The 288,358-nt window shown below is 30.9% G+C and overlaps 10 protein-coding genes and 1 pseudogene across 17 annotated transcripts in view; 7 read left to right on the top strand and 4 right to left on the bottom strand.

Moving 5' to 3' along the window:
- LOC126734698 (cell adhesion molecule DSCAM-like) overlaps nucleotides 1-39,055 on the top strand; it is a 466,019-nt gene extending 426,964 nt beyond the window's left edge. For 3 of the 5 annotated variants that reach the window (XM_050438411.1, XM_050438410.1, XM_050438409.1), the window contains 15 exons: nucleotides 1,650-1,924; nucleotides 10,973-11,155; nucleotides 20,545-20,727; nucleotides 25,294-25,475; nucleotides 26,544-26,833; nucleotides 29,832-30,150; nucleotides 30,208-30,388; nucleotides 30,448-30,701; nucleotides 30,759-31,073; nucleotides 31,551-31,781; nucleotides 31,858-32,050; nucleotides 32,111-32,331; nucleotides 32,680-32,851; nucleotides 35,877-36,037; nucleotides 36,727-39,055. In XM_050438411.1, coding sequence (XP_050294368.1) covers nucleotides 1,650-1,924; nucleotides 10,973-11,155; nucleotides 20,545-20,727; nucleotides 25,294-25,475; nucleotides 26,544-26,833; nucleotides 29,832-30,150; nucleotides 30,208-30,388; nucleotides 30,448-30,701; nucleotides 30,759-31,073; nucleotides 31,551-31,781; nucleotides 31,858-32,050; nucleotides 32,111-32,331; nucleotides 32,680-32,851; nucleotides 35,877-36,037; nucleotides 36,727-36,933 — 3,367 coding nt within the window. In that variant the 3' untranslated portion in view covers nucleotides 36,934-39,055. Of the gene's footprint in view, nucleotides 1-1,649; nucleotides 1,925-10,972; nucleotides 11,156-20,544; nucleotides 20,728-25,293; nucleotides 25,476-26,543; nucleotides 26,834-29,831; nucleotides 30,151-30,207; nucleotides 30,389-30,447; nucleotides 30,702-30,758; nucleotides 31,074-31,550; nucleotides 31,782-31,857; nucleotides 32,051-32,110; nucleotides 32,332-32,536; nucleotides 32,573-32,679; nucleotides 32,852-35,876; nucleotides 36,038-36,726 lie in introns of those variants that run through there. The other 2 variants (XM_050438412.1, XM_050438414.1) reach the window with 2 other exon arrangements.
- Nucleotides 39,056-52,768: 13,713 nt separating this feature from the next.
- LOC126733922 (formin-2-like) lies at nucleotides 52,769-99,688 on the bottom strand. Of its 3 annotated transcripts, none has more exons than XM_050437391.1 (18): nucleotides 99,502-99,688; nucleotides 80,255-80,518; nucleotides 79,449-79,698; nucleotides 74,274-74,475; nucleotides 72,990-73,166; nucleotides 58,294-58,469; nucleotides 58,099-58,240; nucleotides 57,925-58,043; nucleotides 57,571-57,816; nucleotides 56,992-57,517; nucleotides 56,831-56,863; nucleotides 56,179-56,351; nucleotides 55,800-56,003; nucleotides 55,580-55,723; nucleotides 55,413-55,520; nucleotides 55,076-55,358; nucleotides 53,162-53,459; nucleotides 52,769-53,104 (listed from the first exon to the last, which is right to left on the bottom strand). In XM_050437391.1, exons 2-18 carry the CDS (start codon nucleotides 80,479-80,481, stop codon nucleotides 52,960-52,962), a joined length of 3,453 nt encoding a protein of 1,150 aa, XP_050293348.1. In that variant the 5' UTR covers nucleotides 80,482-80,518; nucleotides 99,502-99,688; the 3' UTR covers nucleotides 52,769-52,959. The 3 variants fall into 3 exon arrangements, with proteins under 3 accessions (XP_050293348.1, XP_050293346.1, XP_050293349.1); XM_050437389.1 differs by lacking the exon at nucleotides 99,502-99,688 and adding an exon at nucleotides 91,605-91,872; XM_050437392.1 differs by lacking the exons at nucleotides 56,831-56,863; nucleotides 99,502-99,688 and adding an exon at nucleotides 91,605-91,871.
- LOC126733923 (ER membrane protein complex subunit 3-like) lies at nucleotides 70,096-71,018 on the top strand (annotated as a pseudogene).
- Nucleotides 95,717-96,781, top strand: LOC126734287 (tigger transposable element-derived protein 2-like). Its single transcript, XM_050437844.1, has one exon. It carries the CDS (start codon nucleotides 95,717-95,719, stop codon nucleotides 96,779-96,781), a length of 1,065 nt encoding a protein of 354 aa, XP_050293801.1.
- A 4,223-nt stretch (nucleotides 99,689-103,911) lies between the features above and the next one.
- LOC126734529 (protein MIX23) lies at nucleotides 103,912-110,372 on the top strand. The gene is made up of 3 exons (XM_050438204.1): nucleotides 103,912-104,091; nucleotides 104,166-104,432; nucleotides 110,088-110,372. Exons 1-3 carry the CDS (start codon nucleotides 104,047-104,049, stop codon nucleotides 110,190-110,192), a joined length of 417 nt encoding a protein of 138 aa, XP_050294161.1. The 5' UTR covers nucleotides 103,912-104,046; the 3' UTR covers nucleotides 110,193-110,372.
- Nucleotides 110,373-119,131: 8,759 nt separating this feature from the next.
- LOC126734386 (60S ribosomal protein L15) lies at nucleotides 119,132-122,404 on the bottom strand. Its single transcript, XM_050437989.1, has 5 exons — nucleotides 122,288-122,404; nucleotides 121,882-122,062; nucleotides 121,508-121,644; nucleotides 121,288-121,398; nucleotides 119,132-119,373 (listed from the first exon to the last, which is right to left on the bottom strand). Exons 2-5 carry the CDS (start codon nucleotides 122,051-122,053, stop codon nucleotides 119,179-119,181), a joined length of 615 nt encoding a protein of 204 aa, XP_050293946.1. The 5' UTR covers nucleotides 122,054-122,062; nucleotides 122,288-122,404; the 3' UTR covers nucleotides 119,132-119,178.
- A 6,598-nt stretch (nucleotides 122,405-129,002) lies between these two features.
- Nucleotides 129,003-133,901, top strand: LOC126733880 (uncharacterized). The gene is made up of 3 exons (XM_050437310.1): nucleotides 129,003-129,210; nucleotides 129,262-129,468; nucleotides 132,331-133,901. Exons 1-3 carry the CDS (start codon nucleotides 129,170-129,172, stop codon nucleotides 133,775-133,777), a joined length of 1,695 nt encoding a protein of 564 aa, XP_050293267.1. The 5' UTR covers nucleotides 129,003-129,169; the 3' UTR covers nucleotides 133,778-133,901.
- Nucleotides 133,902-135,291: 1,390 nt separating this feature from the next.
- Nucleotides 135,292-204,612, bottom strand: LOC126733881 (paired mesoderm homeobox protein 1-like). Of its 2 annotated transcripts, XM_050437312.1 has the most exons (6): nucleotides 204,460-204,612; nucleotides 201,015-201,129; nucleotides 200,823-200,946; nucleotides 152,320-152,653; nucleotides 136,550-136,719; nucleotides 135,292-135,952 (listed from the first exon to the last, which is right to left on the bottom strand). In XM_050437312.1, the coding sequence occupies exons 4-6, from the start codon at nucleotides 152,501-152,503 to the stop codon at nucleotides 135,587-135,589; spliced, it is 720 nt and encodes a 239-aa protein (XP_050293269.1). In that variant the 5' UTR covers nucleotides 152,504-152,653; nucleotides 200,823-200,946; nucleotides 201,015-201,129; nucleotides 204,460-204,612; the 3' UTR covers nucleotides 135,292-135,586. The 2 variants fall into 2 exon arrangements, with proteins under 2 accessions (XP_050293269.1, XP_050293268.1); XM_050437311.1 differs by lacking the exons at nucleotides 200,823-200,946; nucleotides 201,015-201,129; nucleotides 204,460-204,612 and adding an exon at nucleotides 168,532-168,808 and having other exon boundaries at nucleotides 135,293-135,952.
- LOC126734285 (uncharacterized) lies at nucleotides 184,915-190,146 on the bottom strand. Its single transcript, XM_050437838.1, has one exon. It carries the CDS (start codon nucleotides 190,144-190,146, stop codon nucleotides 184,915-184,917), a length of 5,232 nt encoding a protein of 1,743 aa, XP_050293795.1.
- Nucleotides 204,613-240,207: 35,595 nt separating the features above from the next.
- On the top strand, nucleotides 240,208-245,931 carry LOC126734362 (uncharacterized). Its single transcript, XM_050437950.1, has 2 exons — nucleotides 240,208-240,306; nucleotides 245,564-245,931. Exons 1-2 carry the CDS (start codon nucleotides 240,258-240,260, stop codon nucleotides 245,890-245,892), a joined length of 378 nt encoding a protein of 125 aa, XP_050293907.1. The 5' UTR covers nucleotides 240,208-240,257; the 3' UTR covers nucleotides 245,893-245,931.
- A 6,114-nt stretch (nucleotides 245,932-252,045) lies between these two features.
- The window catches only part of LOC126734076 (uncharacterized), a 97,477-nt gene continuing 61,164 nt past the window's right edge, over nucleotides 252,046-288,358 (top strand). The window contains exons 1-4 of the mRNA XM_050437585.1: nucleotides 252,046-252,389; nucleotides 274,466-276,202; nucleotides 276,263-276,321; nucleotides 280,536-280,723. Coding sequence (XP_050293542.1) covers nucleotides 274,477-276,202; nucleotides 276,263-276,321; nucleotides 280,536-280,723 — 1,973 coding nt within the window. The 5' untranslated portion in view covers nucleotides 252,046-252,389; nucleotides 274,466-274,476. The remainder of the gene's footprint in view (nucleotides 252,390-274,465; nucleotides 276,203-276,262; nucleotides 276,322-280,535; nucleotides 280,724-288,358) is intronic.

Here is a 288,358-nt window from a genome sequence, read left to right as displayed (position 1 = left end):
TCAAAATTCATCAGTTTTATTTCCACTTAATGAATTTACTCTTTCAAGGAGTGCATCACACTGCAAGAACCAAATAAAAATTATGAACACAGCGTGAGTTTTGATTTTGATGCGATTTTTTATTACGCCTGAGTTAACAGGTGCTATGTATTTTATGAATTTGGGTATAGATTTAATTTATTCTAATATTTCTTCAGCGACCTTTAAGCAACTTAAGAGTTTTAAAAAAAAAAATTGGCTTTTTTGGCTTACATTTCGTATAAACTGATTCGTGAGATAGATGATATCCCTCTTGCGACGATTTTGCATCACCATTTCTATTATTTTATCGATGTTAACTCTAGTTGAAGATGATGATGGATAAGGCAAATCTTCCACCACATCTTAATCGCTTTTAAATTTATTGTACTACTCATACGCACGTGTTTTTGATAAAATACTTTTACTGCAAATGTAATTCAAAATTTTCAGCACTCTCAGCATTTTCGACTTGAAGATTCATTCCATACTTTTATTCATTGTAAAACTTGCAAAACACGTTTAAGGTTAATACCTCAAAAACGTGTTTTTTTGGCAATTAACAAATGAATTAATTGCTATTTAACAAATTCTATACTGGAAACGCCATTCAGCATTTAGCTGAATGGCATTCAAACTCCGCGTGAGTATATAACACAGTTGTACCAACTTAACTACAAAAATAAATTTAACAGTCCTTAAACGCGGGCTTTATAATTAATTAATCCCCGGAAGTTTCTTAACAAAGTGTATAATACATTTTTAACTTTTTTAAAAAATTGATAAAGCATAATCTCTAACCAAAAACTTTAATTTTGGTTGAGTTAAAGTTTAAAAATTAAAAATAATTTTCGAATATTTGGAATAGTTTTCGTATGAGTAGAATATTTTTACAGAATCTTATTTTAGTTTTTTTTACACTTAACTGAATATATATACACCATATCGAAACACACGTAAATTAGCGAATAATACAATTTAATCTTTTGCTTTTTATTGAACACGAACGAAATGTATTTAACACAATTTATTCCATTCTCGGATGACCATCTGGGTACCTGTAAATTAAAACGAATTATCGAAGATACTCGTGCAAAGTGGAAAATCGTAAATTTAGCTCGAGCCAAAACTCTGTCGCCGTAAATAATCAGAAACAGGGTAAAATCTTAATTGCCTTTGAGCTTAGGGTACTAATTAGCGCCAACTCGAGTTCAGGATGACTGAGTAATGGACATCGATTCTATTTCTTGTTATATTTTCTAATAAATCAAACGGAATTGGCGAATTTTTGCTTGACTTAACTAATCGACTAGTCTAGTAGTTATTTTAAATGCCAAGTACCATTAATTAAAAACTTGTTACTCTCATAAAAAACCTGATTTGTATTCACAACTTATAAATAAGAGAAACATCCGTTGTAGTTTAAAACAATACGACCAGAATCTTATACCAAATTTTTATTAAAATTCTGTCGAGACTTTTCATGTTTTCGTAATACACTGTCACGTTTCTTCGTCCATTGTGGCGTTATACGTGCGAATACTGAAAATTATATTCGGCAGGAAATAAGATAGGAGTATTGTATGTCGAGGCAAAAAAAAACATATTAACTCTTCCCATTTTCTTTTCAGATTGAATTACCATGTGGAGGAGGGCATATATGATCTTTTAATTTCTAATGCTTCCTACGATCGAGACGATGGTCATTTTGAATGTAAAGTGAAAGCTGGTGGTTCTGGTCAAAATATTCACACTCAAAGCTATGCGGTTACTGTCTTGGCACTTCCTCAGCCTCCTCAGATTGCACCTGGAACTTTAGTTACAGCTACGGAGGGCAAGAAGCAAGAACTTACTTGTAGCTCAGTTGGTGGCTCACCTGATCCTCAAGTGAAATGGTATAGAGAAGGTAAGTGTTAAATAATTAGTAACAAATAAATAAAATAATCAAAAACAAATGTTTGTGACCTTTAAAATTATATATGACTCAATGATTTTACGTTTCGTACAAAAAAAGAGCTATCATGGTTTTGTTTTGTCAACATCAGGGTTTTTATCTAGCCTGTAGTACTAACGTGGTTTTTTAGGCAATGAAATATTCCTGTATAAGTATATTTAAAAATTTTAATATCCAACTTTTTAAATGACAAAAAAACGTATTTGTAATTTAAATGTCTAAATTGAATTTATTATGCCAGAAAAATAAATACTTCGATATCAAAGCATACATGTATATCCAAGATTGCATTTTTTTGTTTAAATATGAAATTTAAATAAATAGTTCCGTACATGGAAAAAAAACTTTCATTGTGGCTAATTTATATGAAACGTTAGTAAAAATACTCGATATATATCACTTTAATAATAATAAAAATTCATATTACGTAATTAAAAAAATTAAACTTGTTGCAGTATTTAAATTAAAGAATTGATGACATTACTAACTTTTTTTTATTATATAATCACCATCAAATATATTACCATTGCCGAGATAGCTTTCATTTTCTCTTAAATATTAATTCTGGCTTTAAAACCAGTTTTTGTAAAGTATTATTTATTTGTAATAGTTCTATTTTTAAACTAATGTGAGTTTTTTTCACATAAAAATATTAACAATTTAATTGAAGTTTGAGAAAAAATATGGATAGAAGATTTAGTGCTTACCGAATTTCATCATTTCTCTAGTCTGCTGCTTAGGTATTTTCTTGAGTTCCGAATAAAAAATATGTGAAGTTTAGATCAGATATTTTTGAAGAACCTATAATGTCTCATGAAGCAACAAGTCATGAAAATTTTGAAATACGATCAGTATGAACCGTAAAGATGTTGCGTATAAATTTTCGTCATTCAATTTCAATCACTCAATTTTGACCACGGTAAAAGTTTTCAACGTAAAATATTCCAGTCTATCTAAAATTCGATTCATCTGTCTATAAAAGAAATCATTAAATATGTTTTTCTTATAATATTTTCTAGCAAACCACTCTTAATGGTTAAAAGTTTATGATTCAAGAAGACATCAATAAGTTGTATGAGAGCATACCACAAAGGTTTGATCATACAATACTGCTCTGACCCTATGGCTGCTCAGGATACATCTTGCAATAAATAATGAATTTCAGAATATTATTTTTTTTTTATTATATACAATCACTTACGTTAGAGCACACTATTTATTTATATAAAATTTATAAGTTCAAATTTAAAATAACCATAAACTATGCAATGTTGTTTAATTTTAAAGGAATATAGACAAGCAAGAAAAGCGGGAGTATCAGTTTGCTTTCGTGGAATACTTGAGTGCCTAACTTCGGCGCTCAGCATATATTTCTCGTACAGTTTCTTTGTTTATTTTAGAGAATTCTCGTTTAAAGGCAAATTGTGCGCTTTTTGCGGAGGCAACACCAGTAAGATACGACGAACAATTAATTATTTGTCTGACAATAGTGTACTTTATGCTATTTAGAAGCGTATATATAACTTCAAAGGCTTTTTGATAATTAGATATTTGTCTTTTAATGAAAAAATATTAAATAGAATAAAATAGCCTTAAAGAAAGATATGTGTTTGCAATTATTTGCTTGTTCTATTAAAATTACTTTATATCAAGTAACAGCTTCAGCTATTTCGCTAATACGTCTTATTAGCACTCCACTTTATCCCCTATAAACACCATTAGGCTTCAGACATCTTCCAAAACATCGGTGATGCTGCAAAATCCGCTTAGCAAGGATTACAGTTTTGACCCACCTTTTAAGAGATTTGCCAGATTTACTTTTGCTTCGATGTTTAAACGAATCCTTCTTAGATTTGGCTAAGCGGTTTTGTTTAGTATAGATGTTATAGTAAGTAGTTACTAAAATAAAATAATTATTTTAGATTTGACTGAATTATAAAAAAATAAAAACAATAAAATAGCATGTTTTAAGGAATAAATTTGTCACAAAAACAAATTATGTATTAAAAAAAAAATAGAAACGCACTAGACATAAACTACGCAATCATTCTAAGTACAGCTCTTCCACACCTTCTAAAGTAGCACTGAAGGCTTAAGTTACGAAACAATCAAAAACGCTTATCAAAATTAAACTAATGGAACTACTTGGTGCTAGATATGCATAACTTATTTAGACATGAAGACACTACTTCTTAGCCTGAGCGTAGCTATTTCTTTAGCTTAAATTAATGATAAAAATAAATTTCATCAGATAAAGCTAAGATAAAAAGATAATATTTAGGATCTATACGTTACTTAAAAGATTTTATATTTAACTGTGATTTAGGTAAAAAAGAAAGAAAAATCTTGAAAGCCGAATATACGTTGAACGAGACTAAACGACATAACTCGTGCTTGAAAGCTAATAGCAAGCCGCAGTTTCCTCGTTTTGTTTTCTTATCCGTAGCTGAATTATGCAACTTAGCTTTTCTGCTCTTCGCATTTCTCGAAATAGTAAAAACGCCTCTTTACGTAAAGTGGCTACTTCCTAATGGTTTTAAGTGTTTTGCCATTCCAAGCCAAACGCTTGGAATGGTTGAACTTTAAAACCTATTGGTATTATTTATTTTATAACTAGTTTTATTACTTTTTTCTGGACAATAAGATTAAATGGCTTATGCTATACTGTCTTAAATATGAAAGTTTTTAATTTCCTAAATTATTATTTTTTTAAAGTATAATTTACAACCTTAATACCATAAAAAATGTAACAAAAATCGAATTGCGCTAGCAATAGGATTAGCTTTTCAATTAAAAGGTAAATGGTTTTTTTATTCACTAATATATTTTTAAATTGCTGCACTCACGATAGCGTGCAGCTAATACTGGCCCGTAACTAGAATGCTAAACCTTAGCGTAATACATGTCAGTTTTATGAAAGGTGTAATAGACATGGTATTTTTATTTAATGCACTAGCGTAATGTCTTTCATATTTATTGATCAATAATACCTAATAATAATACTTATAAAATTGATTGTTTAGGATATAGCCACAAAAAATATTACATTAGAAAAACCTCTCAATATCTTAGAAGACGAATATTAGTAACAATATAACATCAGTCGTGATTAGCTTATCGCATTCTTTTAATTATAGCCCTATTAAAATACTTCACAAAGAATGAAAGTAAAACCAGTTATCTATACTAGAATATTAATACCAAAACTAATTTTTGAGTTGAAAATATTATTTCTTTTTTAGCTTTCTGTTTTAACTGGAAAATAATATCTGTTAAAATATACACGATTTCTTTAATTTTTAACGTAATTTTTTTGGATACGTTCCTTTCTCATATATATTTAAAATAAATATTATAAATAATTTGCATCCTACAGGCTCCATCTTTTTTACGTTTTTTTTACGTATTCCAAAAACGTGATAATAATCTGAGCATCTTGATAAAATATTATACGAAAAAGTTATTGTTTTTTAAAAACTACTGTTAAATATTAGTCACACATAATGAGAATATTAAACACAATAGGTTATATTATACTGCTTTAAAAAAAATGCTTTTAATAATTTTTTGGAACCTATCCCTGAATCATTTTTTTTTTTAAGTTATTGAGACATACATAAGTTCTCAACAAGAAAATATTCTCTAAAAATTATCATAAAAAGTTTCCATTACTCGGGTCACAAGAGAACTTTTTAAATACTAATGTTCTAATCAGAGGATGGCGTATCTTTTTTACCTTTTTACGATTTCCCTTGAGTTTTAGATCCATTAAGGATTTTTTCAGGAAAATGTTTTTTACTACCAAATTGCCCTTACAATATCTCCCCAAATGCGAAAATGGGAATTTTACGCGTAATTTGGCATGTCAATATTATGGATTTTCTATAAGTAGTATTTGTCTTGTATGTATGTACTCTGCATATTATGTATATGGGATAAATATTTACTAGTAATTTACTTCTTTGTGATTTCTGCCTAATAGCCATAAATATAGGATAATATAAACCCATCTGTCTTTTGTGTAATATAAATTATTGTTCTTGATACTTACTCTAAAACCCTTTCTAGTTTTCCCAAAAACGAGTACCATCTGCCTATATTTTTTTTTCAATCGGTAAAAAAATACTTTTTGTATCACTTTTTAGTTTAGTTCATTCAATAATTTGACATTTTCTTACAAATTTAGAATCCAAATCATCCTAAAGTGAAATAATATACAATATATTCCTCCTAACTGTTTTTTTATTGAAAAAAATAGGGCTTGACCAGTCAATTTCTTTTAACCCATGTCAAAAACTGGAAAGGAACAAATCAGTAATTTTTTTAGGTAACTTAATTGCACGTTTTTTAGTTTATTTTGTTGTTGTTTAATCCTACATACAAAATTGATTTTTATAGATTTAAAATGTATGTTCTACGATGAAAAACCTAATTAATTATAGAAATAAAAACCAATGTATTATTAGCAAAACAAACAGTACATAGTTTAAGTTGTCTGCAATACACTTATTTAATTAAATTTACAGATAATAGTAATATTTATTTATCGAAAGATATTTTAGATTTCTTAGTCATGAATTATTTGTTCAAAATTAATATTGCAAGTGACTTTGGTTTATCGAATGAACCAAAAAAACCTAATAATCCTATTTAAATAATTTTGTAAATTTTAATCTTTTTTGCAGTAAAAATTATGCATATTACGTCGATGTAATTTAGCTAATGCTTAAAACCATTAAGACTGTTCCGCTCAAACTTTCTAAATGGCTTAAACTCCTTCCTTGTCCTAAATTAGCAATGCACGTGTATTTGGTAAGCTCCGTCTTGAAAGCTGAGTTTCTTACATTTCGAGTGAACTTTAAAGCAAATTGGTATAACTTTACAGAAAATTAAAAAAGCAGAGGCGAAAAGCTACAGCAGATTTAACTAACTCCTAATACGGTGAAACGTTTGTGCAAAAATAATCCTGCAGATCTTTTAGGAACAGGTTTTTTTTAAATGCTCGTTTTATGTTGGAAAATGGTTGACTTTCTCTGATGGCTTAAACTAAAAGCCGGAAGTCCTGGATGAAAGGTGGGGAGGATAATACCTTTTCTTCAAAGCTTTAAGGAATTAAAGTTTTATTTAAAAGCCGAAGCGGGTACAGTTATTTTTTCGCATTTCTCTTAATTAATCCGTCGTTTCTATATCATGTGTGATGGTTTAAAGTTATAAACTTAGAAGATCGATTCTCAACATTAAAAACGTTTTACAAATATACTATATTTCATAGTTCTTATATATAAGAAAGCATGCGAAAATTAAATTTTTATGAGAATAGTTAGGTGTTTTTTTTAATTTAGAGTGTGTTAGTTAAACTTTATTTTTGCGATTGTGGCTCTTGATAATGTTGAACTAGAGAAGACCTCTTTTATAACTTTAAACAAATGTTTTAAGATATTGCGAGTATAAATGCATAACTTATATGAATACGATTTAACTTTTAATTAAAAATTTATTATAAAGGGAAATATTAGTTTATAATATTAATTATTTTAAACTTATGATGGTGCTTTACGTTTATTCTTTGTATTCTTATAGCTACGTAAACATTGTTATAGGAAATTACAATTAATATGAGCTAAAAGCAAGTCTCTTGGAATAACTATTGCCGTAAACCTTTTTTCTTATTGCGTTAATAAGATGTGGCTTTCAAGTAGGTTTTTAAGGATTAAATTTTTAAGTGCTTGAAATGCTCCATTGGCTATAGTTTCGAATGCATGACCACCATTTTCTATTTAGTGGTGCAAGTCAAATGCTGTGGCTTCAAGATAGCGAAATTTTCCGTTATCTGAGAAAAGCAAACACCTCCTAAATGTTTATAATATTTTATTAACTTTTTTCCTACCTAAAATTAAAATTATTTTGAAACTTCACTAAAACCGTTAAGTGAAAGATGAGTTACGGTGTCAAAACGAAAATTCATTTAAGCAGCGATATTTAATTTGGTATGCTAAATTGCAACACGACATTATCATACCTATTTTCATACAACTGTTTTAATGTCACCCGACTAAGTTACTTTAACTAAAAATATCAGAGCGTCGCTGTCGGCACAATTTTAACCCGATTAATAATATAAAACAAAAAGTCCAATCTAAATGCAAATCCGTGTCAATATTTACATTTATAACGAGTTAGGTAGTTCGCTTTGAATCTCTCAAATTGGCCGATTGTGATTTAAATTAATTTTTCCATACCAAAAACTGGTTTTCGGACAGACCTTCCTCCGGGTAATATACACTTTTCAAAAATAATCAAAGGCTTGGGATATTGTTTGCCAAAGGCTAATGGAGGATGAATTCTAAATAGATAATTATTCCAGTGGGTTAAGTGACTAATGAGTTGCTTTAGTTTTAATTTGTTGTAATATTTCTTTCAATTATATATTCGGATTAAGCCTTCCGACGACCCAAATATGTTTTGAAATATAAAGCTTGAGTTAATGCTAAACTGGAAAGGCTTAAATAACTTTTTCATTAGAAAAATTACAAATTTTGAAATTCTATAAAGTTGTTTTTCTTTATCATCGAAATTTCCTTTAATGTTTCCTGTTTACTTTGCGTATGTTTGTTTCGTGGTGTTAGAAAAATTTATTTTTTTGAAAACAGACAGAGGTTTTTTTTATTTAATGCTTATGTAAGTTTCCAAATATAAAAACAGCTTTTTATATTCATATTTAATTTATAGAGTTGACTTTCCAATTTTCAATGCAAAAGAATAAGTTGCATGCAACTTTTTGACGTATTTGCTCCTAAAATAGAAGCGCTCTGATGTAATAAAGCGATACCGCTATGAATAAATCAGACAACCTTAAAATATTGAATAAAATTATGAATGAAGAAAATAACTAAAATTATGCTAATAGATTTGAAATTAAATATTTTTATTGGTCATTTAAACGAATCCTGTATGTTTTTTTTATTTTTAACATTTTCATTGGTTAGCTTGCTTTACTACTAAAATTGTTATATTTAAATTGTAATTTTAGGTCAAATGCAAAACCACATTAAAAAATTGTCATTTAGCTGAACCTTATTTTTGCGATTATGACTCATAGTTAGGTTAATCTTTTATGAACCTTCTGTCTTTAAGTATTTATAGTGACAAACTATTAATTTAACTTTTGACTATTATTTTAAAGTAGCCTCTTTAGTTTTTATACCGGCTTTAAGGCTTTAACCCAGTAGAAATGCATAACTTAAATGAATACGTTTTGCCTTTTATTTGAAAATCAATGATGAGTTACAGTTTATTATAAGCTTAAATAATAATGTGATGACCGGTAATATTACAACTTTATATACATGGTTTGAGTGTGAGCCTTGTGTTCTTTATACACTTGTGTTCTTTATACGGCAGATAATACACGACTATTGAAAAAAATAGTTATGAGCTATAAAAAATCAGTTATGAGCCAAAGGCAAGTCTGTCGGCATAAGAAAGAAACAAAGAAAGAAAGAAAATGTGCTATATTACGTAAGAATAATCTTGTGTACAAGCATCCTACAAGCTAAAAAAACAAAACAAAAATACAATTTCAAAAATTGACAAAACAATGAACAAATTTAAACACAAGAAGACAAAACTTTTTGAACATACTTGAATTAAAGATAACTAAATAAAACAATCAATTACTAAATAAAGGTAAACTTGTTGACAAAAGTAGAGAAGAAAAAAGGAAAAAACAACTTTCCAACGTGTCCAAGGTTAAAACCTATCATTAAAAAAGTCATCCAGGTTATAATATGCCTTAGCCAATAAAAGTGACTTTAACATCCGATATATGTCTAACACATAGAGGAACATGATTGTAAATTTTTTTACTTATGTAAATTAATGAGTTTTTGGTAAGGGCAGACGTATTTGGTAAATTTTTTTTGGCTAGTTTATATAAAATTTACTGTTTTATTTAAATTAATATCAAGATTAAATAAAATAATTATATTTACGATAATTATGATTTCTGTTAATAACATTGAAAGCCTGCTTACTAATGCATTTTAGGATTTTTTTCTATCTTTTTTCCATGATGCAATTTCATATTAAAGCATAATAGTTAATTATTTGAATGACATATCTCTAGTATTTAACTATATTTAAAGTGGAAATTGCAATATATTTAATCTTCCGTTTTTAAGATTCTGAATATATTGAGTAAAAAAATAGGTGCTAACAAACTGTTTCCTAAACAAAGTATTATATCTCAGCCAATAAAAAAAGCTCCAGCAGGGCGTAAAAAAATAATAAAAAAACCTATTACGATGAACGTAAAATCAAAGTAATATACTGGGAAAATAGGCATTTAAAATGTCTCGAAAGGCAATTAAAAAGCAGTTCAGTCGCGTTATAAACTGAAACGCAATTAACTGTTCCTAATTTCATGGTCCGGGATAAGGTTTTCCATGTCGGGTCATATACGCTTTACTTCATGTAGTTAAAATGTTCATTTTCTAATCTGACCAGGCCAGTTTACGTTCTTTTCGTTACAAAATAACATTAGATGAATGCTCGAGAATGTCATTACGAGAGGCCGATAAGCGAAACTGAATTCAATTTCCATATAAATTCTGTAGGAAATAAATTCTGCCTTTGACGTTGAGGAACTGAAATAATATACGGTACTCATAATAATGTAATTGGTACTCAAATGTTTCAAAAATGTTGGATGTACGCATTATTTATATTTTGTGTACTATCAACAAATGCAAATTGATGTGCTCACATTTTTACAGTATTTAAAGTAAATATAAAAGCAAAATGATTTACTATATACGCTATCTGAATATTTTTAAGCAATTTTCACCTGAAATATTTTTATTAAATTTTAATGTTCTGGTACTTATGGATTGCTTGCAGTTGCCAAATGTATCAGTGTGTCCTATTACTATTATCATATTACTATTATATAAAAAAAGGTTTGATAAAATAACTAATTAATTAAAATAAATTAATTTTTAGGTTCCGTGTATCCGTTAGAAGCTGCTCTTAAAAATGGCGGTTCAAAGGACCAACCAACCACAGCCACCCTCACACTTACTCCTACCAAAGATGATGACGACGCAATATTCCGATGTGAAGTATGGAATCGAGCTTTATCGCCCGACAAAGTACTTACTTCATCAGTATCCCTTAGTGTACAATGTAAGTATCCATTATAAAACTTTAATCCCGAAATTACTAATTTCAATAATTATTAAAATTCAATTATTCCCGAGTTTTCTGGAACAATGCGGAGTCACGCCACTTTACTTTCTGTCGAGTCAAGTGCGAATCATTTCCAAACTTTCCGTTAAATGAAGTTTCCTGGATTAAAAATAATCTGTTAATCCCGAAAGCGAATCTCTACTCTATAGATGCCTAAAGTATAATGCCAGGACGACTTGAATTAATCACATCCGTTACCGATCGTGTAATTTTAAATTTAAATGGGTGGCTTTAACGATGGTTTTCATGAAATTGTTAACTGAAATTATTACTTTTGGCAGAAATATTTGTTTCTATAATGAAACACGCCAAGGAAAAATAAATTGAAATAAAGTTTAAGAAGAAAAAAAAAGTAACTGCTTGAAAGGAAGAAATTAATGAATAATTGAATTATTATTGTCAGCAGGACGTACCAAAAGCAAAGCCATCAGGGACTTTATTAAGACAAATAATTTCATATTTAGGAAAACTGAGATTCGCTTGTTTAGTGACGGTTTAAAGACTGATCCAGAACTACCGGCATCTACAATTTAAAATCAAAAAGAAACTCTTAATTTATACGTCAAGCGATTTATTGAATGATAGGGACAAAATAGCAATTCACAAAAAAAAAAACAAAAATATTAATATTAATTGGAATTGCAAAGATACATAGACATAAAGAAACGAACAAACCTAACGAAAAATCCATGCAATGCAGATTTCCTGGCCTTAACCATATCAGGAATTTATACTGAACCCTACAAATAAGGTAGCAGATGCTATTATGCGCCTATTTCTTATATGACCAATATAATAAATAGTCATATAACTCCATATATTATATGGACTTCCTATCTAAATATCCCACTGTATAAAAAATTAGTTGGGCTATGTGAGCTTTACTGAGAGAGTGGTTTTTTTTTATATATTTTGTTTTAATATCTCATTTATTTTAGATCGACAAATATCGTTTTTTGACTTTTTTTGTACGATACATGACCTTTGCATAAAAAAAACTAAAAATTTTTTTAAATTGTTAAACTCTTAAATGTTTCATGGCAATTTGGTGAATATGTGTAATAGAAAGGCCGATCTCTATCTTCAGAGATATTCTCTCTTCTGTAAAAAAAATCGTTTTCTATTTCGTCGTGTAATTCGTCTATAAATGCATGATATTAAATATTTAAATAAATAAAAAGGTTCAGCACTATTATTTGTATTCCTAGATACCTATTTAATATTTACAAAATATCTAAAGCAGTCTGAATAAAAATAAGGAAAATCTATAGTCATTTATTAATTTGACATATCATAAAAATCTTCTGAATTTTTTTATGCGAAAATCATGTACAAAAGAAAGTAGCATATTTATTATTTCTAAAAATATATATATACTGTACTGATCAATACTTTAAAAAATCTTCTACATTAAAAAAATGCGATTGATGATTAAAAGTTGTATGCTACATTTGAAAAAATTTATAAGAGAACTTTTTTTTTTAATTTCAAATATAAAAGCATAATATTTTTAACGAATTTCAATTAAATAGGATTACATAAGAGTTTTATATCGAAGTACGTATAAAATAAAGCTATTTAAATATACTTCATATTACAAAATTTACATCAAGTTATAAACACTAAATAGGATTACTGAATATTGTATGAAAACATATTGTGCAAAATTGACGCAAGCGGTCTTGTCTGAAATCTACAATCCAAACGAATAAACAACGTTACTTAATTAGTGGCAAAGCTGAAAAGCTCTAATCAGCAAAATAACTAGGTCCAATACTATTTCGTCCTAGAACACTGGCGTCCAATTAAATGCACTGACGATGCCTTCGTTAGGTGCAACTATTAATCAATTTTGGCCAGGAAAAATACTTGTAATGCTTAAATTGGAAAACAGATAGATGGGCTTAAGGGTGATTTTAATAATTTTTTTTTTACTTGATTGACATGATTTACTACAAATCATTTAAGGTCAATATTTATATGAAAATTAGTTAGATCAAAAGTTTTGATGACTTTTTACCTTTTACAGTGGAAAAACAAAATCTTTACGATATTCCTTGACATATATTTCACAGATATTGAGAGTACTCAACTCGCTATTATGTCAATATTTAATATTTTTACGAAGATTTTTATAATCAAAGAAAAATAAGCAGTTGACAATTTCTGTCCTGAAACCTTGACCAAAATAAACTTTTTATGTAGAAAGATATAAAATACAATATAGTATTTCAAATTATAATAACTGGCAGTGCGGCTCGAAGTGAAAGAAGTTGTTAGAAGCAACTTGAAGCCCTTTAATTTAATACCGTAAAAGTACAAATTACTGTTTAGAAGTTACTGCTTTTGTTAAACTCGGCTGATCATTAGAGATTCATATCACGAGACTATATTTATGATATTCGTTTTCGAGGCATTTTGAAGTAAATTTTATATATTTCTTACTAAATATATACTTATAGTGATTTCTTATATGTTCCAAAGTTTTGAACAAATTTTTGACTTTGTTCCAGACATTGCAAATCATTAAACTTATAAAAACATTTCTTATTGTGTTCCAAGTAATACGCATATTTTATTTATTCGACGTACTTTTTAAGGTCCTTAAAGCTGTTTTTGTTGTAGACTTTTAAAGATATAATTTATTTTGCTCCCCTTGCGGTTCTTATGACTATTTTTTTATTTCTTGCAGACATTTGCTGTAGTTTTTAGAGTTCTTAAAGTCATAATTGTTCCAAACTTTTTAAAATATTTTTTATTTTGCTCCCAGAATTTATTATTTTCTACTGAAATAGTCATTTATATCTTTTCAAAATTTGACTTCCAAGCATTTGACTTAGTTAATGGTAGTAACTGCCAGGACTTAGAAGTAGTTTTTTGCGTTTTCCAGGATTTTTTTATTTATTCCAGGCATTTGAGATATATATTTTTTGAGATTCTGAAGATCGTAATTATTTTATGCTTTTAAAGATATTTTTTATTTTTCTTACGGTATTTCAGGTTTTTGACGAATCTTTTATATTTTTTTAGACATATTTTTTTTATTTTGTTTTGTTTTTTAGCAAATATAAATAGTCTTACATATTTTTCTGTTTCTAGAATAATTTTCTATATCTTCCAGGCATTTGACATAATCTATCTTCTTCCTAGGATTGCAAAAATTTTTTCGCGTTTCCAGAATTTTGCAATATATACAGTGTGTCCAAGATAAGGATGTCTATCATGGAGATCTCGGCAGCTATAGGAGATACGAGATTGATTAAATTAGAGAAAAGTTGCGCTTTTTTGGGCCTAACAATACGTCGTTTAGAAAGTTTTAAAATTTTGAGTAGATCCGCTCGACTTTTTTCTCTGGGGCTATTGCAAAAATTATGTTTACAGTCGTGTTTTTGAATCTGCGGATCAGCTGAGGACAATAGTTCTTGAAGCATTTAAGAGCATTACACCTGATATGTTAAGAAGTGTTTTAAGCTCGACTGTTAAAAAAAGTTATCTGTGTTTGGAGAATAATAGTAATTTGTTTGAACATTTATTACTATGATTTAAATTAGTATTTTTGGGTTTCTAGTAGGTAGTTTTTTAATTTAATAATGTGTTTAATTCTTTAAAATAATCACGTGACCTAGCTACGTAACGGTATATGAATAAAGTTTTTAAGTTCTCAGTAACGTGATTTTTATTTAGTATTTCTAAATATGAGTAATAGTAGCCTACCACACCACACTCAGCGTCATCATTTCACCGCCTACTACATCAAAACCATCGGAATTTAATAAAAATCCAATTTTTAACATTTAAATATTGTAGGAACATATTGTGTCATACATCGTTATAATCGTAATAAAATATGCTATTTTATACAGGGTGTACTTTTTTTACGCGCTATATAAAAAAATTAAGTTGATGATGGTTTCTGCGAAACGAAACGTCGAACGAAAAATCTCGCAATGTTATTTTTTAGAGCTCAAAAAGTGGTCATAAGAAAGTGTCTTTTGTTTTTCCATATCTCTTTAAATAACGCCAGAAAAAAATAAAAACGAAATCGACAAATTTCGGTTTTTCTCGGATATCTCCGGAACTACTCAAAATTTTAAAACTTTCTACACGGCGTATTGTTAGGCTCTAAAATGCGCAACTTTCCACTAATTTAATCAACCTTGTATCTCCTATAGCTGCCGAGATCCCCATGATAGACGTCCTTATCTTGGACACACTGTATATAATAAATAATTTTTTATGCTTTTTGGTATTGAAAATACTTTCAAGATTTTTTTTTTAATAAAATGTCAAATCTTCAATTATTATGAATTAGAGTAAAATAAAAGTGATTAAAATTTAAAATTGAACAGACTTTTTAGCCTTAAAGTAAACATTATTAATTAAAGTTCAGATCGCTTAGCGACGTCGAATTATTAGCATTTTATGCTTTCGAAATCACCAGTGGATAAACGAGTGTCGCATTTTCCCTTTAAACCGCTTGAGAAAATAAGTTGATTAAATAAAAAATTATTTTTTCTTTTACTTTGCACTTTTATAGTCGCTTTAACAGTAACGCTTAAAGAGTCGTTTGTTAATATATTAAAATAGTAATCATCGGCATCTTTTCTATATATATTTCAAATTTCTTTATGCGTCAGACGAACTTCAATAACTCAATTCACCTAGAAATGTTATACGTGAGAGGAGTTCGTCCTTCAGGCGGTATTGATGATTCCCGACACGTGAGCCCGGTTTAATGTCTGAAAACTGAAAATGACGTGCTGTTTTTTCAAATATATTTTTTTTCTTTATTGAAATCGTGTTTACCGGAATATAAACTTAGAGATAGGGTGAATTACGTTATCCTTATTATTTTCTGACCTTAGCGTGTTTTGGAGAAACATACTTTTGTCTCAGAGTAAAAAAAAAATATTTCTTTAGATATCATTATTTAGTGAACTTTTCGTCTATTAAAGATTATATTTATTTTAAAGAATTAGTTTCTAAGATTCCTCTTGTTGCTTCATTTTCCGTAACAAATAATCTTAAATATATATAAAAAACATTTTTTCATCTAATATGATTGTTTTACATTCCCTAATGATAAAAATCCTTATTGTCATTCAATTATTTGCTATTAAATGGTACTAATAAATATAATACAAGTTAAGTACAGATATATTATTTCAATGGGCAATTGTGGCCGTGTAATGCATGTTGGTCAAAAATAGGATTTTAAATAATAATGAAAATATTTACAAATGTAACTACTTTTACTTTTTTTTAAAGAGTACTTTTAGTTTACTAAACTTAAGTACTAATACTTTTAGTTTAGAATGTTAACATTTTAATTTGGAAAAACATTTGAAAAAGCATTGTGGTATTTTATGTTATAAGCCTTTGATATTCACTTCAAGGCGCTGAATATTAGAGCCCAGACAGAAGCTGATGTCACACCAGTAGTTAAGTATTTGACTGAGCTTAATTTTCCACCAGCTACCAGCTGCTTCCTTTTAGAAAGATAAGAACTAAAAAAGCTTGATAAATCTATAATAGGGGAACCTATTGAAAGCTTTAGAGAAGTCAAGCGGTATGAATGCTGTAGCATCAAGTTTATCTGCATGTTTAAGACTCTTTATTAGGTTCTAATCATGAACCTAGATGATATCTTATGAAGATCTGGAAAACCAGTGCATAATATCTGCATTTTGGGCAAATGATTATTATGTAACAAAAGTTTAAATCATCAGTAACGACAAAGCTCTAAAAACGGAAAACGGAGACACATAATCAGAGACAGATTTACAACAAAATACCCATAAAAATGGCAAATACCAAGCAGACGACTAAGCAAGGGCAATTAAGATAAATTGTTATGACGTGCAATCTCAAAAGAGCCTTTAAATTAGTAAGTACTATAAAAAAATCTTTACCGAGAACCAAGCTAAATTTTTTTTGGACTGAAATAAAGATTTTATGAAAAGAATAATACTCGAAAAAGAGGAAGTAATGTATACTAAAAGTAGTATACATTACCCTAGCTCAAACATGAGCGTGTGTGGGGATAATCCCAACATTTGGAAATCTCTGCTAACAAGATGCTGTGAAGTCTAATCAAGCCATCTATATAGTTTAAATATAGTTTAAATAAATAAAAAATAATTAATAAATTCATAGTCGAACTTAACATACAATTACAAGAGCAAGAAATATACCAAGTTATGGATAGCAATTATAAAAATAAATCAATAATTTGGAAACCGTGAGATTCATGAAATTTGTTTTGAGTGGGAAAACAAGCAACAGCAAGCAAAAAAAAAACACAGCAATGGACATGCGAATTCGGAAGTATATTATACACTGAAACAGCGTGAAAAAGAAAACTTCTGTAAATTTTGGCTGAACGATAACGAAGAGCCTTTAATTTATTTATACATCTGATATCAACATCGTGCACATCTTTTCGAAAACTCAATCTTCAGTACTGATTTTGAAGCTTCTGCAAACGATACTGAGTGTTCTTATCTATACGTGGTAAAGAGAGAATGTTGCAGTAGTTCATAATGAGCAGTACTAAAGACTCGCATAATTTCTTTCTTACTTTGTAGTTAATAATACTCCTATTAGCGTACAATGGATAAAGCGCAAAATAGTATTTCTTAATTACGCCAGAAATATGCACTTCAAATCTCAAGTCATACTCAAAATTATACCAAGAGTTTTTATGTTATTAACTGTTTTTAACTAGGTTGCCCCACAATATATAAATTATGCAAGACATGTTTTTTGTTATTTTTTGATTTTTTTTTATATTTTGACAATGTTGCAATACTTTTTAACATGAATCTTTGGTTAGTCTACTGCAACCCCCCAATGCGTCATGAGATTTAAAGGAATAATAAAGTTGCGTATAATCCACCAATATTTAGGAATCTTACACATTAAAAATAAGGTAGGGCCCGGAGGGATCCTTGTGGTATACCAGAAGTTATATAAGAGGTATTTGACTGTGTTTTGTATATTTTAAGACCACCAGCTGCTTACTTTCAGAAAGATAACAAATAAAGAAGTTTAATGAATTATTATCGAATCGATAATAGGCCAATTCTGCAAAATGTCGAAAGTTTTAGCGAAGTCAAGCAATACAAGTGCTGTAGCATCACTCCTATTAGAAACTTTAATGATTCCTTGAGTGACTTGTAACAAGACGGATATTGTAGTTTTGGAGTCTCCGGAATTATGTTACTTGTATTTAAAAAAAAAAATTAAATTTGTGGTTAAATGAACTTTTTTAAAACTTTAAACTTACTGAAATAATTGATATCGATCCAATTCCCTTGGGCCACTGATTTTAGCTAAAGGCATTATAAGAGAAGTCTTCCATACGTCAGAAAAATAACACCTTTCCAAACAACAGTTTATAATATCACTCTTAAATGAGGAGCATAGTGTTGAATGTAGTATTGAAGCATATTTGCTGAAATACAGTCATTACCAATGGCATTAGATTTGAGGTTCAAAACTATTTTTGAAATTTTGTTACAGTAGCTAAATGAAATGAAAACTGCAGATCGGATTTAAATTTATTACTAAGAAAATATTTAATTGTTTCTCGGCAGCTATCTGAAGGATTATAAACTGATGAAAAGTAATGATTAATTCTGTCAGGATTTTAAAGGCTTATATGGAATAGTTAGAAACATTTTTGAGGTTAAGGTAATTCATTGCTTTCTACCATTTTTGGTATTGCTGCTATTTTGTTCAGGATTCAGATATGCTTTCTTTTCCTGCTTAATCATCCCCATAACCAAATTACGTAATTGCTGGTAGATCAAGTCAGTTAAACTTTTAGATTTTTTAAATCTTCATAGCACTTTATTTTTTTCTTTTATAAATAGTGTAACGCTTTCAATAATTCATAGTGTATAAGGTTTATAAATTCTTGATATAGTTAATGTTAGCGTGTGTGTCAAATAATGAATAAATGTTGCTGAACAAAAACTCGATTTTTTCCTCCAAACTATAAATATACTAAATATTATCCTAACTTGTCTCTCCTAGATCAGCAAAAAATCGATCTTATCAAAAAACCTAAAACTGCGGTAAGACCCATAGATTTACGTTGGAATCGTCGAGAATTATAATATTATTATATTGTGAATTTGCAAGAGATAATATATCGTCAAAACAAGAACACGATAACGTAAATCTCTCATTGGAGGCTAATAGAACCAGTCGACCAGAAAAAGTTCTTTTGCCAAACGTATTTTAATGAAATCGCGAACATATTTACCAACTCCACCTCCCCTATTCTTTACAAATGACTTTACAAATAATTTGGAATTAAAAAACTATAAGATCACGTAGCGCCAAGTCTCAGAAATGCACAAAACGTCAACTCCAGCTGATGTAATTTAATCCGAGAGGTGATCAAAACCTGTAGACACTAAATGCACATTAAGTTAACCAAACTTATGCCACCCACTTATTTTTCAAAATTCGTCAAAAAATATATAATAATAATAATAATAATAATAATAATAAAAATTATAAAAAAACCAAAATAACCGTTTATTTTATTTATGTAAATGTTGGTTCCCTTTTCCACTACATTACGCAATGTATAAAATCCAAAAATGTATAAAGTTTTTTGAAAACCATTAATAATCCTAAACGCCAAGAGCCAGAAATTAATAAGATATACTAAATTACCTTTAATTAGTATTTAAATCGTCCTCATTTTATACATGGTGCACAACACCTTAATTTTTGATGTAAATGCCAAGTAAACACCACACATTTTGTTAGGTTTCATATCTGGGGACATCACTGTAGGACAAGAATAAACTGTAATCTTCCCCAGATTTACATATTAAATAGGGGAACTTAATATTAAGAAATAAAGATATTCTAAGTTTAATATATTCTACTAATTTCGAAATCAATTCTTGTTGAGTCCTACGTTATCGAACTAAAACACACTTGCACGTACTCTGTACTATACTAAAGTATGAATAAATATGGAATCAAATTATTTTGCACATTTTACCATTTACACATAATATTAATTTATTTGCAAATAAAGCCAAAATTCACTTTTTTGCCCAATATTTGTATGATTTGGTGATTATAATTAAGAACTTATAAATTGAAATAAATTTAGTATATTTTTAACATAATAGAAAAATAATTAAATAATTAATTAAAAAAAAATAGAACTTCTTCGATAATAAACCATTAAAATAATAAACCTTACTTACTGCATTCCGAGTGAATTTTCCGACCGCTCTCCGCCGTCCTATTTCCGACTGTACCAATTGACGCCGAACTATTCCGTTATTTTCCAGACTTTCCTCGAGTTAGTGTTGGCCCCGAAAACCCACTCCGGGTGGAGAGGGACTCTTCAGCGACCCTGGAGTGTTCGGTCGACGCCAAACCAAAAGTGACCGGGGTCAGGTGGATGCGAAATAGCAGATTTATCAGCCCAAACTACAATCATTTGATCCACCGAGTTTCCATTCAGGACGCCGGTAAGTTTAATTAATTTTGTTATTATTCCTTTGTTCTTTTACGGTTTTAACTAGACGATAAGGAAACGATCTCCATAAATAGGATATTTTATTTCAGTTTTAGCTATAAATCATAAAATAATGTGAATTATTTATGGTGATCTCAGTTTGTTGGCTTGCTTAATTTTTTTTTCCGTTATACCTAGGTCCAAAAAAAATTACTTCATACGCTCGATTTAAAATTCATCTTCCAAGGTAGATGGTTAAAAAAATTAAAAAACTAGACCTCGAAAATTTGTAGACTTATTATTGTTTCACAGTTGTAAATATTAACGAAGACGATCTATGATATACAGCGTTTTTCAAAGTTGAGTTATTTATTTTAACTGCATATAAGACTTTTTAAAAGGAGTTGATATACCAAAAATACATAAAAGGTGCATAAATAAAGCGACAGTAAAACATAAAAAAATTTAAAAAATAAAACTTTTAAAATAAAACCAAAGACGACGCTTCAGCTTCTCAACCTGAAATGCTAGAAATTCAGGAAGACATGTTAGAAATACTCGAAGAGGATTTAAGAATAGCCATGGCATCTGAAACTGAAATTTCTTAAAGTAAAGTGTGGAACAGAATATGATAAGAACAGCATTTATTCTTATCATTATCAACGGGTTTAAGATATTCAACCTGAAGATCATTCTACAAGAGTTATATTTTGACAGTGGCTTTTAGACCAGCTCGATATAAATTAGGTGAATAAACTTCTTTTGACGAGTTCTACAAGGTGTTTAAATAAATGAGTCAACTTTGAAAATATCCTGTGCATTCCTAAAGATGATCTAATGGAGATCTAAACGTTGACCAAAATATATAAATCTATCGTCTGAAGTAGTTTAATATTTTGTTACCTAAATCCATCAAAAAAAATTAAGCAAACTCATAAAATGATACTGTTGTAGAATGTCATTTAGTCTTACGTTCGTGCACTTGATTCGTTCTTGACTTAAAGTAATAACGACGTTTTGAATTACGAGAATTTGCACTAGTTTCTGCAAGCGTAACGTGTAATGTTAAATAATCATCAACACAAAATAATAAACAGTAATTGTTTGAGATCTACGCAAGTATAGTTAAAGATCATAGAGATACTGGAGACTTCTCTAAGGGTTTTCGAGAAACTTGCAATAGTTTTTACAAAAAAATTACGTTACAGGATGTCTTTAAAAAAGCTCAATAAATTTTTTTTAGATCAAAATTAGCAACCTTGTTTTGAGAGTTGCTTAGTTTAGGCACTACACAGTGCTGAAGTATGAATCTTTGTGTTCTTTAATCTAATTTCAGCATCTTATTATTATCATTTACATGAAGTTTGCATGATAAAATAGGTCTAGGGATGCCACCATCAAATTCTGATATATCATTTAGTAACAACCTGTACATCTTTATTCCGGAAAGATATACAATTCAAAAATCAAATAAAAAAATATATGATTTATTTCCGAAACCCGTTTTTTATTACTTTAAGGGAAGAAAAACCTTCTTTAAAAAAATGATATACATTCATATATAAAAGAAAATTGACTGCTATAAGGGAGGTTACCGTAAAACAAGTTTATCAGTCTAAAGTCATACATACATTTACAATATTTATCGTGTTTCTAATTTAAATATTGAAAAACCATTATCCATTGTGTTTCAAATTCGGCTTTGTTTTGACCAAACAGTCGAAGGATACCTTTTTTTATTTGTGTTTTGTTTTAACCTTGTGTTTTTTTGTGGTAATATTTTTTTGTTTTTGTTATGTATTTTGCTGCGTACTATTTTTCTATTTACATGGATTTATCAGGTTGATTTTGTTAGCAATAAAGCAAATTAAAATTGTTTACGGAAATCACTATTATTTTGTCCATTGCTATAACAGTAAATAATGCAAGCTCGGTTAAATTAGAAAAAAAAAAATTTAGCTCCTATACTCTTGACAACATATCTTAAGAACTATTAATTTTGAAGGCATTTTTTAAAATTTGAAAGCTCTAAGGTAAATAATCAATTATTGACAGTACAATTGACAGTAATCAATTATTGACAGTATCATGAAAATCATGATAAATATTTTTTATATAACATTTTGCAGTAAAATTTTGCTACAACATATAGTTTAATGTTTCCTTTAAGCAATTAATACAACGAAACGCTTTAACAATATAAATATGCGTTGCAAAAAATATTAAAAATCAGTTTTGTCAAAATACCTGACGTCATCATATCCAAAAAAACCCATGATTGACAGCCAGTAGTAGACACTAATAAAAGACCAGTTAAAAGTACTGTGATATTGTATATTTTGGAAATATACTACAAAAGCTTCATTTAAACATACTGAAATACAAACATCTATGCACATGCATATGCATAGGCCAATCCATAGGCCACATGCATTGACCTTGATATATTATTTTGTTTTAGTACTTAAGCTTCAAAAACATCCACAAGTGATTTGAATTCATATTTAATTCGCTCACCAGAAGATAATAAATCAGGGGTAAGCAACACACCAATAACACTATTTTTATTTATATGTGATACATCATTTTCATCACACACAAACATTTTTTTGTCTCCACCCAAAGATTTCATTGATATTACCCTAATGTCATCATTATCAACTAGTTCCTGCACAATACAAACATATCGGTATGTAGTGCTCTTTTGCCGCCAAGAAACTTTACTAAAATAAAATTTCCTATTTGAATGTCTCCGTTAGAAAATCTTATTCAAACAAAATAATTTGTTTAAATCTTCAAAGGGTCTACATCATCCGAACTATTTCCACTCTCTATCCATTCGTCTTCCTCACCAGAACTCTCTTCTTGTGGCTTCTCTTTCTTTAAAAGTTTTTGTTCCCTTTCAAATTTCCTTTTTTCTTTTTCTTCTACTTTCTTTATTTTCTCGTTTTATTTTTTGGCGTGATACCTTTGCCATGCGTCAGAGGTGACAACAGATGGAATTTTTTCTTTCATTTTCCTTTTTTTTGTTTGAGGTTTTGGGTCGGGCCAAAATAACGCCTTCTTAAAAGGAGTTGGAACATTTGATGCATCAAGGGTTTGAAAGGAGGTGCTTGGCTGGTCATGAGTGTTATTATAAGATGTGCTCGGCTGATTATCAGTTATTTTTGTTGGAGTGCAAAGATCTTCGGCAACAGAAGCAGGAGCAAGACTAGTGGGAGAATGGCTAAATCGATTATCTGCAACGCAAAGTATGCGAGTGTATCAATCTTAAATTTTTTTGCACCTGAATTAACAGATAATCCTTATTTAATATGCAACAACTTAACTTTAGATGATCTAAATAAGCATTTGTGTTTGTATATGTGCCAAATTAGTAACGAATTGGAAAAGTTGAAGGGTTTTAATTTCGTGGCGATGATGATATTTTTGAAATACGTACAAAAAGCAAATTTTAAAACCTGCAAAGTTATAAAAATTTTATTGATTTAAATTTCTTATGAAAGCTGATCTTACTTATTTGAAAGCAATAAGTTTCTCCATCAAAAAGATCCCTTAAAGTTTTCTTACCAATACAGCTATTTTTGAGTGATTAAATAGTTATTTATAGGAATGAAAAAATTTTGATATTTAAATAATTTATAATGTTTTGAAGAATTAAAAATTTATTCAATAATTATTTTGAGTATTTTTGATAAGACTCTACTTGAGAGATGGGTAGATACTTTCTATTTTTAAAATAATGTTAACCCCAAAATATTTCAGATATGTAAGTAAGTAGGATATAACGTTAAAATGATAATTATAGGTACCGTCGGTGAAGGTTGTCAAAAAAACGACACGTCAGATCATCAATTTTAAATCACTATAAAGCGGAATAAGTTTTCTCTCTGGTTCTAAATAATATATTTAAAAAAAAAAGGTTTTTTTTTCATATTTCGCGGGCGTATTCAGATTTTTTTAAATTTATAAATAGAATTGTAATAGCCATAAAATGACGCAACTTTACTATAATTTAACCAATCTTGCTTCTTTTTTACGCTTTACGAGATCCCAATTTGGGATATTCCTCACCCTCGAATTTGGTATTTAAATCACCCATTGATAGATTGAATTTATATAATTTTTTTTTAATTTGTAAAATTTTTCTAAAAAACTTTTAAAATTTATTTTATGTTTATGTTGAATAACATTCGGTATAATTTAAGTAGACTAAAAACACGCAAATAGTAAATTAGGGCTAAAATAATAAAAGTTAAAAACCAGCAAACAAAACGTCTTGCTGCTCTCTAAAAGAGTTATGAATAAAGAATTCTTTATTTAGGATTTCCTATATCTTATATACCATTCATTTTAGTCGATAAAGATTCTAGGAATGGCTGTATATTACTCATTTGTAAATTAAGTATTTATTCGATAACATCTATGTCTTTAAAGTGCTGGAGGCTTTAATGGTGAACTGATTTTCTAAAGCAAAGTAATTAATAACTCTGTTAAATGAAACTTTACGTGACCGGCATAAATCCTGATAAATTAAAACCTTTATATTTTTAACAACATTGGTTATCTCGTTTTTAAGGAAAGTACACCTGCAGTGCCGATAATGGACTAGGTAAAGTAGGCGAAAGAGAAATTACGCTGGACGTTCTCTTTGCACCGATTGTAAGCTTAGAATCGAAAACAAAGGAAGCCGAAGAGGGAGAATCCGTTTTCATAAAGTGTAATGTTACTGCTAATCCAAGCCCTATTACTATTGAATGGGTAAGTTTAATATTCTAATATAAAAAAATCACATTTTTGCACCGAAGTAAAAACAGCGCTCCTAATGTAAAAACATTGTAATATTTAACATGGAAATGAAACATCAGTTCTTCAGTTAAAAGTCAATAAATCTTGTTTAGGGCATGATAAAAGTCACTTGGGCAATTATATCTGTATAATAAACATGTCATAAAAATGGTGCAAAATGCATTAGCGCAAAACACAAATAAACTTTTAAAGTATAAAAGTGGAAAATCCAGGAGCATTAATTAAAGTTTATGAATATGCAGATTTTTTTTTTATAATTGTAGGTAGATTTTAAAAAAATATATGTTAAACCATAGAATCTCTCCAGCCGTATTTAGCATATTATGTAGTGAAATTTCTAATTTATAGAAGAGATTTAACATATAAAAGTGCTTAGAGCATTATAAAATATATATTTAAAAAAAATTGATCATTAAAATAGAAACAGGGCTGTTATTGATATATTCTTCTGATACCTTGTCATTTTCTTTAACTAAATAATAGTAATAAGACTAACAGCTTCAAGTTCGGCTCTTGCAATACATGATTATCAATAAATATAATCTAAAAAGGTACAATAGAGTTTCGTTAAGCTAAAGTAATAAAACATTTACCAACTCAGATGATTTCATTACATCGACGTAATTTGATGTTTACTTTAATAATTGGATAAATTGGCATGTAATTGTAATTAGTTGACGTATACGAGTATATTGACATTAAATAACTTATAACAACTTTTGGATATTAACTACATTTTCCTTTACATAAATCTACTTTAAAGAATTTTAATTATTGTTTTGATTTTTGAGAATTCAAAAACATTTTTATGCCTAAAGATGGAGTATCTGAAGTAACGATGTTATTTCAGTTAATCTCAGTTAAGTATTTTTCCAAGATAATGCAATAAGTGAATAAAGATTAGGGCTGTCTGATAAAAAAATCTTTTTTATCAGAGATTTTTTCTTTTCATATGATAAGTTACGTTTTGAAAAAAAAATTATGTCTCAGCTGCTTCACAATTTTATATTTTCGTTTTAGCTAAAGGATGGCAAACCAGACTTCCGACAAGCAGGAGACACTCTTCGCATATCTCATGTAACTGCTGAAAACTCTGGAACGTACGTCTGCAGGGCAGTCAATGTCCTATCGCCATCTGGTCAAGGAGCCCGTAGATCAGAAAGAGTTGGAAATGCATCAGTAGCTTTGTTAGTGAGACATCGTCCAGGACGTGCAAGAATTTCACCGAGTAGACCGATTGTATCCGAAGGTGGAGCTGTGACGCTCAGCTGCGCAGCTACTCCCCCTGGATGGCCAGCACCACAATATAAGTACGTATTAGAAATATCAAGATTAAGTTTTTATAAGATGAAAAATATGCATTTACGCATCATAGGACATTATTTGCAAATCAACTTACAAGATTGATTGATTGAATTTAAACATGAAAATCTCATGTCTTAATGATTTATTAAAAAAAGTATGGCCCAATGTATGTAATAAATGTTTGGCCTAAGACCACTTATTAATTTAACCCTTGTGGGCTTATTTACCGACATATAAATTATACTTATATATGACAACTCTATTGCAGTATGAAAAAATATACAGTTCAGTTTACCTACTGCTAGTATATTTAGATAATTGCTGCACTAATAAAAGGTTTCTGTTCCAAATAATAACGATCATGGTTCACGCCTATCGTGGCGCTTATTTGACATTGCGAAACAAATTATTGGTTAGCGTGAGCTCTTTTATTAGAAATTTCCTAATAAAAAGGAATATTTGGCTTCAACTTTCCACTAAAACGAAATTACAGGTTCGAAGAAAACAACTATACAATTTTTGTGGGATCTGGTCATAGGCCTGGCTTTAAATTTATTATTATGGCGGTAGCTGTAATAATTGTTTTTTTAATGTTTAAAATGAAAATAAATTAGAAGTTTAATGATCATCATTTGATCACTGTATTTTATTGGCCCCTACTGATAAAGCTATGCTGCATCATCCTTATTTTTAAAATAACAAGACGTTTTCTAGGTATTAGGAAATCTTTTTATTTCTTTTCATATAGTTTGTCTTTAGTGATATTTTTCTTTCTAACCCATTTTCTTGTTTGCAGCCACTTTTTTTGTCATGTTTAAAATCTATATCTCTTTTTCTTTCAGCTCTACTCATTCTTTTGAGCTCTGGCTCTTTCGAGGAATTATACTTTGAAGTATTCCCGTTGCATTTCTGCATCAGGTATTTTTATTCCTTTCGGTATCTTTAGTTTATTCAGTCGGGTCTAATGTTTTTTTTAATAGGGTGGTGGATGAAATCATTGGAAGTAAATTTAAATATTACCACAGATATAACTAGCTAACGCATGCGTTAGCTAGTTATATCTGTGATATTACATGTAAGTTCTAATTAAAAATCATGTGTCTTGGGCATTTTGAAGTATTTTTTGTCATCATCGTTTTAAATCATTTCTTATATATTTCAGATTAATTTTTAGTATCGTTCGGTCATTTTAACTTTCTTCTGTGTATTAATGTGATTTGCGTCCAGGTTTTTAAAGTTATCTTTAATTTTTTCTTCTATAGATGTGAAATACTTTATAATATGTAATTATGTTTGCTCCAGACCTTCCCTGTATTCTAATTGGACTAAATTTTCATTTCTTTTAGGTATTAAAGGAATTTTTCTTTTTATTTTAGGGACCTGGCGTAATTTCAGGGTTTTGATATAAATTTTGGTCAGGAATTGGATATAATATTTCATATTTTTTAATAATTTAGAGCGGTTTTCCAAGGCATTTTACAATATGCTGTTCGAAGTATTTGTTTATGTTACATTAATTATACTTTCATCTATTTTAAGCATATGTTGTGTGTTATATAATTTTTATATTTTTTAAGTCATTTAAAGTAATTTTATGTTTGTCTTTTCAAAACACTACAAAGATTTTTGCAAATTTTGACATTAAGATATTTAAATTGTTTCTTGGAAAAAAACTCCTAACAGATCTGCTTTGATTCCGAAAACGAGAATATTTTATTTAATTTTTGCTTTTCACATATTTTTGTTAGCATATACGTAATGGGTAAGGGCTTTTATCGTTCGAAAGTTTTAATTAAAACACTCGATGCACAAAAGTAGTCTACCGATTTATTTTACACTAAACACGATAACTTATAAAACTACTTGAAATTATTTATTTACATTGTATTTATTTACTACTATAATAATAATAATAATAAGTTTATTCAACAAAATACAGTAAAATAAAGTTTAAAATTAAAATGTGTGAATAAACAAATGATCCACAAAAGATTAGTATTAGTAACTGTACTTATGCTATTCAAGTTTTTACTCCTAAGTAATGCTAAAATTCATTCAAAGAACAATTTTTCAGTTGATAAGATTATACAATAAACAATTGATGAAGTCTTGGAACTATAACAGCCAAGTTAGTAGTGATTTGAGTTAAAATAGGCATCTAATTATTTTTATACATAGTCTATGATATATTCAATATACTCTCTAGATTTCTCACTCCTTTAATTTTACTTTAAACAAATATATAGAATTTATCCCAAAAAGATAAGCAGGAAGTACTGAGTAAATTCTTGGGCTCACATATAAGTAGAAACGCTGTCCTAATGTGGTGTTTATTTTTGGTAGGTAACCAGTTAGGCGTTTTGAATGAGTAGTGCATCTTTCTTCTCAAATTGTCTTACAGATTGGAAAAAGTAGCTGCCTTAGGTCCAATATACTGGCTTCCTTGTAGAGAGCGTCCGAAGGAAAAAGTACGTTTTTGTCTAAGATTATCCTCAATAATTATTTTTGCATAATCTCTGGTGGTCTGATATGTATTTTTAAAGAGCCACCCCAAACCAAAATACCGAATGGTAAATGTGGTTGTACGAGTGTGATAAATTTATCTATACATGATCTAACCTTATTCTTGCCGCCAATATTCCGAAAAATTCGCTAACTCTTCATGTTTCACCAGAGATGTCGTGCGGTCTGGCCACTTACGTCGCCGCAATTATTCCGGAATGACATAGAACAGCTGATATTTGCGGCGTTGCCAATATCGTTACAGTATATTTGGGTCAACTTGTTAGCTCGATACCAACTGCCAAAATTCTTGTTTATTCCTTTTTCATATCTATGTGAAACTTAGACAAGCAATTCTGCTTTAGTTTAATCCTAAATTAAAAAAAATAATCGATATGTGAATGGAGAAAGTTTAATACCTCATAATAAATCCTTATAACGTTCACAGTCTTGATCATTTATAATTTTTTAGCACATTTTAAAAAACATCCTTTCTTACAGATGGCTTCGCACTGGATCCGATGGCCAAACTGTCATCTTAGTAACTGGGACCAAGTATACCATTGCTAACGCAAACTTAGCCGCAGAAGGAACCTATAACTGTCAAGCCACCAACGAATTAGGACCTGGAGAAATGGCTTCGGTAGATCTGGAAGTTCATCAACCACCTACTTTTAAACATAAGCTGAAACCGCTTGAGACTAAAAGAGTTGGAGATCCAAACTTTTCAGTTTCTTGTAGTGCCAGAGGCAAACCCAGACCAATCGTAAAATGGCTTAAGGATGGTGATGAGTTAACTGCTGATGCCAATATGTTTGAGGTAAAACCAAATGAAGCTAGATGTAAATTTCAAATACGTTTATTAAATAATTTCTAGGTTAAAACTGAGTACTCAGAATCAAATAACGGAGCCGTTAATATACACAGTACACTTAAGTTTAGCGGAAAAGCCCGGCCAAACGGTAATGAACTGCTACCATCTGACAGAGGAGTCTATACATGTAGTTTTGAAAATGAAGTGCGGCGCACGGAGTCTACGATGCATTTAAAAATTGAGCGTAAGTATTCTAGTTGTATATTCAATTATTAAAAATATAAAATGTATCTCCTTTTTTAGATGAGCCAATTGCACTCCATCAATACAATAAAGTAGCTTATGATCTGTCAGAGACAGCTGAGGTAGTCTGTAGGGTTCAAGCATACCCCAAGCCGGAATTTAAATGGTTCTTTGGGAACAATATTAACCCCCTACACTCTTCTTCTGAAGGACACTATGTGGTACAAATTACTGCTGAAGAGGATGATATGTACACAAGTGTTTTAAAGGTGTCTCATATTAAAAAACATGACTATGGAGATTACACTTGTCAGGTAAAATCTATATTTATATATAGGATTTTTGCATTTAGTCATGCAATATTTCTTTAGGTGGTAAACAGCTTAGGTAGAATAGATCCGAAAATTCGTCTGCAGCCAAAAGGTCCTCCAGAAAAGCCAACCAAACTTGTAGCACTGTACACTGGACCTACATATGTAACCCTTGGTTGGGAACCAGGTTTTAATGGTGGCATTCATAACACAAAATATTTTGTATCTTTCAAAAAGGTTCCTGGAGAAAATGACTTTATGATTGAGGGATGCGGACCAGTGTCGAAAAATCTAGACTGGGCAGAGGTGGATTGTCAGCAAAATGTGCCTTGTAACGTTACCCATTTGGACCAACATCAAACTTACTTATTTAAGGTAAATTAACTGTTGAGTATAAGATGAAGTGATAGTTATATCAGAAAGTGCCGAATCATGTGCAAGATGATTTTTTGAATTAGTGGCATAAGGTGTTCAATATTCATCCGTAACACTGTTGTTACATTTGTTTTCTGTTCTTTTTTTACTTTGAGGCCACATTCAATGAGATATGGCCACATGAAAATGTACTTCAACCTTTCAAAATGCGTTTTTTCCTGTGTGTATAGGAAAACTATCAACCCTACACTCCCAAATTATTACCAACTTGGTAAAATTTTTGTCTTTGAAATTGTACGCTTTTTATCTTTGTTGGTTTAATCTTATATAAAAATTACCTATACCGTTTAGAAAAATCACATAATCCCTATTTTCTATATAATGCATTGATTTCCGCACCAAACACCTGATTTGGTCAGACTGTATATTCATTTTGAAATAATACAAGTGATTTTTTTCTTATCTGAATTGTTTTAGGTTAAGGCACTAAATACTAAAGGAATTGGAGAAAATTCTCAAGAAATCCGTGCTACAACTAGAGTAGACCGAATTCCAGTCCCTCAAAGAGTAGCATATGATAAAGCAGCCAATACACTTTCGATTAATGTACCTGTCACCTGTTTGCCGTTGGTGGCTGTAGTGGAAAGCATTAGCAACGATAATCACCCCATAACTGCTTGGCAAGTTATCGACACCCTTCCACTACAGGTAAAAATTTCTGCCAGTATCATTTGGCATATTGTGACCTTGCTTACTTGACCTTACATAAATATTTTAAATTAAGGTTTCTGGTTTGGTACCAACAATGAAGGAAAAAAGCTTAGACAAAATGATGACTAGAAGTTTTGGCACGCCAATGGGACGATCTCTGGCTGACGAACCAATTGGCATGGAGGAATACAGCACTCCAAGGGTTAGAGTGAAACTTTGTCTGAGGACCCACCATGACCATTGTGGAGAGTTTGTGGAAGCTGAACGTAAGAAAAGCAGTTTTCTTATATTTATGTAGTATTTATCCTTTTTTTTAACATTTCTAGTGGGATATGCAAATTCACTTCGAGAAGCTTCTGCACTATCAACCCCAACTCTTATTGCCATTATTGTAACTTGTGCGCTGTTCTTAATTAGCGCTGGCCTGTTAGCAGTATTTTGCAGATGTAAAAGGGCACAACACAGTAAGAAAGCTCAACAAACCAAAGATCCGGAGATGGATTCGGTTAGACCTACTATTATTCCTTCCAATGGCAGCGGTCAACAGGTAAGGGCAAAGTTTTATCACTATTAGATTTGTAGAGTAAACTTTTTCTTCTTATGGGTTTTTCCTTATTCTCCTTCCTATTTTTTATTTTCCTCTTTTTAACATAAATCTTTTAAATCTCTCTTTTACTCTTTAATCTCTCTTCTTTTTAAACTAACAAAAACTATTTTTTCTCATTGCTTACATTATGGTTACCCATAAGAAGGAAATTACACCACTTAAACAGGAGTGACCAATAATAGTGAGTACCCGTATAAAATTAGAAAACTTAGATGAGGTGTTTAGGTAGACTTTGTGACGCGACAAATTTTTGTTTGTTAAATTCTTTCATGATAAATTTATTTACAGCTCAATTCACCTTTGTTCCAGAACCAGGCCCCGCCACCATACTATGCACCGGGTCTGGACAATCAAGCTCTGGATCTGCAATTGGTTCTGGACGACCAGAAGGCCGTTTACGCTGCTACACAAAATGGTTATGGGCATTATGGAGAACCTAGAAATGACTGGAACTATCTCGGTAAAAAAAAATTATTAAAACATTAGCTAGGCAATATGGATCTCACAAAATAAAATTACTTCGGGTAGAGACAAAAAATCGGTGTACCTCGAGAATTCCTTATAAACTAAAAATTTTTTTAACAGGTATTTAATTTGGCTTATTTATATTACATTTTATAACAATATTGGATACCTACAGGGCTTATCGAGAGCAAACTTAAAAGCAAAAACAAGCCTGTGTCCAGGAAAAGCTCGTTACTTTAATTAAGTAAATGGAATATTACTCTCTTGCCATTTGATACTTGACAAGCTTATCAACTAAACTATCACGAGTAAGGAAATTTAAAAGAGAGTGATAGCGTTTCTCCTACTCCTCTCTTTTGCTAACTATAAAGATGGCCGAAAAGCGAGAGAGGACTGGCGGGAATCTACGATCGATCCCGAGTTGTGTCGCATGCGAGATTCTTTCGCAAAAATAAATTTCTATTCTTAGTGGCCAGCTTTCTTTAACTTATGGCTTTGCCTATGATTTCACGTTGCGTCGTAATGTATTCTAACATATATAGGTATTTTGCAATTTAAAAAGATTACCAGATTGATTACCAGTGATGTATAGATTCTTAAAGGACAACCACAAAATCATCTAGAACTAGAGTGTGTATAGAACGGACACAGAATAGGAGTATAAGGTGGTTCTTGGGAGCGGGAAGTTTTCTTTACTTTAAGATTTCAACGCTAATGTAATTTTAATAAAATACAGTACAATATACAACAATCAAAACCCCGTTATATACCATTTTGATTTCTCAAAATTAATGAAGTCTTTCGTGAAAATTTTCCATAACTCTATGTAACATATTACCGAGAATATTAGCAATTTCTTCAATAATAAGCCGTTAGATCTGGCGATCTTGCAGGCCAATCAATATCTCTTTGTCTAGAAATAACGTGGGTCGGAAATAATCTGTGCAAAGAGTTTAAGCCGCTCTTATGGTATGAAAGGAGCACTATCTTGCTAAAATTAGGATTGGTTGTTCTGTGCAAATATACTGACTCAAAAAATAAATAACCATAATGATATAGCACTCGAACGGAATCGCCGGAACAGTGATATCATTCTCATTTTCAAAGAAGTAGGGACCGATAATTCTCATGGATGATCTCGCACACCGCACTGTTACTTTCGGGCTGTTGGTTTTAATGCTTGGCCTATTTAAATTTTTCATGCATGAAAATTGAAACCTTGGTCCAATATTCGAAGTAAAGTAGTCTTACATATATGTCTAATGCCTAACCTACCTTTCGGGTAGAACGTTTTGGACTTTGTTCTACAGATTCCTGTAACGCGATCGACGTTGTCAGGCGTTCTTACACTTTTTCTTGGTCATATTTGACTTTGATAGTTGATTCTGTGTTTTCAAATATATGTATGTAAACCCATTCCTTTACAACAAATATTTATAAATCAATATAAAAATAAATTCGGATTTCTATCTCTCTCTCTCTCTCTGTAGCTTTTACAACTAAGGGTGGGTCTTAGCTGAATTTACGATTTGTCTCCATTAGTTCTTGTCCTTCATAATGTTTTTGGCATTTGCGATCTTTTGCCGGTTAGATTTTGTTCCATAATAATGCCACTACTTGTCATTTTGTCTTTTAATGTCTTCAGTTCATTTTAGTCTTAAGCTTTAACCGTTTTAATGATATCTAGTTGATGTTATATGTTTTCTAGTTCACTGTTGTTTCTGACTGTTTTGATTTTTGGGCTTTTACTGGCCCATTTCTGCTCCTAAGGATTTTTTCTGCTATTCTTAGTCGGTTTTCATTTTTTTTATCATGATCCGCGTTTCGCACGCATATATTATAAAGGGTCTAATAATAGTATAAAGAATACTTATTTTTGTCCTTCGAGAAACTATTTTGGACTTCATTATGTTCTGTATTGCGTAGTAACAGCGATTCCCACTTTGTAAAATAATATTTTAGGTTAAAACTCTTCCCCCAATCCTGACACTATTATAGGACTTTGCCACACATACTTTAGTCACGATTATCAACTTTCTAGCTATTCCTAGTTCTGCCATAGCGTTCCATAGCTCCATTCTTGAAATGTTATCATATGTTTATTGGAAATCAATAAATAGCTGGAGCAAATTTCTTGCTGCATTCCCAGAAAGTCCTTCTTTTACAGTTGAGACTTTTTCCTAAACTTACACTCATAGTCACCCAGTTCGTGTTTGATATGAGGAGTTATTTTATCTAACAGGATGAGAGCCAGCACTTTATATCTTGTAAAAAATGTAGTTATGTCCCCTACATTACTACATTTTATACTATTTTCCTTCCAACTAGATGGTATTCTTTCTTCTTTCCATATTTAGTAGATAAGCACATGAAAATGCTGTAACAAATCTTTCCCCCCATACTATAGACATTCGGGCGGTACTTTGTCGCTTCCTAGAGTCTTGATATTTTTAACTCTGCCTATGACTTTTGAGATTGTTTCTACCATTGGCTCTGATATTAGTGGCTCTACTGGGTAGAATATTTATTCCTGGAGTAATTGTAGTCTCAAGATAGGTGTGATAATAGCTACCTCGTAGGTTCAGAATCACGACCCACTCTAAGGAATCATCATATTTTTCAGGAACTAAATAACTGATGAAAACTGGAGATGATATTTAAATAATACATGTGTTAAGGTTACCTTAGAGAACGCCAAATACTAGTTGTGTCAACCTGATGGTGGGCTTAGTGATAAGAATCCTCTAGGTCTATTTGCCCGGTTTGAACCTTTATTTTACTACTGTCTTTAACTGTTTAAAAGCCAGTAATATAAAATTAAAATTCTTTCACCTGTCAAACATGTCTATCTCAATAAAATAATACAATAATCTTAAGAGCCGTTTCTCAATATCTATTTCAATTACTTTAACATTTATAGCGTGTACTTAAGAATTGATAAGAAAAATAAAGTATAATAAAAATAAAATCAATATTTCTACAAAAATTATTGTTAGCATAATTTTTTTTTGTTATTGCAGATGCCGGATATACAACAGCAATTCCCGGAAATGGCAGTGTCGATTCTCAAGACTCGATATGGCAACTTAAAATGGCAGCTAACGGCGGACCACAATACGACCAATATGGCGGACATGACGACTATGCGCATTTCCCACAGACTCAAGATCCCTATGCTCAGGTAAGATATCAAAGAATATTATACTAGCTACAGAGAGTTCATTACACAAATAATTAAAGTAATTAAAGAAATTTGCGTCTTAAGTAAAGGACGACTATACAAGTCACTAGGTAGGTTAGTCATAAGGTAGTGACTAGTCATTGCTTATTGATTTCTCGGACTAGTCCAATGTTGAATGAAGGAAATTTTGTAATTTTTTTTTAAGAATTCATGAAATGAATCAATGTGAAGCTTTAACTTTAAGCTGTTTGAAAATATATAATTAATATTTTAGAGATAAGAAGAAAAATCACGTTAAAAATTTCTTTTTATTTTTTTACCTTAAATTAAAACATTTTTGGTGCTGTTACTAAACAGTCAATTAATTCGAGCTTCAATAACTTTGCAGGTTTACCAAAAAAGAAAAGCTATACGATGCATATTTACGCAAAGATCACACAATAAGATTTTGGCTTAATCTTGAAAATACTCTCAGCATCTTCTTATATGTGATTAACAGTAAAAGTAGCTTTATCTGAAAATAATACCCAGTCTAAAAGAATTTGACTGTCAACAAAACATATATGACTGGCTTATTTTTTGGGTTTTCTTTCACTACGATGCTTTAAATACACTGGAAATATTTAAATTTTAAGGCTACTCACTTCTGATAGATATAAATTTTGCTATCATCTATTATCTTTTTTCAGGTCCATAAGCCGAAAAAACGACTCGAATCGCCAGCCGTATACAGAGACGCCCCTGGCCTACCAGACCCATATATGGAACAGATCGACGAGGATAAACCCGTACCACCCCCGCAGCATATGTCTTTAGCCTACGAAGAATCTCTAGAAAGTGGCTACTCTACCCCGAACTCGCGCACGCGTAGAGTTATACGTGAAATAATAGTGTAGGACAGGGTGTATGCTACAGATATGAGAGCGGCTCCATATATCTGTACACCATGTTTATTAGAAGGGCGCTACTGAATTTACTAAAGTACCTTAGAGAAAGGTTTGCTTGCTCAATGTTTTTTCAGTTAAATCGAGTCGGATTAGACCTGCCAGTTTGATGGATATCCTCCGTTTCGACTTGATAACACGACCTTTCCTGTTAAACATTACGGTTTATGATGAAAGGCCGCGTTTCTTCTTAAAATCAGCGTCTATATTGACCAGCAACAACGATGATGTGTAGTTTTTTTCTAAGAAATGCACCAAAATCTTTTCGTTATATGCCCAGCTTAACAGACTCAATATTGTAAATACAGAAAGCTTATATTATGATCTTGGACAACTTAGGGTACTACTTTCGCAATTAAAATATATTTTTTGTAATTCTATGTGTCAAGTACCTACATGTGTATTAAAATTCTAATTTTTTTCACTTTGAATTTAGGCCTCTAGGTAAATATCAGAAATATACAGGTTGCCATGTGTAAAAACCATAATTTAGCATATAAGGGATTTGACAAATTTTATCGAATTTTTTAAATACTCGTATGTAATTTTAATGTAAGAATGGCTATGATGAGCTCATAATAACGTATATGTATGTATATTAAGTATTCAATTGCCATTTTATCAGAAAACAAGCCACAAAACTAAGCCTAAGCCTAATAAAAAAGGACATTATATTGGCCCAAAATACTTAACGGATCGAATTTTATTAAGAAAATATATATGTGATTTATATTGCAATACTTATTGTTGTGAATTCTTTGTTTGAGTAATTATTTAGTTCATATCACTACATTAAAAGCAAGTTAAATTTGGTAAATATACAAACTATTTTCATTTAAGGAACATATAGCACTTAAGGTTTATATTTATGTAATGCCAATAATTTGATTGTTAGTTGACTGATTTATGTTATAGATATTTTTATGCTTTAAATTAAAGAAAATTTGATATTTATTTCAATTAATTCATTTTATGAAAATAAATATTAAATAAATGAAAACAGTTGGTCGTCAACATCAAAGAGTGCCAAGGAATTAATTATTGACATTTAGCAATATTCATTAGCGATTTACTTAATTGGATAACAATTTGGTTGAGATTATACTCTGAAGCATCTGGATAAACAATTATTGTTTGCTTTTTCTTGAAAGGCTTCAGTCGGAAAATAACTGTATTAGATCAACTTGCATTTCTAAGTAATTTTAATATATGGATTAATGAAATTGTATTTTTAATGAATTTTTGAAATTGAAATTGCATTTATATTTACTAATTTAACTCGATAAGAACTAAAAAAAAATATATATAAATCTTATTTTCTTGCAATGAAATGCGAATGAAATTTTTTTTGATGTCATCGGAATCGTCAATATTGATTCCTGTTCATTATTTGGGATTTCATTTTAATAATATTTTATAAGTATTATTAATGCAATATTAATTACAAGACTTGATAATTGTGTAATGAATTTCTCTTTGCTTATTAGAACTACTACCCACTTATTTCCCATTTTTATCTGAAATGTTTGATTCTCTTGACTATGCTTTTATTTGTTTAAACCAATCCTGGCAGCTGCAAAATCATTATGCTACAGCTGCTAATGCAAGTGATCGCTTTACGATTAGTGAATATAATTCATTTAGTTATATCAGTTATACTAGTGATATTTGTACTTACAATCAGACGAAGAAAAGTTATGAAGTTTTTAGATGTTGGTCCCTTTTCACCTTTATTTTAGGACATAATCTCTTTTGTGATACTCAATTTGGTCTACATAATTTTCACTATGATCATATATAAATCTAATCGTTATTTTTCCTATTTGAAGCACTAAACAATTGTAACAATTTAGAACTCGATTTTTATTATATGCAGTAATAATTTAAAGCATAATTAATATAATAACAAATTCGATATGAACTTTTATTTTTTAGGGCTTTACAACAGAATATTTGGCAACATTTTTTCTACTTACTAATATAATGAATATTTATTTATTTATTTATTTGCCCCTTTAAATGTTATTGGTATTAAATACTACAGTCTCAATATTCTGTTGTAACAATATTATTATATATTTTAATATTGTCGTGCCAAACACATTGTCACTTGTAGATTTTGTACTTATATTTAACTTTTTATTTGTTTGTCATTTTTTATTTTGCCAATAGACCAAATTTGACAAAATAATAAATAGAAAATTTTTGATCTCATTTCAGAATCGTTAATATTTATGTATTTTTTAATCTTAAAATATGATGCTAATATCGACATGATATAATAAAATTTCATTCATAAATCGGTTATAAAATACATGAAAAAAATAGAATAAGTATAAAATTTTATATTTTTTTATACTGTATAAAATATTGCGCAAATTGATACGATAATGAGAGTTTTATTTATTAATTAAACTTTTTATTTTTGTATATTACAAATGTTGTAAATAGGACACTTTTAAAGACTATTGTAATTGCTGAAGCATCATAAGTAGTTAGAAATATAATGTTTTAATTTTAAACTTGTAAATAGTAATGTTTAAGGGTCACTTATTGTAAGCACTTTTGTTTTTAGTTTTTGTAAATAAATGTCTATATTTACGAGGAACTTGCACTTTTATTTATATTCCTTTGTTGTTATATTTTTACATGGGATTGAATCTTTAACAAAGTATAAAATCTCTAAAATTTCATATAAATAATGTTTAGTAACTTAACGTCTATACAGGCTACATTTTACAAATAATATAATAATTACACAAAAAATGAACATAAGATTATATAACATTGTCATATTATTTCATTTTTATTATTAGAAATTAAATAAATTTCTACCAATAATTTAAACTAGATAATTATAAAATAAATACTTCTAACGACTAGACCAAATAATTTAAGTCTGTTTTGATAATGATATCTTGGATACTTCCGGAAACAAACTAATGCTTTATTTAAAACTGGAGCACTACTGCAGCTTTTTGCAAATATGTTATTTACCTAGACATATACGCATGCAATCTTATAAAACACACAGTTGTTCTACTGCTCTCCATTAAAATTTTTAAAATATCAAGAAAATCAGAGTCGATTAAGTTTAGGCCAAACTTACATAGTTACCCTTAGAATATTGAAAGGCTAGAATTAGCATTGCCATGGAACTATGGGTACTTTGTTTGCTTGCAACATCTCTGATGCAATGATGCCAAATGCTTATATAGAAATGGAAAAAAACTATTTATAGACTTTACAATATTATAAAAATTTGTCGCTTATTTTGACAGGCGAAAAGCAATACTATTCCTCTTTTATAAGATATAAAACATTTTTTTTTCATAAAATATTTTAAGATATTCTATAAAGAAGCCAACATTTCACAACAATTTTTATTATACAAGGTATAATAGAGAAAAAGGTAACAACATCGCAACGCCACACAGTGCTTCGAGTATATAGGACCTTGGGACAAAAATCAGTTACTTCTATTTGGCTAAGCGTAACGCTCCGAAACTTATGCAACTTTGTACTAATAAAAGGCCCTTTCATTGAAACAATTTAGAGAATTTAATATCTAATGTTACAGGGAAATATGCGGCCAATACAGCTGGACAAATAAAAAGGTTGCTTTTTAGTTTTCTTATAAAAAAAAATTACAGTAACTTGCCGATTTACCCCTATGAAAATTAAATTATTTACTTAACTTTTAATAACATCAATACAATTACATAACAAATTTAAAGTACACGATATATATAACAAAAATCTAACTTCCATAAGTGTAAAAGTTGATTTCTTTTTCGTAATCTTTAGTATGCTGGTATTTCTTACGAGAGAAATTTAGTCCAAAAAAAAACTATCACTATACATAAAATGTATTTAAAATATTAATAAAAAGGTATATACACACAACTACAAATTTTTCTTTAAAGGAAATACGGCAAAAAATATTATAGATACAAACAATAAATGTAAAAAGTGGGAAAAAATAACTCCTAAATTTAGCAAAAAATAAACAGTACTAATACTAAGTATGAAAATGCTTTTAAGTTTTATGTGAAAATTAATCTAATCAAAACTAAAATTTTGTTTGTATTTTGAATATAACTGAAAACTATAACAAAAAAATCTTAACTTAAAAAAGATATGGAAAATATATACACATATTATGTATAGGTTTAAGGAAAATTTTTCTGAATCAGAATTATCGCTAAAATCACTGCTGACAGAATCTTCTAAATTTTTGTCTAAATCATCAATTAATGAACTTTCCTCTCGTATAATATATTTTTCGACTTCCCGGTTTCGATTCTCATTTTTCTTTGAAGTGACTGTCCTTTGCGATGAGATAATGGGCTCTGATGTTAAAAGTAGTCTTTTTAATAAATCCATATTACATTTTGTTCTAGAATACTTGCGGGTGTGAAATAATCGATAATTTCTTGCCTCTTTATGTCTTGCTTCTAAAGCATCCGCGGAAAGTTTTCCTATAGGTAAAGAAAATGAATCAAGTATTTCAGATCCGTGTACCAGAACCTTATGCAAGCTACTTGGCATGTAATACCAATTATATAAATCTAAATATAATTGTTTAATCTCATCTAAAAGTTTCTTAAACTCTAATACCTGAATGTGACAGCCACTAGAAAGAGTTCCAAGAATAGTCGAAAAATTTATTATAAGACGCTTGTCTATTCTTGTTATTTTAGAGCTTAAGTCTGGATTGTAAAAAAAGCGTCTAGCTGTATTGCCATCGTTGCTTGACCCGTATCCTTGCTTTGGTTTGTCCACAATCAGGCCCATTTTTGATTTAAAATCTGACTGTATTTTCTTTTTGTTGTTTTCCACTATTTTCTTATTTTCTGCTCCTTTAACTTGCCAAGATTTTATTTGCAATCGATAACTAATGTGAAGTAAGCACTCAAAAAATCTTATCCAGCAGTGTAATGTAGACAAACCAGCTGTAGTTTTCTACTTTTGAAGGACGGTTGGTATTTGGCAAATTCTAATTCAATATTTGCTATACTACCATCCATCATAGTAAACAATATTTTAAATGATACTATACAAGTAGTTAATTTCTTGTTCTTCATTGTGCACTAGCTCTTTATTCTCTTTTTTAAATATGAATTTAAAAGGTCGGCAGAAAAGTGTAGATGATGAACTTTTACTTTGTACATCATGTAGTCGTAAGGGAACGAAAGCCTCTAAAAACATATATTTATCTGTCAAAGATATATCGGAAAATTTTTGCTTATATTGGCTATGACCAGAACTACCATCAAAACCATATTTGCATGTCAGCTCCACTTTTCTATTCTCCTGTATATTTGCTATTTTAATAATGCTTTGAGCTGTTGAATTTAATAAATCTTGTAAATTAACTTCTGCTGAAATTTCGATGGCGCAAATTTTAAAGGGCGACAAAGCATTTTGACATTGTCTTCATAAACTTGGAAAAATATGTATTCCCGTTTTATTGACTACCGAGCGCAATAAATGGTATTTTCTTTCTGATAAGTCAAGATCTAAATAGAGAGCTAGTGCCTGATAGGAAGTAAGAGATGTATGTGGCGGCGATGAACTACTTACATGTTTTGCAGCATATAAAATTTCATTCAGACATTCGGTTCTGTTCCAGCAGTGATTTTTTTAGCGCGCCAAAGTTTCGTCCGTTTTGAGGACACTGTAAATGGTTTTAGCGGCCTACCACGAATACGGGATGGACCAGCGACTTCTAAGTTTAAATTGACTTTCTTCCGCCTATTAACCATTCTGATAATGGTAACTCAGTTTGTAACCAAATTTTATTTTTTTCCATAAATCTGACACGATTTCGCGATGCTATACTCCATTTTTTATTAAAATGCAGGCAAAAAATTCTGCTTTGCTTAGTAAGTTTCAACTTGAGGCGAGGGATTGCTGAAATTTAAAAGGGAATGGATTTTTTCATAAATAAATAGTTTTGGATTTCGATTCCGATGTTCTAGCCATGTCTCAAAAAGATCCGCTCTCTTTATTGATTTGAAATCCTCTGAAAAAAAAATATTTAAAGCTTCGTCGCAGACTGACTCAGATAAATTATATACGAAATGATAATATATGAATGTATTAACAATAAAATGTAAAAACTACAAATGGTTTTAAGAGGCTTTTTTTATATGCCTTTTCAAAGTTTTAACTGAGAGAGAAATATAAAATAATTGCTTTAACTACTTTTACATTTATTATGGTTAAATGATAAACGACTTTTAAATTTTTTAACGCATGATATTAAAGTACATACCTTGTTGTGCACTGTCCATGTTTAAAAAAGATTTCAACTTTTAACCCCTTGTCTTGAAACACCAACAAAGTATACTTAAGTTTTAATAACAAAAAGGTACTGGGCAACACAGGAGATTTTATTATTTTTGGCGCAAATATTTATAAACAAAAAATGCTATTTGCTATAACATTTTTGTGGAATAGTGGCTATTTGTTTGTGGTCTTTAAGATAAGGTATTTAAATAATTTTGAAAAATAAGTCACTTTTTCGATTTTTGTCCATTGGTCGAAGCACTGTGCGCCGCTTGATCGCATTGTTGATTCCACCGACACAAGTAATCTTTACCAGTGACGTCAAAAAATATTTACATGATAAATATTTATTATTAATAGATTATGCTTAAAATTAGAAGCAATATTACCATTTGTGAACTTTTGATGCGTTTTTTTAACGTACTTTCTTAGAGTAAAAGTACTTTTAATCTAATAAAAACATTTTTATAGAAATTAAGTATATATTTTTTATAAATTTCTTAATAAGTGTTTATTATTCTACGTTTATGACGAAGTTGTCCCTTGATATGATGTTATGACAATATCGCTATTTACTTGTGAAAAGATCGGCTTAGATCGCCTTTTTCCCATGGTGCGGCACAAATTTTTTCTATCGTACCAGTCCACAAAAACACTGAAATGACTTAATCTTTTTCCTTTTTCAACCAACAGCTAAAGAAAAAACACAAAAATTCATAAATGCCGAATGTAAACACAAAGCCATTTTGCAAGATGAACTCAGCTTTTGCCTGCGGTGTTGCCATTTTAAATTTTTTAGAAGCGGTTTTAAGTATAAGAATGTTAATAATTTTTTTTGCTTTAAAGATGTTATTTTTGTGCTTAGAATAACACATATCTATTTCTACTTTTTATTTTTAATCCAAAATCTAACATCAATCAAGTTAAATTAACATTATTATATGTGTTGATATATAGCTGAAAATGTCCTCTTTTAAAAATCCGTATCAACTTGACAACAGAGAATCGAAGAATATGTTGTTGAACAAAACACCCCCCTTGCCCCTGTGCACATGTTGAACTCAAACAAAGTCGTTCTTTACTAATTCTAACCTTTCAATGTTCTAAGTTTAAACCTAATTAAAATTTCTATTACTTCCAGAGATATTATATAAAAAGCCAACAATCTGCCAAGTGGGTTATCATTCATAGGCGAATTGGAAAAGCTAAAAAGTTAATAAATTCTGATTTTTCTGTTGTATACCGGGTACCGCAAGTATTTACCTTATTTACCCTTCACAATATTTTTATTTTTTGGCAGAAAATTTTGAAATTTGGCACAAATGCATGTTTATAAGATAAGTCCGAAAATGTAATTTTCCTACTTTTAATATTTTAATAGAAGTGGCATATTACCCCTAAAACCCCTCTTAAACCTAGTGCTCCTAGTAGAGATATAATTGGATCAATAATTTCAAAACATACAATCAACTTAAAAAAAAACTTTAAACTACTTAAAGCTCTAAATTATTTTATAATTCTTGTTAAAATTATTCAACAAAAATAATTCATTGTGCCAGTATCCAGGGTGGGCCAATGAAAACTTTCCGCCCTAGTTTTTTATGGATTTTATAATATTAAAAAAACGCCCTTATACATTAATTTTTGATTCTAGCGGCAACAAAATTTATATTCCGATTTAAGATTTTGCGGTTGATTCTTACCCCCGCGTAAGGGGTGAAGTTAGAGTGTTAAAAATTGGAAAGTTTTCCCCATTCTGTACATAATACAGACAAGAAAAATCTACTTAATAATTATATGCCTAGCTCTTTAGCCATTACTGTATAAAACTTAAACTTGATTTGCTGGATAGGAGTAAGAGGCACTTTAGTTCGGATCTTGGAAATAGATTACAAAAAGTGAAAAGGAGGGATAAACCAAGTGGCATCGAAGTTATTAACGCCGGATTCTAATAAAGGTAATACCAAAATAACCGAAAAACATCTACGTCTAAAAAGTGATTGATCCCATTATGGTGCTATTTGAAGAAGAACGCCAAAATATATTTACATATTTTGATTATTTTTATGGAGCAAATTTATGCTTATGTTTTATCTAAAACATAATCAAAATTATTTTTCTGTGACTGCTTTATGCACATTTTTAACTTTTAATATTTTTAACCTGTTCGTAGAACTCTATTTCAAAAATTAAAATATTTTATATAAAAAAAGGCATAAAGTACCAAAACAAACCACCTAAGGTACCATGACCTACAAAAGTAATGAACAGCTAATTAGATGAAAACTCGAAAAATTCATCCATTATCCCAAAGATGCTGGTCATACACTTTTATAAAAGGTAAACACACAAAATCTACAGTATCACAAATACATTTATTAAAACGACAAAGGTTACATGTTTCGCTCGACTAGAGCATCATCAGACCTAAATAATAATTAAAATGATGTAACCCGAAAAAAGGAAAATTCAACAAAATTATATGTTAAATGTATTTGTGATGTTGTAGATTTTGTGTGTTTACCTTTTATAAAAGTAATTAGATAAAGACTCTTTGATTCCGAATATCGAGAAAACAAACTTGATTTTATGTTTAATTACTAATTAACTAGAAGTAACGAACCTAATTATTCGCAACAGAGATGGTAACTTGATAGGAATTTGTAACTGTCTCTGTATAATGTACACACATATAAGGTATTGGTCTTGATTAGCATCCTTTTTATAATGTACTTACATTACATATTTATTAAGTAATTAGAAAAATTTATGAAATTCGTTTTTTTCGAAAGGTGAATGAATGGAATGTACTCACTTTTCAGTTAAGCCCAGGAGTTTTCCATAGTGGGAACACATTTAATAGTATTAAAATTATACATATAAAATTAACATTTAGACACACTTAAGACTATACAGAATACTAAACAGGACGAGCAGTATTTAATAAGGGGAGCACATCGAAGAAAGACTTCTTGAGAGACTTGTGATACACGGAAGCGTGGAAGGAAAAAGAGGATCGGAATCAATCAATCGGAATGTGCAAGATGGATGGAAAACCAAGAAAAACGGAGAGGCATCGGCAAGACGAATTCATAGATATCTGTATCGCGATAGCTGTGTCATGTTAGCAACTAAGAAGAAAATTACAAAAAAATTTAGATATAATGTAATCCAAGTATAAAACCTGTTATAAAAAAAAAGTTGGTTAAGAGGGATACATTATTAATAATATGATTTAACTAAATTAAATTAATTAAAAAATGAAATTGTTCTCTTGTCTCTTTTAGCAATATTAATACATAATCAAAATTCATCCTGTGTACATACGCATATTTATGTATACCAGGTTTCAAGCAAACAATAAAAATCTTTGTGGCGAACCACTTGCTTGGGACACTGGGTGTTGTTGTCTTCAGATATAATATTGAATATTTTAATCTTTTTATACTGAATTTTGCTTAACTTGTTAGGTTTATTATTGTAGTAATTTATCTAAGCCTGTATATCTTACAGTTTCCCATATAGGTACCACTGGTGAGTTGCGAATTTGAGAAAAAAGTTTTGGAATTGTTTTAATTTCTTTTTGTGTCTTGCTTAAGAACTTGCTGCTTTAAACAGCAATTAGCAGGCTAATAAATAGTAAAAAGCAAACTCAGTTTGTAGATTCATAAAAAAATCCTTGAACGGCCTGTCATTAGAGCAGCATATTCAAAAGGCTCGATACTAGTTGTTACTCATTAACAATATATTGATAGTCATTAGCAATAACAGGCATATATATTAAAATCAATCTCTTGTGGAAGTCTTTGTAATATATTTGAGATTTTGGAAAAGATATGAAGGCTAAATCAATAAAATAAATACATTTAAAATGATATGACAGGATCATGAAAAATACTTAACTATAATATTTGAGAGATCAAAATTTTGTTGCAGCTTCAGAATAAGAGCTTCAACAACTCATATTCCAGATTCTAAAGAATTTGCCTAATTTTCCTAACTGCCAAATTATGCGAACAAGAAAAGCATTTTACCAAATTTTCTGTAGGATATTGCTTTCGAATCACAGAAGAAGATGGAGTTAATCGGGTCCGTTACAGTAGCCCCCCCCCAGTTGTTTAAGAGTATTAATTTTTTAGCACCCTATAGCTCTCACCTAGCACTACCTAGCACCCAACTTACAGAGCTAGCACCACACCCCCCAGCGAATTATAGAATATTTTCACCAGGGGGGGGCTAATGTAACGCGAACCCCCCCCGTTTGTGTTATTTCCCCAGAATTTTAGCACCCGATAGCCCTTACCTAGCACTACCTAGCACCCAACTTAGAACGCTAGCACCACCTCCCCTAGCGAATTACAGAACATTTTTACCGGGAGGGGCTAATGTAACGCGAGCCCCCCCCCGTTTGTGTTATTTCCCCAAAATTTTAGCACCCGATAGCTCTCAGCTAGCACTACCTAGCACCCAACTTAGAAAGCTAGCACCACCTTCCTTAGAAAATTATAGAATATTTCAACATTTTTAGCGGTAGGGGGGAGGGGGTTCGGGTAGGGTTAATTGGCTATATCGATCGACGCTGTTCATCTTGAGATATGATTGAGACGTGTATGTTTTATTTTGTGTATTTATTGTAGAAGATAAATTCAGAGAAGAAGGCAGGCGCGTCATATAAAAAAGGACAGAAAAGTGTATATTTCTTGAGATGGAAAAAGCTTGGGTGGTGTAAAAGCGAGATGGGGAATCAACGAGCTCGTTGCCGCTGATGACGCGGTGGCTTATACTCAGTTGAATTTAAATCAACAGAGGTTTTTTTAAATTTTGCCTTCATTATTTGATTTATAACCTAAATACTTTTTTGACAATATTGTTTTTCTTACTCGATGACCTTGGTTAATTTATTATTTTACAAATTATGTACAGGATGGCCCAAATTCTAATTAATAATAATTTGATGCTTAAGAAAATGACGCTAAGAAATAAAAAAAAAACATATATTAGCATTTTAATTCGCAGATATAGGCAGGTTGACCAAAAACGAATATCTGTTAAAAATATAACCTTGCAAACAAAACTATCTATATTATTGTTCAGAATTTTCACTTTAAAGAAAATTTAATTAAAATAGTTTCCTCTGAAAAAATCAAGGAAAAAATCAATCCAGAATCAAAAATATAATTAACAGTATAATTTGTTGATTATTAAGTATATACGTTGGTATATAAGCCGCCAATTTGCTAATTTTTGTTAATTCTTATAAATTATTGCTTAATTTTATTATATTTATCTTTTTCAATCTTATCATTCTCATCACCTCTCAATCTCAATCCTCAATTTGAACTAACAATAGTCAGTTTGGCTTGCTTTATTAAACTTTATTTACATTTACACGCATTAACTGAAAAAGTGAAGTTGTACTTACATACCTACGTAATTTTTGTTGTGTTTAGTTGAGTCATTGGTTAAGTTGGTCATTTTTCTTTTGATTCTGTTTATCTAAGAGGTAACCGTATTAATACCAAACTAGCTGGTATCCGCTGATAGGACAAACATGTGAAGTAGTCAAAGGCAGTAAGGCTGAGCCAGTAGGTATTGATTTGTTGGGGTAATTAAAAAATTCGAAAATAAAATAGTCAAATCAAAAAACATATAGTGTTAAAAACACTTATGTATATGGTGCTTGTGCTTACTTGCTTATTTTATAAATTAACCAATAATATTAGCTATTTGTTCGAATTATTAACTCAATTATTATTTTATCGGTGTAATTTAAAGAGACCAGAAGAAATTCAGGCTAAGCAATCGAAAGGTCCGCGGCGAGACACTCAGTTTATTTTTCTTTCTTGATGAATGATCGTTATGTATTATCTAAGAACTGTTGTGTAGGCAAAAGGATACCGCGGTCGATTTTGTCACGAAGAACCATTTTGTGTGTTTGTTTTAATATTTTTAATATTTAATATTTTTTAAATAAAATTTCGTAGAGTTACTAAGCTTTTTATGCTCTATTTAACGAACTAAAACTTAGTATTTGATTGTCTTCATAATTTGTAATGAAATTTTCAAACTTACTTAGAGATCATCGTCGGTAATAAATTTGTTACATTTGTCCTACACATGATCAAAAAAGGTGCATGCAGAAGTACGTATAACAAAAGAGCAGAGTGCTTTTTAACATAACCTAGGACAGAGCTTGCTCAAGGTCTGACTAAAATAAATGGCGAGGCTACAATCTCTGAGGTCCTAGATCATTTTTTTGGTGGAAGTATGTTTTCGGCAGAATATATAAAAAACTGCAAAAATTGTAGCTTTATGTCAATAACGAAAAAATCTTATATACCTTGTAGTCTAAACTTTAATGATTTAGAGCAGGAAATTAGCAATACTATTCCTAAAGAAAAAACTTGTATACAGTGCAAAACTGATACCATGTGTAATAAAATATCCATAAATCCACACCTTCTAATTTTGGAACCGTTTGATGTCTTGAATAAAACAGCAGAATGTTCATTAAATAGTATTAATCAAACATTGTATATTTTTAACAAAATTTATCAACTTGGTGGAATAGTATCACATATTGGTTCAAACGTAGGGCATTTTAGAGCTTACTATGTCCGACATAACAAGCGTTTTGAACTTTATGATGACCTACAAAAAAAGAAAATTGATATATCGCCCACCACTATCATTAATATTCAAGTTTTAATTTATACTTCGTAGCTTCAGTTGCAGTGAACTAGATTAAATTCAAATTAATGCATTCTTCATTAAAATTTGATACAATACAAAAAATGTAAATATGGTTCTTATTTCTATTTTTTTTTGTTAAATAAGGATATTTAAATTTATATTAAATTTCTCAAATAACCTGTATAACTACATCATTTGTACCATTTATTTTAGTTACCAAGAATGTTAAGTTTTTTTTGTACCTACATTTGTTATTTGTTAGAATATTTCAATTCTTTTATTTTTAGCCAATTAGAAGGCTACTTTTTTTGATGTTTTACTAGTAAAGTAACTTAAATAAACGAAATTAAAAAGTGATAATTTTTCTGTCAAACATAATGTGCATTAAATAACTACTGAAACCAACTTGTTATTTTAACACATTTTTGTAATATTAAAACTTTGTCTTTAGTTGAATGTGAAATAAGAATATTTATATTTCACTCTGAAAAATAAAATATTTTTATGCATTAACGTGTTATTTTTTTCCATTTTTAGCACGAAAATTCATCCCTTCTTTTTTTCGCAAGCATTACATTACCTACATTGTCTACCCCCCACTCTCCATGCAGTAAATTTGTTCGCTAAAATTCGGTAGGGGATGAGGTGCTAACTTTGTAAGTTGGGTGCTAATTAGTGCTAGTAGTATGTTAAACCGTGTTAAAGTTTTGGAGAAATATAGAAACGGAGGGCTCGCGTTATATTAGCTCTCCCCGGTAAAAATATTCTGTAATTCCCTAGGGAAGGTGGTGCTAGCTTTCTAAGTTGGGTGCTAGGTAGTGCTAGGTAAGGGATATCGAGTGCTAGAATTTTGGGGAAATAACACAAACGGGGGGGGTTCACGTTACATTAGCCCCCCCCCGGTGAAAATATTTTATAATTCGCTGGGGGTGCTAGCTCTGTAAGTTGGGTGCTAGGTAGTGCTAGGTGAGAGCTATAGGGTGCTAAAAAATTAATGCTCTTAAGCAACTGGGGGGGGGGGCTACTGTAACGGACCCGAGTTAATCTAGAGTTCATTTAGGCTTTTTAACATCAATAGGCATAACACCGCGCCTCTATAGATTAACTCTTCTGTACCACAGTATTAGGAGAGTGCTTAAATAATCTTTATATCAAAATTTGAAAGAGAATAGAGATTAAATTATTAATATTGTCTTTTCATCATAATAAAAATATAAATTAGGAAAAGCCATCATCCTCAGATAAATCTTGAGAATTATGTTTACAAGAACCAAGAAAATACACGGATTAAAAGAGATCATAAATTTTTCTAGAGATAGCAGAAATTTTTAACATAACAACGAATTTGCTAACGAAGACTAAAAAGAACCTTGACAGAAAAGTTCAAACATTAAACAATGACAGAAGCACATTGACATACTTGAGATAGACTCTCTTAATACCCTCTTAGTATCGGACAAGTTCGTAAAAGAAATCTAAGAGAGGCTAAACAGATAGGCATTAAATATTCAGTAGCACATTAATCAACAAGAGTTGTCATAAAGTTTACGTAAAAACTGAAAAAATAACGTTAATGATCACCAGTAAAAGCTATTTTTGGAGAAAATCGATGGTATTATCTTTTAGCAATATAATAGATAATTTTTATAGTGCAGAATATTGAATCTAAGTTTGCTTATAAAATCATTAGTTGGATAACTACTAATTTTTTTAAGACGTAAACTACCAGTGATTGCCAACACAAAGTTAATATTTTGTCTCTTTAGTGATATTAACTTATTACTATTGGATTGTTGTTTTTTCCTTCTTGGGATGCGTAATATCATGCTTCATAGATGCCAAAAGAGTTAAATAATATTTAATTCTAATTCCATTACTTGCTTTAAATTTTTCTCTTTCCTGTCTCATTTAATTTTTTTGCACTTAATGAAAATGTAATATATAACAGCGAAATTAAACATATACTGATATCATTAGATAAGATAAGATAATAATTGATAAACGTAGTGCAAATTTCTTAAAGTATAAAAATTTGGTAGTTAATTATTTGCACTTTTTAGGCCAAAGTTCGATTTACTATCAGTGAGATATCTTTATAATTTCGTCATAACTAACATTAATGATTACTACTAATAAAACAAGTAATTAATGAATAAACACAATTTTCTAATAACCTAACTAATAAAATTTCAAAACTTTTTAATCACAATGAATTCACCTCGTTTAATTTTATTATTTTAACTGTAATTATATTATAATTACCAAAATAAGATTTGCGACAAAAAATTTAAAAAAAGAAAATTAATAAATTCTAAAATTTGGAGCGAGCCTTTAATTATAGCAAAAATATTTAACAATAGAAGAAATATGGATTGCAAATAAATAATGCGTATCAGATCAGATTTAAGAACAAACCATTCATCATCAAAGAACATTCACATATGAGGATTATATATACTATACTTCTGATTAACAACCAATAAAATTCATATTAACATAAATATAATGTAAGAAAAAAAATAGGGTACCAATAAAACTAAAAAGGCTTAGTAAGAAAACTTCAGTATCTGATATAATAAAAAGTAAAAAAAATACAACATACATAAATAAAACAGATTCTACTAACAGCGTTATAAATAAATATACAAATCAACAAAAAAAGGAATTGTTTAAAATTCAATTAGCTAATGTGCTAACTGAAAATAATAAGCAATTTAAATAAATAATTGATATAGGCTATAATGCAACGTAGAAAATATATAAATCACTTATTGCCAATTTTTATAGTGCACAGACCTGATGTGTTCCATAGGAAGACATATTTATTTCAATATTATACTCTTAAATGGATTTGTTCTCAACAAGTTAAGCTCTAATATTAAACTTTTAAATTTAATTAAAAGCAATATTTTAATAGGTGCATTACTAATAAATATCTATAAACAAAAACAGCATTTCTACCTACTATGTACAAGACAAAAATACAAAATTTTACAAAGTATCGTGACTTCCTTCTTGTGGTTTCTTCGAATCCACCAACCTTGCTTTGGCTTTCTTAAATTTCGCCTTTAGTCCACTTTCCCTTTCTTTTATTGCATTGGCTTTCAGATATTCTTTACGTTTTAGCTCTTGAGCTCTAAAATGTTTAAATAAATAGAACAATATTAAAAAAAAGACAAACGAAATTTCCTACTTTTCAATCTGTATCCTCATGATCTCCTTTTTATATATGTCTTTGAAATCAATACAAAATGGTAACCACAGTTCAAAAAATGCAGATGGGGCGAAATTTTCTAATGATCCACTTTTTGGTTTAAACAGGTACACTTTCATCGTAGCTATAAACTGCTTGTGACACTCTTCAAGATTTTGACATTCATTTTCAAGTTGGGATCGGGACTTTTCAAGAAAAGTTTCCATTTTATCCTTAAACGGTTGTAAATTATCCGGGGACGAATTTCCTATGATTATTTCAGTCTTTCTCTCGCATTCTAAAAAGATTATAAAATGTAGTTAGTATATATACAAAGAAATACATTAATTTTTAGAAATCAAACTTTTAGTTAAAAATACCTTTAAGTAAGTTTGGCGAGGAATAGGCTAACTGCGTTTCTGGAAAACTATATAATAATTATCGAACAGAAAACTAGCAACATAATTTAATTTAATAATAATTGATACGATCTTAATTCGTCGAAAATGTTCGACCATTAAAAGAAGTTTAATAGTGAGAACATGAATGAAAGCAATACACGATGCCAATAGTGAACTGCTCGGTGGTGGTCAAAACTGCATTGGCTCGAGACAAAGCTAGACGGATAGTAGTAAAATACCAGAATTCTACTGTGATTACCTATTCTAGGGAGAAGTAGTATTCCAAATAGAGAAGATTGCGGTACGCAGGAGAACAAGAGTGGCTTCAATATAGTAGCATATATAGATGAATACATTGAAAAAGAGATTAAATAAGAAACGACCTTAGAATATTGAAAGGCCTTTCAATGTTCTAAGGAAACGACTTAATACTTATTCTTGGTATTCGAGGTTACTTTAGTATTTCATAAGGTAATCAAGCCTATAAGAAACCATAGAACCATAGAACCATAGAACCAACCATAGAAGATCCCCATCAGATGTTGCAATTGCTTTAGAATACTGTAGATAAATCTGTAGCTCAGTAACGCGATAAGCGGACTTGAAAAAAATGTCAACAAGTCTTTAAATTTTTAGGTGCTCAATTAAAAAAATATTTCCCAATCAAAATTATCTCTAATTCAAGTGCCTTCATCATCATCAAGCGTCAATTTGATGCTAAAACATTAAGTTTATCTTGTAATTTGTCAACCTAGTTTTGACATCCATAAGGTATCCACTAATAAATGCAACTAAAATGGCAATCATCACATACCATAAAAGACTTCCTAATAAGCATCTTTCGAACTCTTCTTTTTCGAGTCTTTTTTTAAAAGCCTAGTAGCTAAACAATTTTCAATCTATCTGTACGACTGACTGGAATTAATTAATATAATTAATACTTCAATATACCTGCCATGACATAAAAAAGACCCACTACAAGGTACAAGAACTATGGAACACTGTCATTAATATCTCACACCATCAAAGTCCTCTTAAAGATCTTAAAAACTAAACTGAAGGCCTATTTAGATCTGCAAATAACCCAAGAAGAAGCAGGCTTTGTAAAAGGAAAAGGAACTAGAAAACAAATACTAAATCTGGGAACGCTTACTGAAAAATCTAGAGAATATGAAGTACCCATGATATTCAAATGGCGTTTGATTGTGTCAACTGGGTTAAACTTTGGACGACCCTGAAAAATAAGGGAGCTCTTGTTCATCTGGTATCCTTTATAAAGAAGTTGTATGAATCAAATATAGCAATTTTTTAATGTTCCTTTTTTAAAATATTTTTCCACTTACTAAATATTGATAAATCTATATGATATACGAGTATACTTCAACGAAAATATTAATAGTAGAATGTGTCAATAGAGTCAAATAAACTAATTTATTGGCTTAAATAGACTAAAACTTCTATCATAGTATTTGTTTAGATTAATATACAAAATCAATATTAGCATGAAACTTACCGTATAATTTATTTCTAAGCCTACCCAACTCTTCTGACATCGAGGCAAAATCCAGGGCCATCGCTCTTCGAACATCACCAGGTTCAGGTACTGGTAATGGAAGAGGAGTATTACCTTCAGAATTAAATTTTCTTGCATATGTACTAACAACAAAATGTAACAGAGTTACACCAGCTTGTGCAGCTTTTACGTCCTTTAATTTAGATAAGACGTCTAATCCAAATCCGTCTGCTTGTCCGCGCGCAATATTTCCACCGTTCATGTAATTTCCTAAAGTAAGTACCTAAAATATAGGTTTTATTAACAAAACAATTCTATTATTTAATTAAAATTTTACCAATGCTAGTACTCGTCTTAACTCTGGACTTTTTGTAAGAAAATCGCATGTACAACGAAAATTATCCAACGTATGACCAATTGTTGTGATAGCATCTTCAAACTCTACCTTAAGATTAAATAACCATTTTTTTTTAAAGAGAAAATATTTTTGGATTGTGTTTTTACCTGGAATGATAAGCATGCTATTCTTTCAGCAAAATCCGATATTTGGGATAGTTCGTACAAAAATTGCTCTGGTTTATCAAGAGGTACATCAGGTTGAGACTTCAGATGTTCATTTATAAGAGATAGTTCTTCATCTGTCGCTCTCTAAAAAGGTACCTTTTTAAATCGAAAACAATACTAAAGGCTTTAAAATGATATGGGTATAAAAAGAACTATTTACCACTTCGTAAATCTGCTGTAGAGCTTCTAAATTAACGACTGATGTATCAAAACTGTAAATTGCGTTCTCTATTTCTTGAAAATCTATTCTAAGACTTTGAGCTAAGATTCCAACATTCTGGGATCGCTTATTATCTAATAATTTTACTACTTGTACTTTGGGTTTTTGTACTTGCTTTTTTATAGTTGAAGTTCGGTTTGTTAACTAAAAATAATTATACACATATATAAATGGACTCAGGTCAATTCTCTGCCTAAAGAATAAAATGAAAGAACGAGAGATATGTGTATATTAATGAAGCCACAAAATTAAGTTTAAATGTAGAGGTTTTCATGTTTCATTACAGTCCTTAAGCATGATAGAAAATATTTTCGATTACCTGTCTAGAAAAAAGTTTCGTAAAATCATCTGGAAGTAAATCCAATGGTACTTCTTCAATTTCATCCCAAACTGCTGATCCTTCTTCGGGCTTATCAGCTTGAGCAACAAGAATTCTAGTCCAGTATAATGGTTTCATTGGCACAGGTGGATTTATTGGAGCTTTTTTCATAGCTAAAATAGAATATTAGGTGGAAACATCGATATCTGACCAAATAATTTTAAAATTCCAATATTATATAATATTAGTTTTTATGCAAATCATAGCCTAATCATATATACCTTTAATTAATAAAAACATTATAAGTTTTCATAAAATGCATAATACACCTTGTGCCAAGAATTTTCATCAAATAAGCTAGGATGGTAAGCATAGGTGCTAACTGTCTGTATAATTATAAATTAAATATAATAGTGAGAATATTATAAGATACTTGTAAAAGTAGAACGTTAGAATGCGCTTGTTAGTATGGTGCAACAATATGCTTATATTTATAAAAAAGAAAATATTATTTTATATTATACATAAATAATTTAAAATAAAATAAAGTTAGTTTTGTATTTTGTTAAAAAAATATGCATTTCATTAACCAAGAGCCAACACCAATGCATGTTACCAAGATGAAGCAGATCTGGATATTATATTGGCTTACCTAAATAATGATATAACGGGAATATTTGACGTCCTAAATATAAAAGTATTTTAGAACTCTATTCGACATCTTTTTACTTATGCACTTAGTAACAAAAGTACAAAATATTTTATTCAATAGAACCTTTCTACATCTCAATAAGTAATATAATTGCTACCAACCTGCTTTCTGCGGATTAAACCCTCCAGGAGGTGGTGCAGGCATCGGCATTGGACCTCCTGGTGGTGGCGGAGGTCTTGGTGCTCCATCCATTCCGGGCAACGGTGGTGGAGGCGGCATACTGCCACTGGACATTGGTGGAGGAGGTGGAATACTGCCTGGCATTGGCGGAGGGGGTGGCATACTGCCGGGCATGGGTGGAGGAGGTGGCATGCCTCCATTAGGCATTGGTGGTGGTGGAGGCATCCCAGGACAAGTTCGAGGAGGAGGTGCTACATCTTTAATAAAAGGTAATGGAAGTGGTGGTGGCGGAGGAGGAGGAGGAGGAAGTTCATATCCTCCAGGTAATGGCGGAGGGGGTGGTGGTAAGTTTGGTAGTGGTGGAGGAGGTGGAGCTTGACTAGTTATTAGGGAAGGAGGTGTCGGTGAAGAAATGAAGGATTCTTCTGGTAAAGGAGGAGGGCGAGGAGGAGCTGCTGTTAAGGTTGTAATGTCGTTTATATGATGGTCAGATTCTTTATGCGATGTCTACAAAAAATTATAAATATAGTGTAATTAAAGACTTCAACAGTTTATTTTACCTTAGGATCCTTATCTGTTTGAGTAAGTTTATCTGCAGTTTTATATTTATCGGTCTGTGAACCAAATTCCTTAAATTCTACGTTATGTTGAGTGAAGTTTTCTTGCTTAAAGCTGACAGTATTTACTGAAACATTAACGTAATTTTTTAATGTTTTAGTTTCTAATATTCCAAAATGTTTGTCTTTTTCTTCAACAGGAGATTCAAAGTCTTTTACTGCAGAAGAGGTTAAATTTTGTATTTGGATCTAAAAGCAGAACAAAACTAGATAAAAACAAAAAACACTTTGCAAATTCTAACTATAAACTTAATGTGTATATTTCATAAAGTAATGTAGTTTATAAAAAGACAGTACCAACGTTTTATATTTTTCCACTTCCTGCCTCAAACTTCTGATTTCTTCTTCTAAAGATAATATTTCGACATCTCTAGCAGAATTTTTCATTTCTTGTGGCCTTATGGACAAGTCTATTCCTAAGAAAAACGTATATTAATTATTTTAAACCAATTTATAATATTGACACAATACCAGCGTCGTCTGTGACATCGATAGGTGAGGCCAATGCCTCGCATGGTGAGGCAGGAGGCCAATAAAGACTAGTCAGTCTGCCAGGCGTTTGGGGTTGTGACTGAAGAACTTCTGCATGGCTCCAAAAGTAAATACAGTCGGGCTAAATATTAATTCAAATTAAATATAGAAAAATATATCTTGTAATAAGATTACCCTAAAAATTGTTGTTGGTTGTACACCAGGATCCGGCAGTTGTCGTAATACTCCAGCTGCAAGCAGATGGGTACAAAACTGGGAAGCCAGCAACTTGAGCTCAGATACTCCGAGCTGCAGTTTAGCGGGGCTATCAGTGCTTAGCTCTGAGATATACCAGTTGATTAACATGTGTCCTAAAAAATATTTTTGGTAAAGCACTTTAGTACTTGCTGACTTATACTTTATCTTAATTTGGTAGTAATAATTATAGTACTTGTTATAATTAAAATTTTTGAGTCCCAATAACTTTAAACTTTTTTTATTTATCAAATTTAAAGCATAACTTAAATGGCTACGATGCTAATTTCTTTATTTTTTATGATGCAGTTGTGATTTTTATATGGGTAAATTTTATTATTTTAAGACATCTTAAATTAACCATAATAAGCCCTAATTATTTGTACATTTTAAGCGTCTTGGTAACTTTATGATCTTATGTATTGTTTCTGTTTAATTAATTTACAGCTTTTATTTATAAATAGAAGTTAACCTGAAAGCAACTAATGTAAACAATTACTTTAACTTTGTTTCTTTTTTTTATGTGCACCTAAGTATAGTATTCACAAACTCGTCGCATGTGAATCTTTCTATCCAGAAAATTGGCAACATACATCTGCATAGGGGCAATTTAAAGGCTTTTGCTCTTTTTTCCATTTATTCTAGTGGACCAAATTAATGTAAAATACATAAATATTAATGTATTAGTGTATCAAATTATTAATATATTTTTAAAATATTCAATTTTAAAATAAACATGATTACATGCATAACTCTTTTTTTATTTCTTGCTTTAAATTTATGTATTTTTTTTTAACATGTTGAATAGAAAACCAAGACTTTCGGTTCCGAAGATCAAAATTAAAAACAATTAAAAAAATACATATTTAGTACACCAATTTTAATTTCAATTACTAAATCGAGAAATATATATGAAGTTAAAAATATTTTAGTTGAGTTTTATGAAGTAAGTAATAACTAATATTGGAATTAGAAATAATTGAAATGAAGCTCTATAATGAAAACCTTAACCATTTTATTTAAATGCCTTACCTTAATTGATTTGATGGCAATTTGAGTAGGTATCATAAACATAAAAAATTAATATTAAACATTTCTGGGTATTTAATATTTTATATTACTTTTAACGTGTGAAGCATGTATTGGGATCAAAACAGTGAAAAGAGCAACATTTTATAGAACTTTTTAGACAATAGTTGTATTAATTATATTTTAATAGAAAGAAATAGTAAAACTCCTTGAGGTATAGACAATCTAATATTAGAAAGAACTATTACCTTAAAAGTTTTCTATTTTCATTTATTACTATAAAAAAAATAGTTAAAAAACAGTAAAAAAATATTAAAAAAATAATATAAGATTAAAACTTTACAAACAACATATATTTTTTATTACATTCGTATTGCTGTAAAACAAGAAGTTAAAGCCTTAAAATCCAAACCAGTCTAGGTAATACCTAATATTAAATAAATACCTTTAAATAAGATCTTTAAACACAATAAATCTGAGTAAATAAAAAATTGTTTGGCACTTCATAGAAATCAGGTAGCAAAACAATCATAAATAAAACCGAGCAGATCTTGTCTGTCATTTACTATCAATGCAAAACTCCATGACTCATTTTTATTTCGGTAATTAAATAAATAAATTAGTCACTCACACCCGCACCACCGATTCAACAACAAAAAATCGAAATCCATCGAAACGCTCAGATAACTACCAAAACCTATGTATATGCGAGCGCTCTTCTGTAAAATAATTAAAAATAAAAAATTATCCTTGATAGGTGATTCATATCTGCATAATAAGTATTTTGCTCCACTAATTGTGCTAGATTAACATTTGCCAGTTATTTCATCGAAAAATGAGAGCGGTTACGTAAAAAAGTGAAATTTTCTTTTATTACATCTCGACACAACAAATTTTTTCAACCGCAGATTTTAAACTGAATTAGGAAAATAAAATTGCAGTTGCTTGTCGAAAATAACTTTTTAATTGGGTGATTTTTTATACTAATTACAAATTGCTTTTCGCAATAATTAATATTTATGCATGTTTAATTGGTCGCTGGATATAAATTCCAGATTTTAGTGGACCTGAGTGATTAAATATTCATGTTAGTTGAAATTTAAAAAATCTTAGAATGTTACAAAATTGTACTATTTTGCATTGCAATTTTTTAAGGAATTATTGTAGTCAGTTTTTTAAATATTTTTTTAAAGACAATGTACTGAAATTTTTTAAATTAAATAATCTTATTGCTTTTATTCTTCTCCGAGAATAATCCTTTTAATTAAGTGCTAAATAATCTTAAAAATCAAGCAATGATTTGTTTTTATAAGGATATCTTAATCTATATATTCATATAGCACTTGTGGTTTAAAGGTGATAAAAATATTGGTATTCGGGTCGTATATAGACCGACCATATTCCCTAGTGCAAGTGCAAACTTATTAAATAATTTTTACAACCAACTCACATTGCTCCCTCTTGATTAGTTATGCTCTTATAACCGACCGCGACTCGGTGATAGCTAGTGGTGCAGTCCCGTGTGGTGACATAAGTGATCATGATCATATTTATATAGTTACTCATTTTAATTCAGTAGACATAGGTCCTACTATTAAGATAATACGCCGCTTTAAAATATAAATGTACACTAATTTCAGTCAGATCTACGCTCTTTACCTTGGAATAATATATTATGCATATATCACATTACAGACGTAGACAAAAAATGTTTTTTATAATGGGAAACATTATTGCCTTACTCAATATTCCTGCTTCGATTAAAAAATATCATATCACAAAATCATATTCTCGATGAACTTTACGAGCAATGATGCAAGGATAGGGATAAACTACTGGCGAAATATAAAAAATATAAAAATATTGAAGATTGGAACAATTATAAGCAATTAAGAAAAGTCACTACACTTGCAATTCATAATGAAAAAAACGCATATTTTATTTCACAACTAAGCGCTAAAAGAGATGTTTTGTCATCTCTAAAGCTGCTTAAATTAACTATTAAAAAATAATAAAGTAGAATTCCACACAATCTTGAGAATGCAAAGACAACAAATGATATTTTAATTAATTCAGTGGCAAAAATTAGACCGAATATAAATATTTATCAGTTTTATTAGAACTTATACTAAAAAACTCATTACAGAACAGTTTAAGATATTTAAAAGTATCAGAGAATGGTGTTTTGAGGAATATAGGTAAAATTAAATCAAGGGCTAAGGATTTGGATGAAATTAACATTAATACAAATAAACTATGTCTGCCTTTCTTGTTACCTTATGTTACACACGTATCGTGTAACGTACTCCATATTTCTTCCTACGTTGTGAAAAAAAAGCCTAAGTAAGGCCTCTCCCAAAAAATACTGTATCAAAGATTTTAGAGAAAGGTATAGAAATTCAATCATAAATATGTACATATTACAAAAATTGTATTTTATCAGCTACACAGCTAGCGTTCAGAGCGGGTCATAACTGGTGTATAGCACTGGCTTGTGTGTGAAGTGATTATATTTTGTCAGCTGTAGATTCAAATTAACTTACTTTGCTAGTAATAGTTAATTACAATAAAGCCTTTGATACTCCGAGTCTTTTAATAAAAATCCGATCCTCCGATCTTTTAATAAAAATTTTGTCTTGTGGCCGTGGAAGAAGGAGCATGCACATTGTTCGAGAACTATTTCAAAACTAAGTATCAGACTGTATCCTACCATGAAAAAAGTTCTAGTTTATTAAAAGTTAGCTCAGATGAGCTCCAGTGTTCAATACTTGGGCCTCTATTTGTTTTTAGTAGATGTATAAAATCTCCAAATAATGTTCTTAACACTATTATATCGATTTAAGTTCTCAGGCAGTGGTCACTATTAATATTATGATATGGCTAATGTATACGAGTTTTCTAAAAAAAATTTCTTACAACTTTATGCTAACATGGTCTTTGCAAGTAACGGCAATCGAGCAAATGTTTAGCAGTAGACAAAACTGTTTTTTTTATTAGTCAATATCGTTTGTCGAGCAATACGAAATTTTGATAGTGGTTATTGATCAGGACCTACGTTTTACACGGTATGTTAGTGCTGCTATCCAAAAAGGTTCTATGAATCTTAAGAATATATATCCCCAATTTTTTCAATCAAAAACACAAAAATATTTCTATGTGATTCGTTGGTTCTTTCGTATTTAAATCGCGGTATATGACCCATGCTTGAGAAATACTGAGATAAATAAAATAAAAAAAACTTCAAAGCGCATGCCTTAGACTATAAGGCACCCAATATTATATAATCAAATTAGAAACCGTACATCCGTAGATATTTATAATATGAACACTCGTAATAGGAACATTCTAACACCTCCCCAACATTACACCTAAATATGTAAACGTTATTAACGAAATTAAGAACTTCATTCATTTAAAGTTACAATTAGAATAAAAAAAATTAGGATATTATAAATACTTTCACAAAATACTAAATATTAAAGAACAAATTTTAAAATGATTAATTAAAATTTAATGTAAAATAAGTTATTTCAGAATAAAAAAATGTTATGTTTTTAAATGTCCTGTCGCTGGAATTGTAATCCTGGAGGTAAGTCAGTTAAAAATAAGAAATATAATAAACTCAAAAGGAATAGCCCAGTACAACTCCTCAATGATATGAAAATCTGTTTATAGTAATTTTTATAACGTAGATCCAAAAGAACTACGTTGAACAGCAAAAATCCTACATGGTAGGTTACTACAATGCTAACATTACACAGAGTAAATAGGAATATAAAATAACAAAATAGATTGTTCTTACTAACTTATTTTACTCAATATAATGTTTTGTTCTCAAGTGACCTCATCAACACATATTGATGTGGATATAATGTCTTTGAAAATGCTGAATAAATTGTCAAAACTATTCGTATGCATGGAAAATAAAACTATTTTATTAGTGTTCCTTACTAAGGAGCAAGTCATTTGGTATAAATTATGTAATCTTTTTTGTACAGTCGTGAATGAATTAAACGAGAATCTAAGAGAGCCAGATTATAGTTACATCAGCGAAGAGTATGTACATACTACTACAAACTTATCAATTAACACAAGGTATTATCTTATCATTATTTAACTAATCATGTCTCCTATCTCTGAATACAGCCTTATTTAAAATTACCGTTTAACTCATTACAGGCTCAAAAATAGAGCCCTAGTCACTTGGAGTGCTTATTAATGTGTTCTACAGATATGTGCATGATTTCATCGATTCTACCTCCTCGATCATAAAACTAGACTATAAATTTACAGTCTTTTGGCATTAAGTAATCTTTGTTATTGATATTTTGTCAGTTTTGTTAATAATTACTAATTAAAACTTTATCGACTTCTAAAACATCTGTATTTTATTAAGTTATTTAGTGGTTACTATGAATAAATGGTAAATCCATAGAATATTTAAAGTGTAACTTAAATTTTTGTTTTCCTCTCTATGAAGATGTAAATTAAATATTTTGATGTATATTGAAATTTTTACTACACTGAAATTATAATTTACTCGACTTAAAATAATCAGTATACTTGCTTAGCTTTTTAATTATGAATAAAAAAACAAAAGCCCAAAAATATTAACAAAACATAGCATTTAAAAAATAAATTAAATATTATTTTTAGAAATATTAGTTGAAGTAATAAAAATGCATTTTAAATAATAACACGTAATAAGACCTAAAAATTTATAATAATATTAAAATTAAATATTTATACACATAATTAAATTTTTTATTTTTATCTTTTTAAGCAAAGTACTTATAGTAAGATATAAAAATTATTAGATGGAAAACTTAAACAATATATGTATATATTTAAAAAATTACACAATCGCTTTGTTCAGAAATTAACTTCAGTTATTACCTTCATAAATTATATATCATAATCTTTACCTTTTTATATCTTATTTATGATACAAATAAATTAAAAAACATACCAAATTTTTTTAATATCCTCGCATCATTTCTGCATGCACCTATGATAGTATTTTGATCACATTTAACCAGGCACATTTTCCTAATAATTTTTTTATTTAAATAAAACTGTTTGCCGAGCAAAATCGTCATTTTAAAATTCTTCTATTCTCTATTCTTTACTGCTGCGTAGCACCACAAACACATCCTAACCAACCGACATGATTAAATTTAATACGTGAGAGGACCAGCGTATTCACTATCGATTCACTATTTTGATAAAGAAAAACTACAGGCAGCATTTAAAAAATGGCAAGCACTGATAACAAAGTTCGAAAATATCCGTTCAAATTCCAACAAATTTTAATCCATTTTATTATCTTAATCCATTGATACGAAATTAAAATGTCAATAAAAAGCCGATCTGTGATATTTGAGCATAAATAAACTGACAAAGAAGTTGCAGTAAAAAAAGAAAGTAAAATGGTAAACAAAAATAAAATATGGTATGGATAAATATTCACGTGCACCGTGGTTCATTCACCGATTTAAATGAATATTTAAATGTTTTATTAATTAACAATAACCGTAAATTATAATAAGAAATTATTAATGTATTCTTCAATAAACTCATTTAGCATGACCGGCGTATTCTCACATAAACAATGATTCGTGGATTGATAAAAAAAAACTTTAAGCTTATCATAAATTACGTTTTATCATTAAAAAGCCTGTAAACGAACTTTTAAAATCCTTTAGGAAGGTAATTTAGGAGACATCACTTTAATGCAAAAAAAAACCGTTATATATATATATATATTATATATATATAACCGTTATATATATATATATATATATATATATATATATATATATATATATATATATATATATATGTATTAAGTACCAATTATATTTTTTTTAAATTTAATATGATCCCCATCATAATATAATAAGATTAATAAAGACCCCTTTCTACTGGGTTTTGCCTTACCGTATTTCCACATTTTGACTTTTTACAGATATCGCATAAATATGGTTTTGAGATTTACTAGTTTGTATACACTTCTCCTTTACCATTAATGGCTTCTTTCTTAGAACATTGAAAAACTAGGATCAGTAAACAACAACACAACTTTATTTGAGTTCAAATGTGCTGTCTGTTTAAGACAGCAGGAAGAGTTTTTCCTTTATTCTGGGCCACCCGGTATATGTCCAGACTGAAATTATAACATGTTTCCAATCATGTCATCTCCCATAGTATATTAAAATAACACGTAAAAAGTTAATTAATTTCGAACCAAAACAAGTTTCTAATGCATGTATAATGGATATCTCAAAGTTCATATCTATAGCAAAAACAGTAACGTCAATCATCCAATTTATGCATTTATCTTACTAATAATAGAAATTAACTGCTAGTTGATAATAAGCAATTAGCAGAGTTAGTTTAATATTTCTTTAAGTTAGACACATTTTTTATGAAAACGTCTGGTATGACAAGTTTCATTTTGATATTTTTTTACGAATTTAAAAAAAATATATTATAATAATAATCATAGACTTATACAAATAGGCAATATTTAGCTATATAGCTTCTCTCACATATAACCTACCTGCAAAGAAAGAAAGAAAGAATATAAGAATTAAGTTCAAATAAAGAAAAAATTTAAAGCCAATAACAATCCAAAATAGTAACAAATATGGATTTTCTTAACGAAATTATACTTGATAGTGACTTCTCCGTCCTGAAAGTTCCATCAATCGTGAATGTCAATAACTATACTCACAATATTATATGCCCATCTAAGCAATTAAGAACTTTATTCACTCATTGTCACAAACAAAAAAAACCCATACACCAAATAAGAAAACATAAAAAATAACATAATGATCCAAAATACCTAGAGGTCCAGACATATGAAATTTTCATCACAATCACAATTAAGGAGGACAAGGATAAGGAGATGAAGGCTTTTATTTTACCTAATTTTTTATTTTCTCTTAATATGATAGTAAGGGGATAAAAAATCATGTAAATGTTGTTGTTTCGTTTGAAAGTTCTAGCCAAACACATTTTTCGTCAGACTTTTAGAGTCACGTATTAAAAACATCTTTTGAAAAAAAATTCAAATGTATGAAGCCCAAGTGAGGTATTCAGTCAAACAGGTATCTGGTGACTGTCAGAACGTAAACAATTTTTTTTCTGCAGCACATCTGTTAGGAGTAAACAATGAGTAAAGACTAGAAATTGTATTTCCCAACATAGAGCATGGATCCCGACATGGGCAACCATCGTAAAACTTTTAATTTTTCCGACACTGGTATATATATTTAATAATTGAATACAAATCTGCTGCAAATTATTTACAATCGCTGAATTCGGTTTATTGTAGAAACGTCCATACATGGTCATAAATAGGACAGCCGTAATTAAATATCGAAAATACCAGAGACTCATACAGAGGTTTTCCTAACCTAAGTTTAGAAACCCAATCAAAAATATTTATGAGAAACAACAGAGGTCCCAATATTGAGCCCTGTGGTACACCAGTATAAATAAAGACTTGGTTGATAACTTGTCATTAAAAACGACACTTAGTTTTTATTTAAAAGATAAGTTTCAAAAAACTTAATTAAAATATCATCAAATGCAGGAAATTTTAATTTGGTTAAGTCAAGTCAAAAAAGCTTTATTATCATAAGACATGGATCTTCTTGATAAAGCGAATATAAATTATCCTTGTTCAAAAGCTTAATTTTACAAAAAACATGAAATTAAAATATAATATAAAAAACATAAATAGTAATAACATTAAAAACTATCACAATAAAATTCATTTAAGCTATAATAGGGTCTACCAGCTAACTAGGGTCTATCTTCTAACTTTATTTCTAAACATTTTTAGGGAAGAAACGGCGCACAAGTTATTTGATAGATGATTGTAGTTCTTAATGCTTTCGTTATCAATTTACCTTTTTACCAATGTTGAGGTATGGGTAACTGTAGTTTTGAGGAATTTCTAGTCATATAAGTGACATTGTTAGGCTAAAACCTGTGTCGATATTTATGGATCCTTGTCACGGTTTGGAGAACAATTAATCCATATAGAGTTAAAATGCATTGGTTTTTAAACAAGGGCTTACAGTGTTCCCTACTGGCTGCGCCGCAAATGTATCGTATAACTCATTTCTGCAACACCAAAAAAATAACTCCATGAGGCCCTGACCAGAGAACCTTCAAAAACAAAGACCATATCTCAACCTTGACTCTATTAAGGCATAGTACACTGATTTTGCCATTAGACGTCCTAACTCAATGGCTGTCAGCGAAACATCCGGAATCTAATAGCGAAACATCCGGATGATACCTTCTTTGAAAGATTTATAATATGAAGTTTAAAACTCGATTCAGTATCAACCAAAACTCCTAAGAATTTAGTCTTAAGCCGAGATGCAACAAAAAGAAATATTATGAAGAATAGGGAGCCCCACCTGACACTTGAATGACAAAATATTTGTTTTGGAGAAGTTTAGCAATAGAAGATTGGAATCACACCAGGACTTAACCTTTTGAAGATCTGTGAGAATAGCATCTTTAAAGCTTAGTTGATCACAGCAATGCCATAAAATTGTGGTGTCGTCTGCGAATAAAGTGAACTTCCCAATTATATCAAGAGATGTAATATCATTTATAAAAAGTGAAAATAGTATGGGGCCGAAAACTGACCCCTGAGGAACACCCCAATTATTTTCTGATATCTCAGATGTAGAAGATCCAATCAAAACCTTCTGGCTACGGCCAGTCAAGTACGACTCTAACCAAGAATGGCACCCCTCTAAAGCCATAGTGGTAGAGTTTTTGCATGAAAATGTGATGATTCACACAGTCAAAAGTCACAGAAAGCCGCTGCATTCACTCCATCAGTATTAATGCTTGAATATATTCCCTCCAAAAACTAAAAAATCGCGTCGTTTGTACAGAGCTGCGTTCGGAACCCAAATTGAAGAGAACCTATAATATTGTTTGCATCAAGAAAAGAAATCACCCTAATTTTAACTAGCCTTTCCATAATTTTGGATAAATTGGAAAGTAAAGAGATGTGTCTATCGTTTTAAGGATCCTCCAAGTGTCCACCTTTGTGAAAAGGAATAATCTTAGCCAATTTTAAACATGTGGAAAAAATACCAGACTGCCAAGAAATATTAAATGATTGGGCTAAGATATTCAAAACGTGGTCAGACAAACCCGTAAACATTTTTATCGATAGGCCATCCATAGACCTGAGCTGCGTTTATTTTTAATGTCCAATATGGCTTGTTTTAGTTCTGTCAAGTGTGTGGGAATGAAGAAAAATGAATTTTTAACGCTTGTAAAATTTAGAAATTAAGAAGGTTGGGTTATATTCTAAGTAAGATTTTCAGCTATAGAACAATAGAATTTATTTAATAAGTTCGGAGATAATTAACTTTCATTATTGCATATGGAAAATTGGTTTTTGTTATGAATATCGTTTAATATTGACCAACTCTTGTTTTGCTTGTTACATGCATTTGTTAGACGATTTCTATAATAGAAATCCTTTGCAAGTTTTATGAATCTTCTATAGATGAAACGATAATTATTAAAATAAGTATGAAAGTAGTGGTTATCAGTGAATTTCCTAATGTAATAAAGAATTCTAAGGTTTTTAGAGGACGACTTTAATCCTTTTGTATAGCATGGTTTCTTATTTCTTATTTTAATTTTTCTAACAGGAAACGCCTGGTTAAAAAACTATATTAAGTTAGTGTGAAGTTTTCCTATAGGATCTGTAGACATCAAAACATCTTCCCAAGAAGCATTATTACATCGCTGATAAAACCTATCAAAGTTTGTTGTACTAAATATTCTACCATACTTAAATCTTGCTGGTTTTTCTACAGAAGCCATGTCAAATTCACATAGAATAGCATAATGATCCGACAAGGCTGCATTAATGACAGAAAACTTCAGAACATACATAGGCTATTAATGTAGACGAAAACTGTGTTACACGACTTTTAACATGCATTACTAAATTAAAAGTATTAAACAAATTAGTCAGTCTTATGGTTGTGGCTACATTCGAGTCATAAAAATTTATGTTTAAATGACCCGCTAATATCATCGTCGAAGATGTTGGAAATATTGATAGCAGTGTTTCTAGTTTATTAAAAAACAGGTCAAAATCTGAGTTAGGGGATCGGTATATACAAATGACATAAATATTTAACAATTTTGAGGAGATGACACAGAATTCAAAGATTTTTTTTCTCTAACAGATAATCATGCATTAGCACAAGTTAAAAACAACTTACATTTCAAAAACTTTCATTCGCGAAAATCATACAGCCGCCATAGGCAGATCTAGCTCTGCAGAATGAAGACAGTGTGGTGTAGCCAGGAATACTGATTAACTCGCCCTCTTTAAGCCAGTGCTTAGTTATTAATTGGAGGTTTGGGTATTTACATTTATCAATAAAAAGGTGCAGTTTACTGGTTTTATTTCTAAGCGATTGGATATTTAAAAGTAAAAGGGAGAGATAGTTTTTACAAGCTTACAAGATATTTTCAGAGTACGAGTTGTTCTTGGAAAATTTAATTGAACTATACTACTTAATTCACTATTAATTATTATTATCTACATTAAATACGTCAAGGTTATTATCATTCTTATCTTCAAGTCTCAATTTTTTTTTATTTACTTGTCTTGGGGTAGAATATTTGTCTGGATTTCACCAAAAAATGAGTACAGATTTAATAGTAGATACCCAAATTCGGGTCCGGGTATTTTTGCCCCTAGTTATTATAACCTTCCTAGTAGGAATCATTAGGCACTATGTTTTAATACTTTTAGCCAGTCAGAAAAAGGTGGAGACCCAACAGTTTCAAGACAGCCAATTAATTCTTGGAGCAAGAATCTTAAGGGAGAATGCCAAGTATATCCCAAAAGCGGCATTTCTCTCTAGCATACAGGTATTCAACAAAGAACAGGATGGCTACCTAACTCAAAAGAGACCTGCAGTCACTCAGAATATGATGACAGACCCATCAATGATGACTGATGTAGTCAAAGGTAATTTAACCAATGTATTACCAATGATTATAGTTAGAGGTTGGATTAACTGGATGTTTTCCGGCTTCATTACAACCAAAATACCATTTCCGTTGACATTAAGGTTTAAATCTATGCTTCAAAGAGGAATTAAATTGTCTCACGTGGATGCTTCATAGGTCTCTTCTGCCTCAAGGTATTTTCTATTTTTTTTTTGTTTAAGGAGCATTTATGCCTTAGTTCTTGGAGAGAATAATGCTGCTGATCAGTCTAGGCAAATGCAGGACCAGATGTCAGGAGCAACAATGGCAAGATCCTAAGGTAGCATTTAAATCAGAGTGGGAAGCATTAGAAATTGTAGATTATCAATGGGCATTAAGTGATATTGAGAGTAAATTAATAGGAGGTGAAAAAGTAGTTTAATAAGGTTTCATGTTGTAAGTAAATTAAGGTAAATTTGCCCACATTATTTTATGTTGAGTTTTTTTGTTACCAAATTTGAATGTTATAAAAAGGAATTATGTATAACTAATGCACATTTAACTTGAGATTTAAATAACAATATTCAAAAGAATTTTGTAAAGATAAAATACAGTATCTAAAAAAATGCATAGCTCAGAAATAATGGTAATTTATTAATACTTATAAGGTTTAATGTTAAGTTCAACAAATAAAGTTTGGTTTGTGAGTACACCCTGATCCAAAGAATATATTTTAATATTAAAAAGAAATATCTTCAGACAAGTTACTATATAATGCTACAAAAAATGTTGGTGGCTACATTTGATCTATCGGAAAAGAGATGATCAACAAATTTTATATTTATCCAGTAATTTTAATCGTGTCTCTAAATAATCGTGTATATCGTGAATATAAACTTTTTTTTACATATTAACATGATTTATTAGGACAAAACGCGTCAGCCTATAAGAAATTTTATTTGATTATTATGCACCATAATGAAAACAGTTCATCCTGAGCAGAAGTCATCAAAAAAATAAATAAAGCATTTGAATTGTTTCTGATACTAAAATTCTTTAAAAAAAAATAGGATCTGCTGCATCTCTTTAAATGAAAAAATCAAGTTTTTCATAAAGGCTTAGCCTTTACATTAGATGCTATCGAAGACGATAAGAAGGTTTGGGGTAATCAATATGAAGAAAAAGAGAATAAGGTGCAGGAAGAGTATAAATGGTCAAGTATCGTTATTTACTAGATGCTCCAACAACTTCAATATTTAAAGTAGTAGACTAAGCTCCACGGAATTCATAATACCAACACAAGTAACATATATTATAAGACAAATTTTGTAAGAAGTTTTGGCAAGAAATGTGAAAAATTTTAATTCTTTGGAATAAGTGGTATTGGATCTACGATTTAATTATACAAATAAATTTTAGTAACAGTTTTTAATATTTCCGGATATTTAAGACGTTATTAACGTTAACATTATATCATCCTAACTTCTTATTTGAAATAAAGGCTATCAAGAATGATCACAGATTATGGAACTTGATGGAGCAAGATTTGAACCTGTTGACTTATTATTAGTGGTTATGGAGTTCTCCAATGTAGTTAATGGTTATAATGCATTTTAATGTATGCAGCAAATTAATGAGGACTTAGACATATGATCAGGACGTACGTAATGATCAGGGCGGCATGGGATAATTTTGCCGATAAGAGCACATACTCAGAGGTTCTAATACAATTAAAAAAAAATTATTCAAAAAAGTGTTCTTTCTTATTCAGCATTAGCAAATTTTGGTGTTATTTTTTATGAGGTCTTAAACTTTTAAGTACATGTTAATTAAATCTTAACTTGCATTTATGCTTTGTTTGAAAGTTCGTATCAATTTAAATATGATGTGCCCAATAATATAAAATTAATGCTTGTAGAAGCTCGCGTTTAGTTACAGCTAGATTACTGCAACATTGTTTTTTAGAATTTCCTTACTCTTAAAATCAAAAACGATTAGCTCAAAATGCCTCTTGGAGATATATGGAGATATGGAACATAACACTAACATATGTTCAAAAAAAAATACTAACATAGGAACAGAGAGCAGCTTTAAGTTTTGGTCAGTTTGTTTATAGAATTTACAAGTGTAGGTACCTTAAATATTGTTAAGATTATTTCACAGTAAGACAAGATCGACATAGTCATAGTCTAAGAAACATCATAAGATTTCGAATACTATTGCATAGAACTAAATGTTTAAAAAACTCATTTACCTATGAAGTATTTTTCAGGTAGCATGGAAGAGCACATTATGTGAATGTTCTCTTTTATGTAATATTTCGTTAGTGTATAATAGACGATTATTTATTATTATTATTATTTATCATATTTAACATATCTTTTTCTAAAATTTATATAAGTACAATTTAAATCACAAAGAGCAGATAAAATTTTATAATAAGAGACTACTGTAACGCTTTTTTTAAATTAAGACTTGTTAGAAATCAATGTAACATGAAGATTATCACTCTGTAACACTGACGTTTTACCACATGATTATTTATTTAAAAAATATATATATACCAAAATAGAGGTTTTTCAAATTAAAGGCACTAAACATACCTTCAAATTTCTCATACAATCGAAAATCCAATTTTTCAGGCACAAATTTTGGTCGTTGTACCCGAGCCTCAAGCTCTGCTCTACTCAAAGATGTTGATTTTTGCAATGCAGCGCCATCTGAAATAGTACCTACATCCAATGGTACTGACATTATTCTTCTATAGGTAGGTAAACCACCTGAAAAAAACTCTCCTTAAAAACTAATTATTCAACTTTTGACCACTAAACTTTTAATCCACTAAGAATTTTAAGACTGCACGGAAATTTTTACTATTTATTTTTTGCTCTTACCCAATCAGAAATGTGTATTTGAATAATGCGGGATCACGTTGCAACAAAAAAAACCCAAATAAAATCAATGTTTAATGTCGGTATTTAAATGACGCCCCCATATTGATAGGTTTAATTCCATATGTTTTTGTTCATGACATATACATTTAACAGACTATTAACAGCAGATATACATGTTTATGTTTAAACATTGTATATATCCGATTTCATTTTAGGTTTTAGGATAGTTAATACAAAATTATATTATTCTTTGAAAATTATACAAAATATACAAAAATTTATTTGGTATATTATGCAAAACTTTCTGCTTATTGGCTTTATCAGAGCAGAATATTTACTTAAAATGGAAACTATCGAAAAAAAAATCCATGGAAGTATTTTTTAGGAAAATTTTAAGCGTATTATGTTTTTTTAAAATTCTTTATAAATATTATTTATTAATTTTCTACGGAATAAAATATGGTTGTAGACATAATGTGATAAAATTTATTTACATAATGTAAATAAATTTTATTAATCAATTGTGAAGAATTAAATCATTAAAATGTAAAAAAAAATCATATGTCATTAAAACGTTATAAAGAAACGTCATTAAAAATTTGTCTGGCATTTCTATAATATTATTTGGTTAGCCTGGACATCAATAAAATATATTATATAATTTTTTTTTAAATTCTAATTCCCAAATAATTTATGAAGGAATTTATGAAGGATTAACTTATAAGTTATAAAATAAAAACAAACCAAATTTATTTTTATCAAAGATCTTAAGTTTAAGATTGTCAATAAAAAAATAATCTATTTTAATAAAAGACACAATAGGTCTAACGACGTCACAGATACAAAACATGGGAATTCCTAATCAGGTTTAAGATCCTAATCTGAGCTTAAAATTGAAGTATTTTACTTTTTTTAATAGCTGCATAATTAGTTTTTATTATTTATTTAAGAATTAGTTCATTTACACTTTACTTTTAATACTTATATATTTACCAATATTATTTGTTTCAGAAGTGCCATTCTTGTGAAAATTTTCATCTACTGCTGTACTGTTTAATAAACCCTCTTCACTTTTACTTGGACTTTTGTCATCTGTCATTTCCATTACCCCAGTAGAAAAGCCGGTTCCATCACTCTCTAAGCTTATTTGTGAAGTTTTTGTTACGTCTAGCTTGCTTAGCTTAGTTACTTTTTCCTGCAAATATAAAAGATATGATTAACGGTAAAAGAAAAGTGAGTGTGTTTTTTTGATAAGGTAGCACGAAAAAATGCAAAATAGCATTTTCTTCTTATTATTAAAGTTATACTAAAGTTTTAGGTATAAATTAGACTAAACTTTGATATTTATTATAGCTCCCTTGGTCCTAGACATGTAAGATGACAGTACACCATAAAAAGAGATACAGAAGGAAGGACTAGAAATGAACCCCCAAAAACGAAGGACAAAAACATCAATATTATTAATAATAACAGTCGATAACCGCACCCTTCAACTAGTGGACACAGCATCAAGCTAAGCAAAGGCAACCAGACCGCCGAAATAATGAGCAGAATCAGTTTGGCATGGTCAGCAATTGAAAAACTGGCATATATCCTCAAAGAACCGTAGAGACCAAATAATCTGAAATGGAAAATATACGATGTTTGCTTAGTACCCGTTACGATGTTTGCTTACTACAGGCTCGAGACAGTCACTATGACATAGAAAAGTGCAACTAAGTTTGTCAAGGTGTGATGGAGGAATCAGCTTGAGAAATAGACAAAGAAACAAGGATATCAGGGCAAGAACCAAAGTAAGTGATGTCATAGAACAAACTGCAAAAAACAAGTGACGCTGGGCAGGACACGTTGAAATGATGAGAAATGGAGGAAAATCATTATCGAGACCACGAAGAACAAAGAGAAGCAGTTCCATGCTAAGAGAGCGAGATGACATCCAAAAAAGAGCGAGAGAAAACCGAATGCCCCAGGCACAAAACAGGTCAATATAAAATGAAATAGAAGAGGCCTATATCCAGGAGTGGATTAAGACAGGCTGATAGTGATTAAATCAGTTATAAAAATGTCAACCCTTTTTTATTACTTTATAATTTTTTTATTATATGACTTTATTTCTTGCTTGCTTCTTAATAACGCAGTAGCTGTAATTAGGATTAAGTTATGAGACTTAGGTAAATTCTGAAATCAAGAATGAGTAAATTGTATACAAATTTCTGTTTTCCTGATTTATGTAATAGTTTCTTTGAATCTGTTACAGGAATCCTATTCAATGATCTTTATATTAATATTGATGTGACTCTCAGAAATATACCTGAATAATAAAATGTGTTCTAAATTCAGTCCTAGCAATATTCACAACATAAAGGACATTGTCTGCAATATAAAGAGTAATATTATTGTTTTGCTAAGAATTTCTCTGTGAGCCACTGACAAAACAAAAAGCGTGGTAGTTCCTACGGAACAGGTTAAAGAAGTTATGAATATACGAAATTATCATTATAACTGATAGCCGATTTAGTTTAAGAAATGATCCATATTTGTTTAAAACATCGTTTGAAGTTGTTGGAAATACTATTGGAGGCCTTGCAGGGAAAAAAACGGGATCCTGCAGTTACACTCTGCAACATCGGCAAGATCTTGTACTACATTTTTTAAGATCAGCTTATAATAAAGTTAAATCATTATGATATAAGAGCGTATCCTTTTAATTTGTTTGCCACCCATTTGTCAAGATAACTATATGTTATGGCCCTTGAAATTGAAAATTAATTTCAATATATAGCAATATGTCTAGTGATGTAACTACTACTATTAATTGTTTATTTGAGCGATTTAAATATATACAAATTATTGTATCGTATTAATTGTTTATTTAAGCGATTTAAATTTTAAATATTTGTCAAAAAAAAAATTAAAACCTATTCCTTTTCTTCCAAGTACTCCAGATGCATTTGTAGTGTTAGTGCCTAGTTAATTGACGACGAGAAATTAACCGAAATTTTGACCAAAGTATCAATCAGCTCCAAATCGGCCCAACATTTAATGTCCCAAGTAGAAAACAGATGTGGACACATCTATATGCATCTTATGATAATTAAAAAACCAAGTAAAAGCCCAAATTGACACTTAAAGTAGTGTTTCGATCATAAGCAATGGTTGGTCAAACATTAGAAATAAAAGAAGTATTAACTAAATGGATTACACGCCTAAAGGAGATCTATTTTATTACTTTTCATTTCCGAAGGCACAGAAACACGCTGGAATATACAGGGTGTGTACAATTAAGTCGGCAATTTGATTTTATCTTTGTTAATATTTAAGATACAGGGTCTGTTAAGTTAGCAAACTAGTAGGATTTTTTCCGTTGATTTTCTTTTGATTTGTGTAAAAATATTCAGGGAATTCTATTTAGCAAAAGTATATTTTTTATATTTTCTTGAAAACGCAATGTTCAATTTTTTCCAATTTCTGTTTTTATCATATTAATTAGCAGAAAAAATTCTACTAGTTTGCTAATTTACCCGATCCTATATCGTAAAGAATAACAAAGATTTAATAAATATATTGCTCCTGAGCAGACCACCGTCATTCTGATAGACCAATTGGTTAGTATTAGAGCTGCTTTGGCTAAATTGACGATAAGGTACCCAGGTATTTAGTGGATTGGATGTGCTTCTCATGGAATAAATTTGCTTATGAAGGATACGTAGTACATACATAGAAACGCTTCTTTAAATTAAATCATGTGCCAAACACAGTTTAAAAAAAACAATATGGCTATAGTAAAGTGCAGTGGCTTGCATTGTCAGTATTCAGGCTAACAAACATTGACTCAGAGAGTCTATCATATTGATGAGGAATGTTTTGTTCCTGCTAAAATCAAGAGTTTAGTCTTATCTGATGTGTTTTGGGACCGGAATGATAAATTTCTATTTGTAACAATAAAAATTGGATTGGATTGGAGAAATGTCACTAAGTCTATTTTTGAGTGCAGAAGACGCACCTGTTTAGAAAAATTTAAGACGGTGGATTGAAATTATTTGTACCGATACTTATAATGCATCCTATTTGCTAGATCCGAGGTATAAAGCGAAAAATTGACGAACATAAAAGAGATGTTGTTCTCTCAGTGGATCTTTCTTTAGAAGCCAACACAGGTAATAGAGGAAATTTATAAATAATTTATATTATCTTTAACTACTAAAAAGGACAAAAAAGCGTTACTTCTATATGTGGAATTTCATCTGATGTAATGCCCGTTACTTTGTGGAGTGTATTGAGTGGTCAGTATAGGAAAATCGGACATTGAACACCAAATTTCAGCAATAAGTTTGAAGAGGCTAAATCAGAAGATTTGGTCGAGGATGGATTTAGTGATTTCATTTTCATTCATTTGCCAGAAATCATTGGTATTGTTTCATTTGTTTTTGTCACAAGAAGTATTGAAATGATTATTTATAGTCTAAGAGCTGATGCCAAAATTCGTTCCAATTTGGTGACAAGTAATCTAGGAGAGAGGTATGCAGAGATTATTTGCCGATAAATCTTTTAGCCACGGTTCTTTGCATCAGCAGCATTTGAAGGAACACAGAAATATATTATCTAAATATATATTTTTGACATCCATAGAGTGGATATGCTTTATTCTATCAATATTACTAAATGCATCTTATCATTTATAACTGGTCTCAACGTCATGTTTAAGGCTAAGGCCCTGGACTGTGGAGCCACGAGTTTCTGATGATTAAATGTTTTCGTCATTTGCTAGTTCCTCGTGTGTCGTCGCTGCAAATTAATTCAAATTATGCCTTGCACACGGACGTATCAGCAGTGAACTTATAATTAGTTATTAAGAGATCGCCAAGTGATTTTTGGTTTCTGTTGATTTTTTTAATAAAATAGATTAATGAACAGAAATAAAATGTAAAATTTATTTAAAAAATAAACAAATTTTCTTGGATAAAGGCAACAATAGGGCAGATCAACAATGGAAATCATTTAAAAGAAAAACGGCTTTTAATGATCAGGAACTTAGAACATTGAAAGGCCTTTTAATGTTCTAAGATCAGGAACGTCTATAAATCAGTTTAGTGAGAGTTGGCGGACATCAGGAAATCATTTCACGAAATCTAGGTATGTGAAATAGTTCTTTTTTAAGTAGTTCCTAGCTTTTTCTTGACACCAACATCAATCAAACTTATAGACATTTCAAAATTGAAATTACTATTTTATCATTGCAAACTACTTATACTCGACAAAATATTTTTTTCTCTTAATTCAAAATTTTAATTCTCCGTTCTATGAATTTTTGCATAATTGCAGGATCAGGGCCCCGTTCGTTCTGTAAAATATTTTTGCATTATCCAGGTAAAAGTAATACAGGTTATATTTCCTCTAAGTTGATGTGGATCCTATATTTCTTCCTTCCGCCTCCATACTTGGTATTGTAGTAGTAGAAAATATCCATTTTATTCAGATGGTTCATAATTTTTCACAAAACAATTGGATATAGTGAAAATAAACAGGGTCAAAAAAGGTTAAATGTTTTTAATACACGCCTTTATTTACAATAAAAAATTAAATAATTAGAAATTAAGTCCTTAAAAAGTCATTTCTTAAAACGTTATTTCTATTTTTAGTCTTACAATTATGAAATTTCGAAAATATTTTTTTTTTAATTATTAAAAGTATTTATATTATAGATTATAAATATTTTTTATAAATATAAAAAAATAAGATAAGAAGATGGCGTTAATCTAATCAGTTACGTCAACCGATAAACACAAAATCGACATTAATAACGTGCCAATAAAAAAATTATTAATTAAGACCATAAATCAATAATATTAAGGCTTATAATTATCTTAGACAAAAGTTAAAACTGCAGTATTGGTTTATGAGGTCAAGTAATAATTTTTTATTAGGTTTGCAAAGCAAATAATACGTAGGATTAATGACATATGCAAAGCTGTATTTATATTATTAATAGTTTAAGGTAAAAAAATCTGAAAATAAAAATAATCTTAGAATAAAATTCAAAAAATTTATTAAATAATTATGTAAAAATCCCTGGCTAAATTTAATTTGTGCACCCTGACGGTTTTAAAGTACGTTTTTCATAAGTTGCCTAAAAACATTTAATTATAAGCACCGGGTGCTAACATTTACCTGATCGATCCTAGCTCTATATTCATTTAATTTAAATATATTGAGCGGCTGAAACACATCGGAAAGTGAATGAAAATCTTCATTTCCGCCATTCTCGATGGATGGTGTCACATCCGCCTGTCGCTCCTCGAATCCATCTAGAGTTTGTTCAATTAACGGTGGCATATCGGAAATAACTGTCGAAATGGAATCGTGATTTAAACCATTTAAACCTGCTGGGGTAAGCGCTAGGGTAAAATTTGATTCCGAGCTAAAATATTAAAATCAGTCATGTATAAAGTTTGTTATCTCTTCTTTTGTTTTGATAAAAATCAAAAATTCATTTGCGTTTAATGGTATTAAGTTAATACCTAATTGTTTAATAAAAAAGTAAGGATCATGCACATTTAAGTTATGCTGTAGTTTTTATTAAAATATTCTTCATATTCTTAACCTCAGACTGTATATGAAGCTTTAGGAAGATTAATATTAAACATAATTTCTAATTATATTATTAGAATAGCTCGTTTTTAAGAATTTATAACCTAACTAGCATTACTGGATGGATTTTCAGAGAGATAGTTATTCTAGCTGAATTGCTTTAATTAATTAAATTATTCATTTTTCAATTTTTCTTTTAATACCGATTTATAATTGATGATTAAATTCATTTTGAGAAAAAGTAACCATAATAATCTCTAAAATAATATGTTATCAAATAAGCTAGCATTTAAACTTACTTCTTGTTTTGCTAAAATCATTTAAATATCTTGGAATGTATTAAAAAATAAATTTATATGTACTAATTTAAACTATAAAAACCTTACCTTGAAGTAGTTTTACAAATATCTTTATCTTCATCTTCAATAATCCGACTGCTACTTAAAATAGGTGATGAAATTTTATCGGGATCAGTAGTGGCATCGACGTCTTCAGGTACCACACTAACCCACTCTTCAGTTTTGGACTGCTTTCCTCCTAGCAATCGTTTTTTTAATTTGCCACCTTTTTGCCCTTTTCCTGGCTTACCACCCTCGGATTGTAGATTACCCATCTTAGAAGAGGGTGAAGTTGATAAAGTATATCATGATCTAAAAGAAAATTAAAATTAGGTCATTTAGCACCGCAAGTAATAAAGATTTGTTTAAAAGAAAATTCAGCTGTATCCCAATGCGTTGGTTTAATGAAAAGTATGTAGCATCTAGATAGAGCTTTTGAGCCAAGGTAAATTCTATGACTCTATTTATAATTAAGTGATAAGTATTTACAGTCTATGTCTTGCTTGTAAAAAAAAACATTATACTCTATCACATTATATTAAAACTCTCTCTCTTTAATATCGAAGAAAATATTTACGTATTAGTTAAAACATCAGTATATTATCTACAATACCCTACAATGTCTATATCAGTATTGGACTTTTGCCGAGAAACTTAAAAACTTTGTTGCAATTTGCATTAACTAACCTAAAAGATTATACTTTAAACATCGTAAGTGTATTTATTTAAATTAAAGTAATTTTCTAGAATTATATTAGAATTATTACAAAAGCAGCTAATTTACATAACTTAAATGCATGCTTATTAAAGATAGGTATAACTACAAAAACCATAAAAAAACAAGTAAAATATCGCACCAGAAAAGAATTTAAATGTTTAAAATTTTATCTATTCTTTCTATTTATTTTATTTTTACTTGATTCCCTTTTTTAAAACTGAATTCTATTATTAAAAATTACTCTTTTTTAGTATTCATTAAGATCACTGTAATTCCAATTACTCACAATTCAAAAGTAACAAATAAAAATAAATTGAATTTTTGTAATTAGGTATTAAGAAATCGCAAATTAAAAATCACAATTTTATCAATCATTTCAAGTTACTAATATTTTATTTCTTGCTATTAACATGTCGAAATATGAAATTTGGTACCTGAGGTTTTTTGACACGAGAAATTTGAATTTGTCTTTAATTTAACTATTACTTGTAAAGGGTGCTATCTACGTGTCTTTTATGAGTTTTAACGACTCATGACTTTTTGTACAACCTTGTGTTATATTTTAGGTCAATGAAATGACTTAAAAATAATTTTTACGCAAAATAGGTACTCCATTAGATGTCGCTAGGAGCAACTATTATGCGTTTTGTTTGTGTTGTTTGTTTGGAGAAAGCTAGTCATGAACGGTAAGAACGCTAGATATCGAAGAGGCAGTCCTTAATCTGGTCGAAGAATACCCGGAAAGGGCATCAGCAAGTACTAGCGAGCTTGGAATATTTTAGTTCACAATTTGTTGTATCAGTATCATGTTTAAAGAGTGCAGGCATTGCTGCCTCATCACTTTCCCTTAAATATAAACTTCTGCCGTTGGTTTCTTCAAACCCATTTTTCAAAATGCTTTGTTTGAAAATGTAATCCTGCATACCGGCGAAGCAAATTTCACTGTATGTAATTTTCATAACAGTCATATGTGGTCGAATGAAAATCCACATGCAATAGAGGAATGACATTTTCAAAAATAGTTTTCTGTTAACGTGTGGGCTGGAATCCTGGGCGATTATTTAATTCGTACATTTTTCATTCCGGGAAGATTAATTCGCGAAATATATCGTAAGTTTCTTTAATAAGATGTGCATATTTTACTAGAAAATGAAGAAAACCACGGAATACAATGTGGTTTATTCATGATGGTTTCCAGGCGCATTCTAGCAGCCAAGCGTGAGAGTTTTTAAATCAAAATTTTAATAATCGTTGGGGAGAGCCTAAGTAGTAACCATGGCCTCCGAGGTCGCCAGACCCTAATAGTTTGAATTATATTCTTTGGGGATATCTAAAAACTATTCAAACTATTCAAAATTAAGAAGAACTAAGACATCGAATACTAGACTCTTGTTGAACGATTCAAAACACTCCAGAAATGTTCCCAAGACTATTCAATGTGCAGAAGATTGAACGCCTATTGTGATGTTGATCTGGTGTTTCGCCTCATTTCTATTTAGCGTTCGTGTGTTCAATTTTCTTTAAAAATATTTCATTTTGATTAAAAAAGTTATTTTACAGAATTGTTTCACTTTTTTAAAACACATTCATCGATTATTTCAAACTCAAATATTTTGAAAACGTTTGCTCCTAAAAAAGTACTTTTTTCTTATAAAACTAATTAAAGAATTCATGTTAGGTACAAAGGACTTAAGTCACTTTTTGTCGAAATCCCGAAACATGTTGGTCTTAAGTCAACATTTTTTGCTCGTTCTGGTGATATTAGAGACTTAAGTCGTACCGTTTTTATTTAGGCCCCATAAATTGGTACAAAAGACTTAAGTAAAAAAAAAATTTCTGGTCTGGTAATAGAGTCTTAAGTTTACATAAGACCTTCGTACCAAAACATTGTATAAGTAAAGTGTTGTCATAATGACTTAAGTCAATTTAAGTCCTTTATATCAAAACATTATTTTTAAATTTAAAATTGCATTGCTGACTTAAGACTTTCGTATCAATTTATCATTATTATGTATGTGGAATTTACACGTGGATAGAAATTTATGTGTAGTCGTTGTTTATCGTAGAAAATCGTTGAGTATACATGAGTGCAAGAAGTAAAATTATTTTGCAATTGGCAAGAAAATGTGAAGAAACAGGTAAATATAATTGTTATAATTTTTAAAATTGTCTTATGTTTATTATTAGTAAAGTATTTTAATACGACATAACATAACCCCATTATAAATTTACAAAAATATAAATTATTAATTCCAGTTATTTCACACTCCCATACACCGGATAATGATCACGAAGAAATGCCTAATACTGATCACCCAAGTTACAAAATCTTAATGCCTTCCAACTGTTAATTCGGATTTTTCAAATATTTTGGACTTTGATGAGAGTTTTTGGGTGAAAATTATATACAGTTGGATACAGCAAAAAATAAAGGTGAATGCTTTTAAAACGGTATAGTAAAAGAACCATTTTTGCTTGTAATTTTATCGTGTATGTTACTGACTAATTTTACATTTCTAGTTATCGGCGATACAATAAATAAAAGTTTAGCTGTGTCGCTAACAGAAGATCCGATCCCAGATATAGAGTCTGTAACATCATCGCCAGCCCCTTCACTGTCGGCAGATTTGACAGCTATCTTAAATTCAGATGACAGTTATGCAGATAAGGACTATTTACCTGGACAATCTGAAAGTGAAAGCAGTGACGACAACATTGATTTATTGTCCATTCAGAGAAATATAAGTCGTTCAAAGGCTAATATTTCCTCTACTAATATTCAAAGTATTCAATCAAGCTGGACCTAGTGCTTCCTCAACAATAATTGGAGCAGAAAAGGCAAAAGTTCATAAAGATAAACCATTAAAAAAGTAGTCCTGAGTTGTAAGAAAAGAGAGAACTGAAAAAATTCATTCTGGACAAAGTTACGTAAATATAAGCGGTAAAATGGTAAATGCAAGACATATGAAGCCTTTAAAAGATTGTAGAGAAAAATGCTCACAAACACTAAATGAAGACGTTCGAAAAAAATTTTTTGATGAATATTGGTTCTTAGGATCCCATAACAAATCCCATAGCAAAAGGGTAACATTTATTGCAAATCTAATTAATTCCAAAGATACCCAAGTAAGTCGTAGAAGAAAACGCGACTCTTCAAAAAACAGAGAAGTAACTTACGAATATTTTTTTGAAATAAATGGAAAAAGAATATCTGTATGCAAAGATTATTTTTGTAAGACTTTGGATGAAAAGGAAAAGTTTATAAAATTGGTTTTAAAAAACAAAATGCAAAGCACTTCTGGCATTACTGTTGAAGATCAAAGAGGTATAACACCTTCCGTAAATAAAAAATCTAAACAGGAATTAAATGAAGTGCGTACTATATTAAATCGTTCCCTTCTCACGAGAGTCATTATACAAGACGTACAAATGATTAAAGGTACCTACCATCGCACCTAAATCTGCGAATTATGTACGATCTGTACAAAGAAGGAAGGCAAAATCCCGTGGGAAGAACGATATATGAAAAAGAATTTCACAAATTAAAAATATCGTTTAAAAAGCCATACGTTGATACCTGCTATAAATGCGACACTCTTAGTATGCAAATACAGGTTGCTTCTAAATCAGGAAATAAAGAAGATGAAATTCGTTTACAAAAGGAACTGGAATTGCATCACAACTAAGCTAATGCTGCATTCGAAGCAAAAACTAAAGATAAGACGGAAGCTAAAATAAATCCCCATAAAAAATGTTTTAGTTTTGATCTCCAGCAGTGCCTTCCAACACCCTTTATAACTTCTTCAGTAGCATTCTATAAACGTCAGCTCTGGACATATAATTTAACAGTGCATGATAGCAATGGGAATCGACGCATTACATGTGGCATGAAGCATTGGCTGCTCGGGGAGGTAATGAAATTGCTTCCTGCTTGTACACTCACAATAAAAATTTGCCCAATGATTTAAATAACATAACTTTTTACTCCGACACATGTGGTGGACAAAATCGAAACAGTCATGTCGCTGCTATGTTTATAAAGGCTCATTACTAAAATCCCAATTTAACGATAAACCACAAGTTCTTAATATCTGGGCATACACATATGGAATGTGATGTTGATCATTCCATAATAGCAAAGCGAAAAAAGAAAATGGAAGTTCCAGTATATCATCCACACGATTGGTACCAGTTGGTAAGAACAACTGGAAGAAAAAGACAATTTAAAGTCCATGAAATGGAGCAAAATGAATTTTTGGATTTTTCCGGGTTATTAAAATCAGTAATCGTCAACAGAAAGAAAAATATATTATGCGAACAGTTTTATTGGCATAATGTGCAATGGCTACAATATAATAATGGCGGTATGGTACGTTACAAAAGTTCTATATCTGATACTAAAGATTTTAAAATTATAAACTTTTTGAGATGGGGCAAAAGTCAAAACCTAAAAGATTTGGTAGTTAAGGAACTGTATACTAAAGGGTTACTTCCAATATCAAAGGAGAAAAAGAAAGACTTGTGTTCGCTTCTTTCTTTGGTGCCACCAGTGTTTCACCAATTTTATCAAAATTTACCTACCGAAGTTATTGATAATGACCCAGATCTAGTGGATGAAGCAGTAGAACAAGAAGAAAATTAAATACTTACTTAGGCTAAATGAATCAATTAGTTTCTAAGGGAAAAAAGTTGGTTTGTGTTTTTTAAAACATGTATTTTGATATTATTTGTCTTATTAAAAGCTACTCCATTCTGACATAAGTCCTTTTTTAAAAATCAGTAAGCTAAAAAAAACTTTTTTTTTGTTCATAAAGACTTAAGTCACTCAAATTTTGGAAAATACACTTTTGTAGATAATGAATAGTATTTGATCTAAAAAAGAATTAAATACTCTAATATCAAAAACTTCAAGCTTTAAACTAATAATCGAATTTACAGCAATTTTTAAAATTTTCAAATTCGTTTTTTGAAAAACTATATTTTTTGACTTAAGCCCCTATTACCCAACTTCAAAGAAATATAATACCAGGTTATACAAAAAGTCACGAATCTTTGAAAGTGATAAAAGACACGTTCTTCTTCTATAAATAAGAGCTCAATTAAGGCCAAATTCAAGTTTCTAACGTCAAAAAATCTCCAATTTTCGTTCGGAAAGTAGAAAAATAAAAATATATCGTTGACGCCTTTGGCATAGTTAAAAAATAACCCTGTAAAATATTAGACACTAACTAAATAACACCCTGTATATGGTGTTATTTATGGTATAAGTCATGCTTTATTAATATGAAAAACACTAAATGCAAATATTGAGGACTGTTTTTCTTTTATATTGGAAAAAAAACATTTACGTGTTAGTTAAAACTTTAGTATTTTATCAATAATCTCTACAATAGCATTGGATTTATGCCTAGATCTTTAAAATTTGGTTGTTTTGGTGATAATTTATCGTCGGGTTACAAGCAAAATACACTAAGTCAATTTTTTTCAGTTTTAAGTTATTTACACCACCTGGTTACATTTCATAAAATTTGTTAATGGTAAAATCCATTAAGTCGATTGAGAATTTCTTATTACACTATTCTGCAGAAATCATAGATTCACTAAGTCAGTAATAACGTATTTCGCTCTGGCAAAATACACTAACTGACTTAATGGATATTTCTTGTAAGCGTTTTGTACGGACATCGCGAAAAATTCTGACTTAATGTATTTTACCGCATAATAACGGACATATGGCTCGTATGGACCTGCAAAATATCGTTGATTTAGATCGAATTTGCTACAAAACAGTTTAGTTTATCTTGTTTAGAGTTTGAGTGATGTGCATAATGAAGCGTGTGGACAAAATATTTCAACAATTAAGGGCTCAGCAGAGTGTCAGGGGTAAGTAGTTTGTTATTTTTACTACTGTTTTAAATACATTGTTTAAGTTTTTTTTGGCCTTTGGTATAATCTAACCACGGCATCACATAAACTTTTTCGATATAATTTAAATATCTACAGTGCTGTCAGTTGTTTGAGTTATTAATAAATAATCGCATTTTTTTATTTTTGAATATTTCTTTTGCAGACTCCACTACGCAAATAAATTGTACAGACTCGAGAAACCGAACTTATACCACATTATCTCCTGTGAAGGCAGACGACCCTTTCCCGGGTAAGAAATGGACAATTATTATAATATAGCATTAGAGTAATCAGTACATTTCCACTTGGTTTATTTAATATTTCTCGTACCTAATTAATATGCTCTAAAGTTAAAATTGCCTAGTTTAAGATAACTTTTAAAAACATTTTAAAGTAGATACCTACCTAATTTTTAAAAAAATAATGTTAAATATTTTTTGAAAAGAACTTTGGCTTAGATGTGGACGGCTTTAATACTCAGTGTCTTCCAAACCAAAGCAACTTTCCCTCTGTGCCAAATCCGGATGTACCTGGACCTAGTAATTACCAAGTAACGAAATATAGCTCGAATATAGAGGACTCGGACGATTATTTAAAAGATAAGGACTATGTACCAGAAGAAAACGATGATAGTTCAGCAACTAGTGAAGAAGGCAAAGATGGTGAAGAGTTTAAAACTCAAGTTATACATGAAACTAGGTTAAAGAAAACTAGATGGAGCACTGCAAGGCCTTCAAGCTGGAAGAGAAATGTAGAAAAGAAGGTCAACCGTATAAAAGTGTAACAGGAAAGATTCAAACTCCCAAAATTCCCAAGCCAGTGAATTGTGAGAAGTCCCGTTATAAATGTTCGACATATTTTTCTGACAATGAACGTAAGGTATTATGCCAGACATTTTGGAATCTGGAATACCTACGGCAAAAAGATTTTATACTTATGAATGTTTTAATAAAAGAAATAAAATATCGGCGGCCTCGAAAAGGAGAGGAAAGAAAACAAAGGAGTAATGCAAAGTCATACTTTTTTTCTAAAAAGGAAGTTAGGCATCAAGTTTGTCAGTCTTTTTTCTGCAAAACCTTATGCATTTCAAATATTCCAATCCTAAATGCATTTAAAAATAGAAGTGAAACTGGTGAGTACAGTGGTACAGACAAGAGAGGTCAAAAAGCTCCAGCTAATAAGACTCTAGAAGACGTAATAATAGGAGTGAAAGAACACATTGAAAGTTTTCCTGTTGTCGAGAGCCATTACACAAGAAAATCCACTAAACGGCTTTATTTAGATCCTAATCTAAATATTAAGAAAATATTTGATTTATTTATGGAAAAATGTAAAAAAAATCAATCGCCGGGAGTAAGTCTTATTACATATAGAAAAATATTTTGCACCCAATACAATCTATCATTCTTTAATCCAAAAAAAGACCAATGTCCCACTTGCAACGAATATCAACAGGCAACAGCTATAGATAAAGAAAAGTTAGAGTTAAAGTATCAGGATTTAAGAAGAAAAGAAGAGTCTATGAAAGAAAAGGATAAAGATAAAAAAATAGCAACTGGTGATAAAAGTTGTAAATCTATAACATGTGATATGCAAAGCGTGCTCCAAATCCCAACATCACAAGTCAGTTTACTGTATTATCTTTGCAAACTTAACTTATATAATTTTACAATTTATGAATCTGCTCGACCAAACGAAGCCTTTTGCTACTTTTGGACCGAAATAAATGGAAAGCGTGGAAGCTGTGAAATTGGTACCTGTTTATCCTTATACATAAATTAATTATCTCCCGAGGTGAAATATTTAACTATTTTTTCCGACACATGTGGAGGTCAAAATAGAAATGTACAGGTCACAGTTCTCCTTTTACATATTGTGAGAGTTCACCCAACACTTATCGAACAAAAGTTTATGGAAAGCGGACATTCTTATATGGAGGTGGACTCAATGCACAGCTCCATTGAGTCAGCTAAACGTCATATTGATATTTACAGTGTCCATGAATATGAAAATGTATTTAAAATGGTAGAAGCTGGAAGGAAACGTAATATGTATGACGCTTATAATGAAGCACGAGAATTGCAATTCAACGAATTTTTGGATTTGAAAAAATTGGTTCAAATTACTATAAATACCAAAAGGGAGTTATTGTTAACTGGTTAAAAGTAAAATGTTTTAAATATGATAAGCAGTTCCCAAATATAGTTCAGTATAAGTATGATTTTGTCGATGAGTATGAACAAATTAATATTGGATTGACCAAACGAGCTTCGAATCGAATGACTAAGGAGAGAAGCTTCGAAGATATAATAATTCCGCCGTTATATCAAAGACAATTACCGATATCGGTGGCTAAAAAAAAGATCTTCTAAAGCTTTGCGACAGAAACATTATTTCGCCGACACTACGTGACTGGTATCACAATTTGCCTTGTTCATCTTCGGTTTTAGATGTAACAGCCGAACCAGCTGAAAATGATACTGACCAAGAAGACCAAAACATAGATTAGATAGTTTAATGTATAAAATAGTTTTACAGTTTTTGACTTAAAGTTTGTTTTTAATACCATACTAACACTAGTGCTTATCTTCCCATGTAAAGTGTTAATTTTAGGTATTCATTTTGCTAAAATAAAAGTTAAAAGAAGTACAATAAGTCTATTATTTAAAAAAAAAATACAAGTAAAATACACTAAGTCAACCCTTACATGCAAAATACACTAAGTTAATGCATTGTTTATTATTAACCTCAAATAAATGTATTTTAAAAAGTTTAATTAATCTGTTTATTAAGTCTTATTACTCCATATACATGCAAAAAAAAATTAAAATTTTTAAAAAACCAAATTTTATTTAAGACATGTAAATATTTAAAAAACTGTAAAACTAAAAACTATGCAACGAAATTACTCGAAAGTACATTTTTTGACTTAATGTATTTTTAACCCGACGTTATATTAACTAACTTTAAAACATTATAAATTTTACTATTTTACTTTAAGCAATTCTATAAAATTATATTAGAATTGTTAACAAATCAGCTGATTTACATAACCTAAATACATGCTTATTACAGATAAGTATACTATTAAAACCATAAGCAAATAGGTGAGTATAATATTATCGCACTAGAAAATAATTTTAATATTTAAAATATTATCTTTTTAGAGTACAAGAAAGCTAATTTGTAGACCTTGTGGTTTTTGGATAAGTTAAAGGTCGTTGCTCTTTAAATTATTTAAACTTTTCATCATTTCTATATTTTGATAGTTTTTAAATTATTTTGTTTACAAGAAATATAAGTATGATTAATGGTAATGTCTAATTAAAATCACTTTAACTTCTATTACTAACAATTCAAAAATTCGTAATTAAAAAATCCCAATATTTGTGATTAAATTGCAAATAAAAATTAAAAACCCTATTGCTCATTTGTCAAGTTTTCTTTGGTTAATATTACATTCCTTTTAGTTAAGGAATCTAATTCTTATTGATTTGTATATATATGTTTTAATTAACACTAAATACTCGATGTCAGATATTAAAAAAATTCTTTTTAAATGTAAGGCCAAGTCAAAGTATATAGATTTTGTGTTAGACTGTGGCCAAGTAGTAGTTATAAGTCTTTGTTTCTCTATGTATAAGACCTATTTTAATATTTTATGTACTTTCTTATTTATCAAATTTTGTGGATTTTTTATTTACAAGTTGTTCAAATTTAAACGGAAATAATAAAAAACTAAATTGATTAATTTTAAAATATAAGTTCTGTATTGAGAAAGATTAAATATTCTCCTACTTTCGAATTGTTTCGTGATTTAAAAGCTTTTCTTAGTTTTTTCATTTAATAACGGAAACTCGATCTTTTTCCAAACAGATGCAATTAAGCCTATTTTTTAATTTATTAAAAACATATATTTAAACATCACTATAAAATAAATATGTTATATACCTCATATTTTTTTCTAAATTATTTATTCTGGTCATATTAATTTCTATTTATGTTTCTTTCAAAAAATTATCCTATATATGTACAAGGTGTCGCAAATTCGAGGGTGACCATTAAGATTTATCTCGAAAACCTCAAAAAAAATCTTAAAAGTTACAAGGTCGGTTAAATTTGACTAAAGTTAAACAATTTGATGCTTATGAAAATGTCGTTTAGAAATTTAAACATAATTTAAAAATGTTTAAAGATATTTGAAAAAAACCGAAATTTCGAAAAATCTGTTTAATTTTTTTCAGGCGTTATTTAAAGTCATAGACCAAAATACATACACATAGTGTATATAAACCCTTTTCTTTAGACAGAATGCGACAACCGCATCAAACTTCATTATGCAGCATCGTGCAATATTCCAAGAATCTCTAACTACGTACTATTTGGATCACAAGAAATATGATTGTACACTCTGTTATCTATCTGTGCGACGCACCTTGTATTCTTAAAATTATAACCTAATATATACCAAAATATGAATTATAATAAAGAGATTTATTTTGATCACGATGTACATATTGCGAGTCATTCAGTATCTTTAAATCCGAGAAATTTTCGAAATGCGGTATAACGACTTAAAATTAATTTTTATAAAACTACATCATTAAAAAAACTAATATTTGTTAAAAAACATATAATATGCAGATGCGCCTTTAAAATTGTCGCTAATCTGACAGCCTGTCACAATCCAAAAAATAACCATGTTTAGCGAACTGCCCTCCAAATAAAAAAAAACTAAAACCTTAAACTACATATTATATGTAAGCAAATTACCTGTTAATTAATAAATGCCGCTGGTTTAAACAATTTAATTAACCCACACACAACGACTGTTCCTTCAATCAACATAATTTAAATAAACACAAAACACTTTGGCCCTTTGGGACGGAAACAATTTACAAATGTCAACGTACTACTATTGACTGCTTTTTGTTTTTGTTGAATATCAACAATGCGTAAAATTTGTTGTTCCATTGCAACAAAACAGCGTTTTTTTTAATATGCTTCGGTCTGTTCTGCTCCAAGAAACATTTCCTTCCGTCGTTTGGTGGATTTATTGGGCGGCGGTGGCCCTGACAATGTTGCCTACCAGTGAAAGAAAAACTAGTTCAGCGGACTAGTTTTTTTAAACTTAATATTTTACATATTATATTAATCAATTTATTTTTATATGTGACATTTCTTCTAATAATAAAAACGGAATATTTTTGCATGTATATCTTATTTGTATATTCAACCTTTGCATATTTATAGGTTTCAGAGCCTAGTAGTTTTACGAAAAGTTAAACCTTACAGCATTTTGCGTTGATATTTTTTAAGTTTTTCTCTGAATCTGAATTTTGATTTATAAAAAATTTTGGAACTAATTAACGTACTGCTCTTGCCAAAATAGCAGAAAAATACTACAAAATTACAAAATAATGGAAAACGTTTCGAGTAAAATAACTCAGATCTCGACAAAAATTCCTAAGATACCTAATCAGGCTAAAACCTGTGTCATTAAAATAGACTGTTTCCAGAATATATTTTTAATTCAGAAGGTCTAAGTATTCAACTATAGATTTTTTTATTACTCTTCAATATATGTACTAATTTTTTTTTATTTGAAAAAAAAATTTCTTGTCGGTACAACAAGAAAAAACTGCCCATTTAATATTAATTATGAAATATTATACGTTCTCACTATCAATCCGAATATTTATTATCCTCCTAGCACCTAGTTCACAAGTCAATTTTTATATATATTTCTTTAATAATATTTTTTTCTTTACATTTCCCGTAATTTAAAGTAGTAACGAAATATTCGAGATTATCAACTTTAATTTGATTTTTATTTAGATTGAAGTCCTGGTATAAGTAGTATCACATTAAAATAATAAAGAAATGCAACGCAAAGAAAAAAAAAACAACTTTATTTGAACACCAGCTTTTTAGGCATAAATGATTTTTATTATTATCTTTCATTGCTCCAAATTATGAAAATTAGAGTAAAAATACTCCAATTTAATTACAAAAACTGTCAATATAAAAAAATTAAATAAACATTATTCAAATGACGCTAAAATTAAATGTACCCAAATAAAAAGAAATTCAGCAGAATTATATCGGCAACAACGCTAAGCCAAATCGATTTCCAGAAGTTAGCTGTAGAGTTGATTTTCCTTCATTTGGAATAAGGAAACGGCGATAATATTGGACTGAATAGTTTATTGAAAGAAATCATTCAAGGAAACCTTTCGGCATTATTAGTTTCCTTCAACCTCAATTAATATTGATCAACACTCATCTTCAATAATAAAAAAGAAAGACTATCAATATGTTTACAATATTTTTATACAATAATTATTTTTTGCCCATCCAGTGTGGGATAGAGAGGGAATTCAAACTTTGTTTTATTTTTTTTTATAATATATTTTATTTTGTTAAGTTTAAGTTATGTTTTTCTTTGCTTTACACACTGTGTTTACTGCATTTTTTAAAAGATTCAAATGTATTAGAATATTTTTAATTTTTAGTTTTTATTGTAATGACTGTACTTATATGTAGCTCTGATGCTAAAATAAATGCTTTATTTTCAAAAATTTTTAGTGTTATTAAGAATGGGTGTCGTTTCCTTCATGTTGGTCCACGAACCAACTGAATGCAAATAAATAGTTCCACGTCTTAAATGAACTTGCATCAAACTTACATGTTCTGCTGCACAGCAATTGCTGAGTAATTAATAAAAATAAATTATAATTTTTTGAAAATACCTGGATAAAAAAACAATAAGTTTTAGGTTTTCATTTACAGTTTATTGAATATTTTTTATAACTATGCGTACTTTTGGGACATACATTTTCTTATGCCTAAAAGAATAAGTTTACTTTCATATATGAGGTTGTCATGTTTAAATTTCAAATTATTAACTAAATTTTGTTGAATACTAAGTTAATATAGAGATTTATTTTCTTAAAAAAGAATTACTTTCGCGTCTTCTTAAGAGGCTTTTCACATAACTAAAATCATAATTCGCACATTTTATTTATTTATATACTTCAACAAATCGAACATGGATTCTCTTAAATTATTTATTTCTAAAGACATTCTGACAAAAGGAGGTACGTTTTCTAGGTATTAATGATGATTTAAAGTGGCATGGGACAATTATTGAGCGAGAAAATAAATAATGCCTACTATATGACTTAGTTATAATCAATTTATGAGAGTTATTTAATAAAAGTGTTTGATAGTTTAGGGTACCTATGTTATAATGCAAAGACCTTATGTAAAACAAAAGTGCATTATAAGGTTAATATATTTAACATGCCATATATGCAATCATGTAAGCCAATTTCCATTGAATTTAGTATATTAGTAGCCTTGCCTTCTATCTATAAATTCAAGTTAGTTTTATATATAAAGGAACATAAAAGTCACATTTCATTTTAGAGAAACATAAATCCAAAATGTTTTTTCTCCATGTTTTATACGACTCATGATTTACAAACATATGCCTACCCACGTTAAAATACTTAAATTTAATAGAATTCTGCCATGAAGTTAAAAGAATACTTATAAGAAAACGATATTATTTTTTATATAATGATTCTATTGATTCTTAGTTAGTCTTTCTTATTGCTTGTACGTGCGTTTACGATTTATCAACCATATCTAGTATTTTCACCTATAGTGTAATTAATATATATGTATAGGTATAAAAAGATACCTAGTTGCAGGACATGTTTTATTTAGATTCTATGACTTAACAAAAAAAGAGGACAACACAGAAACTACGTAAAAAAATTAAAGTAAAAATAGAACGTATCCACTACGAAATATTAGGATACATCCGAAAAAAAAAACAAATAATTACATTTTGGCAAATTAATTTTGTTTTTAAAACCGATAAGGTATGATAAATACTTTTTTATTTTCTTTTGTAAAGTAATATTAGTATTTTTAATTAAAATAAATCTACATTTCTAAGTATAACCAAAAATTTAAATAGATCTAAAGGTTACTATATTTAGCGCATATTAGGCTACTACATTTAAAAAATGATGTCTTATCATGACGAATAAAAAAGACTTTTTTACGTCTTTGGAAGACTTATGAATTTAGATTTTTAATAATACCTCTTATTACTTAATTTTATGTAACCTAAGTTCAATAATTTAAAATATTATTATATTAATTAACAAAAGAGAAATACTAGAGAGGCACAACAAGATGAGATACATGCATGCCTTCATGTTTTCTTGCTTATTGGCTTCTTCAGGCATTCGTGACATCTTGTATCTAGAATAGATATTTTTTTACTCTCTGGTTGCCCTTCCATAAAGAAGGCAGCTACTAAGTAAAGACACCTCTCAGTAAGTACCATAACCTTCCTTAATTCTTATATATAATCATTTACTTGAAGTATAGAGTAAAGCGGGGGAATATGCCGCATCGGGTAATATGCCTCAGTTCGCTCATAGCTCACTCTGGCGGTTACGCCATCGCACTACCATAGTAACCTGTCGACATTAACGTAGTCAACAACCTCTTTACTGATTTCCAATAATTTTCATCATTTAGTGCACGATAAACCCCAAAAACTGGTAAGTACCCACCAAATATTATTTTTATACGATATATGGTAGGAGTTTTTAAAAGTTTTTGTGATCCGATTGAAATAATCCACGTTGTTGTGGCGAGGTGAGTTCATAACCTTTAACATTTAACACCTTCGCCGCTGACTGTATTTACACCGAGTTTTTGCTTTTCAGTTGAAACGTTGGTGTTGCACCGTGGGGTAATATGCCGCATGAAAATGCAAGTGCGGCATATTACCCCAAGTACTTTTTTGATAGGTATAGCTCATGGTGATTCGTATTTTTTTATCATTCCAGATAAACACAATGCCACGTTCTTATATTCGGAAAAATAGAAGGGTCCAATGGTCAGAAGTAGATCTTCGAAATGCAGTAAATGATATTCGTGCAGGCAAAGGGTCGGTTCGGGAAATAAGTCGTACTTATAATGTTCCAGTTAGAACCTTAATGAGAAGAATGCGTTCCGGAAATTTGGATAAGATGGCATTAGGTCGCAAAGGCTCACTTACTATGGAACAAGAAGCAAGTTTAGCCAAATATATACAAAACATGGCATTTCACGGCTTTGCTTTAACTGCTCATGATATAAGAAAGCTTGCTTATTCTTTTGTGGTCCAACAAAATATTCCACATAAATTCAATACTGAACGGAAAATGGCAGGACAAGACTGGTTTCTAGCCTTTATGAGAAGACACCCTGTACTGGCCGTTCGTAAGGCTCAAGGTATGTCTACTGCCACGGCCAAGGCCATGACAAAACAAGAATGTTCACAATATTTTGAATTACTCGGAAACGTTTTTAGAGAAAATAATTCATTGAATACCCCACAAAAGATTTTTAATCTCGATGAAACAGGATTGCAATTGAATAACAATCCAGGCAAAGTTGTGGTATCAAAAGGCGCTAAAATCGTAAATTGTATCACAAGCGCTGAAAAAGGAGAAACTATTTCCGTTTTAACCTGTGTAAATGCAGAAGGAACTTTTTTCCCACCCTGCTGCATATTTAAGGGTAAAAATACAAAACGGGAATTCGAAGATGGCCTACCACCTGGCGGTAAGGTTGTTATGGGCGAAAAGTCAGCTTATGTCACATCTGAAATTTTCTTTCAATGGTTTAAAGACTTTTTTATTCCGCGGAAAGGTACCGGTAAGGTTCTATTAATTATGGATGGACGTTCCTCGCACTGTTCCAATGTCGAACTCTTAGATTTTGCTGTAGCGAATGACGTGATCCTGTTTTGTTTGCCCAGCCACACCACTCATTGGCTCCAACCGCCTGATCGCGTATTCTTTAAGCCCTTGAAAGCTTATTGGGCTCAAACTTGTCAAAACTGGGTACATAACAATCCTGGTCGAAAACTAAGCTGATTGCAATTTGCCCAACTATTAAATATTCCCTGGTGTAAGGCTGCAACAATTCAAAACGGGACTTCCGGTTTAGAACCTGTGGGATTTACCGTTTTAATCCCGATTATGCTTTTATGGTCAACGACGAACCATCGGTTAAGATAGTCTTAACCCAAAAGAGATTTTCAGTGAGGAGGAGAATGATCCCAGACCAGGTAATGTCACTGCAGTTGAGGAACCTGAAGATACGAATCCCTTTGAAGCAATTTTACCGGTTCCACGCGTCGAACCAGGACCAAGTGGCTATAAACGGAACCAACATGCCGAGATACTAACTTCACCAGAAACAATTTCTGCAAAAAACGGACAAAGAAAGAAGAAAAGAACAGAAAATTAAAACAAAAAGAAGAACGGAAAAAAATACAAAATATTAAGAAAACGAAGAAAACCGGGATACCAAAGAACTACCAAGCCCTTCTTCGTCAGATACCGAGACAGAAGTAGTAACGCAGGAAAGCAACGAATCCGAAGTCGCTATTGATGAATCAGAATTTTGCGCACAATGTCATGGATCATTTTGCGACAAAACGGTCCCAAATGCGACTAGCTTCAGTGCGTGACATGTATGAAATGGATCCATGAGATATGTACGAGATCTGACAGATTTTGCGATGAATGTACGCCATTATCCGAATTTGCTTAAAGAAGCACTTAACTTAGAGGATATCTACTAGTAGCCACTAGGAATTATATTAATAAGTTTTCATGTTTTGTATTTGATTTCTTTCATTAGAAATAAATTTATGTTTTTGGGATCATTAGCATTTTTTATTAAAAAAAACTCATAATTCCTAATTTTCACATAACGAAAACATGTTGCCATATTACCCTGAGCTAGATGCCATATTACCCATGGGTGCGGGTAATATGGCAATACCGTATCATTGGACATTTATGATTATACTCTTTCTGACGACGAGAATATGGCAACAAGAGTTTTCACGTCGCAAACCTACATGGGTACGCTCTAAGGTTCAGTGTTCGTATTGCGAGTAGGTCCGATGGAGGTCCGAATGTGAGCGATTGACATTTATGTTGCCATCTTTCCCCGCTTTACTCTAATAGATTTATTATTATTATTATTATTATTATTATTATTATTATTATTATTATTATTATTATTAGTTTGTCTTAGGAATCTAAATTTAAAAACAAAATAATCCAAAGATAGATAAGTTATCCCGTTTGTATCACCTACTAAAAATGAAATCCAGTTTTCTATCTAACAAAATTAATTAACTAAACAGCCAAACGCTACTTCCATGCTCTTCCTCGTCTTTTCTCTGTTCTTCTTTTTCTTTTTAATTTTTAAACTAAACATGCATATGGATGATGTTATTCAACCAAAGAAATGTGGTAGAAGCAAGAAAATAAATCCGACAAAAATCAACAACCAACATCCGACAACCGTTAAATGTAACACCGTTTGTTATTATTTTTGGAAATATTCATACATAATTATGATTTAATTAAAATTATTTGAGCCAAGCCCAACAAGAAAAAAGCAAATCGTGTAAGTATAAGCAATCTGCATATCTGCATATTACGTTTGAATCACATAGATAAGAAACACTGGAGAAGATTTCACTTGCAGTTTTCATTTGATGCGTGTAGGTGGATGAGCTAGTGAAGTGTATTATACTTAATACACTTCAATGTTAGAAAATCGAGGCCAATAAAAGAAAACGTGAAAGTCTGGAGTATTGTTAACAAGTTTGAATAATGGAAGATTCTTATTTTGTTAAGTGAATGAAAACAGAAATTCATTAGCATTATTAAGACCTGGTAACTCTATCCAAATGTCCAAAAAACTCTATTTATTTCTTTAAAAAAATTCCAGAAAAATATTGTTATTAAAATTTGTCGATTTATAAACCACGAATGTAATTCTCAATCGTAAAATTGTTAATAAAAATGATCTCAAAGCGTACTAGGATGAACACTACAGGGTGATAAAGAATTTAATTTTGGAGTAATCTAAAAGTATAAAATCTTTTGTAATATGTGGTTTCTTAATATTTTCTTTATTTCATAGTCTTTATATCATTAAAACACATTTATTATTTATGTTACTACAAAATGGTTTTCAAAACAGTTATGTTCATACTAACAAATCTATGTCTATCGTAAGACTGAAAGTTACCGTTTTTTTTTTCGTAAACATAAGCACAGCTGACATAAACGCCTCCGATTTTAGTGCCTTGGAAAATAGTTTTATACATGAAATTTATATTATTTAATTATACATTTGTGTGTACCAAAACTTATTTCAAAATCTAGTGGCTATTTCACATTTGTATATTAATGCAGAACTTAACAAATAGAAATTATCTATTATCTATATGAAATAAGTAATGTGTCACTATATGATATTGTAAGTGATTGACAGAACTTGGTCAAAAACAAAATGAAACGCCCCCCTGTATATCTAAATTGACGTGTTTTTTTAAGACGTTATTAAGGATAGTTCCTTTTGAAATTAAAGTATGTATGTATGTATAGAAATTTCCGATCTAGTATCTGTCACCTAAAATTTATCTCTTAAATTTTGTAAAAATACTGTACCTTAAATGCACAAAATATTACCAAAACTTTTTTAGTGGTTTATGAGTTTCACTTTATTTCATCTGTAGGACTTTTCGAGTAAGAGATAACCTAATAAGGTTGAATAAGAAACTTACCAAACTCCAAATATAGTAAGAATCACTAACTCGCAGTTATTTCATTGAGAGTTACTGTGAATAATTAATATTAGTCCCACACACACACACTTTATTTTTTCATGCTGGTAAATCACAAGTCCGGTTGATTATTTCATTATTATTTAGAAGAATTATTGATAAGTGTCATGACGAGATACTAGGCTAAGCTTAGTATGTAATAATTATTAATAAATGGATCACACTGTGGTCGCAATATTATGATCCTATTTTATGGGTCAACGAGGAAGTGTCACGATAATAGAATGATAACATGAATGGGGTGACCTATTTGTAGAGTAGGTAATATGTCCAATATCATCAGCTCTATATTTAGAATATAAGAATATTTACATGTGCTTGTTGATATTAAGAAATTATTTATACACTGATAAAAAAGGAAAGATGGGCTATTTATACAAATATTCGTAATTCAAAACTTAACATTTTATAACTAGTATACTTTTGATATATTTGTATATTGCAGAACATTTTTCTCTATAATTACAGAATACGCTTGCTTTGGAGTTTCATTGCTTGTATATTTTTTGTGAAAAATAAATGTCAAAAATGCATTGCATTAAATGACGATTTAAAATGGGATTTAATGGTCATTGCATGCAATGCGTAATTTATGTTTCATAGACTCCTTCCAAAAATAACAAAAACCTCTTCAGAATTTACAGTTGAAAAAGTCATGGACACTTTTTATAATTTTTGCCAATATCAGGAAAAATAATTTATTAATGTAAATTATAGTCAATGAAGAACTTTGGATCTTTTTTGTGTAATAAACCTTACAATTTCCTTTTTAAAAAACCAATTTCAAACCTGGAAGATACTCAAAAAGTTATTAAATTTAAAAATGGTGACACTTATCTTATATGTTGAAGCCATGACATCTTCTTTTGCCCAATTTCTCTTCTGCCTTCAATCTTTTCTTCCATACAAAATTATGAGAAATGGTATTTTTTATTGTGAATAACAAGGCCGAGGTAAGCTGTTTTTCTATTTCTAATAGTATCGAAGAGTTGACGGTCTTCGTTTATCATTCTTAATACTTCTTCATTAAAAAAAAAAAAAAACAATTTCAAGTTCAAAATCTTCCACGCCACTAATATTTGACATATAATGTGTTATATTGATTTTCTTAGATCACACATCATCAATTTTATTTTTGAGAAAGACATATATTAAAATAGTGCGCCCATACCATGAAATAAAATTACTCTTAAAAAACTCGTAAAAAGGGAAGAGAGTTCAAGTGATAAGTTATTTAAAAGTTTTTTTTTAAATGACAAGCTTGAAGTGATGAATAATATTCCTATATAAATAATAGCTTCCTAAAATTCTGGAAAATGTTAGAAGTAGCTATTTTGAACTTCCTAAGGAAATGATAGCTTCAAATAAATATTAGTTTCTTTAAAGTTTAAACCAGATTGAATGTATAGATTACTTCGATTCAAAAATAATGCTACTAAAAAGTTCTGCTACAAAAACGTCTGATCTTCTCTAAAATTTCAGGTATTATTAGCTAGCATTAATTTAAAGTTTTATGGCTTTTTTATGTACCTATCCTACCTTGTTTGAGTTATGTCCAACACTGTTTTCAGAAAATTTTGTTGCTTGGGAAAAATGTAAGGGTTATAAAGCAGTTAATCTATCTGGCCATTTAATAATGAAACTTTATCCCAACCCAGCGATCGATATATATCTGATTAAGATATTGTCTTATGCTTCATTAGTGATTCCTGCCTTCAATTGTTAAAAACCTTGTTTGTCAAAAAATCTCGAAATATATCCCTATCTTACATTCGGAGCCGAAAAAACAGCACCACAAAAATTCCCACCCACATATTTGACTTAAGATGAATTATAGGAAACTGTTCAAACCAGTGTCAAGACTACGACAACTACGATTAGTTACATTGTATCCCGTAAACATTACTTTTGATTACTCTCGTACTTATCCCTACATTCTGATATTTATTTCTGGTTTGGCATAAAATTATTCTAAATCAGTTACTTGTACCGCTTCATCGTTACCAAAATATACAGATACAGGTTCTGCTAATTGGCTTCTCTAGGTCAAACCAATTATGGAATTAAACGAAAAAAAAAAAAATATGCAAAGTATGACAACCAGGAACGAATGATAAATTTTTATATTTAGGTCTAATATCTCCAGTTTTGGAAAAAAAATTGAATATTTACATTAAGCAAAAATAAGCTACCTGGGTGATGCAAATTTTACACGAGTCAATGAGCATTTAAAAAAAAGTTGTTATAGAGAGTTAAATAAAAATTGTTCTATATTTTCTTTTTTCTTTTATTTGGTTTTCTGGTTTAGTGGAAAGAAACCAATAAGCCGAAACGCGTATCAACAAGTCGCACCATTGTTTTGCATTCCTATTTATAGAGTATTCCCGAGACCCTATATTTTTTTGGTTATTAACTAATTTCACTTTTCTATTGGTGTATTTGTTATGCTTCAATTTTTTTAGAATAATTTTAACTTTCTCCTCACTAAAATAAGCATTGGTTTCTAATATTAGAATTAACACGTAACACTAATATTAAAAAGTATTTTAATTATTGCCATTAATCAATAAGAAATGAAAAATACATGTTGTTTGATGAGGACCTCGTCATTGACAAATTACCTTACCCCACCAACTACCTAAAGACTATTATGATATGAACGAGTTGAGCCCTGTTATCACGACAGAAGAAGTGAGACGTGCTATAAAACTGCGGAAAGATGACTAGACAATATTCACGCAATATTAACACTGAAATTAATCGTCGGTGCAGATTATAGAGGCCTAAATAGATTTTTTCACGTCGTTGTTCAACTCAATACATATATTAAACTGGGAAAATACCAACAGACCAAAGCTTCTCGATCCGACGACCACCGAATAATAAGCCTTATATCACGTCCTGTCACACTGTTCTTAAATCCCTTGGATTGGAGAACTATGTGGGCACCCACGAGGCTCTCTTCTCTCTCAACGTTTTCCTACAGCGATACAGAGATCTGAATGTTGGTATATACGCCTATTTTATTGGCTACCGCTTTCGATTGTATCTCGCACCAGCAGTTCATTGAGATCTTAAAGTACACCGGAATCTATGCGGGACATCTGAACATCATCACGAAGCTGTATTAGCATCAAACTGCAGAGATTAGGTTAGAGGGTATAACATCCCAAAAAACAGAAATCAGAAGGCGTGTTAAATAGGGGTGTGGACAGAACACATCTCCTCAATAGCACTGGAAAATGTAAAAGAGGGCAATAAAAGCAACAGCATCTTTATAAATATAATACGATTCACCGACAATACGGTCGTAATCGCCCACAGCCTCCCACATCTCCAGAATATTAAGGATTTCATCGTTGAATGAAGCACATAGTATGGTCTACGCATAAACGTTGCTAAGACCAAGGTGGTTGTATTCTCTAAGGCACCAAGACGAACGATCCTTAAAATTAGCAACAAGGCTATGGAACAAGTGCCGTCTGCTAATTATCTTGGAACCCCCGTCTCTACAGCTCTGCCTACATACATTGGGCTATTATATCTTTCCATTGCTATTCTATGGCTCCGAGACCTGGACATTTTTCCAACCAACCACATTTACGCCTTTAAGATGTACTTGTATCGCCGTATACTGCGTATATCCCGGGTAGACAGGATAATCAACGAGGAAGTACAAAGGAGAATAGGTAAAGATAAAGAACCGCTGACAACTATCAAAGAATAAAAGCTTCAATATATCCGGCTCGTGGGAGTAGCGATACGAGCTCCTCCGACTTTTCATCGAGGATAGACGGCAGAACTCATAACTGAGGGATTTGCGTCGATCATTCGGACAAACATCTATGAAGATTTTCAGAAATGCAGTATCACGCACCATTAAAGCCACTTGGTTGGATGACGTTCGAAGAAGAAAACGAAAGATATCTCGTGTAGAATTTTGCCGAGCTGTAATATGATTCTAATACTAATGAGCTACTATCAATCATTCCCGGTACTTATTTAATATTTTAGGAGTGAGGCACGTCTTCGAGTCTCGTTACAGGAGGTAGAGTATCTTTTTGTTTAAAAAATTCTTATACGAAAACAAAATTGATTTTTTTTTTAAATTCTTCTAGAGTTTTCGTGTTCTTTGTTTCATATTCGTCGGGTCATATCCATACCATATATATGCCTCGTTATTATATCGTCTGTGATATGGTTTTACATTTGTCTAAAGATATGTATTTCTTGACTTCGGAAAAATCCGCTCTATGCCTTTTTTAAATTGCTTCAGGTGAACAGCCCTTAAACATAAAACTTTAGTCACTCCCTCATTTATTTTTGACGTTTGACACTTGGGTGTGCACGCCGCAAAATCGATGACCCGGGCAATTTTGTAGGTTATGTTATCTTTTGTTCATATTTTTGAGATTTTAGAATTTTTTAAATAATACTTAACGTAACGCGTTTTTTCTTTTTGCATGTAATTTAGCACTAACAATAATGTCAGCGGCTGTCATGGAATGCCCCGATTTTAGTGAATTTCAGGTATTTTACTGAAAAAAAACTTTACCTAAACTTGGCATTCCAAATATTTATTTTTAATTTTCTGGCTATTTTAGGAAACCCTGAAAACAATGCGAAAGGCAGATGATATTATAGTGAACACAATTAATTCAACAGTTCCTACCACTTCGTTTCATGCAGATGAATCAACTGCCTGCAAGTCAATTTATGAGCAAATTCAAGAGGGACACATTAAGCGGGAAAACTATATCAAAAATTGCATTTCTTATACTAGTAGTAATGTTCAGAGACTAAAGAATGAAAGAGAGAAAAAGTCTGATGATATCCAATTATCAAAACTTCTTAGGGGTGAACAAACCAAGGTGCATAATTTTATATTATTAATAGAGGATTACATAATTTTCAAATCCAAGAGGTAGATAGTAAAGGCTTTACAAAATGAATTTTTAAAGCCTGGATAGTAATAGGTAGAGTACATTCTGTTACATTATTAGTCCCAACACAACACTCAATCCCAAAACCAGTAAAAAAACTTTCCTTTTTTGTTCTAATTCCTACAAATGTATAGGTATAGTCAAGTATAAAATACATATGAGCCGCTCAGGGGAAAAGTGGTATATGTCAGTATTTTTTAATTTTTTAGTTATACCATTAATAAAAACTGGGATAAGTCAAAATTTTAACTTAGCTAAGATAAGAGCTTCCTAACATTATTCCTCTCAACATAATGGATTTGTTCACTGGAATAGTGGTATAAGTCAAGGCACCACTCTGTTCAGATGTCGCGCCAGGTCCTATTAAACTCACTTTTTCTTGTTTAGTCAAGTTTTTTTAGTGTTATGGTACATAGTGTGTAGATCAGTTACTGTAGCTAAGAAAAAAGATATGATAGAACTTCTTCAGTGGATTCCCTGATTCAGCATCAGTTCTTCCTGGACTTACTGACAAAAGAAGATGCTGTTGACAGTGGTCCATTATCTGATTCTGATGAAGAATAAATTTGTTTAATAACTTGTTCTTACTCTCCTTACTGTAAGTTTAGTATGTAAGATAAGTAGTAGTAATGTTTTGCTCTTCAAGCTCTATATTTTTTGTAGTAATAGTAACACTTTTATCAGTAATAGATATCATAGTAAACATACTACAGCTATTATTTTTCTTTGGTTCATCACTTTTGTGATATTTGGTTAACTTTTATGAGGAAAAGTGATATGACTCTCCAAGTTATAACACTTTTCCGCTATGTTTTTGAAAAAACTTACTGGAAGAATGACATTGGGCAGCAAAAATGTAATTATGTCATATGAAATTTTAGTACAGGGTTATTAAATATGTACAAAAAAGTAAAGAATATGTTACTGTGATTTTTTAATTCATCCAGATGCAAAATATCAATTTTCTAAATTTCTACTTTAAGGGAGTTAGACCACTTTTCTGCTGAACAGCTCATATTATGTGTAAACACCACAAAAGTGTTTTGTATTAGTTTGATTGTGTAGATAGTTGTCTATAGATAGATATCTTCAAAATTCTTTCATATAAAAGCCACTAAATGTAAATTATTGACACTTACATATTAATACACCATCTAAGACAAAGTTATGTTTTCTACCAGTTCCAGGGATTGGATTGAGCTAGACTATGTGAGAAAGTTTTTTGAATTAAAAATTTGAATATTTATTGAGCGGATCAACACCCAAAGGTTTTTACAACCAATCACAAATCTGAAAACCTGATTCCTTCAGTCTGCATTTATCAAACCTAATTATATCTTAAAAAAACAATGATAAACAAAAAAATATAACAAAACAATTTGCAGCAACTTAATTTACATGCTACTATCATTAAGGCCTAAACACATATAGGGTGACTTTGCTAGTAATCGGCCGTTTTTGATCACAATCAATTTGATTTATACATTACTCAGGTGATTTCCAACTTAGGGTGATAATTTTAAATTAGTAAATAAGCAGAAATCATGTTGTAAGTGTTTATTTTAAAAATCTGCTTTTTTCTAGTAGTCGGCCGCCTATAAATTAAGGCAATTTACTTCAAGTTCGGACTTCTAAGATTAGTGCAACAATTCCAAACCACTTTAATTAGATGCTTTTCGTAAAAAATAGAACAATAACACAAACATTTTTATGAGAAACAAATACAAAATTAAACTTAAATTAATATAAAATATTTATACTCATTTTTTATAGAAAACAAATAAAATAAAATAAGTATTATAAATTTATATTTGATATAAATTTAAATAAAACAAAAACAAATAAAATGCTAATTAAAAAAAAAACAAGTAGAATTCTTATATAGAAATAGGAAGGTTCTTATGTGAAAAAAAAATTAATCATGAGAATTACTTTTGACTAATCGGGTAAAAAATTAATAACAAAATTATTAGAAACAATTCATCACAAAAATCACAAAAAAAATCCATATCAGTCACCAAATCGTATTTCTCCCCAGACAGTTTGGTACAATTAAGATGAAACCACCTAGGGCAATTATCACATCCTACATTCTTCTCCCCTTCTTCTTCCGCATCGCTTACTAGTTCATCCAAACAGAGTGCACATTTGACTTTTCTTTTAATTAAATTTTTCTGTTTCCCATTTTCATCTTTTGACTTTACCTTCTTTGTATTTTTTGTCACTTTTTCCAATTTTCGTTTTTCTATTTCTTCTCTTTTTCTTTTTCTTATGTTTTCTTTCTCTATCTTTCGTTATCTTTGGCAATATAATAATCTCTCCAAGCCTTTGATGATATTGCACTTGTTGAAGGTCCAGCTTTTGCACTTATGGTTTTTTCTCTATGTCTATTGGCTTTGGAATTTCCAATTATTAATATTTATTAATTGTACTTGTAGATAACGTTTTTGTTTTCTCGCTGACGGCGTCAATACTTTTTAAAACTTTATCAGTTTCCTCTTTTACATCTTTAGTATAATTATTTTGATCAACAGATACATCCTGAATTGTTTCAATATTGGATTTTTTGTTAAAGCTAATTGTCTCATTGTCTTTTTCTATTGCACTAATTTCAGTTAATATTGTTGTATTTGGTTCGATAGTATCTTCTACTTCAATAATTATAGGTTTTTCTATATTTCCACCTTTCTCTGTCTCCTGAATATCCAAAACAGAAACATTTTCAATATCATTTATGCTGTCATAATTTGGTCTATTATCTTCACAGGGATCTTCAAATATTATTTGAGCTTGTTCGACTTCTGATTGCAGAATAATATCAACGCTTATAATATTAATTTTATTTGTTCTAACTAATGACAGGGTTCCATCAGCATTAACTTCATAATAATCAATTTCATTTTCGTTCAAATTATTGTCTACATCAAACTTTTTCTTCTCATACATTTTTAAATCCTGTACTAATAAATCTATATCATTAGCCTTGTGGACCATTTCATTTTTTAGACTGCTTAAAACTTTGTAAGCAGTCTAGGAAGATAAAATTTGTGTTGTATTAATCTCTGGATCAGTCGGCTGGATATTTTCTAAAGCGTTCTGAACACATTTGGTATAATCTACGGCATTACAGTCAAAAGGAAATAGTCCACAGCGCCGAAATCCTTTTCTTATATGTTCAGGTAGATTTGGGTTTTCCACAGCAATTTTAAAAACTGGTGCAAAATCAAACTTAGTTAAACATTTGTTTACATTTTCATTTTGCCAATGTCTTATAGCTTGCCGCCAGTATTCTTTTAAGGGTTTAAATACTGCGACATCGGCTGGCTGCATTAAATGCATTAATGGGTTGCATTTGGGGGTAATGAATATAATATAATATCGTTATCGTCACAAAATTTGCTCAGTTCGATTGACATGTGAGATCGATGTTCATCTACGAGAAATAAAATAGGTTTTTGATTTTTTCATTTGACAACCATTCATTAAGTCCATTTTTTACGTAATCAATGAATACCTCGGATCTCATCCACCCAGATTCCGATTTGCCGAGAATCCAGTCATCCGGCAAACTTTCCACAATAGCTCTTGGAGGCTTTTTATAGGGATAAACTACGCACACAGGACAAATACGGCCATCCGCAGAGATAGTCACAAGGACAGTAAGGTTTTCTTTCTCATTCCTCCTTTTTACTTCGTACAAATTTTTGAACCCTTTTGGTCCAAGCACCCTACCAGTTTTTGGACATAAACTAAACCCGCTCTCATCCGCGTTAAAAATTCTTGATGCAGAAGATAAAATATTAGCAGCACCAATACTTTCCAAAAATTCTTCTAACTTAAGAAACCAGGATTTGATATATTCTTCAGTTAATTTTGCCCGTGATTTATCGATTGACTCAGCAGCTCGGGCCGAAATTTGAGGATACCTTTGAAGAAATGTTGAGTACCATCTTTGCCCTGGCCTGCCATCTTTAAATGGAGTCTTGATGTTTTCTTCGAGAACTGTTTTTTGCACAGTATCAAGAAGTTCCTGCTTTTTAAGAGGAAAGCCATACTTAGCCAACTGAATTAACCAGTCAACTATTTGTTTCTCATTTTCTACAGATAAATAGGGGTCGGGTCCCATCTTCCTAGTTTTCTCAGCAACGCGTCCCTTAATCCGGTCCGGTTCTGTTGCCCGCGGAACTCCATATTCACGGGATGCTTGCCTTATTTTAGCGCCATTTTTTACTGCATCCACTGCTTTTTTTAGGCTTTCCTCTGAGTAAGCGTGTATCTTTCTCTTTGGGTGATTAGGCATGGTCTGGAATAGCAAAAAAGGCAATTTTTAGTATAAAATGGGAAGAAAAACTGAAAAAAATGTTGGTGGCCGACTACTAGCAAAACCTTTATTTAGATACTCTTCTAGTAGTCGGCCAACAAATTAAAGTGTTATATAATACCTTTTTTGTACCTTAATTTAACCCCGGCCGACTACTAGTGCAATATATCACTTGAGATTAATCTAAACATAGCCAACAAAGAAAAATGTATACTAATTTCCATAAAAACAAAAAAGAGAAAAATAGAAAAAGGGTTTAGCGCTAGTCGTCGGCCGCCACGGGATATGGATATGGACCAGTTATTATTCCAATACTCGGCCACCTTAAAATAACCTCAAAAAAATATAAAATGTGCTTTTTGCATAAAAAATAAGATGTTTTAAAGTCTGCACTTACCTTTATAGTATTAAAACAGCTTCTAAACACTCACAAATGAATAAAATACAATTTTTAAACTCTGACCTTGCAACTCCCACTAGTTTCAATAACCGGTAAGGGAGCTGAACTCGTAAACACGGGAATTTTTGGCGGGAATTATAATTCTAAAACTTGATACAAGAGGGAGCGTTTTGACTTTTTAAGGTCAAAGAAGGATAGAAATTGTTTGGTAAAGAAGAGTTCTGTTTTTATTTATCGGCAAACTTAAGTTATTATTAAAAAACCACTTAAGTGGCCGACTATTAGTGGGGGCCCGCTTACTAGCTAAACCACCCTATAATAAGTCAAAAAAATGGTTGGCATGAAATAGGTCAAAATTCATGTTAGTAAAAAATAAGAAGGCAAACTCAATTAACCAGACTAATTCTCTAAATTTATGCAGATAGTTAAAAATCCAGTTAATTGAATTTAGGAATAAAGATGTTTTTGTACATATGTATTATAATTATATATCATGCCTTATTATGATAAAAAAACAAATATTTTTTTGTTTTCTTAAATCATTGAAATATACAACAAAATGGAATGGGATAAAAGTATAAGTTTGTACATAAACTTTGTTTGAATTTGTGTTTTGTTTTATTTGGTTATGAATAAGTACTTTTATTTTAACTAGTTATCTTATTAGTTACTATCTAAAAGCTGCCACTATTATGCATAATTACATACCTAACAGTTTATGATATAATTTACAATCCAAAAGTTGTTTAAAAAAAAAAGTTAAGACTGGAAGTTTACTTCTTAATATCCCCTGGATTTTAATGAACAAGCATTGTCATATAATTAAATCTTTTTAAATGTTTATGAGTTATTATTGTTTTAGTTGAGGATGTTACAAGTTGAACTCTCAGTAGAGGATTTGATCAAGGAGAGGTCCCTTAAAGTGTTCAATGATAAGTGCAGAAAATACTTCAAGCCTCCATCATGATACTTAATAATCTTTTAGATTGAGCTGTAGTGAAACAATAATGTATATGGTAAAAAAGATTTATATATATGTTCAATTTATAATAGTGGTTTTAAAATAAATTGTTAAAATGAATAACATATATGTATATGTATTCTTTATTGACTGGCATTTTTGTAATTAAATAAACTAGTTTTCTTGGGTGTTTGATTGTAGAGTGATGAATATTCTTAAGATTAATTCTTTTGGCTTTGGATTATCTAGAGACTACTCTTAACTGTTAGAAAAATATGTTTAACATTATATTATTATGCCCTTGCCAGATTAAAAATGGAATATGATGCAGTATTCTAGGATCCGAAGCAATTTAGTGAAAAAATGTAAGGGTAATAGATTGATCAGGGTTGTTTTGTTTTAACCAGTTGTTTTAAATACATGTTGCCGAACCGCTTAGGTAGTTTTGAATGGACTAGACAATATTATGATAAGAAAAGTATTTTTTGTTGGCTGATGTGCAGAGATAGTTTCCAGAGTATAATGTACTCATAACAACGGATCGGTCGGTGATTGCGATAGTATAGTCCAGATTCGGACTTAAATATTATTTAGCAGAATAATAGATCAAACATTCTCAATTATTATCGTGTTTATAATTCACACAAAATATGATTTAAACAATGGTTTATTTTAGGGTCTATTTGTTAAAAACAAAAAAACATGTTTTGAGTATAACCCTCTGAGATTGATGAAAAAGAATTTCTAGTTAAAGCATACAAATGCTAAGTCTTATTTGGATTTGTTTTATATGTCCAGAAACTTATTAAGTCGATTAATTAGGTATCTTTTAGCGTGTAAAATTAAGTGTATTTTAAAATTTCTTCAGGTTAAAAGGCAAAATATGCAACTACCTTTGTAAGAGTATTAAAAAAAATAAATATATGATAGCTTTTAGTTTTATAAGTGTCCAATAAAAATCTTCAAATTTATTAGTAAAATGGAAGAAAAACATAATTAGTTGGCTATATTGAGTAAATTCAATGGCTCTTGCCGGCTATAGATATTTGGATGATGAGACCCATAAGGGACGTTTTGAACCACTCCATAATTCCTAGACACCTTCGGAATTCCAGCTCTTCACTTTCCTGAAGTTGCATGTAGATGAAAACAGATGAGGACATTTAGTCTATTACTTCCCTCTAAATATAGTTTCAAATTTTCGTTTATTATAATTTTTATTTTTATTCTTAGCTTATAAACTGATTAACTTAATAAAAGAAGATATTTTCACACGCCTTGAAAATATTTTTATTGTAAACTTATTAGACTTCTAATAAATCTAGATAAATGCTATTGTATCTCTTTTATAAGAACTAGAAACAAAATTAATTATAATTACTTTATCATTAACTTAATTATAAAAAAAAGTGCAGGAAGTGAGAGTCCTTGATAGATTTTTTGATGATAACTTGTTATTTGATAAACATGTTAATTAATTGGTTCCAAAATGCTTACAAATGCTCGAATTTATTAATAGACAATCTAGGTATTTGAAAAATGTCTCTCAATTATACATTTGTCTATAGACTAGAGGATTAAATTTCGTCTCAATTATATAGAGTCTGTTTTCTCTACTTATAAAGATAGAATTGAAAGATCAAATGCAATTTTTAAAAGGTACACCTTGCCAGCAAAATTTAAATATAGTTACTGACAACATAGAAGATAAATTCATTTTAAAATATTAAGTCTCGAAAACAGGAGGAGAAACTAGCGGATATTGTGTATTTCCAAAAAATAATAAGTACTTAATAGCAAAGTATATAGATTTCAATGTTAGACTGTGTTAATAGGGTTGATTCTCCTGAGTTGACAACATATGTATATGTCGGTAGAATTATAGTATTTACTTTGTTTTATTAATTTAACGCATCTAGTTATAAGAAATTTATATATTATATTATATATAAGAATTTTAGTCCCGAAATTTATAAACTCCTAAATCAAAAACTTGTCCAAATAAAATAGAAGAAAAGCATGTAAACCTTGCAGACATTTCTAGCGATTGGCTTCTTGCTGAGCAACGACGTGATGATGAGATCTTCGACTATCATGAAAAAACTTCTTGAAAATGAACTTCCAGATGATATCGTTAAAACATATGAGTCACGAGCAGGTACCCTGTATCGAAAATTCCAAAGAAATGGTAGAACTCGGAGCTTACCTGTGGTTCCTCGCGCTTTTGGGTGGTCGATAATAAATCAAGTTCACGAATCTGTTATGCATTTGGGGTATGATAAAACACTGGATAAGCTCTATGATTATTACTGGTTTGAGGGAATGTCAAAATATGTTCGTAAGTTCGTTGATAATTGCATTACTTGTAAATTGTCAAAATCTTATTCAGGTAAAATTCAAGCCGAACTTCATCCTATTCCAAAAATCAGCATACCTTGGCATACCATTCACGTTGATATAACAGGGAAATTAAGTGGAAAAAGCGACCGCAAGGAGTATATTATAGTTATGATCGATGCTTTTACAAAGTTTGTGTCCTTGTATCGTACTTTTAATATCGATACTATTAGTTGTCTTAAAGCATTGAAATCGATTATTTCATTATTTGGCAATCCATCTCGTTTAATTTGTGATCAAGGAAGGTGCTTTGCAAGTAAAGATTTTCGTGAATTCTGTATGTAGATATAGCTTATAAAATATAGCTTTACACTTAATAGCTACGGGTTCATGTCGGGCAAATGGTCAAGTTGAACGTGTCATGAGTACTTTGAAAAATATGTTAACCGCAGTAGAAAGTAGGCAAAGATCATGGCAAGATGCTATTGGCGAGGTCCAGCTGGCATTGAATTGCACGACCAATCGCGTTACTTAGTTTAGTCTATTAGAATTAGGGTGGCACGTCCGCTAGGGTTAGTATCTGTTAATAATGATGATGAAGTTATAATAGATATTCAGGGAGCTCGAGACCGTGCTTCGGAAAACATGAAAAAAGTATCAATTTATGAGAAGGTTAGATTAGAAGGTTAGATTTGATAATTTAAGAAGTATACCGGGAAGTCAAGTTCCCGTGGAATTAGATATGTGTGATGATATTGAGGATGAGAATAATGAGTTGAAGGGTTCTCCTAAGATAGTTGACGTAATTGGAAATGTAGAGTAATGGCAGAAGTAAATCAGGGCTAGTGGTTGCACCACATACGTTGTGCTGAAGTCGCAAATGCACAATGTGTGATCATGGTGCGATGTGCGGTACAAGTTGTGGCGGGGACCTGGTCACCCGATGGTGATAGTGTTGCTCTAGAGCTAAAACGAGCATGTAATCGCTGTGGTATACAGCAAGAGCCTTGTGTATTTTTATAATTTGGGCCTGATAACTTCCTCATACGTCTACTATATATTTTTATTGTTGATTTCGAGCTATATACTTCTTGACTTCATTATTCGAATGCACCTGTTGATGCTAAAGTTGATGTAATATAACAGAATCTCTTCATTCTAGGATCACCCGAGGACGTGTGTAAGTCAGGATAGCCGTGTCGGTAGAATTATAGTATTTACTTTGTTTTATTAATTTAACGCATCTAGTTATAAGAAGTTTAAGAATTTTGAATAAGTAATGCATAAATCCCTTTTTTTATGCAAACGTAGTCACAAGCCCGGCATTTTTGACCTGAGAGAAGAACACGACAAGTGTAGTTTTGGTTGGTACGATCGAGGCGTTCGGAGAATGGGCTTGTGAATTCGTTCTGCTCATTACGGATTTGTTTATTAAATTTAATTTGTTCTTTCTTGTGAATTTATTTAATAGAAATAAATCATAATGTCTGAAAGTGAAAGTGAGTTTATGCCGACATATATATTGTTCAACGTTTTCTTCTGGGCAGCAAAGGCAGATATCTTTTATGTTTACGATTCCAACAATTATGCAATTTATACAATGCTGACGTTTGGTAATACTTTACGGCACCGAACACATATATACACACGCAAAAGGACAAACCCTATGGTACTCGAGTAGCGCGAAGGTATCTGTGGATATTAAGTAATATAAGTTCTGCAAATTCTAGTGTTCGGGAAAAACGTGCTTTGAGAGTTGATTCCATCAGATTTGCACTTCTTCATAAAAACGAGTCCCGATATAGCGACGTTCTATTAGTAGGCTGCAGATGCACTCGATATTCATGAATGGCGTGTGCCTGTCGAGTAGATCTTGCGTGTCTAGCTTTATAGATAGAATGATATGGGCCAGTGCAGAAGACAATTGTTGAGTATCCTGTTTTATATACCTATATGTATCGTATATGGTATCGATAAAACAGGATAGGTAAGGTGAGTACCTCAAAATTATGTTTTAGAAGGTTCGTTCGAATGTTCTCGAGGAAGGTTCTAAGCCAATCAACAAAAGTTGATGGTAAACCATAATACGCAGTTTGTTTAAGAGATTTTCATGCCATACTCTATGGAATACCTTTGAAATATCATATATTTCTCGATACCCTCGTTCCAAACATACGTGACATAAGCCAACAAATCGCCAGTAGATCTGTGTTTTCGAAAACCATACTGACGGTCGCTAATGATGTTGCTGAACTCTAGATGTTTAAAAATTTGCTGGTTGATAAGTTGCTCAATTATCTTGGCGATTGCCAGGACTAAAACCAATCGGTTGGTGGTAATTGATAAGCACCGATTTCATTTTTGATCCTCAGAATGCCTTGAAGAGTATATTGAGGAGGTGTATTTTAGAATTGTTTCTTTTTAGTTGATTGTTCCCAAGGCAGCCGTAAATTTAGTAGTTTTCGTCGTGTTTTTGTTTGTTTTCAGTTTTTTTTTGTAGATTGAGTGAGCTGATATGAGTCTGAGTTTCTAGCAGTGTTGTGATTGTAAATAATAAAAGCGGGTACTTTTTTTTTTAGATCTGGAGGAAATGTGCAGAAATAAATGCTACGTTATTTTTTATACTGTTTTTAAAGTGTTATGCTTATTCGGCTTAGATCTGTAAGTACGTTTCATTTTTAAACTGTTGAACTGTCATAAAGAGGTGAGCTGTATGTCGACAAAGATAAAGCATAGATATTTGGGAAAAAAATACTTTTTTTTGCCCGAGGTCGGTTTCACTGGCGAACAGCTGCTATACAATTCGTGGACTCGGTGACTGAGACCATACTGCGGACTTCGTCCGGCAGTGAGGCACAGTCACTGCAATTCTATCTACCGCGGCTGATCAGGAACCACATTCTGTTAACGGCCGCGAACCAGGAAAGTCTGGAGTGGCTCCGTCGGGCACTCCCAAGTCTTTCCCCTTGGGAGGGGGTCACGCTGACAACAGTGGATCCCTCCACGCTCCGCTTACGCCGGGCCATCTTAAAGATCCCGGGTATAAGACATAAGTCTGACAAGGACACCCTGAAGCTTCTGGAGCTTCAAAATCCTGGCCTCCCGTGCTCTCAGTGGAGAGTGTGGGAGCGCAAGGAAGAGGCTAAGAACAAGAACCTCAGGCTGGTGGTGAGGGTGAATGAGGAATCGGCCAAAACGATAAGGGACAGACAGGGTTCGCTATTTTATAGCATCACCAGGGCCTCTGTCTCCCTTATCGAGAGCAAGAAAGCGGCTGATGACACCAGGGTAGCTACTACCATGCACAGTGGCCCCTGGGCCCTCGGCCGCCGACTTAGAAAAGGCCACTACTGCTGACACCGCAGCTTCCGAGGGGCTAGGGCAATCCGTAGACGATGGCCCTTCCAGCTCCAAAGACTAAGCGTACTGGCAGTCAGCCAGCCCCACACCATACAGCATGCCTTTAACATTTCTGACATTTCTGCAGGCGAATTTATAGCATGGAAGAGCGTCCACCGCTGTTCTGTGCAAAAGGCTCACTGAGCTCTATATCGACGTCACCTTATTACAGGAGCCCTGGACTTACCGGGGCTCTGTTAAAGGCCTGGGTTCAACTGGCGGCACACGAATCTCCCCCCCGGCCGTCACTGGGGTGGTCAAATACTGTGAAGACTTGGGACTCCCTCTTCTCATGGGCTGCGATTCGAATTCACATCACGGCCTTTGGGGATGCGGAGATGAGAACTCAAGGGGCTGCTCCCTGGTTGATTTCCTGTGCTTAAAGGGCCTAGAACTACTCAACCGAGGCAGTATCCCAACTTTCTGCTGCAATAGGGGTCAATCAATTATTGACCTTACTATCTGTTGACCTAGTACTGTGAACCTTTTCAGCTCATGGAGAGGGTCCCTTGAGGTCACCATGTCGGACCACAGGCACATTCTTTTTGAATTAAAGAAGCAGGCTCGGTGCGATACCCCAGTCTACAGAAATCCAAGGTGCACTGACTGGGACCACTTTCGAGAGGAACTAGTCGGTGGTCTTGCGGACATGCCGGCAAGGTACACACTTCCGGCCGACACAGAGATCGGGACTGTCAACCTGACTCGTGCGTTAGTCGCGGCATTCGAGGGCAGCTGTCCCCTCAGACGGAGACCCGCCAATGCCAAGAATGCCTGGTGGAACAAGAACACGGAAAAGCACCGTGACACTACGCGTCGGTTCCTTCGCAGGGCTGAGCGCACTAAGCTTGCCACTGACTGGGATGCGTTCCACGCAGCTCAAAGGTAATACAAAAAGACACTCAGGGACTCCAAAAGACAGTGCTGGAGGCGGTTCTGCGATGACGTGGAAAACACACCCTTCGCAGTACGACTGTGCAATAAGTACTGTCCAAGGAACCTGGAACTAAATTGGGGTCGCTGTCACTTCCAGATGGCGGATTTACTACCAATGAGCGGGAGTCACTGGAGGTCATACTGCGCACTCACTTCCCAGACTCCAACTCATCTCGCGATCCTCCTAGCTGTTCTCGGGCTTCGATTCGCTTAGAGTTCGAGACTGCTAGAAAAATAATTAATTACCTACGAGAGGGTGAAATGGGCAATCAAGACATTCCCCCCCTTCAAATCTCCGGGCATGGATGGATTATATCCATGCCTTTTGCAAAACGGGTTAGAAGTACTAACCCCACACATAGTCAGACTATCATGTCGTCCCTTGCTCAGGGCTACGTCCCCCGTAGCTTTTTTCGTCAAGTGAAAAGACGAATTTCACTTGACATCCCGTAGTTATGGCGTCAAGTGAAATTCGTCTTCATTCCGAACCCCGGAAAAAGCGATTTTACAGATCCCAAATCGTACCGACCTATCAGCCTTACCAGCTTTATGCTAAAGGCGATGGAGAGGCTGATTGATGAGCACGCCACTGTCTTCCAGGCCGAAGTATTCGCTGTATTAAAATGCGGACAGAAAATCCTAAGCTGCGGACACCGCAATACAGTCGTATCAAAATGCTCGGACAGCAAAGCTGCCATTAAGGCTATCACGGCCGCAGAGGTAGGTAAGCTGTAAGCTCCAAGCTTATACTAGAGTGCATAAAAGTCCTGAAAAAACTGGTACAGGTTGGCTGCAGGGTCCAGCTCGTCTGGATACTTGGCCACGCAGGCCATGCAGGTAATGAGGAAGCGGACTCTCTTGCCAGACTGGGATCCGCGATCCGGATGTGCCGATGGGGCCGGAACCCATAGTTGGTATCGCCAAATGCGTTGCGGTCGCGTCAATGAAGGGTCTGCTGGACAAGTGGACGCACCGAAGATGGACCGAGTCCCCTGGTATGAGACAGGCCAAAGCACACATAGGTGGGCTCTCTGCCTGTCTCACCAAAAATCTACTACGCCTAAAAAGACGCGAAATTCGGCTAGTGACAGATCTTTTAACCGGTCACTGGCACTCCTCACAAGAAGCCATCTCCATACTATCGGTATTGTGGACAACCCGGCATGCCGATGGTGCTGTGAGGATGAAACCGTTGACCATGTAGTCGGGGAGTGCCCAGCACTCACGCGCGCCAGGTTCAAATACTTGGATAACACTTTCAGTGTACCGAGTGACTTTAAGTCCTTCAGACCAGAGAGCCTTATCGGTTTCTCTAAGGCCGTTGGGCTCTGGTCAACTCCGGTGGGGCATGACGGGTCCATCAGGAGACCTATATGCACAACTGCCTCGGCAGCCCACTGTTTTGACAATTCAATACTTTTTTTTTAATCAAGTCTAACTTATTTGCAATGTAACATATTAAGATTTTTTAGAATGATTTATTAACATTTTTAGAATGAGAATTTGATGTGCTTTCTTTATATCTGGCCTAAAAAATAAATATGATTGCGTTTTTTCTTGGTGTTGCTGGCTAGGTTTTTGTGATGCAAATTAATATTTAAAAAATTGCATCTGCAATGGTTGAATATGTAAGATTTTTTTAAGACTTTAAAAATCATCAATGTGAAGAAATTTGGGTTTAAAACCGCTGTCCGATAACTTAAAATCTGGCAGACTAGTAAAGATTAAGAAATAAATCTATATTCTCGCAAAAATATATATTAATGGTAGAACAGGAGTAATTTTAAACTAAACTGAATTAATCTGTTTTTAAATTTGCTGTACTTGATTAGTCGACTTATCATTAATTATAAAACCTGTGGGTGTTGTTGCACCTCTGGCATTTTTTCTTCAAAGATGTCCAACTTAAGCCGCCACTGCATAAATTTTTTTTTCTAAATTACTTGGGTTTGTTACAAGGAATTGCAAATGATTTTCCCTTGAAGGCACTAAATTAGCTTATTATCGTTCTAGAGTATCGTGCTGTAATATGGTTGCCACTTACTACACAGGTAATGGATTTTCCGTCAATTGGATAAAATATTAAGTAATCACCATTTTTGTATAAACCTTATCTTATTAATACCTCAATTCCTTATTTCAACAGAGTACTGTCAAAAGCAAATTATAGAAAACTAAATTTATATTTTGTAGGCAAAAGGACACTAAAACAAAACAAGAATATATAATTCATATAAAAATTGGGAAGAACACAAAATAAAACTGTCTGAAAGTATTTTTTAGCTCTTTTTTAATCCTTAAAATCAAATTATAAAAAAACTTAACGCTTTCTGCGTAATTGCAGAGAGTTCCTCCTGAGCCATGCAGCCCTCCTGGAACCACCCTTGGTTTGCGAGAACCTGTGTCCTTTGCCCAAACCACGAGATGATCTGCCCGAGGATGTCTTTCCCCTGAGTTCACGGTGTTTGTGAACAGCGTTTACGATCCAGTTAACCTTAGGATCTTTCCTGATAGCCTGGAAATAAATAATTAAATGAATATTCCTAAAGCACCTAGTAAATAACAAAAAAAGTTTATTAAGAAACTTTAGAATTTTGTTAACTTCTTAAATAATAAATATTATATTTTAACATTGGATATTAGTGTCAAGTTAAAGAAAAAAAGCTGATAGTGAATGTAGAATATCAAGCAAACATTTTATTTTTTTTGTTTTGATGATTTATAGAAGCAAAACTTGATGCAATAAACTTAATGTTAAAAAAATTTCAAATCAGTGTTCTAAAAACTGGCCTCAAGAATAACAAAACAGAAAATTCTTGAAGTTATTACATAGCTCTAAAACTAGTAACTAATATTAAATTGATTTTAATTTTCTAACAAAACCATTATAATTATTTATTTCTTATATAGTTTACGAAATGTTTTAATTGCATCCATACTTGGATTACTTAAACCTATATTAGTCCTTATACTAACTTGATCAGTACAACCATGAGATCTTGTATGGTAATTATGCACATTATAGTTAGGCTTTTAATTACATTATTTAAGTTACTTTTTTGTTGAACATGAAGCATTTTATTTATATACTATTTTACATTATTCAATTTCTAACATTTCCTGTAACCTTTTTAAATGTAGTTCAGTATAAATTATCTGTGATAGTAAGCAAATTATAATTAAAAATTGTTTTAAGAATTTTGTTTTGTAATATTTGTGCTTTATGAAAATTTGATTCAGCACACATACCCCAGCAGAGTGGCAAAAGATATCTGAAGTGTTAAAAGAAATACATTATAACTTTAAATTTAGTTTCTTCTGACAAATGGTGCTCTTAAATTGAAGCAGTATTTTCATATTTTTTTATTATGTGATGTCACCAACTCAAATTTCATAAACATTTAATCCTAAATATTTTTTACTTCATATTTTCTCTAACAATATGCCATTAATATTAATACATATTCAAATAATTTATTTTAATTGTTTGCTTAAAAGTTGTGCTGGAAAGCCAGACTCTTTATTTATTTTAATTGAATATACTGTCTTCTATTAAGTAAATACATTTTTTACTAAGTTGACATGACACCTATATACCATTGTTTAGCTTTTACGTCAATGACTACTTACTTTTTATGGCACTTTTTCTTTACCTCCTTTTGCTTAAATTAAGGCATTTTCCTTTGTTTTGTTTTAAAATGACAGTTTCATTAAAAAAAAATTGTATGCTAAACAAAAGATTTTAAGAGTGAACTGATATACTGAGTTGTCATTTTTTTTCAATAAAGGTGATGCCATTGCAGGCTAACATTGATATACAATAGTGGTATGTATACTAGACTGTACTATTATAATTGTAATAATCTTTTGAAAACATACAATATGAAAATGTTATTAGATGATTAATATAATCATAAATTTTAGTTTTTTCGAGACAAAAACTAAAAAACTATAACAGTATTATGAGAAGCAAAAAAAAATCTGCTGCTTTGAAATGAAGGAGCTATGCCAGTTACCTTAACAGTAATTTAAAATATAAGAAATTATCATTTAATTATTGCACACCCGTCACATAAATATTATTATTTAATATGTAATTAGGAACAACCTAAAAAAATAATTCCAATATAATCAACCAACATAAATAATATTGATTCTAGATTATGAACTTGATAAAACTATCAGAAGTTTATTAGTAGAGTTAACAAGAAACTGCATTAGATGCATCATAGATTGCAAAAATTACCACAGTTAACACTCAAAGATTTATTCTATTTTAGTCTGAGATTTTTAAATACCAACATTTTCAATATATCAGCCCCATCAATTAGAAACATAAATTATTTGCAATATTATTAAGTATTCACAAGATAAACTATGCATTAATTGCTTTCCACTAAATGCTAATCACCTTTGATACAATACTTACATTATGTGAGGGGTCTACAAGAATAATTTCAAAGTATTTGTAGGAAGAGTCCTGCCCAACCCAATATGAGTTAAGTACTCTAAGACCACCACACCTTCTGCCTACTCTTTCCTGAAAATAAAAAACCAATTTTAACACTCATTTACATTAGAATAATATATTATCAAATAGTTAAAAATATGAACTTTAAAAAAAAGTAGGAACTAAGATTACAACTTACCTCAGCAATAGATTGCAGATTGCGCACAGGTTTCAACTCATTGACTCCATGGCTTTTTGGTTTACCATAGGTTGCACCTTTTGGTACTGGACGCTTGCGACCACCACGGCGGACTCTAATTCTAAAGATTACAAAACCTAAAAAAGAATATTTACATTTAGTTTCCAGCAATATTTTCCTAAAGTAACAATTGATTAATCTATAGAATGTTGCAGAGTTCTAGATAGTTTTTAACAAAGTTGGTTAAAAACATGCTGGCCAATGCATAATTATGGTCTTGCACTGATGCAAAAGTTACTGAGTTATGATAACTAACTAGAAACTGATCGGCAGTGCTTTTTCTGGTTTTATAACTTATTTAAACTTGAGCTTACCTTGCTTAGCTCTGTATCCTAATCTTCTTGCCTTGTCTGGACGACTTGGCCTGGGAGCCCTATGAAGTTTAGTCAGCTGGCGGTATTGCCATACGCGAACTCTCAACAAAAACCTGAGAACATCACTTTGTTTCTTTCTATAGAGCTCCTGGATATATTTGTAAGCTCCCATTTTGGAAACCTAAAGCCAAAGGTAGAACAAAAATCAAGATCTGTGTTATAACCTAGCCTAGGCGATTGTTTTTCTAAGTTTTATTTTCTATTTTCCCGCAAATTACGTCTAAAATATCGAGAGCATCGCACAGAACGGACTTTAAGTGGTTAGTTAGGGACCATTTAAGTCGGTTTTCATTGAAGATGGCCACAATTTTTTAAGATAAATTAGAAAAGAAAATTCAAAACATACCTACAAAACTAAAGAAATGTCTGAAAAGAATCTTGACAATGTTGACATTGACAGCAAAGATGCTAGCAAGTTGAATAGCATTGACATTGTTGACGCGTTGACATTTTACTTAAGCCGCTCCCAGACGATGTGGCAAACGTTTGGTCCAACGTTCGACCCAACGTTTGGTACAACGTTCGACACACAGCGTTTTGCCAGTGTACCTCCCACACGATGCTACGAACTTTTCAGTTGAAACATTGGACACATATTGGTTCCAACGTTTGCTCTGGCGCATCAAATTTATATTTGTAAAATTTATATTATTTGTTTTAAAATTTATATAAGTTTAAACCTAGGTGAAATAAAATGGAAGCTAAAACTTTAGCCGCCGGTGTTGCTGCAGGCATTATTGTATTGACTTGTGCTCAAAATTTACGAAAGAAAAAAAATAAATTAAGATGTCAAAGGCGTTGGTGGATGAAAGAAAGAAAGAAAGAAAGAAAATGTGCTATATTACGTAAGAATAATCTTGTGTACAAGCATCCTACAAGCTAAAAAAACAAAACACAAATACAATTTCAAAAATTGACAAAACAATGAACAAAATTAAACACAAGAAGACAAAACTTTTTGAACATACTTGAATTAAAGATAACTAAGTAAAACAATCAATTACCAAATAAAGGTAAACTTGTTGACAAAACTAGAGAAAAAAAAAGGAAAAAAAGAAAACTTTCCAACATGTCCAAGGTTAAAACCTATCATTAAAAAAGTCATCCAGGTTATAATATGCCTTAGCCAATAAAAGCGACTTTAATTCTCTTTTAAATTTCTTAACATTCGATATATGTCTAACATACAGAGGAACATGAATGTAAATTTTTTTACTTATGTAAATTAATGAGTTTTTGGTAAGGGAAGACGTAGGAATAGGTAGGGGAACATCATTTACACGACGAGTCAAATGGCCAGTGTCAGAGGGTAGTTTGGAAATTTTATGAATAAGAGCAGCTGTTTCTAAGATAAAGAGTGAAAAAAGAGTTAGGATTTTTTCAGAAATGAAGAGGGGTTTGCAAGAATCTCTTAACTTAGCAGAACACAGGTATCTAACTGCTTTTTTTTGAATAACAAAGATAATGTTAAGTAGCCCCTTATTGGTTAAACCCCAAAAAGGCAAGCCATACCGAATATGAGATTCAATAAGTGAAAAGTACACTGAACGTGCAACCACTCCTCCCAGCTCTTGTTTTGCCATTCTTACTGCAAAACATCCAGAAGATAATTTCCTAGCTAAATGTAAAATATGATCTTCAAACCGAAGGCGACCATCAATGGTAATTCCTAGGAACTTGCAGCACTCTTTATTCTGCAAGAAGGAATTTTCGTCAAACATCAGACCCTGAACATCGCACTTAAACCCCATAATAGACGTCTTTCTTACATTAAACACGAGCCTGTTGGAAGCACACCACCCTGATAAAATCTGAAGGTCTTCAAGGATACAAGTCTTAATATAATCAGAATTTTTATGGCTCCATAGTATGGTGGTATCATCAGCAAACTGAACCACCTTGCCCTGCAGTTTCAATGAACTCAAGTCATCCACATACAGTAAAAATAACAGTGGTCCCAACACTGAACCCTGGGGAACGCCGCATTTTAGGGATCTAGAAGCAGACAAACGCCCAGACACTGTAACCTTCTGAGTACGATTTGATAGATAGGACTCAAGCCATCGCAACGCTACGCCTCTAAAACCATATTTATCGAGCTTAGATAACAGTATTCCATGATCCACACAGTCAAATGCTTTGGATAGATCACAAAACACTGCCGCCGATGACTCTCCAGAATTCAAGGACACATAGACGCTCTCCAAAAAGCTAAAAACAGCATCATGAGTCCCTTTACCGGCTTAAAATCCAAACTGATTTGCAGACAAAATGCCATTATGATGTAAAAAGGACAAAATTTTGCTTTTTGCAAGTTTTTCAACTATCTTAGAGAGGGTAGACAAAATAGAAATGGGACGAAAATTACAAGGCTGATCCAAATCTCCACCCTTATGAAGAGGGATAACCACTGCCTCTTTTAAACATGAAGGAAAAATGCCATTATGTAAAGAATTGTTTATGGCAGAAACTAAAGCATTTAAGGCTGAATCAGGCAAAAAGAGTAACAACCTCGAAGATATCCCATCAGCTCCAGATGATTTATGGTTTTTCAGGCGTTTGATTTCATTTTTTACTTCGGTAAGTTCGACAGGATAAAAGAAAAATGAATGCTCAACCGACACTTGTTGAAGATAGTGTAAGGGATCAATGTTACTACGAATGCCCTTGAGCAAGATATTAGGTATATCACAATAATAGTCGTTTAAAATGTCAGGTCTTAACTCCGGTTCCGATACTTTTCTATGGCAATGTCTAAAATCATTAATAATCGACCAACACTCTCTTTGCCTATTTGATGACATATTTAAGCGATCCCTATAATAATTAGATTTTGCTGCTTTAATTGTCTTTCTGTACAGACTACGAAAGATTAATTTAAATTGTTACCTAGCTATTTGAATATTTCTTAAATTTTATTTTGAATAACAAATTATGAAATTTTATTATGACCTCAAATTTTCTGTGTTAATAATTCCAATGTCTAGGAATTTTGGTTTTGTTTTGTAGAGTCGGAATATTATGAGAAAATGCCAGAGACATCAACAGGCGTCAACATTCGCGCATCCAAGTGTCGATTTATATGGTACGAAATGGATTTTGGTGCATCTCAGGTTACTGGCATTTTCTCATAATATTCCGACTCTAAGATTGTCGCCTCATTTCCGTGATACATACATTTTTTTAACTAAGTTATAAGTTGTAAGTTGTATGTTGTATATTACTCGAACTTTGGGCACTCTTATTAACCAAACTAATTAAAAAGGTCTGTGCTATTTTAGATTTATCCATAAATAAAATTTCCGAAATTCAACATCTGATACAAATGACCCTAACGCAATACTACAAGTGGCACACAAGTGGTTGCGTAAAAGTGCGTCTTACGCGCAAAACCATAATAATTACCTTTTAACTACATTTATTTAATTTAAGATTTTTTTTGCAAAGTGCAAGATGCAAGGGCATAGGGGTAATATTTTTTCGCACCCTGGCACGTTACTTGAAGTTCTACTAAAACATAACAACCAAGAGGAAATCTAAGGAGGAAAAATAAATTTGGAAATCAACTGAAAAGTCAAATCAAAACAGGAAAACAAAACACAAAAATACAAAAAACGTTTATTTTTCCATCGGTTGATGTTACATCACAAATCAGCTGTTTTACGTCATCTGTCAAACAGCTGTCAATCTGTCAACCATTTGATGGAATCCATCAAAAAATCCTGCTGAATTTAAAAACGCACCCAATAAAAAAATTAAATTTAGTTCATGACAGATTACAACACAGGTCAAATGTCAGCCTCGTCAACGTTATTACCTTTTTTTCATATATTTATTGTTGGCAACACTGAAAATGTTTAGAGTGACCAACATCAAAAAGACCCAACCACGATAAAAATGGCGGCCACCAGTCAGGGGTCATTTTTGGTTAAGGGCGTCATATGCATTAGCAGTCCAGCTTTTAAAAGTAAAAAAACAGGTACAGTATAAGCTCGGTGGCGTAAACACTCATATACGAACAACTCGGTTTTGTGAATAAAATATTTTTTGTATTAGGTACTCTATAGTGTGAACAGAAGTCTGCTCGATAATGTGAACAATTAAACAATACATTTTTAAACGATTTTTGAGCCAATATGCCAGTAATATTTTGACTGTCTCGCTGGTTTTTGACTTGTCGTAGCATGTGTGCATGGTTCACGGCGTTTATATGGCTTTGATTCTTCAGTTTTCAGTTAACTTTAAACGCTTGAGTAATAAATTCGGTAACAACCTTTCTTTGCACGATTCTCAAAATGGGCAAAACTGTCAAAAACAAGGCCCTTACTCTACAACAAAAAGCAAATATTATTCAAGAACATCGAAAAGGTGTGTCAGTTACTATACTGGCTAGAAAATACGGAGTTGCTAAATCAACAATTTGTTCGATCAAGAAGAAAAGGGAGAAGATTCTTGAAAGGGTAACCAACTCATTAGGACCAAACAAAAAGTGTACGTTAATATCTTGTGAGTACCCAGAAATGGAAAAACAGTTGTACAAATGGTTCCTTACTCAAAGAGAAAAAAATCTTTCAATAAGCAGCGATATATTAAAACAAAAAGCAGTCAGAATTTTTGGAAATGTATATCCTGCGACAATGAAGTTTAGTGCAAGTGATGGATGGCTGCAACGTTTTAAAGTCCGTCATGGAATACGATTTCTAAAAATATCCGGTGAGAAATTATCATCTCAGCCGGAACTGGTTGGGCCGTTAAGAACAATTAAAAAAAGTTATTGATGAGCTTGGAATTACGGAAAATCAACTTTTTAATGCCGATGAAACGGGGTTGTATTGGAAACTTCTCCCAGATAAAACATATGTTTCGATTGCTGAAAAAACGGCTCCAGGAATGAAAATTGCAAAACAACGGGTGACCTTCTTAGGATGTGCAAATGCTACAGGTTGTTTCAAATTAAAACCGCTGGTGCTTGGAAAATCAAAAAATCTCCGCTGTTTTAAGCACTTTAGAAATCCGGTCATTTATAAAAATTCCAAAAACTCATGGATGACTGCAGAGATATTTAAGGATTGGTTTTTTTACCACTTTGTTCCAGAAGTAAGTGATTTTAATCATAACCATTAAATCCATTTTCCATTTCTGAATGATTTTAGGTGAAGCAGTATCTAAAAGAACAACATCTTCCACTGAAAGCTATTCTACTCTTAGATAATGCTCCTTCCCATCCTCCAGCAGACACATTAAAAACAGATGACGAAAACATATTTGCTATGTTTATGCCTCCTAATGTGACCCCGCTAATCCAGCCGATGGATCAAAACGCTCTGAGACTCACAAAACTATATTACAGGAAGAGTTTGTTAACTTCAATTGTGGCAACTGATGAACATGTAATCGATTCATTAAAAAAACTTACACTTAAAGACGCCATGTTGCATTTACATAGTGCTTGGCAAAAAATTACACCGAGAACCTTATCTAAATGTTGGTATCCTGTACTGTCAAAAAATACAGATGAAGATTCCATACCATTAAGCGAACTTACAAAAATTTGGAAAGACGAAGAGGCTGATCAAGTTATTTCGGAGACTCTAAGTTTACTAAGGGAGGTTCACGAGGTATTTTTTTTACAATAGGCTACTGTATTCTTTACTATAAATACAATTTTGTTATAGGCTGAAACGATATCACTGAATGGAATAAGGATGATGCTGGCATTAACCTTAATGATGATCCAAATGATAATGCTGTTTCGGAAGAAGAAGACGACTGTCAGGTCATTGAAGATCCAAAGCGTAAAATAAGATATTCTGAAGCCATTGGAGCATTAAAGCTATGCATTCAATGGGCACAAGAAAACTTTGTTAATATTGACGACATTTTATGCATTAAAAACTTTAAGAAAAAACTGTAATTTTAAATACAATATCTAAAAGCAATTAAAAATTACTTCTTTTTTTAAATAAATTTTGTAGGTATTTTTTAATACATAGGTATTATAAATAATACATACTAAGTAAATAAACAAAGGCTTGAAACTTATAATTTAGTCTCTTTACAAAAAAAAAACATAATAATCATCCTCATCCCATAATGTGAACAATCGGTAGTATGAGCTAGGGTTGGTTTTTTTGTGTTCATGTTACCGAGCTTGTACTGTATATTTATTTTTAAAACATTTAAAGGTATATTATCAAGTTCGTGGGTTATAGTCAGAAGTCGGTTAAGTGCACATATAGCATCTGCTACGTAGCAACATATCAGACCAGCGACTGATTTAACTTTTTAAAAGTGTGCTGCAGAGAGTATCTTAAACCGATACTACGCAGTAAAATTAATTTCTTCGAACGAAGCTCTCAGCATATTAATCGAACTTCACACAGATAAGTTCGTTTGATCGATAATTATTTCAGTTTCTCAATGTGCGTTTTAACGTATGAAAGCGATATAACGGGATATGATAAATTTTGAGTCTATTGCGCCGAATGTGTACTTGCACTTAAGATCACGACAACTACTACTTTATTTTTTAATACTGACAGTTTATATCACAGAACACAAATATATAGGTTTATATTATAAGCGGTTAGGCAACACGACATACTGAATACGGCACTTTACTCAAACTACCACTAGATGGTGTTAATAGGTTTAGATATCTAATATTAACAGGTAGCAATCTTGCTAAACCATTTGCGATGCAACCTATAATTTTCAAGTGGGAACTTGAAACGTGCTTTATATTCGCAAATTAGCAGCAAAGGTGTATCAATAGCTTTAGATATTTATGTTGCGTGATATGGTGCATTTGCACTAATGGGGCCCTATTCCTGAAAACTATGACACGGTAGGTACTTTAAGTGAATATTGTTAATTAATTCCTAATATATTAGCATATATAATTAGATATCAATATATAATCCGATAATAAATGAATTCACTCGATTTTCATAAATAACAAATAGTTTTATAGAAAATGAAAAAGTGCCTTTGAACAACCGTTAGCGAAAAATCGATCAGCCAAAATACTTCTGTGTTGTCGACTGTCAAAACTCAGTCATCTGTCAGTTTTGTCAGAAATGCCAATAGGCATATATACAACAAACCCAACAAAATTTGTAAACAAAAATAGGAGCCATACAATCTATTTTAACACTACCATTGAACTGATAAATTATAATTAAATTAAATAAGTTATTAAAAAAATATAGTTTTTTGTGCATACAAAATGTTCGATACAGATGATGAAGATTTTACTCTTTCTCCTAGGTGTGTACAATTGCTTTCTATAATCATGTCACTTCTTTTTCCTCTTTTTAGTTCAAAATTGGCCTCAATATTCGGTTTATCAACGGGATCTGAGGATAGTAACACCAGTCTAACATATAAAGCCCCTAAACAACCAAAACCCACAAGCAATAATGCAGTTGATCTTAACCAGACAGTTATGAAAAATAAGCTTGATGAAGGACAAACTCAGCCTCTGTCATCTGTGATATTTGCAAAAGTGATTACATTATGGAAGGCGTAAGTGAAAAAAGATTTAAAATAAAAATATGATTATTTATGTTTGCATCTTAATCTTTTTCATAAAGAAATGGTTAGACAAGGGTAAACCACAAGTATAACAAACAAGTTATTATTTAAATTGATTTAATGATAATTGTAGGTGAATTACCAATAAACATAATGTGTGAGACAAATTGGTATATTTGAATTGGTCAATTCTTACAAAAAATGGATACTCTAATTTACAATCTATTAGTGCACATGTTTTTAAGAACATGATCTTCAGAAACTGTATATCAACAGTTTCTGAAGATCATTTTGTTGATTAGTCTAATACCTTTAGGGGCAAAACATATGTAACCTGCTTTCAATTGAAATATAAGTTGGAGACTGTTGATCAAACTTGCCGCTTTTTTGAAAAAAGTAGGTCTCTTTAAGAAAAAATTTATTTAATTCCTAGATGACTACTTGTCTGTTGATAAATTCTTGTTTGTCACTTTCTTTTTAATGGCTGCTAAAACAAAGCAATAACCGATTCCAAGAGATCTATCGGTTTTAACCGCGATTAAGCCCTTGGTTCACCTTGAACAGTCTTTTGGTTGAAGTAACTTCGTAATTTGTCAGCTGTCACTATCATCATTTTGTTTGTTTTTAAATAATACCCCAGACGACAGTAATATTATATGTAATTACCTAGTTCTTAAACATAATTATCAAAAAACAAAACTTATTAGCAATAATAAATTTTGTATCATTTTTAAAAAGGAAATAATTTGTTGTTTGTTTTATTTTTTTCTGCACTTATTTCAATATCTTTGACATTTGACGTTTAACAGCTCCGAGTGTGGGTAATTGCTGTTCCAAATTTATGATGTATAAAGGGCTAATTGGTGACGTCACGTATCTCAAGCACTTATAACTAGTCAAAGTCAAAGTCAAAATATACTTTATTTGCTAAAAGCTTCCTAATCCTAGAATTTATAATACAAGTATTTATTTCGTTATACAGGATACAAACAGACAGAAAAGACAAAAACAGAATACAGAATCGATTTTGATTGTACATAGAAGCATATTTTATATAATCAAAGAAAAAACCAAAAAAGAAGAAAAGAAAAGGCGAGAACCAACATAAAACAAGAATAATAAAAAAAAAAATAAATAAAATAAATCTGATCAACAGATATATTATAATTAATTTTAAATATTAAAATGAGGAGGTGTGGATTGGAAGAGATAAGTTGCCCATTTGATGAGTATTATGACTCGTGCAGGATGGTGGACTTACGGACTTATGTATGAGTGTTGCAGTTTCCAATATAAAGAGTGAGAAAACTGTTAAAATTCTTTCAGCTACAAAAAGAGGTTTACAAGAGACTCTCAGACCAACATCACACAGATACCTTAATGCTTTTTTCTGAATAGTAAAAATTATGTTAAGGAGTCCCTTGGAGCACAAACCCCAAAATGGCAACCCATAACAGATATTAGAGTCTATTAAGGCGAAATAAACTGAACGAGCCAACAACCCCCCCAACTCATGCCTGGCAACTCTGACTGCAAAACAACCAGAAGAAAGTTTAGCAGAGAGGCCCAAAACATGGTTGTCAAACCTTAAACTCTCATCAATGAAAAGGCCGAGAAATCGACAATAATCCCTACCATGTAGTGGGCTCTGCTCATCAAACAAAAAACCCTCTACATTACACTTAAAGCCCAGAACAAAACTCTTATCAACATTGAATACAAGCTGATTGCAGATGCACCACTCTTTAATTTTGGGAAGGTCCTCTACTATGAGAGATTTGACTACTTTTTGATCTTTGTTATGCCACAGAATTGTAGTATCATCGGCAAACTGAACCACTAGTCCATGCAGTTATAGAGAGCTTAAGTCATTAACGTATAATAAAAATAGAATAGGACCCAACACTGACCCTTGAGGTACACCACATTTAAGATGTGCTATCCGTGACGAGAATCCAGATGCAACCACCCTCTGGGTGTGGCAAGACAGGTATGACTTCAACCACCCCGAAGCCACTCCCCTAAATCCGTAAAAATCAAGCTTTGACAGCAGTATTCCATGATCCACACAATCGAAAGCCTTGGACAGATCACAGAACACCGCTGCTGCAGCCTGCTTGGAATTCATAGATAGATACACACTCTACAAGAATCTGAAAATGGCATCCTGCTATAACTAACTATAACCGCTTGGACGTGTTTGGTTAATACCATTTAGGAACGGTAATTACTGATAGACCGCTTGGAATCGGTTTTAGTATTTATTATTTATTATAAAAAAGTTGGTTAAAGGGTTAGTCAATCATCTGGCAAAATTGGCAACAGCCCATACAGTAATTTAAAAAATGTCTGAGACAAATTCAATTAATTTATTATATTTTGACTAAAAGTGTTTTAGAAGATCATAGAAATCATTTATGTAGAAACAAGAAAAAACTCTGCGCTATTTACATTAAAAAGCTAGACATAAACAAACCTGCATTAGTCTTATGGTTGGAACCTTTGGTGTGACACTCAAATCCTCAGTTTTAATATTCTCCCGAAGATGTTAGCATCATTGACAAAACATGTATTGAGATTAAAATAAAGAGTTTCGGATAGTGGTAAAACTGTCTTGTGATTTAAACCTACATTGCTTCTAATTAGTCAACATTCTATAAAATTCCAAGAGAAAGTGAAACCTACAGCTAAGTATACATTTGTTTATGTCTGGCCTCTTAGTTGTGAATGAACTGTAGTAATATTGGTGTGAAAAATTTTGTGAAACCTTTTGTAATAACTATTCTATAGTCTACTTTAACACACCATTAATTCAGTAATTCAGATTTGACACCTAATTTAAATATTTTTTAGTGACAATGGTAAAAACAAACTTATGGGCAAGTACATGGTGGCTCTCACATCAAATCCTATAAAATCTGTTACAGAACTAATGATCTACCAGGATAAAACCAAGATCCTCATTAGAGAAACATTAGACAAATCACTGATATTTGTAAAATATCAAAATAATTTTATTGCATTTTGTGATAGTCAGAAGAAGCTCTGGAATTTAAGTTTTGATACTGTTGAAAACAAGGAAATATTTTTACAACATATTGAAAATTGTCACTGCATATTACAAGAACAAAATAATAATGGCAATAAAGATGAGACTGATGATACCAATCCAACACAGGTTTCTACAAAACCTGAGATTTCTTCTGATATTAAGAGTTCAGATGCAACAAAAGAACAGATTTTATCCAGGGTTACCAAAATGGGACAACCAATTTTACCAAGAATGGTGGAATTACATAAAAGTAGTGAAGTGTCTGATTATGAGTCTGAATCAAGTTGCACTGAAACAGTCAAACCTGTTACTGTTCCAAGGAAGCTCAGGAAAACTCCAGGAAGTACTGAAAAAGCTTTAACTGTAGCCCCAATTGTTCCAGAAGTAAATAACAGAACTTATTCAATGCCTTTTGCAAATAATAATTATTATGTACCTCAGAATCAAATGATGCATGCTCAGAATCCTACTGGTCTTGTATACTCACAATCAATGCCAGATTATGGTTTAAGCCATTTTCTGATTAACCAAAATGCAGAGCTTAAAGCTAGCTTAGCAGAAATTAATGCAAAACTAAATAATGCTTTTATATCTTCTGATAAAAATGGTAACAGTTGTGAGGAAACCAGTGTGTTAAAGTCAAAGATAAAATGCCAAAGTTTAAAAATTGATAATTTGAATTCCGAGTTACAAAAAATGCATAAGAAGTTTCAAGATTTAAGCATCAAATATGAGGATAAATGTAAAGAACTCATGGAAGCCAAAGCTACAAAGGAACAGTCTGGCCTTCTTGAATCTGAATTAATTTTTTTGAGAGATAAAGTAAAGCAGGCAGACATTCTCCAGGAGAGGCTAGAAAAACTAGAAAATGATGTAAAAATAAAAGATGATAAAATGAATTTATTAAATGTTGATCTAAATAGCATAGAACAACAATTGCTTGAGGCAAAGACTCAAAATGAAATATTATTAACTAAAAACTCTGAATTAAATGAACGATTGCAACAAACACTATTAGAGTTAGATGAGCAGAGGAAGCAGACATGTGTAAATGAGGGAGAAAATAATATGAATCCTTTAAATAAGGAAAAAGTTAGTAAAATTATTAAAGACAGCATGAATGAAGCATTTAGAGGAATTATGGGTAGTTTTAGTGATGATAAGAGCTATGAAACTAGGGAGATCCAAGCAGTGTTAATGCAAAACTTGTTAGATACTAGTTTTAAATTAATTAATTCTTTTTTATAATTGAAGTGCATTACAATTTTTATTTTTGTTTTAGTTAGATATATATATTGTGATATATTTTATTATTAGGGTTAATATCATGTTATAACTATTTTTATGAATAGAATAAAGTGATCAACAACCACTTGATAGTTTAACTACTTCCTGATAAATTTTAAAAATGTTCAAGACCTGCTGGTTTGTAAAGCCTATTACACTCTTGATGTTTTTGCTGTGCTTTTTGCTAGATATTTTATATTCATGTTTGTTTTACTTTATTCAGTTTATTTTGATTATTAATTATATGTAAGTATTTTAATTTATTATATTCTTAGATTTGCATTGTAATTTTAGACTTGCAAATGTATTATAGTGACTTTGGTGTCTATTATAGCGATTGTGGATGTTTTTTGATATTAGAAATCCCAGATTTTTATTTATATTTAGTATATGTGCTTAGCAACGTTCTTGGTGTTGTCGTTTCCGTTGTTTGTGGCAAAATATCGGGAAAAAGTTTATGAATACTTTGCCATAAGGTATCTTTCCGGTGGTTTGTTTCAAGAGGCTTCAATATAATGTGCAACAGTATCATTTTGCAAATACAGATTTTCTTGTAATCAATGACTAAACTGATTTTTTGGATTGGTGTATTTTAAGCGAACAATACGAATGATTCTGAAAACCAGATTAGCATTTGATAAGAATATACAGTAACTCAGTAAATGTAAAATCGGTCAATAATTCCAAAGATTCTTGATGAATTGGTGACTTCACAGTTTGAGAGTTGGAAGACTGCACAGTTTGTTGTATTTATCGTTCCGATAATACGGATGTCGTTACTCCACTTGCTTTAATATGCTGGCGTATCAAAACTACTTAATCTTTGCTGCGAAAACTAGCTCGTAATAGCTTTAAAGCACTTGATAAGATAATTCACCAATTACTTTCAAGCATATTAAAGGAGCTGATTTGGATTGATTTCTTGGTTATTGGTCGATTGCAGTGGATTAAAAATGGGAACTTTTCCAGGCAGTTCTGTTCTCTTACGTATTCTTCAAGGGTCACACAGCAATCCAGTCCTTTTTAAGCCCTTTTCAAATTATGTAGACCAAAAGTTAACATTTGATATTTGTACATAACATAATTTGTACATTATATATAATGTGATTTGATTTCTAGAGCATGTTACAATGGCTAGATCATATTATGTAAAGGATTTGAGAGTCATATTTGCTCAGCAGCAAAATTTGTATATTTTATATCCATATAAATAAAATGTCTACAAAAACTTTTATACAACCGGCTACTTATAGTAAAAGCAAACACTTTTGTCATAGAACTGAAATGCATTTTGGCCCTTCGGAATTAACCTATAACCTTTATCGTTATAAAATGTATTTTCTTGGATATTCATTTATTAGAATCAAGATCTTATAATTTCATATAACTGAATCAGTAGTTTAATTGATTTTTTATATGCGACCAAGATACACATTATAATTTATTACATTTTCGTAGAATCAATTATAATTTTCAAAAAGACCATTTGATTCGATGAATAATTTAGTCTGCCTTTTACATCGTTGAAGAGTAGGGTAAATAAGAGCTGATTTGAATCGGGCTTTTTTGAACTAATTAGAACCGTTAGTTGAATATTACTGTGATTTATAAAAATACTTTTTAATAAATTCCTAGAAACAATTTTTTTTGCCATAAAAATTTCCTATGTCTATGAAATATACTAATCGATAAAATTTTTTTTTTTTTTACAAAATAATATATATTTCTTACGTTAAATATTAATACATATAGTAAAATATATTTACAACACTATAAATTAAATTCTTGTCTATATCTAATACCACTCATATCCGCTAATCTATTGCACATATTAGTTCCATAATTGAACGGATTGGGAGAAAATAGCGTACATCCAGTACCATTTAAATTATTAGTATAAATATTTTCGGCTCCATATTGTGTATAGGAGCATTTCCAAGGCATAACATATTGAAGATCAGGAGTGGGATGACTAGGAGAGTTTTGGTAAGTAAATACTTTTTCTACTGTAAGTCCATCGGGTTTAAGTGGTACTCCTACAGGGGAGGAAGATTTCGGCTTAGCACTTGGGGAGTTTTGGAGGGTGAGGCTTCGTTCGTTACGCCGAAATTTCGCTCGGCGATTTTGAAACCATACCTGCAATTGAATATAATAACTAGCTTTAAGTTTATAAACTTGATTAACGAGACAGTAAATTGTTGCGACTTAAAAACGGAATTTAAGAATAAAATATCAACAAGTTAAGGCGTGCTATAAGATTCTGTGGTTATTTTAAAAATCCACTTAGGCGCTGAATAAAAATATAACTTTAAAACCTCACAAAAATCATAATGTGATACACAAAAGGGTATTAAAGCGGATAATTTAATTAGACTTCCGGCACTACACAGTATTTCAAACTATAAAATAAATAATTAGATACATTTAGTGCTTAAAATTCCATTTAAACTCCAGCAAAATGCTAGCTTTATTATTGAAATTTCATTCAAGAGAATTTTGATGTTGGCAATCAAATTAAACCTATTATCCTCTACAGAACATTAACTATTCATATTTACCGTATACATAAAATGTTCATAATATCCACATATAAACGCCGAAAGCTTTAAATTAATTAAATGAACATTTAAAATTTAATGAGCTCTGCCAACAAATAATCCCAATTAAAATATCCTCGTCCAAGTTTTAGTTAAATACTTTCAATAATACAATTCTAAATTTAATGTTACTTACTTGAACTCTGGCTTCACTAAGATTTACTTTAGAAGCCAAGTCTTCTCTGACGAACGCGTCAGGGTAGTGAGTTTTCTCAAAAACTTTTTCCAACGCTGCTAATTGGGCTGTTGTAAAGGTTGTACGATTTCGTCGAGGTTTTTTTGCTGATTTTTCCTCAAAACCGTAACCTGAAAGTGACAATTATAAAGTTGATAATCTACAAATTCATTGAGAAGATTAGCTATGTATGAAAATAAATAAATGAAACATACAAATATAATTGATCTTCCCATTATGTGACTATATCTTACAAGAAATGGCGACCAGCAAGTACATCAAAATTTGAAGAATCCATCATTCACAGACCATCAAATTCTTTAGATCATTAATAATGCTTACATATAGGTATTTATTCAAATAATTACAAACTCGGGTGAAGTATTATAGCTACTCTAATCCTAAATTCTTTAAGAATTATAAATAAACAACAAAAATATCAGAAAAATAATGACCAGTTATTAATGGAGGCTAAAGCTTCTTACAACAAAGACAAACTATATGATCGGTCTTTATTATTTAATTCGATCTGTTGTACAAGATCTTTACAAGGAGGAGCTGTGTCAACGTGGAATCAGCTGCTATTAATAAGAAACTATAGATGTTTTGAATTATTATTATTGGGTCGTATTTTGCTTTACAGTACCTGAAAACTTTTTTTAAGACATAATTTCGCTTTTAATTTTGGGTCATAAATTTAAGTGTGGATTTTAAAGAATCATTACAGGCTCTCGCAGCCATTATTTTTTTAGAAAATAAACTGTGAATATAATTTAGACTTATTTACAGATTAATCAGGATAATGAGTATATCTTTAAAAAATTAACTAAATTGTAAGTTGTTTCTCCATGACTCTCCATGTTAAGATTACTCCTCACTCCACTGAGGTTGCTCCATCTATAGCGGCACTTCTAGAATCCTACGATATCCTTATCAGCTATTTGGTGTGGTCTCCATTGTTCATCAAAGTCTTCTGACCAAGTATAGAGAAATTTTCCAATGAATATTGTCAACTTTTTGTAACTCAAACTGCTTATGCAGTCCTCCTATACATTACTGCCGATAAATAGTAAACCTTTCATTTCAATCGACAAATATTGCAAAAGCCTTCCTTGACCATCCTTGTATAGTACGGAAACAAAGAGGAAACAAGCTGAATCAATTAATGATTTATTCAAATACTTGTAAAATTTTAGTTATTATTATGGAAAGGGACAAAAATTAATTAATAACATTTTAAGCCATTGCAGATCTCCAAAGATGCTTTTTGCTTTAAAAAGTACAGTTTCTATCTATATTCTATGAATGAATCTATATTCATCTTTGTTAAACTAAGTCATGAATACTGTAAAGAATTCATGAACAAGTGAAGATGATATCAAAAGTTGCAAGCATTTATATTCTACTCGAATTGAAAATGAGATCTTCTTTTGTATTTTTTAAAGAAGTAGTTTGAATTCATTTTAATTTTAGAAACCAATCATCAATGACTTCTTCATTTTTCGATTTTTACAAACAATATATTATTACATATATCCCTTTTTTGTTATACTCATTGCAAAGAATACTAAATATTAGTTTGAATTCGTTGATACCTTGAATTATTATTTTCTAAATATAAGCTTTAATTGAAGAGTAATCCAACTCCTTGAAGCAACTGAATTTTAGGGTGACTCTGAAGGACCACTGCGAGTTTTTTTTTAATTTCTAGCTGCTATCAGGTGATAAGTGGCAATTTTCAGGTAGCAATTATTTTTATTCCCATAAGCTTGAATGATAAAATTTAAAATTTGGCACACATCATTTGCAACCTAAATACTACTTTTTGGTTCCTAGCTCATTTCGCAAAACTTCAAAATAGCGGCACGACGTCATATTGAAAAATAAAGTTAAATAGAAAGGGGGGTCATGCGATACACCGTTTGAAAGCTCCCACTGAATGCTTTATGGCCTTGGAATATTAAGTCTTTAATAATATTTAACGGTAGGCCCTCGACGACCAATCCACCGATTATGGTAAGTATTAGTCAAATATTTTTTAACATTTCTGCTCAAGTGAACCGATGCCCTATCTTGTTGAAAAACTGAAAAAAACTTCAATAACCTCAAGGATCAGTGGTTCTACTGTATTTTCCAACATGTTTTAATAAAGGTCCTCTGTCAAATTTTGGTCTAAAAAGAGAGGCTCAACAATGTGATTCTCTAATATGCCAGCCCACACATTTATTTTTTATGGGTATTGTGTGTGTGTTTTACGAAATATGTGGGGGTTTACGTTGCTCCAATAACGGACATTTTGTCTACGAAAATTACCATTAAAAAAAGGACGTTCTTCACATAAGCAGGTTGACGTTCTGTTCCTTAGAACATTGAAAGGCTAGAAGTAGCATGCCGTGGAACTATGGGCAATGATGCCATGATCCCAAATGCTTATAGAGAAATGGCAATAATCACTTTATAATATCATAAAAATTTTTAGTTGTTTCCGAAGGCTCAAAACAATACTACTGCTCCCTATATTTTTTATTTAATAAAATATCAAGCATTTTTTTAAAATAATTTTGATAAGATACACTATATCGAAGTCAATATATGTACTTTAAATAAATGAAAATAAAGTACAAAGAAACGAGAAAACGGTAATGGCATCGCAACGCCGCTCGATCGCATTGTTGATGCCACGGATACGAGCACTCTCTACCAGTGACGTCGTCAACAAATATTTACCTGATAAATTTTAATTAATTATTATAGAGTTTGAGTATAAGTAATATTACCATTTATGAGCTATTTATGTGTTTTTTTAACGGACTTCGTTAGAGGAAGGTCCTAATAAAAGGCAGCATTTTTGTCAAAGCATTTTTATGGAAATTAAATATTTTATTAATATAATATTATAGATTTCTAAAAAATCATGTTTTAAGACACAAATTTTTAACATTTCGCAAAATTTTATTGTTATTGTTATATTGGACAAAACTCAGTTTTACATCACATAATATATACTTCTATGGTGCTGACTTTTTCAAAGGGACAGTATTGCTTCAGCGGTAAGAGTTAAAACTACAAGGATGTTCAAATTGTGAAGGAGTTGCAGGTTTTTTATAGGTTATAAGATTTTTATTATGAGTATTTAGCCTGTACAATGGTTTTGAGACATTTAACAGTGACCTATATAATACCTAATACCAATTATTATATCATATTAATTTATACTAAAAAACAAGGATTACCTAAGAATAAAGACTATGTACAATAGATTAGATTAGATAGTTTATTAGTAGTAATATACAAACAAGTACTTTTACAAGTCAAATAAAATATGTAGTATGTTGGGCTTTCTGGAAAATCATATTATTATTTCATAAGTATTTTCATAATGACTTGAGACATCTAATTCAATTTCTTTGGCGCAAATTTGTTTGTTGCAATCTTCGAATTTTAATTTTTTGTTTCATATTATTTCATTCATTTTTTTTCCATAATTTGGTGACAAGTGATTTAGCTTTTGAAACGGTGGAATCATCAGTGCTTAGGTCCTCAGGATATCATTTTGATTTTACCCTAGAATAATATACATGAAAATATAGTATTACCAAAATTAAAAAGAAAAAATTTAAAAAATGTATTATGATAATCCAATTTATTCCAATAATTGCATTTTAATTAAACAAATATAACACAATAAAATACTATATCACTTTTAAATAAGATATATAGAATAGGATGATACATAGCATAAAACTAGTAGTCTATTTTGAGTGTATTTTTACCTTTTCCTTGGCAGAGTCAGGGAATGTGTAGCAGTTAAACAAAAACGGTTTGGATGAGAAATAGTAATTGTTGACCTAGACCCCACGGTAACTATTAATCTCAGATGCAGTTATTGTTGATGATGAATGATCAGATCTGTAATTATACAAAATTTGGTGTATCAAGAATATTAATCTATTTCAATTATCCATACTTGTCTATATTAGATTCACTGTTTATACTATATACCATTTTGGAAGCTAAAGAATTGTTTGCACTCTTCAGGAAAACTACCCCTGCAGCTTTGAAGGGTAAATCTCTTGGTAAATTAACTGAATTATCGGCTGCTGTGTTTTTAACCAAAGCATCAGAAATCCTAGTAAAAAAATAGTTTTACACACATACCTAATTTAATAAGTATTAGATATAAATAAAGCTTATATGAGTAACACTAATACTTTTTGTAACGATTTTCTTATGCTAGAAAAATATATTTAAAAAAAATTACCTTTGAGGTAGAGCTGATTTTTTTAATAAAGTCTGGCTACTGATCATATTATCTTCCTTATATAAGAAATCACTTCTAAGGATGTGATCTGAACAAATATGTTCTTTTTAATTGTGTTGATTTCCATTAATGAAATCCATTGTTCCCTTTGGGCATATATTAGGATTAGGCAATCTATAATAAGTATTTAATATTTAATCAAAAAGCAGAAAAAATTACAGTAATAAATTAATATGTGGTGCCAATTACTATATATATTATTGTAAGTTGCAATATGGTAAAAAAAAAAAAAAATTATAACCAAATTTTAAGGAAAGACAAAATTAACTTTATACATAGATATCAATATCTAAATAAATTTCAAAATTCTTTAGGCAATAAAAAATTAGTAATTTCATCTATCTACCTAATGTCTATATTAAAAAAACATAACTATATATAGATAGGTCCATGGGTATTATGCCTTCTTTCTCTCAAAACAACAAAAAAAAACATAAAATCCTGTAATAAAACCAGGGACAAAATTCTAGTTTTATATTTTTTATAGCCTATTGATAGATGAATATGTTCAAAAAAATATTTAGATTTAAAAATATAAATATTTTGGTATTTTACGCACACTTTCGCATTCAAGTTTTTATTAGGTTTATATTTATAAGATCCCCTATTCTACGTTTATGATGATGGTAACCCTATGATGTGATGTTATGAAAGTATCGGTACTTACATGTGAAAAGATCGGCTTGAATCACCTTTTTATCATGATGCGGCACAAACAACACAAGTTTTTGCCATCCTAACAAATTAAAAAAACACTAAAATGTGGCCTTTTTCCTTTTTAAACCAAATATAAAAGAAAATACACGAATCCCGAAAATAAACAAAAAGCCGTTTGACAGATGACACTACGCGTATGGCTCAGGCGCTTAAGCTCCGGTGTTGTCGCTTCAAATTTTTTAGAAGCAGTTTTAGGGATAAGAATGTTAATAATTTTGTTTTTTTTTTGCTTAAGGATATTATATTTATTCTTAAAATAGGTTAATTGTGGTATTTATACTTTTTATTTTAAATCTTGCTATAAAAGACAACACAAATAATTTAAATTAACGTTATAATGGTTGTTAAATTATAGCTTAAAATTTTCTCCGTTGGAAATTTGCGTCGACTTGACAACTGAGAATCGGCAAATATGTTTGTAAACAGAACACCCCTCTTGCCCCTGTGCACATGTTGGACTCAAACAAAGTTGTTGTTTACTAATTCTAGCCTTTCAATGTTCTAAGTTCTGTTCTCTCGGTTATTACTTTGCAGAATACCATACGTTGATCAGGATCATGTTCTGTCAATTGATGAAGCTTTTGAATTTTATACGGATGAAATTTATGTTTTTTTAAGTACCCTTTTCACAGTAGCAGAAGATATATTAAACTTGTCACCAACTGTGGAAGTAGACTGTTGGGGTCCGGTAAAGCTAAAGGGACGTCTAAAAACCTCGATAAAATAAGCCGTTCTTTACATCACCGAACTTCAGGTCACCTCGGGCCTGATGACAACAGTGTGAAGTTACTGTAAGATGTTACTTTTGGTACAAAGCTACTGACTATAATTCATAACTGCCACATAATGGCGGTAGACTCCTTCTAAACGACGATAAAAACATCGTTTTTTGAAAATTTTTACATAGAATGTTGAGAGGTCAAAATATTGCTAAAAAAGTGAGGATGATTGAAAAAAATACAAAACTTTGGAAATTATGAAGATTTTTCTACATACGTTAAATACATAATTATTGCCGGCTTGCACAAGGATTTTTAGCTCTTGATTTTGCTATAATTCAAAAATATATATATTGGGGTAATTTTGGAACTTTTTGGGGGCTAAAATTGTAAATATATAGGATTTTTTATCGCTTTGTACCCCTATAATTACATATTTTGTAGATAATGAAGGCATATTATAGTTAGATTTTACATTACATGAACAAAACACATTTATCAAGTGTTATAAGTTAAGATATTTAATTTTACTTACTTATATATAATACTTACCTGTAATGAGACACGACAGAAAATTACGATAATCGTACTAATGCAGTAGCCACTTCCAATAAATAATAAAATAATATTTGTTGACGTAAGTGACATTTGACAGTATTTTTTATTTATGAATTAATCCGTATTTACATATTTGATATTCCTGATTTGCGTGTGGAAATTTGTGTTTATGACCCAAAGAAGTGATGTAAATCCTTCTAAGTTACAGAATTTGGTTACTTAAGGCTTAAAATTTCAATTAATAGCATATATAATGATCAACGTGATGGCTAGTCGCAAATAGAGTGTAGTTAAGCCGGGTGTAATGGAGGCGTTTAGAATAAAAGGGGTATAAGTACAATTTTAACGAAATCTGGGATAAGTACTTAGATTACTACCTGAAGTTCACATTTGTTTGGTACAAAAGAGATACAAGTGATTTTCAAACTTGTGCCGCCATCTATGAGTGAGTAATACTATGTATCTAAAAGCGGAACTTTGTTCAAAATAAAAGGGATGCAAGTGCACTTGTACCCATTTTATTCCAACTTAAACCACTCAGGTGAAATAATAACTTTGTGTTTAAACCAATAACGTCGAATGTTTAAAAACTATATTGTGTGTTTTTTATGGTTTCTACCTGGTGTTGTTATATTTTATGTCCAAAAACGTTTGAGTGCATAAGAATTAAGTGCTGCCTTTCTAAATTACATTAAAAAAGCATGGAAAACGAAATTTCACAAGGTAAACAAACTTTTAGGTTAGGTTTTTTTTTAACCGGTAATACTTTAAAATAACTGCTTCTTCGCAGACCTGTGGCTTTTATAGTTTATGTATATATAACATAACGTAGTTTGGTTAATTTTGTACACGAACTTTCCGATCCATTTGCCACCGATGAAGACAGCGATTACATACCTGAAAGTGATACTTCCAATGATGATGTTGATTTAGCAGAAAGATACACTCAAGTAACAGGTAAATAAAATATTTTGCTTAAAATAGGTACCTAATTTTTGCTCATATATGTTTTTAAATTTATTAATGTGTAATAAAATACTGATTTTTATTTTCAGATAACAGTGCAGTGTTTTCTGATTTAGGTAGTGACGCCTCCAATAAAGATGTAGCTGGACCCAGTGACGCTCTTCAAAGAAAGAAATTAAGTAGAAAAAGCAAGCGGAATGAAAGTGCCTGGAATATTAAGGTAAAAAAAAACGCTTAGAAATTCAGGAAAAGCGTATATTGGTCATAAAAATAAGCCACATATCCAACGTAGTGTTAAGCCCTATGAACACACTTGCAGATACAAGTGTAGCACAAATATTTCTGAAGATGACAGACAAGAAATATTTCAACAGTTTTATGCATTGGCCGATTACAATCTACAAAATGGTTTTATTTCTTCATGCATAAGGAAAAAAGACGTTTAAAGAAAACGAAACAACGCCGCTACTAACAAGCAGTTTAGTACTGAAATATACCTTCGACATAAGCGAGTGTGTAAGATATTTTTTCTCAAAACCCTTGACATAAGTAGCAAAAGGTTTACAACGGTTTGTGCAATAACGGATATAAATCGCATATGCGCCAAGGACAAGAGAGGTATAGGTCCTGGCAGAAAAATGGATCCTGCACGTCGAAAATTAGTAATGGAACATATCCAAATGTTACCTAAGTACACATCCCATTACTCAAGGAAATCAAATTTAAACACCCGATATCTGGCATCAGACCTGAATTTTTAAAAAAATGTATAGTTTGTACAAAGAGTATTGCATAGAGAGCAATGCTACTCCTGTGAAAGAATCTTATTAGAGATACATATTTAATACAGAATTTAATTTCAGATTTCACCGCCCTAATTCCGACACGTGCAGTAGGTGTGATAGCTATGCAAATATTATTAAACATTCTAAAGACGAAATTAAGATCAAGGAGGTAAAAATACAACAGGACTTTCATCATAGAAAAGCTGAGAAGGCATTGGCTGTGAAAAAGTCAGATATTCTGGAAAATAAAGATTCTGCTGACACATATGTGGTGTGCTTTGATCTCCAGCAAGCCCTACCCACTCCACTTATAACCACCTCAAAAGTTTTTTATCTTAGGCAACTCTGGACTTCAATGTTCTTCATTTCATTCAAGGACTTCATTTCAAATAACTTCTGTGTACATAACCTGGTAACTGGAAAATCGCATATGTATGTTTGGAACGAGACAGTTGCATCGAGAGGATCACAAGAAATTGGTTCATGTTTGATTCATTTTATCAATGAAGTTCTACCTCCAACTATCACTAAAATAATAGCTTATAGTGATTCCTGTGGTGGACAAAATAAAAATAAAAATATAGCAAAATTATTTATGTTCCTGGTAAAATCTACTAAAATTCAAGAGATTCATCACAAATTTTTGGAGCCCGGACATACGTTTATGGAATGTGACCAGGATTTTGGTATTATTGAAAAGGTTAAACGTAAAATACCGCAAATTTTTATACCAGAATACTGGATGACCGTCATACAACAATCTTCTAAAAAATTTGAAGAAGAATTCTAAAAAACATGAGATGAAAAGGGAAGACTTTTATAGTTTTGCTCAATTAAACCAAATTATAAGTGACCCTAAAAAAGATATTGATAATCATGTAATCAGATGGAGGGAAATTCAGTACTTCTTTTATTCAAAAGAGGCAGAGACATTTTCTTTTAAACACAAATCATTATTGGATCCAATGGTGCTATTTTATACATGTCTCTGTCCTTGCAAAACAACAAGTAGGCCAAATTTAAACTTTAAAAATTCATTTTCTTTGCTAAACGAAAGGGCTATAAAAATAAAAGAAGCTAAGTGGAAGAACTTACAATCCTTATTGGAGTTTATTCCTCCAATATATCACGAATTCTATAATAATATTAAATATGAAGGAAAGGGCAAAGGAAAAAGTAAAAAACAGAAAAGTTCTGGTAGTAAGGCGGCTATTTCAATAGAAAAAAAGAAGACATTAGCGGAAAAGCCAGAAGAACAGTTACCAGAGACAAGTATGGCAGATGACAATGAAGAAGATACCAAAGATGTAGACCTGTTATTATATTCAGATAATGAATAGTGTTTATTTACGCGTTTGTCTTAAGAGATTTTTGATGTTTAAGTTGAATAAAGAGCATTCTAAATTACTTTTGGTAGTATAATTTTGTATCCAAAAACAATAATTGTGAATTATACGTAAGTAGAAAATCCTTTAAAATTTTTAAAATTTTTTTCTTTATCCTCACTTTTTTATCAACAAAATGTTCAAACTCATCATTCTATGTAAAAATTTTCAAAAAAAAATCGGTGTTTAGACGCCCCTTTAACTTTACCGGATCCGACTGTTGTGGATCTCTTACTATAGGTGCTTTAATATCCAGCTGTTCTTCTTCTGGATAGCTGGGACACCCTGAATTCTTTCGACTGGCAACACTACCCGTCTCGGTAAATTTCTTCGGTCTGTAATACTGGACGGTCAGGAAAGCGAACAAAAAAAATTCTTTCTGTTCCATGTAGATTACGAATTCCGCCGTAAATCAAAATAATTTTGATTTTTTTTAGCAAGGAGACGTGGATCAAGCATTCGCGATTAAATCAAAGTAGAAATAATATTGTACTGAACGAAATAGCAAAAATATTCTCTCCTTTCGGTATTAATCGTTTTTAAAAGTATTGGTAAACCAGATAAGTTTTTGTATGGAACAGTAACTTTTATGATAATAATGGGACATTAACATTGACAAAAAATATATAAATCCTGCAAGCAACAACACACCTACAAACAAATTACACTTGAACAGGTGTAGTAAAGTAAAAATAAGTAAATAGGCGAAAAATATGATTTTAAAAGGCTGCCATTTTGCTATGGGTAGAAGTAATGACTTAATATTCTAAGACCATCAAGCATTCAGTGGGAGCTTTTAAACGATGTATCGCATGACCTCCCTTTCTATTTAATTTTATTTTTCAAAATGGCGCCCCGCTGCCATTTTGCAGTTTTGCAAAATGAGCTAGGGACGAAAAAGTAGTATTTAGGTTGCTTATGATGTGTGCCAAATTTCAAATTTTTATATAGGCTCGGTTAAAAGATACGAGAGGAGGGGGACATTTAAGAGCCGCACTGCATACAAATTACTGCATGGTGTCAAATTTCGCAAGATTATAGGTAGGTATATAGACGTTCTAGAGAAATATCAAACTCAAACTATAGTGTTGCATAAACAGAAACCCAAAAGTTATTGCGTCGGTATGCTTCAAGATTTTCCTAGATTTATTGAACGAGTAGATATTAGAGGAGATAATAGGCTCTGTTCACCAAATGCAAATATTTTTACAATGAAGGAACATCATCCTTTTTCCTTTATTAAAGAAATAGTACGAAAGATTAAAGCCAAAGAAATAAATTCCTTGATACCTTGAATTAAAAAAAAATTCTTGACATTTTGGAGATATCTGCTTATTATCTGGCAGCTGTAAATGCAAAAACTTGCACCACAACATAGAAGCCTTCACAAAATAGATTATGATAGAAATGTCCTTTACTTTTTAATTCAAGAATTCTATTTAAAATGCATTGGCCACCTCTTCGTTCCACTACCCTTAATGATCTAACTCATTACGTTTTAAAATAAATTTATTACAACAGTGAGCTAGTTAGCCATACTATGTTGTATAATCTTGCTCCTATAAAAGTTAGCCTAGTCTCCTGCCAAAACGGTACCGAGAGCACGGACCATTAATTTAACACTATCAAAGGCTTCGCTCAAGTCATAAATCCGGTCGTTTACGATAATTGCACACTTTCGCGGCCTTTCAACTGTCGCACTTGCGGCCATTCGTCACGGCTCTGCTTTGACTTAGAGCGTTGTCGATTTTCCAGGGGTTTATAAATTATAGGAAACCCGACGGAAAGAACATTTCAAAACAACGCGCTCACAAGACGAATAGAAAGAGATTAAATAATTTGTATGCTGTCGGTTTTTTTCGTGTATCGGGATGGCGCCTTTGAAGTGTTTTTTTTATGGACGATACATGTGGTGATTTGTCTTTGCTTTGGAACCCCTTGTTGGAATTGATTTGAAATAAGTCATTTACGAATATTTTGTTTACTTTTTTGAAAGAGGTTTTTATTTTGGTCCTATGGTGGTGGAGCGGTTTTAGTTTACGAAAATTGAAAATCTAACTTGAAATAAATATCATGAAATTGTTATAATAATGTCCTTCAAGGCTCGATAGAAACATGAAAAACGTTCGCCCTACAAAGCCATACAACGAGGGCAGAAATTACCGAAATTTATAGAAGTGATGACCAACTAATAATAATTTTTTTATAATTAATAAATTTCATCATCAGCAGAGATTTTATATAAATGAACTTCTAATATTATGGTCGAAACATCAAGAAATTATGAACTTTTGCAATCATAGCTTATTTCAACAGGCAGCAGACTTATAACATGCCAAGGACTTTAATTTATCTTGTAAAGAAAAAGTTTTAAATTGGAAGGTGCAGTTTTAAATTGGTATTGGAAATGTAGCTGTACATTTCTAGGACTCGATGATATTTTCATCAGCTTTGATAAGATTTCATGGTTTTTTGCTTTGCAGAAAATCAAAGTAAAGTAAACAACATTCTCACTTTAAAAGGAGACGTCTGTAATACTGACAACTCAATAACTGAGTTGTAAAACATATAATGATTTACTTAGTTAGGTGATTTATAAAGATAACGGTATTAAGATATACAGGCAAGATAATTGGTAAAAAGAAACATTAATGTTCAATTCAAACCTATTTGGTAAGATTGTAGAGCTGTCTTTAGAAAGATTTAGAACATGTAGAACAGGTTGTAATATGAGAGTTTTAAGATTATAGAAAATGACAATAAATATTATGAAATCTAGCAGATTGCATTGGTAAAAGACAAGCTACTAAGTTTATATAACTTGCATTGAATTATTTATATGTTGGCTAGTAATAAGCTTATTGAATTATTCCGTCGCATTTTTCGGAATAATATTATTATGAAAATGTAAATACGTTAATTATTCTCCTAGTTTTTGTACAATTTTATTAGTATTCAAGTCAAGGCGAGTTAGGTTAGTGTTTTTGACGTTGACAATAAAAGTGTGTTCCCGAATTTCGTTACAATATGTTCTTTTAGACTAGCTTCACGTCCAATTAATAGGCCATCCTGTATAAGGCTTTAAGACATTTTCGACTTAAAATAAGTCGTAAAAGAAAAATTGACTAAAAAAATTTACTACATTAAGTTTTGCTTTAATAGACCAGCAGCAGAATATTTTTAATCATTTTGAAATTTACAAAGTATATACTTTTTTCTCTAATTGTGATACTTATACAGCTGAAAGCAAACTTTTCTAAAGACGTTTGCTTTGGTAAATTCGGTATTTAATTCACATTAACTTCACAGGGTTTCCCAAATTCGGGAGTGATCACCGGGAACTGTAAAGGAACCGAAGGTCGGTTAAATTACAGCAAAGTTGCGAAATTGGTTGCTTATGAATAGAAAAGCCGTTATATTATATATTATATATTTTTTTGAAGCTATTTATAATTGCAGAATGAAATAAATGACATTTTTAATGTCCTCTTTTTTTAAATTTATTTTCGTCCTTTTAGCGAGCATCATCAAATCAGTTTTCTTTATTCTTATTATCCTTTTAAATTATTACCTATTATTCTGAAATAATACTTTTAATTACCTCTTCAACGATGTATCACACTTGCACATTAAAAATATTTTAAGGGTAAAAATGAATTATATATAAAAGTTAATTAGAAAGAATACTCAAAATATTTGTTATTGAAACAACTCTTTAAATTTGATATAATACAATATGGTGGCCATAAGGAAAAACAAAGTTGAGATCGTGATATTTTGCTCTATGACTTTAAAAAATAACGTCAGAAAAACAGAAAACAGACTTTTTAAATTTTTAGTTTTTGTTTCAATCTCTCCAGAAATATACGGTTATCGATTTAATTTCAATTTTTAAACTGTATTTGAAGTATGCAGTTTTACTCCGACTTAACCCACCTTGCATCTTTTATAGTTTCCAAAATCTCAATTGCTGTCTTCACCATATAAAAAAATCACAAGAAAAATACTCTAGAGTTCAAGCTTATATATGAGATATTCTAGTAGAAATCTCATTGACTATAACAAAGTCATAGTTAATGGAAAGTCAAATTTAATTTTTGTGTAAAATAATTTGAATTAAATTTAATTTTAAAAATTCACTATATAAGAAAATTCCATCACACAAATTAACTTACACTGCTGATAAGGAGCATGTGCACCAAACAACTCATCCATAAATAGTATTTACTTTAATAAAACTAAAAATCAACAGAGACTCTGCTTTAGTATAGTAGTCTCTATAAAAAAATCATTTTGGACATATAATAATATTGTAATAATATTATACATAACTTGTCACCAAAGTAGCAGAAGATAGCAAATTTACAAATTAATTTTACACTCGATAGTATTAGAGACTGGTTAGAGCCTGCAATATAGAGCAGAGCTATGAAATTGTAGGTAAAATGAAGAAGTAAGTGTACGGTCTTACCTGTGATAAATGGACATGAAGAACGATGGAGAACTCGTAATCCAAAGACAGAGTAATGTCTATTGCTTTTGTAGACCAAACTAAAGAACATGTCATGGTGCTGTAATAGCAAAAATGCGTCTTTGGGATTGTGTAATCCAGTTGCTACTATTAATAATTATTTACCAGAAATTGGCAATAAAACGTGGATTGTTGGACAAAACAACCTTATTGTTCTTGAAGTCGTGCCAGAACCTGATGATGTGGTGTTGTACTGGATTTCACACGAGATTTTAATAGAGACAATTTTGTTCCTGTGGAGGAAATTATTCATAGCGAAAGCATGTAGCTTTTAACCGAAATAAAACTCTTAATACTTATCTAAAAAATTGCACAGCAATAACTTAATAACAAGCAGAATTTAGTCAAGTCCACAATTTTCTGAAATTAGGTTAGGACTGGAATTTGCTATATAAGGCACACTAAAACTATTAATATATGAGTATTTCAGCAAAACTTGACTTAAGTTAAAAATAAATAAGTCACAATTTACGATCATATTTAAATTTTTAACGAGTTTGAGGTAGGTCGGGCAATCTCTGAGGCAGCGTTTTAAATTCACGTTAAAATGATCTGTAGCTCTGTTTGATTGCAAGAACTTGCATATAGTTCATACTTTCTTATTTTGGTTACATGAACCTAAAAGTATTAAAAATATATATCTTCCATCATTTTCCAGAGCGTGGACATAGCTTTTTACGGGCAGATAGGGTTTTCGGTGTAGTTAAAAGAAAACTCAGAAATAAATCTGTTTTTAAAAGTAAAGAAAATTACCATGCAATATATAGTAAAGTGGGTCTTTTTAAGATATTAGAAAAAGACTGGAGTTTTACAGTGTTAAAGAACATCAAATTATATATAAAAAGATAGATAAAATAAGTGAGTGTAAAAGAATATTTTTGACAAAAATTTTCAAAAACATATGAGTAGGAACTTATTTAAATTTTAGGACTAATATTGGAAGTTCGAAACAAAATTTAATTAAAAGAGGAAAAACCTCAATAAACAACAACTCAATAAACAATAAATATTCAGTTACCTGAAATACCTTTAGACGAAAAAATAAATCCAAAAAAATTAGCCAAAGTTAAAACTCCACTTCGTAAACATTTTCGAGAGAATTGGGAAGAAGATTTGGACTTAGATTGTTACAAGTATTTAGTGGAAAATACCCATGCTAATCGCAAAGGTGAAGAGCTAGAATCAGATACCGAATTTGACCCGAGAAAGGTAACGAAGAATGTGTCGACAGCCTTGATGATGAACAAGCAATACATATCTTGTTATGTCCTAATTTTTTCTAAATAAAGTTATATTGTACCTTATAGCATAGTTTTTTACTTTCTTTACCAACAAATAGTAAATTTTTTTCAAAACTTAACACGTCTAAACTTTTTTTGTGAATTTCACTAAAAGAAAATGTTTGTTCTTCCCAAAAAGTATGTAACATATTAGTTTGATTTTTTTTAATATTAAATAAATTAAATTTGCTTTCAAGTCGATATAATCTTTATGCGACTTATTCAGTTCCTGTAAAATTCAGGGCAAGGGACTTTTTGCGGGAAAGCTACTAAATTAATAACCCAGACCAAAGTTTACTGAATAAAATACTTAGTATTTTATTCAGTAAACTTTGCCTAGACACTGTTTTTAATAAAGTGTAAGTTGGTGGTAGCGACATTAAACTATTAAGTCAAGACTACACTTTCAATGTTATTATATTTTTAGTTATCTGTCTATAACCTAAAATAACAAAAAATAAAACAATACCTTCAGAATCATTGTCAATGGACCCCCGTCTCTTTTGGCCAAGTCTCAGTAGGCTGCTAACCGAAAAATGTCTAGCGTTATTCTGGGGTGAGAAGCTTCTGTTCGTAGTCGCATTATACTCGTTTGTACCAGTATTGTTGTAGTCGACAGAAGACGTCGTGTGCTGCCCGTCAAAATTAAACATTTCTTCTTTTTTCGGTTTTCTATTGTTACTTGGTGGTTTTGCTCCAATTCAATCGGCCAATTTGGTCCCCATTCTTCTGATTTCCTTCCGAGTTCATTAGGGATGTCTTTTGTCGCTGATGCCGAGTTGCATAGTTGATCGTTTTTCGACCTGAATGTTATAAGTTGATTATGTTACTATTGCAATATGTATTTTGACTTTTTGATGAAAAAATACTTTTTCTAAAATTTACACATTTTCGACCGGTTGGAAAAGTATATCAGGTTTTTTGTACTAGTCATAAAATCTACAGTTTCTAGGAAAAAGACTACTGGCAATACAGAAATTTAAATTTATTCTTTTAATTTATATAAAATTAAATGCTTAATTTTTTTACCAATATAAATCTACTAGTTTCGGACATAGAAATGCCCATCCTCAGAGATTGATGTAAACACTGTTTGGGATGAAATAATTTAAAACGACGATTAGATGTTGGTTGGTTTTAATGTTTGGTCCCAAGCGGTTTTTAGATTAATCCCTGAGGATAGACATATATGCCCGAAACTGGTAGGATATTTATTCAAATACTACTCCACGGCAAGATGGACTAATTTTTTAATAAATATAGTCATATTTATTTATTTCAAGAATTTACTATTTTCATATTATTTTTTTAGATTTCTTTTAAAGAGCTAAGAAGGCAGATGCATATTTTAGAATTTGTATTGAATAATGGAATATATTGATGAAATTGTTAATCTTGGGTGCAAATTAACATTAGAAATAATTTTAAATAATCATTCAAAATTACTTCTTTCTTCTTCTCAGTCTTTTTACCGTCTGGAGGGTGTATTGATAATATTTTAAGTATATGCTGGAATGTGTTGTTTCCATGTGTTTCTACCTTGTACTGGATGTATTGTCTCGTGCATTGAGTGTCCCGTCATTTCTTTTAATGTTTTAATCCACCTCATTGGAGATCGTCCTCTGGGTCTTTTTCCCTCAACTTTCTCCTAGACCACTTGATTTTCCATCTCAGTTGTTCTTTTAGCTATGTGGCCACACTAACCACAATAACTGAGGTATGCTCTATTGATCTGATGGTTTAGTTTAATACGGTTTTTGATATATCCTCGTAGAAAACGGAGGCGTTTGTTCTGTGTTCCACCTATGACACTCTTAGGCTTTGCCTGTACACCCATAATTCGAAGGCTTTCATTCTTTTTCGATATATTTTCTTTAGTGTTCATATTCCAGCGGACTAAACAGCAATTGAGTACATCAAGGAATTTGCCAGCATTACTCTCACTATTTTTGTAATAGTTTGATCTCATATTTTTATGAATTTGGTTGTTGACTATTGCCAATCTTTATTTCCTCTGATCGTTGTCTATCAACAATCCCAGGTATACGAACTTTTTCACCTCATCATATCTCGCTACGTTTTTGATATTGGAAATGCCATTGAATCGATAAACGAATTTAATAACTATCAAATTGAAAGCTATTATTAGCTCAAAACTGAGAGTTAATAAGTGCTAAATAAATCGTTTATCTAACTATTAATATAGAAGAATTTCCACGAGGCTCCACTAATTTTAAAACAACATTAATTTTAACGGGTCATTTTATTATACAAGCATAGTAGTAGTATTTTTCTAGTTTCTTAATATATCAAATAAAATAATAGTGCATAATATGTATACCTTTGTGTATTTTTTAAATTGTGAAAATAATAATCATAACAATGAACTGAAATAGATATGATTAGATCATAGATCAATTCATTAGATCATTAGATCAATTATAATGGATAAGGCCTTTAAAAAAATTTATAGATTTATTTTTATTTAATACGTCTTTTTCTTTGTTGCAGGATTAATTACGCTTTAGACGGGATCTGGAGAATCCTAACTTTTATTCATTTGGTTAAAATATTTAAAAATGACTTTATTCTAAATTTTTCTTTCAAAACTGAGACACCCACCATAATTACAATTGCCTTCGACTCTTAATGGAATTCGCCAATATTTTTCATTAAACCACTATCTACTAAATCACCCCCCTGAAAGTTAAGACAATTCATGCCATCAGCCGGAGATAAAGAATGGAGAAAAAAAAAATATGTCAGTCATAAATTTAGAGAAATGAATTATAAAATATGTGAATATTTAACAAAAAAAAATGAAATGTTGCATTACACCACCTGTATGTTATGCACTGAAATGTCGATATTTAAAATAAAATACTGTTACATAACTTGCCATGAACATTAGCCACCGCCAAATTCAAAATTTACAATACATTAGAAAATAAAAAAAAAGTATCAGAAACTTAGTTATCTTAACCTTTAAAAAATCATCACACCCAAAAGAATTTATCACAATTCCATGAAACTTCACCCCCCAATTATCATCATATACCTAGCTATGAAAATTTTAAAACAACCCTAGAGAATAAGAAAATCTCATCCATTTTTCACAAAGAGACCGACGTATACAACAGACGAAAAACAATGAAAAACACAAAGTCACGGTCTCACAACATTTACTTAAAGCTACACGTGTTTCGCTCTATTCAGAGCATCATCAGGCCTAAAACAATAATAATTAGTCTTGAAAGAAAAAAGAGGACATTAAAAAGACTAAAACCTTAAAAAGCCACTGACGTTGGCAAAACAGTAAATAAACATACATTTAAGGTTAGGATGACTATACAGTTATTTAGAACCAAAAAAAAATAAAAAATAAAAAATTACACCTATTGGGAATCGAACCCGCAACAACAAGCTTACAAGCCAGAGACTATAACCTATGGGCTACCGGAACACTGAGGAGAAGTTCAAAACATTTGATGTTAAGCCAAGGCATTCTAACACAATATTAAACTTATTTCAGTTGGAAGAGATTATGTAAATATAAAATTGATTAAATAAGATTATTAAAAATAAGGTTGGGTTCAAAATTAAATACGTCATTAACACAGACAAGAACAGGACTCTTCTTGGCTTTAGTAATTTCCATCCTCTCCAGAAGGTCAAGCTTTTTCCCTTTAGGGCATTCATGAAGTATTTCAGCTCCGACCTCTGGAGAAAAGTGATGTGTGGAAGCTAACAGGTGATTCGCAAACGCTGACTTTGTATCACGGACGTCTGTATTTTTAAATTTCTCAAACAACGCTACATGTTCTTTAACGCGTGTAGAAATTTTTCTTCCAGATTGGCCAATATATACAGCGTCACAATCCCCACATTTCAAAGAGTAAACCCCTGATTTCGAAAAGACATTTGCCTTGTCTATCACGCTCACTAACTGTTTTTTTAAATTATTCGCGGTTTTGAAAGCGATTTTGATATTAGAGGTCTTAAAAAATTTAGCTAAAAATCTTCCCTTAGTCGAGTTATAGTTGATAACCTCTTGGACTTGCTCAGCCTTGTTGTGAATCAAAATTTCTTTCAATTCAATAATAAAATTTTCAAACAAGTCTCTGGATTGGCTATGGGTTCATGCCTTTCCCCACTGTTAAGTGAAATTTTTATGAGCAACCTAGAAGAAAGGATTGTTAAGGGTAGGTTTGGGGAGTTTCTCATTGAATATAAGAGGTACGTTGACGATATTTTCATTGTCTGGAATGGCCAGAAAGAAGATTTGACAAATTTTCTTCGTTTTGTGAATTCTTTGCACCCAAAGATTTCTTTTACCATTGAGGAAGAACAAAATGGTAAACTGCCATTCCTAGACCTCCTTATAGAAAGACTCAATAATAAACTAATATTTGAAATATATCGTAAACCCACAACTACTGATAATGTCATTCAATATGCGTCTATTTCTCCCTATCCATACAAATTTGCCTCCTTCAATTCTTTCTTTTACAGACTTTTTAACATCGCCCTGTCAAAGGAAGCGTTTGCTAAAGAGCTTAATATTATAAAACATATTGCTTTTAATAATGGATTTCCACTTTACTTAATTAACAAATTATACTTTAAGTTCTTAAATAAATATAGGTTGACTTACAACCTTCTTCATGCGAAAGACGACAAAAAGTCCTTTAGATCTTTATCCTTTTTCGGCTCAATTTCATTAAATTTAGCTAAATTTTTTAAGACCTCTAATATCAAAATCGCTTTCAAAACCGCGAATAATTTAAAAAAACAGTTAGTGAGCGTGATAGACAAGGCAAATGTCTTTTCGAAATCAGGGGTTTACTCTTTGAAATGTGGGGATTGTGACGCTGTATATATTGGCCAATCTGGAAGAAAAATTTCTACACGCGTTAAAGAACATGTAGCGTTGTTTGAGAAATTTAAAAATACAGACGTCCGTGATACAAAGTCAGCGTTTGCGAATCACCTGTTAGCTTCCACACATCACTTTTCTCCAGAGGTCGGAGCTGAAATACTTCATGAATGCCCTAAAGGGAAAAAGCTTGACCTTCTGGAGAGGATGGAAATTACTAAAGCCAAGAAGAGTCCTGTTCTTGTCTGTGTTAATGACGTATTTAATTTTGAACCCAACCTTATTTTTAATAATCTTATTTAATCAATTTTATATTTACATAATCTCTTCCAACTGAAATAAGTTTAATATTGTGTTAGAATGCCTTGGCTTAACATCAAATGTTTTGAACTTCTCCTCAGTGTTCCGGTAGCCCATAGGTTATAGTCTCTGGCTTGTAAGCTTGTTGTTGCGGGTTCGATTCCCAATAGGTGTAATTTTTTATTTTTTTATTTTTTTTGGTTCTAAATAACTGTATAGTCATCCTAACCTTAAATGTATGTTTATTTACTGTTTTGCCAACGTCAGTGGCTTTTTAAGGTTTTAGTCTTTTTAATGTCCTCTTTTTTCTTTCAAGACTAATTATTATTGTTTTAGGCCTGATGATGCTCTGAATAGAGCGAAACACGTGTAGCTTTAAGTAAATGTTGTGAGACCGTGACTTTGTGTTTTTCATTGTTTTTCGTCTGTTGTATACGTCGGTCTCTTTGTGAAAAATGGATGAGATTTTCTTATTTGAAAATGCTAGTCAAGCTCAGCTCATTCGCCACTATCTGAAGAATCTTATTGCACGGAGGAATCTGCTGTTAAAAATATGGTTTCTTCAACAATGCTTACATTTCGGTTTGACCCCGAAATTCATTAACCTAAGGTGTAAATCCAAAACCAGAGCTTCTCAAAATGCTTTGGACGTCGCCAGAAGCACTTGGTTGAAGGAGGAAGTTAAGTGCCACTATAAAACTTTAAACAAGGTGAACTCTTTACTTAAGTATTTGTATTTTACACTTAATCTAGTTTTAACTCATTTGGAATTTAGTGTTTTAGATAGCTCGTTCAGAGATAGGGTAGTAGTTTATTCTAGAGACTCTTTTAGCAGGTTGAGCAATAAGTTAAGTCGTCTTAAAGCCGCCCATAATAAGTTAAAGTCTTTTAATTCTACAGAATACCGAATAAAGTTGGGCCAATGTCATTTTCAATTTCATAAAAGATTTCTTAATTTATCAGATGTTATTTTTACTTCAGAGGAAGAGAATTTACTTAACTTAAATCTTAAGTTCAATCTTTCTAAGAAGGTGGATTTACATACACGGGAAACTTTGGCTGTGGAGGCGGAGAGTGTTTTGCAAACGACTGATATAAAAAATAAGAACATTTTACGTGCTAAAATAATAAATTTCTTAAATTCTAGTTTTAGCTCAGATAATCTTAATGATACTAATTTTAACAAAAAACATTTAACTTCTTTAAAAAATAAAATCAAAAGTAACGATTTAATATTATCAAAAGCAGACAAGGGTAATTGTTTGGTTATTCTAAAGAGGAATGATTACATTCAGAAAGTGTTGGATTTCTTGGATTCAGAGGACTTTGTTCCAGTCAATAGAGACCCCACCAACTCGTATTTTACTAAAGTTAAGCAAATGCTGGACAAGTGCAGTTTAACTCTTGAGTTCTTTAATACTAAGAAAGAAAAGCTGTATCCTATGAATCCCAGAACTCCAATTCTCTACGGTCTTCCAAAAATTCACAAAAACAATGTTCCAATAAGACCAGTGGTTTCTTTTATCAATTCCCCCTGCTACCATTTATCAGCTTGGTTAAACACAATTTTGAGGGAGGTGACTAAGTTTAGGAGTGTTTATTCAACTAAAAATTCAGTGGATTTGTCAAATAGTCTGAAAAATCTTTACATACCTGACGGATCTATACTTATTTCTTTGGATGTAAAAAATCTTTTTCCTAGTATTCCCCCTACAGAATGTATAGATCTGGTAAGAACTCTATTATTAAAATCTTCCCTTAGTCGAGTTATAGTTGATAACCTCTTGGACTTGCTCAGCCTTGTTGTGAATCAAAATTTCTTTCAATTCAATAATAAAATTTTCAAACAAGTCTCTGGATTGGCTATGGGTTCATGCCTTTCCCCACTGTTAAGTGAAATTTTTATGAGCAACCTAGAAGAAAGGATTGTTAAGGGTAGGTTTGGGGAGTTTCTCATTGAATATAAGAGGTACGTTGACGATATTTTCATTGTCTGGAATGGCCAGAAAGAAGATTTGACAAATTTTCTTCGTTTTGTGAATTCTTTGCACCCAAAGATTTCTTTTACCATTGAGGAAGAACAAAATGGTAAACTGCCATTCCTAGACCTCCTTATAGAAAGACTCAATAATAAACTAATATTTGAAATATATCGTAAACCCACAACTACTGATAATGTCATTCAATATGCGTCTATTTCTCCCTATCCATACAAATTTGCCTCCTTCAATTCTTTCTTTTACAGACTTTTTAACATCGCCCTGTCAAAGGAAGCGTTTGCTAAAGAGCTTAATATTATAAAACATATTGCTTTTAATAATGGATTTCCACTTTACTTAATTAACAAATTATACTTTAAGTTCTTAAATAAATATAGGTTGACTTACAACCTTCTTCATGCGAAAGACGACAAAAAGTCCTTTAGATCTTTATCCTTTTTCGGCTCAATTTCATTAAATTTAGCTAAATTTTTTAAGACCTCTAATATCAAAATCGCTTTCAAAACCGCGAATAATTTAAAAAAACAGTTAGTGAGCGTGATAGACAAGGCAAATGTCTTTTCGAAATCAGGGGTTTACTCTTTGAAATGTGGGGATTGTGACGCTGTATATATTGGCCAATCTGGAAGAAAAATTTCTACACGCGTTAAAGAACATGTAGCGTTGTTTGAGAAATTTAAAAATACAGACGTCCGTGATACAAAGTCAGCGTTTGCGAATCACCTGTTAGCTTCCACACATCACTTTTCTCCAGAGGTCGGAGCTGAAATACTTCATGAATGCCCTAAAGGGAAAAAGCTTGACCTTCTGGAGAGGATGGAAATTACTAAAGCCAAGAAGAGTCCTGTTCTTGTCTGTGTTAATGACGTATTTAATTTTGAACCCAACCTTATTTTTAATAATCTTATTTAATCAATTTTATATTTACATAATCTCTTCCAACTGAAATAAGTTTAATATTGTGTTAGAATGCCTTGGCTTAACATCAAATGTTTTGAACTTCTCCTCAGTGTTCCGGTAGCCCATAGGTTATAGTCTCTGGCTTGTAAGCTTGTTGTTGCGGGTTCGATTCCCAATAGGTGTAATTTTTTATTTTTTATTTTTTTTGGTTCTAAATAACTGTATAGTCATCCTAACCTTAAATGTATGTTTATTTACTGTTTTGCCAACGTCAGTGGCTTTTTAAGGTTTTAGTCTTTTTAATGTCCTCTTTTTTCTTTCAAGACTAATTATTATTGTTTTAGGCCTGATGATGCTCTGAATAGAGCGAAACACGTGTAGCTTTAAGTAAATGTTGTGAGACCGTGACTTTGTGTTTTTCATTGTTTTTCGTCAACCCTAGAGAAGATGCAGCAATACCCAATGTACAAAAAAATCATATCCATATATATATATTAAAATTGCTGAAATAAATTTAAATTTTTGTTTTATTAAAAGTGTCTTACCCCAAGATAACTTACTGAGGTGTTTTACTAACAGTGATTAGTGTTGCAACTCAGTAAAGCGTTTATACTGTCATTGGGATTTTAACGTAGGTTAGGGGCAGTACAAACCCGGGACTTCAGATTTTTTTTTAATTTTTTTTGGAACGGGGTGGGTTGCACTGTGTGCACCGTACCTTGTTAGCGGCTTAGTTGCTCAAGTTACATCACAATACACAATACATACAGGGGACTATAATTAAAAAAAAAAAAAAAAAAAAAAAAGAAAAGAAAAAAATTTATTATTTTATTTTTTATTTTTTTTTGTTTGTGTTATTGGCGGAGATATTTTTGGGGAAAATGGATATAAATAAATTGGAGCTGGACGAGCTTGAGTATGAGCTATCATCTCGAGGTGCTATCACGGCTGGTACTCTTATTGAAAAGCGTCAACGTTTAAGGTTATATTTGAAATTAGAGAAACTTAATAGCTTGCCGATGTTTGAGGTAATAGAATTGGACCCTGATAACGAAGTTGATATTTGTACAGGAAAGTGTAATTTATTGGAAAGTGCTATCTCAGGTCTTAGTGAATTAAATATTAATAAAGAGTATAGTAGGTTGCGGTCTAAGGCCTAACATTTCGTCTAACAGTTCGCCCTTGGGTTTCCCGACCTACTACAATTTGGACATGAACGGTTAGTCACATTTTCCCGACCGCAACGGAAACAGTGTTGACGAAAGGGTTGTGGACAAGTACTACTCAAATGGCCAGTACTACGACAATTCCAACAAACCACCGGACCACGAGAATTCTGAAGGTGCGGTGAAGAATTCATTGTATGTACACGAGGGTTTCTTGGTCGCTGATACATCAACTCAGGCTCGGCGACATTATTAGGGTTTACTGGAGGAGGTTGCATGCGTTGAGTTCGCAATTGGATGTTCTCAATCTCTTGTGCTGCAAGTTCCAGCTCTGTGATGTTGGTGAAATTGTGAAGTGCAAGTTGATTTTGCAATGAGGGGAGCAAATTTCGGCGTATAATGCGAAGTTGCATTTCCTCGGATGGAGGTTCACGTAACTTTCGAAACAAGTTTCGCATTTGTGCAATAAAGATTACCGACTTCTCCACTGGACCTTGTGTCCTATTCCTTATATCACACCAAATATCCTCCTCATATTCTGACGATAAATAGGCAGACCTAAGTTTACATTTCAATTCTTCCCATGACCTGATATCACTGCGTATAGATCTATACCAAGACAAGGCTGTGTCTGAAAATAAAATTACTGCACAATGCAGCAGCTGATTCCAAGATATTCCACAAGCAAAACCCAACTCCTCTACACGCTCAATAAAATTGGTAACACTACCAGAACCATCAAAATGTAACTGCCATTTTGAAATTGTTGAAAAGCTCTTAGCCAGATCATCGGAACCTAACGGAATCGTGACATCATTAGCATTAGCAGAAGTAAACACGGGTACATTCCGCTTCAAGGTGGAATTAGATTGTGGAGGAAAGGAATAGTTCCTCGATGGGGAATAATAAGAGCACGTTATTGGGTTAACTGGATCCTGTGAAATAACGTTCGTAGAAGGAATGGTGTGAAGTGACTGAACTAAATGTGTCGAAGTGTGGTCACAAAAAGTTGGTGCTGTTCGAGTAAACGGAATTAAAGCAGGCCGAAACGAACAAGAGGGACCTGGATTTACAGATACCGTCGAAGGAATCACATTGGGTGAAAGATGCTGTGAGACTTCTGTCTGAGCTTGAGAAACAGGAAGAGGATGATCCAGAAGGGAGTCCTCTCCAGGGGAAGCCTCAATAGTAACCGGCACCTGCAAAATTTCCTCTACACTCATTGTCAAGGTTCTCTTAGCCATTTCTAACCTATCAATAATAGAATTTAGCTGAGTAGACAAACTCATTACTTCTTCAGAAAAATCAGGATGAAATTCTAATAACTTCTTGAAACGACCCTGGATATGTAAGGCCTTAGACCGCAACCTACTATACTCTTTATTAATATTTAATTCACTAAGACCTGAGATAGCACTTTCCAATAAATTACACTTTCCTGTACAAATATCAACTTCGTTATCAGGGTCCAATTCTATTACCTCAAACATCGGCAAGCTATTAAGTTTCTCTAATTTCAAATATAACCTTAAACGTTGACGCTTTTCAATAAGAGTACCAGCCGTGATAGCACCTCGAGATGATAGCTCATACTCAAGCTCGTCCAGCTCCAATTTATTTATATCCATTTTCCCCAAAAATATCTCCGCCAATAACACAAACAAAAAAAAAAATAAAATAATAAATTTTTTTCTTTTCTTTTTTTTTTTTTTTTTTTTTTTTTAATTATAGTCCCCTGTATGTATTGTGTATTGTGATGTAACTTGAGCAACTAAGCCGCTAACAAGGTACGGTGCACACAGTGCAACCCACCCCGTTCCAAAAACCTCTCATATTGTAGAACTTCGACCTGTATTTTCCAATTTAATTCTCTTAAGATGTTAAGGTTCATTTCTTTCAAGGTATCCCGGGAGATTGGGGGAAAGAATGTTTTATCCATAGTCTTCCAGCTCTAGCGATTTTTGCCACTCTTCCTTCTGTGATTCTGTCCACGTGGGTCTTCCAGTCCCCAATTTTTTTCTGTCTCTTAGTGTGTACCCTGAGATCTTTCTGAGTACTTAATAGTATTCATGGTTGACTGATCTTACCTGACTCTTATGGTTCTTCTAATGTTTTTACATGTTCGCTAATTATTGTTTCTATGATCTTCGTGAACAGTTTCTTGACTGAGCTTAGTAAGGTTATGCCTCTATAGTTCTCTGGGGATTTTTGTCTGCTTTTTTAAATATGTCATGTCAGCCATGTAATGCTCTTTTTCCAATCATTGGAGACTTTCTTAGTTGTTAATATTCCGTTAAATATTTTTTTAAGTCATAAACTGTTGTTTGCCATATTTCAATACCTTGTTTGGTATTTTATCTAGTTCGGATGATTTCCTTTCTTTAATCTTCTTCGTCTGTTCCATCGCCATTTTTTCGGATATTTTGGAAAATTTTTTATCTTCTTCGCCTTCTTCTTTAATCTCGTTTCTGTTTTCCTCTTCGGTTATATCTGCGTAAAGTTGTTCAAAGTAGGTTTACCGTTGGAGTTTATCAGTTTATAGTATTTGTGTATATTCCTGGATTTCGTAAGTATTCATATAATTAAGTTTCCTTCTTTTTAGATTCATTAGTTCCATTCCCTATACCTTCCTTTGTGCTTCGTATAGCTAGTGCTCCATTTCGGAGGAAAACCTTCTCCAGAACTTTCGTTTTATGGTTCTGATTTTTGTGTTGACTCTGTTTCTTGTTTGGATGTACTGCTTACTTCTTTCCGGTGTTTGGTTACCACTATATCTTAGGTGCGTTTCACGTTTTTCATTGGCTAGAGGTTTCACTTCTGGTGTATACCATTATTTGTTAAAAAAACGTGTACTAACTCCGACTTTCATTGGACCTAGAGCCTCGATAGTTGCGAAGGTTTCTATCTTTTCTCAGCATCCTTGCGGATCGTCTTGTCTCGTAACGGAGTTCACTTCGATTTTTTGATTTAGGAGAGCTTCGTATCGGGCTTTTTTTGTTGGGTCTCTAATGGCTTCTATGTTTGATTTTCCTTTAGTTATGCTGGCTGATACTTTTTTTATGTATATTCGCAGCTTTTACAGGACTAAAGAGAGGTCGGATTCTAGATTGGCTGAGGTCAGGCTTCTTATTTCTAACATATGGGTTGGATGTATGGCTCTATCTGAAAATCTATAGTTGAGTTTTGGTCTCTGGTGTTCTGCCATGTAATTTTGTGCTAAGACTTTAAAAAAGGTGTTTTTTATTCTCATGTTGTAGTTCTATTACCACTTCTTCATTCTCCGTTTCCCATGTGCTTCTCGTTAAAGTGGTATTTTATTCCAGCACATATGGTTTCCAATTCTGGCATTCAGATCTCCCATTTTAAGCCTTTTTTTATTTTTCCGGTATGCTTCCCAATTTAATCTCCATATTTTGGTCATGTTCCTGTTCATGTTCCTGTCTCTTCTTTACTCTTGCTTATGCCTGGGTGTAGTAGGTTGAGATTTGCAGTTCTTATAGTTAGTGACACTCTAAGAATTCTTTCGTTTATCTAGTGTATATCTTGGATAAGGTGTTTTTTCGGCTATGGCTCTTTTATGTTTGGCAACACTGCTATGTATTAATACGTAGTAGCAATTTAATGCTTCCCTTGCTTTTGTGCTTGGTTTCTATTTTATTTCACTCCTATTTCTATTAAATACTTAAAAAATATTATTACATTTTTAGAAGTAGAAAGAATAATACACCTGACAAAAGGAATGGTGAAGGAATAGAAAGTGCACAGACGAGGAATGCACGTTATGCTAAATTAATAAACGACTTGTCGGGCATTTAAAAACTGAATATTCATCTTTCGATAAAAATACAAGCATAAATTACAATTAATAAAACTTATTTTAAATAATTACCTTTTTATATTATTTAACATTTTGCTGTTAATAAAAATTTACGATTTCAGATTAACTAAAATTATTATTACTAATTTTGTGTACAGGGTGTCCGGAAAGTCAACGATAATACTGAAGGGGCTGATGGAGCAACTCATAAGCATCCAGAAAAACATAAAATCAGTAAAAAATCGATGGTTTTCGAGATATTGGCACTTTAGTGGAAGTCACCAAAATCCTACTCTTGGATCAGATTTTCGATTGTCACGCCTTAAAAATAGATATTTTTTAGAATCTCTTTTTAGCTATGCAACACTAAATAGCCATTTTACTGATCAAAGACAAACATTACACTAAACGGCCAAAAAATTTAATAAGAAATCTATTCAAAAATAAAGTATTACTTATTTTTATTTTTTAAACTTTGAATTTGACCGCTCATACTGGACCGAAAAATTGTACGGCAACTCGGCTAATACCTTAAAAAGTTTGCTCATTTAATTTAATTTTAAAATTACCCAATATGTTTTAAAAAAATCTTTACTGTTATTGTGATAGAGTGAAAGATAAACCTAATCTACCTTATGAAAAAAATAAAACAAATTTATAATTATGCTATGTTCAAAAAATATTTTTATTTAATTTAAAAAAAAACCAACGCGAATGCAGGCATGGCATCTTTTAATAAATAACCTATTGATCCATCTTGCATTCCTGGCAGCGTTAAGATCTTGGGCTGCATCATTTATTCGCTGCCGTAATTCAGCAATATTATTTATTGGTCTTGCATCAACCTTTTCTTTTATGCAACCCCAGTAAAAAAAATCTGGGGGTTCAGGTCTGGAGACCTGAGAGGCCATAAAATTGGACCAAGTCGGCCGATCCATCTGTTGGGGTATGTTTGGTTTAAATACCGACGAACTTCATGGGCATAATGTGCCGGGCAACCATCATTTTGGATTTTCCAACGCATAAGTGTGCAAATTATGCATGTTCATAAAGCCATCCTTTTTGAATATACTCTCATCCGACCACAGTATATTATTTAAAAAATTCGGATCCTCTTGATTTTTTTGCAACATTCTGCGGCAAAATTGTAGGCGTGGTTCATAGTCTCGAGGCAGTAGGCTTTGCACTCGTTGAACATGATAAGGGTGATATTCAAATCGCCTAGTGATGTCGTTTACTACGGATATCGGTATCACTGTTCTTCTTTCGTGCCGAAGTAGTCGGATCATTTTTTATGTCTTCTAAAACATAATCAATACGAGGTCTTCCCTCTCGAACAGGAGCATAAGGCATTCTGCCTTCAGAATATGAGCGGTGAACATTAATAAATACACGATAGTCAGGATATCGGGCCAAATTCGGATATCTTTCTTGATAAAGATTAGATGCTGCTAGAGCATTTCCTCTATGGTGAATGCACACCATAAATGAGATGCATGTTTGCATATTCTTGGGCGGTATACGGCAAGGGCATAATAAATGATCAACCAATAAAACAAACAGCTCAAAGACCACAGTCCACAGCAAAATGAACTCAAAAACAAATCCAAAGCAAAAGGTAACAGAAACGTTAGGATACAAGCAAAAAAGTAGTTAGTTCACGGAATTCTGTAAACAAACTAAATTCCAAAAATGTTTGTTGTTTATTGCTATGGTGATAAGAATTACCTTCGCTCTTGATTTTTTTAATTTTTAAGTTAAATAAAAACATTTTAAGCATAACTTGATACAATGATACAATGATATCATAAGGTGAATTAGGGTTATTTTTTACTATAACACAATAATAGTAAACTGTTAAAAAAAACATTTAGGTAATTTTAAAAAGAAGATTAAAAGAGCAAAGTTTCTAAGGTATTAGCCAGGTTGCCGTACAATTTTTTTGGTCCAGTATGAGCGGTCAAATTCCAATAAAGTTAAAAAAATAAAAATAAGTAATACTTTATTTTAGACTAGATTTCTTATTAAATTTTTTGGCCGTTTAGTTTAATGTTGGTCTTTGATCAGTAAAATGGCTATTCAGTGTTGCATAGCTAAAAAGAGATTCTAAAAAATATCTATTTTTAAGGCGTGACAATCGAAAGTAGGATTTTGGTGACTTCCACTAAAGTGCCAATATCTCGAAAACCATCGATTTTTTACTAAGGTCATTTTATGTTTTTCTGGGTGCTTATGAGTTGCTCCATCAGCCCCTTCAGTATAATCGTTGACTTTTCGGATACCCTGTATATGAAATATTTTGTTCTTTTTTGCTTTTGTTCACTTTTAGGACTGTGGATTTATAATTAGTATAGTAATTTATAGCATTTTCTCTTAAATAGTTTTTTTATAAGTAATTCTTTGCAAGTCATGGATATTGCCTGTAATTAAATATCTGTATAAACAAAAATAATAAAAGAAATATTTAAAAAAAGATTAAAAAAGTTAAAGGTTTAAATTCGCACGTTCCCACCTCAAACTCTGAAAGAGAACCAAGCGCCTTAAAATTACAAAAAAAAATTCATATTATTTATTAAATTTCATTAAAACATAGTTAATTTACGTCAAACATAAATACATTATTATAAAATTTCTTTAAAATGGCCTTAAAACCCAGAAAGTATCTACAAAAACACAAATTTTTATAGCATTGTTTACTATATGTAATCTTGAAAAAGTTAGCCTTATATTTAGATATAATCAAAAAATAAAATATGCAATTAGAAAAAAAAATTAAAACATAATCATAATAGCCTATGAAACAAACGTATATTTAAATTTTTAATAAGTAATCCTATAATTATCAAAATAATAATTTTGTTCGAAAATATATATTTAATTATTTGAATTTATAAATTATTTCACCTCTTACTATACTGATAAATCAATATTTTACTTATGATATGTCATGATAAGAAAAAGCTTGATTTAATATATATTTATTTCAAATTTATCTTTTTATGCCTATATATTACTTGAAGGTATGTATAAAGTTCTTTTAAGTCTATAATCTTTTATTATTATGTCTCATTTTTTAAAATATTTTCAACAAAATAGTGAAATATTTTCTTGATGTCTTGTCTAGATTTAATCCAGTTATGATCAATAATTAAAATTAATTATGAGGATATCTTCCAGGTATTAGAAAAAAAAATCATGAGCATAGTCTTTAAGATTTTTTTTTATTATAATTTTATTTCAAAAATTAATATCTTACAATATGCCTATATAGTATAATAAGATTTTAAGAAATTTAGTTCAATCCTTTTATTTTATAATTATTCTTTTGTAGTTTAGAAAATTTGTAGAACAGATATGAATTGAATGATGAGACTATCTTGTTTTTTTTTTTTAATTTTATTTTATCCATCTTTTTAACTTATATTTATAAAATTTTGATAAGTAATAATTAAAACGTAAATTATCAAATGTCCAATTTTTTTATTTATACTAATGTTGTTAGTATAATGGCTATTCCAATAAATATTTTTATATATAATAAATGAATAAAATATTCCAAAAATGTATTTACTTATTTTTTTTTTAGATTGTTAAAGGAACAGTAATAATAATTTAAACTTACGGTTGGCAATGCAATAGACACTTTAAGCTCTATAAATCCAACTCTCAGCCGCGGCTATTTAATCTAATATACCACTTAGTTAATTTTGAACCAAATCTAATAGCACTTAATGCGAACAAACACTTTAATAATTTAAGAAAACAGCTTTTTAATTTGACATTTAGAACACTCTTAACTCAAAATTAATATTTATTTCGATATTTTGTTTTTTTTTTCGAACTGGATATTGGGTTAATTTGATTAAACACCTTTGGGGGACGGGCGCAGCCAAAACTGAGCCCGGGGAGTTTTCCAGACTTAAAATTCGAAATTCGCTGAAAACGATTTTTAAGAAAATGGGAGGCGATTGGCTCGGCCCCACTACCGATGACTTAAGTCGGTGGGCGTGGCCTGGCTAAGCCTAGGATAAAGTCTGTCAACCAGATTTTAAATTAGGGAACGCGATTGAAATATGTTTCGGGTTATAATGGAAATTACAGGCCAGAATCTGTTTTTTAATTGGATTAATTTCTTAAACGATAAAAAATCTATTTACGGTTGACAGCAATTTTATTAATCTCTACCAAGTTTTGCGACCCAAGGTTGTAATTACCAATGAAATAAAATATAATACAAAATTAATAAAGACATCTATTGGCTTGATGATGATCTTATAAAGGTAAAGGAAACATGTTTTATTTCGACCCTAATCTAACAATTCCTTGGGTAATTTCGTTGATGCATATTTTTATCATGAAAAAATTAAATTTTAAAGTAATAAATAGTAGAGACACTGATTTTTCGAAATTTTATTTTGATTTTGAAATTTTCCTGAAAAACCACACGGTGTTTTTCAGCTCTTGGTTTGTCTGATATGGATGTTAAAATTAATAAAAATGACTCTAGCAGATCACGGAGAAAAAATTTGTTAGACTCCTGCTTAATTTTTATAGTTTTCTTAATTACAATATATCTATACGACATTTTCAGAAACAATTTAATTAGTAGATGTATTTGAATAAAAATAATCACTATATTTTGAGTTCTTATACAATTTTAACATATTTTTTTTTTACATATTAACAAAATATTTTTTCATTTAATAATAGTTTATTAAAATAAATAAGTTTTTAGAACCCATAAATTAATTGAGTAAATTTAATTTTAATTTCAGAAATTTGAAGTAATCTTCATTTTCTCTCCGTGCATGCAGTTTTCTTGGTGTTTGAAGTTTGACAAGCTTTTTATATGTTCCAAGTTGTTTGGACAGTTCTTTTGCCCTTTAAAATCACTTCTTAGATATTTGGAGCCATTTTAACCTATTTTCTCTTTGAAAATTTAAAGCGTTCTATAGAGAATATAGAGTTTATTTTTCTAAATAATGTTCTATATCTTGCGGGTAAAAATATTCAAAGTTTTTTATTTTTAGGTGATGCTCGAAGCTATTCTCACAGATACTTCTTCTAGAATGAGGAATGAGGGGACCATGAGGAAAACTGTCTTGACTCTATATACAGGGTGTTCATTTAATATCGCGGTGCTCGAATGCGGCTAAACCGTGAAACGGAAAAAACCTTTAATAGTGGGAATGTTAATTGAGTTAGAGGGACCACTTCTTAAAATTAGTTTGGTTGATACAGGGTGTCCCAAAAAAGCGTGGTACATACTTTGAACTTTTTTTTAACTGGAATTACCTATATTTTTTTTCTGAAAAGGGAGTTTCATTTGACTCTCTCTTAAACCCTAAAATTATTTTGCTCTTAAATGCGACGTTGCCTAGTTAATAACAATTTAAAGAAATTTTCACGAAAATCAATGTTTCACTTAAATATTAATATTTACCACCGACGTTGTTTATCTTTTTGAAAAATCTATGTAGAGTCCTTGGCTAAGTTCATTTTATCTTATGAAATTCTAAAATGTATTTATTTTTATACAGGATGATCAAAATCGTTACTTAAATAACAATAATTTTAATTAAATTTTCCGCTATTTTTTAAATAGAACACCCTATATCTAGCAACGCATTTTGATAGAGCATTCTTTTATCTTCAATTTGATACCATCAGGTTTGTGTTTATCTTTAACCGTTTTCTCAAAATTTGTTCTTAAAGGAAGAGTGGCACTTATTTTTCATAGGCATTACGGCACTTACGATGGACAACAATTAATAGATACTTTATGGAATCAGACCTCTGTTCAATTCTATTTCGAACACTTTTTAGTAAGAAAAAAAGTCAATAGTTGTAATAACCATAATAAAATAATAGTAGTTAGAGACAAATAATATTAACCCCTGATGCTATCTCATTTAAAAATAAGAAATTTTGTCTTACAAGTAAAAATTTGGCCATAATTCATTTATTCTTTGTTATGTAACGTAAATTATAATGTTTACTTATCAGTCATGTTAAGTAGATTTGTGTCAAAATGAATTACTCTCAGCGATAATGAGTAAATTATTTACGTTACCGGTGAATGCCTTGGAAAGTTTTTTTGGCTTCAAGAGTTTATTATGAACAATTTCCTAATAATTTCCAACATCCTGTACAAAAGCAAACTAGAACGAAAACAGTTTTAAATGAAGAAAACCAATTCGTAATCACCATGTCGGTTGTTGCAGCACTGGAATTTAGTTTGTAGAGAACGAATAAGTAAGAACTTAGAAATATCGACATCGTCCGTGGGAAAATATCCCAAGAAAAACAAATATCATCCCTATTATGCACAGCTACATCAAGGCACTAAATAAAGCAGCAGATTTTTTTTAAATGTGTGCCCTTCACTAATGAATGTACGTTTGTTCCACAGAAATGATTTTATGAATCTCGATCGAGTTTCTATCAATAATTTTCAACAATGATGAAGCATTTTGGGAGTGCAATATTACATGATTTTGTTATTGTTCCATCCTTTTTGAAATTCGTTTAACAGAAAATCTTTTTCTAAATTTCTTAAGAGAGAATTTTCCGCACTTCCCGACTTTGTAAGGCATCAGTTGAAGGGTGCACAAGCTCACATTTGTACTGATGTCAGGGAATATATCACACACCAATTTGGTAATAGATGGATTGGAAGGCTAGGTTAGCTATTCGAATTAATTTTTGTATACTTATTTATTAAACTTTATACTGGATAGGCCCCACTAAATGTCCTCCTATGTCACCGGAATTAACGCTTCTGGATTTCTTCTTGTGGGGAAGTCTGAAGATATGGTGGAGCGCATACAAGAGTCTTTCAGTCGTCTAGTATTAAGCTTCGTGCAGTTAAAAAAAGTTTCGCACGGCAATTTTTGTGATAGAACTTATTTATAATATTTTTAATTAATGTTGTTAATGTTTTTGATCAATCATTGATGTAACTGAAATGAATGGGAATGATATTAATTTTTCTTGAGGCATTTTCCAACGGACCTATTTGTAAGTAATTATGTGTCTTACTGTAATTTTCGGATTTTCTCCGACCGATGAATGCCTTTTTGATTTCTTTATTTAAAACTGTTTTTGTTCTAGTTTGTTTTTTGTACTCTACGCTTACAATATACTTTAATAATTTTCAAGTAAAATTAAACGTTGTAATGCCTATAAAAAATAAGTGTCACTCTTCCTTTAAGAACAAATTTTGAGAAAATGGTTAGAGATAAACGCAAACTTGTTGGTATCAAATTGAAGATAAAATAATGCTTTATCAAAATGCGTTATTAGATATAGGGTGTTTTTAAAAAAATAGCGCAAAATTTAATTGAAAATATCATTATTTGAGTAATGATTTTTATTACCCTGTATAAAAATAAATAAATTTTGGAATTTCATAAGATAAAATGAACTTAGCCTAGGACTCTATATAGATTTTTCAAAAAGATAATCAACGTCGGTGGTAAATAATAATATTTAAGTGAAACATTGATTTTCGTGAAAATTTCTTTAAATTGTTAATAACTAGGCAACGTCGCATTTTAGGGCAAAACAATTTTATGGTTAAAGAGAGAGTCAAATGCGACTCCCATTTCAGAAAAAAAATAGAGGTAGTTCCATTTAAAAAAAAGTTCAAAGTATGTATCCAACCAAACTAATTTTAAAAAGTAGTCCCTCATACTCAATTAATATTATTCAATTAATACAACTCATACTCAATTAATACAACAATTAAATTATAATACTCAATTAATATTCCCACTATTATAGTTTTTTACTGTTTCACTTTTTTGACGATGTCACTGGTAAAGATTTCTTGTGTCGTTAGAATCAACGGTTTTCTTTTTCTCTAATAAAAGTTACATGCATTCATTTAACTTAGAATATTTACTTCTTTATAGAGTATCTTATTATATTTTATTAAAAAAATGCTTCATATTTTATTAAAGAGAAAAGTAAAGGAACAGTAGTATTGTTTTGTGTCTGTCAAAATAAGCAAATAAACAAACTTCCCTTAGTTCCAAGGCAATGCTAATTCTAGCCTTTCAATGTTCTAAGGCCGTTTTCTTTATCTCTCTTTGTATAAAATATTTAGTGATTCATTAAATTAAAGCCTGTTTCCTGGAAACTGGAAGCTGTTCAACGTTTGGCCAATATTTAAATCTGGAAATAAAAACGAAGCGTCTAATTACCGCGCATAAACATCTTATCGTTTATTCCTAAACTTTTTGAGCAATGTATTAGGACTGTTCTGAAGGTTTTTCAAAAGATGTTGGTTAATCAACAACACGAATTTATCAGTTGTCATTCAGTCGATACCAATTTTTTTCATATTTACGAACTTCATTTGTAGTTTATTTCATGAAGGCCAAGAGGTATATGTCATTTATATCGATTTTAGTAAGGCCTTTGACAAGTTAAATCATTCTATTTTGATTGACTGTTAAAGCTTGGCATCACTGGCGCCTTGTTATTCTGGATTAAATCACATTTAGGCAATCGCGAGCAGCAAGTTAAGATCGGTGGGTGCTTGTCTTGATCCTTTAAGACTTCTTCAGGAGTTCCACAAGGTTTGCATCTCGGTCCTCTCCCGTTTATTATATTTATAAACGATCTTGTTCTTCTCCTAAAGTCAAAATGTCTCCTATTTTCTGAAGATGCAAAAACTATAGATGCAAATCTGCTCTGCTATAGATATTGAAATTCTGTAAAATGACAATAATATAATCTTTTCTTAATGCCAATTAAATGGCATGTATCTTGACATAAATGTTGCTTCATTTGTATTCTGGAAATCTTGTACACGTTTTGAACAAAAATAGAACATTTTTCTCTGAAACCAATGAGGGTAAAGATTAGAAAATTCAAGGATACAGCGAAAACGTTTAAAAGTAAAATTAACAAAACAAAAACAAAATAACTTTTAAAATTGATCATTGACTTTGATTTTTTTGACGACATGCTAATAAAAGCTATAGTTTTGATAATTCCTATACAAATTCTTCTAGTTAAATACTAAACTGCAATTTTTTCAAAAAAAGTAAAATAAATGATTTGAAAAAATATATAAGGATTAAGTGTATTCTAAAAACAAATTACCTTTTTTTTTTTAATATTAAAATATACATTGCTAGAAAATATTTCTGTTTCATCTAAAATAATGATGAAATCCATCCAATAAGATAATAAAAAATAAATACTTGGAGCTCACGCTATTGGTTTTATTTTACGCAAATTTACGTTTTGCATTCAAAAATAGGTCCAGCTGCCGACCTTTTACACACATCCGAGTACGGTCAAAAAATCTCGAAAAATAAGTTGTTCCCGAATTTGTCTTCGCATTTTTAACGGTTGCACTGTCATGGCCGTTCCGAATCGATTGTTTTCACGGGTAACTAGAACCAGGAAGAAAAAAGGGACCCCGGATAACAAAAGAATAAAGGTAGCCGGGAAACAATAGAATCTCGAAGACAGCAAACGTGTGTTTGATTCGGGATTCGGCTCTCCGAAGGCAGATGCTCGCAACCAGAGGGACCTTTTGTCAGATCTATTTCTCTTAGAAGAGAAATTTTGATTTACAAGATTCCGATGTCAGGATCTGGTTCAATTTCGGGGTTTGAATGAATAATGATTTCTATTCTGGTTGCGTCATCGCAAATGTTGTTTTGACAACTGAAATGCAATCCGGTTAGAGCCGAATCATCGGTTCCGCTCTAAAAAAAATTTTGTATGGTGTTACATATTTATTTTTTTAGTAACAGTAATCTTGCTAGGATTCACATCTGCTTTTAAATAATTTTAGTCTAAACCCAAAAAATCAAAATTTTAATGCAAACAGTAAACTTTTAGAAAGACCTAAAGCTGAAGATATGCAGGGTATCCGAAACAAAACAGTCTACAACGAAAATCTTGAAAATAAATTGTTTAACCAAAAACGGTTGAAGACGTCAAATTTATTATTGAGGAAATTCGTTCTTAAGAAATATGAATAAACGTGACTGACATTCTTCAAAAGTTTAAATCTTTTAATGTTGCTGCCCGCATAAATTTTCTTTTTTTTAATTTGCCAGGTATTATCTCTAATCAAGAAAAAAACATTCCGAAAATTCAAGTTACTTGGTCAAAAACGTCAAAATATACAGTAAATATTTATATTGTTGAAGTGAGCAATAACAACAGTAGTTGTTACGAGTATTAGAGTAAGTATTTGATTATTCTAGTCCTAGTGATATTGATAGTATTGATAAGAATGATTTACATGCTGCAAGAAAGAATTGAGTTGGTGGCTTTTCATTATCAACAAAATAAGTCTACTAGAGCAGCAGCATGTGTTTGAATTGGTAATCATCCGTATAAAAGGGTAAATCATCCTTAAGTAATGGATTTAATGCGGAAGCTTCAAGAAACAGGGTCAGTACAAAACAGAAGAAATTAAGTTCAGCATCCAGTGAAAAATGAGGTCGTAGAAATTTTAGTGTTGAGTCGTGTTGAGATGGAACCTAGTACATCTGCTGGAAAAATTATCTAAAAGTACACAAAATTTTAAAATTACACAAATATCATGCCTACAAAATCAAATTAACATATCAGCTAAATGAAGATGATTTTGATTGTCGTGTTTAATTTTTTAAGTACTTTAGTATTAGGTTCAATCGTGAGAGAAATTTCCTGTATAATGTCTATTTCTCGGACGAATGCTCCTTTTATTTACATGGCGAAGTCATTAGACACAAGTTTTATTAATATAAATCTTAATGCTGAAAATTACTTAAAACTTCTGCAGGATGCATCAATCCAGAATAACCGAGATACTTGAATAAGATAATCAAATGAACTGATGTTATGCTGCAATATGCTGCTGCCGTTCGTCATTTTTTGAACGTCGTATTTCCTGGACGATGGACTGACTGGAGAGGTACCGTAGAGTAGCCTACTAGATCTCCCGACCTTACCCCATTGGATTTTTTTATGAGATCATCGAAAAACCTAAAGTTTTTACCATAAAGCTTGATTCCCTTGAAGATTTTTAAAATAGAATTGTTAATGAATGTCTATTAAGAATGCCTGAAATATTCGCTAGTGTGTGCAGACGTTTTGATTGTATTTTTGTATGGAGGTCAACGGAGATTATTTTCAAGATTTAATAAAATAGGTGTTAATTTTTTTTATATTTTTTCATCTAAAATAAGGTTTATTTTTTATCCACATTTATTCATATTTCTTGCGAACGAATTGATAAAATTTTAAAAAAATAATAAAAATGTATGTAGATATTAAAACTATGATAGATATTATAACTATGTAGATAATAAAATTACCTTTAATTCAAGGCATCACTCGGCCCCCAATCCAATGTTTAAAAAAATGTGAGAAATGGGGACTCTGGGGAGTGAGAAGATGACGTCAGAGAAACGCAATTTCTGTCAATAAATGTCCTCCTCAATATTAAATTTGACGTATTCGGCCGTTTTTGGCCGTATTCTTAGAATTTAATTATTAAGATTTTTAGGGTGGACTGTTTTTTCTTGTACACCCGGTATTAAGCTTGTAGGAAGAAAGAAGTATTTTTGATCTCTAAAACTCGTTATATCGAGAGTAAAAATCAAATCAGCAATAAGTTACCTGTCTGCTGGGCACCTAGCCCTTCTAAACGAATTTTTTAAAAAAGCGATAAAGAACTGGCTCAAAACCAGTTTAGATAACTTTAAAAGAAGAAGATTTGGGTGAAATAGGTATCAGTTGTAAACGAGTTAATTATGATTTTTGTTTAACTTAAATTCAGATAAACTGGTAAAATTTTGGATTCTACAAACTCGTCCCTGAGTACAGCTAAATATTGAGTGGTTGAATATCTAATTAAGTTTGGCACAAGAATAAAAAGATTTTTATTTTCTCGTTAAAAATCACGACCCTTAACCCTATTTGGTTAGTTAAACATCTTGAATTTTAAACTTGATCTAATTTTTGCCACCAGTGAGAAAGAATGAAACTGCATTCGATATTCAAGCGGTAGCTACTGGAATTAAAGATAGCTTGATTGAAATTTGCATTGCTTGAATTTGCGGGTAATAATACCGCTTAACATAGTAAGTTAAATGTAAAAATGGTAGTTATTTTCCAAAAAAAAATTGTCATGCTATGAAAATTCTTAAGTTTTTACTCTTGAATTTGTAGAACTTGAATAGTCATGTTAGGTTTAGGAAGGGTCAAGGGTTTTTTTGTATATCTTAACCTTCTTTTTTGATTATAAATATTCTATGGTATACAGGGTACTATGGCTTTTTAACTATCTGAATTGCAAAATGTGTGGCTGTATTAATTATGTTTCTGTGCCTCATTATAATTTTGAGGTCTTTTCTTAAAATACTTTGTGTCGTGTCATGTTAAGTTAAAGATGTTTATTTTATGCATATGTGATTATTGTAGTTAGTTTTCTTAACTGAGTTTTATGTACGTTTTTTACAAATTTATTCGGTTTGGTTCTATTTGAGTTGAATCATCTTTTTTGGTTATTGGATAATTGGGACTATCTCTTAGAAAAATACCACTAGATTTTTAATTTTTGATTGCGGGCTTCCTACATAATGAAGTTCAATCACCTTGTAAAAGGTAACAAGCTGTTTATACAGCTGCAGATTATTACCAAGAAGTAACAGACTTTTTTGAAAAAATAATTATTTATTAACCGGTAAAATGTGACTTTTTCTATATTGATATCATTAATTATTTCCTCATATTTACTCCCTAATTTATTTTCATGGTACCGCTTAACTGTACGCCCAATTTACTGAGAAATTCTGAGTTTAGTATTGTCAGAAATATTTATTTTGCCTTTACAGTTTTTCACGTAAAATAAACTACGTGTAATGTGCAGTTTATTTTAACATTGGCTCTACAAATAAGCCAGATTTTTTTCATTTTATTTCAGGTTCTACATTTCAGGAGGTTGTTTGTATGTAAAAAATGATTCCCCTTGAAATTTGTTTTTCTAGTTTTCTACATTAATATTCTGCAGAAAAAACATCGTATTGTGACGATAAACATCTAAAAGTTCTATTAAATAGCAGGAAAAAAGTGACAATAAAAATGCGCAATTTATTTTAAAATTTTATAATAAAACCTGTTAAACAAATAAATAATTTTTCAAAATATCTGTTTTTTAATATCTTTAATTTGGTTTTTATTATGGTGCGCTTTTGGTTTCTACTGTCGCAAAAAATTCCTTTCCCAATGCATACTATCATTTACTGATAAAGTAAGTAACTGATCAAGTTTTTTTATATAAGAAATGTTTTATTGAAAGATTTATAAAACCATTTCTTTCTATCTATTGTATAGACCTAAAGATGAATTAAATTTAATTTGAAACGTTGGCAAAAAACAAACAGTTTTTTATAACACTTGATCAATGAATCACACCTAATCGCATTGTAGCTGACACTTAAAGCTAAATACGACACTCAAAAATTGATAAAAATAATTCAATTTCTATTTTTTTTAATTAAAAAAAAATAGGTTTATTATCAGGACCATTTTATCTTTGTAGTATCTTATTGAAATTCACACTTTTATAAATACCATTTTCTACCAATTAAAATAGCGTAAAATAGAAAGACCTTTTTTAATATAGCGACAAATATCTTCTAGATGGTAACAGTTGAAATTTATGTACACATCCAGAGCTAGGAAAAAGGCGACCCCAAAAACGTTTTGACCTTTGCCCCAAGAAATTTCTCATCAGATGTTTAAAGCTATTGAATTTAGGTCTCGATGCGCTATTATTGCTTCCTTTCTTATTAATAGGGTCCCATGAATAACAATAGATAGGTATGTTACATTGATATATTTTCCTAAGTTATATCTATGTCCCTGACAAGTACAATTCAGACAATATAAATACACTCGTTTTTGTCATTATATAGGGCAAAATTTGGACACTATTACATATGTGAGAAAGATAAATAAACCAATATTGCTTTAAAAAAACACATAAAACTGCCAGTCATTCCATTTATGAAAATGTACATGATTCATTCAGCATATGAATAGGAAATAAACACAATGCGTGAATGCATTTGAAAAGAAAATGCGTATTATCACTTAATTGATTATATGCCCACAAAAATAAAAATAGCATTCTAATAAGGTTTTATTGGCTCCCGATGATATTGACGATAACATGCGGGTCCCTCTTCAATTACTTTGCAAAAATATTGTCAGTAACATAAGGATCCCGCCCCTGTACGTGTGGGCTCGCACCTTGACACGTGCGGGACATATGGCAATCAATGGACTAATGATTTACCCGCAAGTAGATACGCAAAAAGTTTTCGATTTTTGTTAATATTTTTGAACGACCGTTTAATTTCAAATTAGACATGTTAATATTTTATTACTACATTAAGACTGTTAAAAACAAGATTCGTTTGACCAAGGTTTTCAGTTTATAAGTATGGCCATCACAAGTATTGTCTAAAAGAGGGCACTAACGAATCTACAGACATAGGTGGATTTCTGACTTCTACGTCGGCAAGCTATCTATATCTATAGAATATTTTATTTTAAATACCATTTAAAAAAATAATAATGTGTCATAACAACGGAAATAAAAAAGTTTTAAGTAAAAATTTTGGACAGAAAAAAATAGCTCTTTATAAACACAAATTTTATTTGAATATTATTTATTTTATTTTAATACGATTCTTACGAAATAAACTTTAAAGTTTAAAGTTTAAGAGTTAAACAAAATTTATTCACTTTTCATATTTTGACTTAAAAAACGTGAATTCTTTAATGACATTTTTAGAGATCAAATTTATAATATTGATTGTTAAGCTATGGAATTACCAGATTTAATATTTTGAATAAACTTTATATTTAAAATTAACGCAAGTATCACAAATAATAAAATGAATAAAAATTAAATAATATTTATGATTCGTACTTTTTATTTTTGTTTTCTAATATCCTTTTTTACATCTCTTGGTTCTTTTTGACATGCTGATAAAAGTTATACAGGTTGGGGAATTGAAGAATAACCATTGTCCAAAATAATGGTAACACCGCTTCCTCTCTTCGCTGAGCGTCTGCCTTCAGTAGTCTTATCGGTGTTTGTTGTTTTAATTTTTTTACAGAGTAACATTAATAATGTCGGCATGCCTCATTTTGCTATGTGACTGCACGCTGCACTGCTGAATTTTAAAGCGCTATTAATTTTTCTCAACTTAAGACTGTTTATACTTCTTCCAAAAGAATTCAAATTACTAAACGCTTTAATGGAGGCAATTCGGCAGTGCAATGTAGGAATTTTTTTTTAATTGCATTTGAAAATAGACTTATTCTTTGCAAAAAACATCTTTAAATGTGGTTTCGAATTTTTAAACACCCATTTGTCTTCAAAATTGTAAATGCTACACTAAAGTGCAAGAGCTTTCTAACGAAAGGGTCTAGTAGCAAGAGATTGGAAGATATGGTTTGGAGTACCCTAAAAGTTCTCTTCTAAAGATTCAGCATGATCAGATATAAATGTTGGAGAAGAACTATTTTTAGAACTAAGAGAAGACATATTTCTCGAAAATCAGTGGCGAATAATAGAACTTTGTGAAAATATGATGGAAGAAACGAATAAAAATAAAAATTTGGGGAACACAATCCGTCCATTGATCAATATTGGTCTCAAGAAAATGAACACAGTTTTTAATTTCGTACTTTATAAGTATCCTGAAAAATTCAATGTTTGGGCTGGCATTTTGTGCGACTATATTGTAGGGACATTTTTTGTTGATGGTACTTTAAACTTCCTGTGTGTCGTCGTACTAAAAAAACAACGACGTAGCAGGCGAGTAGTAGAGCGCACGAAATACATGCGTGCGCATTGCCATAATTTGCCTATAAGCATCTCTCTATTCGTAATGATCGATTCCCCAACCTGTATTACTATTTTACAAAAAAAACTTAATATAAATTCTACGTGTAAGTTATTATTCTTTGAAGACTAGAGTATATACTAGAGTTCTAGTTGTCCTTTTAGCAATTATTTATAAAATACATATTCGTTTTTTAAAAAAATATTACAAATGACAAAATTAATAGACCTAATGTTCTGCATTTGTATTAGACTCTATCCAGAGAAAACCAATAAAATAAAAATGTACCAGCAATGGTAGGAACCAAATTACGAGTAGTACATATTGGATTTATGACCAATGCAGAACACAAAAATTATTTTTATAAATAAAGCAGAAATGATCTATTGGAAAAGTAAGTACAGAAATATTTATTTCTTCGATGTAACGTAGGTTAAAAAAAAGGCAAACAGTTATCCGGGTTATGTAAATTCCTTCCAAGCATTTTTAGAAGGTTTAACTGGCTTAACAAATTTTTTTAAAGATTTTTTAATGGCGGTTTAATTAAATTAGAATCCAAGTCAAATAAATATTACTATGAAAGAATCATCAATGTGGATATCTTTGTATATAATTTTTCCAAAATGACTTACTCAATATCTCAAATTCTACTATATTATAGTTTTTTTTTCTAGACCTGCCTCTGAGATATTAAATGTTGGCCTAACTAAAAATAAATACATAATGATTATGATGACTTAAGCATAAAACTTTTGAAAGAAATATCACAAAAATGTCATAGGATGATATATCTAGAGAACTATGCTTATAAATTTATTTAATAGGTTATTAAAGCGACCCAGTTAATTTTTTTTAGTTCTTTTATTTGGATATGGGGCCAAATAAAACTGCAATTTAGTTGTTATATAACATCCTGTATAGACACCCTAACAATCAGGGCATGGGATTTTGTGGGTAATAGCACTTTGTAGTTCTTTGAGGGTCGACGATTTTTATCTACTGTATAGTTGTTTTACTATATTTTCAAATTTAAACGCGATTTTGGAAAGCTCAATATTCAAAGTACCGGCTAATCTTTCAGACAAATTTTTAACGTATTGAATTTTTTTTGATGACCGAATATATTAAGTAGTTTAATTATTAATTTTATTGATTTGAAAGAGGTTCCTCTGCTTGTAGTTAAATAATCTGTCATAAGACGTTGGTATGTTAAATTAAACAGTTTTTATTTATAATTTAATTTCGTACTTATGGGTAAATCATTTAGAAATGATATTTTGTTATTTTCAATGGCAAACTGTAATTTATGATGAAAACTGTTTAATGTGTTTAAAACCCTTCGAATCTTATCCATTGGGACACAAGTAAAAATATCGTCCACGGATCTTTTAAAGAAAAAACTTATTTTTTTTGTAATTTTAACAAATTTAATTCGAGAAAATTAATATAAGTGCAAGTAAAAGGATTTGTTACAAAAAATTAACTGAAATCTGGAGCAATCTTGTAAACAAAGAAGGGAAAAATGGAAGATTAATGGGAAGGTGAGATCTTGATGGATTTTAAGGAAAGGAAAACAAATTATAATTTACATTTATTTAATTTTTTTTTATAATAAAGAAGTCTCATTTATGCGCATTTAATTTTGAACTTAACCAAATATATCAAGAAGACAGTCAAATAATGTTAAACGAAAATTTTCCTTCAAACCTCTTTTTATTTTCCACACTAAACACCCACCAAGATAAAAAACACTTTAATGACACCCATACCAAAAACGTTTATATACTTTGGTACTCGTAACTTCTAAAATATTCTTGTAAATTCTTAAAACTTTAAATCTAGTTTTTTAGTGATAAAGTTAAAAAGGTCATTATCTAGAAAACCGTTTACTTAAGAGATAAAATAATTTTCATGAAAGTTACTAAATGTTTAAGGAACTGAAAAAGATGAAAAAGTTTCATTTTCCATTAAGTTTTTAAGGGTGTTGGCGCTATATAAAGGGTGAAAAATGGTTTTATTTTTTTAGAAATTATTTTAAGAATGACTTTGTTAAAATTAAAATTTTAAAAAAATAATTAAAATACCACCTCCTTTAACGCGTCAAGAATATAAGTTTGTGTTCTTATAAAAAGACTAGTAATCAAAAATGACAAGTAAAAATCAGACTTTATATTAAATTTCAGAACCTCAATAAGTATAAAAATATGTATTTTATATACCGGGTGGTGCATCGCCAAGCTGGCCATAGAAAATCCCATATAAATTATAATACTTTCAAATGTTGGCTCTCCTGTATATTTTAAAGAAAAACTGAATTGGACTTTTTTAAGCTGCGAGTAATATAAGTCACCATACCAAATTTTATTACTTTCTAATAAGCTATTTAGAATTTATTTGAAAAAACTAACTTATGAAACCACCAGCCAAATTATCAAAATGTTATGTCAAAGTGTTGTCTATTTATTTAGTGGTTAGTATGCACTAACTATACTATTACACTAATCAAGAGAAGATAACTATAAATCGATATAGGAATAAGGTTACCCTCGTGCAACAGGACCTCTCGTAGAACAAGCAACCCACGCTATTCTCCAGAGAACTTAAAAAGTATAACAGCACATCAGAATTTGGATGTGTAGTGAGCCGAAGACCATTTCTAATGTGCTGTTAATCATCTTTCAATCCAGATTGTCGAGTTCGCATGCTATCTTGGGAGTTGCCAGGCTTCTTAAGTCCTTGGCCAGCAACTCCTTCTTTAGAGAACATAAAGCATCCCAAACATCCTTATAGCTTGGTTTCTGATGTGACGCCTTTTTGGTAAGCAGCTATGCAGCCCCACTCTGGAGTTAGATCGATGCAGCTCTTTAACTTTAAAAAAAAAATCTTAGATACTCCTCCAGATATTTGTAAGTCCTTAGTCACACAATGTGCCAGAGAGAGCAATACTCAGCTACAGCATAAATAGATCTTACTGAATTTCACAGATCATGCCCTGCCGACTCTTTTGGCCCTTAGAATCATGGAGTATGAATTAATCGAATACCAAAGCCGACTCTGGTTGATCAAACGGACCGAAAACATCAATAGCAATCCTTTCAAAAGGAATTCCCACGTTATACTGACGGCACACCGTCATGGATTTCCTCTAACAACTCCGAAGTCTGATATTTAGACAGAACGATTGTCAATCGTGGTTAACTATTTTCCACCTTCCAAAATTAGGTAGTTCCATTGTGCCCAATATGACTTGACACTGGGAGAGTATTTGGTAACTCCTTCGCTTCTCTTATCCAGGTTAAGACTATCTGGATATTGTGATCTTTCTCTTGATCTCATATAAGGTACTCATTTTTCCAAGTTTAATCGACCATGGTGGTTCCTAACAATTGAGCATTATTCTATTCTGCCCGCTGACAATGCTTGCATTTCTCTAAAAAGGATTTTCTTGATACGGTTTACTGAATACAGATCGCCGATTGCCCCTTCTTATCAACCTTCCTTAGTTTAGCGATAGTGGAACTAGCGTCTTTTAAACAGTGTCTTTTTATGTGACCTGCTTTGCTACATTTCCTTTAACATCACTCCAACTTCCGATCCTGGTGCCTGTTCTCTCCTCGTCTCTCTAATCAATAATTGCTTCACTGATTCGAGAGCTTCTTATTTACCAGCTAGAACATTGTTCCGAAACATTCGCGAACCTTCTACTTGTCTCCAGAAATATCGTGCAAAGTGGCCGCTTATGTCACTGAGATGATTCCGGAAGAAGAACAGGTGATATTCCGGTGTTAGCAATATCGTTACAATATTTTTTACGTATATTCTTTGTAGTGTGTGGCGTTCAGATTATTTGCATTTCACGTTAATTAAAAAACAACATTTATTTGCCAAACACAGTAATAAGTACAGTATAAATTATTAAATTAAATAGTATGACGCCATTGCTTGCGTCGTCAGAAAGTCAAAAACGAGAGAGTCCGTCGTTCCCACTTCTACACCTCGCGCGGCGCTCTCCTCGCGCATGGTGACGTCGTGATATGGAAGGGATGCGGTATTGCCAAGCGTTTACAAAAATAACTGTCGACCAGACAACCAGACATATCGCCCCCCTTGAAAGCCTCCAGGCTTTAAAAATCATAAATAGGCAGGACAGCAATCTTCGTAACTGGACGCTTATACTCGCCAGCAGCAGTCCTCACTAATACTGTTCGGACAATACCATCTCCTCCAGGAAATATTTGTACCACTCGGCCAGTTCGCCATTTTAATGGTGGTAATCCATCCTCCATGATGAGCACAAGAACGCCTAGTTTCAGGAGCTGCGGGTAATTCTGCTTCCATTTCGTACGTATCTGGAGTTCTGCAATGCATTCCTTGACCCAACGAGACCAAAAATGTTGCACCATTTGTTGTCTATGTTGGTATTTTGATAGTCTGTTCTCTGCTACTCCCAGTAGATCAACTTGTGGGCACGTCGTCAATGGTTCACCAATAAGAAAGTGCGCAGGAGTGAGAGGATTTGGATCATTCGGATTATCAGAAAGAGGACATAAGGGTCTGGAGTTTAAACAGGCTTCTATTTGAGTTATTATTGTAGAAAAATCTTCAAAAGTTAATGATAAACTACCAACTACACGCTTAAGATGAAACTTTACCGATTTAACGCTGGACTCCCAAAGCCCACCAAAGTGTGGAGCGCGAGGCGGTATAAAATTCCATTGTATACCTTGATTTGCTAATTTATCCGAAATAGTAGAAGAGTGTTCTTTGAGAAACGCATTTAATTCATTTAATGCACCCACGAATGTTGTCCCTTGATCAGAATAAATTTGTATGCACTTGCCTCTTCGTGACATGAATCTGTACAAAGCGGCTAAGAAACATTCGCTAATAAGATCACTTACTAGCTCTAGGTGAATAGCCTTGGTAGCAAAACACACAAACAATGCTATGTATGCCTTGTTAGTTCTAAAATTACGTCCTTTGCGATCCCTAAGGGAGAAGGGCCCTGCGTAGTCAACACCGGACACAGAAAAGGGTCTAGAGGGTGTAATTCGTGTCTTGGGTAAATTACCCATAAGGTACTTTGTCGATTTTGCAACAAAGCGAAAACAAGTTAAACAGTCATGGTAAACCTTTTTAATTAAGTTCCTGCCATTGATTGGCCAGAAGCTTTCACGAAGTGATGCCAATGTAAGTTGTGGACCAGCATGAAGTAGCTTAATATGTTCAGAATGTGCGATCAAAAGTGAAAGTCTATGTTTAGGGGGTAAAACTATAGGGTGTTTCTTTTGATATTCATAATCAGATTGTTGCAAACGACCCCCAACTCGAATAAGATTAAGAGTGTGGTCAAAGAAGGGATTCAAGGTAAGGAGTTTGGATTTATTAGAGACCTTATTATTATTCTTCAGTGCTTTAAATTCTTCAGAAAATGTTGAAGCTTGTACCAAGCTGACAAGTGTATGCAAAGAATTCTCAATTTCCAGAGTTGAAAGCTCTCTATTAAAAAAGTCAGATTTAGATTTTAATTTAAGGATGTTTTTAAAGCGTAGCACAAAGGCAAAAGTACGAACCAGTTTAGTTAGATTAGAAAATTTGTCAATTAAAGTAAGTAAGTCATTATTGGTATGTTTTTCGATGGACACATGAAAAGAAGTGACATTTCGTAATTCAGGAGTATCAATATTTGATAAATCTACTATGTCGGTTGGCCACTCATCTTCAGTCAGCCAAGGAGGTCCATGAAACCATAAAGTCGAATTTAACAAGCTTAAAGGTGGAATTCCTCTAGTAAGTAGATCAGCTGGATTGTCTGCGGTTCTAATATATCTCCATTCATCAATATTAGTTATGGATTGAATTTGAGCTATTCGATTAGCAATAAATGTCTTTAGACGATGAGGAGATGATCTAATCCAGGCAAGTACTATTGTAGAGTCACACCAGTAGTGCTTAGAGTCCAAAGTAGAGGGTATTGAAGCTAACACAGTTTTAGCTAGTTCTGCTAAGAGTAATGCTGCACAAAGCTCGAGCCTAGGAATAGTCAATTCTTTAAGTGGAGAGACTCTAGTTTTTGCACAGAGTAGTTTAGACGAAGAATTGCCTAACGAATCCTTTGAACAAAGGTACACGCAGGCACCATAACCTGGCTCCGCAGCATCAGAGAAGCCATGTAATTGCAGCTCAATAGGATTACCGCAAAGAGTTAGTCTTGGTATTTTAAGATTATTCAATTCCACAAGTTGTGTCCTGTAAGATGACCAGATTGTAAAAAGATCCATTGGAATCGATTCATCCCATGATATTTTAAGCTTCCACAGCTGTTGCAAGATGATTTTTGCCGAGATTGTGACAGGAGAAAGTAGACCAAGAGGGTCAAAAATCTGAGAAATTGAAGATAAAATTGTACGTTTTGTTACGCGAGTGCTAGATTCAATAGGACCTATTTTATATTCTAGCGTGTCAGAAATGTGATTCCATAAAAGGCCCAAGGTTTTAGAAGCAATATCTGTATCAAAAGAAATCGAATGTATTGAGGAATCAGAAGTTAAGGTTGGCTCATTTGAAGCCCATTTTCTAAGTGGAAATCCATACTTCATAAGAAGATCATGGATGTCTTCTTTAATTTGTCTAAGTTCATCGACTGTTTGTGCGCCGGTTAAAAGGTCATCAACGTAAAAATCACGTTGTATTATGTTAGAAATCTTTGGACAGTCTTTAGCATGTATTTTACCTACTTCCTGCAAAGATCTAGTAGCCAGAAATGCAGCAGAGGCTGTACCGTATGTAACGGTGGACAAATCGTAAGTTAAAATCGGCTCATTAATATTAGCACGCCAAAGAATTCTCTGAAGTTTACGATATTCAGGGGCTACATAGACCTGTCGATACATTTTTTCAATGTCACCACTGAGAACTACAGGATGTATACGATACCGTAAGAGAATTGAAAAAAGACTGTTTTGGACATTAGGTCCGACCATAAGTAAATCGTTTAAAGAAAAACCTGAGTCAGATTTACAGGAAGCATCGAAAACGACCCGTAGTTTAGTTGTAGTGGAGCTTAATTTAAGCACACAGTGGTGCGGTAAAAAATACCCAGAAGTATCATTTTGATTCTTAGATAGGGTCATGTGACCGAGTTTTTCATATTCTGTTATAAAATCTTGATAAGTACGTTTTAAATCAGGGCTTTTATTCAGTTTCCCTTCAAGATTTAAAAAACGACTTGTAGCTGTCAACTTCGAGTCCCCAAGACGATCAATGGAGTCCTTAAGAGGAAGATGTACTACAAATTTACCATCAGGGGCTCTAAAAGTGTGCTGAGAGAAATGTTCCTCGCAAAAGGTTTCCTCTGGTGATAAGTATTTAGTTTTAGGAAATTCCTCTACCTCCCAAAATTTAGTTAGCTGATTGTCAATTGAAGTTGTAAAAAAGCACTGTGTCTTTGAGCAAAGGCTTGAACTAAGATTAGTTTGTAAAGGACCAGAAATAATCCATCCAAAATGTGTCTTTTGCAAAATTGGAAGTCCTCGACCCAATTTTATTTGACCAATATGGATCAGTTCCCAGAAAATGTCTGCTCCGAGCAGTAAGTCAATAGGTTTTGCAGAGCTGAAATCGGGGTCAGCCAATGCAATATTTTTGGGAATATGTAATAAACTGGAGTCAAAGGATATAGCTGGAATATTTCCAGTTATAGATTTAAGTACAAGACACGATATGTTCGCCTCAAAGTTAGAAAAATTGGATTGGACTTTAGCAAAAACTCTAGAATTTATGGTTTCAATTTTCTGACTGATACCAGTGATAGAATGTTTAATATTTTCAATAGGAAGTTGTAACAAGTTGCAAAGTCTTTCTGAAATGAAATTGGATTGGCTTCCACTGTCTAGGAGTACTCTACACAAGTGTGACTTATCTGTAGTGTCAAAAACTTTGATGATAGCAGTGGATAATAATACAGTGTTTAAATTAAGTTTTTCATTTACCACTAAACTACAAGGTGAGTATATAAGAGGAGTGTGCATCACATGTGTAGACAAAGAGGTTGTGGCTACGTCTTTCAAGTCAGTCTCAGTGCTGTTGGAATAAGAAGAGGTAGATGTGTTGTTATTATTGGTTTGTACAGTCCCAGAATCGGTTTTGTTGAAATGTAGAAGGGTATGATGGAATTTTCCACATTTTCTACATCCAGACGACCTACAGTTTTTAGTTGCGTGGCCTATAGAAAGGCAGTTAATACATAACTTCATTTGTTTAGCATTATTTAATTTTTCAATAGCAGAAATTTGTAAAAACTGAGGACATGTGTAGATGAGATGTTCTTTTTGACAAAACGTGCATTTTTTATTACTGTTAGTAGCGACAAAGGATTGAGAAGTATTTTTATGAAAGTTGGGGTGTGATTGGCGAGGCCTTTCGATTTTGTTTGAAGCGTTTCTTAAAGAGCTGTTTTCGAAAGACTCTAAAATTCGGCATCTGTCTTTTAAAAAGTCTATAAGTTCCTTGTAAGTAGGGAGTTCTTCAATAAAGGTTTTGGAATCCCAAGCTCTTCTAGTCACATTGTCAAATTTACCTGTCACAATATGACAGATTAAGGCATCCCAATGTTCTGTGGGCATCTTTAAAACCGTCAAGGCGCCCATGTGCTTCTGTAAGCCGTCAAGTATGACTCTAAGGCCACGTCCAGATTCACGTGATAAAGATGGCAAATTAAAAATAGCCGTTACATGGTTGCTGACTAAAATCTGTTTGTTTTCGAATCTCTCATTTAAGATGTTCCAGGCTACATCATAATTGGCGTCAGAGATTTCAAGTGATGAGATAGTTTCAGCGGCCACACCCTTTAGAGAGAGGCGCAAGTAATGAAATTTTTTGGCTGGTGTCAGTTTGAAATTGCTATGTATTAAAGAATTGAAAGTGTCTCTAAAAAACAACCATTGGTCATATGAACCGTCAAACGTTGGAAGGTTTATTGGAGGCAGTCTAATGTTGGCTAAATCATCATTAGAATTAGATGCTAAATTAGTTTCCACGTTTGGAGTTAAAACCTGCGGCTGCATCTGGTCAATTAAAAATTTGCTCGCTTCAGATGTTATGCGGTAGAATTTATTTTCAAATTGTTCAGACTCACTGTCATGTTCATCAAAATCAATATCAGTCTCCGTAGCGGCAATCTTTAACTGAGCAGCGTTAAAATCTTCCAACAATTGATCAGCCTTTTGCGCACGCATTTTGAGTTCCACCAAATCAGTTTGAGAAAGATTTATGTTTGACTTAATAGCTTGAAAATAGTTTTCAAACCGTGTAAGAGCAGCTTTAGTAGCCTTTCTTTTATTTCTTGCGTCAGCCATCTCGAATAGTTAATAATACAAATATATAAGTAGTTTCAAAGAAATTGTTTAAAATAGAGGCAAAGTAATAAAACAATGCAATTAAATAGGTTTCTCAGAACACTTAATTAAAATGCATGTAAAGTTATCAGACCTACGTAAGTGACACCAAAAATGTGTAAAATATCTAATAAAGTAGGTATATTAAATGTCAAAATTTAATAAAATGGAAATAGTAGAAATCACCATCAAAGGGAGTGTGAAATACCAAAAGAAATTAGTGTAAATAGGTATAGTATACCAGCAAATGTGTAATATATTGCAACGTAAACAAATGTCAGTTAAAGGTATTAATTTTGTCACCAAAGTAGCATCAAATATCACGAAATCGTTTGTAAATCAATGTAAAGTACCATCAAAGTAACCACCATAAAGTAACACAAATACAAAGCAGTTTAAGTTTATTAAAAAAATAAACAAATAAATCAAACAGAGGCCTGTAAAAGTAAAGGAAAGAAAGTGAGAAAGGAACGCACTAACCTGTAGTGAAATAAGCAAAACCAATCGGTGTTCCCTGAGAAGACGGTCTTGTTGTTTCCGTCGTCAAAAAGGCAAAATATCCAAACTTGTGTCGATTGGGTCGGCGGTCGGCGTTTCTTCCAGTTCAAGCCACAAATAAATGCGGTAAAAGCCTCGTTGAAAGTCCCGTACGGATGTTAAAATGCAGTAAAATTCCGTTCAGGAGTCAAATCCAGCGACGAAGGACCATAAAATGTAGTGTGTGGCGTTCAGATTATTTGCATTTCACGTTAATTAAAAAACAACATTTATTTGCCAAACACAGTAATAAGTACAGTATAAATTATTAAATTAAATAGTATGACGCCATTGCTTGCGTCGTCAGAAAGTCAAAAACGAGAGAGTCCGTCGTTCCCACTTCTACACCTCGCGCGGCGCTCTCCTCGCGCATGGTGACGTCGTGATATGGAAGGGATGCGGTATTGCCAAGCGTTTACAAAAATAACTGTCGACCAGACAACCAGACATTCTTATTAAAACTCTGATATTTCTTGCCTTCATTAGAGCCGTTTGATATATCATTGTAGTTTACTAATCCATTTAAAAAAAAAAAAACATTCTTAACAGGGATAAAGATCCAATCCTTTAATATAGTCAATTGTAGAGTTTGGTTAGTGTTTAAGATTTGTTCGCCCATGCTTCATTGCTTCATTTCATTTTCCCCTCTATTAGTTACATCTTTAGTATAATGCTACTTTGGTATGTTGTTTTAGTTTAGTTTTAATTTTCTCCCGAATTAAAATGTGTGACATTACAAGGGGAATAGTTTTCGAAAAGTGACCGAAATGTTCTCTGTGAATTTCCCTTATAGGCATATCATAAAATATATGTTTTGACAACTTTTGATTAAAAACCCTTGCTCACTCATGAGCTTTTAAAAACTTATTAGTATCTTTCACCGCGAGGCTATTTATGTATAATTTCTCAACAAAATTCTCCTTTTTTCTTTTACCTTCTCCTTCAATATAATATTAAAATAAAAAAATAAGACAGTTAATTTTTAATATTTTTATTCACGAATATACATCAATTAATGGTTCTTTTTTATGCATCCATAACGAAACTAACAACGGGAATTAAATTGCACCATATTGAAAACAATGTCATCATAATGCCATAACAAATGCGACATACGTTGACCTAATTAATTGCATTTAATTCATGTTGTTATGGCCACGCTCGGTTACATTTTCGTGAAATATGGTTTCGTCGGAAAAACGTGTCACGTGTTACAAACAAGTCTGTTATCAATAAATTTCAGGTTATTATTTCGAAACGGTAAAAAATTAATGACTCACTTCATGGGCGAATGAATTATTATTTTAATTTTAATTTATTTGGGCATAGTTTTGGGCTTAAATCATAAGTACCTACTGTTTTTTAGTATATTTAAACCTATGATTAGCTTCATAAATTAGCTGTTTAATAACTGTAACATATTCTCTTATAAATTACGTTTGTTGTGCGCTTTCAGCTGAATCTCTTTCTGGTTGAGATTTGGAAGGGCCTTAAATATTGTAGTGAACATTACAATCTAAACATATAGATATACCGAACTGGTTGCATAAACCTTGCAAATGGAACTTCAATTAGTAAATGTCTAAATGACATTTCTTTGTAAGCGGACTAGAGGAGCAAATATTTACGTTATACGGGATAAGCTCGTTGCAATAAGCAAAGAACAACATGAATAACTATTGATAGAAACTACTTGGGCATATGGCATAGAAAGTGTCATATTGAAGTATGGTAAAATAAAATATAGGAGAACTGCTCTTCAAAAAACATAACTGGTAGGCTTTAATGATCATATAAAAGCTATTAATAAAAAACTAATTAAAGTAAAATATGCAAATTAATATCCAAGCTCTATAACCCACAACGTATATTTGACTATCGTGTCTATAGTGAGTGCAAACTTTATTTAAATATATATTTCATATAGTAATTTACTGTCAGTCTTAGACTCAGAAAACAGAATTATTGATGAAAATATGCAATTATTGGTGACACTTTTAGCAACGGAGAAATGTAACATAGAAAGAAATATGTGAAAATGGTCTCAGAAAAAATACTAAACATCCAAATATTAGTAAGAAACTTAGCAATAAGAAAAACTTATTGCTAAGAAATATAGCAATAAGTATATGGAACATTGTGCCAAATTAGCCTTTGGAATTCTGCAGTACTGGTCGAAGACTTCTACAACCCTGTAGCATATGCATATCCCTATGCATCAACCCGTTATTTTTCTAATTAGTCTTTTGTCCATGATTAACTTTCAATTCACTCATCTATGTTATCTCATTATTAATTAAATTTAGTTTCCCCTGTTCACTTGTTAACTTAAAAGATCACTTATTAACTTAAACAATTAATGGTGACAAATATCTTTCAGAACTAGAAAAATTAAAGAAATGGCATGAAAATGTATAACCATTTAAGAGTTGACTTTTGACCAAACTTATAGTTTTTTTTGTGGGTGGAAGAGGTAAAAATCCTGAAAATAAATATAACTTCATCCAAATCTGAAAAAAGTTCTTAAAAGAAACTACAAAAAAATTATAGACAATAATAATTAAGATAATTTGGTGTAGAAAAATATATAGTTACCCTAAGCTAATAATGGCTTAATACATAAGAAATTTTTTACAAGACGAAACAAATATTGCAGAAACTAAGGTATGTATTTTAAAACAAGTCAATGCTGGTGACTACATTAGAAATCAAAAAAGTAATAGAAGAGAGATAACTCATTAAAGAAGAGAAATATTCATCAATTAATATAAAGAAATGTCTCTGATGAAGCATTCAAAGTCATAAATAATTTCGAAAAGGTAGGTACCATGGCGAAAATGCAGTTGGATATGATCAAAATTACAAAGAGTCATACTTATATTATAGAAATAAAAGAAATTTGAAAAAAGACCACTGTATTTTTTCCTAGATAGAAGAAATTGCATATAACATTCGTCAAATATCATTCGTATTCAGCCTTATCATTCCAAATACAAGAAAAGCAAGAAAAATACGTATGTCAAGGTTGCCAGATTTAGTTCTTGAGTCCTAAGAAGTTTTGGGACATAATTAATTTATCATTTACTAAATGTTTTCTTGGTGATTGGAAAACTTTAAAATTTAAAATTTATTTTGCAATTAATTAAAAATTAATAAAAAATTGATGCATACGCGACTGCGGGTGCACGAATTGAGATAAGAAGTTTTATCTTAGAGCCATATGTACATACACCTAAAACCTTAAGTGTAAAATCGTCGAAAAAAATCATAATTTGCCCTAAATTAAGGAGGGTTTGATTCGGCTTATAAGAAGCACCTTTGGCGAGATTGAAAACATATGGTTAAGAATTAAGAAATAAGAAAGAGCAACTAGACTTTTATGAATTGATATTACAATTAATTTATCCAGAAAACAAAATGAAAAGCAAGAAACTATTCAACATGCAACATATACTCATTGAGGGATAAGAAATAAGCGCGGTTAGCTTAAAGAGATATTAGTACTTAGCAAAAACTTAATTTATAATTAACTCGCCTATAAATATCATCTTTTTTTTTGTCTTAACATGGCTTTGGATTTCTCGGTTAAAAGCAGTGTAGCTTTCTGTAGATTACGCCTTTTTTTGTGTCATATTAAATACAATCTAATAAATGTTATTCCAATTCATTATTGGCAAATTTGGCCAAAGAATTGTAAATATCTAAATTAATATTTTAGGAAGATATCAGGTTATGAGATCTCTACATCATCAGAACACCATAGAGCGGCTGTAAAAAAAGATCAATAGCCAGCGTATCAGTGCATTACCAATCTTTTAATTACTCAAAAATTAATTTACCATAACTAATAGTCATAACTTATGGTTTAAGAAAACCACCCATGCAAATCCCATATAATCGAAACATGTAAAATATGAGGCCACCCTCTTAAATGCAGGGGGCCACCCCATCGGAACCAAGACGCCTTAATTATTAAGAATTCTTCGCATTCTTACTTCCGTGTTTTCATGTCACCATGAAAAATGATACTTTTAATTTTAGTAATTTTATGACCGGTGATCTGAACTTCCTATTTTTAAATGGCGCCTATTTCTATAGTTCCTTTAAAGGATATTTCTCGTAATATTTTTATTGATGCAATAACTACCCTTCAAAATATGGTGCCTAGATTGTACCTATTTGTATCAATTTAATCAAGATATAAAAATGAAATACATATATTCCTACTTGAAGTATTTTTTGTGACATCATACATCATGAAAAATTATTATACTTTTAATTTCGGTAATTCAAATTCCCTATTTTTAATTGCGGTCCGTTTTTTTGTCACACATTCTCTATCTTAAATTTTTATTTTAACTAAAAGAGAATATATATTCTTCCTTTTATTAGGCTTATAATCTTCATTTTTAACAATACTCTCTAAGCAATAAAAAAACGTAAGCCAAAGATTACTATGAATGAAATATCTAAATCCATCCATGCCTATCCATAAACATCTTATAGGTATAACCTATGACCTTTTTTTATTGTATTGCCAATTTTTCTACACCATTGCATTGGGGGCTTCGATAAAAGGAATCCCATGGGATCCAGTATTGATAATGCAACGTCGATATATTTATTATATTCTTCAGATTAAAAAAAGAACACTTGGAGGGGAGAGATGACAGCTTGTTAAATGTAAAATTATTCGATGTGAAAATCGAATTATCAGTTTTTATTCATTGAGGGATAATTATTAAAAAAAATCATACTACACGGACTTCTTATGTTGCATTCCAGCTGCTTCTTTGGTACATACTTCACGTAAGCAAAAAGGCTTTTCATCTGCTATACTCTATTATTAAAGGATTAAGATATTATGGTCAACTAATAAGATTAGAACGTGTAATTAAGTAAGAATTTCGTAGTTAAGCTGTGAGTTGTATAAAGGGTTTTCCTTTCAATGGGAGAATAATTAGTATGGTTATAGCGTTACTTTTGTGTTCATTGTATTTCTGCAAATATAATTTGTGGGTAGGAATTTGATTATTGGAAAATTTATTTTAAAATTAGTATTTAGTAATCAAAATGTTATTGTCTAATAAAACATTAACAAATAAGTAAAAGTTCAATATATCAAAGAGCTAATATACGCAGATCTAAGATTTTTAAGATTTTTTCATATCAAAATTCTACGTGAGTGTCATTGAACTAGGTGCATGCCCTATATAAAAGATATTTAAGTATTAAAATAAAATAATTTATTTTCCCTTGGTTTTCTGGTTGCTTTGCCTTGAACAAGCCAAAAAGTAGAAACACGTATCGTCAGTTATCATCTTTGTTCCTTCTATTTCTCGACTTTAGGAGTATCCCTCTAAACCTATCATTTTGACTTCTAACTTTCTGTTCTAAGTATCTTTCTTTAAAAAGTATGTCTTCTTATGGATACAACAAAGTTCAATATTGTGTTTAAAACAGAAATATTAAACTAACATAACCCAAGTTCTAATGAGAGGAATTCTCTTTGTTTTTGTTGTAGAATTTTCATTGTAGTTGATTAAGTTTCGTAGCTACTATAAAGCGTTCAAATATGACTTTATAATTGTATTAATGTATTAAAGCTAAATATTTTCTCAACAGTGATCTCCAAATCATGATCTGAGGAACAGTTAGGAAGCATCGTACCTTTTAAGGCATAGTCAAAGTCAACTTAAAAAGTGTGTAAGGAAATTGATATCTTACATATTATTACGTCTACTGACATCTGACATGAGTACACTTTTGGATGTTAAGTGGAAGTTTCTTAAGTTCGCATTTTTTATAAACCTTGATAAGATCATTAAGCATGCAGTCCTGAGAACTTTTCACACTGCAAATCATCACTATGTCATTTGATATATCAATACTCATGGATAAATCTATTTTAATAATTTGCTTTGATTGCTTCCCTGCAGAACATCACTTAAAGTAATATACATTTTTGATCTAAACCCATAAATCTCTACAAGTTGAAGCCTCTAATAAGCTCAAAACAAATAAATACAAAATTTTTTATAAAAGCCTAAATAATATGATTTTTTTAAAAATCATGATGATGGACTACATCATATTGAAAGCCTTTGCGAAATGTGTGCATATTACTTCTAGTTATTATTTGTAATTTGTAGCATCCTATGCACTCTGAAAAAAAGATGTTAACTTGGTAACTTGTGAAAGGCTAATATAAATGCAGATCTGAAATCTTAGAAAAGTTAAGCAATACGAAGATTGTTAGAGGTTTTAAGCATATATTTAATAAACAATGGCGGCATTAACCATAAGAGGATTTAAACATGGTTTATCTCATTGTTTATATTAAATAAGAAGAAAAGGTGTATTTTTAAATATGCGTACATTCTACCATTTAAAAAAAAACTTAATTAATTTTTAGATAAAATATGGCAAAATTCAGTCCGCTTTCGCTTCATAAACCTTACTAATAAGTTTCATAAATTCTTTGTTGTATCATAGGTCTGGAGATCTCATTACAACTCTAGATGCAGAATGGCTTTTAGGTCACTTTTCGAAGTTTAAATTTACTTGTTATAAAATTTTTTGTAGCTGTTTTTCTCAAACATAGGTAAACCTAACTAAGTATAGAAATTCACATTGGTATGCTTTTTAAAATTTACACAAAATTATGAAATGTATGATTTAAATGCTCTTACTAAGCTAAAATGATCGAAAGTGCACCACAACATAGTGGTGTTAAACAACACATCGTTATAATCTAACAAATTATTCTAATCAGATGCGAAAGGGTCTACAATACAATTAGGTACCAGAGCATCCTATATTTTAGCACGCATTTCAAGTATGAGAATTATTATTATTCAGTCTACATTGGAGTAGATCGCCACTTATGTTTCAATTTATTTGTATATTATTTACTATTTTATACGTTTTTTCAATTTAGAGCAACGGCTTTTTCAAAGTCAGAATACTCGTTAGCTTTTCAGTTTATTTGAGATCACACTTTCGAGGTCATAGAACACGTGTCACGGTTTTGTTGAGCTTTCGCATCACATCTGAATAAATTAAGATAGAAATTCATATTTATATTTTGAATAAAAATAGATATCTTTTAATTTAATATTGTAAATTCTTTACTATAAACTGACGAGAACAAAGCTTGAGTTTAAAAAAATTAACAGAATAATCGAAACTGAATCAAAGTTAGAAGTTAGAATTAAAATTACATCATCATCAAAGCAAAAAAGCTTTAAAGTTTATAAATGGAGTGTAGTTTAGGTTGAACAAATTTTATATTGGTCATTCATGAAGGTTAAGTAAGAATAAGAGTTTCTCGTCAGGTGTCCAGCATGACCCTGTAGTCAAGTACGTTATTTTAATTAGCATATGCCATAAAAATGTGAAAATTTTACAATATTTGTAATTATTAAAAAATGCTTTATTTCAGAAGTGGTAACTGCTTGGAAAAAAAGTGAGCCATAGCAGTCTTTATACACTTGTCGAAAGCTCATCGATTTTCGATCGAAATTTCATACGATTGATAATAAGTCACTAATAATAATTTAAAAAATTACCGACTCTCGTGAGATATCTAAGAATGAACCTTTTTAACCTATATTTGAGTTATTTTTTAGAACTTCATTCATCAGCAAAAATGGTTACGTTTTTTTAAGACAGCAACTCTCTAGCGATTTGGCGAATATTTTACATTAGCTAAGTAGTAAAATATTGAAAGTAAATGTACCATTTGCATCCCTCGAACCAAATCTATTAACATTCAATGAATGTAAATTTTGGCAATTTTGTATGTTCGAATTACTGAAGCAACTAGAATGAGATATCTGGGCGTTTTTTTTTAACTCTCGTAGGCATCGGTCTTATCATTATGCCATTATTTTACTATATTTTTACATATCAAATTCAAAAAAAGTTTATTACCAAAAAAAATAGTTAGTTTTTTTATATAAAAGTTTAATTACTTGAGGAAAAAAAATGTCAATTTTTTGATAAAAGGAACTGATTCGCGATTATATAAAAACTATAGCGCAAGTTACGTGAAACAGGCGTTAACAAGAAAATTACATTAACAAGCCATCATATTGAAATTGAAAAGAATATAGCTAAACATAAAAAGAACTTTTAATTAACACACATTGGCATAAATTGGATGGCATGCGACGAAAGGCAACAAGAAGAGACAAAAGAGAGATTGAACAGGCCAGCTTATCTTTGGTCTCAGTTGATTTTGCAGTTATATTATGGTGTAAAATTTATTAAATGACAAATCTTTAATATTATTTGCCAAGAAAATTACTTGTGGAAGTTACTTCTTCTATGTTGAGGTATCCTAAAACTTCCAGCATTACGAGTATTGTGTAAATGCAAGAGAGTAGTGAATAACTTATTTAAATAAGGGGGTTGAAGTGTAATTTTCTTTTCCTTTTCATATTTAAAATAGAATTTGTTGTTTGTTGTTTGATGTTTAAATAAGGTGTGATATGCTCCCAATAGGCAGTGCCATAAGAAAATCTTATCCAGCTATTTTGCAATTTTTGTATAAACCTAGAAAGCTCAGATGTTATAGAATTGAAATATATCTACGATATCACCGTAGCCGAGTAAGGAAATAATAAGGCTATTGCAGAGATAATATTTAGTTTTACTCTTTAAGACATTTTTGAATCTGTACAGATGTCTTATACGCATATAACCTTTATTACCCTTGTATAACCCCATATAACCCTTATAAGGTTAGAATCTAAAGTTGTGTCTTAGAATTCCTGAATTACAGCCATATAAAATGATGTTAGATTTAACAGGGTTAATTTTTAAGTTATGCTCATTGGAGAAATTAACTATGTTTAATATATTCGACTTATTTTTTTGCTCAGAAATATTAAAATTTAAGAAATTTAATGGCATGTATATCTGAGAATCATCGGCATATTGTAATTTACAATGTTCAATACAGCTATACATATCCGCAACATAAATCGAAAATAAAAGGAGGAACACCAATTTTCAAGTCAAGATATTTTGGACTGCTCCAAACCTCCATTGTTGGTTTTTAACAACACCACATGTGATCTATTTTTAAGATAGAAAGAGGAGACTATCGATTCGCAACAACCAAAATATCCAAATTTTGCAAGGAGCATTGAGTGATTTATTGTATTAAATGCTTTACTAAAATCAAGCACCGCCATGCAAGTACTTTGTTTGTTCTTCGATAAGTCTTATATTATCTTACATTCCCACTAGACTAATAGTTGTACTATAATTCCTTGTAAATCCTGATTGCGTATCTGGAAGTATACCAAATGAGTTAACAAAATTATAAATTTATTGGTAAACATGCTTTTCTAGAATTTTAGACTACTAATTAGACTAATAATAAACTACTAATAAAATACTTATGTCTTTTAGTTCTTTTGGATAAGAGATTTTTGAAATGGGTCTTATAAGTGCTTTTTTCCAGATATCGGTAATATATCGGTGATATACATTTGTAAGAATGCAAGTATTTAAAATATTTAGAAGTGGTTTTTTACAAAATGGTAGGCAAAGCTTGATATCATTTATACAAAGTCGGTCAGCTCCTATAGCATTTGATTTTATAGTTTTAAATTATACTGTTAATGCTTTCTTCATCAAGAAGCCTTAAATTTAATTCTTGATTGCCATTACTCCATTTATTTTCATTAATTTCATTTCTTTGATTTAGTTCGATGTATTTTTATAGCATTTTTCATATATTTGTTACAGAGATGTAAAAAAGTACACCAAGAAATTAATTGCCACATGTAATTTGGTGGAACGTTCACTTAATGTACGTTTTTAAAACCGCTCTTTTTTATAATTTTAGTTTTAAGTAGATTATGTTTTTATCACCCTATTTGACATCACTTTATAAAATATTTAACTGCAGTTTCATTATTTTATCTTACCTTTAAATATTAAAATTGACCAATATTTTAATTCTACCTTTAAACTCAAAAAGAGAACTGAAATTGTTCCAACATGAAAGGCATACTTAAACCAATACTCCATCTTATAAAAAAAAAGTCTAAAACAACCATTAAAAATAATATGGTCATAATTACCAGGATCTCTAGGCAAAACAAGCAACTTCTTTCAGCCAGCTCAGGTCCTCGTAAAGATAAATTTAGCGTAAAAGAACCATCCTCGGCGACAGCGATGAATGTGGCGTGTAAATATATCCAAAAGCTAAAATGAATGAGTCCAAAAGGCATGATTAAGTGCTCCGTTGATTGGTTCGAATTGCGTTAACTTACGTGCGACACCAACCTGGATTAATCAGAAGATCTGAGGCGGTAAGTTTCAAGTGACAAAAGATTTAACATACATATTTGCTTATTTATTTTTACCTTTAGTGAGTACTATGTAGCCCTAAAATTAAAATGTATTACTTACATTTCTATGTTATAGTTTTTGGAATAATTACTTTTGCTTACCGAGGATTAACATGTACTCTTTAAGGCAGTTTAGTTAAGTTTAAGCCGTTATCTTTAGTTTAAAACAACTCATTTCAAATCTTAAAAAAAATATGGAAAATCTAGCTTTAATGCGATAAAATTGAAAATATTATATTTTTTATTTTCATATTACATGTACTTTTTTAAATATAACTTTACAAACTATTTTTTAATGTATAAGATAAGCAATACCCTTATATTTAAATTGTCCTTTTTTATCTAATTATTTGTTTCTTCCAGATGTTCTTTAAATTGTCTGTTAAACTCCACGAAATCTTATAAAATATAGTTTTTTATACCAGTTCACTAGATTCAATGCTTTTTACGGGTAATTAAACGCAGCTTAAATATTTGTTGTTTTCATCTATTTCGTAGAAATTGCATCAAATTAACAGTAGCTCTATTTTGGCTCGGCTATTCATTTTCAAATCACTTCAAAAACGATGAAATTATATGATCCTTTTTAAAAGAAAATAGGTTCTTCTTAAAATGAAAATATGAAACTATAAAAGTTTTAGTTTTAATGGACTTTTTTAAGATTTTGGAAATTATGTATGATTAAAAAAATTATTAAAAATTGAGCGTGATTAATTATGAAAATTACGCTCCTTTCTTATGAACTGGAATAATTTAAGCTACTTTTAGTTCATCAGAATATAACCAATTGGAGAATACTTTAAGTTAAATATAAATATTATTTATTATTAAATCATATCCTGCTGCACATCTTTTTTTTTAATTATTTTAATTTTTAATTTGATTAGACTTGTATTAACTTCTAATGGTAGAACAATATCTGTTAATTAGACTGACAATCTTTAGCCTAAATTTTGCCATCCCTAACATAGTATTCATAATTAGTATGCATAACTCACATACATAGTATTCCCTTTTGCTTTTTTCAAACATATTTTTTGTCTATTTTTACCTTTTTTAGTTTTCTTTTTAGTAAATTATTTTCTTCTTTTACGTCTTGTACATTTATTATCCCTTTGCTGTTTATTTATAAAATTAACAAATTATATGTTTGTTTATGTAATATTTTATACGGCATTAAAAAAATCTGAAGATGAATGAAATCTAAAGAATTAAGGTGGCCAATATCTCGAACTAATCCACCGGTTATTATTAAAAAATATATATATCATTTAACGTAAATATATACAAGATGTTTAATTAAGGGTGACGAGGTATCATATCTTAGCTTAGAATAATAATTCAAGAACTCTGAGGAAAGAAATCGGAAAAAAAAGTTGCCATATAAATTGCTGGAAATAATTTCTAGGTTCCTAAGTCTCTAGGGGGAGTTATTACTATTGTTATGAAAAGAGGCGGATATTTAATATCTTAATAAAAGTTGGAAAAAAATAATGTAACATCGATAATTTTGCTACAATCTTTTTGATTTAAAATATCAAATTTAATCAGAAGTGAAGAGACAAAGTCTGTTGATAAAAGTTTGTACTTTTGGTATAGCTCAACCGAAATTGATAAGATTGTTCTCGTTTAAATAAAAAAAAAATTGGGCATTAAAAGAAATAATTCCTATTTTACATTGATTTCCAAGGTCTGCTAGAGGACATCCTTCCAAAAACTTTTTTTCAATTTTCTTTGAAAGCTTAAATGAAATTACCTTATTACTATATCATAATTAAAAAGCATAATAAATTTGCAGTTTCTATGCATGCAAAGCTATTTTCTGATATACAATTTAATTAGGTTTTTATATTCAACATTTGCTTTCATGCTAGCTTTGAAATACATATTTAACAACATTTATATTTATAAGAAAAACCAGTGCCATGCCATGTTCCTTTTCTAAAATATTTAGGTTAAAGCCCGCATGAACTAAATATAATATAAAAATGTAAATTGTGTAGCGAGAAATTTTCAGAATATCTACAAGCGGATCAAATTTATTGAAGAGAAATTTATTTTTAACTTTGAAAACCATTTATTAATTATTGTTGAAATAACTGTAACAGATTTATTAATTTGTAATATTTGTTATATACATATATCAGGAAGAATAAACATATTCTACGCAAACAATATAAGTTTTATACGGACTGTTATATATTTCGAGCTCACTATTAGGGTTTCGGTAAGTATATGAGACACAAACAAATTAAAATTGGGCAAAATTAAGTCAATTTTTTAAAATCATTTTTTTATGCCATGTGACACAATTAGGAAGTTTCCATTTATTAATCGTCTCTTAATATGTAGTTCTAAAAACTTAACAAAGATATGTTGTTGATTTTTTAAATTAGCTTTAAATCTAAAAAAATTACTGCTTTTTCTTTTTTTGCGAGACAATTTTTGATGCGTTTTAAGCAGTTATGCCTCAAATAACAGGTTCGTACAAGTATCGCATTGTTCTAAAATGCACAAATATTAGTGTAACTAGTAAATTTAGTAATATTAGTGTACCAAGTAACCATTTTTTCCTGTGAAAAAGTGGTGAAAAAAAAAGAAAAAATATTCAGTTTTGGAACGATTTTTTTTTCAAAAATCTGAAAGTTTTTAAATCAAGATTTACTGTTAAGAAGCGTCTAAATCGGGAATTGATCGAAAGTGCCTTAACAGAAAATATTGAGAGATTACGTGAGAAACCGTTAGAGTTTGTGTCTATTTAAGAAAGTATAGAAACAATTGCTTCGATTTATGTACCTTATTTAAATCCGGATGAAGAGCCGACAGTCAAACGAGCTAAAAATAAAGGTGTTCAAGTTTTAGACCAGGTTAGCGATAAAGCATGCCAAACAAGAGCATTTTGATAAAACATTAGCAAAGATGCAAAAGGGTTTTTATTAAAAAGAAAAACTATTTAATCGGATAACAGTTTCTTAAGTATTTTTTTTCAAGAAGTCCGTTACTCTTTCTATTAAACTTCGATAATAGTCTAAATCAATTTTGTATCAATATTCATTAGTCGATTCAAAATCATAATGTGTCAAGCAAAATATTCCTTTCTCATTCCCAATGAATTACATTTAAAGTTGCATTTATGCCTTGTATTTTTTAGTTGAAATAATATCGGACATTTTAGATTTAATATGTAATCGTATATTGATTGACGTTAGATTTGAAGATTTTGATTAAGAATTAGTCTTTTCAAGTAAATATTGATATTTTCTTGCTGTTGCAATACATGTCGCACTTATTTTCCAAAGACTTTCTTACAATAAAAAGATAAATTATTACTTAGTGAACTAAAATATCTATAAGAGTAAAATTTTACCTCTCTTGGTAGCAATAGTTTCTTTAAATGAGTATGCATCCATAATTTGTTCTACTAGACTTCCAAATTTAGTGGTACATATAGTAATTTCATCTGCTTTTGATGCAATTACTCGTCCGTATCTTAGTTCATACCATAGAGGAGCATCAGATTGGCACATAGTATATTTGTTGGCTGATTTAAGTAGGCATTTATTCTGCATTCGATCTAAACAAAATGCAATAAATTGATTCGGATTTGCTTTTTTATTAATTTTATTTTTAAATTAACACATTAGGTAATGCAGAGACAGACACTTAAAAGATTTTGTTTCGAGTTGATTATAAACATTAAATATGAATCAGTGATCAAAGAACGTGATTTTACTACTACTTTCTCTATAAAATTTGTAGATGTAATTTGGTAGGTAGAAAAGCAATTGACAAAACCCTTTTTAACAGAAGCACTTACTAAGTCTTTTGCCTTAATAAATTTCAAAGAACTTCGTACTTTAACATTACCCTAATAATACGTGGAACAGGTCGTTCATTGCTCCTCACTTCTCTTGTCCAAGCACATTGTTAATGTGACCATATTACTTATAGCTTACCCCTCTCCGTGCAGCACAATATTCACATTTAACATCAGTAATAGTAAGCAACGATATGGTTTACATCTCACTCTGGGCTCTGGTGTTACACGTGCTTTAACAATGCACTAATTAATTTGCCACTTCACTTGCACATCTCCATAACCCTCATTTTCGGATCTACAACAATGGTCAAATTTCTATATTTTACCCTTATAGAATCCCTTAAAGCTCTACGACAATAAGTATCCACAATTGAGTTCCATAAGCCCATAGATAATATTAAATTTAATATCTGTTACGTATATAAACAGGATAATATTCCTCAAAATTTAGTAAAAATAAATTCCTTCTATTCTAATAACTAATCCTATTAATTACGTTAATATACTGCTATTTTCTTTAAGAAACTTGCTAGTAAGGTTACCAAATTCCACTGTATCTAAAGTAGTGAAAAGCCTAAAAAATATACACATAATTGAGTTATTTACTCTTCCAGACTCCAAACTGGTAAATGTAAATCAGGTCGGCTTTCAACATCAAAAGCACTAGAGAGGCTGTCATTATAAGGAAACCACTTAACTACCTGAAAGGACAAAAGTTTTCTGCGATCTGTTAAAAGCATTCAATTGTATCACGGAATACGGCTGTTGAAGCTTATTAGGTATAGCTTCTATAGTCACAAGATTTTAAGTCATGTATCTCTCTCTGATACCTTTAATATATTTTGTCGACGTTTACCCGATTACTTTGCCATTGCTTCTCGCTAGACAGGAAGTAACTTTACTTTTAAGATAGATTTAGATAGGAACAAAAGAGCTTCGTACTAAAAAACGAGTTGTTTTAAATTATTAGTATATGTCTAATTTTAGGTAACTTAGGTTACAATAATTTATACAAGTATCGTTTTATACCGATTTAAAAATTCTATAAGCAACCATATTTGTCATGTACTGGCGACCTGTCAATCACACTCAAGTCATCCGCGTAAATCACGTTAGTAGTGATCGGCAAAACGATCAGTCAAGCGCAAATATCTCTGGAACTGTCTAGCGATCATTTTTCAAAACACATGTTCACTTGGCAGCGATCTACATGGTCGGCGTAGCGTAAAGTACACGTCCATCAGCTCTACAACATTAACCGGAACGAAACCTTGTCGTCTATATTGATATGCTTTTCTGTCCAATTAGATTAGGAGTTTTGCGTTACAGATTGGGGATCATATATTTTTTTTAATTAATAAAATTGCGTCACGATAATGGATTTTTCGAATATAGTGCTAATTTATTAGGTTCTATTTTAATTTTCCGTTTAAAAAGTCATATATACAGGGTGTCCCATTAGTGCGATAACGGACGATAGCTCCTTATACAGTGATACAAACAATTTTTTTTTTATACAAAGTTACTTTACTGTCTAAGGTGCATAACATAAAAATATTTTTGGATATACAGGGTGATTCATAAATGTGATATGATACACAACTTTTTTAATTTAAATGGAACACCCTATATTTTATTGCATTTTTGGATTGCTTTAAAAATTCTGCATACCTTTTATCAAGCATCGTCTATACCAAAACTTACCCGTTTGTGAGATATTTAATATTTTATCAAAAAATCGACGTTTGCACGTCTCCACAAAAACAAAAATAATTCACTCATTTGGGATCCTACAAGCCAAATCTTTTGTAGGTTGTTAGTGCATACTTACACTTACTTTATGGTCCTATGAGAATTTGATAATATTGTACAGGGTGTTCGCAATACTCTATCCAAAACCAAAAAATGTAAACAACCATATCTTATTTTTTTCAAATGGAATGACCCATATTTTTTTATCTTAAAATGTTCACAATTTGATAAGCTTTCTTTTTTGTTAAGCATGTCCTATACTTATCTATAATAGTTATCGAGTTTTTTACACTTTTTCCTAATTTCGCCCTTAAAATACACAATAGTCGCGTTTTAATTTAAAAGAAGTTTTCTTAGTTGGCCATGGAAATAACAATTGCACAAAAATCAAGCAATTACTTTGATAGAAGATTTAGTGTTGTCAGTTTATCACTAAAGCGAAACATTTTTGCATTAAAAATGAATTTTTCGAAAGAGGATATGGTGAAAATGATTTACTGTTTCAACTGTTTCAACTGTCAAAAATCCACTGTTAACAGAATCACATGTTTTTATGTAGGTACCTACAGATTATGCAAGAATTATCGGATAAAGATTTTGCTAAACGTTTAAAGACGTTTAAAAAAAAACAATTTATTAAACCTTAAACTTTAAAAATAGTAAACGGAACGGATTGAAAAACATTTTTAAATTTGGCATTTTATTAAATTACAACAAATTTAATGATACCAAAATGTACAGAAGAGAAATTTTGTTTAAAATTTACCAAATAATAAAATCTTAAAACTAATCGAAAAATCAACAAAAAAATATTCCTTAATTAAAGAAAATTAAAATTGTGAACAATAGCAACAACAAATGACTAAACCAAAAAGATATGTACATTAAACTATAAATATTGTTCTGCATGTCCACCCCGGTGTTGATCACACAAACGAATTCGTTTAACAAAAGAACTGCTTACTTTCTGTAACATTTCTCTAGTTACTTCTTGAAAAACATTCCGAATTCTTTGCCTCATGTCATTTTTAGTGGTAACAAGCCTTTGATAAACCCGATTTTTCACAAACCCCCACAAGAAAAAATCGAGTTTTGTGAGGTCAGGAGATCTGGCCGGCCAAGCAACTGGTCCTCTCCTGCCAATCCATTTATTTCGAAAATGGTCATTTAGTTGGGCCCTCACAACACGGCTAAAATGAGGAGGCGCTCCATCTAATTATAGCCACATTCGTCTTACTGTTTGTAACGGTAAATCATCCAACTCTTCTTCGAATTCATTTTGCAAAAGATGTAGAAAGTTTTGACCGTTCACTGCCCCATCAAAGAAATATGGTCCAAGAAGCTTTGTCCCAATGATACCAGCCCATACATTAGGTGACCATCTATGTTGATGATCCAGTGGTATCACATGCCTTGGATTTACATCGTTGTAATAATGGAAGTTGTGTCGGTTTACAAATTCATTTTTATGGAATGTCGCTTCATCAGTGAACAACACAAAGTCAAAAAAGTCCTGTTGCAGTTGGATTTGATGCAAAGCCCAGCGGCAAAAGTTTTGGCGAGTAGCAAAATCTTGATCGCTTAATTCTTGTACAACCTGTACGTGATATGGATGAAATTTATGTTTCAGGGTGATTCTATTAACAGTGGATTTTTTAGTGTCCAACTGCCTTTCAATTTGCCTACAAGAGACATGCGGATTTTCTACTAGGGCTTGCATAACAAGCATTTCATTTTGTGGATTTGCCCCTGTTTTTTGTCTTTGTGACATTTCATAATTTAAATTTCCAGTTCTTTAAAATCTCTTCTTTAGTCTTTCAAATGCCAATCGATTTGGATGTCGTTCCGCATCCGGATATCTCTGTGCATAAACTCTGCTTGCCAGTAAACAATTTTTCTCACTTGCACCCAAACAGTAAATCATTTTCATCATATCCTCTTTCGAAAAATTAATTTTTAATGCAAAAATGTTTCGCTTTAGTGATAAACTGACAACACTAAATCTTCTGTCAAAGTAATTGCTTGATTTTTGTGCAATTGTTATTTCCATGGCCAATTAAGCAAACTTCTTTTAAATTAAAACGTGACTATTGTGGATTTTAAGGGCGAAATTAGGAAAAAGTGTAAAAAACTCGATAACTATTACAGATAGGTATAGGACATGCTTAATAAAAAAGAAAGCTTATCACATTGTGAACATTTTAAGATAAAAAAATATGGGTCATTCCATTTGAAAAAAATAAGATATGGTTGTTATGATATTATTAAGATACGATGCTTGATAAAAGGTATGCAGAATTTTTAAAGCAATCCAAAAATGCAATAAAATATAGGGTGCTCCATTTAAATTAAAAAAGTTGTGTATCATATCACATTTATGAATCACCCTGTATATCCAAAAGTATTTTTATGTTATGCACCTTAGACAGTAAAGTATTTTTGTATAAAATTTTTTTTTTGTATCACTGTATAAGGAGCTATCGTCCGTTATCGCACTAATGGGACACCCTGTATATAAAGTCAAAAAAAATCTATCTATATAATAGGTTACAGGCGTAAAAAAGTTGGAATTTTACCTTATGTGAACAACCTTACTTTAAATAAGAAAGATATATTTTTACCAAATTATGAAAAAGCTTTAAAGAATAGCTAGTAAGCATGCATGAAAAAATGATTACTTCTTGCCATTATGCAATTTGGTTCATAAATCCTTTTTTGTCAAAGTTTTAGAAACATTTGATGCCAAAGGTTTTTGAAATTAAATTAATTTTTACGCTACTATTGAGTATAAATTAATTCATTCAAAAACATAAAGAAATTGGCGTATGTTTTTCTTCTGTTTTCTTTGAGTTAAAATTTACTATTTTGTTTAATCAACATTAGATTTTATAGAAATTGGTATAAAATCAAAATGGATTTCGTAGTTTTCCATCTAATTGCCAGGTAATACAATTCAATTATATTTGTATGGCGAAATAGATTAAAAAAATCTTCAAATGCAATGGAAAGATTTACTTCAGGATGCAGATATCATAATTTTACCAAACAACGAACATACATAAAAGATATTAGCAAACAAGTAAAGTAGAGAGTAAGCATACCAGAAAAATAATTTTCCTTCAATTACGTACTTTTTTTCACAGACCCTATGGTGTTTGAGATTTGGCGCAAAACGGTGATGCACAATATTATATTAAAGGAACTTAGCACGAAAATTATGAGCTTTTACGATATTATAAAATCTATTTTCCACCCGACCATCTGATGACCAAATAAGTCGACTTAATTAATTTTATCTGGCAATTTGGATAAAAGTGACTTTAAAAAACTTATTAACATTAGTACATAAAATTGCAGTAAGTCCATCGATACCTAACTAACATTTTGCGGTTATAATTTTATTATTTTATTTCATCAGTACTAGCCTTGCATATGCTTATCAGTTGGGTGATTCAATATAATCAAAGATATTTAATAATAACAATTTTGAGTCCAAAAATCCTAAAAGTAATTTAACTTAGAAGTGCATTAACAGTTTTAATTCTTTTTTGAATTTAGAGAGATTACGAATTATAAATAAGATCATTATATTTATACTAAATTTCATATAATATTTTTTAGGGTTTTCAAAACTCAGTTCAAAGCAAACATCTTTTAGTTTACTTGTCTTAATTTTAAAATGTTTCACTGCCTTTCCATATAAACTATCCTTAAAATAATTAATAAGGCAATTCAGTTCAGTTGTATACTTTTACCCAAAAATTTAATAATAGTAATATTAAAAGTTTTTTTCTCATTTGCTTCTATAAGTTATCGTGCTGAATTTATAATTCCCAACTTCATTAATAAACAAAGATTTAATGTCCAAACTTCACGTTTAAAATATAATCCATACCAAAATTTTATATTCAAGTTCAGACTGCGTTACCACTAGAATATTGATGTTTACTAGAATTTGTAAAAAACTTTTTGGAAAACTTAGGAAGTTTCAATTTTATAAATCGTGGCATTCTGGCATCAAAGTAAAGACATGTGTGAATCTTGTATCATCAAAGTGAATAGTGAGAGGAATATAAAATGTTCCAGCTTTTTTATTGTTTATCTGAGCTCAACTTACTCTGAGCATTTGTTTTATCAATTTAGTATTGCTTCATTTAGTATTAGTATTGTTCAATTTTTTAGTATTGCTTAATTTTTATGTCATATTTTTTTTCTTGCTATTGGTTCACCGATTAATGCAACGTTTTTCTTGTTTGGTTTCCAGATTGTTTTGAGGCTCAGAATTCTTAGCTATTTTAAATTATTATATTTTTAAGAATTCCGTCTTTTTCTCTTCAAATATTTTTGCCGTCTGTCCGTTTCCTCCTGATTTCTTTTTGGATTAACTTTGGTGATTTCTTAAGTATTTATTGTTGAATGACTTTTCTTGGTACGATCACAATGAGCTTTTTTTGTTTTCCAGATTAGTCATTTTTTACTTCAGATCTTAATCTAAAAATTTGTTTAGAATTTTAATCTAGTTTCCTTATTCTTCTGTTAATTTATTATCTATATATTACTAACTTAAACTTAGTTAACTTATTGTTAACTTATACAGTCTTAATTTATCTCTATATAATCTTATAGCCTGTTTTTTTAGGCAAGTGCATTCTCTTATTTAGGTATTAAGATATGCTTCTTAATTTTAATGTTATAGGTTATGGTTGCGGTAAAAAAAAATTCTTTTTTTTTATAAATGCAATGACAAATAAAAAAAGCAAGATCTTGTCAATATCTCGAAAACTAAACATGTATTTAGAAAATGTTTCATATGAAATTTGAATGGTTTCCAGGGGGCCATAAAATGACGTCATTGGTTTGACCTTAAGTGGACGTCTTCAAGGTCAAAGAAAGGTCAACTTCACTTTTTTGCATAGAAACCTCTATTTTTTTTAATAGTGTCTGATTTAGCGTTAAAAAATAAGTAACTTTCATCTGACACTTTTTTACATGCGACCTCTCCTTTTCAAGATATTAATTCTTGATTCTTTAACGAATTTTTTCCTTGACAATGACATTAGAAACAGGTATAGCTTTGGTTCAGCAATTATTCAATATTGTGTGTTCGGCATTGTTGATCAATGATCAATGCAAGTTGTTATGATACAAAAATTTTCTATAGTGAACAGATCTCACGTGTTTATCCCAGGTATTTCAGGCGATTGTAAATAAATACTGTAAACAATAAATAAGGTAAATGAGAGATTATTTTGGTTCACAGTATTCGTTCAGTTATCAAGTATTTGACTATTTTGTTGAGTGACTATGGAATGCCTAACAATAAATGGAAAAGTTGAAATGGTCCTTATCTATGGTGAATCTGAACGGAATATTAATAGAGCCATTGAACTGTATACCATGCGACATCCTCAACAGCGACTTCCATCGCGAGCATCATTTTATCGTGTAGTGAACCACTTTAAAGAAGATGGAAGTGTGAGAACGATAAATCAATCACGAAAGAGAAGCATTACCAGTCAAAATAATTAAATTGCCGTCTTAGCTGTAGTTGCCCATAATCCTGGAGTCAGCTCACGATCAATTTCTTCTGCTTCTGGAATCTCCAAAACAAGTGTCCTGAGAATTTTGAAACGCCACAAGTTTCATCCGTATCACTTGTCGTTACATCAAGAGCTTCACGGGAATGATTTCCAAAATCGAGTGTTGTTTTGTAAATAGGCCCAAAATCAGTTGCATGAAAATACCAATTTCTTTCTGCGCGTCTTATTCACCGATGAAGCTTCATTTACAGACTATGGTGTAGTTAATCATCATAATATGTATTATTGGGCAGTTGAAAATCCCAGGTGGTTTTGAGCGATAGAACATCAGCGGCCATGGTCTGTAAATCAGCTGTAAATCTGAGCAGTCCACTGGCCGCCACGGTCACCTGATTTGACGCCCTTAGATTTTTTCTATGGGGTTATTGGGTTATTTGAAGGAGATCATATATCGCGATCCACCAACTTCCGACTCCCGAAAATATGAAGCTGCGAATCACGGAGCTTTGCGGGCAGATAACTCCACAGATGCTGCACTCTGTTCATCGACCGTTTAGAAAGCGAGTCGAAAAATGTATAGAAGTGGAAGGTCAGAACTTTGAACATTTATTGAAATAATTTTCTGACTTTTTTGTTTCAATTTCTTTTATTTGAACTTTGTACGTCTTAATTTCAAGTTTTCGATTCTGTTGATAATAAAATTTTATCATAAGATACTTTCACTTCTTTTGATAGATCATCAGATACTACCTACAAGGAAAAAATCCGTAAAAGAATCAAGAATTAATATCTTGAAAAGGAGGGGTCGCATGTAAAAAAGTGTCAGATGAAAGTTACTTATTTTTTAACACTAAATCAGATGGTATAAAAAAAACAGAGATTTCGATGCAAAAAAATGAAGTTGACCTTCATTTGACCTTGAAGACGTCCACTTAAGGTCAAATCAATAAAGTCATTTTATGGCCCCCTGGAAACCATACAAACTTCACATGAAACATTTTCTGGATACATGTTTAGTTTACGAGATATTGCGATGTCTCAAGTTAAATGGACCACCCGGTATATCCACAAAAATATATCTTTAGATAACTAAAATCACATTTTCTTATTTAATATTACGTAATGTTCCAATCCAGTAACTAAAAAATATATTTTTCTTGATTAAAAATCTAGAAGCTCGTTACTTCACATGTATTTACGCTTTAAAATTATTACATTAATGTAGCGACACCCCTTTCTTTATTTTACAGTAATTACAGTAATATAGAAACGTATTAGATTTTATATCTTAATAATGATATCCTAGTAATTATTTTATAACATGCTTGGATGCCCTCCTAAGACAGTTGGTCGCAGATATTTTTATGGTTCTGGGTGAAAGAATTTCTTATATTACTTTCCGGTGTTGACCTTTTAGAAGTTAATATCCTCTTAATTATTAAAAGATGTGAAAATTCACACTTTTTTATTACCTTAGTCAATATATTAAAGCAAACTCCAAGTAGTATTGAATAAAGTACATACAACAAAAATTATTTGATAAAATTAAAGTACGTTTATAGTTGAGTACATTGTGTCATATCTGGTTATCATTTAATTGCCTAAAGAATTTGCAGTACATTAATTATCTATCACAGTTCTGGGAAATCTAATATTTTCAGCAGGAGTAGAAAGGAAGCCAAGATAATTATTACAAGGAACCGGGTGTTGGTTAAGTCTTCATTCTAAACGCTGAATTTAATGAACCTTCATTTATAACGCCGGTGTTTTTTGTCGCAGTCTTTCTTAGCAATTCGGGATGATTTATTTTCGTTTAAGTTTTATAAAATGTTAATTAGAGGAAAGCCGGCTTCGTTTCCAGTTAGCGCCTCTTTTACATGTAAGGAGAATTTTTTAGCGGCTGATAGCAAGATAAGCCCTATATTACTAACTTGAGACTACCATGATTGCATCTCGTACGATAGGCTACAGCATATTTAAGATATGCTATTTGATAAATAAAAGTTTATTCATGGGAACCTGCAGTATAAAATCGAGAACAGACCATGTCTTAACAAATTATGTATTTATAGTATAATTATTGTATATTAATAAAATAATAAAAAGGTTCTCCAGGGTTATAGAGAATTTTTACACTTCAAAAGATTTTATGTACAGGATATTTTGTATTATTATTACTGGTTCCTAAGAACCTTACTATGAATGTCGATAGATACAGAAAAAATATATTTAAATTCTCTTTTCTAATTAGTAGTTAAAAACTCTCATCAATAGTCTAATCTCTCTTGATCATCCAATTTAATTGATTAAATACCTTTTATATGCTGTAAGAAGGCTCATCCTTCTTATGGTCTATTGCTCCCTGCTATCATTCTTCCTTATTAGAAAGTGCTTGCATCACTTGAAAGTGATTAAGCAACCAGTTAATTTCACTTGTATCCAAGCACATTATAGATATATAGAGTTTACACAGTTAATCAAAGCCTTAAAAAAATTTAATTAAATTAACTTAATAAATTCTTACTTTTCTTTTGTAACTTATTCAAACTGCTGATTATTAAGAATCATCCGATATATGTCAATGGATATAGAAGAATTCTCTTTTCTTATTAGTAGTTAAAGAACTCTCAGCAACAGAGGGTGACTGTTTTATCATCCAATTTAATTAATTAAATATTATTTATATAATATAAATCTCTTCTGATAATCTACACGCTTCTACCTGTTATAATTCTTGCTAATGCTGAAACTCAGAGATCTTAAAAGATTTTTATTGAAATATAGTATTTTATGTTATCAGTTTACTATTTTAAGTGTTTCACATTTCAATAATTACTCAGCTTGCCTGTAGCTCTATATAGATTCATATTTTACAATGAATACAAATGACAATCCTTATTTTATATTAAATGACGATTCATTATTAGTAAATTTCTAGAATGCTATAATAAAATAAGGGTTTTCGAAACATATTTTATGTATTGCCAGGATTACAAAGTTTTGTTTTTTTCCCTAGTCCCAAGTCATTATTCCCCCAAGTCATTATATTTTAAAACTGGCCACCCTCTTAGGTGTTAGTTTATTGCACAAAGAGTTCTCGTAAGTCTTCAAGTTTAGTCCGGCTTCAGCTTTCAGGTACCACTGGAATAAGAGTATAAATATTTTATTACCTAAAGCTTTTTATAATTTATAGCGTTTATATTATTCCTATTTTGAAACTTAGTATAGTATAAATAATTAGGTTAGATGGAAGAACAGGTATTTAGATATCTGAATCTTTATGCGCTGAATCTCGCTTTTAAACCAATAACTTTGTAATTGTATTTTTTCCCTAAATAAAAAGCCCTTATTATTATTATTATTATCATTTAATAGCGAAATCCATAATAAGCATCTTTTAAATATAGATAAGTAACAAAATTTTTTAGACGTTAAGCGCAACAATAGTTTTTTAACTTTAAGATTGTTGTAACTTATTTGCTCTAAAGGTAAATTTTTTTTTCACAAAAATTACCTGGACTAAAACAAGTCATATTGTCCATTATTACCACATTGCTTTCAAACTATATTACTATATATATATATAATTATGATTTTCTGTAAAACAAAATTAAAAAAAAAGTTGATCTCATTTCTTAATCCTTTTACCAACTTAAGGCCATAAAATAAACTAAATTTACACTCGCCTTCAAATTGAATCCGAGATCTCATTTCAGGTTTTAAAAATTGCTATCGTCCACTCTTCCTTATATCACATCGTAACTTATAATGCCCCCATTCTAGCCCTCAGACTTTTATGAGAGATTAAAATGCCAGTTTTATGAGCTGTCTCGAAATCACTTGGCTTCCATCACTACCCTACGCCACTAAATCTGGTGGTCTTGAATTTGCTTCAATATTTTTGCTTAAATTTTAATCTATCAAGTAAATAAGAAGTTATTTTTAATTTTTTTAAATTACAACCTACACATTGATACACTGTTCTGAAGATATGTTGCAATAAACTAAAGAGGTGAAGCAGACTAACGTAATCTTGTGGAGATGGTATTAAGTTTAAAGGTTGTATTAGATTTGTAACACTAAATTAAGAAAACTTTAAATTAGAAAAAACGGTTAATTCAAGAAGGTCAAAAATACAGTTATTAAAATAAAAAAGAATTAAATCGAATAAGACTGAAAGAATTTGGTTTATTACAAGAATACTTATCACCTTAAAGAAACTAAGATCTTTAAGACCAAAGAAAATAGAAAGCTATGTATCTTTATTGTCTATATTGTAAAAAAAGAGAATAATTTTGAACTCTGTTATCGGATTCGGAGGCTTGAGTAAGAGGGAAACGGATCGATTTAAGGCTTTTTATACATAAGGGTATCGTTGACTGAAAAGTAGCAAAAAATAATGAACATGATAAAAAAGAAAAAGTTTGAATACCTTGGACGTATCATGGTGGCTAAGGTATTTATGCCTACAAAATGTAATAAGAAGGAAAATGAAAGGAATAAGGAAGGTTTTCTGGCTCAACATTTAACGAGATTCATTTATTCTTACATCAAATTATATGATTATAATGATCTTCATCCTCCGATAAAAAGAGTTTAAAGGGAGGAACATTAATAAACCAACACAAAACTATCCAAATGATATCTACCGCTGGCAGTATGTCTCTTCATCTAATGTAAATTGGAATTCATAAAAATGTAAGATTGTTCGATACGTTAAAGATGATTACGTAATATTCCCTTAAATAAGCTTTTCCTGTCTAGATTTTTCCAAATTTCTATATAATCAGATATCTAGTGAGTTTTTTTAACTATTGTGAAAGACTTGAAGGCATAATATTTACATTTTTTTATTATTTATTTATATTGGTAGCAAACATATTTTGTATTAATACTAACATGTAAATAAAGATATCTGAATTACTGTATTAGCCTTACTTCACTCGAAATTAGTATAAATTATATAAATCTATTATTTATAGAAAAAGTATGAAATACGAATACTATTAAACAAAACAGGTTCTACATCTTCAAGTAAAAGTCCTTACAAATTAAAACTGAAAATATTAATACTTGCTAAATAAAGTTATTTTATGAATTAATAAAACCTGTTTTATTTGAAGTCTTCACTTAGAGATTTTAGTCCTTTATTTAGGAATCAAAATTAATTTATTTAGGAATTAAAATAACTTTGTAGTTGCATATAAAAAACAAATCTAGAAGAGAACTGGTCATTTAGTTTGTGCCTATTAATAATTCAGAAGACTGGTAGGTTTCTAAACATCTAAAAAAAATACCGGAGCTACAGTTTTGCAGAAAGGTACTTCTTGTTGGAAGTAAGATCTTAAATATGTTTGTGGTTATTTTTTAATCGAATCTTAAAAGATCGAAATATTAAGAAACTGAAAACGAGAAGAAACTGAAATCATCTCACTCACAAGTTATACGGGGTCGTACCAAATCTTTATAAAAAATTGTCATTTTAATGTAATAAACGCAAGCTGGGTTACTGAAGAGAAACAAAACAGTAATAAATATAGCCAGATAGAACATCGACCATTCACTATCGAGGAGGTCAACCAGATTATCCAAAAACTGCATAATTGGAAATCACCTGGCCCAGATGGAGTTCATAACTTTTGGCTAAAGAAACTACGGAGTATGCATCCTAAACTCTCAGAATTAACTAACCACGTTATTCTTAACCCACAGGAAATACCAGCGTTCCTAACGCAAAGAGTAACCTATCTACTGCCTAAAGACCAGAACAACACACAAGATCCGTCTAAGTACCGACCGGTGACGTGCCTACCTACTTTGTATAAAATTATCATTTCATGTTTAACACAGCGCATTTATCAACACTGTGAGGAAAACAACATCATAGCCGCACAACAAAAAGGATGCGCTAAAGGTTCTATGGGTTGTAAAGAACAACTTATTATCGACTCTGTCATCAACAACCAGGTATATCACAACAAGAGAAATATTTTTACTGCCTACGTCGACTATAAGAAAACCTTCGACTCAGTACCACACGAATGGCTTATAAACATTTTAAAAGTGTATAAAGTTGATGGTAATACTTTGTCTTTTCTAGAGAGCGCTATGACAAGTTGGAGAACAACTATCCAGCTCGAAGTACAGGGTAAAAGCGTAGTAAGAACAAACAACACTTCAATTCGAACAGGAATCTTCCAAGGGGACTAACTGAGCCCATTATGGTTGCTATGAACCCTCTTTCGAACCGTCTTAACTCTACCAACTATGGGTTTAGCATCCGAGATAATAACACCGAGATTGCAAAGTTAAATCACTTACTGTATATGAATGATTTAAAAATAATGGCTGCAACTAGGAACCAGCTAAACTAAATGCTGCATATAGTAGAAGAGTTCTCCAACGACATCGGCATGCAATTTGGACTAGATAAATGCCGTACTCTCAATATAATCCGAGGAAAAATTCAGCCAGGAGAATCAGATGCAGAATTTCCAGATCATCGAGGCCATGGGCGAACACGAAATTTACAAATACTTGGGGATAAAACAATCACAAACGATTGAACAAAAAACAATAAAATGAGAACTGACTAACGAGTTTGTGAAAAGGGTAAGCCAAGTTTTGAGAACCAATCTCAACAGCAAAAATATGTTTAAGGCACTTAACTCCTACGCATGTTCAGCTCTTAGTTATTCTTTTGGGTTAATTAATTGGAGTAGGACAGACATAGAAAGGCTACAAAGAAAAGTGAGGACCCTACTTACTAAAACGCACAACCACCATCCTCGAAGTGCCACTGAAAGAACAATGCTTACCCGCCACCTTGGAGGAAGAGGATTAATAGATCTGGGTAAACAACTTGAAAAACAAATCACTAACTTAAGATCCTATTTTTACAGGCAAAAAGAAAATTCCACGCTGCATCGCGCAATAAATCAAATAGACGATTCCACTCCTCTACAACTTAAAAGCGAGGAAGCGCGCAGCTACCATCATACGGACCAGAAAAAACTCCGCATCTAGATGGAGAAGCCCCTTCATGGGCGGCATCCTAATGAGATCAGCCAAAATCATGTCGACACTGCTTCGTCGAACTATTGGTTGGTATCAGGCAAGATGTTTTCAGAAACCGAGGGCTTTCTACTCGCCATCCAAGATCAGGTAATACCAACAAGAAATTATCTCAAGCACATCGTCAGAGATCCGTCCGTACAAAACGACAAATGCCGGTATGGATGCCAAACATCAGAGACAATCCAACACATAATAGGAGGATGTTAGGCCTTTGCAGCGACAGAATACAAGGAACGGCACGACTCAGCTGGGAAAATTTTACATCAAGAGCTGGCGATGAATTTGGAACTTATTACAATAGAGAAGGTTCCGTTTTATGAATATATTCCAGAACCCATAGTGGAAATTGACCGATATAAGTTATATTGGGACCGCAGTGTACTTACCGATCAACATGTAAGGCATAATAGACCAGATCTTATTTTAATAGATAAAATTTCCAGGAAAACAACTCAAATTGACGTAGCCATACCGAACAACAATAATCTGCAAGAGAAACGCACTGAGAAAATCGCCAAATACAGAGATCTAGAAATTCAAATCGGAAGGCAATGGAGAATAGATAATGTTCAGACCATCCCAATTGTTATATCGACAACGGGTGTAATACCAAAGAGTCTACTGGAATACCTTAAAAAACTAGGAACTGGCGAACATCTATATAAGCATATGCAAAAGGCAGTACTACTGGCAACTGCTCGCAGCACCAGAAAATTCCTAGGAGATAACTCTACATTTCAGGTCACTTAAGGGCACCGAAAAGGCCCCCACAGACCACGGAGATCTTAAATATTAAACTCTGAGCCAAAAATCAAATAGCTGCCCTAAACACTGGGGTAGTACCCAATCCGACCTACACTTTCAGTATTTTAAAATGGTCCAATACTGATCTAAATGAGTTACACAGAACGTCACGCTGAATGTTGACCAAATTTTGATGTCTACACACGAATGCATCAACAAAAAGACTTTATATATCTCGTCAAAAAGATGGTCGAGAAATGGTGAACATCTACAGGTTATGCAAAACCCACTTTCTAGTCTGAGGCTCTACCACAGATGTAAATAGCTCCGCACGGTGCGGAGCTCTACCTCTCGAATCTTACGATATATTTATGATATTGTGATAAGTCCTGGAAGAGCGAGGGTATATATCCTAATTTTGAATTTAACATAAAGTCAACCCAACAAGAAAGAGCTACATGGATGGAGTAAGCCTACATGGCAAGTTTCCAAAGAGTCTACAGCCGCATAACGTTTACAAACCGTTTTCGTTAGCATGGCTTAGAGCTGCTTATATCTACCCAGAGACCGACGGTTTCTTTATTGCTATTTAAGATAAAATTATAAGAACAAGGTATTACGAGAAGCACTGCCCTCAACTTAAAACCAGGGATAGATGTAAAAAATATAATTCAGATGGTGAGTCGATAGAAGACATCATCGCAGATTTCCGCCAACTTGCAGGCAACGCCTATCTAGTCTCCACAATTAAGCTACTATAATTATTTACTAACAACTGGCTCTTAAAAATGGTCTTCTTAAAACCTGTCTACCATATTATTAATATGAGCAACAAGCAGTTTTAGAAATACCCACAATGATACTGTACTGGGATCGACCTATAATAGTTACAAAAGACCTGGTATCGACATAATCGACAAAAACAGAAATAGTGTTCTTATTATTGAAATAGAGGTGCCATTGACCTAACCTCAGTAACACTGAAATGAAAAAAAATCATAAAACATGAAATCCTAGCTATAGAACGGAAGGAAATCTGGTAGCTGAACAAAGTCTCAACAATTCCACTGGTAATTTCGGCAAAGAGGATACAGCTCTCCAAAAAAATGTAGCACATCGGATTATCGCCGTCCATCACAACACAGATGCAAAAGGAAGTAATACTCTAAACCTGTCATATAGTACGAAATTTCCTGAATGGTCCTTGAGTGGAGGAAGTAAAGTATTTCATCACCAGAATACCAAAAAATTACCGGAGGAAGCCGAAAAGACACAAAAACAAGTAAGAAATGCGGTACAGTCAAGTAACAATGATCATTCACTTACAGGCACTTAAGTACAGTTTATTAAATTATAGACATATTACAAATATCAACCTGCAGCAGTATTAAAATCAAAACTAGCAGTTATTTATCGGAACAGACAAAACCTTGTTGGTAGAACTGAAAAACATGTGTAACCTAACAAATTTGGTGCAGTACCCTTAGTCGCCTTCAGTACCCTAAGTCTATTTTCTGCTTGTTTTCAATAATTTAGCGTATGAGATGGTAATATAGTACTAATAAATACTATAATAATAATAGTAATATTAATAAAAGATACAATAAAAGATAACGATAAGATAATGTAAGAAGATGTCAATTTTCTTGCTCGAAGATGAGATTGACTTTGGTTATGTAATAAATGATACCACACTCACAAATTGTGACTCTGTTCATGACCTGGAGGTCTGTCTTGATAAAAAGCTTACCTTTAATACTCATAAAGATAGATACCATCATAATACTTTAAGCGGGACAATTTTGTTTAACTCCCTAGTAAAATCACGCCTACTGTATGCCTCTCTAGTATGGTTTCCTAATTATGTAGTGCATATTCACAGGCTGGAATCAGTTCAACGAAAATTTTACAAATATATTAGTTTTAAGTTGGATGCTGTATACCCTGAGAGGAGTCAACAGTGCTTTCAAGGCTTGATGCAATTGTCTCTTCAGCAATCTGATGTTTGTGGGAGTTTGATGTTTTAATTTTAAATATGTAACAATCAAATTAGTAGTTCAGATCCCCTATTAGATTTGAATTTTGATTTTTCCTACATCTATACAAGAAGACACAGTGTACTTTATCTTGACACATATGCCAAGACAGAGCCCGTATATAGAGCATGCAATTAATTCAATGATGTTCAGCTAAGGATTGATGTAGATTTGTTTGGCATGACTCAGTCATTTCAAATGTGTTATTTCAGATAGAATTAGATTATTGAGTTTGATATTGTATATTTATGCATTACTGAATTTATTGTATTATCTGTAGATATTTCAATAATTGTCTTATTATTAGGTTTTTTTTTGTTGTACAGTAAAACTTTAAATTTCAATTTGAATAACTTTGTCGGGCTACTCCGTAAGAGAGAAGGTGGTACCTGCTGACACTTCTGCTTTTTGGCTTCTTCAAGGTAGAGCAAGCTAAAAACTAAAAGAAAAAAACACATGAGGGATCACGAACAGGAGCAAATAACTAAATTGCTGCAGTACCTTCGATCTACCCTAAGAAAGCATAGGCCTACCTGCGTGATCGTTCGAGGCAATATAGTTTTAAACATTGAAAGTTAGCACGGAGAGTTAAATAATAAAGGATAAGTTTGTCGGGATACTTCATAATTGGTTATTCGCTCCTGTTCATCATCCATTATGTTTTTTCTCTTTTTCTTTTGGTTTTCTGGTCCCTGTCCTGAAGATCCAAAGAGCAGAATCACGTGTCAGAAGTCCCGATAACTTATCTTTTAATTTTTCATGCTACCTTTCTTTTATTATAATATATATACAATCAAGACAAGTTCGATTTCCCTAATGGGCAAAGTTCAGTTAATTTTCTCCGCTAGAAATATATGTTCTTCAACCTGTTCTATGACAAAAGAACCATATTCATTATGATTTTTATTACTTAATTATTAAGTTGCCCTAATACTGAAAAATTGATAGATCAAGTGATCATTCTTAATAAAATGTACATAAAGAATAATAGAACTAAATAATTTTTCAATTTTACTTTCTGTTGTATAATAAATATATCTGGTTAGAGAACCACTACTGAGATTGATTTTATTTGATTACTAAAAGTCAATTGAAAAAACAGTTGTAGCAATTTCGTGTCGATAAATGATTCCAGTGGCCGCTAAAGTAAATATATTATTATTATTAACTGGTTTGACTTAATTAACTTTTTTGCTCTTGGATTAACTTTTTAAATTACTGTCTAGATTTTACATATCACTGAAAATACACATTTTTTTTACTAGATGCGACTCAATAAACCTTTAAATCATTACAAGGATAAATATTATATTTTTTGAATCTTTTAAGTCAATTGAAAAAAAAATTTAGCAATTCCTATTAATAAATCTTTAAAAGCAATAATTTGTTATTAGTTTAATTAAAAGATTATTATATCACGTTTAAACAATAACGATATTTTCTATTCAGTAATTAAAATGAAAGAGGGAAGTGCCCCAACTTTTTATGACGTATTTATGACTTTATAAAGATAATTATGTTAGCTGCTTGATAATAATCAAAAAGCATTATTTATAAGACTCGTTTTCAGAAGAATTAAGGTAGACCGACATCGTGAGATAACCATGTGCTCCAAAACTTCAACAAGATTTTTTTTCTTCGTTCGTTTCATTACAACTATTTCGACCGACTTTTTTCTTTCAACTTGGGACAATGCCATCGTATTTTTTCAGGATGTCTTCCATGCACATGCACCCCATTGCAAACACCATATACTGACCATAGCCGGTCATACATAAATCGCAAAAACCCGTTAAAAACCCGTTTCTTCCTTCGCAAAATTAGCCGGGCCTTAGATACAACTGCCCTGCGGAAATGCATCCGATCTTTGGCTCGTGCTTGGGACGGCCCCTTAAAAATGCTCGTCTTTTTTTATTTCTTAAAATGTACGTATAGCTTTGTCCTTCTTTTAACCCTTTCGTATGATGATATTCGACCGGAGCAAAGCTTCCAAGGTCAACTGTAAAAGAATAAAGTAATACTCCGCTTCTTTTCAGATAAATCCCAAGCGTACAACCTTAAAAATTTCCCTGCAGAGGGTCTATATATGAATATTTTAAAGGGGTAAACATGAGGTATGGATAGTTCGTAAGGAATATAATGGTAGTTTTTATTATTTTTTTATATGAAAGTTTTTTGAGATAAAGTTTTCAACAAAGTAGCTGAACGCTTTTTGTTGGTAGAATATGCCTTTTTAAAATTAAAGCACCTTATCAATAATATTTAACTCTTAGGCTTATTTCCACTTTTTATGAGTTTAGTTGAAATTGATACTGATTTATCACAAAAGAAAGTTATAGCAAATTATGTCTTTCTTGTTTCGCAATTTCTCGTAGCTAGAGTTGAGTGAAATCAATGTTAATAGCCTGCTTAGGCACTACTGGGATTTTTTCCTTTTTTCTGAAAGAGAATCTGGTTGATTCTGCAACTCACTAAAAATTGTTATAGAAAAGTAAATAATTAAGTGTTGTAGCATTCATTTTTGAGAAAACAATCTTTCATTTCAATGAATCAAACCAGATTTATTACCTACTTTTTATTCATTACTTATGCACTTGAGTATTTTAATAATATATATTAAAAGAACACCTTATGAAAAAGTTTTAGCGACTTGGTAAGATTTTAAATAAAAATTTTTTTTAGAAATGTCGACCGAAAGGAATATCACATAGACTTCGTTTAAGAATTATTGAATAAAGTCAACGGGAATCCAGTTTTTTTGATATAATGGATTATTTAAGATATGCTAATTGAAACATCACGTGATTGATGGAATATACTCGTTATTGAAAATATTTATTATTTGAAAATGACTCGAAAAATGCCATTGAGGAAAATACATGTAAATAATCTAACTATGACAAGCCTTTAAATTCTATGGATTATCCTACTTATACTGTAAGTATTAGTGAGTTTTCTGAGCCTATAAACAATCAGAATAAGAGCCACTTAGGTGCTGAGGGAATAATACCACCAAATAATTATATGTCAAAACGTGATGAAATGTGATGAAAAAAACTATCTTGATGAATACTTATTAAAAAAAGAAAAAGATAACCTAATGATTTTATCTCAAAGAAGTTCAAAATTTTTGGGATAAAACGTTCCTCTTTGTGCATATTTTGGTATTTACCATATCAAGACACATTAAAAAAAATATATAATAAGAAACAATATACAATATCTTTGATTAACCAGTTTAGGAATTAGCACACAATAATGTTAACAAATAATACATCAAGCACATATACTCAATATATCATATTACATTATAAACAACTCTGAGTACATAAATGAATACTGAATACATAATAAGGTCTTACAATTAACAGTAGCATTTACACTGTTTATGGCGAATGAAAAACCCTCAATCATTTGCCCGAACTTTATGGCGAACAAATTGAATGAGGAACAGATCGCAAGTTATGGTTATTAGAAGTATTATTATCAAGACTTCTGTTATAATTATTTTTAAGTCCATTGCAGCCGTTTTACTATAGTTGATTATTAATTTATTGCTACTATGCTATCCCGAAACTCTTTTAAAACACTATTTACTTTAGCCTGTAAGCCAGCTTTAACATTATCAGATATTATGATAGTATCTATCGTATTTAATGTTCGTGTTAAGACAAATGAAAAAGTTATAATCCATTATTTTCTATCAAGTTCCTCTGACATGGATTGAACTACACAAGCCTCTTAATGATAATTATTGACAACAATTGATAGGTAATACCAAATATAACTCGAAAAACGAGCCAACCATTACAACAGAATAAGACTTAAAAAAAGCATGAATAAATTGTTTTATTATTTTTTCGACCTTAACAGCATCATGAGTTCCTATTTCATGATCATATAATTCATAAAGAATATAACTTGAAAGTCGTAAATTTTCTAAAGGGAGCAACCAGAATTATTGAATTAATTATTCGTTTTAAACTGGTGTATAGAAGAAATGGCAAAAAGACAATGATAATGATAATGTTGATCAATAAATTGGTGAATTCTTTGAGAAAATTAAAATTTTATTTGTCTTTAGTTCACTTAAGTTGTAACTCTTAAGTTTATAAGATATTTTACATAAAATAAATATGGCCTAAGCAAGGGATAGTTCTCTGCTTATTTAAGATCATCATTTGGTCTTTAAGACCCATATGATACTATTTTATCAAGTAGAGACAAGAATGCATTAAATGCAATTTAAAACTAGGATTGGTTATTGTTCTCTCGAAGTTTGAATTTGCTGTCTAGAAAAGAACATTTGGTTATTTATGCTTTATTTTTTAAATTCCATTAAAGGGTAGAAATATAAAATATTAAAAGAAGTTTCTAGTATATATTTAAAGAAGAAAGATTAGTATTACTATAGCTTGAGAAATCAGTACTGTAATCAGTACTTCTATTTTTATTTTTTTTTTGAAATTTTAATAAACATCGATCATTTTATAAACACCGTTCTTTTTTCTCACACAACCTACACATCTTGCGTGTATGTGACACTTAGAAAGAGTCTGAAGGATTTACTACTTAATATAACTTTTTTTTAAGCTGCTTTAATCCCGAAACTTTTACGTTAATTAAATCTCATTTTTATGCAAATTTAAATATATCCCAATCATAACCGCTTAAAATGTTCGCAACACAAGAAATCTGTAAACAGTGAACACCCCATTTGGGGATTTTAACGAGTTACCGCTGGGGTGCACACTATAAATTTAGATGTTCGCCATTTGGAGACCGTTATAAACGTCAACACGATTTAACCTAATTAGGAAGCTCATAATTTTATTATAAGTTAATAAGGTGGCACTTACCGCTTTATTATTAGGCCTACTATATTGAGTAGCGAAGCGCTTAAATTAATTATAAGTTAGTCATATGTTAATGTATTTGGTTTAAGTTTGATATGTTACGCGAAAAATTTATTTAAAAATTATATTTCAGGTAAATAATATTGGAATATTATTTATGTGAAAAATTTTAATTAGGCAGTATTATAAATAACCTATTTTTTTTTTAGTTGGCAGATGAAAGTATTAATTAAAACCGGAGCACATAAGCCATTTAAGTTATGCATTTATGCGTCATAGAGTGTATCTAATAATTATAGTAATTATAAAATATATGTTGAGAATTGGACAACTGCAAAAGTGCGAAAGGCGTTAATTAGTGTGTAATTTGATTTACAATAACTTTTTTAAATTAAAAAGTCTAGTATCTATTTCAAAGTTATGTGAGGGTAATGTGTCAATCAAATCACTTTAATATTTAGATTCTATATTGCTATTTATAATTAAGTCACTAGGTATAGGAGTTTTTTTCATTAGAATGGTGGACATATTTTCAAAGAACTGATCCATTTTTTCTGCATTTTACACTTTTTAGCTTCTTAAAAACAAAACCTAAAATAACCATAATACGAGCCATAAAGCAAAATGTTTGAATACAATAGGAGTACATTAATTAGATAGTTAAGGCAAGCGCAAATTCTATATCCGAGTAATTTATAACAAATAAGAAGCCAGCTTATTAGGGTTGGGTTGAGTTATGGAGATTTTTTTATATTAAATTATTTTAACGCAACATTGACATGTTACAATATAACATATTTTTGTTAGCCGATAGAATGTAGGATACCTCAATGTTTAGTTCTAAGGCCTATTTTGTTTCTAATTTTAGTCATGAACGGTAAAAATCTGTCTCTTTGCAGACGATGTCTAAAAAACTAAGCTTTGCATATTTTGCACTTAGATCGGTTGCCACCGAGTAAAACTTTGCAATATCAGGATCAGTCTATTACGCCTTTTTGAGTCGCATCTCCAATAATACTTTCTATTCTGGGGTATATATTGTCTGACTCAATTTGAGCGTATATTTTTAAACTATAAAAGAGTTGCTCATTATTTGCTGTGACGAAGTAGTAGGACTACCTGCCAATACTTCTTCTTTAGTCACATTTGAATCCGTTTGCTAGATTCGCAAGCACGTAAGCAATTCCAGAAAGGCTATCTCACAATTACCAACTTAGAAACGGGACGCATGATCTTAATCTTCCAACTCCACAGTCAATTTAGAGTTAATTTAAAGCTCTATAATATACAATACAAAAAAATGCACAGTCATCTGCTACTCGAAATCAAGTCCATATCATCTTTGCCGGCTTTTCGCAAGACTTAAGAATTATACTTTCTTGTACGTTATAAAGATTCTTTATTTAAATTTATTTATATTATATATTTTTTTATTCTGTATTCAGTCTTGTATGTTTTTTTTTTCATTTTCCTATCTTGGTCACAACTTTTCTAATTTTTTTTAACAATAAAGCAAATTATCTTAAAGGTGATTGATAAACTCAACAAGGATGCGAATATTATACCTACTTACAGTAGCAAACATGAATCTATAAAATTTTGTAGGGCATTTTCTAGTAGATTCTTGGTTCTATATATATGTAGACTGAAAAATAAAAGCCTATAGAGGAATGCTAATTATCTTGATATTTAGAACTAGCTACAAACTTTTTAAAATAATAAATGGCACACCAAATTTCGGACTAGAATTTCGGTCACCATAGTGAATTCGTTTACTGAGATTTGAAGTTCCAAGGAAGAAGTGTCTCTTTTTTATTAAATCACTTCATCGGTGGTATTTCGCAAAAAACTGGAAAATGTAATTATTTCCCTACTTCTGTTATCGGAAACTAAGGTACTTTTTTGGTACATATCTTAAGTAGCATTCAAAGCAAGAAACTATCATCTATTTCAATGGGAGCATTCTTGCAAGTGGTTTATTATATTCTGCCTTTTATTTGTTCTCTTTCATAACTCAGAAAATATATTTATACATTTTATGAATAAAATATTTTGGAATATCTTTGAATAAATTGACCAAAGATTGTCTAAGAAAATTCTGAAATTCTTTTAGCTTGACATAGTTTCGAATACCTGAAATCGGTGGTGCTTAAAACCTTCTTAAATCTTTATCGTTAAGATTTATTAATATACGTTTCTTGTACAACATATTGAGCATTAAATACTTTTATTTTAAAAAGAATGTGATCTGTACCATCCTTCGTTAAGTTCTCATTTGGAATATACCCTTAGTAGGGAGAATTAGAGTTAAATGAGCAAAACTTCCAAAAGTAAGTAGCATATGCTTAAAGATTATAAAAAAAAAGAACAAAGTGCCAGTAATACTTCCATTTATCTCTAATAAATATTTAATTTCAATTTAAATGTTTTCTAAACTGGCGATAATGCTTGAATTTTATTTGACTTATGCTTTCAATAGTAAAAATTTGTTTACCCATTTACCTGCATAAAAAATCCAGGCATTCTAAAAAGTTTAAATTGAAAACCATTAAAGAAAATAATGGCTTTTTATTTAGCTTTTAGAGCCAGAAAACTTTCCAGTATGTTAGAATATAAGAAGGCTTGTTGAGTAAATTTGGTAAATTATTCAAAATTTTACTTTTGATTAGAGAATACAAAATTAAATTAACAATTAAGTTCAGATCAGCATTAAGTAGGAGCTAATAATTATTACATTAAATTATAATTAATTCATTAATAGCTCAGATTTAAACGGATATTGAAGAATCATTTTCAGACTTAATATTAGTTTTACTAAAATATACCTAACCCTTAAGATAATGAAATAAAATTATCATGCCAAAATAAAACTTGAATTTGAATGGTAATTATCTTATGAAATAATGCTATATTCAGAACATTTTCTTAAACAATCGAATTTATTATAAAAAAAACTTAGATTAATAAATATTATTTACATTGTTGCAAATGTCAGGAATACATAAAGTTTTTTTTTTAATTTAACAGTTCTAAAATTGTCGGGTTGAACAAAATTGTAGCAATTAAAAAAATGTTACGTTACTAAATACAAATTGTAGGTGCTATAGCCTGTATATTAAAATTTAATTTCAATATCACTCTACTTAAAAAAAAACATTTATTTCAAATTATCTTTGCAAATATAACTCAAAAAAGGCCAATATCTATTTTAGATCCTAATCCTAAAGACTCCATCAAGAAATATTTCTCATGTTTCCAAATTGATATAAAGAGTTATATTTTTAATATCACTCGGGGTATATGGAATATTGCCAACCTGACAAAGCAACTTTTTATCTTTTTAATATTTTAGTATGGCGTATATTGCCTTGATATTTTCGCAATAAACATAAAGTATGATAATACATTTAATAAATAAGGAGGAAAATATGGATTTAACGATCCGTTTCAAAGCAATGTTATGGGAAGGACCCACAACAACCACAAAAAAAGTCATGCAAATTTATGAGCAATAAAAACTGTCTAGCTACCCATTAGCGCGCTAATTAATTCAAATAACCTATTTTTATTACGTTTTCTTTTCATTCATGTAACCTGTAAAATCGCTACCCCGCCATGCAACAGCCAACACCTATCCGCAGAAATAATTCACCGGGCTGTCAAAAAATGTACCATACCCACGTTTTAGTTTTTACGAGCGTATTGTTTAGTTATTTTTTTAGCACCCGGATAATAAAAAGGGGCAGTAGGCTCAAAAAAGTGGGCAGGTAAAAAATGGGTTAGAAAAACAGTATGGGAATGCCTCGACTCTGGCAGATATCACCCTGTTTTGTTTTATTAAATTCACAGTGAACCAGTTCTTGAACATTATAGTTAGATTAGTTTGTACACTGTAATATTAAGGAAAATAAAATATTACGCCCATATGTTTGATACGTGACACTAATGTTATTATTATTCCTTTTTTTTGCAAAATTAATCGCTATAGAAGACCTAAATCCTTTACAAAAATCACAACTCCTTTAAGTAAAAGTTAATTCAATGCACTTCTTTTTTGAATTAACGTTATAGGAAACTATTGCGGCACAATCAATTAATATTATTAAATAATAAAAATAAATAATATGGCTATCTATGAAATGGTCTCAAAAGTGAAAAAAAGTTTCACTTTTTCTGATCAATAAGTAAAAGCCAAGTAAGTATGAACCTGTTTTTTCTGGCGATTTCAAATAGCGGACTACTAAATTTAAAAAAAACGCAAGTTTGAATCTTTTAATTTAAGTTCTGTTATTAGTGCGCTAGTTGGAATGTAACCTACTAAGTTAAAATTTTTTTTTTATATATGGATCAGTATATTGGACAAAATCCTGTTAATGGGTCTTTTTTGTATAAAAAATAATTAAAATTATTTACTATTGTTTTATATAAAAAAAGTCTTTAAAGAAAATAATGATTTCTTTTGAAATATATAATTAATCATCTAGGTTTAAAATTTGGTAAAATTATCAAGTATTATTTTTTGTAGAAAAAAAAATTATAAAAATAAATGAAGCAGCTATTTTGCTATAATTGATAGATTTTTACTTATAAATAAAATACATTTTAGGTAAATTTTAACCTTTTTGAGATACCTCTAGTAGCACTTAAAACAGACACCATATAAAAAAGATTTTTATAGATTTTTTTAAAATGAGAAGTAAATATTACATAAATATAAGAAAAATTAAATGTCTATGATAATAAGCTGGGCAGGGTAAATTATAAAATAAAACTAATTAGAAGTTTTTCACATCCATTATAATCACTTAATGCAAAATCCAATTAATTTTGATGCTGTGTTGCGGAATGTATGGTTTTATATCTAACTCAAGTGAATTTAGTTTCTGTACCTTTGGTCGAACGTCTATGACCTGATAAATCAGACGATTTAAAAGACAAGATTAAAGATTGGACCGAGCGGTCAAGGTTTTTGTAGAGGTTGGTTCAGAATGAATGGGAAGATAAAGGGTACATGAGACAAAATTCGTAACTTTCGCAGAAGGTGATATAAGAAATTTTGATTTTTATAAAACACATACATATTTAAATTATAAAACTTTTATTGCATATATTAAACTTAACTTTTGCAACTTTTAACATACCATCGGACTGGGAAACATTTATATTAACTCCTATTTTTAAAACTGGAAATAAGCAAGATATGAACAATTATAAACCTCATAGATAATTTTCCAAAAAAATGGCAATTTTTATGGCCTCATGCTATCTTATATCAAAGACTTGAAGAAAATGGAGTTCGAAATAGACCTCTTTATTTTAATAAAAAACTGTATAAAAAAATAGAAATAAAGCTGTAAAAATTAATGAAGCAATTAGTACTTTTAACACAATAGGATGTGGTATACCACAAGTTAGGGTACTGGGGCCCATACTCTTTCTACTATATATAAACAACATTTGTCAAAACTGTAGTATTATCTCATATGCAAATGTTACTGTTCTCCTTTTTTATGGAAAAACTTGGAAAAAAATCTAGAAATAGACCAATCTATAGGAGATAGGTCTTACTAGCGTACATGATTGGCTGGACAATACCTTGCCTAGCCTTAATTGTTCAAAAATATTTTTTCTTACCTTTTTCTCTACAATGTCTGATCAACCCCACAAGAACCATTTGAAAATTCATTTGAAGAATTGCAGAAATGTGACTGTAAGTGACTGCAAAAAAATACTTCGTACCAATAATATTAAATGCCTCCGGATTATACTAGATAAACATTTAAAATGGGACGAATACGTTACTTACTTAAATAAGAAATCTGTCTCATACATTTTTTTAATTACGTGAAATACTTAATTTAAGAATGTTGCTAATTTTATATGTATCCTTGGGGAAATCAATACTTAAGTATTGTATTATTATTTGAGGCAGTTTATACCGTGTGGCGCATCGAAAACGAAACAGAGCCAATTACGGGCAGTCCATTAACTTTAAAAAAAAACGCTCGGATCCGTCGATTTTATTTTCGAAGGGGACACTAATAATCACAAAATCACTTTCCCACCTACAATCCCCTAAGCGGGGGTGGCACTACCCCTGAAATCTTAAATGGGAAGGGGGGTCGAGTGATACCTCATTGGAAAGGTCTTTTAATTCTCTTTACAAGGGTACTTGGTTTGACGCAATTTAAGTAAGTACTTTATTTTCGCATTTAAACCTTAAAAGGATATTTCAATATTTTTACTTTATCATAGACTACTAAAGGTACTTTTAAGAAAAACAATGCCAGGCGGTAGGACAAAACCATCAAGTATTATGAAATTATGAGACAAAAAATGAGACAGCTCTATCATATTACAGAATATTTTGACCTTAAGTCTAGACGTTTAAAAAAATATCGCAAAAATACATTTAAAAGGAATTTGCTTTAGTTCACTATCTGAATCACAGACCACGTTGATATTAATATTAATTGATTTACGACAGGTAATAAATATCATTAGAATAATACGGATGAACTAGAGAACGGGTCAGCCAAAAAAATTTAGAAATATTTGTAAAATTTTCTTGTTGACCAAAGCTAAAAATTAAATTATTCTCAATTTATTCTAAATTTAGTACGCTGTTAAAAAGGTGACTTATAGTGCGGGACCTTGGTTTTTTTAGGTAATACCTATTTTTAAAAATAAAAATTGTGCATACAACGGCAGAAAGAGTTGAAATAATTGAATAATTTTTTGGAAATAATCAATGTGCTAATAGAACGGCGGAATTATTTAATGAGCGACATGAAAACAGCAAGGTGCAGCGAAAGTATGTATTGGAGCTTGTTTCCAAATTTCGAGAAACTGGATCAGTGGCGAATCGCAAACGCAATATTGAAAATCCCGTAAGGTATGAAGGTATGGAAGTGGCTGTACTAGGGCATATTAATCTAGATCCTACATTAAATACCCGTCAATTGGAAACTGTCACAGGTATTAGTCGACGTAGTATCCAAAGAACTCTAAAAGCTCATAAGTTTCATCTGTACAAAATACATCTTGTGCAAGAGCTGAATGAAGATGATTTCGATCGGCGATCACAATTTAGTGAAATTATGAGTGAACGAATTATTAATGATCCAAATTTTTTGTTTAATACGTGTTTCTCTGATGAAAGCTCTTTTTTCCTGAATGGCTTGGTCAATCGTCATAACTGCCGATATTGGTCTGACAATAATCCTAGAGTGTATCGTGAGGTACACACCCAATACCCACAAAAGTTAAATGTCTGGGCGGGTACCTTTGGTGATAATTTAGTTGGTCCATTTTTTTTACCTGGAAATCTGACAGGTGAAATGTACTTAGAGCTATTACAACAGGCCATTGATCCAGCATTGACAGCTATAATTGAAACTTAAAATGTCAGATACGATGAGGATAGATTGATGTTTCAGCAGGATGGTGCCCCACCACATTATACGTTATTCGTGCGAGAATATTTGGATCGGACGCTTCCAGGACGATGGATTGGAAGAAGAGGTGCTATTGAATGGCCTCCACGATCGCCGGATTTATCACCTCTAGACTTTTTTCTTTGGGGTCACTTAAAGAGCAAAGTTTATGAGACTGAACCCACTTCGTTAGAAGATTTACAAGGCAGAATTGTAAATGAGTGTCTTCAAATCACGCCTGAAGTATTGCAAAACATGCGACAACGCTTTGAGCAAAATCTTTTTTATTGTATGGAGAATGGAGGTGGCGATTTTGAACATATTTATTATAAGCTAACACTTAAGCAAATTCTTTTTAAATCTGTTTTTGCGATAATTTTTTGAATGACTAGACTTAAAGTCAAAATATTCTGTAATATGATAGAGCTATCTCATTTTTTGTCTCATATTTTAATAATATTTGATGGTTTTGTCCTACTGCCTGGCATTGTTTTTCTTAAAAGTACCTTTAGAAGTCTATGATAAAGTAAAAATATTGAAAATTACCTTTTAAGGTTTAAATGCGAAAATTTTAAAAAGTACTTACTTAAATTGCGTCAAACTAAGTACCCTTGTAAAGAGAATTAAAAGACATTTCCAATGAGGTATCACTCGACCCCCCTTCCCATTTAAGATTTTAGGGGTAGTGCCACCCCCGCTTAGGGGGTTGTAGGTAGGAAAGTGATTTTATGATTATTAAGTTTCCCTCTCGAAAATAAAATCGACGGGTCCGAGCGTTTTTTCAAAAAGTTAATGGACTGCCCGTAATTGGCTCTGTTTCGTTTTCGATGCGCCACCCGGTATAATGCTAATTTAAAAAAAACTATCTACTTGTCAAAATTCTGTTTTAATAATTTTGTTGAACAAGGACTTATCTATACTCTATCAACCTTTTGTTTTCTGAAAATATTAATTTAAATGTAGGAAATGTATATTTAAACCTTATATTAAATTATACTTTAAAAGTCAATCATTCACTTGTATCAAATAATCAGAACCATTAAATCAGTTTTGCTTTTCAAGAAAATGTCATAGTTCCATTTATATCGACTTTTTCTTGCCAACGATTCATTACTTACCTTGGGCCCTTAGTTTTTGATAAACTTCCAAATGATCTTAAAAAACTAAAGAATAATCAAAAGAAATTTAAGAAGGAAATAAAGTGTTTTCTTCTGAAAAATGTACACCTGATTTTACTCATGTTTCAAATATTCTTCATTTGAGAGGAAAAATCTAAAAAAGGAAAAAAAATATAGTAAAATATGAATTAAGTTTATAGATTGTTCTTGTTTGTTGTGTTTTTATCTCCGTTTTCCCGCTTATGCCCCAAACGGGAAGATTGGTATTCTTCCTATGATCTTTATTTTGTTTTTTTTTCGTACATATGTCTTATAATTTTTTTATATAAATCCATTCTATAGGATCGAATTAAATTTGCATTATATAATTATTAGTAAACGTATTTCACGGCTTCTGTACATGAACTTTTTCAGATTGAGACATAGGCAGTGCCCTCTCAGTGCAGTTTCAGGCAGTGCGTTTTGAAATTGCGACTATAATTCAAACTGGCGTATTAAATTAGACAAAGTATATATTTTTTTTCGTTTTTTGGCCTTGTGGTAGGCACCTTTAACCATGTGTTCCAATATAGGAACTCATTCATAATAGAACGAGTTAGTAATATAGTATTTAAACAATTATACTATTGGGTAGTATGACATTGTATTCTCATTGTATCTAATAAAAAGAGTATAAAGGTGAGGTATATTAAAATATTTACGTAGATATTGTATGTCCACGTATTAGTTTATAAGAATTATATAGTCTATAAATTTCTTAAAAATGTTTCTTCAGTAGCTAAGCTATTAAATAAATAAATAAAATTGAATTTAAAAAAATGCAAATAAGGAATAAAGGAGGTTCTTTATACCATCAATAACATCCTAACCCAAAAAATCCATAACTTGCTTTTTTAATGCACCACATTTAAGATCGTTATTTCTAAATTATTCATACAAGCTACTAAACCACCAAGCTACTTCACAAGTAATCTCAAATCGATTGGTGGTAACTTAACTATGTGATAATTCAATAATTCCTAGAAAACAATAATCAATTATTCATTTATTCAAACAAGAATTTGATTACTGGATCATCCAAGCACATCGATGAGGTTAACGCTCATCAAAGTTTATGGATATCTCAACAAAACTCAAAACCTTATAGAATAGCGGTTTTAAAGGCACCCAATAAGTAGTTTCTACGATGTCAATTAAATGGTTTATCTACCGCAAAGTGTACTCATAAAGCGTTAAGTGTTGCCCTTCATCATACACTTTATAAAAAACTTGTTTTTTATTTTTAGCCACCTGCGTCAACTATGATGATGTTTATGAGTTTTCTTATGAAAGTAGAGATTTATGCAAGTATATATAGGGAAAACCTAGTAGCATACAAGAAAATAGTACACAATACATATTATGTATACTACTTATGAATACAAGGTTGGCGAGCTGCTCATCTCTTGATCATCTCTGCTCTTAACTTTGTTTAACCATAATATATATACTATCAATGAAAGCTGTAGCATATATGCTTGCTTCTATTTGCATGACCTTTATATATCTTTTTAATTATAGCCTGACTTATCTTCTTAGAACTTTCTTACAATAGTGCAAAGACTTGCATCTTTATTTATAGTGGCAATGTCAAATCACCAATATACTTCAGAATCTCTTATCAAACTCAAAGGTACAACAGGGCCTAGAAGCCGTATCATGATTTCGCCAGCATCATGATCAGCATCACAGCCATGATTCAGTACATAAAGAAACCATCAGTTTTAGCATGAATACTCCCTGATGTCTTTCGGATATCCAGTGACCATCTCTTTAGGATGGCATAATATTTATTTTGTTTAATCTACCTTTTAGAAGATACTAAAAAAATATAAAGCATGTCCTCCATAAAGCAACAATTTAATAACCTGACTTGAAAATCCTTGGTTTCCTTCCTTCTAGTCCTAATGAGCTCCAAACTCAAAGTTACCTGTTTTAAAATCAATATTGATATTTTTGATGAGCTTTTCATGCAAAAAAGGTTCTTAAATATAAAATTATTTTTAACTGTAACATCGTAGTTTTCAAGGAAATCTGTATGATCTAGCAAACCAGACGATTTAAAAGACAAAAATTAATGATTGGAACGAGCGGTTAAAGTTTTTGTAGAGGCTTGTTCAAAATAAATGCGACGACATACCTCCAAAAGCATTTTCTTTAAAACTTCATTTAAGCTCTTTGTTTAGAAATAAATCATCAAAGCTACCATCATTAAACAAACCAGTTCTAGCTGCACCGGCTTAATTCTCAAGAAGACCAGGATAACCACCAGGACCATCTAACCAACCCGGATGCCAGATTAAGGCTCCTCGCATTGTAAGACTTCCTAGGAAATATCAAATCGATTAAGGGTACCTTAACTATATAAAAATGACTCACACTATCTCAAGCTCATCTCAATCAAGGAAACTTGATTACTGGATCATCCGGACACATCGATGACGTTAACACTTATGAAAGTTTTCACCCTTTATATAATAGAGGCTTTAGAGACACAAAATTAGTACTTTCTACAATGCCAATTAAATGGATTATCTACCGCATAGGACACTCAAGAAGCGTTAAGGGTTGCCCTGTGGCAGACTTTATAAAAAACTTGTTTCTTTACTTCACTCACCTGCGTCAACTATGATGACGTTCATGCCTCTTTCTAGAAATTTTCTTTAAAAATTCTTCAAAGAGTATAAGTTTGGCAAGCTTCTCATCAAATAAAATTTGATTAACCATAATACAATCACTATGAATGACAGATGTGGGACTTCTTAATATAGTCTACAAGGTCTCTCTATTTCTTTTTTTTCTTTTTTTTGCCTGACCTTTAACCATAATGGCGGTAGTATAGCCTGACGTTAAAATCTTTTTACAATAGGATAACACTTGCATCCTGATTTATAGTGGATAGTTCACATCAATAGCACATCTCAGTATTTCTCACTAACCTCAAAGGTACAATGGGGCCTAGATGTCAAAGCTGCCATCATTCAATACATAAGGAAACCATCCATTTTAGCATGGATACTCCCCGATGTCTTTAGGATTTCTAGTGACCGTATCTTTAAAATGGAGTAATATATATTTTGTTTAATCTACCTTTTAGAAAGTGTAAAAAAATAACATTTTAGGCCAGGTATATATTAGCAGAAATAACATTGTTTAAATGTTTAAATTTTATAAATAAATTTGAGAAGTAGACTCAAACATATATCGCATTAACCGCTCACCAAGTTTCAGTCTCAAAAGTCAGCAAACCATCGACATTCTAAAAACTTAAGCATGCCTTCCATAAAGCAACAATTCCTGATTTTCATCTAAGAAAGGTTCTTAAGTAAACAATTCTTTTTAACTGTAACATCATAGTTATCAAGGGAATCTATTTGACTGGTTAGTAGATGCTGCTCTCCTTACTTACCAGAGCCACAACTTAGTTCTTTAGTCATAATTACAATAATTGAAGATTCATCGAAGAATCATATTATCAATAGAGGCTATTTGTATCAAACCTTTAATTAGTCTTGAATAAATAAGTTTTCCATTTTAGTATAACGTAACCCTAAAAATATGAACCCTATATACTTCATACTTAAGATACATTATTTACTAAACTAAGAAAACTGTCGTTTTTAAAATATAATCCATACCTTTTATCATACTATTTTTTAAATATCGTAATATTCGTTTGATTAAATTTGCTTTAAGAACATAATATTCACAAAAATATATTAACAGATTAAATTTTAATGGCAGGAAAACATTAACGCTTGATTATCGCTTGAGATATTTGAATATATTTCTTTTTGGAATAACACCCAGAAAAACTTAAATATCAAGTTTTACGCAAAGTAATCTAATAAATAATTATTAAAGTCTGAGGAGAAACTGCAATTTCAAGGTTTTCTTATATTTCAACTATTTTTTTAAAATCACTATTATATTGAATTTTTGCAAGTGAAATTGACTTAACTATAAATATTTCAAATTAATTATTATTAATATTAATTAACTATATTTATTTCAAACATCCCTAAAAAAACATAGAAACTTTGTGTGTTTAAATAAGAACTATTATACTAACCATTCTAATCCATGTAAAACCCAAAGAAAGTGTCATTCCCATCCAATTTTTCCCTGTTAAATTTTTTCTAAAATATGTTATTCCCATCTGCCCATGGTCAGAATCAACATAAAAATGAGAGCTTAACCCAATTATTTCCGAAATTTAAAGCAACCCCTATTTAATCTTTCGCCTTTTCTCCCGCGTTCCTACAGATTTAGGTAGAAATTGCAAATAAGGAAGCAAGGATCTTTTGTCGGAAGAATAAGGGCTTTATAGTCTCTCCATTCACCTTTTGTCGTATGCAAGAGACCACGCTTGCATTAAAATTTATAGCCACTTTAATTGGAACCGATGGGTTCAATGTGAGAAAGAGAACCTTTCATTATCACTTTGGTAAATAAGATTTGTTCTTATTTTATTTAATATATATTTCAAATTTAATTTACAGTTTTACTTATAATGTTTTTAATTATTTAGTATTATATGTATTCTATGATTTTTTTTTAAAACCCTAGCTTTTTTATTTTTACTCAAATAATAAATTTTATCTGGCTTATTAGCGTTTGACATATAAATGTACTGATAAAGACACTGCCTTCTAAAAATGAACTTATCAATCCTAATATATTATACTTAAAAATTATTTACCTTTAAAAACTAGAATGCAATCGTTTAACTATTATTTAACCAGCCATGCCCTCGAGCATATTCATAGTCTTGACTGCACTATTTTCCTTGGCAGGTAAGATAGTTCCGATTTACTTATTTAGTTTTATTGCTTTAAATATACATTTATTTCACTACTTTACAACAAAGGTTGGTATATATTTGAGCTCAGTTACTTCGCAAATACGACGATAAATTTTCATTTAGTGTATTCTCTAGGGCTTTATTCCAGTGAATATTGTTTTGTTTGTGCTATTCTTGTAGCGTACATTTGGGAAATTTTATTTATGTGTAAATACATAAATACTTCTACAGTGTACATAACATAAAATGTGAATGGTGTGCTTTATGACTAGTATGAAAATTATATATTTATAAGGCGTACATTTAAGAAATCACTAATATAAAGACTTTATTAATGAATTATTTATTTGAGACAAATGACCAAATAACATCCTAACATAATACGAATTATTATTGATTTATGAATTTGTAACAAGGTAAAGTCTGCATTAATAATCTAATGCGGTTGACGTTTCTTTTAATTGACACTCTTAAACCTATGGTTCTAATTTTGTTAAAAGATTAATTAAAAGTCACATCTGATCTATTGTTAGTACTAAAATTTAAATTTTTAAAACATATTGTTTTATCTCCTCTTATAGCTGTATCTATTTATCTATTATTACTTTAATTAAGGCTGCATCGATCTAATCCTAAGTCATACAAAAAAAAAACATAGAGAAATGCTGGCTGCTTTGTTAATAGAAAGAAATTTTGGCCCTCTACTGATGGTGCAATAATTCAAACTAATTTTGACATTTGTAAGCCATAATTCTTTTGGAAACCCATTGAACCAATCCGATTTAAAAGAAAGCGTGCTCAAATTGGGCGCCAAATTTAAATTAAAATGAGCGCGAGAAATTCGAATTCTAAGACAGATCCAACTTGAGAAAATTACTAAATATTACAAGCTATGGGTGCTCCAATAAAATAAATAAATTATAATAAATTATTATCAATACCTGTTATTTCCAACACATTTCCTTTTCATATTTTTTAAGTTACAAAAAATATAAAATAGTTGGCACAAAAAAAAACAAATTCTCCCTATACAAATCTATTTTAATCAAGCAAAACACCGGCTTACTGTGCAATTTAATGTGCTGTCCTTAATTAGGTAAATATATATAGAATTTAACCTAGAAATTTACTTTTGGAACCAAAAGAATTAAAACACCTTCGTACCATTAAACAGTTTTACACTTTTTCTAGTTCAAAAATGTACTTCTTCAGGAATAATGTTTATTCAAAATACAAAAATAAAACACAAATGTATAATTTTATGTAAACCAAAATATATTATTTATTCATCTGGAATAAAAAAAATTACAAGATTGCAATAAATAAATAATTAGTTGAATAATAAAAAAGTTTAAAAATAGTTAACTTGTCTGAACTTCTAAATAGAACAAAGAATATGAAAAAATCCAAAATTGTATTTAAATGTGCTATTATAATATCCTACATATCAATATCATAATAACTGCATTTCAAAATCTTACAGTATCTTATTTATTTATTTTTTCTTCTTGAGATAAAGATAGAAAAAGATTGACATAATTCACACTATAAATGACATTAAAATTTAACTTTTGAATTGCTTCGGAGGAGCTCTGGAAAGAAAACTCTTAAATATTTGTAAATAAATAGTTAATCAAGCATTTTCCTTGACTGCAGATTTAAGAATTTCATGCTTCTTACCGAAAATAAAACTTTTCAATTGGGATTCACACAGAGTCCAAAGGATATGATGACATCTAGTTCACTCATAGACTCTGCCTGCAATTTAAGGTATTCCAAAATTTGTTCGATTTGTCCATAGATAAAAGTAAAGCTTGAAGAGTTCTTGAAGAGGGTAATTGGAAAAAGCGGCTTAAATATTTGTAAAGCCGTGGACTGTATTTAAAAATTGAGAGGGCAAAGCCTTTGTCTTTCACTGATGACCTGCGACTAGAAAGTGGATGATTTGCATTTAGCAATTGAGAGTTTATAAATTCTTTAGTTACTTGATTCATATTCTCTTTTATAAACTGAAACTGTTCAACATTATAAAGAGACTTTAAAGAAGCAATATGTGTTCTTTAATTTTTCAGAAGTAATCAATTTACATAATTATGATTGACTTATAAACATTATACATAATATCTTGCTCACGAGTTAAGCTATCTTTTGAAAGACCAGCCTTAGAAAGAACGCCTTTTCTATTCTATAAGAGAAAATAATATTAAATTTTTAATAAAACTTGTGGAAATATTAGAACAAGAGCTTCTTGATAACATTGTTGGTGAAAAATTTGACTGGACATTACCTAATCAGATAGTTGAAGTGAACATAGCACTAGTATCTTTAGTCGCTGAACTTCCAATTTAAATTTCATCATAAACAAATTGGTCATATGAAAATAATTTTCTTGGTTTTGAGAAAAATTAAGAATAACTACGTTCTAACAGAATCTGATGTTTTAGCGGAGACTATAGAATTGCATCAAATCTCAGCCTTGACTCAGAGGGATCGTCAGGGCATCAGCAGATGATGAGTTATGAATTTGAGGCAGAAAAATAATTGGAATAAACCAAGTTATTACAATTTTTTAATGAACTGAACTGGCATTCTACCTCTATCGATGCTTTCTTTAATATGAAGTTTATAGGAAATGTAAAAAAAACGTTTATTTTTATAAGTACCGAGGCAATTAATAACGTCGATATTCTTACACAAGGGATCTTTACATGATAGTTTTGTCCTAGTTTTAGATTGTGACAAATAAATAGAAAAGCAGCAAAATTTTGAATATATATATATATATAGGTACCACTCCACTAATCGTACGTCTATAAAACCTACGCGATTTCAAATTCTATGGCTATATTCTTTTTATGCCCTAATTTCACAAGATATAGACCTTGATTTTAGAAAATAGAAAGCAGTAAATAGGAAGCCAATAATTTCAGCAAACTTTTATAGTTTCCGAGATCCATGAAGCGACACTTTCCCTGAGTTACACTGTCTAGAATGTCACTTACATTACTACGACGTTTACTGCTAATGTTAGTTAGCAATAAGAGACAAACATGGAATAGTTACGAAAAAAGTTTTTTAACCAGTCAACTGACTTCGCTAACAATACGAACACCTTTTGTGGATATTAAAACATGAGAAATCCGATTACCGTAGCATCAGAGACCTCAGGACCAGCTCAAACTATTTATACATTATTATTTTTTCTCTTCATGAGCTCAATCAAAATGATTTTGGAGAAGAATTTACAAACCTATGAAATTAAAAAAAGTTTATAAATTCCTGATTAATGTCAACTTTTGTAACTTTAATCTTAATTTCGAGAGTGAAGAAAAGTGAAGAAATAGTCCATACTTGCAGTGGAGTCGTAGGTGTTAAGGTATAAAAGTAAAAAAGGTAAAATGAAAATTCTAAACTCTCTCTCCAATTATTTCTTAAACATTTAGTTAAATTAAAATTCCATACATGTGTCCATTATCAGGGGGCAAAAGGTTTAAACAATTTTACCCCCTACACCAATGTATCAGACACACGCCCCAGGGTTTGATTACATATCAAAACCCTCTATTTATTATTATTGTCCTTAATTTCGAGATTAAAAAGGCTACTAATGTATATAATAAAAAATGTGGTCTTATTACAGATCCAATCTTAAAATATAGCACAAGTAAGTCTTGTGCTATATTTTATAGTTCACTATCAACTTCATTTATTTTAATACCTTTTTAATTCAAGATTAATATATGTTTACCCACTATAATGCATATTCCAAATCTTTTTAGTTATTATTTATTAAGTCAAACTCCTAAACCCAGAATGCTATACTCAGCAATGTCGTGTTTTAATTCCTCGTTTAATTTAAAAATAATATTTTAATTTATGCAATCGGCCGTTTTCTTTCTAAAAACTTGTCCTTTTATCAGTCAGTTATTTTTCAAGATTTCTAAAAAAAGAATATTTTGTTTTGCAGTCTCATCTATTTTTACTTACATTGAACCATCTCGTCTGCAGTATTTGTAGTCCTACTAATTTATTGACTAAACTAACTACAACTTTAACTAAACTAAGCTAGACTAAAATCACACCTACGTACCTTAAAACCTAAGTTTCTTAGAGATATGTGCGAGTGTTCAATTTTTTTATTACCAGTGTTTTATTTGTTAATGACAACCCTCATAGAAGATTATGTACATTTGATTCATTTGATATCATTCAACCTTTTTGATTTGATTCAACCTTGGGTATTACAATATTATAGAGCTAAACTATATACTATAAAAGAACTTACTAACTCTAACTACATAATTTGAATAAAATTAGTAAACTTATCTGGATACAAAGCAGTTTCTTGGGCTAAATAAGCGAGTAAGATTATTGAAAAATATAATATTATAATCCTAAGTTGTTCTCATAGATACAGATAATCCTTTTGCAGTAAAAGATATTATCAATCCTTTCCAAGTTTTTTTATAACTGGATTTATATTTTTTCTGATTTAATAGATGTTGGCAGTTTCTTTGCATCTTTATATAGGGAAAGTGTGGCAATTTTTCATGTCTTCCTGTCTTTAATTTGTGCTTTTGTGGTTACTCTGTTATTTTCATTTAATATCAATCTGTTTTTTAATTTTTTCTACAAATTAGAAAAGATTCAAAATGAGGTCATCAGCTAACTTTGTAGTAAGTCCAGGAGGCGTTGGTCATTTATAAACATGACAAATATCAGAAGATGAAAATAGAACCTTGTGCTGCAACCTTATTGAAGCACTACTTGAGCGCTTTTTGAGTTATACTTTTTTAACAAACTGATTTACAAGACTCAAATATAGATAACATTGAATTTTTTTTATTAATATTAATTTAGTTTAATTATAGCTTAGTAGTAGTAAACTATATTATAGTAGTTTACAGTGATATGTAAAAGCATGCAAAAATTTGAGTCTTGTATTTATTTTATTCTAGTAAATAGATGGATTATTGAATAACAGTATAATTTTTAATATTAATAATTTAAGCAGTCTGTCAAAGATCATAGTTTATTATGATCAAACCAAAGACTATACGAGTCAGAACAATATTTTTATTGGACCTATGTTATTTTGCTAATCCATCATTATCAATTGTAAAAAAACGATTATCAATCAATTTTGCATTTTAACTCTAACCTTCACAAAGTATAAATTTTCATTTAACAACTTGCTCTATATATAACTTTAAAAATTCCCTTTTATCGCTTAACTACTTTTATTTTAGTGAGCAATAAACTACAATGTTACGACTGCATATCCTACAGTAATGTCGAGGAATGTCGAGCGAACATTAGCCGCACGCTAATGTGTGAGCACACATGCTTACAGGCCAGTTTTCGGATCGAAGTCCCCTCAATGGACCCTCAAAAAATCTATGCGAGAGGATGCGGACCAGATAATGGTTGTAATAATTTGGCAAAGGGATATCTATCAGATGTCACAGATTACAATTGTTCAGCGTGTTTTAGCGATTTGTGTAATGACAAGCCATTTGAAGGCATAGACAAAAAAAGTACTTCTAATGAGCTTTGCATTCATTATTTGTTTAATTAATATTGTACTATTTTTTTAAATAAAGAAATTTTAATTTTACTTCTAAATCTTTTATACAAAAAATTCCAATACTTTCTAAATATATCCCATCGATACATATTTTCCATGTGTAAATTATATGCGCCCTAAACATGCACATATTTACAAGCCGAAATTTAAAAAAATTCACACATGAATAAAACATAATGCGCTATAAGGAGATTTGGTTAAACATCAAAGCCTGTGTAATGCATGCAATCGATTTTAAAATTTCGCTGCTGGTGATTTTCGAGTGCGAATCATCAATTGAATCAAAAAATAGGCGGACCAGCTCGTGGTACAAAGGAGCTTAAAAAGGTGAAAATAAATGGTTAAAGCACAGCAGGAAATTGACAGTGAGAAATTTGCGACTATGGGTTTAGTGTGCTTAGTAATTTATCAATAGATTTTAAAAATACATACCTTTATCCATGTTTTATATACTGTATATTAGCAGTAATTTTATTCAGAAGTCAAAGTTGGGTTGGCGGATGATTTTTTAATGTATTTATTTTTAGTATATAAAAAACTATTTTTAAATATAAAATAAAAGTAACTTTGTGTAGATTGATATTATTTTGTTTCAAATTTATTATTATTTTAAATTACTAAATTCAGTAGTACAAAATAAAAGTTTTATAATCTATCTGCTTTATATTCTATTACTTAGAGATACTACTGATTATGAATAAAGGATCAGTAGTATCTCTAGGTTTTCGTCGATTTTAATATTGGGTTTAGGTTTAGTTTAGTGGAAATTAAATATACAGGGTGACTCAAAAAAAGATATGACACCAATATGTTTTTTTTTATTTAAATCACCATTTTTTAATACAGAATCAGAAAAAACCCATTTTTTTTTCGGTCTTGTCACATATTTAGTCTAAGTTGTGTATTAATTTAAAGTTCAATATTCCTGATTTTTTGGAAATTAAATTAGTTGAATATAAGCTATCTATAATGACTTTATTTTGAGAATATTCTCTAAGAATAGAGATCTTATTTTCATAAGATACACCCATATCACGATACAGAATATTAAACGTGTTTTAAAACGTTCATCTTTATAGATCCTATCACTATTTTATTAAAAAGATATACAAATATTGTTTATAGGAATGAATTGCGTTGTCCAAAAGAAATTTTTGCGTTATATTTTTTAAATATGATTTAAGGAGTTCTAACGCTATACCCCTTATGCCAATTTTATATAAGTTTTCTAAACGAATTTCATGTCAAACCGTATCAGACGCCTTTGCTAGATTCATGAATACGGTAATATTCTTTTTGTTTGTTTTAGGCAAATTTGTTATTTATATCTCGGTTTCGTTGGGTGGTATTTGAGCCAATTATTGTAGAAATTTTAATGTACGGGATAATTTGAGTATTAAATTCTCTAAAATATAGTTTCAAAGGCAAAAGTCTTAAATGGACTTTAATATTGGTTTGGTTTAATATCTGTTAAAGTTTTCCTTTGATGTTCTATATATCTTATAGAGCGTTGTATCATATATGACTATAATAAATAAAAATTAAGAACTTTATTTTCTGAAAATGCGCTATAATTAAAGTGTTTGGGTGCGTCTTCAACTACGGTTGGATTGGATATCTTAAAAAATTAATATTGAATTGTACTTTTAATCTTGCGTTCGTAGAGTTCCGTAATATTTTGTCATAAAGATAATTTAATTAGTTTATCGATATAATCGTGAACGTATTGTAATAAATATTCATATGTACATATAGCATTTATATTTTAATAAAAAATAATAAAACAACGATAATTTGAAATTTGTTCCAACAAATATATGATTATCGTCCTAAAGTTGTTAATGTTTTAAATCACTTCTCCAAAAAAAATATGATACCTATATTATTTATTTAATGCTAATATCAAACGCATTCATTTCTAAATTTACAAAATTAATATTCTCGGTATTCTTTATTTCGATATATTTAATTATTCTGCATTAAAATATCGTATTACACACTCAATTATATTTAGGTCAAAGCATTTCTTTTTGATTGAATATGAAAAAAGTATACCTAGCTAAGAAAATTTTCAAGATGGTTTGTAGAATATTTTTATAGATTTTTTTTATAAAGTTAATAAAGTCAAGTTGTTTTTGAATACCGGGTATATTTTCCAGTTTTTCAAATCAAAAGTTTTCAATATTTAAAAGTTGAAATTTTGGATCTTTTAATTACGATAAAATTAGTTTGACTTTAAAATAATTTCACCCTTCTATATTAGTATCTAACAAGTTATTTACAGGATAATTTAAAAAATCTGGAAAATTGTTAAATTTTAATGAATGCTATTTTGTAAAAATCGCCCGATAGGATCTTATCAAGATTGACCATTTTATTCAAGAGTTAATAGTAAATTAAAAGAAAAATATAAAGAGTGTTTTATTTTAAATATTAGTAAATCTTCTCAATTTCTCTGGACATCGTATTTTTATAAATAATTGATGCATAGGACTACCATATATTATCAATACAAGAAATAGCAAAATAAATTATAACCTATGAAAAATTACATGAGAATTCATACTTTATTTTAAAAATCATTTCTATTATTATCAAATTAAATAATTACTTTAAACATTTAAATAAATCATAAAACTACTAAAACCCATTTCAATTTCAATAAAATACTAATAATTAATATTAATTTTTGCAACATATAAATGCAAATTTGATATTTAGTAGGTTTTGTCAGTTAAATAACATTTTAAATCTTAATAACTTATACGATTTTGTTTTTGAAATATTGCATTAAGTTTTTTTCATATATTCATAAAAACTTATAATTTAACAGGTAGAGTTCATATAGAGTTAGATAGTTCTATCATATGTTGACAAAGTACAATAATGGATATGTACACTGTACTCTTGGTTATAATCGCAGGGTATCTCGGTTATTTTTATAGATAGAACTTTGTGGTTTGCTTTGCAATTTCCTATGCTATTTTATTGTGAAACTAATATATCTGTATAGATATTTTTCCGTAGAGTTCAATGGTGTAATTAAACAAAAATCAGAGACGGTTTTTTGGAATACTCTGTATTTTTTGACGTAAATAGGTTTTTCAGATTTTTACCTTAAAATAATACATTACACTGAAGATTTATTTAATTACTTAATTTTTGACTAAAGTTTTATTTTTTTTAATAATATTCTGATCATTTTCATAAACGATATTAGCAATGAATATTAAAAACAAAATACTCAAATGGCAAATACTAGATAATAATAAGAAAATATAAGCATTTTTGCAATTTTCGTGCAATAATCAAATACAAAAATTTGTGTTAACAAATAAGTCTTTTTATCTGTATATTGTATCTAAAATAAATCTGCATTACTTTTAACGTGTTTACTATTAAAGGTACTAAAGTTAGCAAAGTGTAACACTTTTGGTCTATTTAAAAATATTACTAAAACGCCTTATGCAGCGGCTATTTACTACAAGACAATTTTTCCTATTATCACAACTTTTCACATTTAAATAAAGACGGTCTAGAAGAATCTTAATGATGCGTGTCCATGGTTGCGTGCAATCCTAATATTGCGTTGCCCATACACACATAAAATGCTTTTTGAGTAATTTTTAAAATGAATCTCTTGCTAGTAAAAGTTAAATAAATTTTATATATATGTCTATTTATTATAAAATGTAGCGAAATATACAGGGTGTTTATTTGAACACTTTCCACCACGGATTTCTCGAAAACCACTGTTTAAAAAAAAACGCCGAAATACGTCAAAAGGTTTGTCAAGAGGGACAACTTTCTAACCTAAAATTACTTCACCCCCTTTCACCATCTGCCCCCCAGGGTCATCCTCTTAAAAATTTTAAATGGCAACGGGTATCAAGTGATAGCTTGTTTAAAAGGTCTTTCGAAGTCTTTTATTTTGACGTTTGATTTTTTTAAATCGGTCGATTCGCTTTCGAGAAAATTAGAAAAATCTTTGTTTATCTTAATTTGTTCAGATAGAAAACAAAAACATGAAAATATCAGTTTTTATTTCAATAAGTGTTCAAAATGTTGCCCGGTGGGGTTTGCCAAATCTACAATTCGTTTATAATTTAAAATGGAAACTACCAACATAAACAGCAATTCCGAAGATTAGACGTGGAAAAAACTAAATAACAACCTGAATTTTTTTCCGCATTCCTTTCATCTACACAGATATCCTGGGCGAACTGTATTTATTGTTATACCTGCTTAGTTATTTATAGTTGCTAAGGAAAATAAAGAATTTATTTTGCCGTCAGTTACATTTGTGACAGTCTTGGAATAGTGAAAATTTATTTGTTGAATTGAAGATTTTACTTCCAAAATGGTTTACACACTAGCCGAAAGAGTGGAAATTATTCTAATTTATGGTGCCCAAAATCAATGTGCTCGGCAAACAGCCGTCACGTTTAACGCCAGTCATCCGGAGAAGATAACTTCGCATAGGTATGTTTTGGACCTCGTTACTAAGTTTATTGAAACTGGATCTGTTGCAAATAAAAAACGTGATCATCGGCGAATTTTGGATGAAGCCGCTCTGGTATTTCATTAGGCTCTGTTCACACAGTTACCAAACTTCATAAATTTCATGCACTCAAAATGAAAATATTGCAAGAGTTAACCGAAGACGATTTCGATAGGCGAGTTGAGTTTAGTGAAAAAATGAGTGAAGCGATTAATGATAATACTATTCATGTAAAGAATATCTGCTTCAGCGATGAATGCACATTTTATCTAAATGGATTTGTTAATAAGCATAACTGTAGATATGGAAGCAATGAAAATCCTCATGCATTTGTAGAAGGGCATACACAGTACCCTCAAAAAATTAATGTATGGGCAGGCATTTTAGGAAATAAAGTGATTAAGCCATTATTTATTAACGGAAATTTAAATGGAGACATTTATTTGGATATGTTGGAAAATACCATCAATTCGCTTATCACTGAATCCATTGAAAACCAAATCGATGATGATGGAAACACTGTACTTGATGAGGCTAAAATATATTTCCAGCAAGACGGCGCTCCTCCTCACTATGTTCTTCCCGTTCGGCAATGGCTAGACGACGAGTTTCCAGATAAATGGATAGGGCGAAGGAGGCCTATAGAATGGCCTGCTAGATCTTCTGATATAACGCCGTTAGACTTCTTTCTATGGGGTCATTTAAAATCTATTGTATTTACTCCCCAACCTGAAAGAAAAGATTTTTCTAATTTTCTCAAAAACAAATCGACCGATTTAAAAAAATCAAACGTCGAAATAAAAGACTTCGAAAGACCTTTTAAACGAGCTATTACTCAATACTCCTTGACATATAAAATTTTTAAGGGGATGGCCCTGGGGAGCAATGGGTGAAAGGGGGTGAAGTAATTTTAGGTTAGAAAGTTGTCCCCCTTGACAAACCTTTTGACGTATTTCGGCGTTTTTTTTTTTAAACAGTGGTTTTCGATAAATCCGTGGTGGGAAGTTTTCAAATTAACACCCTGTATAAATTTTGTTAATATAATTTTCAATCATTTAAACATTAGTACTAATAACCCCTTTGTCAAAAGATGCACACGTGCCACCATATAATTTTCCTATTAGCACCTATTTTTTTTATTTAAAGAGAAAGTTTGATCACGCTTAATATTATCTGCAAAATTAAGATTCTAGAAAATTCAAATATCTATTTAAAAAAAGTTTTGAGAGTCTAAAAACTAAAATATAAATATTGATCCAATGAGAGGGACATATACAAGCAAATAAATTAAACCTTAAAGTTTTTGTGATAATTTCAAAATATATAATTTCTGAAAACCATTTTGGCAAAAACAAAATACAAACCATAGCCTCATCAAATTCTTTTGAAATGTTTATTAGGCAGAGCAACCGGACTTCCATAGCCACGTGCAAAAACAAACTATTAGTATTAAAATTCATTAAAATTGTTCTCGCCAGTATCCTTTACGATCTATAACAGTTCAAGGACTGTTCTCGTAAAACCTGCCTTTTACCTCACTACCACTTCAAACCGCTTATCGAAAAAAATCACATTTAATTTAAATAAATTATTTGTTTCAAATTAGAGCGGCACACCACCGCCTCGACTCCCATACGTTACCCCCTATATGCCCCTCAATGGTAAAAAAGGACAATCGTAAATCCTACAAAAGGCGAAACAGAGAGGGATATACGGGGTCCCTTTAACAATACCTGGCCAGGTAACCAAGTACTGGTCTGGTCGGACTTGTGACAATCGCCCGGTAGATTTCGCGCCGAAAACATCTAAAGAATAATCGATCTGCGCCGTATATAATAGTCAGCTTAGTTTAGAATGCGTGAGGTCTTAAAAACTTTATTTTTTCAAAAAGTTGACAGTTGCATTTTTGACGTTTCCGGAAAGTGTGGTGTACATCCTCGTAGTTAGTTGTCATCTTTTTTTTTGGATTTTGATTGCACTTATTTTGGTAAGTACCTCATTATCTAAGTACACTCTGAAGATTTAATAAATGTAAATATTTAGTTCTGTTAAGAGGCATGAAAGTTCATTAACTTAAAATATAGTCTAGTACAAGTGAAAATGCCCCAAATCATTGCCTCAGTCTCACGTGTCTTAATGAAATTAAGATTTTGGTATTTTTTGCTAAGTTCTTGTATTCTATAATCGAATTTACTTCATATTATTCACACTAAATTCCAACTTTAGAAAAATTTTAATTAATTAACCGGCGTGTTTGGTAGTTCATAAAATATCATAATAATCATAAAAAAAATGTTATGATTTATATAATTATAAAATATTTTTCTCAGAATTGGCAGAATCACTTGACATTATCTTCATCTACGTTTTTGATATACATACACGTTTTATAGTAATACAAGTTATATGTAATAAATAGGAATATAATATTGGCGCACACCATGTAGGCAGTTAAAATATGACCTTTCTTATTCTGCAGAGCCTGTTAATGTGGCGGTTACATTTTCTATTTTTTTCTAGTACTTGAGGTAATTTAGTTTTTTCCAGAAGTGTTCTCAACTTTAAATCGAGTTTTCCCGACGTTTAATACTTTTTTACTTAGTGTTTATAAGTTTTCATCTCTAATCATTTTAATAGCTTTTATGATTCTATTGTTAACTAAAATACGTAGTTAAGCAATATTATTTTTCGACTTATACAAATCCATATCTTTCTCTAAATACGTTTTTAATTTTCTATATAGATACAATATTTATCATTATCATATAATTTATATACTTTAGGCGGTTAAAGTATTTCTATTAATTTTAAACATTATTTTTATCTTTTTTCAGGAAGTATTTTTTTAGACATACGAGTTTTATTGAATAACCTGAGAATACTACTGAGAATAAAAATTTCTTATTCGAATAGTTTCAATTGTATCAATAGATTTATGAAGTCACCTTTCAAAAGTTTTTCAGCTCATTTTTTCTGCTATGATCAATGCAGATTATCAATTGAACAGTTTTAAGTTTTCTTAAAAATTAATTTTCTTAGTAAAAAAGTTATTCTTTTCAAGTTAGTTATACTTTTCATATCAACAATAGTACAGATTTCATTTTATGTATAATAGAAAAATAATTTAAATATTGGTAAAAATCATTTTACAAGATTTCATGAAATAAATTTCCCAAAATTTTATAGTAAATTTTTTGAAACAAATCAAAATTTAATTATTATTATTATTTTTTTTTAATTTTTAAGTTTTTATATTGTTTTATATTAAATTTCTTACCTATTTCTCTTAATCATATAAATATTGTTTAATTCTCTAATTTATTAAATAAAATAAAAGGCCTATAACCTTTTTGGTTTTTATAATAAACTGTTATTTCTAAAATAACATAAATAAAAATCTGTATATGGTTTTTTCTACTTTTTTAGTAAAAAGGTTAATAAATAAATTAAAACCTTTTTAAAAATCTAATGGTTTTAACATAACTGCAGTTTTACAAATTGCAATATAGTATAACCAAATACCAGAACCAATTTAATAATTACTATTAATGTTGGCGCCCAACATTAAGGTTAAACATAAGATTTACAGGGCATTTTCAAAGTTGAGTCATTTATTTTAATAGCCTGTAGGACTTGTCAAAAGGAGGTGATGTATAAAAATCACCTACATAAAAGTTGCATAATAAAACAGATGTAAGAGATGATTATAAAAGAGATTTTTTTAATACTTTCGGCGAATGCTGTGCAAATTCTTACAGTTTTTTGTTTACTGCTTTTTTCGTTTATCAAAATTTGTATTTTGTATGGTTTTCAATATGAATCTTTGATTCGATCACTTGTATTCTTTTAATAGTGCGTATTCCATTTGCCTGAATATTTTGCACGGAAAAGTTGTCCATGTTTACAAAAACAATGTGGACACAATACTTACCTATGAATAGTACTAGCAAGATACAGCCGCAGCATGCAGGTTGTGTACAGAAAGATTTCCTTTAAGAAATCATCCGGCCCCACGTCTGTTTGTAAATTTAATTATTAAACCTCGTGACACAGGGTATTTAAAAGGACAACGAGGAGGCCACGCTAGAAAAGCTGCTCAACCTGAAATGTTACAAATTAAGGAAGACATTTTAGAAATAGCTGAAGACGGCTCAACAATGAGTACTAGAGCTATAGCAGCTCAAGTTGAAGTTTCTCATAGTAAAGCGTGTAAAACAAATCAACAAGAACAGTATTATCCTATACATAGGTACAAGCGCTACAACCTAAAGGTCACCCTAGACCAGTTGTATTTTGCCAGCGGCTTTTAGAACAGTTCGGCAGAAATGAAAATTTTACGAAATTAATTTTGTGTACAGACGTGGCTACATTTACATGAGATGTGGTACAAACATAATTTTCCATAAAATCTTTGGCCTGTCATGAAAAATAGCATGTTTATTGGACCCAACTTTTTCCCACCACGACTGACCGGCAAAATGTATTTATAATTTCGTCCGCACAATCTGCCGTAATTGTTAATGTTCCTCTAAATGTCAGACAGAATATATGGTTTCTATCTGATGGGGCTTTACCACATTTTAGACGAGAAGTTCATGTACATCTTAATAATAAGTTTTCGAATAGATGGATAGGGCGCTATGGACCCATTTCTTGGCCTCCTCGCTCCCTAGATTCAACGCATTGTGATTTTTTTCTGTGGGGCTATTTGAAAGATTTGGTGGATCACGATGGTGCAGTAAATACTCCGAGAGAGCTTTAAGAGTGCATTGAAAATGCATGTAATTTAAATCGTGGATACCTGGATTTTTTTTCAAACCGTGGCTTTGTCGACCAAGATTGATGAACATAATTTTGAATTTTTTTTATAAAAATGATTGCCATTATACTTAATAAATATTTCTTTAAAATAATTTTCAATAATGTGAAGTAGCTTTCTTATTATGCAACTTTTATAGAGGTGATTTTTGGTATATTACCTTCTTTTGAAGGGTTCGATAAGTTTTTAAAATTAATGACTCAACTTTGCAAAACCTGGATATTAATAAACTATTAATATATTGTTAAAAAAAATTATTTAGTTCTTGTTTCTATAATTTAAATTTCCTAATTAAAACCCTAAAAGAAAGTATGAATTTATAATTTAAAAAGCTTATGGAGGGTTAATTAGTAGTATAAAATGAATAATAATAATAATGATCTTAAACGCGATGAAGGTATTTTACCATATTTTGCAAGGTCATATTAACTGAGCAAAGCAAATTCCCATGATTACCATGCACATATAAACACACCACAGCACAGATGTGAAATTTTAATACATTGTACAAGAATATTATATTATCCCTGGCGGAACCGTTTAATGCATAAGAGATTTTCTGATCCGATTAGCCGTACGGTGTTGGTGAAATAAAATTTCGCATGGATCTGCTATTAGAATCACAATACATTAGACAATAAACCTCCATTGCCTAATCCTAACCAAATATTATGGTTGCCGATACAAAATCGGAAATAATATACCTGGAGTGGGTCATTCAGATCCTAAATAAACTGTGAAAATTTTTTAATTTTGGTTTTGTTGCCAACAATGTTCGTGGTGTTAATTGTCAGGGGTGATTTAACGGGTTTTTAAGGGTCGATGTATTTATTGCTAAAGTTAATAACAACTTTAAGTTAGGTGTGAATCGATGTGTTATTAAAAATATCATATGCGTTATTTATTGTTTGTATTAATATAATTTCTAAAAATATGTCGTTCTTAATTTGCCTAATGCATGCCATGTTTCACAATTAAAAAAAAACTGAAGTATTGAAAACACTTATATTACTTTTTATTTATTTAATTACATCTTATTATATAGAAATAAAGTTTCAACAATAATGTTTAAATCAACAATCTATATTATAAAAATAATATATAAATTAGTACTAAATAATATGCATGCAATTTCTCAAATATGATTTCCTAAGTATGAAATTATAATTTTTGCTGACATATTATAGTTCAGATAGTCAAATGCTTTTGAAATATTCAAAAATATCCAATGTCTTATTTTAATTTTTTTAGGTGCTGTTAATCACTATATCTATTGGTACTAATCTATCAAATATATTTTTTTAAATGTTAGCTAAAAAAAATAAAATTCCAAAGTTAATTAAATTTTTAATACACTTTAAATTTTAATTTAAAAACACAGAACTATTTTACTTGATAAGAGTGTTATAAATTAGTTTTTTCTTTAGCTGTAACTTTTATTTTTTTAATTACTTTATCAAATTTACATATATTGGAAATATACTTATAACAACAAAGAAATTTTAACATTACAACCACTATGAAACAATATATATTACGCTACATACATAATAAATATATATATAAAATATATGAAATTTACACAGTCAGCTTTTTTTTTATGAAATGTTGTTATGAAAGGAACTACTTTTTTTATTTTGTTTCTATTGTATCTTATTAAAAATATTAACCGATCGAACATTATTTTTGAAACATCCTAATAGCACTTTGCAGTTAATCAGTAATTCAAGACCATTAAAGATTATTTAAATTTATTTATAGTTTTTCGTACAAGTAACTATTACTGCTAGTACCGGCTTTACCATAAGTAAATTTTTGTCTTTACCTAATTTTTACTTAGTGCATTACCCAGACGCATCCAGGTCAAAAACCATATCCACAAAATAAACAATACATAAAATCGAGTACATTGTCCGGCCCCCTTAAGAAAGCACTTTTTACATGTCCCGAGTCATATAAGAATATGTATAAAAAACTGGCCATAAACGATACGCTGCCCGTTAAAAACCGCCGTATAGTCGTATAAAGATGAATTATTGGGAGGGTTAAAAAAAGGGTATGTGAATTATTTAATCCAGGACAGTCGATCCGGCATTAGGGTAAAAAGTTTTATTAACGCGACAACCTGTTAGAACTGGAAGGTGGATGGGAAACATTTTTTTATCGTTAATACGTCTGGGTCAATTTTACCAAAAAAAAAGTCCGAATCTGCTGATGCTTCCTATGCAAACGTATTTATCTAAGACCTGAAATTTCTCTATAATATGAACCGCACATATGAAAACTTACATTCATAAAAATTCACCCCCGCATTATAATTATTTATTCAGTTTACTTGACGGTATACAATATCAACCGAGTTTATACATATCTTAATCATAGTTGATCGTATCTTAAGACGACAGATGGTTTTTGGTTACCCGCACGCGTATGGTCACCTGCACGTTATATTTGATGTGCAAGGAGGAAACCTAAGCAATAGTTTTCTATTAGAATATCATATGAATGATTCCTTTTTAAAGATTCTATATGTTTATCAGTATAGTTTCGTAACAAGGTACTTAAATACTAGATTTCTTAGAATTTATATAGAAGCCTAACCAATAAATTGGGTTTGACATTGTTACATATAAAATGAAATTTAGAAATTTATGAAGGCACTTATGGCAACATAAAAAAACGTTAGTCAAGGTATAAACAAATGAATTATTGGTGGCTTCGAAAATTAAAATATAAAGGTTCTTAAAGCATAATCAAATATTATACGATATTTTTTTAAATAATATTCAAATGCTCCACCGACTCTCTATAATGTCAAAAGGCCTCAAAAAACTGATTGCACCAGTCACTTACAGAGATGAAAAGACCAAGAAGAGACTGCTTATTCTGAAGATCACAGAAACTTTAACTATTGATTTTTGTTGTTGTATATCAGTAAACAAACTGTGATTATAGGTTATTATTTATATAGATTAAGAATAGTGGTAGTCTCAATACTGACCCACATAATATCTCCACCATTAAAAAACTGATTATAGCATTTTTAGATTTAAAAATACAGGTTGGGGCATCGATTTTTAGGCATAGAGGGGTGCTTAAAGGTGACTATGGCAACGTCCATACATGCATTTTGTGCGCTCTGCTACTCGCCTTCTACTGCTACGTCGTTGTTCTTTAATATGACATTAGTAAGCGTCTGACTTTGATCGGGGCAACTGTATTACTTGCAATAAAATTTCGCAAAAACATTTAAAGATAAATCTCTAGATCTAGAAGGTTTTAACATAATCGCGTTATGCGGAAGACAGCCGTCTTGTTGAAATTAGACTAATCCTAGGATTAAGTCAAGAACGATTTAAATAGTAGGGAGAACTTGATTATGCAGCAACTTAAAACTTGCGTGCTCATTTTCCTGAGACCAATATCGAACAATGGAAGGATTGTATTTCATACATAATGGCAAATTACATCCATCTAAAAATAGCAGATTTCGTAAAAAAAAATCACTTTAATTTGCATCATTGTTTTTCATCATTTCACAAAATTTTCATTTTTCGCCACTGAGTTTTGGAATTTTAAAACATTTGTACTCAAGTTTTTTCCAAATACTGGTAACAATTTAAAGTCAGACAGTAAAATAAAGCATGCAGATATTGTTATTCTGAAAAAATGTAGTAAGAAAATACCTATCGGATGATCGGAGGACGTCACTCATTGATGAAAGGAAGCTGTGGTATCATTATTTTTAGCACTGCGCATTTGTAAATTTCTTAACCTATATAACATTCTTATTAGTATGGTTTCTGTACTGTTCGAAACTGGCAGCAAATAATTCCATTTAAAATATTTCATTAATAATAATCAGCAAATACTATATTAATGGCTTAAGAAAATGATTATATGCTGTCATTTATATATACAAGTAGTGCTAGACCCAATGTTAAACCAACGTGATACCTCAAGTTATCTAGAATAGACTACTACTATGATAGAACTTTGTACTTTCAATACTTATGTTCCTTATTAGTATATTTAGGTGCTACTAATGAATGACAACAGAATCAGTAAAAAATATTTTTCAAATTTTTTGAGTGTCACAGCCATCCAACCATTAAAAGACTGCTCATTAAAAAATTAAAATTATATACGCTGGTAATTTTTCAATCTGTTTATCAATCAAGACTTCCTGGTTGGTCTATTGTTTAACTTTTGAAAAGAACCTGTGTTCTCCTTAATTCATCCAAATTAGATAACAATTAAGAAAACAGGTGTTTGACACATACAAATAACTGGCCCATCACCTGCCCGCACCATTAGGTTTATTTTTTGGTTCTACTTGATGTGTAAACGGGCATAAAATTCCAATAAAATAACCATTTTGAATTAGAAATAAAGGGCGTCAAAAAGTTCGGTTGGATTGCGCCAACCTGCTGTTGTGTGTCGTTAAAAGGTTAATAGGGGCGTTACGTCTAATGCGATTGATTAATTTATTGGGAGCATGACAGGTTTATTGTATTAACCTATATTTGATATGTTTCTTATATATTATATAATATTCCCACATCGAGCAACTATTAACAGCTATTAATTGAAATCAAAAACCTGTCCTATTTATTATTCTTTCAGCACAGTAGTACGAAACAATAAACTCTCAAGTGCAACTCAAAAAACTGGATCCATCAGTGCAACACGCGGAAGTACAACCTTTTTCTCCCCTAACTTTTTAACTTCATAATCTATGCCGGAACTGCGATGTAGCATCTTTCAGTCTTAATTTATAATATATCCAACCTTCCCATTAAGATGAATTAAAATAGTTTCTTACTGTCTCAACATTGATAAGGGTAAAATTTATGCGCGGGTCTGGGACAATGCGTGAAAGAAAAAGGTCCTTTTCCCATAAGTTCTATAACGAATAAGTGCAGGGACTAGTTTTTGACAGGGTTTGTAAAATGCACCTATAGGAATGAAGGTTTTCGGTTTGGGTCTGCTATCTTTATAAATCACCGGTAAAGGTGCGTGTAAACCTAGACTAGTTCTAATAATGTCGTCTTTCTAACTAAAGGTGATTATGGGTCTGGCCTTATATATGAGGGTCTTGTAATAACGAGATTTTGAATAATATATTTGAATGAATAGTGTATTAAAAATGTTATTAACAAAATTTTTTAGTGAATAACATTTTATTTAATATTATAATATATCCTGCCTGTTTAACAGATAACCATTGAATTACCAAAATGTATTTTACCGCATATTAATCCTTGATTTCTTTAGTTTATATTGTGGTCAGTTAATTATGGATTTATTTTTTAACTTATTTTTATTTAGTCTTGTGATATGTGATAGGTAAAATAGTCGTTAAGGTAATTATCAATTAATTTATTCATCAATAATAATTATTAATAAATAGGAATTTCTTTAGAAAAACTTTTTTCTGTTTTATTTAGACTCATCTGAAATTAATATTATCATATATAGGGATTACGGTATCGGACACAATTATTGAAGCAACTTTTGATTATATTGTTTAGAAAAGATAAAATTTAGTAAATTGAAGCCGCAACTATTTACGGAGAAAACACCTTTTAACAATATTTAAGGTTTATAAATTACAGTTTTTATGTAAATATAGAAACTTATATAAAAAACTTAGTATGAATGCTACAAAATTGGAGCAACTTTTGTATATTTACAAAATTAAAGCAAAAGTTCTTAATATAAAAACCATAAAACATAAAATATTAATATTTAGTCCAGTAACCATTGTTTTCAATTACGGCTCAACAACATCTGAGCATGGATCAATTAAATTATTGATAACATGATCACCGATCACTTTTTATACTTTTTCGACTTCTTCGTGTAATTATGCCGCATTTCTAATATTTTTTGTTTTAATTTAACTGTATACGATTTCCCACGAATTTTCTATCGGATTAAGATCCGGTAACTGAGGTCGCCATCTAAAATCTTTAATGTTGTTTTCTGTAAACCATTGCTTTATAATTTTGGCGGTATATTTAGGGTAACATACACATACATACATACGTTGTAACGCAAATTTCAATGGCATTTCCCAATCTGCATAAGGCAGTCTAATATTTTCAATACTCGAATCGGTTCATTTTTCCGCATATTTTATATAATGGCCCCATACCATATGCAGAACAGCAACCTCATACCATTATACTACCTCCTCCATGCTTTACTGTCGAGATAACATATTAAGGATGCAGTTTTTTGCCTTCTGGTCGACGTACCTACCTCATATCAAAATGCAAAATTTTAATATGTGCAAAAAATAACCTATTACTTTTTTTTGAAAGCAAAGGTTTATTTGCAGGTCATCTTGGTTTCAAATCAGCTTCAACCAGACTCTTTGAATTCTTCTTGAGCACATACTAGTACCTTCCAGATTGGCCAAAATTTGTGGAGCTGATATCTTAGGTTTATTTTGAGTTATCCCCTTTCTACGCCGGTGTAGTTCTTTAGAGGTTTTTCTGTCGCGGCCACTTTTTTTAAGGTTTACTACATTACTACAAATTTGAAATTTCTTAATAGTTTTTGAAACGACAAATCTTTTTTCGATAAAAAATTTCTTTGCAATATTGGCTTGAGAGACACCTGCTTTACACGCATTTATAATGCGTTCTTCTATGAGGCATACTTAAATAAGAAGAAATGCGAATATATTATACACTTTTAGTCTTAACAAAATACTATGTTAACATTTTTGGAAAAGTTAATAAAGTTAAAAAGGTTTAAGCTAAAAAGTCTTAGACTATAATATGTCAGTGCATTTTTCAAAACCTAGGTCAGTTTTACTTGTATAATGACTCTTATTTTAAATTTTACTTTAGTGTAACATCAAATAGTGTAGTAAGGTATATGCTTAGAGTTAGCAACTAACAAAATCTATTTTCTATGGTGGAAATCAGGTTACGTAAGTCAGGGAAGGAATGAAGCTATAACACAGAGTTGCAAAGGCAGAAAGCAAGATCAAATTTCCTGCTTTAAGCTTAGTTTCCAAAAAAAAGTACTTTCCTTACCTCTAGTGGCAGATGTCTTCTTAATGGAAAATAAAACTAGATCTTTCCACAATAAAAAATTAAGATGTAGTAACTGGGTAAAATGGATCACACTAACTTTTAACCCAAGCTGTTGAGAGTACCAGTTCTAGTGTCCTATAACTTGTAGGATCTACAATATTCATTAATATATCCCTTTTTTTTGTTTATAGTTTTAATTTTTCCTTATTATAATGCTAATTTTTTCAGCAACATGCAAACTATATCCCTGTAAAATCATTTATTACCTAAAATAATACTTATTAAATCAAGTGGAATACAACATTCAATAATTCATTAAAATCTATTTCGTTTTAGCTTCAGATACTTGGAAACTCCTTACAGTATATTTTCAACTTAATTCCATTACAAGTATATAACTTATTCAGAACTGATTTAAGATATACGGCTTATATTTGTAACTAATTTATAAGTATAAATTAAAATCGTCGTATTTAATTTTATGAATAATTTTAATGTACCAGATGATGCTAAAATGATAAATTAGATTAGTTGGATTTTTAAATTGTTGGTAGTGTCTTAATATATTCTGCTATTTTTCAAATTTAGTGAAATAAATCTTCAATTCATTTGCAAAGGATGGTCCAAGATTGGCTTTATTGGCAAGATTCAACAAAAAGAGACTCAATACTTTAAATTTTAACAATTAAGGAAAGAAATAAAAAACACCAAATAAAAAATTAAATCTTAAAGCTTAGTCTAATATTTGTTATTTATATATTGAACCTAAAGTAGTAATTATCTCAAATCAGTTTGTTCAAGTTCCTAGTAGTTCCTCCTACTATTTTCTGTCTCCATGTTGAAATGCTTGTCTTTATTTCTAATACACTTTCCATATACTCTAAATATATTACAGCATGCATCGTTTGTTTAATGAATGATAAAATACTCTTTGAATTAAGAGCCTTTTGAACAAATTCCTTGTAATTCTTTATAAACTCATTTTATTGACCAAAGAGAGTGGTTTTCCTCAAAAACACAGAATTCAATGCTGGACAAAATAACAATGTTTTTCTAGAGCTTGATTTACTCCACAAACTCCCAAAACTACTTTAGGAGTAAACATTAGACATACAAAAGCCGTACAATCGCCACCAGAATCGAATCATTTATTTAACGAACAACATTTGTCAATACGTCATCGGCTGAATAGAATCGGCAAGCATGCCCTTTATATCAGAAACTAAGATGACTTGCAACACTATTATTTTTTGTCCCCTGCGGATTCCAACCCATTAACATTGAGAGGGATAATGATGTACTTTTTTGTTGTTTGAACTATATTATTGATACTTTACATTATATGAGTTTTAGAGAGTATATGGGGGTGATGAAAAATGTTTTCGATAAATAGAAAAATTTAAAAAAATTGATGTTTTTAATTTAGCTAACTGCGCCTCTACTTTTTGAAATATAAGTAAGTATCTAAAATTACCGGACCATTGTATTACAGTTAAATATTTAGCATACGTCAATCACACAGGTGGACTAAAAAAATTAAACGAAAAAAGGGGTCGAAGGCCGCCATATGGCACCATTACGGTAACTGCACCGTAACGATAGCCACCGTGTAGTTAACACTTTTATTTTAACATGAAACTTAACTCTATTGAAATGAAAATGACCGGCAAAAGCGTAGTAGCTTCATGTTATTCGCTTAATAAAATTATATGGGGAGATAGGAAACAGTATCGGACAATAACATGGACAATCATGGGCTATTGTGAGAACGTCAATTTGAGGGTCATTGCTTTTGAGTACTCGCATCAACTACTACATTATTAACTTTTGAAGAGCTTTAATGTGTCGACACTAATTAAAATAATAACATAGTAATTCACCAGTGCAACGTAAAGAAGAAAGTTATTTATGATTAATATAGATAGTCGCTTAATAAAATTATATGGGGAGAAAGGAAACAATAGCGGACAATAACATAAACAATTAAAGTCTGATATAAATACGTCATTATAAGAGTAATTGCTTTTGAGTACTTGCGTCAACTACTTCATAATTAACCTTTGAAGAGTTTTGATACGTCAACTCTAACTGAAATAATAACAAAGTATTTCACTAATACGTAATCAGGAAAATTATTTGTTATGATTAGTAGGGATTTTCCAGTCATTATTTAATATTTAAGAATATTTAATAGTTGAAATTTTAAAACTATGAGATAGACGTTTATACAATTAATATTATAATTCTACTAATATTACTATTGTCGAACATTTATCTTAGTCAAATAAAATTTTACTTCATTATTACCAAATTATCCTTTGAATTAGAGAAAAGTATGTAAAGAGAGGTATGATAAATTGCAAATAATTTAAATAAATATTTGAAAGTTATCCATTGACTCAATCAAAACAATCAGATTAATCAAAATCAGGTTAATCAATAGAAACTGGAAAAAGGAGCTTTAGGATCAACCTAGTCAACAAAATCTAATATTCCTATTTTACCAATATATGAAAAGACATGGTAGATAACAAAGTATTACCAATTGTAAAAAATCAAATATCCTTTAAATAAAAATTTATATATTTCTTAGGCAATAAACGTGATTAAGAAAACAGTTAAAAAATGACTATATGACAAAATTAAAACAAGGTGCCCACTGGCTGCAGAAAAAATATTATAGGAAACCGCTAAAAGAACTTATGACAAGGATATAGAAATAGAAAAAAAATATAGAAAGCAAAAACTTTAACTTGTATGACTAGAGAAGAAATCTGTGATAACTTTCCTACTTAAAGTAATCAAGCACAGTCCCCTGGACTCTCAGGACTGGATGGATTATTCGTAAACATTTTAAAAACTATGCATCTTCAATTAGGCTTTAATCTATAATTCAACTCAATTCGTCTATATTTATAATGCTACCTCCTTTTAAACAGTTTTTATTATTTTTAAGTAGATCCGCAAAATATTATTAATATAAAGTTTAAAAAATATAAATTGCAAAGTTTACCCAAAATACGTCGTTTAAGAAGACTATCATCAATATAAACGATCAAACTAATTTTATTTTCAGTCTTAAATGTGGGGACCTTCTTAATCAGATGCAAAATATTCCAAGATGTCGTCAGTCCAACATGCGGGAGACGTTGAGGGCTCGTGCCGAAACTTTTAACTGGAAAATTATTCAAGAAGTCGTTCTATTAGTAATTTATGAAAGGCACTTAAAACAGCTTGTACCTTTTTATTTTCATTGCTCGGTAACGTAGTCACTAGGCGAATATTTTTACGAACTGTTGACTTTTGTGGTTTTATATACATTTAAGCATCTGTTAAATTATGCATTTATAAATGGTTTTAGGCTATTTTGATATCACTTAGGGAGAAGTGCAGTGAGAAGTCATTTCTGTCATAAGAACTTTCATAATATTTTATACTAATAGACTGATTTGTTATGGGAATGTATATCCCACTCTTTTAGGATAAAAAACATTAATTTTTTATACTTTGTTTGGTTGTCTTTTATATTTTTTTTTGCAATTTTTTTTCATTGAAAACTGAGAACCATGTCCAATAACTCATCTAAAATAATCAAGAATCCCTCATTTCCAAAATTTTAACCGACTCGATGACAAAGCAAATACAAAAGGACAACCCTCATAAAATGTCTGTAAATCTTTTATGGTTTGTTTCAAAAAATATGTGCTGATACGAGGGGATATTAGGTGTTTTAAAGCATGGCTTATTAAAGAGCCGTTAAAGCAAAAAAAGTGCGTTTTTAACGATTAGATTTCCTTTTATAGTTCATTGTTTTTAGGGATGACATAATTATCGGATTATATATCTCTTTAAATAAAAAAGATTAATCTAACCCACCAAATATTCGGTAGAGTAAACACCCCAATGTCGCATTTAATTTTATGTTATCAGATCAATTTATTAAAATTTAGGTACCTTACCGACCTGCACTTATTCAGCATAACTGTTCATGTCAATTTGTTCTGGTCTAGGTATTTTTGATAAATAATTCATTTGTTCTTTGATTTTGGTGACCGTTAAGTACTCAAAATCTAACCCTAAAAGACAGAACTTTGATCATTGTAGATAATTCATGAATCGGTATCCATTTAAGTTATGCATCTTGGGGAAGCCAATGACATTATGCTTTTAAAAAAATGTCATAACCTATTAGTTATAAATGCATATTATTTCAAAACGGAATAGTTTTTATTAACTGTCCCATAAAAAATGCATTCAAGTTAGCATAAAATATTCCAATTTTTTTAACAATAATAAAGTTTTACTCAGTTACACACACACACACACACACACAAAAATTGATTATATTATAACATTTGATTTGCAGAAAAAAATTCTAATCCTTTTATACTCCAAAAAAAACTTCTCCCATTGGATTTTTTAAGTGCGATACGAGTAACCCTTTCATTGTACGATTCAATGGCCATTAAACGCAAACATTTAAAGTGAAATTTAAGTTATAGCTTCGCCAGAGGCCCGTAATCAAACACAATCGCGGTTTAACAGACTGTAAATAATGCTGCGGAAATTTTTTTTAGATCTAAGGGCGACAATGTGACAATCATAACGCTATAGTGTGACACGTTGATTCGTTTAGTCCACTTAAATACACCCCTACAAGGGCTAAGCTGTCACGCGACATGTCATATCAATATAAGGTGGAAATAGTGAAAATTGAATTAGGGGTACGCGTCGGATGGGCGTTATATTAAATTATATGAGAGATAATGGATATTAGTGAAAGTATAACGTGTGAGGATTTTATCGTTAGAAATTTAATCCTAGATTGAAGGCCATAGTAACGTATGTATGTATTAAAGTAATTTTACCCGAGAAAGGGATGAGTCATTGATATTCACCTAAGTGGCGAGCTTTTAAGGAGACTTGGTCAAAGCAGAAATAGTTTTAGCACTTTTTTTCCTCAATACTACTTTTTAAAAACTGTCTCCCTTGAGGGAAAATTTTCTTACTAAACGAGCAGTTGTACTACAAACAGTTATAAAAAGCAGATAAAATCCCAATTTTAAGAGTCAATATCAGAAGATGATCTGAAATCTCGAATTTCTGGCCGAGGACTTGATTTAACCCCAACTTTACCAATGAGGTTAATCTCGGCCCGTGAAATTTGAGAATAAGCTTCTTGCATAGATGAGTCCAGATTTAAGCTTCATTCTGACTATGGCGAATTTCGCCGATTTTTGACAGAATGCGTCAAATTCAGATTTAAAAATATTCGCGGCGGGAAATTTTAACTTTTCTGCGATGTTGATATTTACCATGGGAAATATCATAATCTAGAATTATTTGTTGATGTTTTGTGTTGTGTTGCAACAGTTACTGTTAGCTGTTTACACTTATAAAAAGATAATTTAGTGATGAACTTTCATCTTTACTACAATTATTATTTTAATTATTTTAATTCATATGTTTCATAAAAACCGTAGACCTGTTGGCACAGGAAGCTAATTTTGACCATTTTCTTACAAATGTTACAATAAATATTCAAAACATCAGAAATTATAATTTATAGCCTTCGTATTCCATTTGTGATTATTGTTCCTGTACTTTGTTATTTAAGTTAGTTTTTGCACAGAGCTCACACACCACAAAAGAAATAGTTAAAATCTTTTAAGAAAAACCACCGTTTATTGTTTTCTATTTAAAGCTTAAAATAAACAAATCATAACATAACAAATAAAAAACTGACAATTAATGATAGCTGACTGAAGAAATTTGCAAAATAGTTGAAATCGTTTTAACTGTTTTGCGAATATCCGCTTTTTCGCGTAGACAAATTTCGCTTTTATGTGCATGGGTAACATATGCGAATGTGCGAGATAAAAATTGCCTGTCAAAAATCCGCGAAAGTCGCCCTACTCCAAATGAAGCCTAAGTCTATAAAATTTAGATGAAAGTGTACATCGAACTTTGTATATAAGATTTTTTATCTCAGCAATACCCGATGACACACCACTCTGGATTGTTCAGGATTATTTTAAAAAAGTTAAAACTAAGACTATAGATTGGCAAGTAAAAAACCCTGATCTCTATCTTTTCAATTAATATTAACAATAATCAGACTTAATATTCACGAATATAGTTTAATAAAAGACACCCATAAATTGATAACTGTAAAAGAATGAAATTGTTTATTATTGAGATCCATAATACAATAGCAAGATACTTACATTATTTAATTTTGAAATATATTGAATCATAAACTATTTTGAGTTATTTTAGCAAATATCGACTATCTGTTTTTTTATGAGGATCGTTGAACAAATTTTTAATTTTTAAATCAATAGTCGTAAATCAATGTGATAAAGATTCAAAAATTAAAGACTTGTTCAACGATCAATTTGAAATGTAACAATAAATACGTTTTAAGTCATAATAGTCACATAAAAAAAAATAAATTACGGTAACCAATTTAAATAGTTTCAGTACTGCAAATTTATATATTTTATGTATTATTAATATAAATCTTATACGACTAGTTGCATTTCCTTGAACCTTTTAAGATGAATGACCCAGTTGATTTTTTAAATTTTTGTGCGATCAAAGGGTCGATAAATAATAATTAAAATTTTTTTTCTTGATTATCGATTACTTGTTTTGGTTCTTTTTTGATATTTGCATAATTGCTCATTCTATTTGAATATACTTCTTTCCTTCAAATAGTTTTTTAAAAATAAATTTAAATCTAAAATTTTTCAAATTATTCAACTTTTATATCCTACCTGCAGCTTTAGTTAATTTGTTAATGTTGCCAAGAACGTCACCGGTTAGGTGGTTGTAAAAAAGTAATAAAAAGTGACCTTTATGGGGAAATAAATTTCTATTTGCATTTTTTAAGAGTTATTTAACTTATGTTTCATCATATGTATTACAGAAATCAACATTTTATAAACTTTATAATAAGAAAGGTTCAAATTATTATTGATTTTTTTTTCCATTTTATCTTTAATTTAACACTTTTTCAATGAAAAAAACAACATGTCCTGTAAATTTTAATTATTTAAAAAATAAAAAAAAGTGCCGAGTATTATTAACTTTATTTAATTTTTTACTCCTTATTATATATAACATAATCTATAAGGGATTTAGAAAGTCAATAATTTTAATTATTTGGATTTTTAAATATTTCAAACCTCAACACTCGCAACGTAATAAATTCTACAATTGTTAAATTACGTATAGAGATTGTACAACACAAAGGCCAAACCAGGAATAGCCGGAACCCCAACCATTCAAGTAAATACTTTCTAAATGAAAAAAAGATTATTAGATAAAACTTTCTTTCAAACGCAAACACACACGCACGGATGAAAAGGGAGATTAAAAATTAGCATCGCTCGGGTCTAGTTAAAATGGCACCACGCCGTTTTATTTGCCAGATTTCGGCACTGATACTACGAGTTATGGCTTGTGGCGATAATCACTCCCTTGTGCCCGTGATTCGCCAGTTTGATAAGTACAAGTCAAATATATAAAATATTAGGGCTCATAAAGGGATACTTATCTGAATTTATTGCCATGCTTTGCGGCTGAATTTTAATGCGATTAACTTTATAGATTTAAGTTTAATTCGTTGTAAGTATACGTGAAAATGAAAGAAAATGTTAGAACTAAAAGAACTTTCTTCAAATGTTTTGCAAAAGAAAAGTTAAGTAAAGTAACTGATTTTGGTCACTTTGGTCAATGTGTCATATTGGGTATTACTATGTTTCATCATCGAACATCTATATAGTCGCCTACTGCTGCACATAAGCCTCCCGTAAATATTTTCATCTCTTTCTATCCCTTTATTCTAGTCACGTCCAGTTTCATTTGAGATTTGATATTCTTAAGACAGCAACCGTAACTTCCCTTCTTCTTACGTCCACCTTTAGAACCACATCTCTTAGAGAGACTCAGAGAGAAGTATGGAGAACATAGATTTCTCCATACTTCTCTACGTCACTCTTATTTTGTTGGCCGTTTGCTTGCCTTGTTTGAGTCAGTGTTTCGGCTTCATATATTTACACCGGCGGAACACACTGATTGTAGACCCTTCTAGATCGAATTTCGTTGCCCAGGTTATAGGGCCATACTTGCTCATATTTAAGCCGTTTACTTTTAGATTTTCACTGGTGATTAGATTTGTCATGAATTATTGCTGATGTTAATATTTAGTCCAACCTTTTTCGATGCTAGTTTGAGTTTCTTTTGCTTCACGGAATTTGTCTGCAACTAATACCACGTAATTGGCGAAGCGAAAATGGCTCAGGCTCTCCCCATTTATGTTAATACCAAAGTTTTCTATTTTAGTATGCTTACATGTACTGTAAGAGGTTAGTGAATAATTTAGGAGATATGACATCACATTGCCACACATTTCGCTCTATTTTAAAGTCAAAAGTATTTCCATGGAGTACAATAACTGCATTCGCTTTCTTTTAAATAAGCTCGATAAGTTTGGTGTAATGATTGTCGATGCTACAATCTGCGAGGGCTTGGAGTAATACTATGTTTACTAATACAAAAAAAAGCATAATAACTTGTTTTCTGTATGTGGTTTAAAAATTTAATGAAATGAAAACATTTAATCATACTCAAATGACTTGCGTTTCTACATTACAAACATTTAAATTATAGATTACATGTCCCTAGACTAACACCTAATAATAGACTAAAATTACATAATTTATGCCTTTAGGGTCAACACTACAAATAAACGACACAAAGGGGGTATGGATCTACCCACTAAATTAGACCTATAATTTACCCTTCTAATTGAAGATCTAGGCTAAATTTACCTCCTAGATAAACTGGGTCCTTATTGAAAACTAGCCCTATATCGCCTAGTCATATACAACCGTTCCACTTACAATATCCTTAATTACAAATCGTGAGAAAATCGTTACAGTTAACCGAATCAATTTCTCTAGAAAAAGATTTTGGTCCCTTTCTCCCCGATATATTTAAAATTAGATCACATATTGTTGTGCCGACTGAGCCGCACGACCCTTAAATCGGAAAGGTTATAGGTATCACCTGGCAAAGGCCCTTTAAAAAAAAACGAACCTTACGGAAGTAAAGAGAGAGATTCCTTTGAATTTGGGCGAGATGCTGCATTGCATCTGGGACATGAAAAAAAACGGCAAATACGCGCGGGTTTTGCGACGAGGCATATGGGCCTGTTTATGGGTGAATGGAAAATATGTCAAAGATTAAAAATGGAGTAGAAAAGCTTGCATTTAACTGACAATAAGCTTTTGGATACCAGAAAATTAACTTCAAAAAATGTCAAATAACAATTATTTTAATTTAAGGATTAGCATAAGAATTTTGGAGTATTTTCATTTTTATTTTTTTACGACTTTATTTGAATAGATATAACAAAATAAATTACTCATTCTCTTTGCTACTTTCTCTACATTACAAAATAGTGTTGTCAGATTTTCAAACCGACGTTTCGTATTTGAGCTGTCATCATCAAGTTTGTTTTTTTAAATATGTTCCTAGATTTTTTATTACGGATTTTAAGAGCCTCATTTTAACCGACCTCGTATCTCTTAGTTTACGAAATCCCAATGGTGAGGCTCAAATTTGGGACACGCTGTACAGAGTGTAGGGGGTTTAGGTCAATTCGAGTCGAAAATGTCCTATGAACATTTTGTTTTGCAAATGCTTCTTTTCCAAAATATATATATTTTTTAATTTAATAGTGTTATTGTGTCGAAAATTACAATGTAATTCTAATAATTATCTTTAGTATAAGGTTCTATCAACAGGTTATACTTCTTTCTTGGTATTCTGTTATAGAAGTTGCGTCAGCTTGACAAAAACTAGCATAATTTGCACAAATTAGTGGCATGTTTGTTTTTACAAATGAAGAATACCTCATAGATTAGTACTTGGAGGAGTTTTTAATCAACTGAAAGTAACAGTATCATTTCCAAATGCTTCGCCCAAAAACGTCTATCAGGAGCTGCCCAAGATGTAATAATAAATGTAATGAAATATTGGATAGTGTTGAACCTCTAGTATTCGCAGAATATCACGATGCCCTGCAAGAACAATGCATAACTTTAGTTTGTACCTATTTCATCTGCATCAAGTCAGTTCTAAAATTGGCTCATTGTTCGTCGTAATCTAGTTAATAATATTTTGTTCCGATTAAGCTGCATTTGACATTCCTTAAATTATTGAGACGGTCTTAATAATTTAAGGAATTGCCATTCTTGGCAAAATCCCCATGCAATAACCGAACGAAATTTTCAACGTTTTTCGGATAATGTTTGTTGCGATTTAATGGGATATCATTTGATCAGTTTGATAGTCGACCCTTACACATTCGACGGTCATTTGATATATGAAAATTACCTTCTGTTCTTACGAAAAGAACTGCCTATATGGTTAGAGGATTTTATAATTCAAAGAAGACAACAAATATGGTTACAGCATAACGGAGCTCTGCCCCACAGTAGTAGAAATATGCCTGATTATTTAAATAATACTTTTCCTGGACGTTGGATTGGACGCAGTTTTTCCAGGGCCCTCCCGCTCACCGGATTTAAATCTTTTGGACTATTACTTGTGTAGACGCACGAACAGTTTAGTGTATGCAGAAAAATTAGATACCAGGGCTAAAATGCTTCGTAAAATTAATAATATCGCGACGATATCGACCTAAGCAATAACTATCATGCTTCTGGGAGAGCTATCTACGCGAGTTTTTGAACATTTTTCTCTCCTAACTTAAAGATGGGACAAATTTGGAACTGTAATATTTTCTTATTATGCATTATAGAATTATACTATGAAATAACTATAAATATCATTTAGGTATTTGCCATATTTCGTACCTAATTCTCAATTTTAAATAACCTATGAAAAAATATATCGTTGTAAGATCCCGGGATCTTGATACACCTACAAGAACACCAAAGCAGAAGAAAAGATAAAGAGATTTAGACAGGCAATTTATTTTTAATAATAAAAAATTAAATTACATTAAAAAGAACATGTAAGATATATTAGTGTATAAAAAATTATATTTAAAAATACCTTAAAAAAAAGAAAATTTGGGACAGCTAACATAATGCTTCAAAATTTAATAACCTCTTTTTAAAATATATGTTAAATAAGAATAGTTTAAAGGTGGATGTGCCTTCTGAATTTTCTTCACGAAAAAAAAGGCCAAGCCAGATTCTACTATTTATTTGGAATTATTTCCTTGATAAAAGTCAAATTCATGATACAAGTTCTTACTTTATCATTCTTTACACAAAATCAGCCTAAAATACACACATGTTAAAGATGTTGCAAAGAAAAGTAATATGGTCAGAAAAGCAGTAGAAAAAGAAAAGGGTTTATCTTTACAAAACAATTACTTGACAATCTGAACAGCACGTTAACTGCTGCCATCGAATCTATTCGAAGCTTACCACTTCTTGACACCATTATCCAAAAGGATGCCATCCATAACGCTTCTACACTTCTAGAGTCATGTTAGGATCTGAAAACCTAACTGTTTGAAATTATCATTAATTCAAACAATTAGTGCATAGAACCAACTTAAGCTTTGATTAATTGAAAAAAGCACATACATTTACTAGTCTACAATGGTAATATGGATTCATTACTCATAAAATTTATATTAACCATATGTAAAAGATAAAACATTACTACAACTTTAATTATTATTGCCAGTGATTTAACTGTTGTTTCAATCAAGTACAGATTTTATATATATATTATAATATGCTTAAAAAAGTTAAAGAAGCAATTGCTTTAAAACATGGTAAATGCAGTAAAAAAACGAATGCAAAAGTTTTTTCCTAAAATAAAAGAATGCACCCTAACCATAAAACGCTATTATTATGTAATCGTAATAGTCAACTTGGAAATTCAAAATAAAAAGTTGTAAATGCGACAGGTGGATTCAATTTAGAGTGTCCAGCTGGGCTATATATTAATTTCGAGCCCTTGAGACATATAAACTGTTTTAAAATTTGTTTAGTATTCCATCAAAGTGGTTTCTCATTACATTTCCTTTACAACTATCACATTCTTACGTTGCATGTGATGAATTCATTTGCTTTAATAAATTATATCATTATTATAAGTAATAAAACATTTTTACTATTAAATACTATTTTCTTGTAGATTCAATAAAAATGCTTAAGTGGACCATCTTAACCCGTCGTGACTCCCAAGTAGATTCAAAGGCCTGCAACCGCCTCTCACTTAACTTTCCCAGCACCGAAAGTCTGCCTCATACCCCTCGTCAAAAAGGTAAACGAAGACGTTCCAGTACTTCTCGCAGGGCTAGTGCTCAAAAGCGTTGTAGTCTGGATGCCCTGGAAGCTGATAAAGAAAACCAATTTCATTCTACTCCAATCAAAAACAATTCCTTGGTTGAAGCATTTAGTCCATTTAAAGATGTGAGCAACTTAACCCCTAGTAAGGAACAGTTTCGAAGGGTTCAAGAGAGTCCAAAAATGAAGATAAAAAAGAAAAAGGAGTGCTTGGAAAGCCACTACCTCCCTAAAATAAGTAATGAAACTAATTATTTTAAGCCCTTTGAAGCAGTAGACTCTCATATTGAATCAATCTTGGCTGAAGATTTATGTAGGTGCAACAAGAAAAAATCTAAAGAGCCTTTAGTAGCAACTACTCCCAAAATATTTGCTTTTGGTATAGCAAGTGGTTGTAAACCAACTAAAAAGCGAGAAGACACCCCACCTAGCAAAAAAAGCAAAGTTGAATACATCGACGCGTTAGTAGGAGCAACAGAAAAAGTAAGTTTGCCTGGATATAAAGTCAATCTTCAAAAAAAGAATATGCTGGACGACGAAGTTAGGGTATCGCCTCTAGTCAGAAAATTCCTAGATCTTAAGTTTAATAATGTAAGTAACGTCGATATGAAAGCCAACAACTCTTCCTTTATCAATGATCTGTCATTGGATAGGCTTGTTGACGTGTTAATAGATAATTCTCGAAGTGATAAAAATACTGATAATATGTTACTTAACACTAGCATGGTAGTCAACGTAGATAATATAGACTTAGAAAAAGAAAATGATCATAATGAAACCAAAGAGGATAATATTTTAAATGCTGAGCAAGAGAGACAATCAGAAGTAGTTTCTGAAGCATCTTCTGATTCAGGGTTTAAAAGTAGCACCAATGAAAACTCGCATCAATTAGATAGCAATTATTTATGTAAATGTAACAATAATAATCTTAATTATTTAGAAGAAGATAATACTATTATCGAAGTTGACAATACGTATAATGAGCGTTGTGTGGATGTGGAATTTTCTAGGAAAAGATCATCTTTCACCACAGAGGAAACTGATGTTGCTAAACGAACAAAAATAGATGATAGTTGCAATCTTAAAAGACAGCGCTGTATACGTAAAAGAAAAGTAGAGCATTTCCGTAAGAAACTGAGTAGGATAAATAGTACCTTGGCAAATTCAGAAACAGTATCACCTTTTTGGTCTACTCAGAAGCAATTTCCAATAAGTGATGAAGATTCATTTAGCTTTCCTTCAAATGGTTTTGAAATAGAAAATACTCCTTTGAGAGGATGTTATCTTGAGAACAAAGAAATTCTTGTTACTCCATTACCAACTGTCAATGTAAACCGTAAAAGTTCTACCAAGATGAAGACACCAATGGCACCATTAAGTTTGGAAAGTAAAAGTGTAAAAACTCCATTTGTAGATACACCAAGTGATACTAATAGAACAATAAGGAAATGTTTGAAATTCGATTCGCCAAAAGTTAGTGATTCGTCCAGTTTTGCAGATAGTACTGTAAGGAGTGCCGTATTAGATATAAGAGGGAGCGTAGACTTAAGGATTTTTAGTAGCGGAGATAATATATATGTAAATGGTAAGGTCTAATTGTGTTTGTAAATTTAAATAGAATAATAACTAAAATGTTGTTTTTTAGTGATAAGGTGCCATGATTTGTACAGAGGCGAGGGGGAAACAATAAACGCTTACGTTAAGGTAAGTCACTTTTTTAGGTAATTTATTCAGTTGTATTTTTCCAATCCAATAATTTGCTAAGACAATAATTAATTTCTTTATTCCGGCCAATTTAAATACGTCAATTTTTTTATGTCGCCCTTTTTTTACTCCCTGTGCCCCCTACCGACAAAGTGTAAAGAACGGAAGTAGTTCCAATTACAGACCTTTATTACCTCTGATTGAAATGTAGTAATTTCAAACAAACACATACATTAAGCCGCAAATACTATACATCTGCTGGAAACATGTGGCGGACTATAATCAATTTATTTAGTAAATTGATTTGTTGGAATAATTTTCTGAAAAAATAAATGTATAACTACAAACTGTGAGTCAGCAAATTATTTATTCATTTAGGAGGAAATTTGCTTGAGAATTAAGATAATATTTGGTATATTTTATACTAGGAAGGGCAAGTTAAAAGATTTGTTAATCAGGGAGCATTTAAGACAAATCTCATGATGAATTGATAATTGTGATCGGTTGAAGAAATCAAGAGAAATCGCAAGGTCTAAAATAAATTAAAGAAGGAATTTATTAGCTTACATTTTCTCTGGACACAAAACTATTTTTTTACTAAATGTACAGGTCATCGTAATTAACTAGAAAAGTTATGGCTATTATATTTTAGAATGCACATGGTATTATCCTTATTGACTATTGGTAAAACAGACACATGAAAACTCATTATTTGGTCAGAAAAACAGATAAATAAAAGAGAATTGCTCTTATTTTAAAAAAAATCTGTAGGATAACGCAAGAGTGCATATTAGGTAGTTTCATTGCTAAGATTAAGGAATTGAAGTTTGAATTTGTAAATCGTTCATCGTACTCACTATATCAACATACTCACGAGGGCGGGTCAATAAGTCCGTGACTTTTTGGATAAAAGACAGGTTTTTATATAAAAAGTTATTTTATTTTTCAACATAGTCTCCTTTGAGTTCTATACACTTAGTCCAACGTTTCTCCAATTTTTTTATCCCTTCAGAAAAATATGATTTGTCGAGGTCATCAAAATAGGCATTTGTTTGAGAGATGATTTCGTCTTTGGAGTCAAATCTCTTTCTGCCAAACCATTTCTTTAAGTTTGGGAATAGGAAATAGTCACTCGGGGCTAAATCTGGAGAATAGGGCGGATGAGGAAGTAATTCGTAACCTAATTCATGGATTTTTGCCATGGAAACTGCACATGTGTGGATCCTTGCATTGTCCTGGTGGAAAAGAACTTTTTTTTTGACCAAATGTGGTCTTTTTTCTTTCAGTTCCTCATTGAATCTATCCAATAAGTTGGTATAATATTCTCCATTGATTGTTTTCCCCTTTTGAAGATAGTCAATGTGGATTATACCGCGTGCATCCCAAAAAACGGTCGCCATGACTTTATTGTCTGACAAACCCACCTTTGCCTTCTTGGGCGCCGATTCACCCCGAGAAATCCACTGTTTTACTGTTGTTTGGTCTCCGGCGTGTTGTGGTGGATCCACGTTTCGTCCACGGTGACGAAACGACGCAAAAATTCGTCCATATTGCGGTTGAATAACGCCAAACACTCCTGGGAAATTGTCACACGGTTGCGTTTGTGGTCGATTGTGAGCAAACGCGGCACCCATCTTGCGGAAAGCTTTCTCATACCCAAATGATCATTCAAGATTGAGTCCCCATAATATTTATCAAGCTTAGCCTTGGTTTGAGTGATGGTTTTTTTCCGTAAAAAATAATGCTTAATGAGCACACGAAATTCACTTTTTTCCATTTTCTTCTCAAAACGAGTGGTAGTCTGCTATCAACAGCTGTCAAACACAAACTAAATGACGCAGCTTGTTCAAATTTTGACAGGCGTCAACTGACAGTTGTCTATTGACAGGAGCAGAGTTGCCATTTCCATTAAAATGGAAGCTAAGCAGGGCGGGAAATTCAAAAAGTTACGGACTTATTGACCCGCCCTCGTATCTAAAAGCTTAAGAACTTAAAAAAATATTGATAAAATTGTTTTTCTACTTAGGAGTTATTTACCTGCATATATATACGGTATATACCGGGTAACACAGAAAAAAGGTACACTTAATAACTTTTTTGATTTACTTTTCAAGATAAATAAATGAAATTTGGTATATGTTGACATATATCTTATTTTAAATGGGACACTTGGTATATTACTACGTATTTCGATAGAAAATAATATTCTGAAAATAATGATGCTCTATTTGCTAGTTTTTGTTTTACATTCATAGAAAAAATAATTTCTTAAAATTTTAAAATAGGGTGCCATGAATGCGTTGAAAGTTCTAATTTTTAATCAAGTAATCACGGAAAAATTGTTTTCATTGCATTTTATAAAGTTAAGGAAAGTTAGTGTCACTTCCTGTTAAACCGGAAATGATAGAAAATAATAGAACATGTCAACAGATGCTTCTATAATTATTCTATTGATATACCAAATTTCATTTATTTATCTTGAAAAGTAAAAAAGTTATTTAGTGTTCCCTTTTTTCTGTGTCACCCGGTATATCCAAGTATAGTCTATCTATGCTGAATTAACTAATTTCAAAAGCACACAGGTGCAAAAAAACATTAAAGTGTTTTGTCGCCGCCAGAGGAGTACCATTTCCGAGTATAAATTCAATGCACTATTTAAATATAACGTAAGTTTCTCGTGAATAATTTTTGAAAATTCTGTTATAGAAGCAAAAAAAGTCTAGCCGCAAATAAAAACTGAACTCTATTAAAACATACGACAACAAAATTACTTTGCTACTATTAAAAAAAAAACGCATTTTTAAACTTACTTTTTAGTGATTAAAAAATATTTGTATTTGATAGTTAAAAAATTAAATCTACCGACTAAAAAGTAGATTTTTTGAAGATAAAATGTTCCTTTAGTTATAATAAATCCTATAACTCTGGACGAAGGCAAAACTCTAAATTTTTGCCACAGTTTTTGATAAATTGTATCATTCATAAAATAGAGATATAAATTTATGTTATATTAAAATAGTGTAATAAATTTAATCTTGGAAATGGTACGCCTCTGGCGACGGAAAAGCTCTGTAATATTTTTGTGTCTTTTTCAAATTATTCGATTTAGAATAGATAAACTAAACTTTCAGAGCGATAAGAATAATTTTGGCTAATTAAAGATCTTGGAAGCCAACTAAGGGTCATTTTAGGTATTTTCATAGCTTAAATACGATAAATAATTAATTTCTGCTTAAATAGCTATTTTTCCTTTATCAGTGTAGATGCGAGACTAAGATAAATAGCATGTCGTAAAAGTAAAGCTGATGATCATCTCACTGACTGTTTACTTATTATAAAACTGAATTGTTTCATAATTTAATGCACGAATACAACAGAATGAGGACTATAAATTGCAATTAAAGGGCTTTGAAACTTCTGGAATATTTACAAAATATGTTAATAATTTTCAAATGTAGCAACGGAGCGCCTAATAAAATAGGAAATTTTTCAATTAAATATTATTCTCTTTTAGCTGTCAAAATCATATCATTTCTACTGAAAAGCCAATCAGTTTCACATTCGCTTGCAAAAATGAAACAACAATAAATAAACATATATTAACATTAAAATTGGTGTAAAAATAGTAATGTGTGTAAAAGACCTCTTAGCGGATTCGCTCGTCTCCATATCTCACACGACGACATAAATTTAAAAACAAAATCAAAAAGCAACAGGCCAAACAAAACGACTACATCAAAGGAACTAAGATATCGTTTTTCCAACGTATGCGGTTTATCCATTGACATCTTCACGTGTTGGTAAGTATCTAGAGGGATGTAATTCAACGAGACTCGATATCTTTTCACGTCAACTTTAAACGGAATGACTGACACAACAGGTCCCGGTTATAGGATACCGCAGTTGCATCCGTGCCAACGTTTTCGTTTGCCTGTGCCAGAGCTGAATGAGAAAAAATATTTGATTAGAATGGTGGAAGAGACAAAGGGAATTAAATTGATTTTATTTTAATATGTCTTTTGTTTTGATACATGTTAAGCAAGAAATCTATTTAGAGTTTTTAGCCAGTTTATGGAAGGTAGCCAAGAAAAATAGATAGATTATCAGTAATATTGGATTCTCGATTTGTTCAAATATTGGCACAATTTTATATTAATTTGGCACATAGTATTTTAAATTCTGTATTTTATTTGGCTTAAAACCTATATTCACAGGTCGCCATAAGTGACAGTCTGCACTCCAGCAGAAATAAAAAGAAGAATGCCGTCTTGCAACGCACTCCGGTGCAGAGCGACTCTTCGAGGCCGATTTTCAACCACACCTTCAAGTTTTCGAAACTACCTGCGTCTGATGGCAAAAAAAGAATACACGTCGAGGTTTGGCATCGAGACCGGGCGATGATGTGAGTATTATGTATGATATCTTACCAATGATTAATCACTATGCCTTAAGACTTTAAAACTAAAATCGTGACTTAACATTTCTCGAACTTATCTAAAAGATTTATGATACGAAGATGCCAAATATAAAATGTACCGTAATACAGAGTGTTCCAAAAAATAGACGGAGATATTTCAATGGGTGATTCCTTGTAAAAAAATATGAGAAAAAGTTTCTATAAACATGGGCCCGGAAATGCACAGTTTTCAAGGTACAGGGTGATGTATTTTTTTTTTAAATATTATTTTTTTATTAATATTGAAAAAGATATTTACTCGATTCTTTTGAAATTTGGCAGTATTACTTGTTGTATTAAGAGGATAATTTAGCCCTAATTAGATTAAAATTATAAGGTTCAGTGGCGTCCCGGGGAACATCTTAGCAAATATTATTGGCAAAAAATGTATACCACTGCCTTTTTTTCAACTTTAATGTTTGTGGTTTGATTAAGCATTTAAAAATACAACTTTTTGGCCTCTTGTATTTTTCTTGTATCTCACTTCGTTTCCGACAAAAACAATAAATACCGGTTTATTGCATGTCACTGGACATAATTGGTTTATTAATTTTTAGTAAAAAAATCACCGATACCTTGGAAAACAAAAAATTTTTGCATGGAGGTTTGACATTGATAAGTGTCATAAATTAATTATTATTAATAAACAATTAATATTTTATAAGAAATGTATCACCCTGTATCTTGAAAACTGTGCCTTTTTGGACCCATGTTTATAGAAACTTTTTTTCATATTTTTTTACAAGGAATCACCCATTGAAATATCTCCGTCTATTTTTCGCCCTGTATATTAAGTTTTTCTTATACTATCTCTAGAAATCGAATATTTTAGATTTCAATACAGGTCAGGTATTCTAAAATCCTTCAAGAACTCATTATCTTGTGTTTCTCAGGTAATTATATACCTCTAGCAGGTTTTATTTTGAAAAAAAGTTTAGAATATTTAGAAGTTTAGAATCAACAGTCCTTCGGATGAACAATCTTTCGATTAACGCTATATGTTAGTCCAGCAAGTTGTATGTAAAGCCAGATACACAAAGATTTACTTGTTTTAAGTATAAGTACAAGAATATGAGTTTAGGAATATACTATCCAAGAACCAAGGTACATATCCAGCGACAAAGGAGGAACAATCATAGTGTGGAGGAACTTTATTTCACGGTGTTATCATTTTATTGGTTTGCTTTTTATTAAGATAAATGGTTATGTTGTAGAACTTCCGGAATCTACTATTATTCGATAAATAGTGCCATTGTTAGTATATAATGTAATCTTTTGCTTATCAGCAGTCATCTACTTGAGAGCCGCCATAGTATTTCATTAATTTTTTAGTTATTTCTTAGTTTCATTAAGTTTTTTGCTTTTAGTAATTTGTTTCTGATTAATATCAAAATATGGTTCTGAATCTACGAAATATGTATTGCATAGATTCGCAGGTATATCATCTGAAAACAAAATTAACAAATGAATTTAAGGAGATGTTCAGATATACAAAGTTTCTTATTGTACAGGAATTATTTGAGTCCAGGCACCTATTTGAGAATTCATCAATTTAGTTTAATTAATTTCCTAATTCGTTTTTATTAAGGCAAATGATTATGCTGTTGTGATCCCAAGTTCTAATCTTATTCGATATATAAATATCACCATTTTCGTTTTTGTTTTAATTATTGGTATATAAACAGTTTCCTAGTCGAATATGACATCAATTTTTTTCCAGTTGCTCTATAAGATCCATAAGGCGCTGTATTTTGGTATAATTTCTTACTGGCTTATCTATATCCTTAAATTATTTTTTACTTTAAATTACTTTCTTGGTTCTTATACCTACAAAGAGATTAACAGAGCCAACAATAATATTTCCAGATCCTCTTCTGGCTCATAACACTCGATGCCATTATATCCTCAGACCTATCTTAATCTCACCACCTTAGGGTGATTAATCACTGCAAGTAAATAGGTTTTGGTTTTTGGCCCAGATTAGATGTAAATCCTCTCTTTTTATTCTGCCCCCTCTTCACTATATGCTACTTTTAATACTCAACTTGCAATACTTCAACCCATGCATCTTTTGATGAGGATTTATAATAAGTATTTACATTCCAAATTACTATATTAATACAATAGATGTTCTGTATTGGTACACCTTAAGTTAAAATATCCATGGACTAACAATGGATATCATTTAAATGATTTGAAATATATGGATAATAGATTTTAAAAAGTCATTAGAGTTATCTATTTCTGGTCAAAAAGTGTTAATTAATTTTGATAAACGTACAGGATTTGCAAAGTAAAGTCGGCAATATTGCTAATTTCGTTACTATTGGAGCTACAATATCGGTTAGACAAGCAAACTATTAGTATTTTTCCGATGATGACAAAATTCAATTTTTTTTAATGGGACACCCAGTATGCATACTTGTCATAAAACTTATCATATGACTTTTTACCTTAAAATCAAAAATTAAAAAGCAATTGAAGAGTGGTCGAGCTAAGTGATCTAACTGCCAAAATTAAAAATTGCTAGAAATCAAAGAAAACTTTTATATATATAAACTTTTTATGGACAATTAGATTTATTAACAAACACAGAGATAAACTAAAACAAATGTTCTGTGGTAAGACATCAAAGAAACTTCGTAAAGCAAAATAAGTGAAGAAATAACGGAAATGATCTAAGTCCACAAAAATAATAAATGATTAAAAATCTAAAATAGTGGTAAAAAATGCCCTATTTTCCTGATCAATGTACTTTAGCATTGCGCGAAGGTCTTTTTTCTTACTTTCCTTTATTTGCTTAACACCAGGCAAGGCTAAGAGCTCAACCGACTTTAAATTTTGCACAGCCACACCCTTCTTTAATACACGGCACTTCTCCCATCCTATTAAGTCACTGAAATTTTTCTGGTACAATACTATGCCGGACTCTTCTTTCGTCACACGTAACCACGACGCTTGTGTAATGCCTAGTTTGGTTGTATTTATAAGTTTTGATGATAGTTTATCAAAATCAAAAAAAGTACATTCACCCATATCTAAGAGTCTGTATGGCCTGGAAGGTCTAGCAGCCGCAATTGCCGTTTTGACATCGTTTACTGTCTGAAGCTTAGAACGTTTTGCTTGTTTCTCGATAAGGGCAAAATCTCTATTTGAAGACGAAAAACTATGGCCGGAAACTAAAAATTTATGGTCGATGGTGTCAAAATGTCCATTGGCTACTAATTAAATGTATAAAAAAATGAACATTCGCGCAGTTGTCACTCCATATACATAGTTTTCGCTTATAAGTTGAAAGCTGACCTATGTTCAAGGCTTGTAGAAGACATGATGCCATTTGGTTGCCACCTCGGCCTGACAGTCCTTCATGCCAGATGCACATTATCCCATCTGACGTATCTTGCACATGTATTCCAAAATTGTAGCATGACAACTGGCGGCTGTAATACATACTACTATGCGTTAATTTTGGTAGGGAAAAAACTTTCTGTAGATCCATGGTAATGGTACAGGTATCGCTACCTGGAAGAGTACTACTCGCACTGTCTTCTTCAATGACCTTTAGAGCTTTATCTGTTTTTCTATGATGTAACTCCAGCTCGTTTTTAGCTTTTCTTTATACATTAAAGTCTATGTCCTTGCTTCTTAAAAAAAGTAAATCACAAGTCTTGCACGTATCAACTCTAGGTCTTCTAAAAGAAAGATTTGGAAAATCCTTTATAAAATATCTTCTATAGAATTTGTATGTTATAGTGCAACCAGGATGTTTTATTTTACAAGCGTTGAATAGCTTATAGACATTAAGGTCCGGACTGAGATATTCTTTTTCACTTTTTGAACGGCTGTAGTGGCTCTCGTCCCTCGGAAAGCTGTTGATGTGGTCTTTTACCATCTGTCTATCATGAAGAGTGTACTTTTTTCTTGATGATTTTAAAATACCATTAATTATTAATGGTATTTCAAAATCATCAAGAGGCCCAGTTAATTGCTCAGCCTTACTCTTAAAGGCTGAAAAACATTACCCTCATTGGCCCCATTGCTCCAAGCATTTTTGACCCTGCTTGTAAAGGCTTCTAGTGGCTCTAGCAATGATTCTGCCATTAATGTTATTGATTGCATCAATTATGCTTAGCTTAAGATCTTCAAAAGTATTATAACGCATCTTATACACAACATCTTTTTAATAGCCCAAAAAGAAAAAGTCCAGAAGGGTTATGTCAGGTGATCGAGGAGGCATACGGATAAGGACTTTAAGAAACGGTCATCAAAAATTCCGATAGGTCGTGTAATATGGTATCAATCTGGTGACTATTATGGGCAGAAGTTCCATCTTGTTGGAAGTAGATTTGTTGTCTATCCATTAAATTAAAATTGCCTAAGAAATAAATTGTCTGGATGTTATTTTTATATATTTTATCTAGATTTTTAATATACAGAACCTACAATTCTTGAGTCGATTAAGCCACACATTCATATTAAAGCGTCTCTGCCGATTACAAGGATGGAAGTCAATTTGATTTGATGACCCCTGTTGGAGAAATTTAATTCCTCACTCCAAAGAATTAAACGCCAACAATTAGCATTAAGCCTGACTTGATAAGTGAACCATTGACAAATGAATGTACCTTTGCTGATCTCCTGGCACAAGCGTCTGTGTATATCTGTACCTATAGTGTACAAAGTTACGCCTTTTTCGAATGCTGTGAATCTTTCCCAAATATAATTTACTTTCTTGCGAATTAGTCGGATGCGCCTCAAAGTAACCTAAGACATCAATTTTGGTTGCTTCATATATTATAAAGTGGTTCTTGGTTTCTTGGCTAGTTTTTTTAAATACACTAACATTTTATTTAAACGTATGATTTAAAAGCAAAAAGTACCTTCGGTCTGGTAAGTTAGGCATAGAAAATAAAGTAACATAACTTTTTTTGAGAAATAATATAATATTCTATTTTATCACATTTTTCTATATGCATGAAAGACATATTTTCTTTAAAAAATACAAACTTTAAGTCATTTACCCATGAAACTTGATTGAATTGCTACTTTAATTTTGATGACATTTATAAAACAAACGACCATTGTACATGAAAGCCATCTAGACATTTTTACAAAGGTGTTAATTTCTCAGTAATTTTTTATTTTTGGGTGAAACATCATATAATAACTTTTATTGAGGATTCAATTTAATGTGGTTTAAAAATTTTGCATACCAGATGTCCCATTAAAAAAAAAGAAACTTTTTAAAACAACTCGCGAAAGCATTGATCGATTTTTATATTATTTTCGCCATCGTAATCAACGAAAAAAATACTACTAGTTTGCTTATTTAACGGATATTTGTAGCTCCAATAATAACGAAGGTAGCAACAGTGCCGACTTAACTTTTAAAGCCCTGTATATGACTTCCCATGGATCTAAAATTTGTATTTCATATTAAATCCCATGGATCAAAAATATTCAATAAAAGTATTTAAAATGAAAGTCTATCTACATGGATTGTAGTATCATATAATATATTATATGCTTTATCTTATGATATGCTACGGGTGCGCTCACTTTGATCTCTTTCAGATGAGTCAAAGTTTGTTTCACAGCTGTCAAAGTTCTATTGGCCTTTGACATTTATTAGTTTTTCTTAAAAAATTAAACGCATATTAACTGGATCTTCATATTTCCAAAAAAGAAACACTTCGGGTATCCATAGGACATATTTGTGCTGTCTGGTTAAATACAAGTTAAAATTACATAAATTAAATACAGTTAATAAAAACTGGATAGTTATTGGGAAAAGCATGGAAAGACTTAAAAGAGAAGTTAATAATATTTATGTATATCGGAAGGCAAATCGAAGAATTGTTCACACAAGAGCTTAGAAGACTTGTCTTTTTCCTTTTATATTTTAACACTCCTTTCATTTAAAAAAGTCTAATAAAGGGTTGTATTTAAAAAAGTCTATTCAAGAATCTTCTAAGTATGACCGCCTATACTGCAGCAAAAAAACCACCAGCGAGCAGCTCCCCGGCTTCGCTTCCAAAAAATAATTTTCACAGGCCACGTGCTTTCTTGGATCGATTAAATCTGGATCGGGAGAAATGCGCAACTGAAAAGCGACGTTGTCAGCCCGACTCCTCAGAATAAAGATTCTCGTGTCCCTTCTGGTTATTTATTATTGCGGGACGCCGCCGGAAGAAAGTGATAATTAATTGGCTGCCCTGAAAGGGCATACAACTCTCCCAAGTCCATATAGCCCTTATTGAAAACCGTCTTTTGCTATGTGGTTTTACGTAAACTAGAAGTGCTTATAATTATGTATTTGTTTAATAAAATATATAAACAAATTATAATACATATAATAGCACTTAAAACAAATAGATATCTAACAAATTTACATATGTACGTTTTTTCCCAGATAAATAATTTGGCAACATTGTAAGGCTTTGCACCAAATTCCTTCCAGTTTTAATAGTTAACGAGGGATGTTCATAGTAATACCTCGAATTGCTTTTAGGAAAGGCCTTGTCATCAATCAACAAGAGATATAAAGATATTTTACTAAAAACTGTAGGGTTTTATAAAATTCTTAAACTTGCGAATTTACGTGAATATATATTTTATTAAAAGTAAATGAAATATTTTCTTACAAACATCATTTTAATATTTTCAAGGTTTTCCAAGAAAATGTTTTAATGACTTATTTTTTCTTTATCGTTTTTAATTCTAGGAAGTACTAGATAGTAATTTATCCTATCGCATCTAGTATTATTTCATTTATTTTCCTTTCAGTCTATTTTATCTTCCATCAGTCCAGAGATTTAAGGTAATAAATCTATAAAATAGAGATTCTTGCATTCTCGTTCGAACTTAGTTTGAATTCTAGTTTCAAGGAGTTCATCAGCTATTTTTAAACCTGTTACAAATTTCCAGAAATTTTTTTTGGGTATTTGCAGTTTCTTAAGATAATTTCAATTAGGCTTATTTTCAGTTCTTGTGCAACTGTTTACGGAAATATTATTCAAAAGATCAATATTTCATTGATCGCTAAATCTTTTCCTTTTTAGTTTCAGTTATTTAATCGTCATGACCATTCTAAACTTCAGTTGAAGAAATCTTTTAGTGTGCAAATTTCTATTCCAAAAATCTCCAGAAAAATCACCGCGGCTGCGTAAAGGAAAACCTTTTACGATATCAAGAGCGGTTTGAAAATAATACGCCACGTTGCCACCTTTGGGACATCACACGCAATTTGTCGCACGTGTTTCTATAAAATTAATTAAAAATGGAATTTGACCTAATTAAATCGCCATTTTTTGTTAATGAAAAGTATAGCAGTATTTTTATTCTTCCGTGACTAATTCGCATAATGACCCACAATAAAGTGAAACCAACTCTGTTTTACGGTAATAGGAATTTATGGAGACAAAGCGTGACAGGTATTTATAAATCTTATAGAGTTGATATTTTTATTGACGTTTATTATTAATATTTTTTAAATGGTTTGGATGTTACTGATCATAAGACATTTTATTTTTGATTTCTTAAGCCGCTCCTAATATTTTAATAGTTGGTGGTTGATAACTT

The sequence above is a fragment of the Anthonomus grandis genome, chromosome 3 (assembly GCF_022605725.1).
Source record: "Anthonomus grandis grandis chromosome 3, icAntGran1.3, whole genome shotgun sequence".
NCBI classification, from domain to species: Eukaryota; Metazoa; Arthropoda; class Insecta; order Coleoptera; family Curculionidae; genus Anthonomus; species Anthonomus grandis.
This window is presented reverse-complemented; position numbering and strand designations above follow the sequence as displayed.

What these genes read in the sequence shown, in the direction of transcription:
- LOC126733881 (XM_050437312.1), bottom strand. Translation starts at nt 152,503, where the DNA reads ATGTTTAATTTTGACGGGCAGCACACGACGTCTTCTGTCGACTACAAC. An exon ending in CATTGACAATGATTCTGAAG is followed by an intron (nt 136,720 to 152,319) that starts GTATTGTTTTAT and finishes TGTCACTTTCAG; the next exon opens with GTTACGGTTTTGAGGAAAAA. An exon ending in TTAGTGAAGCCAGAGTTCAA is followed by an intron (nt 135,953 to 136,549) that starts GTAAGTAACATT and finishes ATTCAATTGCAG; the next exon opens with GTATGGTTTCAAAATCGCCG.
- LOC126734529 (XM_050438204.1), top strand. Translation starts at nt 104,047, where the DNA reads ATGTCAGCGGCTGTCATGGAATGCCCCGATTTTAGTGAATTTCAG. An exon ending in CCGATTTTAGTGAATTTCAG is followed by an intron (nt 104,092 to 104,165) that starts GTATTTTACTGA and finishes TGGCTATTTTAG; the next exon opens with GAAACCCTGAAAACAATGCG. An exon ending in TTAGGGGTGAACAAACCAAG is followed by an intron (nt 104,433 to 110,087) that starts GTGCATAATTTT and finishes TTATTGTTTTAG; the next exon opens with TTGAGGATGTTACAAGTTGA.
- LOC126734287 (XM_050437844.1), top strand. Translation starts at nt 95,717, where the DNA reads ATGCCACGTTCTTATATTCGGAAAAATAGAAGGGTCCAATGGTCAGAA.
- LOC126734362 (XM_050437950.1), top strand. Translation starts at nt 240,258, where the DNA reads ATGCCCTCGAGCATATTCATAGTCTTGACTGCACTATTTTCCTTGGCA. An exon ending in TGCACTATTTTCCTTGGCAG is followed by an intron (nt 240,307 to 245,563) that starts GTAAGATAGTTC and finishes CTTTTATTTTAG; the next exon opens with TGAGCAATAAACTACAATGT.
- LOC126734386 (XM_050437989.1), bottom strand. Translation starts at nt 122,053, where the DNA reads ATGGGAGCTTACAAATATATCCAGGAGCTCTATAGAAAGAAACAAAGT. An exon ending in AGGATACAGAGCTAAGCAAG is followed by an intron (nt 121,645 to 121,881) that starts GTAAGCTCAAGT and finishes ATTCTTTTTTAG; the next exon opens with GTTTTGTAATCTTTAGAATT. An exon ending in TTGTAGACCCCTCACATAAT is followed by an intron (nt 119,374 to 121,287) that starts GTAAGTATTGTA and finishes ATTTATTTCCAG; the next exon opens with GCTATCAGGAAAGATCCTAA.
- LOC126733880 (XM_050437310.1), top strand. Translation starts at nt 129,170, where the DNA reads ATGTTCGATACAGATGATGAAGATTTTACTCTTTCTCCTAG. An exon ending in GATTTTACTCTTTCTCCTAG is followed by an intron (nt 129,211 to 129,261) that starts GTGTGTACAATT and finishes TCCTCTTTTTAG; the next exon opens with TTCAAAATTGGCCTCAATAT. An exon ending in GTGATTACATTATGGAAGGC is followed by an intron (nt 129,469 to 132,330) that starts GTAAGTGAAAAA and finishes AATATTTTTTAG; the next exon opens with TGACAATGGTAAAAACAAAC.
- LOC126734285 (XM_050437838.1), bottom strand. Translation starts at nt 190,146, where the DNA reads ATGGCTGACGCAAGAAATAAAAGAAAGGCTACTAAAGCTGCTCTTACA.
- LOC126733922 (XM_050437391.1), bottom strand. Translation starts at nt 80,481, where the DNA reads ATGGGTAATCTACAATCCGAGGGTGGTAAGCCAGGAAAAGGGCAAAAA. An exon ending in ATTGTATGAGAAATTTGAAG is followed by an intron (nt 58,470 to 72,989) that starts GTATGTTTAGTG and finishes AATATTTTTTAG; the next exon opens with GACACATGTTAATCAACTGG. An exon ending in CGATGTCACAGACGACGCTG is followed by an intron (nt 58,044 to 58,098) that starts GTATTGTGTCAA and finishes CGTTTTTCTTAG; the next exon opens with GAATAGACTTGTCCATAAGG.